The following is a 288358-nucleotide window of genomic DNA, read 5'->3' as shown; positions in this document are numbered from 1 at the left end:
TTTTCAATTTTTCTTCTCTCATGGAGACATCTACAGTGCTGCCCATGTAGGGTAGCTGGTTAGGAATACAAGTTTACTAGACTTATATTTGTACAATTCTCAGCTTCAGTTGTTACAGTAAATTAACATTGCCTGAGCCAAAAAACTATTTTCTCTCTGTTAGGATTTTTCTGTACTTTTTAAACAGATTTCTCTGCCTAATTTTATACATATTTTCTGTTGCCTTCCCAGTCATTTTTTTTCTTTTTTTCCCAGAAACCATTCTTTCTAATAAATTTTGACTTTCACGTAGTTAGGCTGATTTGGGGTATCATGTTTCTACACGGTACCTTTCTCGTGAACTCCAGCATCCGTGACAGCCTGCTGTCTTCTCTCACAGTATTCTGAACCAGCCACCAGTCTTGGTCTCTGATAAACAAACCTGAGGCTTAAACTGCCTTTTATTACACTTGTGCTCTTTGTAGCTTAATTCCTTATAGTCCATATTCTAATATTATTTCTCAGTTTTAAACGTTTTCCTATAATCCAGAGTCAAAGTATTATTTCCAGTTTCTAACTATAAAGTAAGTCTAATTGCTTTTTTGCATATGCAGTAATTAGAAAGTGTTTAGAACATGATGTTTTAGCACATATGATGAAAATTTTAAAACCATCTTGACTTAAATCTAGAATCTTTTCCAAGACAAGCACAACAGAGTAGTCACTAATAAATTTATGATAAGGGTCAGATATGGTAGATCAATGTATGAGTAAGAATATACGCCTTTCCTTTTTTTCCTATAACCACGGCAGAGTTAATCTAATAGTTTTTCAGTGTTCTTTGAACCCTCAGGTAATGACTATAGCTAAAGACAGAACATTAGGTCATCCAATTATCTGATTTATTGTTATATGTTCTACATGTTTATATTTTCAGATTCTTTCACTATGATGGCAGAAAATCAAGACTTGGAGGAGGCTGTTATATAAAGTTTCTCTAACATTCATTACATTTATCTAAGGACTCCATCAGATACTTTCAATGTGGTCTCTCTTAAGTTCATTGAAATTCAAAATAATTAATTGAAGTAAAGCCCTGTATTTATGCATGTGTTCTGAGCAATTAAGTGAAGTGAAACACACGTATTGCTAATCTTGCATGCTGTGATTAAGATAGAAATGAAGACATCCATCAAACGAGATTACTTCTTCATCAACAAGGCTCAGAAATATTTCTACAGCTGTTTAGATCGTTTTAATTGTATCAGAGTCTCTCACATCATGGTTTAAATGAGGCACTATTTCCCCCCATTTATAAAGAGAATATGAAGTTATGAGAGTATACTAATCAGCATGTGAAAGAAATCACAATACATTTAAAGATTTCTTTACCAATAAAATTAGATTAGCTAAAGAAACAAAAGGCATTTGTGTGTTTATGATATATTTTCATACTTAACTGTACAAACACAGAGCTGAGAGGACCAGCTGGATCCCAGTTTTCATTATCAAATATTTCCAGATGATTCCCTCTGGCCGCTCTAACTCTTTCATTTGAAAAAAGAACAGGGAATGGTACTACCTTCCCTATGTAAAAGTAAATCTAATTGATGACCCACACACAAAAAAAACCCATGATACTTGTTACCTTTTCCTCAAGTTCCATTCCTCCTTCCAATAGGAACATAGTTTTTTTAAAGCAACTAATTATTCCAAAAAGAACTCACTTATTCTACCAATTTTTTGGTTAGTTACTCAGAATTATTCCTAGTAATATAAACTTGGATTTTGAGTCCCTCGATAGGACTGAAGAATAAGACCAAATGTTGTCTCAGAATAATGAATGATTTGACTCAAAGTGATTTCTTAAAAGCCAAAGTTACCATGTCGGGAAATTCTTTCTCTTGTGGTTCAGTGAGCTATGAGGGAGGAGAACTGAGCAGAATAAGAATAAATCAAGATTGGACGTTTCATGGATATAGAGCCCTTTCTTTGGCTATCTCAAAATACTGCAAGAAGTACCATTGTCATATCTCTCATGTAATTAATCTACTGAGTTTCATCTTAAAAACCAAGTGCAAAACCATGAGCTTGAGTGATTTGAGGCAGAAATATATGTGTTTGTATTCATAAAAGCTTGAACCAGCAAAAATACCTTTCTATCTAATTATATTACTTTAGCAATTAGTTGTGAAAAGAAGTAGTTTTAATTAACATTTATTTTTTTCTCACTGTTGTATATTTTAGGATTTCAATTCATTTTAATAGATCTTCAAGTTGAACATAAAAGAAAGTCTCAGACTTTAGGAACCTATAGGTCAGAGTGGTTCACCTGAAAAAGCAAAGAGAAACATGCAGACCCATGGTGACAAATGGCTGAACCCTATACTTTACTGAAATTGGACAAGCAAATGTTTATATCACTAAAAAAAAAAGAAAGAAAAATAAAAAGAAAAAAGAAAAAACCTGGACAAAGTATTAAGTAGTGATATTGAAAATGACATGTACTTATAAACAGAATTCAAATATTAAAAATAATATTTTTATACTTTTCAATTACAATCACTGAACCAAATGGCAGTGTTAATAACAAATACATTGAAAAAATGTATGTTAAGGTAGGAAAAACAAAACAACAGGAAATTGGAATGTCCTATAATAACTAAAAATACTGTTGTTAAAATGCATTTATTGACAGAAAGACGTTTAGATTATACTAAATTTTTAAAGTAAATTATAAAAGAGTTTTAATATTGTATAATGTAACATAATACATAAATAACATACTACATATGATAATATTTAAATAGGTAATATCATCTGTTATTCTATAAACAACATATTCCAGAAGAATACACAATAAAATTTTACGATGAGGATGTATTTATGACTTTGAATCATTTCTGTCTCCTAATTTTCTTCAATAAACATATGTTACTTGTGTAAAAACATTTTTCCATTTCATTCTAGAGCCTTTAGGTTCACTCTAGCAGTTACTTAACAATATGTAACTCAGTCTCCTCTGTCTTTCCAGTGAAATATTTTCCAATGAAATATTAATAGAAACAAAACAGTATAATTTCTCATCAGCAAAGAAAATAAAGAAGCTCCATCAGCTAACAGCAGGAATTACTTGAAGGAATTACCCCTAAGTACAGTATGAATGAAAACATTTGAGAAATTATGAGGATCAGACAATCATAAGAAGATTTCTCCCTCTGCATTCATTACCCCCTGCCACTAAACACACCTACAACAAAGATGCAGAGCCTCAGACCAGAAAAACCTAAATACTATATTATTCACAAATTGCCTGCTAAGATTGTCAGAATCATCTCCTATTCTTGCATCAGGTCTTCTTTTTTTGTAAGTATTTGGCAGGCTGTGCTCACAGTGACCCGACAGGGCCAGACACACAAGAGGAACAGCAGGGAAAAGTAGGAAAGACACAGGAAGAATACCTGGAGAGTAAGAAGAGGGAATATCAACAATGAATTAAGGAGAAATCCAGGCCAATCAGAGCATTGTCCCTGCTCCTTGCGAGCAGAAGCAAGAGCGGAAGCTGTTTTCCCTTGGGAAGGGAAAGGAGCATAGAATTCTCCTCTCCTGCCCAGTACTCTTCATTATTCTTAAAGCAAACCCAATGAGGTAGAAATAATTGTGTGTCTTCACAGGGAGATCAACAAAGCTCAGAAAGATAAATACTTGTCCCCAAATCACATAAAGGAGATCTTAAAATTCTGAAGCCCCGTAATCAACCTTAGCACTCCAAATAATAAAGTCAGTGTTTTTAATTACAAATGCCAAAGATGAAATTAATCCAATGGCAGCATCCATAACCAATATAAGTGGAAAGAATATGTGCTTTTATTCAGTCTGTTTTTAAACTAGCAATTTCTTTATTTAACTGGTGGTTCTGATGTCTTTTAAAATAGTAAAAGTAACAAAATTATCATGATTATTACTTTCTATAATCTCAATCATTTTTGAAGGCTTATGATTTATAACAATGTTATGATTTATTAGTAAGACAAAAGATAAGTAAATAAATAAAGCCAGTAACTTTCTGGATGTGCCTCATCACCACGACCTACCACTGTTTTCATAATAAGTTGATGGTGGGATTTGATTTGTCTCTACCATATAGTTTTTTAATGATTTAGGAAGACAAATAATACCTGTAACCACATAAACTTCTCATATCCTGTTTTGCATACAATGTGAACTTCAAAGTATTTTTAACAGAAATTTAATTAGTCCTGGGTAGATTAGAGATAATGGTTGTGGGATTCTTTTTATTTGCATGACTTTTAAATTCCCCCTGAAATTTCTACTATACATGGTAATTCTACTTAAACTCCTTTTGATAGAAAAATCAGTGCTGTGAACCAAGGACAACATCCTTTCAATTCATACCAAATAGGGATTTAAGTGCTGCTAAGTCCACTGTCAGCTAAGGACAACCATAGATAAAGCAAGGTTGATTTGAATCACTTTCCACTAACTAATGGAGAGCATTTTTATTTTAAACAGGATAATCTTTGGCTGATAATCTAATATACACACTTAGTGTGCAATTTATGCAATTATGTCATTATTAAAATGTAGCATCCTATATCTTCTGCAAATTACTAAATATGCCTCCTCATCTAGCAGTCAGAGACCTGTAAAAAAGATGAAATTCTTTTCTATAAGATAGGTAGTAAAGTCAGTTAGCCTATGTTTTTCATCAAATAGCCTTTGATTTGATGCTTAATATTAATTGTTTTTAACTGTGTGAATGTTATGTTATTTAGTGTGTCTAAACCACAAATGGCTCCTGGCAAGACCTCATACCATTAACAATGAGATTAGCAGAGGAAAATTCAAAAACACTCATGGGGATTGTTTGTACTGTTTTTTGTTGGGTATGTTTTTGCTCTGTGGGATAGAAGACAGTTTAAAACTGCACTGCATGAAAAAAGAAGCGACTGACCGCAGGTTGCAAGTATGCTTCAGTGAAGCAGAAGTTTCTACAGCTCCGTCTCAGCAAAGGGGAGGTTTCTAACGGTCCCCTGCTGACTTCAAATGTGTTCACAGCCTGCACGCAGCAGCCACAGTGGAAACTTACCGGTGTGATAATAATCACTTAGAGTAAGACTGTGGTGCAGACCCTCTTCCCCCAACCAGAAATCCCCTGAGTAAAAGCTTTATCCCCTGGGGAGACACAGAGATGTAAAGACTTGAAAACAGGTGTACCTTTCCCTGACATTCAGAAAAATTGGGTATGAACAGCTTTTCACTCTTCATATCCTCAGAGTCCAAAAATTAGCCCAAGCACAGTGTTTCCTAGACTTTAGGCATCTAAGAAGTGCCTTAAAACATTTGTCGGGACCATTTTTCACATCTAAAAAGGAACAATTGTTGTTAAAAGAAAAATAAGCCTCTGGTGAGAGAGACAGAGACAGAGAATATGTGTGTGTGTGTGTATGTGTGTGTGTGTGCATACGCATGTGTGTTTTTCTATATAAATACAGTCCTGGAGTGACACACAATATATGTCTCTGTAACATGAGGTACAGGATAGAAGAGCGACTATTCCTTTTATTTTTCATATTTCTGCATTGCTTGCCTTTGTTACAATCACTGATTGGTAGGTTTATAATTATTTTTAAAGCTTGCTTTAAAAAATAAAAGCTTTTTATTTTGAACCGTCTCCTCGGATGAAAGTGAACTATGTACATTTTCTAAGAACGCGAACTTAACTTTTTGCAAAAGGTGAGGTAAATACACATAACAAACTGTTCTGCAAGGATCAACATCTTATGATTCATTAAATTCATGAAGGTAATTTTTAATTTGATTCAACTTTTCTTATTATTTACAGATTGCAGAGTGCTTTCCTCACTCCTGACTGTATGTTAGGCAACACCAAGAACATATCATTTTTTGTTACATTATAATAACACTTACATTAAGATATTACCATGAGTTATATTTAAGGAGTAATATAATAAAAGCAAACCTAAAAATATCAAAGTTCAAGAAAGTACTTCATCAAACACAAATATTTTTGCCTCATTGAACTGAGATATCATGTACTGCTGTCAAACCACTCTCTAACAAGAACTGTAAATGCTAGCACTTCCGTATTAAAAATTCACTCAGCAGGTGGGCAAATGTTGTAAGGATCAAACAGAACAAGAGAACACAAAAGCAGTTCTAGTTTGCACATAGGTGGACATGGTGATGGGCCCTCATGAATCTAGATACTCTATTAATTCTCTCCCACATTCTTATTTTTCTACTCTTGCCAAACTCACATAAGATTGGAAAACGCATTTCTGAGGAATCAATAGCATGTTGTCTCTCCAGCTGTGGCTGCTAATACTAGAGAAAAGCTAAACTTACCCTTAGAACCAAAAGATCTATGAAAGCAAAAAGACAGCTTAATTAGGGACACATTTTAGAATCACCTAGGGACCATTTTAAATGTATAGCTCCCAGGGCAGGCTAACTGAACAGAATTTGTGGGGACGAAGCCCTAGCATGCATATGCATATTAAATATATTTTATATTTAAACCTCCACAGGTGATTAGAATGTCTGATTATCAAATATTTGTAGAGAAACCTAGGATAATAAAAAGTAAAAGAATATAGTGGTAAGATAATGTAAAAATCTATGCTCATTTGTCTAATTCCAAAGTTGAGAATTAAGATCATTAACCATTAATAAAATGCATTTAATAAGACAAATGTAACAATTAATTTAAGTCCTTACATAATGTTAACCTAACAATGTCTGCCTTAGCATTAAGTCAACATAGTGATGTAAAGTAGATATTTTCTAAATTTCCTTTATCAGTGTTCAATAATTTTTAATTAAAAAAAAGTTAAACATCATTTAAACAATAATGTTAAGCATATTAAAAAACTCAAAAATTCACAAAAAAGTAATTTTCCATTAATAAACATGGTTTCCTGTTTATAAGCGTAGGTTTTCTGTCACCAAAGCACTTTTTTAGCTAAAACATATATGACCCAATAAAATAAACCTTTCTTATATGCACTGCTTAATTCAAGAGAACTCAGAGATTTATGGATGCTAAATCATCACTCCAAAATTTCTATAAGGAGTTAGTTTTACACCTATATATGAAAAATCGAGGTATACACATATTAATAAACTCACAGGAGCCTATAGCTAGACCAGAAATAGAATCCAGGTTACGTATTTTTAGACTAGTGCCTCTTTAATTTTCACACACAATATGATACTTACCCATATGCTTTAAAAGGACACAGATTTCAACAAGGAGAATAGCAGGAAAGAGAGAATTCGAATAACCCTAGAATTGAATAAAAATCTGCATGGCATTGCCATAAGCATTATTGAGGTCCTCTCTTTAAACTACCCATGCCTTCCTTCAAATTGTTATTTTTTTCTTCTAAGCTCAACTCACTTTTCCTTACTCTAAGGAAACATATAGCTCCTCCAAGACATAACAACAATAACGAGAATCGCTGCTTATTCTGTATTCCAGGCACCTCATTAGGTACTTGACACAAATTTTATTTAATGGTCGTAACAACTCTACAAGGTAGATTTTACTCCCATTTACAGGGGAGGAAACTGAGGTGCCATGTTTTACCAAATGAAAACTTGAGTTATCTGGATACAGTCGTGAGGGCAATGAGAAACTGATATTTCAATTTTTTCTATTTGATTTTGGATTTATTTCAATTTACTTCAGGTGAGCAGCCAGATAAGGAAGGGAAGGATAACTCAGTCACCGTTAGGTTCACTCTTAATACAGTAGTTCTCCCTTTTGGTGGTTTTGCTTTCCATGGTTTCATTTATCCATGGTTCAAATATATTCAACGGAAAATTCCAGAAATAAATAATTCATACATTTGAAATGGTCTGTTCCGAGTAGTGTGATGAAATCTTTCATGAGCCCATTCTGTCCCACCTGGGACGTGAGTCATCTCTTTGTTCAGTATCTCCACACTGTCTATGCTATGTGCCCGTTAGTTACTGTTTAACTGCCTCAGTGATCAGAACGACTGCTATGGTACCACAGTGCTTGGGTTCAGTACTATCCACAGTTTCAGGCATCCACTGGGGCTCTTGGGACGTATCCCCAGAAGATAAGGAGGAACTGCTATACACATGTTAGAGAAGAAAATGTTAAGGAATTCATCAAAAGGCAATATAGTATCAAAGTATTAATAGGTATTCTGAGATTAGACTGCCAGTTTTAAACACTGGCTCGGCAATTTATCACCTTTTTTTTTTTTTTTTTTTAACCTGGGGCAATTTCCTTAAATCTCTGTTATTATTTAATCTTCTTTAAAAATGATACCAATTGTTCCTATCTCACAGAATTTTTTGAGGATAAAAAGAGACAACAATGCATTTCAATGTTTAGTTTTCCACGTGGCTCAGAACCAGTGCTCAACAAACATCAACCACTGCTATTCCAGAAAGGCTAACACTGTTTGAGACCCTGGTGAGGGCCCCAGCGCTACTGATTCTGATATTCCTCTTTGTTATCAATAACAGCTGACAGCCAATCACAAAACTGTCTCTGGGCAATCACATTTCCCCAAATAGTATATTAATATTTAATGCCGTAAAAAAAGAGATTTTCATTTTGTTTAGGCCTAAGTTGGTTTGGAGTTGTTAAAATACCTACCATTTTAAAATACCACTTACTATTATCCAGGCTGTAAGTGTATTATTTCTTTTAATTCTCCAGATCCTGCTATGAGGAAAGACACTATCATCACAGAGAGGAAGTAGATGCATAAAGAGGTTGTATAACTTTACCATTTAACAAATGACAGATAACAGGTGGTGAAGCCAGGACTCAGATCCAGATATCCTGGCCATATAGTGCTCACTTCTGCATTTTACTATAGTGCTTCTCACTATGCTATATATTTGATTATTTTATTCTCATAACTCTGCTTCACAGAAGTCATTTAAGACTTGCTTTATTACTCCCCATTCCCAGCATTTTAAATCCTTGAGTTCTTTTTTGATATGGATAGGCATCATCTAGGCTGAGTCATGAAATAGGATGCAGGGACACCTGATTTCTTATTACCTGACAGGACCTTTGCTTTGAGATTATAGCATTCCAGAGTTCCACACCTGATCCCACCATTCACAGCTATGTGCTCCTTATGTCAAGTCAGCACATTACCAATGTCCCTTGAGTATTAAAAATTGAAAAACAGTGACCATAAAATGTGATACTGCTCATTAAATTAAATGTAAAATGAAAATCTTGCATAAATAAAATTTAGTGTTCTTTTTGACATGAAAGGGTAATATATTAAGAATAGCATGTGCATTTTAATACAATGCAAGAATTTCAACATTACAAGTCAGGCTCCTGTTTGGATTGTATGGGGGTATCCTCACCAGGATTATCGTACAGATTATCCATGAAAGAGTGCTCCATATCTGCAACTTAATCCAAATTTCCAGCCACTTACGTAGAACAAGATTTGTCTCAAGACTTCCAATCTTATCTGCAGTTTGTTGGTCATAGAGAGTAAGACTTTCTCTGAATAAAGATTATAATTATCACTTGAACCTGAGAGGCAAAAGTTGCAGTGAGCTGAGATGACACCACTGCACTCCAGCCTGGGTGACAGAGAAAAAAAAAAAAATATAACTAAGTGCTCTTTCTTATGAAGCATGCATGCATGTACAGACACACACACATACACAGAGAGAGAGACAGACAGAGAGAGAGCTAGAAAAGCTTTCTAACACTGTGTTCTTTACATAAACACAAGGCCTTAGCCTCATTTTTTGCCCCTCAAATTTAAAAGTATGTCTCAGCCCTGGGACAGCCAGGAGGAGCCTATGGTAGCCTAAGTAGTCTTATCTGTTCTATCCACCGCAATGTCTTATACATTGTTATTTTCAATATGTACCATATGTCCTAAGGTTGGGGAGTACCAGTGAAGACATTGTTCAGTGCTCTCAATGTATAAGTAGAGTCTATATTAATCACCTGTGCACATACTTTCAGTGAGCAATTGGTACAGTTTATAATTATGGCTTTATTTTATATGTCTGGATTTGCTGTTTATTTTTCAAATAATTCATTCTTATTATTTTACAAAGGTAACTGCCCATGACGAAGTGGGGAAAAAATGGTCCTTTAAACATAGTTACGAGAGGAACATGCTCCAGACTACGTTTATCTCAATAAATAGTAAATTCATTTCCTCTGCTCTTCTCCAGTGCTGGATTCTCTCCCAAATGCTTTTTTATACTCAAGAAGTATTAGCTTTAGTTTCTCAACGCTCAAGCCAGGACCCATACCTGCTCCCTTGAGGTTGGAGGAGTCATAATCACTTCCTGATGGCAAGTGCACTCTTGCATGAGACCATGATCCTGGTGTGGTCACCAACTGCAAAGGCCTGGTGTTCACAGGAAACCTGGCTAGTAGAAAACATACTTCATTTGCTTCCACATGGCTAGCACTAAGGTATATTTTCCTTGTCTGCTGAACTTTTCCAGGGCTGCCAATGGTAAATACCATTTCTTCCCATTATAGTTTTCTTAAACCTTGACTGTCATACCCTTTTCTCATGTTACTTGGGTTGCAGTGTTTGAACTTACTAGATTGCCTCACATAACCTGTCCCCTGGTTAATAGAGACAGCATCTATTCTGTATCCTTCATGGATTATATTGCCTCATTAATTCAGAATCATGATTCTAATTCACCAACATGACCTGGTGTAGCAGTCAGCCCAGCAGCCCCATTTCTTCCTACATTTATGGTGACTTTATCTTAGAGAAAAATTGCCTTTGTAGACTAAAAGACACAGGATAATGCTAATCCCAGCAATTGCCACAACTTTAAATCTAATGTGGAAGAAGTTCAGGATCTTTATCCCTTTTCTACTAAATAGCAACTGGGTTTGATCATCTCCTTCACCAGCAGGCTTCAAGCTTTCCTCATTAGCAGTAGTTTTTGCCAAAGAATATACACCATATACATTAATTCCACTTCCCCGAAAACTCCTTTATATATTTTTCCATTTTTGTTAACCTTAACATTTTTCATACATCACAGTTCATTTTAGACTTTAGTACCTTTGACATTATCCTGACAGTCAGTATCATTGTAATATTTAAGTAGGTAGCCTTTCTTCTTGTGTCTTACCAATTTAAAATCTGATCTTGTCAGTTCTTTCCTGGGAAGTTATACTAGTTTCTTTCAGTACATTGCTCTATGTTGTTTTTCTTCCAGGAATATGAAAATGTGTAGGCCAACAGTACCAATTTCCCATAACTTTCTTCACCTTTTACTGGATGAAAACTGTCAGTGAGCTAAAACAAGACCTTATGAAATGCTCAGCTTTCAAGAAATTAGATTTTCAGTTAAATGTGCACTTAAAGTCCAACTGTGTCATTTGCACCAGGTGAATGTTATCTATTCACTTTCTTTGGTCAAGTCCTCTCTAATACTCTTCTACAGTGATAATAATTAATATTTATTGAGCACCTTCTTTATGCCTGGAGATTTGTGTTCAATCTTATTTAATCCTTACAATAACCCTATGAGTTAAGTATTATCATCACCCACATTCTACAGATGAGGAATTTGAAGGACAAAGAGACTAAATAAGTTGTCCAGGGTTCCACAGGTATAAGTGACATATTCAGTATAGGAGCCTAGGCAATCAACTTTAAAGTTCAGCCTGGTAACTACGGTGAGATACTGCCTAATTTTGTTTCTAATCTCCTTTTAGCCTCACACACATACCCTCCACAATTCTATAGATTTTCATGAAGGAATATATCTTCACTGTACTGCTCTGCAATACCTTTCTTAATAATAGTTCTGTTTCTTTTGAACCCGGGATCACCATATCCTTTCATAGTGCATTCTAGTAGTGAATTTCCTCCTTCATACCCTCTCGCGTCACGTGAACTTCCTTACGTCGCAACCTCAGTTTCATTTTGTTTATTAATCATGTTTTTCAACTACTCTGACCCCTAGGTACTAGTAAAACAGATGGTCTGACCAGATTAATCTAATTTACCTCCCTCAAAAGCATATGAGATTTTGACAAATACAGAGAGGAGCACACCTATATAGTTCCATTACTTAGGTAGTTTTTAAGTGAGAACATTAAAAGAAGGGTTATTTATAAGGTTAAAGTTGGAAGAGATTTTAGAATTCATCTAATTCAACACCCCCTTTTACCTTTGAAAACATGATGCTTTTGTATGTTAAATGATCTGCTTACAGTTAAGACAGCTAGTTTATATATTATTTTTTTCATAGTAATGCTTTCAGTAAGTAATCACTAGTGAAAAAGGTACTTCTTTTTAAACTTATTTATATTAACTTTCCCCAATTTAATATATGGTAAACTTAAAATACACCCTTTTATTGCTTTGTATTTTTAGTTACGGAGGTTATAGTTATTTCAATTAATACTTAGAAAACTAGACATTGTTATGGAAAAACTTCTACTTTAGGCAGCACATATTTTGGAAGATACATGTGATAGCCTGGACACAAAAATTTTATAGTATTTCTGATGAAGAAAATATTCTGAAATGTCAAATATAAAAAAAATTGACCAGAAATTATAATGACAAGGACACAAAGTGTCTTAATTAGTGACACTATAATGAAAATCATGTACAGGTTATAAAAGTAATCTCAGGGAAATACACATTTAGTGGAGAAACATACAGCCACATTTTCTCTGTTTTCTTTCTCCCTCCTCAGAGATTTAATAGATTTCTTCTCTCATCTTAGCAACACTGAATTTGATGAGCATATAGCAGTTGCCTATGGTTGTTTCTTTCATTATTTTGCCATAAATGTTATTTACTGACATATGTTATAAAAACTATTCTGGTTTTAAACATAAGCATTATTTTAAAAAAAGAGTGGAGCATTATGAAGAAAAAGTTTTCAAAATTTACAATTTGATGATAAAAATCTGCATGAGTAGTCAAACTGGATATGCAGGAAGTCTGAGAAAATTAAAAATTGTGGAAAAACTCAGAAGTTTCAAATGTGATTTAGCTTTAATTATAGACAAACTCATATCCTTTCATGCATCTGATCTTCATATTAAAAATAAAATTCAAAGGTAGTGTGGAAACTGAATTTCATTGTATATTATATACTTCATTTATGAGAATACAAATTTGCAGACGAGGGCTTTTGGGGTGGTGTGACAATGATATAATGGAGAAGTAATGATCTCAACACAAAGGAGTCCATTTCTTTTCAGCTTTTTTTCTGTGTGCTTTTTTTTTTTTTTTTTTTGTGATAGTAGTCAGTCTCTCTACCAAGTTTCTCCTCCTTGTAGGCCACATGATATGTAGGATTCACCTCCTCCTCCTGTTCCACTAGAGGCTTATCCTTTGTAAGTAAGAGACTGGTAGCTGTCTAAAGTGATTCATCTACATTTCAGACCTATGATTACAAAATTAGGAAGGGATATGTTTCAAAAAGTGAACAATTTACTTTTTCAAATACAGGATTAACACATTTAGTGTTCCAGTCACAACAAGCAACGTGGCTTCACAGCCATCCTCCAAAAAGTCAGGGGTTCCACTGAGAATAATATTTCTAAACTAGAAGTGCTTGAGCTCTAGGCCCTAAATTGTAACTTAAAAAAATGCTAATACATTGAGGAAAGTCACTTACCCTCCCTGTTCTACAGCATTCTTACCTATGAAAATGACATGATGCTAATTGTTGCACAGTCTTAATTGATCATTTGTATTAGTTTTGTGTGTCTATTCATACCTCAATTTCATCTGAAAATAAATTTGGGACAGCTTCTAAAATAAAGGGGAAAAGATTAGGTTAGAGAGTTAAGTAGGAAGATCAGAACAAGAGGAAATATAAGGAGAGAAATATAAAATCAAGTCAGGGAAAGGATTGGTAGACAGTTTACATGATTTTTTTATTTGAATATTAGCTTTTCCATAGCCAATGACTGTCATCTTAGTGTAAATTGATGTCCTCATCGTCAGAGACAAGCTGTTGATAGTGAGAAAGGGTAGAGAAAGCATAAAAACCCCAACTACCTCAGGCACATAGGATAAGTATACATTTTTAAATTATTTTACAGTTTTGCCTACACTAGAGCATACCTGAAAATAAATAAGATGATTTCTAAAATTTAAAGTGGGTCAGTATTGTTTGGCTCTGGCTATGTAACCAAGCCATTATATAATCTTTGGGAGGCCAAGATGGGCAGATCACAAGGACAGGAGACTGAGACTATCCTGGCTAACATGGTGAAACCCTGTCTCTACTAAAAATACAAAAAAATAAAATTAGCCAGTCGTGGTGGTGGGCACCTGTAGTCCCAGCTACTTGGGAGGCTGAGGCAGGAGAATGGCGTGAACCTGGTGGAGGGGAGAACTTGCAGTGAGCTGAGATCATGCCACTGCACTCCAGCCTGGATGACAGAGCAAGACTGTCTCAAAATAAATAAATAAATAAAATAAAAATAAAAGCATCATAATTCCAGAAGTTAAAAGATCTTTTCATTGATGTTGACATAGGAAACAATCCTATAAAATATTTGCTTTTCTGATACTATCATCAACCAAATATGTAAAATATTCATGCATAACTGACCTTTGCAAATATTTTCTTACATTTTTTGCCACTCTCCAACATTTGTCTTCCTCGGCTCCAAATTTTGGAAGCAGTTTTCAAGGTCTTACAGATGCATTTCCTTCAAATCCAAAATAAGCCTTAATGATGTTAATGTCAGAAATTAGTTCCATAGCAACTATTATAGGAGCTTTCACATGCACACAAGTTTCTAGAGAAATGATGTTTGTAATTCACAATAGTACAAAGAAACTTAAACTAAAATTATCTTTTGCTTCTGGTACTAGAAATAGGACTACTTCAAAGATCTCGAGGACGTTTCTTAAGAGCTCTCCCTAGGTCAATTAAGTTGTATTATTTTGTTCCCAAGTTCATGTTATTTTAAAGCAAGATCCAGAGCCTGGAAGTGACACTAACTCTTCAAAGTGATTTAAATGATCATACTTTCCGAAGATTAAAAAACTAGAATAATTTTGCTACTGTATTTTATAATTTCCTTTCTCACATATAAAATAATTTTATTCCTCTAAGAAAACCTGCTGAGTTAATATGGGAGACATTTCCACTACAAGTACTAAAAATCAGTCACCCTTACAGTTCATAGAAAGAAAATCAAATTCTATTTTAGTGAAGTTTTCATAACAGCCTTTTGGTAATAATGTTGAAGAATCATGATATATTTAAGAGATATTAATTCTAGTAATAGTCATTTATCTTTGATGTCAGAGAGAGACAAAGGCTTGGGAAATAGAAGATTTACGATGACATATTATAGACTCACTTGGTAGATGTTGGATTTTTTACTCTTCCTCTGAAACGACAGATAATGAAGCTTTATCAACTTCCTTTTATTAAGGCTAAAAATATATCCTATAATAGGATCATAAACATTTAATGAAAATCACAGCTGTACTGAATTTTAAAATTAGGTGAGGATGGGCAAGTAGTTCATAGAAAAGTAAATCAGCATAACTCATACATTATGAGTTTACAACCCAGCTTGTTTTAATTTAATATATCTCTGGCTCTGACCTCTCTCCTGTAGTCCAGACATATATTGCCAATTTCCTAAATGAACCTGGATGTCCAAAATGAGTTGATTTTCCTCCCAAGCACATCTGAGACATGTCAGTGGAGAAAGCTCAAATTTAAGAAGATAGAACAGGATGACTGATCTTCCCTTTATTCTTCCCATTGCTTTCTGGGAAGAAGATTAAAAATCTTATTATTATATCTCTGCCTTAAGCTGTATTCCCCAGAAACAGACTCTCAGAAGATGACTCATGTGAACACGATTAATAGAAAATTTTCCCAGGAAAATCAGGGGTATGGGGTGTGTAGGAAGGAAATAGGACTAGTAAGGTAAGAAGGCTAAGTAGGGGTATATTATAAAGCAAAGTTTCAAGGAGGGTAACTTTGTCTCTGTCCCAGAGAGGATATCTGAAAACAGTGTGGGCCACACCTCAGATTTATCCTGATCAAGTCACATTGGCTGGAATATTTAAACCCCTGAACCTATCAGTGACTGGGTAAGAACTACTCCTGGAAGGATATAAGTCCCCAGATACTTCTACCACAGTGGAGCAAAGTAGATTCCGGCAGTCTGAGGCCAATCCTCCAATAAAAAGAGACAGTGCTGTCAATGCGAGAATAAAAACACATGTGGAGACAGAGAGTCTGGGAACGTAAAAAGATTGAAGCAAGCTATGGCAGTACACTGACTGTCTGCTTTAATCTACATACTGGTCACAGTGTAATCTTATTTTCCTAATACCTACATCTTTATCATTTTCCATTTATTTACTCATCATTTTCTTCTCCTTTACTCCTTCTGTGTGCATCCTGCGGGGGTAGGTGGGGGGTGAGGTCCTGGGACATCAATGGCTAGCAGTAGAGTGCCACCATAGGTTGGCACCAAGGTTGCAATTCCTTCCTTCCTCTCTGTTCCACTGCTTAATAAAGTCAGGAGATATGCATCGTTGGGCAGCTCAGTATTTTAAAAACTTGAATATGAATGCCTTCAGGTGAGGCATTATTTTTCTAGTTCACCAGAATCTCCTAACACTACCAGTTAGGATTTGATTCAACTGCATGTAACAGAAAACCCAAAGTAACAGTCATTCTCAAAGTAGGGTTCACAGACCAGTAGTATCAGCATTATGTGGCAGTCAACAGATACTACAGTTCTTTTAAGTCATGAAGAACCCAGTCATCTCTCAGCTTCATGGCATAAGAATGCTGCTTTAGCAGCATCCATCTCCTCCTCATTCCAAGCAGCAGGTGTGGAGGAAGATGCAGGGGAGAAGATGCAAGGGACTCATGCAAGATGTTTTTTGTTTGTTTGTTTGTTTGTTTTTAAGGAGGATAACACTTTCCAGTTGGTTCATTGTGCAGAACCAATAGTGTGCTAGAAAGATTTGACAAATAGTCCTCAAATCTTCGTTGTGTAAATATGCCTGCTATGGCTGATTTCAAGCTACCAACTTGACTTCACTGAACAGTGATGGAGAGAGATGTGCACAAGTGACTCTGCCAGCCTAGCCAGCTCTAGCAATTCACTGTCATAACTAACATATAGCAATCCCTAAATACAAGGGAAGTTTCAAAAAGAAGGCATTATTCCAAGGAGTTATGTGATCAGAGTAAAATTTCAGTATACATTGTTAAAGTTGAAAGCAAGAATGGCTATTGTGCAGACATTGGCTCTTTCTGCTACAAGATTGCTGTCCCATACCCAACTTACATTTGTTTATATCCGTCCTTCTTGGACTCTGTAGAAATGTGTCTTTGTCTGAGATAGTGCCAAAATTCTAGTCAAATGGCTTTCAAAGACAAATGCAGTTGACCCTTGGTTTGAACTGTGCAGGTCCACTTGTACACAAATTTTTTTCAACCAAATTAGGATTGAAAATACAGTATATGCAGAATGTAAATCCCACACATAACCAAGCACTGCCTTTTCATATACTTGGGTCTAGCCTGCTGATTGCAGGACTTGAATATGCAGATTTTGGTATATGCAGGGGGTCCTAGAACCAATCCCTGTGTGTTCTGAGTAATGACTTTAACTGCTCACAGAAATTACTAGGCAATATATTATAGATGCCAAAATACCTCAAAATACATTGCATGTGATCACACATGAAAAGCAGCAAATATCTGTAGATAGACAAAGCTTATTCACTAACTAAAAGGTCATTTTTTTTGCAGTAGAAAAAAATAGAATATTAAATTGCCCATTTTGTGATGCTGTGATGATTCATGTGGTGTGCTAAGAAGCACCAGCTCTGTTGACTGGCAGACCTGCTTCAAACCACAACTCTTCCACTTAGACTGTACAATTTACTCATATTCTTGAAACTTGTTTCCTCATATGTAAGTAAATAGCTATTTAAGCAGAGGAAGAAAAATATATTGGGTACATATTTAGTTCATATATATATTTATATATGTTATATATAATTATATAATATATATTATATATAATTTTTATATATATATAAATTGCTTATAAGAAGGAGCAGCACTAAAAAGGGATGCTAGAGACAGTTGCATAGTAACCTTCCAAACTAAAGGTTACTGCTGTTCTGTATCTTTGTGGGGTCAGAGTATGTTATGTTAAAGGGCTTTCACTAGCTCACTCTTTAGTTCAAGAATTTCCTCATGGAAAATGAAGGTATTAGAGCTCTCCTGCCTCTTCCTCCTCACAACACTTTTACTAGTTAACACTTGGAGCAATTTGTAGTCCTCTTTGCTGCTACCTATCTCAGTGATGGTGGTTCCTCATCTCACAATCTATCTGAATTGCTTCTCTTTTCTGACTGTGGCTAAATTACTTTTGTCGTGTTTATACCAGCGGGCTCTAAATTCAGTCTAGCTGAATTTGAACTCAACTCTGCCACTTACTATTTAAATAACCCTAGAAACCTTACTTAATCTCTTTTGTGTCTGTGTGTTCCAGTGAAACTGTACCCTTTTTCAAAAACAGCATTATTGAGATATAACTCACCTACCATTCAATTGACCTACTGTAAAATTCACCTACTGTACAATTCATTTAACATTGAAAGAGTATGATTCAATGTTTTTAAATATATTCACAGTTTTGTAGATCTGACAATCTAATTGTAAAACATTTTTTCACCCCCAAAGACAATCTATTAGTAGTCAATCCCCATTTCTTCCCTCAATCCTCCCAATTTTTGCAACTCTAAGCAACCACAAATCTACCTTCTGTCTCTATGAGTTTGCTTATCACATCTATCATACACATGGAATCATATCATGTTTGCCTATTACATATGTCATACACATTGAATTATATGTGACTTTTGTGCCTGGCTTCTTTTACTCAGCATAACATTTTCATGTTTCATCCAAATAGTAGCATTATCAGTACGTCACTTTTTAAATTACTGAGTAATAGGTTTTTTTTATTACTAAGTAATAGTTATTTTTCTGTCTAGTTGTTCTACTATTGAAAGTAGAATTCAAGTTTCTGACTTGAATTATTATTGTTGAATTTTCTATTTTTCCCCTTCCAACATACCAGTTTGCTACATATAATTTGGAGCTGTTATTAGGTACACACATTTATATATATCCTTCTGATATATTGGCCCTTTTATTATTATTTAGTGACAGTTTTTATGTCTAGCAACATTTTTTGTTTTAAAGTCTATTTTCTCCAATATTGCCATAGCTACTCCAGCTCTTTTATGACTGCTGTTTGAATGGAGTATCTTTCTCCATCCAACCTATTTTTTTAATCTTTGAATCTAAGTGGTGTCTCCTGTTGACAGCATATAATTTGATCTTGATTTTGTTTTTGTTTCTTTAAATCACATCTCTACAAGTGATTATGGGGCAGATGGTGGCTTCCCCTTGTCTTCTTGATTTGACCTTCTCAATATGGAACTTCACCCCTATGAGTGAGCTGAGCCTGGGGAGGGGTATGCAATCAAGGCCCTGGTATTCTATGTTTAGTGTGCCTGGGTTAGAGCTTCTTCCTTACAGATGGGGCCTGCATGGGGAGTAGACTCTCAGTCCACTCAGCCACACCTGCTTTTACAACATGAAGTTGAAAGGAATGAGAACTTCTGGTAGCCTACTCCTCATGGAAAGATACTATAGCCCTGGACAGGGAGTTGGAGAAATAGGGAGCTCCCATATTAGGTGCTTATGCTGAGGTAGAGCTTCCACAATACCAAGCTGAATAATGAAGCAAGTCACAGTTCGAATGCCACATACTCTTATTGTTCTTATTTAGATTTAGTGCATTTTCTTAAATGAATATTTCTACATTTTTTGTATGTCTGTAAAACAATTTCCAGAGATTAAAATGAATGCATTTTATACTATTCAGCAGTTAAACTGTTTTCATGGTGAGACTTTCTTCCATTATTACGGAGATCCTGCTCCCTAACCTCTTTAAGCATCACTTTTCTCATCCGTAGCATTTAGTTGATAATAATAATGGTTACATGAAGATTAATTGACATGATGCTATAAATAATCAGAATATGCCACTCCAGTCTCTACAGTTTTGGTATAATGATTATTTTGAGTTGAAGGCAGTTAAGAAAAGGCAACAGAAAAGCACTCTGCCCTTCCCCTACTTGCCTAAAATCTGGGTATACGTCTCCCTTGGGAAGATGTGCCTTCTTCTCATACTAGGAAAGGAAGAATAACTTTTATTACCAGAGAAGGAAACAGCACCAAGGAAAATTTGCATAAACAAAATCTTATTAAATAGCCTTTGTCTTCCATTAATTTCTGCTATATATTTACCATCCAAAATTTACTGCCTGTAAAAGTCCAAATTTATTTTCCTTTATTTTATCACTTCTCCATAATTTATTGATTTTTATTAGGATGTTATGTAATCCTTTCAATTTCAACCACATTTTTTGATCATTATTGCATTCTGTGAAAGCCTCTATGCACATCGAAATTAAAATATTAACATCAAATAAAATGTGTATGCCTTTTCTCCTGTTGATCTGTGTTTTGTCAGATAAAATTAACAAGTTCCAGTTACTTAATATTCTTCCACTGTTTTAACAAAATTATCTATCAATACTGTTTTTATTTACCAAAGAATCAACAATAATGTATTACAGAATAGAAAAAAATAGAAGATCTGGTCCTCAAGCTATGGAATGTTCTATGTGTGTATATACTTGAATTTTAATTTCAGTTCTGTTTCAGGAACTCCTAATGAAATTTTGAATACTCTGTTTTACTACACAAAATCACTCCATATTTGCTCTTGTTTTTTAACTTCACATTGTACAAAATGATGAAATATGGAACTTGTTCTAATAATGAAGCAGCTTTCTCAAGGGACAGTACTGTTTTCTTTACATGAAAGGTAATAGAGAAAATAGTCTTGAAACAAATTCCTGGCACATGATTGAACTATATGCATCAATATATGTGACATCGAGACAAAATGTTCTACAACCAGGAGGTAGTTCCATCTCGCTTCTTGGAATGCTAAAACTCTATTTGACCCTGGAACAAAATGGAATGGAAAACAACCAGTTATTTTTTTAAAAAAAGATTCATATTGTAGCTTCTCATGACTCACTTAGCAGTTGAACTTGACCAAACTGGTTCTGGCTGTTCCTTTTTCTGCATTAGCAAATGAAATCCAAAGTAAGCTGGTCTTGATTTCTTTACTAGACTACACTTGTTATTTTTAGTTATCTAAATGAATTTGTACTCATTCATCTGCAATTTCTCACACAAACAACTTATATAGGTTTCTAACAATACAATCTGAGCTAGAATGAGTTAGAAACTTTCCATAAGGACTTTATGAAAATTATTTTTGTAGATGTACTCTCAACTTTTAAAACAATTTTCATGATGTTTTTTGAGAAAATCTGTTTAAAAATCCTTCACCAATTTTACTATATTTGATACACAATTTATCTGACTTTAAACCGTTTGCTCTTATTTCTATGCAAATAATCGTGGAAGAGGTATTGTATTAAGCTGTGGTGAGTTATGAACAATTTAGTTTATTGTATTATTTCCAATCGTGCAATTGTTCAGAGAAGTCTTTGCTCAATTAAGGAAGAGATTAAGAGCAAAGGAAATTGAGAACAGTAGTCAATGGACCGGTCTTTGAATACTGGAAAAATGGCATCATGGAAAATTCTACAGACCTCAGAAAGAAAAGTAGGAATTTACCCTCTCACAACTGTCTTAGTTCAGGATGCTATAACATCCTCCACTCTCCACCCAATTCATATGTTAGAATTTCAACATATGAATTAGGTGGAGAGGGGAGGACACAAACATTCAGTTCATAACAACAACTGTCCCTATATCAATATAGAATCTCAGCTATACCACATTAAAGTTCTGAAATATATAAAGTATTTGAAGATATATCAAAATACCTCACTAATGTGTATGTCCAAAAAGCCTCTATGATAGTTTTTCAGGGGCATTGATGCAGTGCCATTTAAAGAGAACCTGACAGTTCTTCAAAGCTTCAAAACAAACATGAATAAAATGAGTAGCATTGAAGAATCTAGTATAAGATATAGGATTATTTTTAAATGGTACCTTCACATAGGTCAACAAACACACATCATTTATTTATTCTAGTTATGTCCCCATTTTTATTTCTAACACTGGTTATTTGTACCTCCTGCTTTTTGTTCTTAATAAATTTTGCCAGTCTCACTAGTTTTTTGTTGTTGTTGTTAATCTTCATTTTTTATCATTCAGTTCATTAATTTGTGCATTTGTACATTTTTTCTACTTTCTTGATTTTATTCTATTGCTTTTAATCTAACTCCCTAAAGTCAATGCTTAACTTGTATTTTTCTGTCTTGTTTTCTCTTAGATATGTATAATGAGCTAAAAATTAAGAAATTCTATAATGGGATCCCACAAATTTCTAGTGTAATAATGTATTCACTGAAATTCAATTCTAATGTCATAATTTACATTACTATTTCTTCTTTGATCCAAAGTTGTTTATAATTTAATTTTTTAGTTTGCCAAGATAAGAGTAAGAGCTTTCTTTCCTTACTTATTTTATTTATTAGGTGCATTTTGATCTGGAAAATCATTCTACATCATTTTTTATCGATTTTTTGTTATATATAGAGATTTCCTCTGAGGGTGATGGGTAGATTATTTTTATAAATATTCTATATGCACTTGAAAGAATGTATATTCTCTATTTCTTTTGAGAGCCTATAAATTGACCAATAGAATAAGCTTTTAAGTGTGTTATTTAAAATTTCCTAATCGTTACTACTTTTGTTTAGCATAATTTATTGATTTTGAGCAAGGTGTTAATTTATCCAATTGTGTTTTTTTTCATATAAACCTGCCCACTTTTACTTTATATATTTTGAACCAACATTGTTATGTGCCTACAGACTGAGAAATATTTTATCTTTCTGGTGATTTGAAACTTATTATAATTACAGGAGTCTCTTTGAATCTGCTGTGATTCTGGAATCTTCGTTGCTCAATTAAACCCCTTTAAATTAATTTGGCTGAAGTTTTTTTTTTTTTTTTTTTTTTTAATCAGAGGGTGTCAGAAGCGGGATCTGATCTTCTAGCGACCCCAGAAGTCCTGAGTGAACACTCAAGGCACCTGCAGGACCCACTGGTGTCCACTGATCTCTCAGAGCCGCTGGGGATCATGGGTAAGCTCCCTTGTGGATTTCGGAGCTCCACGGATTCTTGTTTTGAGCTCTCCGAGTTTCTTTGAGCAAATTTCTGATCCAAACTGGGTTTGGAGTAACAACAGAAACTGGACTGGGTCCAGGAATGGATTTGATCTGGGAATTAACTGGCTTGGATGGAGTTAGAGGCCTGTTACGTCTGACTGGGTCAGAAAGGAGTTGGTAGTAAGTAGTAATATTGCAGGGGTTATAACATTTGTCTTTTGAAAATTCACAGGGATTTTTGAGTTCTACCCCTTTGTTTCATTTTTCTTGCATGTTTAGGTAGGAAAAATAATTGTCTAAGTTAATCGAGAGGACCTGAGAGTAAAGCCAGTATTTTAGGTAAAAATTGGACCCTTAATTTCTGGAAAACTGAGTTCCTTCTGGCTTATACGTTAGGCCTAGGAGGCAGTGAAGTCTTACAGAAACAGAAAAATCCTACTAAAGATAACTTACTGTGGAACATTCCAAATTAACAACAACGCATTAAAGTACATTTAACAAATGAGGGCTCTCGGTAAAGTCCCTTTTGGCTAAGAATGCGTTTGGCACTACAGCATGTCAACTGCTATTGTCTTTGGAATAACCTGCCTTGCACTCCTTGTTGTCAGCTATGGGTGACAGGATTAGGCATGGACAGGATCATGGGGCATGGGGAGCTTTTTCCTCCCTAAAAGGGGAAACTTGAGAGGTGATAGGACTGCTGGAAAAGATCCCTTTGCTACCGAGAAGCAACCGCCTGAACTTCTCAGTGTTGCCACAATGGGTGGGTCTTTCTTTGGCCTCCCTGATCACTTTGCCTTCCCCACCCTGCCACGGGCAATGCTTTTCTCTCTCACCTTTCCCTTTCTTATCTCTTCTATTACTTAGGGCAACCATCTTGCATAGACACCTCGAGTGGAAGCTCTTGGTCAGAGGTTGGGTTAACAATGATGGGGCCTAACTAGGGGCAAATTTAAGCCTTGCAAGTTTCATATTGGGTGCTAAGCAGAGTGGCTATTGTCTGTGTCTTATCACACATATTTTACTCTGGCCAGAAGAAAAAAAAGGTAATTTTCCTTTATGATGCGACTTGGCCCGAGCAGGATGGTGTAGCAAGCTGAGTCACCGGGGCTACTCATGGAAAGGGAACCCAGAAGCCTGGCATGCTGGCAAAAGGGTAAGAATTTCTTGTCAGTCAGATTCTGGCTTCTCTCTCTCTGTGCAAATGATTGAATGAATGGTAAAAATCACTATTTATCTCTTCTGTAAAGTTTTGATTAATGCAAAAAATAATTCTGAGGTGAGCCTTAAACTGATGTATTTGTGTTCGTTTTTCTGGTTGAGAGATACCTTAGGATAAAACATGGGCTTAGGACCGCATAAGCTCACTGATCAAGACGGCTCAGCAAGCTGGTCAATAACAAACTTTCCTGCAGGTCCCTGAAACAAACAAAAGAACTGGATGGGGTCTCCATCTTGTTTTATGTCCTTGAGAGCTTGACCTTGTAACCATATGACTGTATTTTCTCTCGTTATTCACCTTCCAGGGCACAGGAATTTTGGGGTTTATGTAAAAATTATCTTAAGTAGTTAAGAGCCTTTGCAAGCTCAAAATTAACTACTCTAGACTCCTTCTGGGAAAGGCAGTAGACATGATCCTGTGCTATAGCTCAGTAGCTGTGATTTTGGCCTTGTATACTGGTGGTCCAGGTTTGGTTCCTTGTTTAGGAAGTAAGTCCCTTTTGGTTTAGTATCTGCATAGCCTTGTCTAGTCTTTTCTCCTCCACAGACTATCTTAAATTTTCCTTTCTCTGAGCACCTGGAAAGTTACCTTTGGTAAAGTTCAAAAGCCGGAAATATCAGCTGTTTGGCCTGGCTAAAATCAGGTAATAAGAAATTTTGAAAGGACTTCATTAAAGAGTGCTATGGTTAAAAGTCAGCTTAATTAAAAGTGAATGTTCAAGCTCTAACTTCCTGGAAAAACAGGAGGCACCAGAAACCCCTTTCCTAGCCCTGTTCTACCAAGGGCTCCACCCAAAAGCCAATAACCAATTAAGAAACTTAAAAACTGGCAAATGAAAAATCTTACAATTACTGTACTAATCTTCTTCTGTCTGTCTGGGTAATTATATATGTGTTGTGTGTAATGTTTATATAAAATAGTTTTAATTAGTTGACTTAAACAAAAATAAGCCCTTAAATAAAATATTTTGCAAGCAAAATAAAACTATAATGCCTTTTAGTTCATGTAACTTTAGTAATTTTGGGGAAATAAAAACAGCTTTAAAGATTATTGACAAAATAAAGACATTTTTATCTAAATTATGCAGGTCAGATATGAGGTTTGCTGAATGCTTTAAGGTCATAAACTGCTTTGACTTTTGAAAATTGTTCAATTTATTTTGGAGACATTAAATTCTAAATAAGTCCTGGGGATATATGGGATTAGCCATGGCCCCTAGCTGTGCAAAGAAGGTTATAAAGCAAGGAGATACTATATAAGAAAGGATGTTGTATGGTAAATTCTTGTCCTAAAGTAAAATGACTGGTTGTTTAAAATGAGGGATGTTTAGAGCAAGTCGGAAAGTCTAAATATGTCATACATGGTTTGTGTAAGTCATGAAACAATTTATGAAAAGAAATGTATCCCAGAAATGTTGTACAATTTAAAGGCAATTATGCTAAATGCTTCATAAAGTGCCACCATGAGTCTTAACTATACAACTTGCCTGTTTACAGCTAGGTAAGGCCTGGGACACATGGAGTTAGATGCTGGAAAGAGTCGGACCTTATCTGCATTTCTGTCTGGTTCCTAGGCACCACACCTAGAACATAATTAAAATCCGTTATTTACCAAAGTTTTCACCAAAAGTAAAAGTCGCTAAGAGTTAACATTGTAAAGTGTAATCGAGGCTACTGAAAAAATAGGTTTACATGCAAGGTGTATAAGGAGAATGAACTGTGGTTTTTGTAAGAGATTATAAGAAAGTAGAGAAATGTAAATTTTTGCTTAGGTTAGAGAGTTAAAGGATTGTTTTAAATTAAATAAAGTATGAACAAGTTGTGGATGGCTTATAAAAATTAATTATAAGAGATTCTGTGTATGAACATATTGGCTAAAGTTAAAAGAGCAGGTTTTTTTCCCTTAAATTGGAAATTGGAATAGAAGCACAACAGAGTTCTCTTAGAATATTGTTCTGCTCTGAGAAAAAAAATTAAGGGTTTATAAAAGGTTTATAAAAATCTTACCTATGGTCAAACTAATTAAAAAGAGTCGATTTATAAAATGTTATTTAAAAACTAGCTTTAACATGAAAAATACACTAATGGAAACACAAAATTTGGTTTTCTCTTTTAAAAAGGATTTGTATGTAATATTAAAAGATAAGGAAAAGTTTTTGTTTACCTTTTAAGTAAACTAAAAAAGAAAAAGGGGGAAAGGGAAAGAAAGGAGACAGAGTCGGTGGCTGTCTCCACTGGGTCTTATTTAGAAAGCTGAGTCTCCTCTCTACCCGAACAATGTTTTCTTCCTTTGAAAAGTTTGTGAGTTATCACTTTGGATAAATGAATGACTTCTGGTAACCTAAGAGTATATTTTATAATATCTGATGTTTTATACTTCTGGTATTTAACAAACCTTTCACAGTCAAGCTCTAGATAATCATGCTAACTCAGCTAATACAAAACATTGCTTAAATATACAATTTGAATGAACTCCGTGGTCTAAGTCTAATTACCTACAATAACCCATTAGTTATCAGTGCTATGCACCTAAATTGGAGAAGCAACTGGTATTCAAGTGGATATAAGTCCAATGGTAAGCATGGACTCATGAAGAATGAGGATGGCTGCCTTGTCCTTCCTGAGTCCTTAAAACTTTTGTTATTAAAGGTTCTACATTCCATGACCTGTCATGGAAAAGATAATATAATCCAAATTGAATATATTGATGTGGTGACTTATAAATTGCAGAGATGGTTTAAAACTAATGTTTGGTTCCATATTCCTGGGAAGACAATAAAAGCTTCAGGTACATTTAGCTACCTCATGGGCCATTTTAACATTTATAAAGGGATTTCATTCAATTATCATTTTCAATGCATGTTTTCTGGTTGTATGAAAGCTTTCTCATGCAAGAGGGCTGATGTTATAACAGCAGATTATTATGATACAGTGTATTTTCACCAGGTAAAGAAAGCTTTCTATGGTCCACTGAGGACAGTCCTTTCAATCTGTAACCCAAAGATCTTCTGAGAACATCAAAAAAGACTGTCCTTACCATCCACACTACAGTAAAACTTTGGAGTCTTGAACCTTGGGTTCATAATCTCACAACTGAGAAGGGTCCCTCCACCCTCCTGGAACTGTAAACCCATTGGAACCCTTAAGTTAAAACTAACCAGGCAAGTTTTTACCCAGAAGAAGATGGCATCCTTGATGTGAACAGCTCTTCCCAAGATCTACTATCACCAGACTCTTATCTTTGAATATTTTTCCTTGTTTATGTGTCTGTGAACAATAGAAACGAAAAGGGGGTCTATTATGTACACTTATAGGGCATACTTCTATTTGTGAAGAATTTTGCAGACAGTCTTATACATGAATAAACTTATATATATATAAGAAACATATATATGTTTGTTCATGTATGAGTTTATTCAAGTATATATAAAGTTTATTCATATATATATATATAAAATTTTTTTTTTTGAGATGGAGCCTTGCTCTGTCACCCAGGCTGGAGTGCAGTGGTGTGATCTTGGCTCACTGCAACCTCTGCCTCGTGGATTGAAGCAATTCTCCTGCCTCAGCCTCCCAAGTTGCTGGGACTACAGGTACACACCACCACGCCCAGCTAACTGTTGTATTTTTAGTAGAGACAAGATTTCATCATGTTGGCTAGGATAGTCTTGATCTCTTGACCTCGTGATCTGCATGCCTCAGCCTCCCAAAGTGCTGGGATTACAGGTATGAGCTACTGCACCTGGCTTAAACTTATATTTTAATAGATAAAAGATGAATGTCCAATGTAGGTGAGAAACTTTAGTGGTACATGCATTGCCTCACAATCAGTAAAAAATCCTCTTAATCCACATCATGGATTAAAGAGAACATTGCCAGGAGGCCTTCACTCTTCTAAAAGGACATCATGATTTAGAATAAAAGAGGCAATAATTAGAAATGTCACCCTCACAGTAGGTTCTACAGAAAATTCTACTTTAAAGACTATCGATACACAACAGACTTTAAATTCTCTTGTGAGAGTTAATAGAATTGGCTGAACAGAAAAGTACCTGTGCAACTACTGACACTTGTGGCCTGTGGAGAAATACATCAAATGTAAATTATAAAAATTCACTTTAAGGGGATTAATGAAAAGACCACTTAGTCAAGCGAGTAGACTCTTCATCTGGCTCATTATTTAATCTATTTAACTTTATATGGTTTGGTTTATAGGGACTCTAGCTAAGGAGCATACTCCAAACTCTTGGTACTATCCTCCCAATAGTCATAATACTCTTCCTGGTGTGCTGTATTTTATCAATGGTTTTAAATGTTTGCATGCAGCCATCTCTAGAATGTCAGATGGTCTCCAACTGGAATGAGAAAAGCTGAAAGAAAAGTGTGATCACAAGGATACCATAACCTATGAATAATGTGCTGAGACTGGAAATCCAAAATTATGGTAACTGAGAGTGATGCTAAGGCCCTAAATTTTGATCAGATTCTCACCTGAGAACCTGGCCAAAAAGGGGGAATTTTTAAAAAAACAAAATTATGGGAGGCCTTTATTTTGGACTGAGCTCATGCACTAGGCCCCAACAAACCAAACCAAACTAAAATGGAGTCACTCGTCCTAAATGTGACATTAATCAAACTAAGGCTTTAAGAAAACACATAGATCCTAGAATAGACCAGGTTTTGTTTTTCTCCTGTAAACAGAATGTTCCAGCATAAGGGGGTACTCTCTACTCAGTCCTTCTCTCCTTGCAAAAGCCACTGTTCTACTGTTTCCCAGTGAGTTTCAAAACCATATAAGTACATTTACAATAGTGATAGTAACATCAATGACTGAAGTTTCAGTCAGTCTTTCAAAATTGAGAAAATGACCAAAAGGGGGGAATTGTTAAAGCAAACTAAATATGACCTGAAAAGGACTCCATACTTCTATATTTGAGTCCTTGTTGATGTACTGTAACGTAGCTTAATAGTCAGACAAAAATTGAAAAACCTAAGTTAATACTATGCACCTGTAACAGTGGCTGAGTGTTGGCCACCAGTGGCCATACTTCAACCACTCATAGACTGCTGAATGCTCAACCTGCGTTCAAATAAGGCAAACACCGAGCTGTAACCAATCTCACTATGTCTGTGCCTCATTTCCGATTCCTGTACATCACTTTACCTTTTTGGTCTATAAATTTATTCTGACCATGAGGCATCCCCGGAGTCTTCATGAATCTGCTGTGTTTCAAGGGCTGCCCAATTCTCTAGTCATTCATCACTCAATTAAACTCTCTTAAATTACAAAAAAAGAAAGTTATTATAATTACATATCCTATTAACCCTAATAATTTATTTTCTTAAGGTCTATTTTCTCTGATATTAATATACCTGTGCCAGATTGTTTTTGATAATTACTTTGTGGTATCTCCCTTTCTATTCCTGTACAATTATATTTTAAGTGAATGGTTTATGCAATCAAAGTTTAAGTGACTCTCTTATAAGTATCATGAATACAGCAGAGCTTTCATGAAACTCTAGGTTGAAAATCTGTCATTTAGTGAAAAAATTTTCCTAGCATACATTATCATGATGCTGTCCAGTGTATTTGGATTTATTTCTAATATATTATTTGAACTTTCTGTTTACCATGCATTTTTTGTGCCTCTTTTTTTCACCCTTCTTGCTTTCTAAGGGGCTGATAATTTTTATTTCTTCTTTTTTTCTCCACTTATTGTTTAGAGGTGTATTAGTCCATTCTCATGCTGCTAATAAAGTTATACCCATGACTGAGTAACTTATAAAGAAAAGAGGTTTAATTGACTCACACTTCTGGCGAGGACTCAGGAAACTTACAATCATGGCAGAAGGGGAAACAAACATCCTTCTTCACATAGCAGCTGCAGAAGAATGAGTGCCCAGCAAAGGGGTAGGCCCCTTATCAAACCATCAGATCTTGTGAGAACTCACTATCGCAAGAAGAGGATGGGGGAAACTGCCCCCATGATTCAATTATTTCCACCAGGTCCCTCCCAGGACATGTGGGAATTATGGGAACTACAATTCAAGAGGAGATTTGGGTGGGGACACAGCCAAACCATATCAAGAGGTATATTATTTTTCTATACTTTTAATGTTCATTCTTAATATATAACTTGTTTACTTGCTTAATAATTTTTAAAGGAAATCATTATACAGAGGGGATAATTAGTTCATTTTTAGTACCGTTAACTACCTACTAAAACATAACTTGAATTCATAACACCGCAAACTTCTTTATGCAAAAGTTAGATGTAGGGAATGAATGAACCCTGGAATATGAAATAAACACATCTTGGTGTACTCAGACAAATCTGGGAACTTGGACCCTGTCAAATTTCTCTGAACCTCTCTTCCCAGCAGAAACACTCACTTCTCCCCTGTCCGAGAAGACAATCATTATTTTGCTTGTAGGCTTTAGTAACATCACTAGGGTAGTTACTTTGCAAAATAAAGCCCATTCTTCTCAACACTTACCTTCCAATAGTCTTCATCGCCTCCAGACCTATAACTAGAGTCAAATCCAAGCATGTCCCAGGGGAAAATACAAACTGTAACCACACCTAATAAACCCTGACATTTTGCTAATTTATATTAACAAAGTTCTGAGGAATACAAATTCTAACAACATCAGGCAAATGAAATGAAACAAAACGCTGGACCAGACCAAAGTTATCAGTATGGTATATGTCTCAGAAATTCTGAGTGTAATGTACAAGCTTCAACAACAGATTCTAAGAGTCAGATTTTTTTAATTTTTAAATTTAATTTTTATTTTTGCTTAACTGAAACTTGGATCCTTGATGGATTATGGTTAATGAGGGTGAGATTCTAGAACTTCTTTCATAATATAGAGGAAATAATTTAAAAGCTTAGGAAGATGCGATGTGGAAGTACATATGTCATATGTGTCTTGCATACCCACCTTCCTGTGATTTCTCACAGGAGGGCCCAGAGCATGCTCCCTTCTTTAAGACATCGAGAAATGCAAGAGAGATCAGTAGCATCTTTGAATAGCTCTGTAAAATCTGGCCTATGGAGGCCTGGGAAAATGGTGTAAATGCTATCACTGAAATGTGCTTCCTGATTTCAAAGGGTATAGGGGGATCTCAAAGTTCTAGATAGGTACAAATACCTAAGAGAAAGCAAAATACAGATTGGATGGCCAACACCAGACATGCATCTTATATTTTAAGACACCTGAGGGTTTTCTTACAAGGTACCATGACCCCAGTACACACACACACAGTCTGATGCTTGCTCTTAAGATGGTATTCTTGATCCTGTTATGAATGTGAAGAATACCTCAAAGGAAATATTGAGACAATTTGGTAACTTGTAATAAGATCTTAAGTGGTACCCTCTCTGTTGCCCCAGAACTGGTAACTAGGACCCAAAATTTAGGGGAAAAAAAGCCTTAAGTAATCTTATTCTCTAAATATCGTAGCAATAATTGAGTACATTGTAAGAACTAAATACCCATTTTGAAGATAAGAGGCAGATGAACCAGCAATCCTCTCTCTTCAACCCAACTGTCATCCCAGCTGCACCCTGCCTTATGATCATATAAACAAAAAACACAGGAGGAATGAAGTATGGTGGCTTTCATGTATCCTCCCCCACCATAGGTGGAAGAATACAATGGGATGGGAGGGGCATTTCCCTTCCCAAAGGCCAACAAGAGAGGAATTCAAGAGAAATCACTCATACAAAATTAGAAGTACTTACTGGAAGTAGAAAGTGACATCTCAACCAGTTTAGTCAATGGATTTGTTGTTTTTCCCTGAGCCTACCAGAACCAAGAAAAAATATTATTGGAAAATAATAGTAATAAGTCAGAGACAAGGAGGCAACATATCAGCCAGCTTTTCATTTCTTTTCTTTTATTTTTTCTTTTTCTTTCTTTTTTTTTTTTTTTTTTTTTTTTTTTTAAACGTTTTTCATGGCAGGGATGCCTAAATTTCCTGAGTCAACAAACACAAATAGAAGATAACCAGGTTTGAACTCTTACTTATCTTACTGGTATATAAGAAAACCTGCCAGAGGGGGGAATATTAGCAGAAAGCAGTCATAGGGGATAACCATGGGCACTGACTAATGTCAGTGCAAGGAGCTCCAGAAGGATGGAAACTTCTCCAAATGTCATTAACACTTAGCAAAGTTTTGACCATTAGTTGAAAGCAATGATTCAAAAAGAAAACCTTTTTCTTTTTTTAATGTTGTGCCAAATTGACTTCAAAAGATTCTGCGAATACGTTGTAAGTCTATAGAATGTTGAAAGTGAGTGAGATAGAGAAGAAATAAAGAAGAGTTGGAGGATTCATACTTGAGTGATTTGGAAAATGATGATTCTCCTGACCAAAGGAGAGGGAAGGAGAGGCCTACTTGGGAGGGTACTGGAAAAACTTGGGTTTTAGACATTTGACTTTCAAGGAGTACTGGGATATTTCCTAATGGAAATATCCAGAAAGTAACTGGAAATATACTTTTAAAAGGGGTAAAAAAGAGGTCAAGAAGGACAGATATGGTAGACATTCAAAAAGAGATGATCACCAAAAATATAAAAGAGAATAAAATCTTCATGGTAAGGTGCTCATTAAGCACACTCAGACATCTCTCCAAGTCATAATGCAGAGTTCCTTTTGTCTCCTTTAGGACATTTCAGAAAATTAAAAAATTTAAATAATGCATTAAAGTAATGATGGAAAAAATCAAAACAGAGTGGCCTGTGCCCTTTAGCTATTCTGATTACTTCATTAATGAAACACTAAACTATTACATTTGATGACAGGTATTGTATTTATAATAAAGTCTCCTGATTTTTATGAAAAGGACATACCTTTCTTTTCAAGAAAGCCAAACTTTGTTGAAAGATCCTGTCACTTGAAAACTCCAGTTTTGCTATTTAAACAGCCTGGATTTGTCCTTAATGACCAGACAAGTGTCTGTCACTGTAAAATTAGGCAAGTCAAACTTTTAACTTTTGGAAAGTTCAAGTTAACTTCCTGAGAACCATGCTTCACAGGACTGAGGGGACAAAATGGATAAGGCCCTAATTTCCTAAACCTATAATTTCTCTCCGCCAAAATTGTTGTATATATTTTCTTCTGTAAATTTGGCTTATATGACTTGAACTTCATTCATAAAAACTAAAAAAGATTAGGGTGTCCATTTCAAACAGGACAAGTGTGTGCATCTAGATGTTGATGAGATTTAATAAAGCAGGCCCTAATGTGAATAAAGAAAAAAAAATCATCTTTAGTCTGAAAGTATGGGTGTTTTCCCCCCTGTGGCACTTTATGACACTTGGCAGCTCATTATCACACTTCACAGAGTCTCGTGTCAGCATGTCAGATTTCTCTAAATTTTGACAGAATTAAAGTAGTGCCATTTGATATAATTGATATTGTACAGTTAATCAGGCAGTGGCTCCATCACAGAATAACATTCTCAAAAGGCTTAATTACTGAACTGTGAAGATTTACTGCCATCTGGAAGTTCCTTCCCAAAGTTCTGTTCCTGAATTTTATGTAGAGTTCACAAAAATAACTTGGTCCATTTAGAAATCATGCCCTCGATTTGGAAATTAAAATTGTTATTTTTGGAATCTCATTTGGCCCAGAGATCACAGAAGTCTTATGGAAAATAAAGGAGCAATGGCAAATGAGAAAAAAGGAAATAAAAGTGGAAGCTCTGGAAATTATTTTCTTTATGTAACGTTTAAAAGGGCAGACACTGGAGCCAGATGGCTTGATTTCAAACCCCATTTCTGCTACTTACTAATCATATGACCTTGGGCAAGTTACTTAAACTGTCTGTAAAATAAGGATAAGAGTAGTGCCTACATGATAGCATTAGAGTCAGAATTAAATGTATTAACAATTGAAAAGAGCTCAGCACTGTGCCTGGCACATTGTAAGAGCAATGTTAAGTGATTGCTGTCATTATTATTAAGGTTTTTAAATTACTTTGTACTCAAGATTGTCGTCACTTTAAGAGACAAGCATATTGTTTGAAAAACTTCCCCTGGGATGGTAAACTTCTTGTGTCTGAAGACTAATAAATTAAGTGTAAAGTAGCACCATCATTTGTCTGGAACCTTATAGCTGGGGTTTCTTTTGAGTAAAAGGTTGAATTGGATTCCCTCTAAATTCATCCTAATCTAAGAGTTTTTGATTTTATAGACTCTGTAAAATAAATTATAATAAATAAAGTAACGGATCCGAAATTTCAGAAATAGAGATTTTAATCCAGAAGAAACACTTATTCATCATCTTCTATTCTGTGAATCAATACCTATAAAGAAGGAGGGGGGGGGGTGTGAGGAAAAGGAGGAGAAAGAGAGAAGAGGAAGGAGAAAAAAAAGGAAGAATCAGCTTTATGATGGGAGTTCTCTATTGGTAGGAAGATAGGAATAATCCCTAGAGAGGAAATAATGTCTTTTATAGCCTGAGTAGAACCCCGGTAGAATATAGTGAGACATACAGAAAAAAAGAAAAGATAAAAAGAGGTATATAAAATTTATTCTTTCCTAATAATGAGGAAAACATTGATTTAGACAAAAAAGAATTGGTCTTTTAAAATCAGGTCATATATTGGCAATATAGCCAGATTCATCCATTTTAAATGCTACTGTGAATATTTTGGTATCATTATATATTCTTCTATTGTATTATTATTATTATTATTTTGGTTAGGATTCATAGTGTTTCATTGAACAGACATACCACAACTTATTTAACAAATCCTGAATTGGTGAAAATTTACATCATTTTTATTAGTGTAATGAGATAAATGTTCTTATGACTATAATACTGGACACCTTTTAAGTACTCCTTCAGATCCTCTTGACCTTATATGTCTTTATTTCAGACACTTTGTGGCCATCAATACTGCAAAAGCTCTGACCACCTTCTTGGCTCAGGCACCTGTGATTAACCTCTTTCCCCTCATCCTAGGAATTCTCCATTGACTCTAAGACATTAGACTTTAGGGAACCAGTTGGTGTCTACAGCCCATGGGGTGGAACTTTGACCAATGGGAATGAAAACTGGGGGAAACCTGCTTATTACCTTTCTCTCCTGGGATGGACAGACCTGATATGCATTTTATATGGTTTCTCAGATGGTCCCAATGGATTTAGCAACCAATCGTCCATAGTGGTTTCCCTTTTTCTCTGCCTTACTTCCCTTGTCCCTCATTTCTACTTATCCACATAAAAAACGTATACATAAAACTTTTGTTTCAGGTTCTTCTCTCTGGGGAAAACAGATCATAAAAGATGGTACCAGCAATAGCCTTGGAAAGCAGACCCTCAGAAAAGGGTTTTGAAACTGGATTACTTAATGGTTAGACATTAATAAGAACACCCTCCTCCCCTGCTGGTGGTAAGAACCTCTGTTATTCAATAGCATCACAATTACTAAGACTTTCTCCTTCAGCTGGTTAACATGAGGTATAGGTAGAAGGTGAGACATCTGAATGGTATGGGAGCCGTGATAACTAGAGTGATTATAAGGATTTTGGTATAGGCTAGTTTTTGTTAAGTGTGTTGGAAGCTTTGAAAAAAAGAAAATGAAGTCTCAGAAGAGCCAATCATCAAGGCTAACAAACTGTGAAACCCAGAGGGCCTATGTGGAAGATTTGAAGGAGAAAGTCGTCTCCTTCAGCTACAGGGCAGAGTTGACTGAAAACTGGGTTCGGAATACAATCATAAGAATGGCAGAGCTTAAACTAGATTAAGATGCAGCATCTGGATAGATCTTCTAGATCAGAGTCAGGTGCCATATAGGTAAAGGGTTGGACTTGAGAACTGAAATGAGGACTTTAGGGTGGACAAGTCCAAGAATCACAAACTCCAACATTTTCCTGAATCTTCCATTTTGCTGAAGTAGGCTCTTTGCCAGAGGAGACGAGGCTTCCCTTGCACTGAGAACTTGCAATGACCTCATCTGAGGCTAATGCCTTGCAGGATGATGCAAGACTTACCCTTGAAATACCTCATTGCCTCCAGGCCAATGACCAAGGTCAAATCTCTGAATAATTACTATGTGCAGTCTCTGCTCTTGGAAGAAATACCTTAAATAGCATGGAATTGCAAGAACTAACTAATAATATTAGCAGGATTTAGGAGACCATGTAGGAATGGTCAGTTTGTGTAGATGAGAGTGTTGGAATAAAAGTCTAGGTAGGGGAGAATTTTTTGATCTGGGGTTTCTCAACCAAAACTCAGGATTCAATGCCGTGTCAGAACTTATGGATGTGATCCTAATACTTTTCTGGGATGACTCCTTGAAACTTGACCTAGAGCAAAAGAGATAATTGTAGAAGCCAGAACTTCTTGGAATAGATTGAGAAAGTGGTCCAAAGGTTCATGGAGGTGGGAATGTAACAATGGATATTTATTATGAGTCTAGAGAATGCATGTGATGATTATATTTTTCAAAGATAGCCACAACATCGTCTCTTACCTCACAAGTTGTTCTACAAACTTACCACTCTCTCTTCAAGAAGTGGAGTCTAATTCCTCTCCCGCTGCTGGCGTTTGACTGTTTCTATGAATATAACACAGAAGAATTGACACTATAAGATTTCCAAGGTTAGGTCACTGGTTGATCTATTATAGAGATGACGTCACATTAATTGGACCAGGTGCACAGCAAATGGCAAGTGTGTTGGACTTCTTAGAAAGAACCGTGGATGTCAAAGATTGCCAGAAAAACTCCATAAAAATTTAGAAGCCTACCACATCAGTAAAGTTTGTAGGGGCCCATTGACCTGGGCATGGTGGAGCATCCTCTCGAAATAAAGATATGAACATGTGCCCAGACACTTCATGTCAACCACTCTGTTGTACCAATAACACTGTATCATTAGGTTACAGTGATATTTTAGTGTTAGTTAAGAATGCACTGGTGCTGCATTATAACATGGCTTGGGGATGACCCAAATTTCCCAGTGGTAAAGGGAAATTATTCCAGTGGGAAGACTGCAAATGGTACATTTGGCATTCAATTCATATGGAAGGAAAGAGATCTAGGATAAGGATATATATGGAGCCCTAGGCATTGGCAAATGGCTAGGCTGGTGTTTTGGTGATCTAAAAAGAACAAGATTATAAAACCAATGACAAATCTGTGAAAAAGGTATGTGATTGGACCTGTCACACTGGGCACAAAGCATGAGGATTTGTGTCTAACACCTGTGCATACTAGAGTATATCCACTACAAAGAACAGTACGACTTTTCCTGTGGATATCAACTGACTCTCTCTTCTTAGCCATAGTAGTGCAAAAATGATAGTTGTCATGCTGGAGTCTGTACATGCACTCAACCATATAGCCTCCCTCTCAGCAAGGATGACCTAACTACTGCCACTGCTGAATGATCAACCTGCCAGCAGCAGAGATCAACATGCTACAGCATCATTCTTTGAGGAGATAAGAAAGCCATTCTTGATAGGTTGATTACATTGGATCTCCTCCACTCTGGGGGCCAAGTGCTGGCCAAGGTAAGGAAAACCTTGAATTGATATTGAAGGTGGTAAACCATAAATAGTAATTACAATCTCAGGAGCAGCTGTATCTGTGGAGATGGTAGGTTTCTGTTTTGTTTTGTTTTTATTTTTCACTCATCATCTGACGTTAAGTCTTTACAGAGGCTGTGACTGTCCTCCACCTTGAAGGAGACTCTGGCACATTTGACTTGTGCCTCTCCTCTTTCAGGGAAGAAGTGAAGGAACTTAGTCTGACCAAAAATAAAGTCTCCATTACATAGTAAGGGAGATGCACACAAATGAGGGACACAAGCGGATCATTGTGTTGGATGGGATGGACTTTATTGGATATCTCCTATGCACCACTTCAGATCCTCTCAGTCTTGTATTTCAGACACCTTAAGGGCATTGATCCATTCTAGACATGTGCAAAGTGGCAACACCTCACAGCAGAATCTGACAGAATGGCCCTCAAGCAGAGATGTGGGATGCTGTGAATTGAGGGATAGGGAGGAGCCGTTCCTGTGTAACCAGGAAATGTGCTAACTTTTCTCCAATGGGGGATGAGAAAAGGTACATAAATGTGCCCCTTCTCCTTCAGTTGGAAAACCTGAGACACATTTCCTATGACTTAACCGACCATCCTGCAATAACAGGCAACTTCTTGCCCATGATGGTGACTGAAGTGATAATGCACCCTTTCTGGCTCTCTCCTTCCTCATTTTGCTTCCCTGTCCTCGTGCTTGCTGCTTGGGGTTGACATTCCAATAAAGGAGTCACCCATGGGGCTTCGGTTCAGGTTTGGCTTTTGGAGGACACAGGCTAAGAAACTAAATTTCTTCACAAATGTGTGTTTCTTAGGATAAATTCCTAGATCTGGAATTGCTGAGTCAAAGCACATTTTTAAGGCTTTGATGCATAACGCCAAAATTGCTCTCCGGAAAGATTTTGCAGTTCCCTCTAATGTGTTTGCTATCATGAGGAATATATAAAGTGGCCATTTCCCCACATACTCATTAATGATTGGTGTCATTTTTTTACTGTTCTTTAACTCAATATGTTTTAAAATGACATAATCTTGTTGTAATTTTTATTATTCTACTTAAGAATGAATTTGACTTTTATTCAATATGCTTATTGCCCACTTATTTATATTTAGAAAAGCTTATATGCTTTGTCATTGTTATATCCAGTTTTCACGTAATTCCAAAAGATCTTTTTAAATTAAAGTTATGAATAAACCCATTATCTTTCCTACATGTTGAATGTATTTTTCCAGTTGTTTGCCTTTTAATTTTGCTTATAATGTTTTTAGACATATAAAAACATATTATTGTTTCTGTTGTTTTGGATATCTGGCCCATAAAGCTGGCTCTTTCTACATGAGAATCATATTATTTTATGATGACAGTTGTATGGTCATTATGTTTTAATATAATGCAGGCTTCCGATATGCTTTGTTCATTTTAAGAAATATTCATGGCTATTCTTATACAGTCATCCTTTTAAAAATCCTGTTAGTTTGTTGAAGTTTAGTAATTACTTTAGATAGCTGACACAAGTGTTCACATGTCATTTTCATTTTGACTTATTTACATTGTGAATTATAGAATATATCTCCAGATTAAACAATATTTTAATCTCTTGAATAAGCCCAACATAGTCTCTTTCTATTTCTACTGCTGCTACCTTCGTTTAGAACTTTAGCATCTTGTTTATTTGGAATTTTAATATCTGGTTTATTACACTAGCATCTTTAAAAGGCTCAATACCCACAATGCCCCGTCTCCAAACCATTCAAATAATCAAATCTGATGTGTCTGATGTGTTTTTCTGGTTCTCCATATTCTTCAGTGTGTGGTCCATTTAATATAGCACACAAGGCTCTTCATTATCTAGCCTTTTGGATATCTCTGCTAGCTCATCCCTTGCCATTTCTCCTGCGCTTTCCCACCCCAACTCCAAGTGGGCCTCTACAGTCAGTCCTTTAGTTGTTCCCAGGATGGGTAATATAGCCTGTCTTTGGTGCCATGCCCAGGCTGCTCTGCAAACACTGTCACATCCTTTTATTGCTCATTTTTATCTGTCTAATGTCTATTTATGATACTTGAATCAGGCCTCATCTTCTCTGAGATGCCTTTCTTGACCCCATTTTGCATGTGTTTTCTTTCGTATGTACTCTCTGTACATCCCATATTTACTGCTATCTTTATAACGCTCATACTCCAGAACCACTGTTACCGAATCTTTAAAGTCTGTCATATAATAAAAAATCAGTTAAAGCCCAGCACAGAGATTCACACCTGTCATCCCAACACTTTGGGAGGCCGAGGATCACTTGAGATTATCCTGGGCAACGTAGTAAAACCCCATGTCTACAAAAAATACAAAAGTCAGCAGGGTGTGGTGGTGTGCACCTGTAGTCCCATCTACTTGAGATGCTCAGGTGGGAGGATCACTTGAGCCTGGGAGGTTGAGGCTGCAGTGAGCAGTGATTGTGCCACTGTGCTCCAGGCTGGGTGACAGAAGAAAAACCTTGTCTCAATAAATAAATAAATAAATAAAAATAAAGGTCAGTTAATACATGGTTAACACATGCTGATAGATGGAATGAATAACTCAGCATCCACACATAAAAAATGAGAAGAATATTTCAAATGAACATCATATAATCCTAAAATCAAATAAATATATGAGAGGGCTTTAAACACTGCAAATTGGTATGTAAATACAAAGTGAGAACCAAAGATGAAAAGTTACATTCCCAAATGATCGGAGTAATGGAGCTTTTACTTCATAGATTGAAGAAGAAACTGTAGTGATTTACATATTGAATTCTGTTTAACCCAGTGATACTCAGGAACAACTTTGAGTTTTTAAATATTTCACTTGGGATTTTTTTCATTGGTACTTGGAAATGTGCTTATAATACATAATCACAGTTATTTCTACCTAACCTTTATATTTTGTGACATTCTCAAGTTTAAAATTTTTCTTTTGTTAAAAGGTTATATTTTACCACTTTTATAAAGCAGTTTTATCAACTATCTTAAAAGAAGAAATCATAATTTTTTTTTTACAGTCTAAAAACCGTAGATATCTATATTCACTTGAGAATGCCTTTAAAGGGCAAGGGTGCATCCTAAATAACAAGTTAGGTATATTAAATGCATGTAGTAAAAGTCAGAAAGACTAATCATAAATGTCTAAAGTTGCTGACATTCTTACCACATAAAAAAGAGCATTCAGTGGAAAGCTTTTTAAGCGACTCGTTAAAAAGCAGTTTATAAATGGATTCGGAAACTGTGATCTTCTAAAACTTAAAGACAAATTTTTATGTTAAAAAATGTACCAAACTGATTTATGAAGGCCATTCCATTTAAATATTTTTCTTTAAAAATACGTTTAGCTGGGTGCAGTGGCTCATGCCTGTAATCCCAACTACTTGGAAAGCTGAGGCATGAGGATCACTTAAACCGAGGAGTTTGAGTCCAGCCTGGGTAGCATAGCAAGACCTCATTTCAAATATATATAAATGTATATCTTAATATATATACCTTTTTATATATATCTTTATATACCTTTATATATAATATTTATATACCTTTATAAACATATATATTTATCAGTTTATCAGTTTTGAAACTCTGATATACATATTAGAAATAGAATTCCACTTTAAGAGATACCTATAAAGATACATAAATATATATAAATGTCTCTCTTTACATACATTTGTCTTAATATAATATAAATTTTATTTTGTAATTTCCAGTTATTTTAATGCAAAATGGTTGTAATAAATTTACTAGTGGTGAGGTTTATTTAAACACTAATATATATCTTAAGAAACAGGCAAAGTAATCTGAATATTGTGTTCATTTAACTCATATTCAATTTATTGACTAAACATATATCCAAAATATTCACAAAATTTTTGTAAGCGCTCACTTCCAATTTTATTCAATTATAACCTAAAAGTATGTATGTTTTATCATATTAAATTATTTTTTGATTGCTTAAATTACTGTTCTAAATTTGCATCCTTTTTAATTTCTTAATATTGATGCTTCAATAGCCAACATTGCTTTGATTTCTCCTGAATACTTTTACTAAGTTTAGATCTATATAAAATGTATTTAAGGACAACTTCTTTCTTTCTTAAAAGTGATATACATACATAATGGAACTTTTCAGTACAGTGCTTGACTCATAATATCATGAATTAAATAATACATTCTATGAAAAAAAAAAAGCCCTTGTGTTGGATGTTTGTTAGGGGGAGAAAAGGGCAGTGGTTGCCTTTAAGAAGCATCTGAATACAAAACTTCCCTTGTACTTAGCAATTTTCACCTTTAAAACATTTTTTTTCATTTTTTGTTTGTTTTAATTCTTCTGGCTTCCAGGGCTAGAAATTCACTTTCCACAGAGCCTATACTCCCTTTGCACTTCATTGTCTGTCTTACAAAGTTCTCAGCCCTTTCTTTCTGTACCCTTAGTGCTAAAACTCTTCATTCAACAGATACAAAAGCAAAGTGAAGGTATGAGGTATGGCTCCATACCTGCATATACTATTTTTATAAAGGAAAACAAAAAAGATGGGATGGTAGGCAGTAAGACATGTAAACAAAATCCAATAATCATCCCTTACTTGTTGATATTGTTCTAGACACTAAATGTTAAAGTCATACATGTTGGTGCTTAAATGGACTCAGGATAAATGAAAATATATTTTTTCATCTTTTGGCACTAGGCTTGTTGAAATTGTGCAGTATGCTGTTTCACTCCCATTTGAAATGCCAGCATAGAATTTTTAGCATTATGAGTATGTTGTGGGATCAACACAACAGACTGAGTATTGAGTTTGTAAAAATTGAACTTTGCATATTTTAAAATACACTTTTTACTTGTTAGGAAGTAAAAAGACAAAAAGGGAAATTTTAAAAAAATCACATCATATTAGGTATAATACAGATTGTCAACAAAGAACTTCCTGTGCCATAAGTAGTATGAACATATTTAATCTTTTAAATATGTCCATTAAACTGTTGATTAAAAAATTAAATGTCCATTTAAAAAAACTAAACAATTCAGAAGCAATGCTTTAAGTAGTAAGAAAACAATACTTCATGTATTATGAAAGAGAGAAATTACTTAAAACTTTCTTTAATCCTAAATTGTTTATCAGTTTTGAAACTCTGCACATAGTAGGGATAGACTTTCCACTTTAAGATATACACTTCGGGGACAAAGTTTGAGTTTGACAGGGTGTTCCTCTTCTACTATCCATGTTTCTTAAACTCTTTCTTCATCAAGGGTCAAGGGGCCCTTCTTACTTATGACATTCCATCTTCAGACAGCTTAAAACTTTCCCAGGAAAGTTCTAAGTCCATGTTTCCCAAATGTTTAAGCTGATAGATATTATAGGACTTTTTTTCCTCCATTTGCTGAGCCCCCTCATCAAGCAAACATATTTTATCTACTCCCATTTTATGTTATCTTTTTAAATATGTATTTCTATATATGGAATATGCTTTTCATTTCTACAAATGGCTGTTTTTAAAAATGAAAATAGCTTGCCTTTCTGACTGGCAAAATATTCTATGCTCAATGTAAATAATTCAGATCATATATTACCATTTTTCATCATGTATACTTCTATTTATATTTTTTACATAAATGGGAACATACTATTACTTATTTTTTTCACTTAACATAACACGTTAAATATCCTAGGTCCATTCCCAGAAAACTGATTTACTATGTATTTCCCTAATGACTAAAGAGTATTCTACTAGGTAACTGGTATCTTAATTGGCTGATCGCATCCCCTGTTTACTAACACCAAATTTGTTTCCTATTTTCATGATCTGATACAATTTTACATTCTTGTATATACATTTTTACTCACCCGTTGGACTACTCCTTTAGGATAAAATATAAGAAATGGAGAGCAAACACATTCTTTTAGTATGTTACAAAACCCAGATTGCCCTGCACAGTGTTTGTATCCATGTCCTGTCCCACAAAAAGTGTGGGAGAGTACTTATAATGCCCTGTATCCCCATACTCTTACTTATGCTAAGACATCAATTTAAAAAAAATCAAATCAATAAAAAATGAGATTTGTATTTTGTTGAACACCTTTGATTTCTAGTAGGATCAATGACTGGTCTGTCTTTGAGGTGATACTTAGAAAATACTTCCTGTTATGGACTGAATTGCATCCTCCAAAATGTATATGTTAAAAGCCAAATGCCAGTGTGGCTTATTTAAAGATAGGGCCTTTAAAGAGGTAATTACAGTTAAATGAAGTCTTACGGGTGGGGCCCTCATCCAATGACTGGTGTTCTTAGAAGAAAAGGAAGAGTCACCAGGAATGCACATGCACAGGGAAAAGGCCATCTGAAGACATAGGGAGAAGGTGAGAGGCCTTAGGAGAAACCAACCCTGCTGACACCTTGACCTTGGACTTCCAGCCTCCAGAACTGACAAAATAAATTTCCATCTAGCCACAGGGTTTTTTTTTAAATATTAATAGCAGACCTGGCAGACTAATATACTTCCCCATTTCAAGATTGTAGCATCACTAATCTGAATTTTCCCCTCATATTTTATAATCTTATTCTTTTCATTCAAATCTTTGTTCTGTTTATTTTTTATTTTTTATTTTTCTTAAAGACAGGATCTGGCTCTGTTGCCTAGGCTGTAGTCTAGTGGGTGATTATAACTCATTGCAGCCTAGAACTCCTGGGCTCAAGGGATCCTTCCTCCTCAGTCTCTCAAGTACTTAGGACTACAGACAGGCACCATCCCCCTGGCAAATTAAAAAAATATTTTTGTAGACACAGGGTCTCGCCTTGTTACCCAGACTAGTCTTGAACTCCTGGCCTCAAGTGATCCTCCTATCTTGGCCTCCCAAAGTGCTGGCTTTTCTGGTTTACAGGTGTGAGCCACCATGCCCAGCCTTATTCAAAATATAATTTAGTGGGAGGCAGGGTTCTCTTACATTTTTGCAAACGCTAGCCATTTGTTCCAAAACATGTTTTTGGAAAACCCATTCAGTACATTGATTTGAAATGTCACCTATAGTGCATACAAAATTACCAGGGACTTACAGCTGGGTTTGCTTCTGGACTTTTTAATCTCTTCCATTGATCTGCCTGTTTACTCTGATGCTGGTATCAAACACTATCACATTTTCAATTGTCACACCTTGACAATATGATTTAATACACCACAGGCAAATTCCTACTTGTTATTCTTTTTTTCTCAGAATGTTTCTGGATAGTCCTACATTTAGTCTTCCAAATAAATGAGAGTTATGTTGTCATGTCAAATACAAAGGGGATCTCTGTTATACTTACAAAAGTTTACAGAAAATTTACATCTTTACAATATCTGTCTTTCCAAAAAGGACATGTCATGACTCTCCACTCATTCTATTATTTTAGGTCCTTCATTTGGTTGGTTGGTTTGTGTTTTTTTCTTCATACAGGTTGAGTATATTTTTTGTTAAATTTATTCTTAGCATCCTTTGTATTGGGCCTGGACTTTGCGGAGGAAGATAAGATGCCCTGCTGTGTTGGTTTAAGTCTGAAACTTATCCCTCCTTCTAAGGCTTGGCTTATTTCTAAAAACACCATTCTCGAACTTTGATAGGCTTCCTATCAGTTTTGTTCTTGGGAACTCCATGGTTTAAAATACAGAACCAGAAATCTTGAAATGAGAGGCTTCTCCCTGCATCGCTACATCTACCTTGTCACTGATTCTCAATAGCTGCAAACGTGACCCGAGAAAGCTTTAGTCGCTTAGCAACAAATGGGACTAGCTCCTCCCCTCCCCATTCTTCTAGAAAGAAAGGCTTAAGCCTCAAGGCCCTGAAGGGAAATATCAGTCAGAACTCACAGTAAAGGCCCTTTCTTCCTTAATCTGTCTTTGCTTATTTCCAAAAGCCAGCGCTGCATTCCAAGCTTTGGTCACAGGATGGACTTAAAAAGGGATGTCTCCTCACATGTGGGAGGGAGCTTGCATTGGTAACTGCCTCAGAGAGGTTCGGGTGCCAAGAATTCTCAGCTCCCCATCCTGCAAGATAACCTTATTCACTGTCAGGATCCCAACCTTATCCATAGAAACATAGCTTAGTAGAAGACTCTACTGCTGTCATTGAGGGCTCTGAGGGCCAAAACCAGGGGCAGAGAAGGCTTCCTCTGCAGAGATACACAACACCTTTGCAGATCCGGATCTGTTTCCCACCAGGCAGCCCAGGGCAAGCTTGAGTTCCTGTGTTCCTTTTCCAGTTGTACTTCACTTGTGGCTACATGGAGTTACTGATTCACACTTCTGTTCAGCTCATTGATTTAATTACCCAAATTAAAAAAAAAAAAAAAATGGATCTTAACCAGAGCCTTTTTTCTGCCGGGACATAAAGCACAGTGTGACTGTCCTTGGTCAGGTGTCTGTCCTTGATGCAATCAGCTGTAGCCAGAGGTGGGCTAGAGTCAGAGGAAAAAGAACGCGGCCCTTATTCCTGTTGTTGGGATACTATTACAAGAAGTGAATGTGAATAGGCAATAGTGATTAGCGTTTCTAGTATAATGTCCTTTGCTATTACCTTTTGAGTTGCATTATTTCAGCTCTCTTTTACATATCATACAGACGACTTTTGACGTCATTGGAGGTTTTGTCTATTAAATAAATAAGTTGTTTAATCTCATTTTTATTTAGATTTAGTAATAGCAATATTTAATTTAATAACTTAAAGTAAATGTATTAAATGACTTAATTTAATAAAAGCAATCAGCATTTACAGAACTCTTGGTATGTGCCAGGTATTGTCATAATCTCTTGTTATATAAATAACATATTATCATTTAATTCCTACATGTAGGTTATCATCCCCTTTTTATGGATGAGAAAACTGAGGCACAAACAGGTTAAGAAACTTGCTCGGTAGCACATACCAAGTAAGTAAACAGTGCACTAGGACTGGAACCTGGGCTAACTGCTTACAGAGTGCGAGTTTCCCCGCTCACCTTAGTTTCAGTCTTCTGTTATTTATGCTGTTTCTTCAACTTTTAATGCTTTGCCTCCTCTGGTCTCCTTGGTACTGTTCCTTTCCACTTTAGGCCTCCCCTCTTCAAATTAGGGTTCTCCCCTCCTTCGTCTGAGGGAACTTGGTAACTACGAAAATGTCAGATCAGAGAAGCAAAGTGAGGAGGGACAGAGCGCTCACTTTACATTCCAGAGATGCCAGCATGGCCTAGGAATGTTGTTGAACTCTGGTGGGAAAGAAGCTCAAGGCCCCATCATTCCTCAGAGCCTGCCTGCAGTGCCAACCTTTGTCTCTCTAATATTAGGATTTCCCAGAATTTACTCACTTTCCTATAAGTCTATGCTACCCTAGAAAAAAAAAAAAACGGTATCTGGGTTCTAAATGCTGCCATATTTGGAAGAACTTCTTTAAGATTTGTGGTCTGTGTTTGGTATCATTCCCGACGTCAGTATCACTCCCCTGTGCACTCTGAATCCCACTGCACTGTACCTGTCGTTGGTTTACTTCCGATCAAAGAAGTACATTTTTGTTCGGGAGTACAATATGTGCCCTTATGCTGCCATCATTCTGGAATTGTTAACTTCCTTTTGATTCATCCTACATTCCAACAACATGAGGAAAAATTTTCAGCTATCCACTGTAGCCATTAAAACTAGGCCTAGATATTTTAAGAATAAACAACCAGCAAAAATTTATTGTTTCTGTACATAGGCTGCACTTAACTGGGGTGCCTAAAAAGTAAATTTAAAGGAAACTAAGAATAATGATGATAACAAGTGGTAATGTTAATATTTTATGTAAGAAAATCATTCAGCATATGTCTCTAGTATAAGTGAATAGTTACCTACCAGGAATCTAAATGTCATTATAAATGCTATGTATTTATAAAGAAATCTTATTGAAACCAGGAAAAACATTAAAAGAACATTACCCTGCTACATGGTACAAAGTTCATCAGTTTCTCGTTTGTAGTTTGTATTCTGGGACGTAGCAATGAATTAGATTCTGGATGTCTGACAAAATTTCACAGACTCCAGTAAAGTCAGTAGAAGTTTCTCATGAGTCAGATCATGTTCCTTAAGTTATTTAAACCCAAAATATGGATTTGGACTAATAGACGTATGAGAAATCAATTAAGGTCAAGCAGTTTATAATTAATGTGTAGGCCAATGAGCATTGCAGAAAGCTAATTCCAAAAATTATGCCACAGTAAGACAAAATAATTTTTCAAATAACTGAGAGAGTGCTCACTGAGTCTTACATTTTATTGGGAAAGGTAAACAAAATGGAGCAGTGATGTCTCCTTTTAAAAGTAATTTAAAGTTCCCATGCTGTTATTATTACACATTGCACACCTGTACCAAAATATCTCATGTGCCCCCTAAATATAATATACCTACTATATACCCACAAAAATTAAAAATGAAAGTAATTTAAAGATTAGCTGAAAAATCTTTATATTCCATGAGAATCATCTGTCACATCCTTCTTGAAATCTTACCAATGAAAGTAAAACTGTGTGTGTGTGTATTTCATTAATGTTCCACAAACTAGTACAAGAAAAAATTTCTGAAGTATTTTTTCTACTACAGAAAAAAGTCTAAATATAATATCTACTAAACCTCATAAAGTACAAAATCCTTTCTCACTGCTAGAGTCCTATAATTGGGATGAAACATGATCAGAATTATTTCTGGTTTTGCAAACATCAATTATGAAAACCATTAGGATTGTGTTTTTACCAGTAACTGCTTACCACATATCTGGGAATTTGGTATACTTTTCATAAATGAGGCAGCTAGTGCAGTTTTATGTTATAACTTACCTCAAAATAGTACTATACCTCTCAAGGCACATCCTAGGTCTTGGAGATGCTGAGTGTCACACAGGAAATTGTATCTATGCTCTGAGGGAAAAATAAAAATATCACAAGACATGTAAACTCATGCAAAGGAAGAGGGTAGAGCAGAGAGAACAAAGAGAACAGAGAAAAGGATAAAAATTTTAAAAGAGGAAATTATGACTGCTATTTCACTACAAAGTAATGATTCTGGTTTTAATGTGAAAATTTTTATTGCTTTTTAGTTATACTCTATACATCTTCCAGAGAAGAAAAAAATCGTTTAAAAAATTATGGCATATGGTTGAAAGCTAACCTTATGCCCTCATTGAGGGGGCAATTAATTCAGTCAGTGTTTAGCATCCAGTTGTAACCCTTTGACCCTTACAATCCCTTCCTGACAAATCTGGTTCATGGGCTATTCAGTGTATAATCTTTCTACATTCAATCATTTCCGTAATAAATTTTGCGGCTCTTTTTATTATATATAAAATTATCACTTTACTTTAAAAAATTAAGATAAAATGAGTCTTCTTTACCATATTTTGAAAAGGATTTTGAAAATGTTTTGACCTGTTGCTCTCAACTTTGAGGACTGATCAAAGCTAATATACTGATATTCATTGCATACTGCTATTGCCTTCTCTAAGAAGATGCCACAAACATGTATATTATTATTCAAGGCAACCTGGTAATTTTCCCTTGAAAACATAATTCCTGAGCACCCACAACCCAGCAGCTATATGCAGTGTGTCAGCTTCACAGTTCAACAAGAAGAAATTTTAAAATTTCAAGTGGTTGAAGAATAATCTTTATTTGCATTGGGAAATATCTTTAGAAAGTGCAGTATTTTCCAGCTTGTCCTTTCTCTGCCATGACTGACATTGGCCTGGATGTAAGAAAGCTGGGACTAATGATACATGATTTCATCTGCCATGTGACATTTGAGACAAATAGCTTGTAATAGAGCATGGAGTAAATAAATAAAATGGACAGGACATAGAAAGAAGGACTACTGCTGATTAACAAACTCCAATGTCAAAGGAAGAGACTGGTAATATAGATGAGTGACAAGGTTCCATGTGAGTGCAGATGCATAGCTGAGTGGGTAGAGGGGACCCTGGCAAATTAGACTGAGCAAGTCCTGTCTTGAGGGATAGACTAATCTGCTGATATATACACATCTATGTGTATGTATGTGTGTGTATGTTTGTGTGTATGTATACCTTTTTTTAGAAGAGAGCAATTCCTTAAACATTTATTAGCATACCCTGATCAACACTTGTTCCTGAGTATCCTCACTCAGCCATGGCTTTAAAACCATATGCCAATGATGGACAACACCAAACTATTCAGCTGAATGCTATACTTTCATATCCAGCTTCCTGTCTGATATTTTCACTTGGACATGTACCAGCCATCTGAAATAGAACAGGTTCTGGGTTCTCTCCTTTGAAATCCAAATATTAATAGGATCTTCCCTAATTCTTTCCCATCTCAAAGAATAATGCCAGCAGGTGCAGTTTCTCAAGTCAAAACCTTGAAGTCATCCTTCTCTTTTTCCTATCTTCAAGTCCATTAGGATGACCTATAGCTGTACATTCAAAATACGCTCAGAGTCAGACAACTCCTCACCATGTCCACTACTATAACTTTAGTTTTATATCTGCCCTCAAGAATTGCAAATCATTCTCTTAACTGTTTCCCTGCTTCCACTCTAGCTTTCTCATCGTCTCTTCCACAAAGCAACTAGAGATTCTTTTAGATAATAAAAATTAATACAGTTTTCAAACATAAAGTGCCCCAGAAATACTTAGCTTTGCAATGATACTACTGCAGAAAATAGAAGGCTATTTAATACACCTCCACCTTGAAGACTTACCCCCTTTTTTCCATATTTCTGAATACTACTAAATATGCACATCAATTTCATCACAACCATCACTCGAGAGCATTTTGTCATCATCTGAAGTACTATACTTCTTCTCTTGTTAATTATTTTATGCCGCTAAAATAAAAGTTCCCGAAGGGAGGCTTTGTCAGTGTTCACTGCTGTATCCACAGAGGCAAGAACTATGCCAGGTACAAAGTGGTTACTCAAAAATGAATGGATGGATGGATGGATGAATGAAGAGTTCAGATTCAAATGCAGGCATATAATCTCAAAACTTATGCTTTTGCCGGTAAATAAGTTGACTCCTAGGATAGTGCTAGGAGTCACAACAAAGAGTTTCAATTCTATTCTCAGAGCAAGCAGTTATTGAAGGGTTTTAATTGAAATAATGGTGCAGTTAGATTCACACTTAAGAAAGATTGTTTTGACAGCATCCAGGAAAATATTTTGGATGAAGGAAAATCACTTATTAAGATTTGCAATAACCTGACAAAGAGATGCTCGTGGACTGGAATTGGATTGTCACAGAGATTAGAAAGACAGGCCACTAAAAAGTTATTTATAAAATAGATTCATCAAGGACTGGTGACTGACTAACTGTGGGGATTAAGCAGACTGGAGTTAATGGTAATTCACGGGTGCCATTCTCTGCTCTAAGTACTAACAGGTTTGGAGAGATGATTAGTTCAGTGTATACACGTTGAGTTTGAATGTCAGTAGGATATCCACTTAGAAGTATCCTAAGGCCAGTTAGATACACTCAATATAGAGATCTAAAGTCTGGTGCCTTACCCTTTTTAGTTATTCAGTAGATAACTTATAGTTGGAGCTATTGAAGAAGAGTTCATCTAAGCAGACCATGAAGATTAGGAATTGAAAAGAATGTAAGATAGAATCATAAAGAAAACAGGTAAGAGATAGGCAGAAGAAGAAAAGCTTGCAAAAGGGAGTAAGAATGAGTAATTAATGCGTAAAAGCAAAATCTACTGTTGTTTGCCCAGAAAAAAACTAAAGCAGCTTACTGAAGTGCCTAATATATTCTCAAGAAGTAGTATGCACCAGGAGACTCTGAATCCAATTACAACATCATTCAAAAGAGCTAATGTGTAAAGCCATCAGAATCTAGTAGATGGACAAGCTGGAAAGGCATAATGGGTTGATCAATACAATGTCATGCTTGGTATTAAATATGGTATATGATAAATAAGCAATAACAATAACAGATAGCAAGGTGCTGGGAAATGTCTAGTAGAGGAATGATGACAGAGGAGATAAAAGAGAAATGAAATATCATATAAAGTTAAGAGCTTATATACCCATTCTCCTCAATTTTCCCTCTATACTCAACATTTACTTGTAAAATTTAGCAAAACTCTGAAATCTCTGTAGATTGCCCTTCTCGGCATATATTTTAAAAACCTAATTTAGGTAGCAAACTTTTATGAGTTTCATTCTATTGTACATAACCAGACATGTTGCTCACTGTTAATTCTCATGATAAAGAAGTAATTCTAGTGACAAAATCAGCTAATTGTCCATGGTTATCTCTGAGTATTATAGCAAGATCTCTTATATTGCTGTTTTAACAATTTTGAAAGATTTTTTCAATATAATTTTATAGATCAGGGTGGGTACTCAGAATAAAAGTTGAGATTACGATTGAAAATATGTCTTATTGAGTAATAGCTGGCACTTATTGAAATAATTATTATATACTTGGGAACATTTTAAGTGTAATACACATATCAAATAATTTAACCCACACAACAACTAGAAAGTAGATTCTGTTATTATTGTCATTTTGCACATGTGGAAGCCAACACCCAGAGAGTTTGAATGTTTCGCTCGGCAGAGCCAGGTGCTCTTGCCTTCTGACTCCAGCACCTATGATCGTTTTCTTTTCAGTTATTTTGCTTCCAATATTTTATCATGTTGGCCATTCACTTAACATTTATTTTGTGGTTAGAGCTAAATCTCATACGAAGACTCATCTCTGTCATTGTATATGATGTACTACTAATTTTTTAGAATTTACAATAGAAGCAAATTCTATTGTGTTGCTATTTGAACTGAACAATCATACAGAAACTGAACTCAATAATGAAGCACTTACATATAGATTTTAATATGAAATAAATATAAAATTCTGATCAATATTTAATCTCTTGCAAATAATGGGCTTATTTCCATTTCCTGGTGAGAAAACCTCAAGAGATCTGGTCAGCTGTCAGAGCAGATGACTGGGAAGGGAACATAGCTAGGTTAAGTATTTCCAAAGTAGTTCCTGAATGCCTAGTCCCTTTGCACTGAGATTATTTAAAGCATGCACAGCATACCTTCTGAGTTCGTCTTGCCACATTTACCCTTCGTTATCATAAATTTCCAGTTTTCTGTAATTTTTTATATCTTCATCAATACGCGTGTTGACTGATAGGCATTTCTGACTAATTTTACTCTTAGAAGACATTAATAATCTAGAAATACTTTTATTTTTAATATTTATATTTATGTTAGCATTTCATATTTAAAATACAAATAAAACACCACGTGTGCTTATATTTTAATATTTTCCATAAATGGACTTTAATGTCATATACATCTGATGAACATGGGTAAAATGATATATATAAATGGTGAAATTAAATCTTGGAGTGACTGAGCCAGACAGCAAAGTCATGAGTTTGACTTTAATAATAACGAATAGATTCTTATAATTCAAATAAATGACTAGGGAGTATGGAATAAGTAAATTAATGAGACTTTGTATTCTCAATTGCATTCTAGACAGAGAGATAAATATGTATAGAGATGCTACAGTAATATATATATACATGCACAAAGATACACAGTCGGTTGTGCATGTTAATGAGCATTGCTCAGGGAAATCTGCATCAAAAGTGCATGACCATTAGCAAATGAACCTGGACCTTTGTAAGCTAGCAGTAGAAATAGCAAGCAGTAGGGGTGCTTGATTCATAAGGATTTTTTTTGGTTTGTTTTTTATTTATTTAAAAAACACAACTAATTTTGAGTTCAAAAAGTAAGTACAGAAAGGATGAGAGGTGGGTGTGGTGTTGGAACTGTTCAGTATCTTGACTGTCAGATACAGGCATAAATGCAGGAAATGAAATTGTAAAGAACTTCACACACGCATGTACACTATACACTCATGCATACGCATGAACTCACAAATGAGTACAAATAAAAATGAGAAGTCTGAATAAGATTGCTGGATTGCATCAATATGGTTGAATATTATATTATGGTTTTACAAAATGTTACCATTTGAAGAAACCAAACAAAGTATACAAGGAACATTTATGTATTATTTCTCACAGTGTCATGTGAGTACATGTACAATTATCTCAATGAAAATTACAATAAAAAGTAATTATATAATTCTAAATTAACTGTATTAAACAGTGAGTTAAAATAAAAATCAAATTAATTTTTTAAAAATCTACTTTTTAACATGAAAAACTCTACAAGTATTTCTCAACTCAGATGACAATTATAATAATATCACAATATCATAGAAGAACAAGAAAAATTGCCAGCACTTGTTAAGTATTTAGTATATCTGACATTGATATGAGTGTTTTGGTTTTATTAACTCATTTAAACCTTATAACAACCTTATAAGATTGATATTATTTTTATCACCATTTTATACATAAGAAAACTGAGAACAAGAGAAATGAATAATTCTGCCCAGATCAAATATAGTAAGATGCATATATATAATATACAAAGTAAATATAGTAAGATATAGTATATTAAGATCAAGCCTAGTAAGTGTCAAGACTTGAATTAAAAGCAAGACAAATTTCTTTCTTCTTTTTTTTTTGAGACTGGGTCTTGCTCTGTTGCCTAGGCTGGAGTGCAGTGGCGTGATCTTGGAGCACTGCAACCTCCACCACCTGAGTTCGAGTGATTCTTCCGCCTCAGCCTCCCTAGTAGCTGAGACTACAGGTTCCAGCCACCATGCCTGGCTAATTTTTGTATTTTTAGTAGTGATGGGGTTTCACCATATTGGCCAGGCTGGTCTTAAACTCCTGACCTTGTTATCTGCCCGCCTCGGCCTCCCATAGTGCTGGGATTACAGGTATGAGCCACCATGCCCAGTCGGCAAATTTCTTTTGGCCTTTGACTATCTTCAGTGTACCCAAATCTTAATGCAAATCCCCCCTTACTCAAGATAATAAAATTAAGTAATAAAATAATGATGCTTTTATATTCAGTTTATTCAACAGTTTTAAATTATTAACATATATTATCTACAACATGGTGGTCGTGAGATCAAATGCACAAGTTCACAAGTTTGATTTACTCATTCTACAAATATTCATTAAGTATGGCTATATGCAAAGCGACATCACGAAAGCTGGGAGAAATATGAAAATATGTGAACTACAGTCCTTGCCCTCAAGGAGCTCAAAGTGTGTGAGAAAAGACAAGAAATGTAGGTAAATAGATTTAGTGCAAGACAATATGTGGTAAGATTGAAATAAATGGGAAAAATAAAATATTTAGAAAAATAAAATAAAATATGAGTACATTTATGAACTTACAAACTCAAAAGGTCACTGGCGGTGGAAGTTGCAGGCAAGGCTTGATCCAGCAGCTCTATGGTATTCACCAAGGAGCAGTTTTTTTTCTCTAAGTTTCTTTCTATTGTGGCAAGTTTATTACAGGGCTGGTTAACCTTGTGGTTGTAGAATGACTAGTATTTTGGAATATGCAATTTTGCAATGACATATTGGAATGACAACCATGATAAGAGGGTGGGTGGGCACGAGAGAATGAGAAGATGGTTGATAGATTAAATTTCTTACCCAAAGCATCAACTAAAGTCTTGGGCTTCCTCCTAACTTGACCACATAAGCCCTGTGCTGACCCTTGACTAATCTCTTTAACCAGGGGAATTCTGTGTATTAAGTTGGCTTATTCCCTGATTCACATGCCCTATCTATGAACTTATCTCTGCTGTAAGGGGGCTTGTGATTGTGTCAGTCAGATTGGCATCAGCTACTCAGGATTCAATCTTAGGGTAACTGGACTGGCTTAATTCTACCCAAAATATGCGACTGTTTGACAGTGAGGGTGGTGTAGAAGGGATACTAGCGGGCAACCAACTATGTCCACTGCAGCCCCCTTCCATGCATCCATACATACCCTCCTTCCATACAAAGGCCTTCTTGGAAGAGGTGGCATTTGAGGTGGCTGCTGAACAGGAAATAAACATACAATTCACACTTTTCTCTGTGATTTCAAGAGGCATTTCAAGGTCTTTTAGTAAATTAAGGACATCATTATATTCAATTTATTGAAGTGAGGAAACAATGAAATGTTGGTTATTCTAATCCCCCAGGTAAGTATTCTGTTTCAAATAGAGAAAGCTGTTTCTAGAGGCAAAGTTGTTTTTGCTCCTACATTCTATGAAGAATCACCCCTTCGTCTTGCCCTTTCCACAACTAACATCTGAAAGTCAATTTTTCAAAACTGAAACATGATCAGTTTCATGGATGAAGGTGGGTGCTTAATTCATAGTGAGACAGTCTATTCCAAACATTGAAAAGGATTTATATATCCATGTTTGTGGAGAGGCTTGATATCCTTTGCTTGGAAACATCTTTGATGTTCTGCAGAGGCCTCTGAACCAACTTCTCCTAAATTCCTGTTATTCACTCTTTCTAGCAGAGGTCCGAAACTCCCCTGCTACTGCTTCCCAACTCCCAAGTTTGAGTCTACCCTTCTATGTTTCTGTTTCCCACAGTGAGTCCAGTTTTTCTACTATGTCTTGTACTACTTCTATTTCACTTACTTAAACTCCCAGCATAGTTACAAAATAAATGTTAAATAGATTGGAGTCATCATTTTCTGACCTTATTTCATTACTCACTCTCCTTAAGTGAGATTGGATTTCCTCAGAAAATATCACAGTATATATCTAGTCTGATAGAAACTATACCTTTGCTTGCCTTTCTCATGCCTACTTGATGGGAAGAAGAGAAAATAACTGATTCTTGGATCTCCAGATTTTTCACCCACACTTACTATTCCATTTTATTCTTTGATGTCTAGATATCACGATATACCACTTTTCAGCCTTTTTGCATTTCTACCTTTCTCTCTGTCTTCATCCCCCCAGGAAAGACTGGCCCTTCCTTGTTATTTTCAGAATTTCATAATCTGCCTCATGTTTTTCTCCTGGTATTTAAAATTTGGTTGCTATCCTCAACAATGTCAAATTCTTGGTTGAATCTTCACATGATACAAATAATTTAAAATTGTTGGCTTTCCTTAAATCCACCAGGCTATGTGTCTTCTCCATAATGTCTCTCTGGCAACATGACCAACTCCTTGCAAATGGTATCCTCACAAGGTTCAGATTCACTAAGATTTAAGCCTTAATCCCTTTCCTCTTTGACCATAAACTTGCTTAGCACCTGTCTCTCTTCCACTGTACCTGCTCTCCCTCTCCATACAGAGCTTCCATCATGTCATCCTTTCCACATAAAACTTAAATATTCAGTTGACACCTCTTGTTACAACCTCCTAAGTTTGTAAACTACTAATCAATGCTTCAATCTCAAAGAAACTAGGTTTCCACAGTGCAGCCCCCTACCTTGAAATCACTTCAGTTTTTCTTTTTCCCATCTCAATTTCTTGACTCCATCTTATATACAAAATGTGTTTCATGGGGAGTACTGCTTAATTTGCTTTGCTCATCCAAGTCTATAGTGATTCTCCATTACCTAAAATGATACTAGGTTTGTTGAGCAATCACTCAGTGAATGCCACACTATGCATGTTATTGATAATGCACGAGTCTGTTACACAAGTATGAGGAAACCACAGCTTTGGGAGAGGTTTGAAAGATTGCCTAATCATGCTACCTGACTTCAAACTATGCTACAAGGCTACAGTAACCAAAACAGCATGGCACTGGTACCAAAATGAAGATATAGACCAACGGAACAGAACAGAGCCCTCAGAAATAATACCACACATCTACAGCCATCTGATCTTTGACAAACCTGACAAAAACAAGAAATGGGGAGAGGACTCCCTGTTTAATAAATGGTGCTGGGAAAATTGGCTAGCCATAAGTAGAAAGCTGAAACTGGATCCTTTCCTTACTCCTTATATGAAAGTTAATTCAAGATGGATTAGAGACTTAAATGTTAGACCTAAAACCATAAAAACCCTAGAAGAAAACCTAGGTAATACCATTCAGGACATAGGCATGGGCAAGGACTTCATGTCTAAAACACCAAAAGCAATGGCAACAAAAGCCAAAATTAACAAATGGGATCTAATTAAACTAAAGAGCTTCTGCACAGCAAAAGAAACTACCATCAGAGTGAACAGGCAACCTACAGAATGGGAGAAAATGTTTGCAATCTACTCATCTGACAAAGGGCTAATATCCAGAACCTACAAAGAACTCAAACACATTTACAAGAAAAAAACAAACAACCCCATCAAAAAGTGGGCAAAGGATATAACAGACATTTCTCAAAAGAAGACATTCATACAGCCAACAGACACATGAAAAAATGCTCATCATCACTTGCCATCAGAGAAATGCAAGTCAAAACCACAATGAGATACCATCTTACACCAGTTAGAATGGCAACCATTAAAAAATCAGGAAACAACAGGTACTGGAGAGGTTGTGGAGAAATAGGAACACTTTTACACTGTTGGTGGGACTGTAGAATAGTTCAACCATTGTGGAAAACAGTATGGCGATTCCTCAAGGATCTAGAACTAGAAACAGCATTTGACCCAGCCATCCCATTACTGAGGATATACCCAAAGGATTGTAAGTCATGCCGCTATAAAGACACATGCACATGTATATTTATTGCAGCACTATTCACAATAGCAAAGTCTTGGAATCAACCCAAATGTCCATCAGTGACAGACTGGATTAAGAAAATGTGGCACATATACACCATGGAATACTATGCAGCCATAAAAAAGGATGAGTTCATGTCCTTTGTAGGGACATGGATGCAGCTGGAAACCATCATTCTCAGCAAACTATCTCAAGAACAGAAAACTAAATATCGCATGTTCTCACTCATAGGTGGGAACTGAACAATGAGATCACTTGGACACAGGAAGGGGAACATCACACACTGGGTCCTATTGTAGGGAGTGGCAGGAGGGATAGCATTAGGAGATATACCTAATGTAAATGACAAGTTAATGGGTGCAGCACACCAACATGACACATGTATACATATGTAACAAACCTGCACGTTGTGCACATGTGCCCTAGAACTTAAAGTATAATTTAATAAAATAAAAAAAAAAAAAAAAAAGATTGCCTAGTGTTCCACATCTAGTGAATGGGGCTCCTAAAAATCAGCCCCAGGTTCTGTCCTTTACTCCATAGAGAGAAAGCTTTGGCTGACCCTTCCAGGCTTTCTGTAATCTGTTTTGAATTTTTAATTTCTACCTCACTATTCCTCAGCATGAATTATACATTCAAGTTCAACTGGTTTACTTGCAACCCCATGGACAAATCAGTGATTATTTTCATGTTGTATTCTTTGTTTATAGTCTTTCTGGTAGAAAAATGTAGGTGTAGAAACTGTTTACTCTTACTTCTGTATTTACTCAAATCCTTCTGAATTTCTAAGGAATCACTCAACTTTCACCTCCAGATTTTCTCTGCCTATCAAGCACACAGTGGTTCCTCTCTCTTCTGAATTCTCACAGCACTTGTTTGTATAACTCACTTGGAACTTTATCATGCAGGTTTTATATTCAAGTTGTCATACGCATATATGGGCTCTTATTCTTAAGAATATATGATCCCTGAGAACAGAGTCTGTGTCTTATGTCTTTGTGTCTTCCGTACAGTGCTAAGTATATGAGAAGGTCATAGCACAGAATGTTGAATAAAATAAACTTATTAAAAAAAAAGAAAAACACTTGGTTCTAAGGTAGGAGATTTTTGTTTGCTTCTTGGCTTGTATATGTATTTTCCCTGCAAAATCACAAGTTTAAAAATAGGGTGCTTGTGATGATTAATTTTATGGGTTAACTTGACTAAGTTAAAGGATGCCCAGATAGCTGGTAAAACTTTATTTTTATGTGAGTCTGTGAGGGTATTTCCAGAAGAGATTAGCATTTTTGTGAGTAGACCAAGTAAAGAAGAACACCCTCACCAACCTGTGAGCGCCTAAACAGAACAATAAGGCAGAGGAAGGGCAAATTCTCTCTCTCTCTTTTTGAGCTGGGACATCCATCTTCTTCTATTGGGATATTGGAACTTCTGGTCCGTCAGCCTTTGGACTCTAGGACTTACACCAGTCTTCCCTCCTACCCCCAGTTCTCAGCCCTTCAGGCTCAGACTAAATTACAGTCATCCCTTGGTATCTGCAGAGGTTTGGTTCCAGGACTCATGGAAAGTACCAAAATCCACAGATGCTCAAGTCTCTTCTATAAAATGGAGTAGTATTTGCATATAACCTGTGCACATCCTTCTGAATATTTTAAATCACTTATAGATTACTTATACTACCTAATAAAATGTAAATGTTATGTGAATAGTTGTTATACTGTATTTTTTTAGTTTGTATTTTGTTTTTAATAATTTTCTTTTCTTAATATTTTCTATCCATGGTGGGTTGCATCCATGGAACCCAGTGGGCTGACTGCACCACCAGCTTTCCTGGTTCTCCAGCTTGCATACAGTAGATGGAGGGACTTTTTGGTCTCCATAATTATGTGAGCCAATTCTCATAGTAAATCAATATATCGATCTCCTATTGATTCTGTTTCTCTGGAGAACCCCAATTAGTAAATACAGTGCTAGAGAATAAATTTCTTCTTCCTAAGCCTTCTCTGTGTTCTTGGCAACTCAGTGGCCACTTCCCACTCTTTATACAGAGTAAAAATTACCTAATTTCTTCAGAGTCAATTACTTAACAAATACTTATTGAGCACCAATGTAGTTTCTTGGTGGAGATTTAGGACTTCTGCTTCCAAGGGCATGGGGTTTAAGTGTTAAAGGGGCAGTCACTCTCCCTCATTTTGAATTTGTTCATTCTCCTCTTTGGGTTATTGGGCAACAAGCGTCTAAGCTACTACAGACTCATCCAAAGACTGGTGACCTTCTTAGACATTCAAATGTTGTTCTACTTACTCCTCAAGATGTACCTCCTTTTTTGTCCTGGAGTTGACAAGGAACTTCAGTGGATTCTGGGTTCATTTGTGTTAAACAGTAAATAGAAATTGTCAGTCACTTCGGTATACTGATGACAAGTTATATCTTAAGTGAAGCTAAATGCTCATCAGCCCCTAAAATATTTGCCCAGAGGGCAGCTTTAAGCTCTCTTGTATTTACTTAAGAAGACCAGAGGTCATGGCTCTGAATTCTTATTCTAACTAAGCAGGGTGTTTTTATTACCCCACATCCCTGGAATATGGCAGTGTTACCTTCCTACACAAATCTTGAAATTATTGCCCTGAAGTAACATTAAACGCATGTGATTTCAAAAAATGAAAAGCAAACCAATCCCAACAACCAAACAAGTAAAAAAGCAAAAAAACAAACAAACTTTAAAAATGGTTTTGGAACTGAGTGTGAACAGCCAAACAAGTTAAAAAAAAAAAAAACTTTAAAGATAGTTTTGGAACTGACAGTGAATTGTACAGTTTAGTTGTACAGTTTTTGTAACTTTTTTCCTGTAAACCTAAAACTAATCTAAAATTAAAAAGTTTATTTAAAAAAAGTAGATTCTAACAACAAATAAAGGATAGAAGACAGCATAAATGCCATTAGTCTCCCATTTTAGTCTTTCTGTTGTTTCAAATTCTTTTCTTACTATGAAGCCATTGGAGTGGGAACAGAAAATTCTATTCATTGTATAAACTGAATTGTAAGGTATTTCTACTTTTTCTTCTTAAGACCTCTTGCTTGATTTGCTAAGAGTCAATCAGATAAAAAATAAAACCCATTCCAACCTTCATGAGAGATAAAGACTTAAGTACATTGACATAATATATTGTCCTTCATATATAATCATAAGGCTGACACACTGTCAATAGCAGTCAGTCTTGAATTAAGCAGTGATGACATGTTAATGCTGAGCTATTCACAAAGAGCTAGAAGACATGTTCAGTAGAAGATGGGCCTGGAGCTTGGTTGGAAGTGGTACTGGGAATAAGTCAGATTCCAGTGCACCTGGATGAGAGTCAAAATAGTGTTTGAGGCAAATTTTGCCCACAGTATGAAATTCTTCCCACCTTTGGCCAGGATGATTACCAGGAACTGGACTAGTGCAAAACTTGCCAATAGTGGTCCAATAGTGCACATTTCAGCCCCACAGCTTCAAAAGTGGTATACCTTAAGAGGTCTGCAGAAAAATCTCTCAGGGTTAAAGAAAGAAAATATTAGAACTTATATTTATTTTTATCTAAAAAGAAATACATTATACTTTATTGATATTTAGTATTTGAGTTGACCCTGGTATCCTCACTAGATCTGCTCATTAGCCAATCTTCAGTAGAAGGGAACATTGTTTTCACAAACCTTATTTCTATTAGAAGGGACTTTCCTAGGCAAAGTCTTGGTCTTTCCACTCCTCCAACCCAATACTGTCAGTCCTCTCCCTGGACTACCGGAATTCTGTCCTCTCCCTGGGGGACACTGCCTCTCTATAGCAACACCTAGATGGATTGAGTAAGTTTGCTATATCTGGGGTCTTTGTAGCAGGCCCATCTGGCACTTACATTAAGCTACATTCTTTAATCTGGATTTCATAATACTAAACATGAGAATTTGCCTTCATATGCTACATGTTGCTTCATTTCTCAGTTTGTTTAGAAAAGAGGCCCCATTAGAGACCCTAATAGTCTTTTTCACATATGATTATATGAGGTTTTTTGAGAGAAATGGAGGAGTTCCATAACTGGAGGGCTTGACAATGGTACCTTCATTCATTTATTTACTTTCAGTCTCTTACAGTTCACCCATGTGTGACTGATTTTATGTGTGTCAGATATCTTTCATTGGCCCCTCTAGATTTATTTTTCACTCCTGCTTCTTAGCCCTGAGAAAGGGCTCTCTGGACTGTCAGCTTTTGGTTGGTGACATTTTCTGTGGTAGCCAGTGGCTATACTGGCTAATAGATACCTGCAAAAATATAAATAATCAATTCCTTAATGGTAGAGGTAATATTTTAACAAAAAGTGAAACAGTAATTACTTTCAAAAAGAATATACATTTTGAAAAGGGATTTTGGGGATGGTCTCTACTAGAACATTCTTTTACAGTTTACGCAATGTAAGTAAATATGCCATCTTTAAAAACACTTTTCATATTCTGATAGCTAAAAAATTTAGATATGGAAATTTCTGACATGCCAAAAATATTACAGTGTGTTTGAAGTGCATTTGTCAAAAACAGAATAGCCAATCCTTTGATTACTTTGTAAGAACTATTAACATACAAAGATGGAAACTGAAATTTATAAGTAAAATTTCAAAGTCATCTTTGTAGAAATTGGTGAATAGGATTGAAAACAGTATCATGATGTTTTCAGTGCAGACAAATATATAATTCTTTCATTTAGTTCTACGTCTGATTGTGAGAAGTCTTTAACTATGACAAGCACTAAATCCAAGCATTACAATAAACCAAATTATTTATTTATTTATTTATTTTTGAGACAAGGTCTGACTGTCACCCAGGCTGGAGTACAGTGGCATGACCCCGGTTCACTGCAACCTCCACCTTCTGGTCTCAAGTGATCCTCCTAACTCAGCCTCCCTAGTAACTGGGACCACAGGTGCACACCACCACATCTGGCTAATTTTTGTATTCTTTGTAGAGACCAGGTTTTGCCATTTGCCCAGGCTGGTCTTGAACTCCTGAGCTCAAGTGATCCATCCACCTCAGTCTCCTAAAGTGCTGTGATTACAGGATTGAGCCACCATGCCAGGCCAAATCAAACTTCTAAACAGATCTTTTAATTGCCGCAACTAAAAGTTTTAAACCAAGATTTCCAAAAATAAAAGTTTTGTTCATTCAAAATAAAATAATTAAAGATGGAAGGAGCCTGGTTCTCTGAATTACCGAGTGGTGTGTCACTCATTATAAACTCACAGTAAAATGTTATGTGAGTAGAAATTAACTTTTAGTATATTAAGGCGTTGAGATTTTGTTGTTTACTTATGGTAGCTATCCCACCTTGCTAAGTACAGAAATTGGTACTTTGACATGTGCTACTATAATCACAATATCCAAAAATAAGTGGCATTAGTTTAGCGGCTGGCCAACAGAAAGTGAGGCTATGATAGAGCAGCCTGGATGTCTGGAGTGTTCCGCTGTGTCTCAGCAGATTTTCAGTAAAGCTGTCATGGGAGAGCTTGGACAGCAGAGCACACATCTACTGAGTCTGTGGCTCTAGGGCAAGCAGTTGGAACTGTCAGAGTGATAGTGAGTTGGCCACAGTTTAAGCAAGAAATGTATGCACTCAAGTGAGCTCAGGCTGATTTCCAAGCAGAGAATGGACAGAATAAAGTTCAGAGATCAAGAGCCTTACATGGTTGAAAAGTTGATAGCTTTTGGACCCCAGATAAAAAAAGGTCCTGAGTGACAAAGAGCCAGTGAGATTTCTCAAACAACTCAGCCCTTCAGTAAACATCAGATTAAGAGAGATACTTTTCCACTGTAGCATATTGTTTCAGATAGCCTCAAGGCACCTGCCATCAAGCTGAAGAAGAAACAGGACTAGGAAACAAAGAGTAAGGAGAGTTGAATAACTACGTCTAGTAAAAACCTTGGCACAGGGAACTAACTGGAAGCAAATAGATCAGAAGCTTACTAAGAAATTTTTGAAGAAATTGTAGTGCCAAAGAACTCATGTGTTAGGCTAAAAAGGCCTTAAAAATAACCCACGGGAAGGAAGAGACATATGAAAGCTGTACAAGCCCCAAGAAGATAATATTCCCCAACAATTATTTCTGATATTGCCATGGAGGGCAGTAATGGTTAAGAAAGAAACTTAGAGACAGTATCCAAGAGCCACGGAAAGAAGAATCGTGAACAGACGAGAAACTACCTTACATTTTGGGTAGTTGCGGTGCCTACCCAGAAGGATTTAATAATTTCTATGGGTCGTTGACTGCTCTGTGTATCCTATTCTTCCTTTTTCTGAATGGGAGCTTTTATTGCAGTTATGCTGGGGAGACAATATAGATCACCCAATCGAGGTCTTGCTAAATAATTTGCAGTTCAAATTGAAAATGTAAGAACTCTAGTTGAAAAAAGCAAGGAAAATGTGCCATTAAAAGTACTAAAATATAAAACTTTCTCTTATCTTCTGTGGTACATTTTGACTGGTAATGGTGTTTTATATTTGTTACTTAATGCCATTCTAAATAAGGGAAAATCTAATTTTAACGTTCATCTTTATCTTGTGCAATGCCAGTTTTAAATACAAACACAATAGTATTTAACTTGCATGCAGAATTACTGAACTTACACAATTTGTATTTCTTGAGCTTATACATGCTTACGCATTTTGTTTTTCCCAGAACAGTGGAGATGCTGCACACAAGTAATTTGGCTATTTTTATTTTGCTTCTCAATGTGTGCATAATCTAGCAATGCTCTCTACCTTTGGCTTACATTATTCCTTCCTAAGGCAGGAATAAAAGGAGAAGGAATTGCTCTATTATTCCCTTTCTTTCCATTTCTACACATCATTTTAGTGTAAATGGTGGCAAATACAGGGAAATATAGCCAAAGAAAAAGGATATGGTAAGATTCTTTGGACTTTTGTGCTTCTTAGAATGCTACTGACTTCTTTTTGTGTCCAAAGCATGTTTTGGTTCCAATGGAAAAACGTGGTTTCTAGAAGCTGTCAGTGCCCTGCTCACTGAGTTGTAGAAGTAACATGGATACCTTTACTCTTTTTTTTTTTTTTTTTTGAGATAGGGCAGTAGCATGATCATGGCTCACTGCAACCGCCACCTTCCTGGTTCAAGCAATCCTCCTACCTCAGCCTCTCAAGTAGCTGGGACAACAGGCGCACACCACCACCCCTGGCTAATTTTTGAAATTTTTTTTTGTAGAGATAGGGTTTCACCATGTTACCCAAACTGGTCTCAAATTCCTGAACTCAAACGATCCTCCTACCTCCCACCTCCCAAAGTGCTGGGATGACAGGCGTGAGTGACCGTGGTTTGCATTTGCTAAACTCCCTAACATCATAGGTCTACTGGAATTCTGTGTTCATGGGACATTAAAAATGCTAATATATGGATGGGACAGCAAGGAACAGAGGACATACATATTGCAGATATCTCTTCTCATATGCATGCTCCGTTATCCCATAGCCAGGTCCAAGATCACATATCCAGTTGCTGCCATTCTGAATGCAAGTACACCCAGTCAACAGCTGCCTCTGAGTTCTGTATCTCCAAATGTTCTTAGTATTCAACACAAAAGAGCTTACTTAGGCCCAGCTAAACAACTCTCCTGAACTACTTGTGGTTCATATCAAACATGTACACTTTAAACAAAAACAAAAACAAATGCAAACAAACAAACAAAAAAACCGCACAAGTTTAAAGATAAAAGCATTGGCCGGGCATGGTGGCTCACACCTGTAATCCTGGCACTTTGGGAGGCCGAGGCAGGTGGATCACCTGAGGTCAGGAGTTCGTGACCAGCCTGACCAATATGGTGAAACCCCGTCTCTACTAAAATTACAAAAATTAGCCGGGCATGGTGGCATGTGCCTGTAGTCCCAGCTATTCGGGAAGCAGAGGCAGGAGAAATCTGGAAGCTGGGAGGTGGAGGTTGCAGTGAGCTGAGATCCGTGCCACTGTACTCCAACCTGGGCAACACAGCGAGACTCTTTCTAAAAAAAGAAAAATAAAAATAAATAAATAAATAAATAATTAGTAATTTCAAGACAGTGATAACACAACATTAAACCAATTCCAAGGACCCACCTGATGATCTCACTTGGGTTGAGGATAAGTAAATTCTTTGTGTGGGAAAAAAGAGTAAAATGGATGTATTAGGTGAATAAAAAGATTAAGACTTTTGACTCACGAAAACCTATTTCTTTTTTTTCCTTCAGAGCACACACACTTATTTGCCAGTCCCCCTGGCCCTCCTCTTACTGTTAGGTATGCCATGTGACTGCATTTATGCCATGGAATTTGGATAAAAGTGATGCACAGCAGTTCCATGCCGAACCCCTAGAAACTCCCACTATGATTCTCTGCTTCCTTCCCTACTTTGTCTGACAAGTTTATGCAGAGCGGCCAGGAGAGGATTCAAATCTTCTGAAGAGATGATTGATCAACAGTTTAGAAAGGTCCTGAAGCTCCCTAAATGCTTTGAGCATCATGTTAAGAGATTTAGGGGCTTATTTGTAACAAATACTAGTTCTCTCCTCAATAGAAGAAACCCCCACCCTCATAATATGTGATTTGCAACTCAGGAACTTATCACTGAGGGCTTAACTGGCAACAAGGCAAATCAGTTTAAGGATGTCAGCTAACCTTGGAAACTGGACAGACATATGAGGTAATTCAGGAATGTAAAGGAGATTTTGGTGGTGAGAATCACTGGGGGCAACGGGTATCATTGGTTGATAACAAAACCTGGGAATGGGGCTAACCCTGGATGTATATGTTAAGTAGCTGTAGTTTTAAATTTGGTGGGCCATATGGCTGTGGGTGGAGGGTGAGGTAAAGAATTTTTTTAACCAATGTTACATTCTCCAAGAGGCCTTAGCATCCTCCATAGCATCCTCTACCCCACCGCTTTATTCCTTTTCATGTCACCTTATTTGATCCATGACACATAATACACATTGTGATTGTACCTATATTTGCTGAATTAATTCTTCATTGTCTGTTTAACCCGGTTTAATGTGTTGCATAAGGTTAACTTAGTCAGTTTTATTCAATTCCAGTGTCTAATAGAGTGTTTATCACTGAATGATCAAATAAATTTTAAAAAAATCTGGCCCTCCGTATCTATGGGTTCCATATCTGTGGGTTCGGCATTTGTGGGTTCAACCAAACATGGATTGAAAATTTTCCAAAAAAACAGAATGGATGTGTCTATACTGAACATGTACAGACACTTTTGTTCTTGTCATTATTCCTTAAACAATTATTTACATAGAATTTACATTGTATTAGATATGTTAGTAATGTAGAGGTCGTTTAATGTATCTGGGATGATATGCATAAGTTACATTCAAGTACTACACCATTCTATATGGGACTTAACCATCCATTAGTTTTGGTATTCCAGGGGAGGTCCTAGAATACCAGGATACTGAGGGACACCTGTATATGAATATATGCACATACTATGCTCACTCATTGGGACATTTAATACTTTAGACTCTTGTCAATTGATTCCTGTCTTGTCCCTTGGTACCACAGTGAATGGATACTCTACTTCTGAGCTCAATTTTCCTTAACTGGGGCCCTGATTCATGGAACTGGACTTTCCAACACTGGACACCCCACTGCTTACATCTGTTTCATTTGCCTGCCGTTTTGACCATTGCAAAACACCTGCTCCTCCTCGCCTTAGATAGATCACCTGGGCTTTCTTCCCTTGATTTGGGTGGTTTGTCCTTGTCTCTCATGTCGATCCTCTCATTTCTGACCTTTCTTGAGACTCACAATTCCATGTGTTTGTTACCTCTATCACTGATATTGACTTCATAGTCGGGTCCAAGATCACATATCCAATTGCTGCCATTCTGAATGCAAGTACACCCAGTCAACAGCTGCCTCTGAGTTCTGTATCTCCAAAGGTTCTTAGTATTCAACACAAAAGCACTCTTACTGAGGCCCAGCTAAGCAACTCTCCTGAACTACTTGTGGTTCATATCAAACATGTATGGTTTTAAAAAGTAAAATGGAACAATTTAAAGGAATAAGGATTTAATTAAAAACATTTTGGTAGTGCTGGAAAACAATTGTGACAGGAATAATTAGACATTAATCTCAAAGAAAGGCTTAGGAGGTCAGATATTGTGTCTATACTACTGTTATTTCACACACGACCCCCAGTACAGGTACTCAATAAATATTTCTTTATGGATTGCTTGACTATTGTGTCTAAAAATTCATAATTTTAACAAATATTGACGTAGCAGAACATGCTACAAAGTCTGTTCCTAGTTCCAGTGCTTTTTAGCAGCTTTGGCTGGCTGGCTATCCAAATGATTATTTTCTGAGGTCTTTCATAGCCACATTTCATCACACTAGTGACAGCACTAAAGTGGTTGAGTGAATGTAGTGCCTGTTCATAAAATCATTTCAAGTAAAGGGCTTCAAGATTTTTCCAGATGTTATTCAAATCTGTATAATTATTTACAGTAGGACATAAAACACCAAGGTCTCACATATTTTTTTCCCTTAGTGAACTAAGCCAAGCCATGTGACAGGGCATTAAGGTACAATAAAGTTGGTCACTTCAGAATTTGTTTCCTCAAGCGTTCTATTTTTTCTCTAAATTGTGGGTAACAGGAATTGACAGTCACATGAACTTTAAGGGAATTAAACTCAATAGGCTAAAGCTTTGGTGCCTTGTAATGAATGGGCCACACACAGTGGGTGCAGATCACTAAGAAGTTATTATGTATCTGTTTTGAGATAAACACTTTGCTGCTGCTAATGTTCTGTAACTTTTTATTACATTTTCAAAGAAAGTAAGCCAAACTGGTTGCCATGGAAATGATTATGATGTCACAGAGGATGATGACTTCTCCTAATCTATAAGCAGCAAGAGCAGATGTGCTTGTAAGAAACAAAGATCTTGTTTTCATACAAATGCTCTCAAAATAAAACACAAAGGAAGAAAAATACCCAGAGCACATAATGCAAAGAACAAGAACTGCTTCTAAATAGAATGTTTTACAAAGTTTTCCATAAAGCCTCAGCTGCTCCTCAAGACACAACCAGCTTGAACATGGATGGCAGACATGAAATTACAATATTCACAAAATTAGTATTCAGTTTGCAGAATCTCTCTTTCCAAAGCCTTCAGGCATACTTTATGCACGCACAATTACAGAAGCAGGTAATGAGAGAGATTCTAATTTCTTCCTATTGTTGTTATTGTACTTCGCTAGATAAGTCTTGATAAAAATTGCTTTGTTAAAAAGAAATCTAAGCAACAATTTATTAATTCTATTGAAAATATCTTTTGGCTCTTATTACAAGATACAGTGGATGATTTCTCTAAAACACATATTACTGTGTCCATGGAGACGGGTAGTGACATATCAACTTTTAGTAATGAATCAAAAAGTTCCATAACAATTAATAATCTGCAAGCTACACTAATTTTTTACAATTTTATTATTTCATATCACAATTAATTTCACTTCAATTATTAGAGATTTTAAAAAAGGATATTCAAAGTTTATGACTATGACCTCCTGAAATACATAGATATGATAAACAATATATCAAATGAATGAGTTGTGTCAAAATATATTACAATGTTTTCATTACATCACTTCGAATTTAATCTTATGTGCCTTCTTGGTCATTGAGACTCTCCTAAATTAATTCTTTAGATTCTCAAATATTTCTCACAGTAACTTCAACTATTCTTAGAATTAATCAAAGTTTAAATGATAAAAATGAATGAATTATAGTAAAGTTCTCACTCCCTGCATTACAAAATAAACTTCCATCCAGTTTGCAACATGGATTTGCAAATAAGATTTTTAAGTTCTGTTATAACTAAATGAGAGATTTGAACTGAGTGAAAATGAGACAAGTTAACTATTTTGATGGCTCCTAAGACCCCGCTCCTAAAGAAATCTACCAGCAAATAACCTTTTACATGAAAACATAAAACATTAAGACCAAGATACATTGTGCTACAATTCTGCATTACTCTTAAGTGTATGTATATCCAATTTTATATTCAATTTACTGTCAAAATTAATTTTTATTTAGAAATGAAAAATATTATGAGAATTATATGAAAGAAAAACAAGTAAAAATAAACAAAGAAGAAAAAAGTAAAAGTTCACTATGTTCTGTAGCCTGAGCTACAAGAAATTGAGAATAAGTTAACAGGTGTTTCTGAATGCTAGACTTTAATCCTAGTTTTAGTTCTGCTATCATATTGAAGTCACATACTATTTTAAGACATAAGCTCACTTTTTTAAAGTACATAGTATGAAGACAGTACTCTAAATGAACACCAATTCTTGAGTTGTATATTAGGAACTGAAAGACTAGGATAATATAAATTCTGAAAAGAGGCTAAAAACACTTGACAGCCTTTTTATAAACACTGAAAAGATTTAAGAGACACCAAAGAGATATTTGTTTAAGAACTACAGAAGACCATAATAGCTTGGTCAATTTAGACAAAGTGCAAAGGCCTAAATTTAAAAAGAACGTCCATATTTGAATTTAGAAGAAGAGAAAGGAAACTGCATTAAAAGTGCTTTTTAATGAATGAATGACTAGACAGTAGTGGAATATTTTATAATACTTTATTGATGAAGGCTTTTATCTCTATGATAATGTTTATTACAAGATAGTACCAAATCTGCTTAAAGCACTGTATTAAGAAATAAGAACACTATAAAAACAGTTGACTGAGTCTTTCTCTAAAATTGCTCTAACATAGCAGTGTAGATAAGATACACATACATGAAAAAATGTATTTTATTGAGATAAATGATAACATTATTGATGTAGATAGTAGGTGCTAAATAAGTTAACCTAAAGGGAATTACAAAGCATTCATTTATAATATATGGTATCAGCATAGTTCAGGGGCAAAAATAAAAATGTGGTGTAGCAATTTAACAGAATTAAAGCTGTATATAAATAAGGTGTAACAGACTATGTTGTCTTTCCATATACATAGGTTTTTGTCTATAGTTTTTTCTACTATTTTTGATCTGATTTCATTTAAAAATGCTGGAGCCAAAATTTTTCATTTTAAAGACTCCCAATGAGGGCAAACAAACAAAAACTAGGCAATTTTTAGTCTTTGGAGGAGAAAACTTAGTTAGCAGGTTGTCCTAACCTTTGCACTCCCTATGTAAGCATAGGTTAGTTCAGCTGATTGTTGCTATGTGAGGTTTTTCTAGGCACTTATATTATACAAATGCTCTAATTTAGAGTTGACCATGGTCTGGATAGAAAAATTGGAATCTGATATATGTTATTTGGGGTACTACATTTTGAAGAACAAGCATAAGAAATGGGTACTCTGATGTGGAAGAAAATATATTTTCATTAGTTTGATTTTTTCTTTTTAAAAAATGACATCAGACATTTAGGAAAAGGTTTTTAACTTTTGGGAAGGAAATCAATATAAAATTAAGGTACAAGCCTGAGCAACATAGAGAGACCTCCATCTCTAAAAAAATTTTTTTAAAAAGTTAGTCGGACGTGGTGGTACACATCTGTAGTCCCAGTTACTCGGGAGGCTGAGGTGGGATTATTGCTCAAGCCCAGGAGTTCGAGGCTGCAGTGAACTATATAGTCACAACACTGTACCTCAGCCTGGGCAACAGACAGCTATCCTGTCTCTTTAAAAAAAAAAAATAAATAAAAGAAAGAAAGAAAAGAAAATTAAGTTACGAAACAATGATCAGCTTTTATGTCACTGCAATAATTAACTGTGATAATTTCAATCACACTAATGTAAGAATGTCCTTTGTAAAACTGCTATTTAGAATATTCGTTTGTTTATCAAAGACATGCAAATATAACCCTTAGCCATGAATGAGGCATTGCTCTAAGCCTTGATGTGATCACCAATAAATATTAACTCATGTAAACTGTATTAAAAACAAAACTTAGGGCCGGGCGCGGTGGCTCAAGCCTGTAATCCCAGCACTTTGGGAGGCCGAGGCGGGTGGATCACGAGGTCAGGAGATCGAGACCATCCTGGCTAACATGGTGAAACCCCGTCTCTACTAAAAATACAAAAAACTAGCCGGGCGTGGTGGCGGGCGCCTGTAGTCCCAGCTACTCGGAGGCTGAGGCGGGAGAATGGCGTGAATCCGGGAGGCGGAGCTTGCAGTGAGCCGAGATCGCGCCACTGCACTCCAGCCTGGGCGACACAGCGAGACTCCGTCTCAAAAAAAAAAAAAAAAGAAAAAAAACTTAGGTAAGTTTCATTATTTCCATCTACTATTAACAGATGAGAAAACTGACACTATTAAGAAACTTCTCCAACTGTTAAGTAACACTGTAAATCACAGGAGCCTGGATTTGACAGCAGGTCTTCTGGATTGAAAGATCTTGATAATTAGACAGCCAATGGTACTTGTGCCAGTATCCCCTGGGACAAATTCCTCTTGGAGTACTGAGCTGGAATTTTTTTTTTTTTTTTTTATCTGGGCTGATGATTTTACAGGCTTCCAAGAGAATATGAGCTATGTAACGAAGAGTGTGTTTCCTTTTTAACCTGATTACTATGTTTGCAGAAGTAAGTTTTGTGTTCAATTGTGTTTTTTTCATAACCAAGATTTCTTGATCTTTTTCTTTCCCCTTTGCATCTTAGTTTCTCTTATTATTTTCTGAATTTACCCTGAATTCGAATTCCTGTAGGAAGTACTGGTGGATAAATCAGTCAACCAACTTCAAAAAGTAGCCACAAATCAGTCTTGGAAAGAACTATTTCATGTTTTCCCACTTATAAATCAAAGGACTAGAGGCTACTATCAATTATTTAAGATAAAGCATAGCTAAACTAAAGGTTCACTTGACAGTGATCTTCACTGCTTTTAAAATTTAACAGGAAAAACATATACACATTCGATTATATTTGGCCTTTTCAAAATATTCATTCTCTGCTTCAGTAGCATTAGAAGAACCATAGGCCACAAGGGCCACTTCATACAGTAAGATGAGGATAATGGTAATCTCTTGATTTTACCATCCTACATAAAATGATGCCATGTCCTTTTATCTTTCTTCAAAGGCATAATTACAGGGTAGAGAATGAAACACTATGATTCCAGATGACTTCTCTCTATCTAGCCTGAGTTCTACCACTAGCTAGCTGGTTAACTTTGAGTAATCAATTAAATTCTATGAGTTAAATATTAGATGAGTAAATGTTCTCATTACACAAATCCACTTCTTCCAGCCGGACTCTTTGATCAGTCTCTGGTATTATCCCTTAATTTCACATAGGAGGAAACAAGGACAAGAGCAACGAAGTCACCCAAATCAGAGTAAAACAGGCAGGTAATGGCAGAGCCAGAATTAGAACAAAGGTCTCCTGCCTTCTAGAATTGTGTTTATTAAGAAATCAAACGTTGCTGATGCATCTCATCCTCCTCTCTCTGACCCTGGAGGTTACTGCTATTCCGAAAGTGGTGTCTTTCTTTTATATTTTATAGTACTTTTCCTACATATACATATGTACAAAAACAATACATATCATTTTCTATTTTTTTAAGAATTAACAATTTATATAAGAATCCTTTTACAACTCACTTATCTTACCCAGCATAATATTTTAGGGATTTTTGTGGTGGTATATGTGTGTTTATATATGTATTGATTTATATAGTACATATGTGTGTGTGTGTGTGTGTGTGTGTGTGTGTATGTATTTGTTGTAGTATTTAGTAGCTGTACAATATTTCAATGAAATGATACACTTCAATTTGTTTATCCATTCTCTTGGCCAGTAGCTTTCAGTCTTCTTTTGACCATGTAATCCATAGGGAGTAAAAATAGCTTTTACATGGTGAGTCAATAAATAGATAGACCTCTGATACAAAAATTTACCTTTTATTTATCTTTGTTGTGTGTGACAAATGTACTCTATTCGAATCTATTTTATTTTTTTTTAGATGCTGGTTATGACTGACTAAATATACACAGCCTGCTAATGGGTTATAACCAGGCATTTGAAAAATATTGTTCTGGGAGATATTTTTCAAACTGCTATAACATTTCCAATACTCTGATATTCCTGCTGAACATAGTGGGAAGCTAGTTGGGGGTGAGTCCAGCTTAGAATTTTTTCTGGCAATGAAATATGGAATTAAATAGGAATATCTTTAACATGTGGATGGTTTAGGTACAGAAAACAAGTTTGAACCATTGTTTTAAGCAGTGAGGCTGATTATGAGGTAATTCTTAAAAAATGTGTGTAGATTTTTAAACAAATGATTCATATTTTGAATTCATGCTGCTAGCATACTACTTTAAGAATTTCTATGGACAGTCTATTTGTAAGCTGGAATGAATATTTTTTAGAAAGTGAATAAGAATCCCCCATTTTAATTTGATATTTATTCGTCACGGTCATTGAAGAATACCCCTAACTCAGAGAAATGGCTTTACCTACATTTTCATAAATTACATCAATAAACTTTATGCCTTCATTGCATTACACTAATATATTATTTGCAGACCAAAATACAAATGACCTCATTGACTTAAAGGTCTGCTGTGATGATGTTGTTATGAAGATTTCTGTGTTTAGTGAGTTGAGATCATTTCATTTTAAAAAAGGAATCTTCAATTACAGTTTGGTTACATGTTACTGGCCTTTGAAGGTGCATTTTAGCCTATCGCTGTGACTAGAGACATAAGAATATTTTGCTTTTAGCAAGGGTGGTAATTTCTGCTTCCTTTTTGGCATTGGCATCTGACTTGAGTACTCTAATTCTTTCGTCATCAGCTCTCAGTGTACAATGCTTGGCAAAATCTAGTGACTTCGATGAATAAACCAGTCTTCATATGATCCAGAGGCCTTAAGCTGCCTTGTTTTCTTACCCTGATTTTGAAGCAAGTAATGTAGTTGGCAGAGATAGAGCTGAATCTGCCAAAGCTCAGAATAAAGAACACTCAAAACATAAGTGCAAAAGAAAGCAAATAGTAGGAGGTTATCATCTCAATTAGGAGTCATTGTATGGCAGTGATCTGGAGGAACTTGGACTCTGGTAAACATTTATAAAGGTTTCTTACCTAAGTCTATCAGTTTGCAGTATAGTAACTACTGCAATCACTTGCAACAATGCAAAGATATAAATAATAGTAGGCATATTTCACCTATGAAGGCTTGACTGTCCACTTGACTCCAGATGGAAAGAATGAGAAAGTTGACACAAAGATTGAAATGGAAGATGGGAGCTAAAGCTGAGGTCAACTCCTTTCTTCTGCACTCTCAGTAACAACGTTGTTTAGAACCTCCTTTCTCCTGAATCAGTATCTCACTGCTCAATATGCTCTCAAACCTTTTTTGTTATGGCCCCTGGAACTCCTCTTTTAAGAAAAAGAAACAAAAACAAACAAGTAAATCCATCTATATCCTCCTATCTCTTAAAAAAAACAAAACAAAACAAACAAAAAAACAAAACAAACAAACAAAAAAAACAAAAAACATTGCCTAGGCTGGGTGTGGTGGCTCACTCTGTAATCCCAGCACTTTGGGAGGCCGAGGAAGGTGGATCACTTGAGGTCAGGAGTTCAAGACCAGCCTGGCCAACATGGTGAAACCCTGTCTCCACAAAAATTACAAAAATTAGCTGGGTGTGGTGGCGCATGCCTGTAATCCCAGGTACTCAGGAGGCTGAGACGGAAGAATCGCCTGAACCCTGGAGGCGAAGGTTGCAGTGAACTGAGATTGCGCCACTGCACTCCAGTGTGGGTGGCAAAGTGAGACTCTGTCTCAACAACAACAACAACAACAACCATAAAAACAACATTGCCTAAATGAAAGAGGTCTTCTTTGAGGCCAGTACTTCTCATCTAGGATGAATATGTAATGTGACACAGAAACCAGGACACTTAAAGAATAAAAGGGGGTACTATTAATAATTATGCCAGGACCACAGGTGTAAATTGAGACCGTTCTCGGCAAACCAGCTCATATGGTCAACTTACCCATAGTCCTCTCAAGTGAAAGCTTTTCATTTTCTATTGATTCACCTTGCTCAAGTTTAGATTAAGGAGTCAGCATCCCCTATACAGTCCAAAGACATTTTCAGAACATATACACTTTCATGTAAAACCCCAGTTCCTCTGATGCTCATTCTTTCCAGCTACCACGTCACAATTCTTCCTCCTTGCGTTTATTTATCAGTTTTCCAGGGATTCATTCTTCACAGACTTTGGTGCCTAGTTCAGTATTTCCCTCTCTTCCCCAAGAGCTACATCTCCTGATTATCATTTCACGTTTCTGATATTCCATCCCCTAGAGGCCATGACTTCTCAACCTCCATTCTGGATTCTGGTACCTTGTTCTCCATCAGAAATTTCTGTTCATAATCTTCTATACCTTCCTATCTCTCACTATTCCATCTTATGCAAATTATTTAACCTCACTGGGACCCAATCGAGGTCTCTGTATCCCTCTACTTCTACCTGTCAGTACCCTCTCTGTTGGTGTTCTTTGTATAGGTTACTTGATGATCCATTACTCCAATTCATTTCTTTAAGTCAAGCTCAACTTCTTTGATTCAACGTCTTCCAGCTCTGCAGCCAGTGAAATTTTTTTACACTGGATCAATCCTGTGGTTCATTCTTTTCAAGATTCTGTCTGGGCTGTGAGGCCAGCTACAGTTACAGCATTGAGCTTATTGATGGTTTATTTGTGGTCACCAGCCTCAACTGGGTCCTCTATTTGGCTTGCCTATTTTCTACATTTTTTTTTTTCAGTTAGCATCTCTCACTTTCTTTATAAAAGCAACTATTTCAAATTTATTAACTCTTCTTAAATTTTCAATCCAGTGGCTCTTCCTCTTACCCTTAATAAACAACATTGACACTTTCTTCAAACCTTTCCTAAACTTTCCATCATGACAACTCACAAAATTACTTACGTCTTCAACCTTCCTTTCTTACTTATTCTAAGCACATGAGGTATGTCGTCTTCTAGCTGAAGTTACTCATGCCAACTGCGCAAGAGATCCTTTTCTTTCCTATTCCCGCAGGGACCCCACTTTACCAATTTTCTCATTAGCACTGAGATATGTCAAGGTCTTACTTAAAATACAAAACAAAACAAACAAGAAACTTCCCTCAACCCCACATTTTCCTGTAGCTACTAGCTTCTACCTTTCCTTTTATAGCAAAACTTTTTGAAATTATTGTCTATACCGACAGCCTCCATTCCCTCGCTTATTCTTTTCTCAACAACTCTGCTGTCATTATTACAGGCAGAATTTGATGGTGTTAATCTCTCCTTTTCTCATTCTTAGATCTTTCGGGTTTCCTCTCAGATCTCTGTGGGGCTCCATTGAGACAGGTTGTCTCAAAAATACTGCTGTCCCTCATGAATCGACTTAAGAAGGCTGGCCTGCTTATGAATCCACTGACGTTCTAAAGCAGGTAGAAGGATGGTGGCCATATTCTCGAGGGACAGGAGAGAAGTCTGGCCAGGTGACAGGGACAGTGCTGAATGGCATGACCTTAGTGAGCCCCACTTTCAAGTGACTGGCCATTAGCCTTAAACTCAAGTTTACAGATACACTACTGTACTGTTCTTAGAAAGGAAAACCATACATTTCTAAACTCATAAGCAATATGTGGAAAAACCCCAGAAATATCATTTGTTTATAAAGAAAAATAAAATGATCATGTATATTCCCTTCACATATTAAAATCACACGGAAAGTGAAAATATCAGAAAGTTGCTAATGTTGGGTTTAGAACAGATCAAAGAGTTTTGTGTATGATAGACTGCCTAATGGCACCAGGCCTGACAGCCTGCAGTGTCCCCCTCACATCAGGAATGACCTCTGAAGGCAATATTTCCAAAGACTTGGGGGTAGGGTACTCCTCTGCCATCCATATTACGTTGTAAAGGAACATCATTCCTTCCTTTTTAATTATTCAATCAGTCTGATACCAAATATTCATCTAATATAAATATGGGAAAATGTTAAATATTGTAGTTTGAACCTACCAGATACCACGTTCATTTTATTTGCTGGCTACTACCTGATGTTTTAGGAAGCTCTTCTGGGTTAGGTTATTCAAAATACCCTTAAGCAGAGTTCTCCTAAAATCACTGATTGGCTTTTCAAATCAATAGTGTCTTTGTTATCAAATAAAAGCATTATTTCTGTTTTTAGAAAAAATAACCTGTTATGAGAGAGCAAATATGTAATTTCTACACGCATGGGATAGGAAACCCTAATTAGAATAATATAGTTACGTTTCTCTACTCCAGTATTCACTGTATTTGTAAATTAAAAATGAGAGAAACATTCTAATCTCACAAGCTTCATGTATAGACCCCAGCAAAATGTTCAACTTGACTTTTACTATAAACTGAGAGCTGTTCTCCACTGGAAAAAAAATCTGTTTCCTGAGAAATCCAAAATATCGTTTAAGAATGCCATAACCATTTAAAATTACAGTGTTTATCACAGAAAGCCATGCATTCTTTATTCACACATGTAGGTGAAGTATGTCTACAAAAGGGAGATGTACGATCCATCTGTTTCTGGGAGTAATAAATCTGAAATGGTCCCCTTTGAAATAAAATGTGTGAATATACTTGGTGACCCATACTTTTAAGTTATGTTCTTATCTGGATCTCTTTGTCACCATTGATTGTTACTCAATTCTTTGTAGGGTGACTTTCTTTCAATTCACTCTCAGTGATTCTCTCATGTCATTGACTTATTCAGAAGAGCTCAAGGTAGGTATTAATAAACATCTGATATTAACATACTAAATGCTAAATAGGTAATGTTTCACATATAGATAAATATTGGGTTTGGTAAAAAGTTCTATGTTGATATCACATTCAATTAACCTTCTTAAAACACCCTGGATATTCAGTACGCTTTCAAGAGATTCAACAGTGGACTGTGTATTACTCATAAGGCTGGATTTAACTACAGTAAGATGTCTGTATGATTGATGAAAATAATTGGCAATTTAGAGAGACTATAGTATGATGGTTATGAATATGGGCTTTCTAGAACTTAAAACATGTGTTTGACACTGTCTAACGCTGACACTGTGGGACCAGGGACAAGTTAATACTGTCTCCAAGCTTTCTTTATGTGAAAAATGGGGATAATATTACCTCTCTTAAAATGACAGTGGGTGTTAAATGAGATAATGCATGTAACATGCTTACCATGGTATCTGGCACAAAATAAATTGATACAATTATAAAAATGATATCTGTGACTTTCCTAGTCCAACTGATACTCTAACTTCATTGAAATCAGTTATACCATCAATTTAAAATGCTATAGATTCTTCATATGGATTTATTTCTCAATAATAGTACACTTCAAAAGTACAGTCTTCCAATGTGGCCATTTCTGCAATATAGTTTGCAGGACTTAGAGTGATATTCTTAGTCTACTGAGTGGGACTTTCCCAGGTGTCTAGTACCTCACCATGACGTCAGGTTTTAAATACTTTTGTGAAGCTTCGGCACAGCTGCTGGGGGAGATACTCTGATGGTGTTACTCTCTTCTTCATCTATCATGTCTTACGACAGTTCAAAATGCCACACTAAGTTCTATATTAAGCTAACCTTTTTCTAAACCACAGTCATGAAAATTGGGGGAGGTGACATTTGACTTTACTACTTGTAAATGACCTTTCTTTGATTCAATTCCCTTTTCCATAGCACACGCCCTCTTTCAGAGTTATAAAACAGAAAATGGCTCCCCAGTACTATCCCTATATGGTTCTCAATTCCCTAGGTTGTAACCACCCGGCTATAAAAATGGGGAAGGTGAAATCTCTGGATTATTTCCTTTACTATCTGTTGGTAATGTGTTCCTCTATTTTTTTTTTTTTTTTTTTTCAGTCTATACAGAAATGTTAAGCAAGTGATTAGACTTTGCTTTACTGTGAAAGAATTTTGGTTTATAAAGAGTTGAAGCTTCTCACAAACACTATCTATGTACTTCCACAAGCTTTTCACAGAATTGAAAAGACAGTATCATACTGCTATTGGCACTGGTTTAACCACCAAATGTTTCCCTTGAGATGCAACCTGTCATCACTCTACTTTAGAGTATGGATCTCTCTTGCAGAATCCAACCTTTGAGATCACAGATCTTTAGGCTAGTCTGTCCCATTTTCACCTCCCAATTCCAAAGTCAAATGATTATGTTTGGTTTTCCTGCTGGTTCCCAGCAAAACAAGTTTCTTTTTAATCTTTTGCATGTAGCTGCTGAAAAATATTCCAAATAATAAGAGTGTTTTTTTGGTACTGTATCTCAATAAATGCTCACTAGGCGTCTTCTCCTTTGTTACCCTCTTTTGGTAAGTTATGTCTGTACAAAGCTGAATCATATCTTTTTTATTTCTTGAATTAACACTTTATTGAGGATTCCAATAACTTCCCTGTACTTTTTGTGCTCTAAAGTTTTAGGGTTACTTAGAAGAATGGTCTTCCCAATCCTTTTTAGAGTTGACTTTGAGCGTCACCATTTGACCCAGCTCAAAGTTCCCTTGTTTTTGCATTAATGGAACTCATTTTATCAAATGCTAAACAAATCTGCATTTTGAAAGCAATTATGGTGGATTTTAATGACATCTTTAAAAATATGTGCGTTTATTTTATTCAGGAACCTCTCTGGTCCTCACCTTATTGGTTTAAGTCCCAGAATTTGTAAGTCTCATTTGGGATAGAGATAGCTTATCACCTGCTCTACATCAAAACACGCTCTCTGGAAGAAATCTGATAGTATTCTATCAACGTGTGAATTTAAGTCATAATGTTACCTTTTTTAGGGACATGAGTATTTGCATAAGAGCCTTATCTCTAATTGCAAAGTGACACTCTCAAGACTGTTAAAATAAACTATTGTTCAAGGTAGATGGAATTAGAAGACCCTCACCATGTGGGACTTACATGCCAGCTGAACAGACCCCAGACTATCGGTGTAGTGACGGAAGTAAAGTTTGACAGTACTTATATGCTTTACTTATGAACTGGATTTGGTATCTTGGAATATTTTCTTTGAAAAGGTAGTTCCATTTTTGGCTTTCTTGCTTCTTCATAGTGCCAATCTAGGTCAACAGAAGTGAGTGAGACCATTGTTCCATATCCCGCTTAAAAAGAGAACGCTGCTTCAAAGACAAGAACAACATCACCTGACAAAAATAAAACAAGTTATTGGTTTTAAAACATTGTGCTTATGTGTGCCTGTTATTCTTAACTTTTTCAGGGATTCAAGTTATTTTAGGGTACCTATTCTGGTTCATTGTGTTCTATATCTAGCACAATAAAGCCATTTAAATAAAAAAATTAATATAGAATTCATTTCCAAAAATGTCTTATTTAAGGAAAGAATTACAGTTTTCCAAATTGTCCCCTCCCACCTTCTGCTAAAAACAAAACCAAAACTTAAAAATATACAGTTAATTCCTTGAGCAAACAAAAGGGGATTTTATCCAAATTCCTTTAAAGGGTACTTAGGGCTTTTAAATCTAAAACAGATAAAACAGACTACTCAAAGAAACAAAACCAACACTCCATAATGTACCTTTTAGCTACGTTGACTTGTAAAATTTTTCTTTTGCTGATCACACTTAGTGATTACAAAATTAAACCTGTTGCATTTCTTGATAGTCACCCTGGTTCATGAATTGTCAGGTAGTAACAGGAAATAATTCATTTTTGAAACAGAGGGGTTACATAAATGTATTTTATTCCAAATTGCATTTTATATACAATTTTAGCCACTTTTCACATTTATGTTTGCAAAATTAATATACAAATGTTAAAAATATATATTTATATATAATTTTTTAAAATTTATATAACATTGTATTTTATATACATTTTGTAAATATAACTGTTATCTACCAAGAGGTTCAGATCCTTTGTATAGCTTGTAAGCTAGAGCTGACCTGTTAAGGATATTTGTAATATGACTTATGAGCCAAGATCGGACCAAATTCTTCATGAAATCAGCATGTATCTTTGAAATCTGACCTTTTTTGTCTTTTGAAAAGAGTTTAATACATGAAAGCTAGCTGACTATATAATTTCCTTCAGATTCATTCATTTAATAAATGTTTATTGAGTACCAACTTGTACCAAATACTATGTTACTTCTGAGAAAACAATGATTAACAGGACATAATCCCTGGCCTTAGAAAGATCATATCCCAGTGGTAAAGACAGACTTTATTTTAAAACTCAACACATTAATAAAATATTTACAAAGTATGTTATGAAGGAAATATTCAAGGTGCTACGATAGGAATTGGTGTAAGAAAATGTTTGGGTAGGTTGGGACAGCAAGGGTCAGAAAGAACCAGCTACGTCAAAAATGGTAAGGGTTGACGGGTCTGTTTCCTCCCCACCCTGTCACTTCTTCCCTAAAGTAAAAACTTAACTCTCCAACTGGATACAGTGGCCAAAGAACATGGTACTCCACTTCCCTAGTGGTATATTTTAATGCACGGTATAGCTATATGTGTACCTTAAAAAAAAAGTGTACAGTCTATGTCTTCTGGCAAAGGACAGAAATAAATGCACCCTCTAACTATCAAAATACTACCCAGAGACGCCGGGCGCAATCGCTCCCGCCTGTAATCGCAGCACTTTGGCAGGCCCAGCACTTTGGGAGACCACCTTAGGTCAGGAGTTCCAGACCAGCCTGTCCAACATGGTGAAAACCCGTCTCCACTAAAAATACAAAAATTAGCCAGGTGTGTGGTGGTGGGCGCCTGTGATCCTAGCTACTTGGGAGGCTGAGAAAGGAGAATCACACGAACCCAGGAAGCGGAGGTTGCAGTGAGCCAAGATTGCACCACTGCACTCCAGCCTGGGTGACAGAGTGAGACTCTGTCTCAACAAAAACAAAACCAAAACTAACAAACAAACAAACAAAACTACCCAGAGAAATTCTGAACAAAGTCAATCACAGTTTATACAAGGCTTCTTTCCCATGAGGGGATTGCATTGTGAATCTTAGGACTATAGACTCTACAGCCATGAAATAAAACCCCCAATCTTGGTATGAAAACATAATCATGATTTCTCTCGATGAGTCAGATACACCATAATCTGCAAATAAGAAAGGAATGTAGGATGTTAAAAAGAGGGAAACATTTGCCAAGATGGTCCAATTCTCCCAGGTGGTCATGAGATCTTTGTTATTCTAAAATCTGGGATCCAATCAGGGGAAGGCAGGATGACAGAATGTAGTGTCTGAAGCCTTAGCCACTAGAGGGAGAAAGTGTGCCTCTAGTGACTAGGGAGCCAATGAAAGTTAACTCTTGAAAAGAACAGGCTTCAAGGAAGCTAAATACAGCTCCAATAAACCAGGTGCAAGGGCTACATCAACTTGGTAACTGGGGAACCTGAGGATGTATCTTTAAGATTTCACAGTGGATCCTCTTCTACCAAATAATTAAATTGTGTAAACTATCAAACACATTTCATCTTAATTTCGATTACCTTTATTTCATATTTTCAAGGATCTCTATAACTGTACAGATACCTAAACACTTAGGTTCAGTTTTTAGGAAGGACTTATGACAATTTAGAGAACTTATGTTATCCTTTATATTTTGGGCATTTACATATTATAAACGACATACAGATTTTTTGAGGTAATTTAAGACTAAAATATTTGCTGTCTGTTGGGATAATTAGAGTGACTTACTGGTTGTCTACTCAGACTTTCCCAAATATGACTTTAGGAAAACTAATTTTATTTAAATAACTGGCAACTAAGTGTTTAAAAATCTGCCTTACCAATATATAACTCACAGGAACTGCAATTTTCCTTAAAATCATCATAATGTTATTGCAAGCCCAAGCCCAAATAATTTCTCTCCAACGAAAATTTGTTAATCTTGTTTGCTGTATCACACCATCTACCATTTTCTATAGTTAAACAAAAAGAGACTATCGTTATAATTGTTTAATAATACAATGTATGGCAAAAAAACCTTTCAAGAAGTAATTCATTATAAAAGCTACAGTGTCACACAAGTTATATGGTATCCATTATTTAGTTTGTGTCGATGTGAATTAATTCCTTCCCCATATCAAAATGTAAAGAAAAGACACTATCCAAAATTACCTATAGAGTGGTGCTTAAGGTACCGTTGATGATTTAATTTTCAATATATCGTTTTTTTTCTCAGCAGAAAAAAAACCTCAACAACTATTTCTGGAATTCTTCAAAGGAGTAGGAGTACGGTGCCTGTTCCGACTCTTCCAGCATTGATTTTCTTCACAATCTGTGATATGGTTTCTCAGAAACACCGTTTGGCAGTCCTGATAATTTCATGTGTTTTCAAATTTCAGCCACCCAGACTACACAGTTCACTATTTTCAGCTCCTTTCATTTTCCTTTTCCCTTTCATTATAGAAGTCTCTATTCCCTCTTTTCGCAAATGTGGTCAAGAAAGATACTAAACGCTACTATTTGTAGAAAGAATATGCATTTGTTTTTCTCTTGACGGTTCACCTAACTTCTTTCCAAATAAACAAGCTGTGATTGATAGTGATAGGTACTTCAAGGGTAGCAACTTTTCGGACCCTCATCCATTCCGTGGACTTTGGGGGACGTGGCACATGCCTCAGGGGAGAAAAAGCAAGTAAACACTTTAATTTTAAACTTGCGCTGTTAAAGCACTTTCAAAATAGTAATAGTTGAGCTTCATCTCAGACGTGAATGCCTTTCTCAGTCTATTCCCCAGGGCCCCTCTTATGCCGCTTCATGTCCCGGTCAATGCGGTGCGTTTTCCGAAATGGGGCCGCAGAGTTGCCGGCGGAGACCAGTGGGTGGGAGGCTCCACGCGCACTCCCCGACTCCGGCCGGGACGCGGCTCCCGGACTCCGCGCAGGGCGCCAAGATCGCCGCCGCACTCCCTTCCCCCGGTCTCCCCACCAATCCCAGTTTGAAAGAAAACTTCACGCGGCCGAAATGAACGTCCCCTCACCGCTCCAAGCCTCCAGCCGGCAGAAAACGTGAGATTTATTATGACACGGGGAGGGGGGATGGTGGTCGCCGTGGCACACTCGGAAGCGGGTTACCTGGCCCCCGTCGGGGGCGGGGTCCGCAGTCCGGGGACCAACGGGCTGGGGGCGACGCGGCCGGGCGCGCGGGTGGGCGAGGAGTGCGATGTCGCGCCTGGGCAGCACTTTGTCCTGCTCTGTAATCGGGTCATCGAGCGCGCCGAGCGGCTGAGCGCGCAGACACGCGCACACGCGCCCGCCAGCTTCATACGCTGGCGCGCGCACACGCGCCTATACAAACGCGCATTGCAGGCGCTGACCCACACACGCACGCGGGCGCGCGCGCACGCATCGTCCGCCCGCCTGCGCCTGGGCTCCGCTGCCCGCCGCCTCCGCCGCCGCCGCCGCCGCTGCCGCCGGGCCGCCGTTGATTAATTACCGCTGCCGCCTGCCCTCCGCCTGCGGAGCGTCTGGCAGCGAGCCCGGCTGGCGGGAGATAAAGTTTGGCCCACTGGTTCCCCGGCTCACACCAGCTGTCCTGGCTAACCCTGCTCCTCGCTGAAGATGGAGGAAGTAAAAACAGGATTACCCTTAGCTACAGATCCACTGCCTTAGTTTCCACCACCAACTGCAGTGCACAAACACACGTTAGGCACAGGAAAGAAAGAAAGACAGAGGACACATTAACAGTAAACACAAACAAAAGGGTGATGGGATTATTTTACTGCATGCACTGCTGAGGTAAATCTCCGCTTGGCTTTTGCGTGGTGAAGAACAGCTCTTGTTTTATTTGTCTTCTGATTCATAGATTATATATAAATATGTGTATGATTTGCAAAGGGGGGAGTGTTTTCAAAGTTAAGTGTAATTATATAGCATCTCGTTTTGCACTGTGGTGTGATCAAATGACTTGTTGCTGTTAACCAGTAATAATAATAATAATATAGGTGTTTTTCTCTGGGAGGGATGGATTGTGGTTCTGATTAGGGTAATGATTTTTGTAAAGGACGCTCAGGGAATCGGGTTGAAGATGATGTCCTCTGCCTTAATTTATCGTCCCCTCCTTGTAATCTGTTTCTGGGATGTTAATCGGATTAACTGCCCTCATCTCTATAGCTGTCATGAATTTGGACTTGTTTTGCTTTGTTTTAACTTGAATTCCAAGAAGAAAGATTGGGTAGGCTGGAATAAATTGCAGCTGTCCAGATAGAAGGTAATATCCAGATCCTGTTGGAATTAAAAAAAAAACAACAACCCTGGTATGACATATGTAAAAAGGCAGCAGTTAAATCACTTTGACAGGTTCTCTAGTATGTAAGGAAAGAGATGGAATTAAGATTTAATTTTTTTCTTTTTTGCCAAGGGCCAAAAACAGTCCTGTGAAGTTGGCCTAGGTTCCTAGCTGGGTTCTGCCTGACTGTCCCTCCCCTCTACCCGCCCCCCCCCTCCTTTTCTTTCAGTTTTCTTGTCTTAGCTTTTGGTCGATTCTTAAGGAACCGGTGGATCAAGTTTTTTCTCTTGTTAATCGCATTGCTATAGCACTGACTGACCTCTCTCTCTCTTTTTTTTTCCTCTTTCCTGAAAGTACGTGGTGCCATTCCTGAGTGACTTTTCCTACTAGACCATCCCAAAGGGACGAGGGGGAGGGGTGGAACAAGGAGGAGGAGGAGGAGGACGAGGAGGAGGAGGAGGAGAAGGGGGGTGTTCCTTCTCTCTCATTTCTTGGTTTTGTTTATCAGCCGATCTGTTTGCTGGATTTGGGCTTGGAATGACCCACCTGTAAAGTGCTTTTCCTTCCTCCTCCCCTTGAACTCTGCAGGGGGCTTGGCTTGGAGGGGGCAAGGGAGGGAAAGAGAGAAGGGGGAAACACAAAAAACTTCTTTCTTTCTCCCTCCGTTTATCTTCAGCCCGACATTGTCACCTCCTCTTTGAGGGGTTAGAAGAAGCTGAGATCTCCCGACAGAGCTGGAAATGGTGATGAATCTTTTTTAATCAAAGGACAATTTCTTTTGTATGTACATTTCGTTTCTCTTTCTCCTTTTTCTTTTTCTTTCTTTCCTTCTCTGAGGGTTAATAACCATTTCATTGATGGGGCAGCCTTCTTTCGCTTCTCCCTGACGTTTCTTTCTTTTTAATGTGTGTGTGTTAAATGTGTACATTTTTAAAGAGATAAGCTCATTTGTAAAATATCCGAAGAAACTGCTCCTCTTTTAAACTTTACGGATCTCTTTCTTAAAAGCCTTATGTAATCATAATTTAAAAGAATGTGATAACAGTACAGCAGGTTGAAATTTAAGTGCTGGGTAGTGACTGAGTTGGGAATTTGATCTGATTATTCCATAAAGAAAGAAAGAAAAGTTTTTTTTTTGGGGGGGGGTAGTAAGGGAGGGTGGTGGTGAAGAAGGGGAGGGGAGGGAGAAGGGAAGTGGTTTTGGAGACAAGAAGTGAAGCTGCCTGTTTTCCAGTAAGTAATGGAGAAATTCCAGGAGCCAGGGCTAAATATACTTGGCGATCAATACAGAAATGGCTCATTGTGAATAATTTAGCTGCTGGTGCAGTGAGAGTTTTGAAACTAAAGGCAAAAAGAACCAAGGCCAAAGGGGGGAAAAAAGTAAAAATCTTCACAGGACTTGTCAATTCTTAAACTTTTTTTTCCCCCACAGAATACAGTTAGATTATCGATCTTTTCATTATGTGAATCAAAGCTAGGGGGTGTCATCTCATACAGTTTACTTTTGTTTCTGAGAATTATGTTCTGTTTTGTGTCATTTGTGCATAAGAATAATTGTCCAAAGTTTTTTTTTTTTTTTTTTAAGTGATTCTCTCTAGTACAACCAAAGTTTATGAAATTTTCAAAATCAGACTGTATTAAGTAGGCTTGGCATTTGTATCCAAGCATGGTCTGGCAGGAAATTAAGGTTACATTGAACAGGTGCTTACACAGAACTTGGGGTAGGCTAAAATGTCAATACAAGTCAGGGAGTTGGCCAACTGCTGTAGAAATCTTCAAGACACCGTTGGGCACTAAGTTTTTTGTTTTGTTTTGTTTTCTTATGTTTGTTTGTCCTCCCCCTCCCTATTAGAACATGATGAACCAACTTGCAACAATTGTGAATAGAGCTATCTGTATACTGGGGAAGTCCTCAAACTGCAGTGTGATTGTGGGAAGTAGCGAATGGTAAAACACTTAAATCCCAGTTAAAGCTGACACATTTGAGGTGTACCCCTTATTTTTTCTTTAAACCCAGTAAATTTTGATCAAGACAGTCATTCTTTTTTTGCTCTTGCCCATCTCACTGCACACTTATCTTTCCTATCCTATCTCCAGCAGGAATCAGATCATTTGCAGAAAGAGTTCAGTGACTTGCAAATGAGCACATACAGTACACTGTGTATGTTTCTGGGCACAGGTTGCAGCAGCAACATGGACCAACTGCTTGGAGCTTCAAATAAGTTAAGAATTTGATGGCAGATACTGAAAGGAATCATTGTATTAAGAGTATAATCTTTTGTTTTGCAGCATTGCACTTTGACTATGGAAACAGAGGCTATTGATGGCTATATAACGTGTAAGTATTAGTTTTCATTAATTTGTTATTGGTAATAAAGTTGCCTTTGTATTACCTGTGTTTTAATTCCTGGATTATGAAACTTTATTAAGAATTCTGTACTCTTTTTTTCTATCTGTTCACAATTTCACCTTTGAATGAGTTTGAGAAAATAACAGCACTGAAGTGAAATAAGAAGGAAATATAGAAATATACTAAGTTAAGTAGTGTACTTAAATCAGTAGTAGCTAGCAGATCAGCACTTTCCTACTTTTTATAATTTACTTTGTTGTAAGTTTAGAATAGTCTAGGTTTCATATATGTCTATTAATGTGATGTGTACTAAATATTTACTTCTCTGTAACCTAATTTTTCAGACATATTATGTGAAAGAGAATTAGCTTTCCTAACTTGACATTTCTTGAACTACCTGTCTTTTCCATCCTCTCTCTGATAGCTAGCATTTTGGAAAATGCTCATTATATATTCTGTATGCTTAGCAATTAAATTAGATGTTAAAAGAAAAGTTATTTCTTTCAACTGAAAGATACTTTAGAAATCAACAATTTATGTATTAAGATAATGAAGTTTTGTTAATTTTTTTTTATTGCGGGTTGATTATGGCTTTTCATCCTTTCATTCAACTGTATATTTCTACTGGTATTTCCTTATAGTTTTTTTTAAGGGAAAAATGTATTACCTTACAGTTTGAAGGCTATGCATGCCATTGCGTGTATAAAGCAAAGTTAGTAATTACATCTTACGTGACAATGAATAGAAACCAAAAGATTATATTTTGTGAAAGCAGGTGACAATGAGCTTTCACCCGAAAGGGAACACTCCAATATGGCAATTGACCTCACCTCAAGCACACCCAATGGACAGCATGCCTCACCAAGTCACATGACAAGCAGTAAGTCTTCGTTTTATGATTTTTTTTTTTTTTTCTATTTCTCCAGCAACAGACTTGAATTTGTTAGGTCTGTGGGGTCCTCTCACATTGTGGTATAGCTACTGTTATAGATTTTGCTAAAGAAAGAACAACACAGATTTATTCCTGTTCATTCTAGTATTATAAAACATGAGCCTGCTTACTAGTCTGAACTATCCCAAGGTGGCATTTGGGAGCTGGTGCTTACCTGTATCAGGTAAGAAAGGTTAGAATTTGCTGGTTATTGTTTTGACTTGCCAGGTTTATGACTAGATTTTTTGTTGTTGTTGGGTAAAAAATGTGGAAACATCACTTCCAAAGGACTCTTCACAGTTAATAAATGAAATAATTTTATATTGCCTTGGTAGAAAGCTAAACTGTCAGTGATAAAATTATAGTGTTACTTGCTTTTAAAAAATGTGAAAGTTTTTTCTCCAAAGCATTGGAAGAGAAGTGTAATTACAAATTTATAGAACTCGTTTATATCCATTTCTCTAACAAGGTTGAAAGTCTTTTGTTCAGAGAAGAGCTGATAAAATTTGGAAAGATGTTTTGAATTTGTAGGAAAAGACAGTTTTGGCTACTATTTTTGATAAAGGGTCATTTACTGATGTAATATACATTGCTTTTGTGTAATAAGATGCAACTTATGTGCTGTCAGTGACAGAAGACAAAATGCTTTTCTTAATTAAGAATATGGTTGCTTTTTTCTTAATTACAATGTTTTTATCAGTTTAGTTATCAAGTGCAAGTGCTTTATTACTCTTACTCAAAAGTAATTTGAAATCTTGTTTTCTTTATACTTTTGATTTATATTTTATTCTTATATGTTATAGAAAGGACATTGGACTTACATGTAAATATAATTAAATTTACAAGTTTTCTGTTCTGCCGGTATGTGAAGGAAAGGCATTTTCTTTCCTTTGTTTCCCCCCTGAATTTAGTAACTAAGAAAAGTGAATCATCTACTTAATTGTGAGCATATTCAGAAATGTATTCTGACTATCCAGAGAGAGCAACTTTTTTTTTTTTACTTCTAACAGCTCTCAAAACTTTTAAGTTATTATAAAGCTACGAGCTTAGTAATTAGTAAAGACTAGTGAATTATAAGCAATTTATATAGAATACTATTGAATACATTTTGCAATTTATTAACTTTAAGTACTTTTAACTATTGACTTGAAATTATTATTGAGTTATTTGAATTTGCTTTATTTATTTAAAAGTTATAGTTCTTTTTAAGTAATGAGCATTTCCTAAGAAAATTTAATTCTAGAAGCAGTCCGTACAATTCCTTTATCATTTAGAAAGAAAACACTAGTAAAGTTAGTGAGTGAATGTATACTAAATTATCATGCTAATCTCATAATGAATCTTGCATTCTTTTTTTTGCTAGTTGATTTGATAAAAAATATACTACGACTACAATTTAGGCAATAGAATTTTTACATTTCAATATACTCGTTATTTGGTGTAATGTTTTTATTTCTCAGATAGCTCACACAATTTCCCAAAGAGTAAAAAGAGATGAATATGTAGTTTCTATTAGTTAGCTGTTGGCTTTAGAAACATTGCATGTATCGGGTAGGGAGTAACTGTTAATCAGAGACTCGACTGTCATCCCCTAGACACAACCACAGGAAAATGCTTGTCAATTGGTTAATTGGCTGCTTTATTTGTGAATTTGATTCTGGTTTTTCAAGTACTTGCTTCAGAAAGGCAGTTCACTCATCTTTTTAAATAAACAGTGCAGAGTGTAGGCATGATCAATTTGAACAAATAAGAACTGTGCTTTTGACATTTGAGCTTTTCTCACCCAACAACAGTAAACTTATGTTTGGTAGAGAGTTTTTTAACTTACTAGCCTGTGGCAATTCCATGTTAGTACAGGTTTTGGCTAAGATGCACGTGTTTTCAAATTCTTTTCCAAAGAGTTGCAGGTTAAATATTTTGGCTCTCACTTCAGAGCTGTCTCTTGCATCCTTTATGTAGCCTCTATTTACAGTATCTAGGTTACCCACTTAGGTGTTAGATGGAGAAGATACCCATTTTTCCTCTCTGTTAGATCTAGGAGAATATCAGCATTTTAGATTGCCAAAGCAAATAGTGATAGAGAGGAACTCTTGTCTATTAATTAGTACAAGAGACCTAGAATTGGTCACTCTGATGTTTTTCCGTGACTTGGAATAATTTTTGTGTGCATCTGGCCTGTCAAATCGCTTGTGTCTGAGATCACTGGTTTTCCTAAATCCCTTTACATGCATTGTTGACTTGTTAAATGAAAAGAACTTATTTATTTTCTGCATTTTTTAATATCTTCAAATATACTTCCTGGAGGGTGGCTGCTTCCAAAAACAGAATTGCAATTTTGATTGAAAGTGTTAAAGCTAAAAGTAAATGTGAAAACCTTTAAGACAGTTTCTAGTAGCAGGAAGGAGAGGATGGGAATATATGTGTAAGGAGGAAAAAAAGTTATTTTTAAACAGTTAAAAAAATAAAATAAGTAAAATCTTTTTTTTTTTTTTTTTTTTTTTTAATAAAACAGCTAACGCTCTGGCCAAAAAAGTATCAATAAGGCATGAGAGCTCACTTATTTTGACTTTAGGAAGGTGGTCAGTACTACTGTAAGGTCCCAACATTTGTTTGAGGTATTTGGTAACTCTTCTAAGATGAAGGGTCTCTGTGCAACTTGCTGCCAGCTATTGTATAAAAATAATGACAGCAGCTATCATTATTTGACAGTGCTAGAATAGAGCACTGGCGACTTGGGAGAAAACTAAAAATGTTATAGTGCCTGACAGTTTTTGGTTTTGAAATTTAGCATGTAAGATAAACTTAAGAAGAAGTAAGAGGTATTAGTGATTCTGACATTTTATAGTGACTACTTTCTATGGTTTCGAATGAATTTTCTTAGAGAACTTTAAACTTTTTTTTCTGGAATAAGGATCTCTTTGATAAGAAGATGGGCATTGTTGCCTGAGATCATTAGTGTACATATTGAGTCTGCTGACAATCTTCTGTGTCAGGGATGACAGTGTATGCCTTGATGGCTATTGGAAATACACAGTGTTAAGTGATTTTTAAAAATAGAATCTGGGAGTTAAGAATCTGAGACAGACATCTCTGACAGAACAATATAAAAATGCTCCATATTGTATTTCGGCCCATCAGATGAAACTTACTTTGTGATTCCTTCTATTTCTTGGTTAGCTCATTTCCTATTCTTGCGTAGTTGTTCAGTATTGGTTTCAGAGTGTTCTATACTGGCAGCTGACTATTTTGAAAATTGTTTAAAGTTCAAAATTTTTAAATTAATTTCATTTTTCTTATCTATTTTTTATAATGTTTATGTACAAATTTACTTTGCAAGTAGTTACTTAAATGGGTATGAAAATACATCATGATGCAAAATTTGTTTCTATTACTTTAAAGCTCCTAAGTGGATCAACTGTACAGTCAATGCTATTTATCAGTCTGATGACCAAGTGGCATGTATGGAATCGGTAGAAGTAGTAAGTCTAGTTTTACAAGGCTCTGACCAATAATCAGGTCAGGGAATCTAGTTTATTCTTTTCAGAGTACTTCACATTAATTTTTTTCTTAGCTAGTTTCCATTTTTGGAACCTAGTGAGGCAGAAGTATATTATGATTTCTATTTTTCATATGTGGAAATTGAGGCTTGAAGAAATCAATTTACCTCTTAGAGAACTTAGCAGAAAGATGAAGTTATCAGGATTGGGACATACAATTGTGACATTACCTTGTGGGTAAATTAGATAACTGCTATCTCTACAATGTCACCTTCTCAGGGTGTCTGCCGTGTCCAGTACTGGCCCATATTTTTGTGACGAAAACAATATTTCAGAAATAGAAGAGTTATTATGAGGGTGGAGTGATATCAGTTAATCTTTTGCACTTTTTGAAATAGAGCTTATATTATGGGACTCACCAGCTTTCTGAGTTGTCTTCTGTAGCTTAGTTTGGCAGTCACCCTTGGTTGGATTGCTATAGGACACACCCTAATGTAACACCAGATGGGCTTGATGTAAAATCTTGTTCTGTTTTAAGTCACAGTACTTAGGTTTGTGTATATACCCAATGTTCTTATTTATTAGGGAATTAAATAAAAATAGTTCTGATTTAATTTCTTTACAGCTATCAGAGATAAATGTCATAACTATGTACCAAAAGAGGAAAAAAAGGGAAAAAAAAGAAAGTAAAGGATGTATAGATTTGTTGGTAATTAACAGCAAAAGTGCTGTAATTTTTTCTTTGCACCTCATTCCACTCCTAACTCCCCATCCTACTTAGTATTGAGAATTAAAGTCTGTTTTCAAAAAACAAAACAACTTATGGCGGAAAGATTATCCTTATTGTCTCTATCTTTGTTCAAAATCTGTCTTTCCCACTAGAAGTACTTTTTAAAAAAAAGGTAATATCATTGAATATGTTCTATTGAGAGTCTTCCTGTAAGCCGCAATGAATTTTCGTCTCTGGGTTCTGTGCTCTTCTCTCCTAACTTTTGATATATTGATATATTTTGAATATTTACATATTTTATCACATTTGGAAATATCAATAGCAGGGTTCCAGTCCTAAAATGAGGTAGAATATGTTGTTTTTCTTCACTTTTTTTTCTTTTTATCTGTTTATGTTAAAAGTACTTATTGACCTGTTAGTATTTTCCTTTTGTGAATTAATTGAGACCCAATATATCTCTGTTTTGATATAGGTAAGGCACATTTAGGGACAGTTTCCTTTATTATAAATGTTATAATCACCACTGGAGCGAGAGAAGGAAGAGGGGCATCCTTTATTGAGTGCACTTAGTATATTAGATGCTTTACTTATTATTTCACTTGTCTCCACATCAATTCTGTGAGGTAGGCATGTAATTACTCTATTTTATAATACTTAAAACTGAGGCTCAGAAACAGTAGATTGTGAGTGGTTAAAAATACGGGCTTTGCAATTTTGCTGGCCTGGGTTAGAATTCCTATTTTGCTGTGTGACCTTGGCCATGTCACTTCACATCTTTGAGCTCCAGTTTCCTTATCTGTAGAATAGGGATAAGCAATACTTACCTCAATGGGCTGTTGTGAGATTTCAATAAGGCAATATGTGCAAAATACTCAGCACAACTTCTGGCACATGCTAAGACTCAATAAATAATCACTGCTGCTATTACTCAGAGCAGTCAAGTTACTTTTTTATGGACCTATGACTCATAAGAAAAAGGATTTGTTTTCAAATCCAAATCTATTTGAAATCTGGGTCTTTTGCTCTTTTCTGTTTATTGCACAGGTCCAGGGAAGAAAGATAGGGATTTCTGATAATTTTGGGTAAAAATTGAAGCAGGAACCCTCCATTATTTAAAGCATCTATGAAGATTTTGGTTAAGAAAGAAATAGAGTTTGTCGATATGTCAGAATTGGGGAGGGGGCTGGCGCTCGATGTTCCTGAGTATAGTTTTGTGGTTTTGATTATATGTAAAGCACATCACTGCATATTATTGGTGTTCCAGATATACCAGTCATTACAAATGACAAAAGAAAACAATTCTGGTGATAGAGTAACCTATTCCTACAGAGAATCAATTCTTAGAGAGTCCTTATCTAAAATCTAACCTCATTTGATGCTTCTGGTGGTACCATAAATTCTCACTTGGTGATACCTAATAAAATTGTTGGTTTAATTGTTGATTGTGCACTTTGGGGGTAGTAGTTTAGGTGTTTTAAATTTGAAGTAGGCCTTAATGCAATTATTAGTTATAAGCATTTGACATTTTGCTGTTCAATTCTAGTTGATCAATGCAATAAATATTTGTGGGATACCTCATATGTACCAGGTATTGTAAGGTGAATCCAAAGGTGAATAAATAGTATAGAGTCCTTTTCCTCCAGGAACTCATACTCTAGTGGGACAGACAGACATTAAGTAGGGCATTTTACTGTGGTAAACTTAGTGTCTTGATTATTATGGGGGATGAGAGGTGATGCTCGTTTGGAAAGATTTTTTAGAGGGAGAGACTGCTTGAGCCAAGACTTATTAAATGAATAGGACTTAGGAGAGAAGTGGAAGGCCTTTTCAGTAAATAATGTATCCACAATAAGAGGTGAGAAATAGCATGCAGTATTCTGGGAAATACAAGCAGATTGGTATTTCTAGACTGTAAAGTTGGAGTCTAGGAATTTGAGGCAAGGAATGATTTTGGAGAGTTAATCACAGCAGGTTAATGGAACATCTTGTCTGAGAGGAAACTTGGCTTTTATTTTCATGGAAGTCAATGGTTTTAACAAAGTAGGTGACTTCAGTCTTTTGACTGACATGGATCAATTTGACTACAATATGGGGAAAAAGATTGTGGATGGGGACCAGTCTATAGGCAGGTGCGTCTTTAACAGGCTGTTTCAATGATTGAGTGAGAAGTCATGCAAGCTAGTAGTAGTGGGATAAAAAAGAAGGAGAAGAATCTAGGTAATATTTAGCAGCTTAAAGTAGACAGTACTTGGGTAGTAGAATTAAGGAGAGAACAGAGTCAAGGATGACAGCCTCTAAATTACTGGATAGATGGTGGTAGGTTCTGTCAGTGGAGATAGCAAATACTGGAACAGGTTTCCTGGAAAAGATTTAGATTAGTTCAATTCTGGTTTGAAGCACCCATAGGGTTGGGGAGGGGGATAGCAATTAGGCACATGGATATAGACCAAAGTATGAATTTTCCTAATTAGAGAAAACTAATATTAGCCCATGTTTTGGTTGCTTTTCTGCCCATATTACTTTAACAGTAGTTTAATACCATATTTTGAAAACATTCATGTCTAAGTAATTCTCAGTATTTGATCAGTGGCCTTGTTTCCCCAATTGCCCCATTAAATCAAAATTCTATATTGAATTGTATGCGCATAGGCTTTAATAAACTCTTTGCTTAATGGAATCCTTTATGCTAGTCTCAGAAGTTGAATTAATTGATGTGATTGACTCACTGATTTTTAAACAAAAAGCTCTTCAACATTTTGTGGTATATCTAATATCATAACTTCTATGTTTTTTTAAAAAATCATAAGACTAATGTATGCCGTATACTCCAGTGCCTCTACTCTAATGCTCTGTCTTTGTTCTGCAACCTGTTTCTTTATAAATTAATATGCTCTTGAAAATATTGCATACTTGTTACAGGTTGTTAGCTAAATACTGGTCAGTCCTGCCACGTTAATAGATGAGGAATTTCATACTCCTCACCAGAGCCTTTTTGAAGACTTTGAGATAAATATGCAGATACAATATATATTATTTAAAAATGATTTTGTATATAATTTATTTTTAAAAAATATAATATCATACCCCTTGGGATGAGGTTACCTAGATGGGAAAGTATAGCATAGATAATATATTAGTTAACATACTTATTCTAAAATATTTATTATAGAATTCCATCTTAAAAATGTAAGCACTGACTACCCAAGACACCATAGAATTCCAAATGAATGTTAATGCTAGAAACACTTCTTCTGAGATTTCCTGTGTGTGGAGAGTCAGAACTCCCTAGAGAGATATTTTTCATCTTTCGATCATTGATCCAGCAAACATTTATTAAGCACTTACTGTGTATGATGCATTGCTGGTGCTGGGGCTCAAAAAAAAAGGCTTGGGGTGTTTTCTAGAGAAGGATGTTATCTTCAAGAGTCCAAATGAATTGATATTTTGTATGAGATCGTAATAATGCTTATTACATTTAGAAGTAAATGAGTGTGATGTGCTAACTGTGACTTTATTATAGATTAATGAGCTGCTTATCACCTTTTACCTCCAAGAGTTTTTCAAACGTGTATAAATTTGAGGATGTATAGTGAAACAGACAAAAGGGCAACCAGCCACTTAGATAGGTTCTCACAGGATAACATTTCCCCACAGAATTATTTATAATGCAGGATTTGGCACTCATCCTTGCAAGTTCTGAAACTAGATTTGTGGCACACTTAGAGTGGATCTGTATCTCAAGGTTGACTGACATTAAAGAAGTTTACGAAATTGATATTTAAAATCAGAATGACAGTTCATGTTTAGATATTGATTAAAACTAAAACACACACACACACACACACACACACGCATATCCAACCAACAAACATAGGAGCTAGATCACTCTAGTTGGCTTCACCAGATCATTTTGTTCTTGTGAACTGACCTATATGGGTAATCAGTAAAGGTCATTTACTGAGCAAGGAATCTGAATAAAGGGAGTTAGTTATATAATTCAAATGTTTAATGGCATTAGACTAAGAGAGCCTAATATATTCAGCATCACAATAGAGATAGCATTGCTATTTGGATAATTATGGTGGAAATCCTTTGTCCAGTTCTTTCTCCTTTGAATGGACATGGATTTAGATTCCCTATGTCGATGTTCAACCAAAATACTTCAGAGAGTCGTTTTTTTTCCCCCTTGGCTTCCTAGGCTAAACCCCCCATATTCAGTCTTTAACCTATATTAATACATACAATCAGGTTACGACCAGTTCTTTCTGGCCTGGGATCCATTCATTTCCTTTAATTTGATTTATATTTCTGCTTTAATTTGTAAAATGTTGATTTTATAGCCCAACTCGATGAAGACAATCTTGTAATGCCCATAAAGGATACTTCCTTCAGCTACTATTGCCATAAATTCAAACTTCCATTCACAGAAATCTCGATAGGTGATGTGGTCAGCAGTTTAAGAGTTCTTAATATCTATTTTAGATGAAGATGGAAAATAGCATTACCACCTGAGAAAGATCCTTAAGTTAGTTGTTGATATAGAGGCACTTTCCAGTTTATAGGTCAGAAGGAAAAAAAACGCCAAACCAGTCTCTTGAAATTATTGAAGTGATCTGACCGCAGTAAATTGAGATTTTATAGCAAACTGTTGTATTTCATGTTAGTTAGTGGGAAAGCTGTCTTAATTACTGAGTGTGAATTAAGTAACTTTTCAAAGCATATAGATTTATTTGGGGGCCATACATTGATTATAAAGAAATTAATCAGGTTTTCCAGATGTGAATCTTTGAGGAAAATGGTCATGCCTCTTCATCCCTAGCATAAACATTGTATGCATTGTAGGAGCCCTGTAAATATTTGTTGAATGAAGGAACTACTTAAGATTAGCATATTACATATGTCTATTTAAATAATATGCTTCTGATCTACTTGAAAAAAAATTTGGAAACTTGATTTCTTAGTTGTTGAAATAATCCAAAATCCTAATTTACTTGTGATTTTTGCTGTTTGGGAATGTGTTATTTTTATAATGTCTCACTCTGAAAAAGATTTTGTAATGTTCAAATTGGTCCCAAAAGCTGATCTCTAAGGTTCTAAACAGCTTTTATGTTTTCTGATTCTATACAACCATGTTCAGTGGAATCCACATTAATATTAATGTAGATATTTCCATGATACCACCATCATCATCTTCATTACTACTATTAATATCTTGATATAGCACATTTAAGGTTACAGATTTAATTCCATACACTTGTAATTTTAAAGCCAGTTCTCTATCACTTATTTAAACTGTTTTTATTAGCATATACAAGATGGAATGCTTCAATTAGCTTTTCTTATGCACTCCAGATATTTTGATGAGTGTATAATTAATCAGTGTGAAGTCACGTTCTAATGAATTAACATTCTGGGTGTCTACACTTTTGACGTTTTTGTCATTGCTCTCATTATCATTGAAGCTGTAGTTCTCCTTACACTTGTCTATGTCAGCTCTACCTACTTCTTACTAAGACATCAACATGCAGGGCTTGATCATATTTTGAAGTGGTAGGGTACTATGTTGCTCTGTTTTCAGTTGAATTAACAGTGAGAATTTCTGGTTGTGTTCTAAAGAGGCTTAATTTCTTCTACAAGTATATAAAACATTTTCTTTTATGGCCATTTTCATAAATGTCCTTGTTGTTTAAAAATATACATTTTAACAAGTAATATTTACATATGGAAATATCGGTCTTCTAATCAGACTTATGCCAATATGCTTATTATTCAGATGGTCTGAAGTAGATCACTTTGTTTTCAACACATCTGTTGCTTTTTAGACTGAAAAGTGGCATTTCTATAGTTTTTAGGGCTGAGGATGTATGTTTAATTCCTGATTGTAAAAGGTCTGTCTATTTCTGTTGGAAATGTTTGCTCAGATCACCCATATATCATCTAAAGCTTGAAAACTGAGCTATTCAATAATTTTTAGGTACTAAAAATAGGCGGTACCTAATCATTTCTGTGTACTGCTTTAAAATGACTTACACCTTAAAAACACTGACTTGAATGTAGTATTTGGAAATATAAAATGACTTCTATTACATTATTACATTTTTGAAAACTACTTGAAAGCAGCAATAGATTGTGACTAGACATAACTTAGAACTATAAAAGTAAGTATGAGATTTTTCTGTAAGTCTGCTGTTTGTAAGTTCTCAAAACATGAATTTACACACTGCCATCTGTCTGAATTATGACACATTAATGACCTAATGATAGTTTTAGGTTTAATTTTTTTGGAAATAAAAACAAACAAAAAGAAACACCCCCGTACTGCAACAAAACACAATTTAAAATAAATTATTTTTACATAAATAATCGCAGTAATGCTGTTTGCATAAATTTTGGGGGATACATTTGCATAGTTTTAGTTGGTCTTGCATTTTGAGTATAATACTTGTAACAAATTTGAAAAGATTTTTTTTTTCAGCCAGAGAAGCTATAGTTAACTAGACAATTGATTTCATAGAACTCTATGTATGTGATAATGCCATTTATGTTTTTAAAAGCATATGTGTACATGTGTATGCATGTGAATGTGTGAAAGCAAAGAATAAGAACAAGAAGGAAACGTCAAAACTTGATATAGTTTATTTTGGAATATAGGAGGGTAAACAGGTTATTTTATATTTTATTCTAAATAGTTCTACATTCTTTAAGTCTCTTACAAAAAATAAATTCATATGTTGTTTGTGTAATTTAAAGACAAGACAAATGAATTCAGTCAGCCATCCTCTAAAAGAAAGTGTAGAGCCAGAAAACTGATAGTGGCTCTGATTACATCCGTTTAACTTTGAAATTTCAGTGAAATTATAGACTCATAAAAATGATCAGCTGTCATCAATGATAAATACTGAAATCGGGCATTTTCATGTACAAATGCTATCTTCAGATTTATTGAATACTATCTTACTATAGATTTACTCAAAATATAAGGTATTTTCTTTTTCTTTCTTTCTTTCTTTTTTTTTTTGAGACAATGTCTTGCTCTGTCACCCAGGCTGGAGTGCAATGGCGTGATCTTGGCTCACTGCAACCCCTGCCTCCCAGGTGCAAGTGAATCTCGTGCCTCAGTCTCCTGAGTAACTGGGATTACAGGCGCCCATCACCATGTGCAGCTAATTTTTTAAATTTTTTTTAGTATAGACAGGGTTTCACCAAGTTGATCAGACTGGTCTCAAACTCTTGACCTCGGGCTATCCACCCGCCTCAGTCTCCCAAAGTGCTGGGATTACAGGTGTGAGCCACTGCGCCCAACTCTTTCTTTTCTTTTTTCTTTTTCTTTTTTTTGAAATGGAGCCTCTCTCCGTCGAGTACAGTGGCGCGATCTGGCTCACTGCAACCTCCGCCTCCCGGTTTCAAGTGATCCTCCTGCCTCAGCCTCCTGAGTATCCGGGATTACAGGCGCACCACCACGCCTGGCTAATTTTTTTTTTTTTTTTTTATGTATTTTTAGTAGAAATGGGGTTTCACCATGTTAGTCAGGCTGGTCTCGTACTCCTGAGCTTGTGAGCCACTGCGCCCGGCATACTTTACTTTTCTTTTCGTTTCGTTTTGTTTCTCTTATCTTCTCTTTTCTTCTCTCTTTCTCTTTTCTTTCTCTTTCTCCTTTCCTTTCCTTTTTTCCTTTTTCTTTCCTTTTCCTTTCCTGAGATGGGGTTTCATTCTGTTGTTCAGGCTGGAGTGCAGTGTCACGATTATAGCTCAGTGCAGCCTGGAACTCCTGGGTTCAAGCAATCTTCTCAAGTATCTGGGGCTACAGGTGCATGCCACCATGCCCAGCTAATTTTTAACACTTTTTTTTAGAGTCAGGGTTTCACTCTCTCATTGTGTTGTCCAGGCTGGTCTTGAACTCTTGGCCTCAAGTGATCCTCCAGCCTCAGCCTCCTGAGTAGCTGAGTTTACAGGTGTGAGCCACCACACTTGGCTAGGTTGTTTCCAGTGGACTTTCCAAATGTTACATACTCTGAATTGTTTTATGAGTAATATTCATTCCTAGCATGAAATGTCATACACTAAATAATGTACATATAAATATTAAAATGACATATCAGCATTAAGGAAACATTGTGGCATCTGACGGCAAAAGAAATCTGAGTAGAATGAGTTAAAACATAGAATTTCAATTCTATCTTGTATGTAACAAACAAGTTTACTTTTAAAAAAGAGCCTTAGTCTGTTTTTCTTATTCATCAATTTAAAATTCCATTGAATGTTGCTGATTTTTTACATTAAAACTATTAAAGAGAAACTATTTTTAGCAAGACAACTCTGGTATGTTGCTAATGGAGGTAGAACCTGTGAAGATAACTTAAGGCCTATAAAAGAGAGAGCAGAGCTGTGAAGTATAGAGAGCATAGAAGAAAGCTGGAGCCAAAAGAAAGAAAATAAACATAACAGATTCAAAAGTGGAGGACAAGCCACAGACTCCACTTGAGTTACTAGATCTCCTGGAGAGAGCAATAGAGTAAATGAAAATTAGCATCTTTTCCTCCCCTATTTCTTTCTTCACAAAGAAATAAATAAAGATAAATCAGAATTTATAAGTGAATCAAGGAAGCTGCCTGCTTAAGCGATGAGGAATGTGGCAATAAGATTAGAATGGTTTCTGGTAGAAGCTAAATGAATAAGCATTTAGATTCAGTAGAAAGAAGCATACTTCTTCAGATATTTGAAAGCCAGGGAATTGGAGATGGGGGTAGATTGGTTAAAAGAACTGTGTCCTAAGGGATTGATTCTAGAACAATTAGCCAATTAAAGCAGGATAAAAGTTAGTGGTGCCTGGTTATTAAGTTATATTAGTTATAAACCAGTGCTATTACCAGTGGCCATCTTGGATTAATCTATTGCTTTTATCTTTTGCAAAAATGACTGTGTACTATACTGTGTGTGTGAGAGATACCCTAACTGGTCATATTCCTGAATTATCATGGATGCTGTAAACTTTGATCTTGCCCCTCAGTTGTCTTTTTACTTTAGTGGGAAAGGAGATTGGTAGGGGGTTAGGGAGACTGCAAGGCTGCCAGAAAGAACTTTCTCTGCCTTTTTTTCCCCCTCTTGGGAGGTGGCAATGAAGAAGGAACTTGATATTGAGCAGATGAGATGGGGTTTTGCATCCAGTTTTTGTCCTCTGATCTCTGGTTTTTCCATTTTCCTCTTGAAGTGTCTAAGACACAGGCACTGAGGGTTCCAGAAGACTTTCTTGAGATCATACTCTGTTAGAGATTTAGAAGGCTCAGGTTGGCTTTTACCCATTGAGACATTTTTAAAAAATTAATCTGTTTTAATACTGTAGTAAAAATTTATCAGATGTGAGATAAACTTTACATGTGTATCATTGTTGAAGAAAAGGTTTACTAAGCCCATAAATAATAATAACAATAATAAAAAGATCAGGGTATATATTTAACTTGCTTAAAAAAAAACAAATTTTAAGTCTATTAAGAATACCATTTTATTTGTAAGGTACTTTTTTCAAAATGCTTTGACATCTAGCATAGTATGTGCTGATCAAAACTTGAGCTTAACATTTATGCAACCAGTGTCAGAGGAATCTACTCTTTTTGATAGCACTTAGCATTTTATTACTGGAAAATAGTAAACGTTTATTTATTTATTTATTTATTTTGAGACGGAGTCTGTCTTTGTCACCCAGGCTGGAGTGCGGTGGCACGATCTTGGCTCCACTGCAACATCTGCCTCCCGAGTAGCTGAGATGACAGGCACCTGCCACCATACCCAGCAAATTTTTGTGTTTTTAGTGAAGACTGGGTTTTACCATGTTGGTCAGGCTAGTCTTGAACTTCTGACCTCAAGTAATCTGCCTACCTCAGCCTCCCAAAGTGCTGGGATCACAGGCGTGAGCCACCGCGCCTGGTCAATAAACATGTTTTTAAAAATTACAGAATTGAGCAAGTTTTCCTGTTTCTCTCCCTCTGTGGTATATAAAGAAGTGGAACCTAATATATGTCAAATATGTGGCCCCTAGACAGATATTTCATCTCTTGGAATCTCAGTTTTATTTGTAAAAAGGGGGTATTGCTCTCTGTCAGAGGAGTGGTAAGCATTAGAGACAATATATTTAAAGCTTCCGGAACAGTGACTGACTCATGGTAAATTAGCCAGAATGATAGCTCCTATTTTATTGTTAGATAAAAGAGTATGAGAAAAAAGTTGAATTACATAATAACTAAGAGACAGATCCCACAAACATGTATCAAATAGTCTTCTAGGAAGGACATGCTTTTAGTCTGCTTTTAATCAACAATAATTTTAAAAATTAGTCCAAACCATTGCATGGAACACAATATATCTGGATTGCTTCCTGAATATTTCTGCTTTTCATCTGTTTGAGTGCTGTCAGGTAGACAGACTCAGAGTTTTTGTTTGAAAAGAAATGTGTATGCAATATGAGACTATTAATTCTGTTGTATTCAAATCAATTACTGAAGAAATAAAAGTAAAATTACCTAATTAAAGTGAATCACACATAAACCTACTCTGTGAGGGGTATAATTGAAATGGTAATTAAGTGGTAGTAATGCATTTCATTTGAGGATGGCAATTCAGAAGATGTGTTTGCTGGCAGGTCTTGGCTGCATGGTGTACCTCCCTAGGTGACCTTGTCCAGAGTCAGTTTTTAGGATGGACTTATTTACTTGTATACTAGATGTGTTGGCGAATGAACTCCTAGTATAGCTCTGAAATTTTATGAATTTCCATACTTATGTTGCTATATGTTATATTAAATTCATGTCTCTATTGCATATCTGGAATTCTCAGAACCACATATACATACCCCAGCAGTGTTTTTTCTTTCCTCTTCTCTTGTGTAGAATCAAGGATAAAACAGAATATTCAGTTTAAAAGGATTTCACATTAGAGTATACATAAACAGACATTTTCGTGAGTGAAGTTTCACCTTTTTGGGGTCAGAGTTACTATTGTCATAGGCACAGGACAGTCGATCCCTAATTCCATATGATATATATATTTTTTTATTCCAAGAGTCCCTTCTCTAAAAGTTTGGATGCCTTTATCACTTCCTATCCTTTTTATCATTACTTAATTTCTTGAGTACATCTTATCTCCTCTGTGTAACTGGAAACTCCTTGAGGGCAGGGAAAATGCCTTTGTAATCTCTGCAGCCTGAGGGTAGCAGACAGAATATGACTTTTAGCACCTAACCAACTGGGATAGTATCTTGCCTGTGCTGTGTTTTAGTTTCCATGACCTCATTTGCAAAATAGGGAGAGTTAGTGCTTGTCTCTTGGAGTTGTTATGAGGGTTAATAAACTTAGTAAAGCTTTTATCACAGGGCCTCATACATTTTAAGAAATAATTTAAGAAATATTCATTTATCTTTTCCACAGAAGCTAACACAGTGCCTTGTACATAGTAGTCTCTCAATTAAGAAGATTGGCTGTTTATTTTAAAATATATTATGAGTTAATATCCCTATGTGTTGGTTATCTGATTGACTGAATGCATTAGAGACATCTCTCAGTTATTCCAGGCGTTATTATTCAGATTAACCCCATAGGTTACTTTAGTTATGTTATCTGTGTTGAGGATACCAGAGACCAAATCACTCAGCTAGTCTTACCCAGAATGCAGTTTTAAAATAAATGTACTAACGCTGGCTCTAGCATAGACAACTTTTAACTCTCTTCTCAACACTCATTCAAGCAAAGTACTACATTGGACTAAAAGCTTCTCGAGTACATGGCTTCAAAATCTTCACATGGCTTCAAAATATACATCTTTTCAGTGTCACTCTAGATTTAGAGATAGATTTTATAAAACACTTTAAGGTATACCTAGAGAATCTTGAAATGTATATACAAACAGGTCAGAGGTATTATTGGAAAATCTGAAAGATACAATTTAAAAGTTATTGTTACTATTATTATTTTGAGTCATGAATATTTCTAATCTTCATGATCCAAATCTTTCAAGTCATAAATCACTCATTTAGTAGATATACATGAAAATGGCATGTAATTCTAATGTTGTTTTCAATAAACTTTTATCCAGTAGCTAAATCCCAAAGATCATTTAGAATCCTGTGAATCAAATGGCTCTTCCTTAAAACTGTTAAGACAGTTCTGTTTATGCCAGATTGTGAGCCAGACCTCCATTTTCTTAGAGCAGTTGTGATAATCATCACATTTGTCTGTGATTATTGTAAGAGTACCTGGGTTCGTATACACAGTGTTTACAAAAGACATTTCCCCCAGTTTTATCCCAACATTTACATTCCCCCTCAGTTTAATTCTTACTAGAAATATTTGCTTAAATATGTCCAAGCAATTTGTTACATGAGCAATCATTATCTAGTTTTGCAAGCATTTGTTTGTGATCATTCCTATAGCTGCAAGAAATAAGCCAGTATATTTAATAACTTGAAGAATACCATGTATTCTCTTTGTTTACATTGTAACAGATCATCTTCTTAAGAAGTAGTCTTTTATTGTCTTTCACTGTTTTTTTTTTTCCCCTTTAACATTACAACAAAACTTTGTGTTATTTGGAAGCTCATGAAATATAATTTGCTTGGCATACGCTTCTGTGAATTAAGACCATAATATCTAACTGGCATATATACGAAAGCAGTGTACTTAATCCGAACTGAACTGAAAATTCAAGCTTGTATCTATATATTTTTAGTAGCAATTTAATGATAATCAAGTCATATACATTTATGTGCCAAAAAGAACTGTTTGTGGTAATCAATCTGTAATTTTCTGTTTGACGTTCTTTTCCTTTGAATTATTGTAAAACACTTTCAGCTACTAGTAAGATTATTTTAAATCACAATTAAAATTGATTTTTCCCTACTTGGGTGGGTCTTAAGGATGGTGGGGAACTTCAGTGCTTCCCCACTGCTTCCTTTTCAAGTGTGAAGTTTATGAATATTTTGGATCTTACTGTGTTCTCAGGATCACATCTCTAGGTAGGCACAGCTTTGGTGATTAATGTCTATTAATTGTGTTTATCAGTTTATAACAAAGCATTTATTGCTCTAAAATGCTCTCATGCTTTGGTATTTTGACTTCTTTCCTGCCTGTCAGAGACCCTAGCTTAGTGATTAGTATTTGTTTCTGAGTTTCTGTTTTTACCACATGTTTTTATTTTCTAGATTATTGACTATTGAGGTAAAGGAAATGATCCAGTTAGAGGATATCAGAAAACTAGAAACTTTTGATAGAACAGTAAGATCTAGTGTCCCTATCTAAAGAGAAGAAATAGAGAAGGTGTGGCTTCATTAGAAGTCTCAATAGAAGCTATTGATTATAATCAATAGCTGCCAATTATTCAGTGATCAGAAAACATCTGGTACTCACCTTCATCTGTTTGCAGCCCGTATATCTCTATGTACAGGTCCTCTTCTCTCTCTCAGTTTATTTATTTAGATACTATAGATGCTTTGATGACTTTCAACTCTGCATCTAGCACTGTTTCTTTCCTCAAAGGAAATCCCACATCCAGTCTATCAGAAATCCTTGGCTCCGCTTCTGAAATACATCCTGAATTTAAACAATTCTCACCAGGCCCGCTACTGTAACTTTAGTCTATCATCATTTCCTAGTACCTTAAGCCTAAAATGTTGCAACAGTTTACCAGTCTTCCTGCCTCCATTCTTGCTTCTCTATAGTTTGTTTTCCACACAATAGACAGAGCCTGACTTTCTAAAACCCAAATCAGATTATAACAATTCATTGCTTTAAACACAAAAGCTTTCCATTGAAACTAGAATACAACTGAAATTCCTTTCCAAAGTCTGTAAGTTCCTAAAGGCTGTGGCCCTGCCTCTATCTCTGACTTCCTCTTCTCTATTCTTTCCCTGTTCACTGAACTTTTAATACTTCTTCCCTTTTTCTTTTCCCGGACAGGCAAGTTCATTCCCGCCTAAGGACCTTTGTACTTGCTGTTTCTTTGGTTTGGGACACGTTTTCTTCCTGGTTTTGCATGAAAGCTGCCTTCTTTTCTTATTTCCATTTAACTGTCGCCTCCTTGGCAAGGCTTTGCCTGAGCATCCTAGATAAATAAGCCCCTCTCCAGGCGTTCTGTGACATTATCCTGTTTTATTTTCTTTATTATACTTAATAGTATCTGAATTTATTTAATTTATGTATTTATCTCTTCTCCCAACACACACTTAAGGAATATTTGGCTTGTTCATTCATGTAATAGGGCCAGGAATGTAGTAGACAATAAATGTGGACTCACAAATGAACTGATTTCTTGTTCTTTCCCTTCCATAAATAGAATTCTCTGTGTGTGTCTGTAAAGCCAATAAAGTATTTTACACTGTAGCATTCATTCTAAACCCTCTATTTTAGAAATCTGTACATTGAGGTGAAAGTCACATGGGGAGAGAGTAGTACAACAACATTTAAAAAACCTTATCTTGGCCGGGTACCGTGACTCACGACTGTTATCCCAGCACTTTGGTAGGCTGAGACGGGTAGATCACCTGAGGTCAGAAGTTTGAGACCAGCCTGACCAAAATGGTGAAACCCTGTCTCTACTAAAAATACAGAAAAAAAAAAAAAAAATTAGTGGGGTGTGGTGGCCTGTGCCTGTAATCCCAGCTACTCTGGAGGCTGAGGCAGAATAGTTTGAACTTGGGAGGCGGAAGTTGCAGTGAGCTGAGATCACACCACTGCACTCCATTCTGGGTGACAGAGCGAGACTCTGTCTCAACAGCAACAACAACAACAACAACAACAAAACCTTATCTTCTGGCTCTTGGCTTGGTGTTCTTTGCTTTACATGATACACTCTTATGTTTTGGGGTGAGGCCCTGTAGAAGTAGTTAAGAATACTGACTTTCATATTACACAGACCTGCTTTGGAGTCCTGGTTGTGCACCCTACTTTTGGGTTAAGCCATAAGGGATTACTGATACTCCATTGTTTTTCAACCTAATAGCTATGTGACCTTAGGAATCTTCCTTAGATTTCCTAAATTTAGTTCCTTCAGCTGTAAAATTGTATAATAATAATACTTGCCTTAAGGTTTGATGAAATAAATGCAACAATTGCATAGAGCACTTAGCTCATTTTTTGGCACATTTGCTGTTGTCATTTATAGACTGCAAATATTTGCATATAGCTTTTTAGTATGTATTAGATAAGGCTTCTAGGGTTTGAAAATTAATGAATACCAACCCCATTCTAAAGTTACCACTAGCATTCTAGGAAATACTTTTTTTTTGCCTTGTTTTAAGATTTAGAATATCTTTTTTTATTAAACAGACAAAACAAGTTTGCATCCTCACTTTTCACCATCTCACAAATTTATTGTGGTATTTCACAAATCTATTTTATTTTATAATGGTAACTTTATTTAGCTTTTTCTATTTGCTTTTATATTATACTTAATAGTATTTTAATTATTATGGTTGATCATCATGGTAATTTAATAGCCTCTTAGGAAGGGGAATGCTTTATAAAAACAATCAAATCTCATTTCTTTAGTTCCTAGGATATTTTGGAAATACATGTATTCTTAAGTTAGTTAATTGAGTGGAAAAATTGCACGTTATAATTCTTTTTTTTTTTTTGAGACGGAGTCTCGCTCTGTCGCCCAGGCTGGAGTGCAGTGGCCGGATCTCAGCTCACTGCAAGCTCCGCCTCCCGGGTTCACGCCATTCTCCGGCCTCAGCCTCCCGAGTAGCTGGGACTACAGGCGCCCGCCACCTCGCCCGGCTAGTTTTTTGTATTTTTTAGTAGAGACGGGGTTTCACCGTGTTAGCCAGGATGGTCTCGATCTCCTGACCTCGTGATCCACCCGTCTCGGCCTCCCAAAGTGCTGGGATTACAGGCTTGAGCCACCGCGCCCGGCCGTTATAATTCTTTAGAAAAGAATGTTGACATATCTAACCAAAAACTTTGATGATAGATTAGGACCTAAAGAGAAAATGCAAACAAGTGTGTTATTGATTTCAAATTACTTTTATTTGGGTTGGATTAGCTATCTTTATGCTAGGACTATTTGTGTGTAATATAGCTCAAATAAGGTGTTCAGAATGGAATTAACTATCTGGAAGGAAGTGGTGTTATTTACACTACTACAGCTGGAAAATATGACAATTACAAACTTAATTGATCAATACTGTTTCACATCATTATTCAATGATTAAGGACTGCTAGGCGAAACTGACATAATGGGGTTATCTTTTTGGAAAATAGTATCTTAGTTGTATTGGTATTCCACTGGATATTTAGTAAAAATGCTATTTACTGAGAACATCCTTAGGATTTAGAAAGAGAACTATGTAATTTTATAGTTACAGAGATTCTGGTGCTGATTTGGGAAGAGGTTTGAAATTAGGATGTAAAGTCAGAATAGCATGACCTCAACTAATGTACTGTTTGCCCTTGACCCCTTCTCCACAACCTGCCACTAATGAAAGGTCTTTGATAAGTGTAACTGCCTTATACCCATTTTATTTACAGTTTTCAAAGCTAATGAATAATAAGAAAAGTCCACCAGGACCTGATTGTTTACCTCTCTAATAGCGATTTACAAATGGTGTATGCTGTGGCTGTTACAAACCATGTCCTATAATAGCATTTGATGTAAGTAGCTGCTCACCATTCTGTATTGTGGTTGGAGCTGGAGAAGTAGAAAATTGGTCATTTCCCGGCAGATAGCAGTAAGTTTCAATTCAGTCAGAATGCTGTATGGGCTGTGATAGGTTTATAATTATTACCCAAAGATTGATGGTTTTTTGGTGAGTGTAAATTTGTGCAGCAGTAATCCATTAAGAAATCAATAATCATTCCATTCTGATGTGTAGTTCTTATTCACTGTTATAAATGTGTACCATGAGCTGAAACCAATGTGTTTGCTTTGTTTTTTGAAATTGTAGTTGACAGTATTGGAAATAAGGAAACTATTATAATATTTTTTTCTTCAGTCAAATTTTTCTTTGTGTTCCCTTGTACCATATGCCATACCTATTGCAAGTCTGCATATTTTCTTTTAAAAGTTTTATTTAGAACTATTTCTGATGTTTCTATCTCCTTTTTACCATCATTTACTTTGTTGTTTAATAATTACAAATTATTTATAAGCTTAAAGTAAAGTACCTCAGTGTTTCTTTCTCTAGTCTCAAGGTGATTTATTACCAACTCTATAGGGTCAGGAAAGTAGGAAATTCTTCCCTTGTAAATACAATTTTAACCTTAAAACTATAATCTCATAAAAAAACAAATCTAATGTTTATTTATTATTGATACCTGCTAGAATGCCCTTGTGGGAAGTTAGGATTAAGGCAGCATTGACCCTCCTCTCAAAGGAGCTTAGATTTTAGAGAAAGAAAGGCAGAAATCAACACACATAACATAAGAATGTGAAGAAATGGGAAAAGTGGTAGGGGAAATGTCAACCCTGAAACCATCCATTACGTAAGTTCCGAACTGGAACTTTGGTGTTATGGCATGATAGTGCTAGGGATGATGGGGTGTGGGTGGTAAACTTCATGCCACAGGGGATGTGGCCAGCATTACAAAATTCTGACATAGTGTGGGGCTAAAGAGCAGTCTAAATAGAGATTCTAGATAAAAATGATATAGGAACATAGTATAAAGTTAAAACAGTAGAGAAAGATGTAAAATGAAAAAAGCTCCACCACTCAAGTAACCTTAGTCCTCAGTTTCCTGTGCTACCAATCCCTTAATTATTTTTCCATAATTTTTTAGTATATACTAGCACAATTATGTGTCTACATATTTTGTTTCCTTTCCTATTAGTAATACAAATAGGGTTGCATGGTGCATACTTGCCCGATGACTCAATTTTTAATTTAGGATATTTTTTAATACCAACATTGTTCTTGGGTGCATCTAATACCTTTATACACTGATGATACTTAGTGATTTAATTTACTCCTCATTCACTGTTGGACATTTAGGTTGTTTCTACATTTTTGTTATTATGTAGACATCGTTTCAGTGATATTCTTGTTCATTCATTTACCTTCCTTACATCCTTAGGATAACTTAACTGTATATTTGTTATGTCAAGAAGTCTTTGCAATGAATATTTTAATAGATAAAGTGTGGCCAAATTGCTCTTTGGAAAGTATAACAATTTACACTGCAACTAGTAATATGTGAGCGTCTGTTTTCTTACCTTGACAACAATGCATTTTATCCATTTTAGTTAATCTGAATGGGGGAAAATGGTATCTAGGTGTATTTGACATTTCTTTTTTGTTTTTTTGTTTTGTTTTGTTTTGTTTTGTTTGTTTTTTTTTGTTTTAGAGACGGAGTCTGGCTCTGTCACCCAGGCTGGAGTGCAGTGGCCGGATCTCAGCTCACTGCAAGCTCCGCCTCCTGGGTTTACGCCATTCTCCTGCCTCAGCCTCCTGAGTAGCTGGGACTACAGGCGCCCGCCACCTCGCCCGGCTAGTTTTTGGTATTCTTTAGTAGAGACGATGTTTCACCATGTTAGCCAGGATGGTCTCGATCTCCTGACCTTGTGATCCGCCCGTCTCGGCCTCCCAAAGTGCTGGGATTACAGGCTTGAGCCACCGCGCCCGGCTGACATTTCTTAATTATGGTTTTTTAAACATAATTTCAAATGTTTGTTGGTTGGAAATTCTGTATTTAATTTTTGTTCCTGAAGAATATTGCTGCTTCAGTGTCTGGGAGAAATTATAATTAAAAACTCTATTAGGAACTAGGAGAAAGGGAGAAAAAAGATTTTATTCGTGATTCATGGTTTGAGGCGTATTTATTAAAAGGTAATGGGAGGGAATGGATGATTTGATGTTAAGTAGAAATTTTCAAATGTTATACACTCTAGAACAGAAGATGTGGCTTTTATTTCTGTATCTGCTCTAATTTCACTAGTTATCTTGGTAAATCACATAAGAAACCCTTCCAAAGTATTTAGCATAACAGTTCAATGAAGTTCAGGGGTTAATGAAATCTGAATTGTTATATCAAGAAATCTTGCCATCCATATAGCCATTCTATTAGGGGAAAAGAGTATGTATCTAATAAGAAGTAGCAAACAAAGAATACAGAAAGAAAAATAAGTCTTTACTTAAAAATTATACAATTAATTACATTTAAGTTGCTAGGTGAGGTATAAGGGAATAGATACCTCATGCAGGATGTAAGGGATAAGGACTTGATTTCTTTTTCTTTCCTGTTTCAAGACTGGTAGAGAACTCTGAGTCTGTCAATTGATTAGCAAGTTGAATTCCCTGGAAACACATAGGCACAGTCTACTCTTGAGAAAAGTTGAAACGTGGTACTTTTTTTTTGTATACTTGTTCAGAAAACTACCAGGTTTAGACTCACCCTATACACATGGGAAACTGAAATACCCTTGAGAGCAGAGAAAGTTCATTGCATGACATATACACTTGTACATGAAAAATTATGCATCCAAGTGTGTCGTGTAGTTTTGTAGCTTCCAGTCTGTCCCAGGAACTGGATGGTTTGCAGACTGTTAGAGAGTATGCTGAAGGTTACCTAGGACCTGGGTTTGTTCTTTGACCTAGAGAGAATCCCTAGGCAGAAGGCTTGTACCTGTATCCCTTTCCTCCTTCTGCACAATGGCAGTTTCAGTACAGAGCTGATTGATCTCCTTTGCTTTTTGCCTGTTAAATCACATTTTAAAATATCAGGCTTCCAAGTTCTTTTCTGTGGCTGTGTGTGCGTGTGTGTGTACGTGTGTGTGTGCACACGTGGACATGCACCCATGCCATTCATCTCACTGAAAATGATCCTTGAATCAGTTACTTGGAAGTGACCCCAAAGGTCATTTAGAACAACTTCCTAAACAAAGCAAGAATATCCTTGACAGCATGCATGACAGGTGGTCTCTGGGATTTTGCTTGACCGCTTCAAGTGCTAGAGGAAAGGAAGTTTACTGTTCCATTGCTGATCAGCTCTAAGTCTTAGAAAGTTCTTCCTTATATTGAGCCCTCATCTGCCTGTCTGAAATGTCACTGCTTTTTTTTTTTTTTTTTTTTTAACTAAGACTCAAGCTAAGTATCTCATGAGTTTTAGATGCTTTGTTATGTATTAGCGCTTGTAGAGTAGGTTTTCATGTAGGTTTTTAGAGTGTTTTGCATTGGCCCTTGTATTTAGAATACTATCATCATTTCTTCTGAGGAATGATGCCCTCGGTGTAGTGCTTAACGTATATATTATGTCTTTTTCCACCTTTGCACAAACGGCTGCAAGGAAACCATGTAAGTGTGGTAAATAACAAAACAAAACGAAACCCTGAATTTATTTTCAATAACTTGTATCTTATTAATGTTACTTTTAAGCACTTTACTCTTAACTTTTAAGTCTTTTATTCGACAATTCAAATAACTTATGGTTAAAATAAAATTTTGTACAAAAACTATGCATATTTTGGAAACAGAAATCCATTGCTTGTGTTTGCATTTAAATACACAATTTTGACTTTGTGCATAGAATTTTGAGCAGTTACTATAAAACCTGATGCTTTGAGACTTAAAAATAGGACATAAAGTGAAGAAGGCTATAGGGAGATGTTACAAAACCCACATAAAGAAAGTATGATCATCTTTCAGGATTTTACTTTGTTTAGTTGTGGAAATTCACCACGGTTTCCCAGCTGACATTTCTTAAGAAAGATTCCTAGGTGAAAAAGATAATATGGAGTCTACTGAAAGTGGTTGTAGGCATCCACATTTGTTCCTCTAAGGACATTAGCAACATCTGAATTAGCTTATGACTTCTTATTTCTCCCTTGCCTGAGTGGCAGTTTTACTGTGCCTTTATTGGATTTACTGTTGTAATTAGATATGGAATTGTGCCGGGAAGCATATATTTTAGTATGTGCACCTTAGCAATCTAAATCGTTAGGATGGTGACTCACTCACATTTAACAGGGAAATTAGCTGGCTTCGTCTTTGTGTGAACATCTGGGGAGGAGTTGACCCTAGCTGCAGAAATATCACCAGTGTTCCAGGTCACCTGTGGCAAAATGTAGCCATGTGAAGGGTTGCAGTTTCTTTTGATTATCCAGGCTAGATTTTGTCATTCACCTCTTTGCTTTAGTTTGGAGAATTATCTAAGTAGGAGAATCACTGGCTGACGAATGATTGGATATAAATTTAAGAGCTATGTTAGCCCATTTAATTACGTCGCTGCAGATTTGGTAAGAGTGTTTCAGCAAGGTCACATAGTACTTTTGTGGTCTGCCATCATGGCAAGAGACATTATGAATTTCTTAGGAAAGAATAATCCTTAAAACCAATTTATTTTAAAAATAGTTATGTCATAGGGCCTTTTTCTCAAACTTGCTTGATCATAAGAATCATCTTAGATACTTGAGAAACATAAACAGTCCCAGACCTCAACTCAAGTATACTGAATCAAAGTGTTCAAGGGAGGAGGAGCCTGTGACTCTAATTCTGATAATCAGGCAAGTTTAGGAAATACTGTCAAATAGTATATATGCAGGGACTTAGGAAAGAAGATAGTGGTTGTGCAATGATAATATAAGGAGCTAATTCCAAGGAGCTATGATATTATAGCATTTTACCATCATTTTACCATCAATCACTAAAATATTCCCTACTTTTCAGAAGATGATAGAAGAATGTGACTGAACTGTATCTTTAGGGTTGGGTGGTAGGCAGAGAGAGTTGTAGCTCTTTTCAAGAAAAAACTAAAAATATAAACATATATGCATAATTTTATTGTGGTTTGCCCTCTCTCTCTCTCTCTCTGTCTGTCTCTCTGTCTGTCTTTTCTTTTCCTCTACCTGCCTTTGATAATTTTCCCTTTACTTGGCTTTCTAGGTCTTTTTGATTGGAATGTTTTATAAAATCATGTGAATACTTTTACACTGTATTTTATTACACTCTCTTTTATGTCTGTACTTCTCTCTCAGTTGTATTCCTTCAGCCTGTTTACACAAAATAGACACATGTTCCTGTTTCAGCCAGGGAGTTTGTGCATCTGTTGACACTTCAGAAATAATCAGTTTAGATTTCAACAGCTGATTAGTGTGCTGTTCTAACCAAACTGAGAAGGAACTCTTAAGAATGGAAACAGATATTATTCTATTTAGTTTTTTGTACAAATACATAATAATGGCCATTTTAAACCAATGCTATAGTTATAAAAGGCCTTTGCTAAAGTTCTGTGTTTCTTTATTATACCTCAAAGAGGCTATCAAATGTTTAGTGACCAGTATTCCAGAAGTTGTAATATTCCAGGAGTAATCACAAACATTTCATAATGGTCCTTGTATTTATAGCAACTCTATGAATGTTAGAAAGAGTATTGGTAGAATTCCAGGAATATCCTCATGATCTGCTAACAGTTTCAGAACTCCAGCTTCCACATTGAATTACTACTGAATGTAAGAAATATAGCTAATGGTATCAGTGTAGCACCCAAGTACTGATTTGCCTAAGATAGGAAGCCATATCTCCATGAGTTGGAGCCAGAAGGAAAGAAGAGCTGCACATTTTAAATGCGCTTGTACAAATACTTACCTGATTGACCTTATATTTCTCCAACAGTCTGAAGAAATAGATCAGAAATAGTATCAGAGAATATAATAGAATCAGTAGAAATATTATATAATAGAAATGGAATCAGAAAGCATAAAACTAGTTTCTAAAAAAGATCCTATAGGATAACTGTTATGCATCTGAATCAGTCAGCAAGTATCTATTTAGTACTTTCTGAAAAATATTGTACATAGGACAGAGAAGAAGAATGCATTTTTTTTCTTCAAAAGAATGAGATTTCACAGTTACATCATACATAAATTAAAAAATTAAATAGCAGTTTAATATTTTAGATGTGAGTTTGAGACATTCAGGCAAACATAGTAAAATTATTTTCATATAATTAAAGTATAGCAGCCCGGGCAACATGGCAAAACCCTGACTCCACAAAAAATACAAAAAATTAGCTGGGTGTTGTGGTATGCACCCGTAGTCCCAGCTGCTTGAGGGGCTGAGGTGAGAGGATTGCTTGAGCCTAGGAGGTCGAGGCTGCAGAGAGCCAAGATCCTGCCACTGCACTCCAGCCTGGGTGACTACATGAGACTGTCTTAAAAATAAATAAATATATAAAGTGCAGGATAAAGTGATTTCTTAGGAAGAATTGTAGGTCATCTGCCTTGCAGTTAGATTTATAGAATTAATCATTGTCTTTCAGTAGTTTTGTCACCTACTTCTGTTATAAAAATTTGTTTGCCATTCTTTTTTCTGATAACCTGAATGACTCCCCTTACCTAAAGAATGCAGTCTAATAAGCTCTTTAGTATTTTGTACTACAGCCTTTATTAAACAGCCCAATCTATCTTTTTGTCTTCGTCTCCTGAAATTCCTTTTCACATGTACTGTGCTTCAGCCACAGATACTTGCCATGTCTTGAACATAACATATTCTTTCAGATTGCCTTTTCTTTGCATGAACCCGTCAGCCACAGATACTTGCCATGTCTTCAGCATAACATATTCTTTCAAATTCCCTTTTCTTTGCATGAACCGTGGATGTCTGTACTTTTTCTCAACCAGGCAAACTCTCAATCCTTTTCAAAGGTGCAGTATAACTGCTTATTTGAATTTTTAGTTGATTCCCCATATTTCTACAGCACTGAGTATGTACATGTATCTATTATAGTATTCACATTATAGTGTTATTGTTTTATATCTTTGTCTCCCATATTAGACTTTGAGCTCCTCTGGGGCAGACTGTGTCTTATTCATCTGTGTACCTATAATTTTGCCCCTGTACCTGGCAGAGAATAGGTGTACCACTTCCCATTGTTTTATGAACAAATGACTAAAAGGAGATGAATTAACTTCCATGAAGTGGATGGGATTAGGAACTGCCCTTGAAGAAAGAGAGATGGAGTTGGCTCCTTTACCTGGGGAATGAAAAGAGGGAGAGACCCAGGCTCACATAACATGTAGTCTACCTTCAACAGCAAATTCTTTTCTCCAAACAAACAGATACTATCTCACTAAAGTCAAATAAGTGAGACTACTTTTTTCTTTGCCAGGTACTTACTGACTACTAACTAGTTTTCTTCTCCTTCAGGATTGCTAGTAAAGGCCAATTTTGATCTGATATCACATGCCCTTATGCACACAGGATGTGGTAGGGATCCATATACGATGGTGACCTCTGAACCTGAGTCTATAGAGAAAGCCTTGTATTCAGTACCCAAGTCCATTCAGGTTGGCTTCAGGCTTATTCTTATAACTCGGAGCTGACCAAGATGGATATGTCTATAGCTGTGCCTCATAGTAGGGTAGAGTATTAATACAAAAAATTCCTAGGGACTTCCTTATATGTGTCATCTGTAACAGAATAACAACAGAACAGTGGTACATCCTTTCTTTTTTTTCTCCTTCTCATGTTTCTTCTTTCCCACACTTTCATCTCTCTTGTTTGTGCTGGCTCGCAGCTTTAGATTTTTAATGAAACTTCTTCTGACTAAACTTAGGGAAATTTGTTTCATCTCAGTCATTTGCTCTTTGTCAAGCTGACCTATTTCATTAAAAAAAATGAGGTTGTGGTAGGATGAGTACTTAGAATGCAGGAAAGGGGCATGCCACCAGTGCCCTAGCAAAGGTTATACAGATAGGGCTGGCTTTAGAGAATTACCTATGAATTGTTTTTGGGCCCCTTTTACTATTCTTTTTTTCTTTCTTAGCACTCCCATTTGCAAACCCACTTCCTTTGTGGTACTTGCTTGCTGCCTCGCTGTCCTGCTCAGTCCTGCCTGACTTTCAGGGTTGCGTGATTCTGATACGTGTCTTCACAATCTTTCTTTATCCAAACCAAAACCTGTCTGTGGACACTAGGAACCCTTTCCCCAGCTTTCCATCCTGTCATAGAACAATTCAAGTAAACGAATTCAAGCTGAGGTTTTTGAGACTGACATAGTTTAATAGGTTACTGTTGTTTTATAGTAGCATAAATGCCTTAATAGAGATGTCTCTAGAAATTGGTTCCCAAGCCATAGTAGGAAATTTCTGATAATGGAGATTTCAGGTACCAGATTGTGCTGGAGGGTATGGAGAAGAAGTTTGGGAGAGTGAATGTTATTCTTTTGTTTTCTGTCAAATTAATACCATTAAAGTAACTGTCTTTGCCGCCCGAAGGTGGTACCTGACCTGAGTAGAGACTTTTTTCCACAAGCACAAAATATTAGCACTAATGACTGACTTTGTAGTTCCAAAAGTGTTAGAGAATATTAGAATCTGAAAGTGACTCTTTGGCCACTCACTGACCCTGTTCCAAATAATTTTTTGAGAAAAAAAGTTTTAGGTGGCATTTGTAAAGCTAAACAAGAACTTTGATTAATATTCTTTCAACTACCTTTTTAGTTTGTTAAGTTAGTGTTTTTTACTTCTGTTGTGTTTTAATATAAAGAACTTCTAGTTATAGTTTTACAAATATAGAACACATTTACAAATGTCTTCGAATACTGCATAATATATAGTCGATAGTCTTAGCACAGAGCCCTCCACCTAGCTAGCCTCTTCTGGATAAGCAGTTCTCAGTCATGTGTAGTGTTGAAAAAGTGTGCTCATTTAATTATTTCCACAGTTGTCAAAACTCTGCCATGGAAAAGAATTTCAACTATTTTGATAAAGCCCCTATAAAACCACAGCTTCTAAATATCCTTAAAAATGGAAATGCCACAGGTATAAAAAATATATTTTGCAAAAATATACCAAGTGTTTCTATTGTGGTGTCCAATTCACTTATTCTAGGATAGAAGGAAAGCCTGGTGTGTTAGAAGACAGAGTAAAAAGTCCTTAATGTAACAGAGATGTCTTTTAAGTCCATTTATAAGTCATCTTTCTTTTTAAAATAAGAATGCCTTTTTGTTCTGTATCCTGATTATATGTCGTGGTTATAAGAATCTATACATGTTGTAGAACTGAATGCTAAAAGGAAGAAAATGCTCATATTTTTTGTATGATAACTTTAAAAATAAAATGAAGGGATTAAAGAATGTATTTTTCATTTGAAACACTGCTAAAAATGATGGTTAAATTTCATTGAAAAAACAACAATAAAAAGGCTTAGTTAATGTGACAATTGTAGTGGGGTTAATAGTATTATACAAACTAACGCTATAAGGAAATACATTTTAAATCACAAATCAAAATTTGGAAAATACACTTTCCTCTGTTCATTGTCAAGAGTGGGAAACGGAAGTATTGTAATTAGCCTTCTGGTGCAAGTGGAGATAAATGCTGTTGTAGTGACCGCAGCGATGGATGTAGGGGCTCAGGATCAGAATTTGAAGAGGGTAGACCTAGAGTAACTGTTAGAGCCCCTGCCCTTAGCAGGGCAGAGGTCTTGACTATTGCACAGTTAACAGCTCCTTGCTGTGCCTAGCATTATTCCTGGAGTAGGTGTTCAATAACTACTGATTAAATTCTGGCGCTTAGGTTCAAATCTTGGCTCCACTTACCAGCTGTGTGATCTTGGATATGTTACTTACCCTCTCCATGCCTCGTTCCTCTCAGCCCTAAAGGGTGTGAAGAACATCTCTCTCATAAGACTGTTGGGATAATTAAATGAGATTAAGCTTTTAAATCTCTTAGCAAAGTATGGAGCACATAGTAAGTGTTCCAATAAATGTGAGATATGATTTTTCAGTAACTGTGGGTTGAATGGCAGTATCTCATAAGGCTTGTGTTGGGGAGGTAGTGTTGAATGACAATTGCTCCTTTCAATGTTGGTTTGTTTATTGGGGTCAGGAGTTTTTGTGAAATTAATTTCTTTCACTGTTCAGCACAGAACACTCAGATGTCTAACATTTTAATGTTTATTTCTTCTCTTCCTTATATACCTCAAATTCTGGGCTTTTTACCTATGGAATTTACCTTAAGTGCTATTGAGTACAAATTATGAGGTACAACAGTTAGGTGAATTTTTTATAATATCAGTTAATTTTTCCAAATTGTGATTATTGGACATGAAAATTGTGATTTTTATAAAATATATTTTAATGATATATGTTTTTAAATAAACATTTTTGATAGAATGAATGCAGGTTAATTAACGAGAAGGAGAACATGTACAAGTAAAAGGAAGTCAGGGCTAAAGCTGTCATAATTGTACATTCAGAGCCAATTACCATACAAAATGATAAGAGCAGATTTTTGTGTGTGTGTGAGATAGGGTCTCTCTCTGTCACCCAGGCTTGAGTGCAGTGGTGTGATCGTGGCTCGTGTCAACTTTGACCTCACAGGCTCAGGTGATCATCCCACCTCAGCCTTCCAAGTAGCTGGGACTACAGGCATAGGCTATCCTTAGCCTGTATAATTTTTAAAATTTTTTTTAGAGACAAGATCCCACTATGTTTCCCAGGCTGGTCTCGAGCTCCTGGACTCAAGCAATCCACCTGCCTCGGCCTCCCAAAATGCTGCGATTGCAGGTGTGAGCCACTGTGCCCCTAGCCTGCAGAAATTCTTAAAGAGCATTTACTGTGTATTAGACATTGTTCTAAGTGCTTTGCATATAATTCACTTAGCAACTCAAAGTATAACTGTTTAGATTATTTTCTGTGACCATGTAAACATGGAAATGGATGGGATTGTATAATAGAAATTATTTATGACATAATTAATTTTCCTTTAACATTGTATGTCCTCAACACTGTTTCATGTTTCTAAGCACATGCATATATTATAAGTATTAACAGCTACAGAGTAATTCATTCTGTGGTAATGAACTAACCGGTATCTCTTTTTTGTGTTCCTGTAACCAAGAAAGAGTTTAACATTTAAGATGGTAGTAATATGATTTTGTTTTTCTAAAAATAGTGTTATTAAGTAGAAGGTCAATAAATTATAATTTATTATCCCTTTATATTAAAACAGGTCCAGGCAGTGCTTTGCTATATCTAAGAGTTTTACCTTGTTTTTGCCTTGTTTTCCTTGTTTTACTCATATACAAAATAAGAAAGCTCTGATGTTACACAGTTGTTTTTTTTTTTCTGTCGTACACCCATACATTGTAACAATGTGATGGCTATTTATTTGCTAAAATGCTTTAAGGTAAAATAAAATCTAAGTATTTATTACACCATGTGAATATTTTTACTTTTTTGGTTTACTGACATTTGGTGTTTAGCATTTCCATTGTCTTTTAGTTTTGATGGGAAAAGCTTGGTCTAAAACCAATTATGACAGTTCCAAGATGGTAAATGGGACATACTTGTTGAGATTCACATGGTTTGAGTCATGCATTGCCTTTACCTATCCCTTTAATTTATTTTTAAGGCAGGAGTTCACATTATGAATTGGTTTCAGGGTGTGAACATCAGTCTCTGATTATAATTCAGGAGATATGTGGATCTGAAGTTGATGGGCAGGCTGCCTGGTTAGCCAGGCAAGCTCCCATTATCTGAAGAACCTTGGCTGATTAGTTGGCTATCATTTTGAGAGACCTCACTATGAAAACCGACATTTTCCCAGGGTGGCAGAGAGATAAAGGAAATATTCGCTATGTGGTTAAATTCTTCTATTGTTTTAAGCCTGTAGAATTTTATTTAATAGTATAGCGTATTCAGGAGGAGACTAGTGTTATTTACTCTCTAGTCACTGTTTTCCTTCCTCATACCTCAAATTAGGATTGTTTCATAATACATTATATTATTTTCTTAGACCAGTGCCTGACATTCATGAAAACTTCAGTAAACATATCGAATACTGAATAAATGGAATTAGGTTTAGATCTGTGTAGGAACATGCAGTATGCTTTATTATAATGTATGCGATTGTATGTATTTATTATCCAGCTTTTTCACAGCTGCCATCGTCCAGCATTACCTACTATAGCTGTGATTCTGCCTTCTTTGAGCCAGATAACTACTCTGTTGCAACTTTTAAGGGTTAACGTGCATTTGCCTTCATTCTAGAAATAGGTTTATGCTTTTGTTTCTTTGTTTTTTTTTGAGACGGAGTCTCGCTCTGTCACCAGGCTGGAGTGCAGTGGCGCGATCTGCGCTCACTACAGCTGCCTCCCGGGTTCAAGTAATTCTCCTGCCTCAGCGTCCTGAGTAGCTGGGACTACAGGTGCATGCCACGACGCCCAGCTAATTTTTGTATTTTTGGTAGAGATGGGTTTTCACCATGTTGGCCAGGAAGGTCTCGATCTCTTGACCTCATGATCTGCCCACCTTGGCCTCCCAAAGTGCTGGGATTACAGGCATGAGCCACTGTGCCTGGCCGTGCTTTTGTTTCTTAGGAAGTTTTTGCATTGATCAAAATCATATTAAATCAGTTGCTGTTCAGGTTCACATCTTCACACTCTTTGGAAGACTTTTGGAAAAATCTCTTACCCTGAGTTTCACATTCTCTTTCATACACTTTATTTTGGGAAGGCATTTGGTTCATTCGGTGTCATACATCACATGGCCAATTAAATAATCACTATTAATTCCATTTCTCAATTCCATCCAACAGTCAATAAATGGGAGAAATAGGAAAGGAAGAAAAAAACTTGGTTTTTAAAAATATTTTATTTAATTCAAAATACCATTTTAGATGTTTCTGTAACAATTTACATTTAGGATCTCTCAAAGTAAAACTGTCAGAATACTTGTCAGAGTTAAAAAAAAAAAAAAAAAAAAAAAACGCTTTGCACCTCTGCACCTATAACACACACACATACACACCTTTTTATTATGGAGGAAGATTTCATTTTAGATTACTCTGAGGAAGAAAATACTTTTTTTGAAGAAAACCTATTGTTATCATTAGCAAATATAAGCACTGAAAATATATTGAAAACTTTCAGTCAGCTATTATTTGAACTTAAAATTTGGAGTTGGGTGTCAATGTTAGAGATTTTAGGAAGACGTTTAAGGCAGAGAACCAGGCTCAAGAGATGTATTAGACATAACTGATTATTACAGCTATATTAGGAGGAGTTCCGGATTGCAGTTGCAGCGGGAGATAGGCATTCTGGCCATTGTTAGCACTTGTCATCCTTGTGATGAGTATAAAAATAGCTATTTACCTTTATTTCTGTCAAACTTGTGTACCTTGCCCCTCCTTGCTCAATAGATGCCAACTTTAAGAATATAATCCCAGGCACATTTAGAAACATGCTAAAACAAAGCAAACACCTCCCTCCACCCCTTCCCTACAACAATTAGAAAAAACATATGTGCCAAGTATCAATAGGTACATCTTAAGAAAAGAGAGATAAGGGGGAAAAAAAACTGAGCAACAACCAAACTTCTTACTTCCAAAGTAAATTAACTTTGAAACATGGTTCTTTGTTTTTTAGAGAAACAGATATTTGCATAGTTAGGGGATTTCTTGAGCTTGTACCTGAAAGTAGGTAGCATATTTGCCAGAGGTAATTTACATTTTCATACCATCTGCTGTGCACAAGGGATAAATCCTAGGAAGTTTGTATAATAGTAAAATGATAAGAAAAAGCTGTTCTTCATGGGCTCTAAAGTTAACTTTGAAGAGGTCCCGAAAAACTGAGTTAAGGAAGAAATAAGATTATTCTTTCCTCCAGGCTGATTTTGAGATGTTTAAACTCCTAAATGCTGTAAAGTTTAGGCTACTTTCTATATACCATTTCAGAATGAGTTCGAGTTATACCTTACAGATCTCCACTATGTCTCAGTGTTATCAACTTGTTTGATAGCTGTTGGAGCAAGGAACATCCACAAAAAGTAGGAATAAAAGAGACACCTTAATGATTATTTAACTTAGCTAATATTTACGGTTATCTCCAAGGTCTTGAAAGAGAAGATCCAGTTCAGATTCACATTTTTTTTTTTTTTGTATTTTTTTAGTAGAGACGGGGTTTCACCGTGTTAGCCAGGATGGTCTTGATCTCCTGACCTCGTGATCCGCCCGTCTCGGCCTCCCAAAGTGCTGGGATTACAGGCTTGAGCCACTGCGCCCGGCCCAGATTCACTTCTAAAAACAATCAGATACTTAGATTACATTGGCATGCTCATAATTATTTTTATGAGATGATAGGAAGTCTGTATATTTAATGATTTCTCCACAGTTTTGGTATTTTGGGGATGCAGGTTTTTTTTTTTTTGTTTTTTTTTTTTTGTTTTTTGTTTTAGCAACTGTAGGATCAAGGGAAAGGTTTTGTTAAACAAATCAAATACATATTTCAAACATATATTTACCTGTATTAATTCATTTAATCTCAATAAAACCCTATGAGGTAGATACTAGTATTGCCTGATGAAAAACTGACGTACAATTAAAAGCCATTAAGAGGTAAAGCTGTGATTCAAACCTAGGTTGCCTAGTTCCAGAATCCTTCCCCTTAGCTAATATGATAATATTTCCCAAACTGTAAATTTCAATTTATTATGGTTTGGGGAATCAATATACTGTATAGAAATCAATGCTTTAGTAAAAATGATAAGGAATAGAAAATAATAGAATATGAAATATTGAGCTGGGCCCAGTGGCTTGCACCTGTAATTTTAGCTATGCAGAAGGCTGAGGCAAGAGGATCACTTGAGCCCTGGAGTTCATGGCTACCGTGAGCTGTGATCGTGCCACTGCACGATCTGTCACTGGGGGACAGGGTGAAACCCTGTCTTAAAAAAAAAAAAAAAGAAGAAGAAGAAAAGAACTATGATTATGTATTGTATTGTTTCATGAAGTCATTTTTCATAAACATTAATATGTATTTAGACATACATAGACATACGTATATATTGAATTACAATAAAAATATATTTTCTATTGTCTGTCTGGGCCAAAAATAGTTTGCAAGCCACTGAACTACACAATCTCAATACCTTGAAAATAATAGATGTTAGTAAATCTGTACTAAGTTGAATTAATGTATTGTTAAATAAAAAATAACCCATAAACAATGTTAGGATAAAATGCTTCATTAACCAATGAAACTGTAATTGTCAAACATAATCTATTAATTTATACCTAGTCCTTAACCCAAAGTTCTCCTCTGCAAATCTTTCTGGTTGAATTTTTTATTGCTTTAAGGCTTGGCCTCTTGTCCTTTAACAATATCAAGTAATAATAGTCCAAAAAGAAGTGGCAATTTCTTAAAAAAAAAAAAAAAATTGAATTCCCTGAAAGCAATAATTTGTTATTAACAAAATAAATTTATTTCAGCAATGCAAGGATGGATCAATAATAGGAAATCTAATATTTATCATATTAAAGAGAACAATCATATGATTTTCTCTGTAGACACTGAAAAAACATGTGACAAAACTTAGCAATCATTCTCTATACCTAGTAAATAGAAATAAAGGGAAACTTCTTCAGAGTGATAAAATGTATGTATGTGAGTCCAAAAGTCATCATGAGTCATAGGAAAACACTCAGTAATTTCAGAAACTAGGCAGATTTTGTTTGCTTTCTTTACTCTTTTTTAATATTGTGCTGGACGAAACTGCCAATGTATTTAGATAATAAAAAATAGGATTATAAAAATTTGATAGGCAGAGATAAAATGATCACTTTTTACAGATGATACGTTTTGTATCCATAAACTGCAGAGAATCAACTGAAAGACAAATAATTTAAAAACAAAATAATTTAGTAATAAGGAAGTTTAAATTAACATGCAAATATTTAAATGTGTAATATTTGTATTAAGGAATATGCAGAAGCATACTTAAAATGGGAAAGACACTGTATTCTTTGACAGGTAGATGCAATATCGTTTATATCTTATATTAAACTTCAGGATAAACTCTTTGGAACAAAGATATATACATGAAAGATAACCATACAAGTAATAGAAGAAAATATAAATGTCTATTATGACCTTACAATGGGAAGCTCTTTTTAATAAAATTCAATATCTGAAAGTCGATTTCAAAGGATTAATTAATTTTAAATAATGAAAATTTCTACATGGCAAAAAATAACATAAATAAGGCCAAAAGATAAATGACGAGCTGGAGGTAAAATTTCCAACTCATATGATGACTTAAAGAGCTAATCTGTCTAATACATAACAGCTCCTAGTAATTGGCAAAGTACAGTCACCATCTAATAGAAATTTGGTTAAATTATTCTAACACAGTTCACAAAAAAATAACATTGGCTTCTACACTATAGTTTTTCTCAACTGCACCCAAAATAGGAAGTATATAAAACTATACTGACATAGCATTTCTAATTCATTATATTAGCAAAAAACTGAAAGTTTTATGTCACACTGTGTTGGCAAGGCTGCAAGGAAACAGGGACTTTTATGCATTGTTGATGGGAGTATAAATTTATATAAATGTGAATTGGAACAAATGCTTATAAGCTTTGACTCAGTACTCCTGTTTCTACAAATTTATCTTATAATAATTTGTCAAATGTTGAGTGCATAGATTTGTTCATTGCAGCATTGTTTTTAACATCAAAAGACGGGAAACATTGTACAAACAATGCCCATCAGTAGCAGATTGATTAAATAAATTAACTATATCCAATAATTGAATATTATGCAGGTATATAAAAAATAAGAATCTTATGAATATGGAAAGATTTCCAAAATATATTGCTAAGTTTAAAAAAAAGGAAGGGGCAGAAGAAAATAAGTTGGGCAAAAAAACCCCCAGAAATGTTTACTAATAATTATTTTCAAAAACTCACAGGATATACAAGAAGGTAATGAAATAATTACTTATTTGGAGGTGTATATAGAGGGATGACAGCTGAGCAGATGAAGGGCTGGGATGGAACAAGACTCTTCACTAGATATACTTTTATACTTTTTGATTTTTGAACCATTCAAATATCTATCTATTTTACAACAACAAAACAAAAGGAAAAAAAAACACTAATAGTAACAACTAAACCACACTAAATATTAGTTTTTTTGAGAAAATATTTCTATAGGGTGAGACTGAAAGTGTCAGCCCTTCAACTCTTTGCCAGTGGAACCGTAAGAAACTGGTATAATCCATTAATTTGCTTCTCCAACACCCAATGTAGATGTAGATTCCTTATACTTAGACCATTTTTTGATGGTTTTATTTATTGTGTACATTTAATAATTTTAATTGCGTTTTATGTCTTTGTTTCCTATGCATTAACTCCATCAAACAATTAATATCTAACAGTTTAATTAAGTCAGTAGTTTTAAAACACCAGTTGTACGAAAATCAAGACTGGTGTTGATTTTAAAATTTATCATTTTTGTACAACATGCAACTTTAGAAATGATAGTATTATTTAAAATTTCTGTATATATTTTACCTTGCGTATGTTTTTCTTCTTGAAATATAGCATTGCCACATTGCTATACTATAACATCATGATAATGGTAGTGTTAGGAATTTATTGTCATCATGGTACAGTTAATATAAATATATAGCACATAAATGTAAATGAGAACGCTAAATATCTGTTTAGAAATGGGATTCAAGAGCTGCGTCTTAAGTTTTGGTAGGACTCATTTAATAGCTGTGTGAATTACTTAACCTTTCAGAAAGTTAATTTCTTAATCTGTTAAAAAGCAAGGTGATACTAATACATGTGTTAGGGTTGTGGTCAAGGTTGCAGTGAATGTCTTTATAATACCTAGTATAGTATCTTCAATGCAAGCATTTATTATTCCTGTGGTTGTGTTAATTATGATGTGTAGCCCTCAAATTTCAAGATGAATATTAACAAGACAATATGCACAGTTTGCCACTACCTATAAGATATGATTTATTTGAGTAAAATAAAGGGGAGGTGGATTATAAAATTTTCACTGCTATAATTTTGTGTCTGCTTGCATTTTTTACTTGCTGAGAATTTGGTAGAATCAACTGTTAAAATAGCACTTCTAAAATAAGTCTCCCCAAAGTGATTATTTAATGTAGAGAATTAATTACTAATTTGAAATATTTTAAATAGTAGTTATTTAAAAAATAATATATTAATTGGATAGAATAAAATGGAACTGTTAAAAACTCTGTGCTTTAAGAATGATTATGGCATAGACTTTTTAAAAATACATACATTAAAAAGGTTATACAAGTTTATATAGTAGGATCTCAAATATGTAAATAAAAGCCTGCCATATAGAAATAGATGTATATTTCATAGAGGAGAGTTGAGAAGAATATACACCAAATATGAATAGTGGTCATTTTTGAGTGTTGGGATTCTTTGTGATTTTTGTTTGATTTATACTTTTCTAGATTTTACATTTTTTTTTTTTACAATGAGCATGTATTACTTTTATATCAGCAAAAAAAGCAATACATTTTTATGTATTCTTCGAGATTGAATTGTAGGATGAATAGAATCTAAATATATGTACCTTCTTTTAAAGAAAAGCGCTTTAAAGCTGTATCAACTTTGTTAGTGGAATTTTATTCCAGAAGAGTAGAAGTTGGCACCTGGAAGCACTCTTGGACCGCTTTCCTATTGAGGAGGGGTTTATTTTGGTAAAGTAACACTACCACTGTAGCCCGATGGCTACTGCAGTGGGATCAGATCTCAGGTCACATCAGTTCAGTAGCTCAGCTTGTAGCTCTGCTCTCTCAAATTGTGGGGCACAGTGAGAAGGGTTTTTTGGAAGCTGGTCCCTATGTCTTTTCATGCACACAAATCTGCTTATTATGACCACAGGTCATTGGGGATGCCAGAAGTGGTACATAAAGCTAATGTAAGCATAACATTTTACATTATGTAAAATATTACATCATGTAGAAGAAATTTTTTTAAATTTGTAAAATTTTGTCAGAAAACTTTTTTTTTCCCTCAATAAAAATCACCTACTTTCCAATGGATAATTCTACATCTTATAGTTCTTATTTCATTTTTTCACAGGTTATCCTAGTTGACATCAAAGCAAGCACCCATTTTGAATATTTCAGGAAATCTCATTAAACACTGAAAAGGATAATGCCTTGTGGGTTTCTCTATAGTAATTTCAATCATTTTTTCCCCAGTTTATATTGACTCCATTCTTCTGACAAACTCAATATGGTGTCACTGCTGTTTTTGCTTCTTTTTGCCCAGTTTAGCATCATACTCCCTGATTGTTTACATTTCACTTAATCATAACTTTTGAGATCTATCACACCTCCCTTTGTTCTAGAGATGTGAAAACTGACCTGCACAGTTAGAACACAGGTAAACTTCAGGTTTTTTGACTTCTAATTCAGCATGTATTTTGTTCTATCCTGTTCCAGTATTCTTGGTAATTCTCTAAAATGTTGTCAAGAAGGGCCTAAGATCTTTGTGATCTCGCCAAAGAGTTTATAAGTGTGTATGTGTGTTGTTTGTTTTTCCTCCTGTAAGAATTCCTGAGATAAATTATCTGAATTTTCACTGAAAACTCTAATACATGAAGGTAGTTACACAGTTCCGGGAATGACTGAACTTGACCATGATTTACATACCTTCCCTGTTAAGTGCCAGTCAGGTTCTCACCACAGATGAGCAAATCTGCTTTTTCCACAGTGAGAAAAACATTTAGAGACAATTCTACAATTAGAATTTTGTGATACTAATGGAAAGTACGTGTATGTACACGTACTTAAAATGAGCTATACAATTTGTTGGGAGTTCAGTGATGCCTCCCCTTTAAAAACTACAACTGTGAAGCTATAAGACCTCACAGTGATGATCTCTTTGTTGACATAAATGTGATAAGTCTTGTCTAAGAAATGTATAATTCTTTGTTTTTCTTGCTAAGCCTTAAAGTTCTCATGGGCAAGGGATAAGAAACGGTCTTCTGAGGACCATTGTTTGATTGTCTTTTATTAACAGCCTGAGTGGTTTGTGATGGTCTTCTTTCACTGTGTGTCTGAGGGAACCGTAAGTGTTGTTTCTGACTCTGAGCAGGCTAATTTGCTCATCAGAGACAATGGACCTGTTGACAAACAGGTACATTCTCCTTACTCCGTCATTCTATATGTGATATAATTGATTTCCAGGTTTATGATTTTCTCCATTATAATTAATCAGCAGCATGATGTATCTGCTGTTTATCATATAATGACTTTCTTAATGGGTGGCATAAGGAATATTTTAAATTAAAATTAAAATTTTTTTTTGTCTTTTGCTGTAAATCGGAGAGATGGTTTTTAGTACCTTTGCCCAAGATTACATATTAACCACATCTTAAATATATGTATTACTTAATGTGTTCATCATAGTACAAAGTATGAAGAATAGAGCTATGAGTGAGACTTGAGATATTTCACTTTTAGATTTTTCAAGTGGCAAGACACTTGTAGATATTTATTCTCAGAAATGGAAAACCTACTAAAAAAACACTTTTTTTTCTTTTTTTCTTCTTTTTTTTTTTTAGTCAGGGTTTCCCTCACTGTGTTGCCCAGGTTGGAGTACAGTGGCACAATGATCATGGCTTGTGTGGCAGCCTCGAACTCCTGGGCTCAAGAGATCCTCTCACCTTAGCCTCTGGACTAGCTGGGGCTAGGGACATGCACCACCACCATGCCTGGCTAATACCTCTCTAGAGCTGAGGTCTCGCTGTGTCTCATAGGCTGGTCTCAAAACTTGGGCTCAAGCGATTCTCCAGCCTTGGCCTCCCCAAGTGTTGGGATTATAGACGTGAACCACCGTGCCTAACCATTTTTTTTTTTTCCCGTAAGAATAGTTAGACCAATTCTTCCTTTGAAAAACAGATGTAAGGATCTCTTAAACAGAAAAATAGTTTGGTGCCCTCTTTCCATAATTTTTTTTTCAACCACAGAAGAAATTTTTTTTAAAAAAGATTGATTTTAAAGATATTTAAATACTAATTATTTGGATTATAATTATCAGTCATTATGGTAATGCCTTTTTAAAAAGAGAAATAGCTAATCATGAAGTTTAACAATTTAAAGAAAGACAGTTTAGGTAAATTTATATCTTAAAGTGAAAAATTGAATCGCTTAATTTTGTTACTATATTTTAGGTCATAAAAATATACTGATTGAAGAAAATGTTTTCAAACAAATTGTACATTTATCTTTTGCCCAAGAAATCTATTTTTATCTGAGCTAGGTAAAACTTAAGTCAGTGTAAAACAAGTTGTTTGGAAACGCTTAAATCTTTTTGAAAACATTACAACGAAATAACAAAAGTTTTCCAAAAGGGTCTGGTTAAGCATTGAGCTAGAGCACAGCATTTTCACAAGAGGAGTTTTCAGCAAGATGCTAACCTATCAATAGTTATGGCTGAAGAAGTTCTTTGGTTTTTGTTTGTTTGCAGAATTCTGATTTGTAGCATTTGATAATCACAAATTAAAAAAGGATCTTTGCACTTGTGTTTTGATTTTGGTCACAATTTTATAAATTGGTGTGTTTTGCTGTTTTTGTTAGGAAAAAAATGTAATATACTGACATACCACCCCCCGTTCCCCCCCCACTATACTTCTTTAAATGTGCCAGATAAAAATCATTTAATCAAGCTTTTTGGGAATATTTGAGTGTGTCAGAGGTGATGTATTGTGTATAGACAAAGGTTAAGAGAAAACCAGTCCAGGAATTAGAACGTCATTTCTGCACTGTGTGTGCATGTGTGTGTTTGGTGTGTTTTTCCTTTGCTCTAATGGTATTCCTCCCTTCCCCCAAAACCTCTGGTGTATTTTCACTAATAGTGATGTCAGGTTAGGTACTTTGGAACAGTTGGAAAGGAAAACAGCAAGGCAGAAGAGGATTGGATCTTCAGGGAATGATTGTGAGGGAAGGCAGTCTAGGGAATTGGTTTCTGTGGGTAGCTCATGAGGGAGAGCTTTGCAGTAGAAGAGGAGTCAAACCTTTTGGGAGGGTCAGGGGAATAAATGGGACATTTCAGGGAGTCCTTGGAATTGAAAGAAGCAGTCAAAGCATTAAGGGAAGTCTTTTCGACACTACTTAAAGGAAGCCAGTGAGGGAAAGCAATGAGCTCCTTTGAGAAAATTCTGGGATAGGAGCATGGGGGCTTGGGAGGGGAGGGAATCTCTAAAGTACCTTTGTTGTTGGCTCCACATAGGTCTCTGGTGTGTGAAGTGATCTAGATAGGTGTAGTTATAAACGGGTTGTCCCTGTAAATCTGTTTGTATATGTGAATGTCTTTCTGATTTCCTCTTTTTATATTCTTATCTGAGTATGGGAATGGCTGAAGGCTTTATTGCTATCTGTGTGTTGCATGCTGTGTGGATCTTTTAAGGCGTGACCTTATCAAAGTTGGCATCTAAATGCAAAAGAAAATGCAGGGCAAGCTTGTTCTAGTTGGGTTCCTGTCACCAGACCATAGCAATTTGGAACAATGGATACATTACCTGAATTCACTGGGAGCAAGCAGAGTCCCTGCTTCTATGCATGCCCTTATCCGTGTTTAAAATAGTGCTTTGTACTCTGCGTACTATCTAGAAGAGAACATCTCCTTCTCATTCTCTTCCTTTCCCTATTCTTTATTAATATTTTGGGGGGAATGCTTTCATTTCAATAATTAGAAAATGTGGAAAAACAAGATTGCAAGGTTGAGGTGAAAGCAGTACAAGATTGGAAGAATGAAACTCTTTTCTTCACTCAGTAAAATGATACTTTTGGCTCAAGGCCTGGGGAACATAGGCGAGTTAGGATGGTGCAGACAGGACTAGCAACATGTCTGTTAAGGAATGGGCTGAGAACCCCTTGCCTCTGCCCTGTGGTTTACTACTGAATTTGAGTTGTAACTCTTCATTTTTTTTTGTCCGTTAGAAGCAGTGGTAGAGAGATTACACACTAAGCTTTAAAACCACAGCAAAACAAAACTTTTAAAACACTTGTGTGGTAGCCTCAGAAGACAGGTTAACACATTCTGTTTCAACTGTACTATCAATGTTTTTTGCAAGTTTGTAATACCTCTAGACATGGAGGTCTTTTTCCCCCTTACATTTTATCTATATTGCAAATTGAATCTGAGGTGTGGCATGTGAGCGTTAAAATAATGAAAACAAAACACAGTTTTATCCAGGAAATATGTAATTTTGAACACTAAAAATCTTTTTAATGTATCATGTATGTAATATAAGTGTCATCACTTTTATTCAATACATTTCAAAATATACTACTCGTTTTAGCAAATTCAAAGTCCTTTTAACATTTTCTTATAAATCTGATATCACTAAATTTGTAACTAAGGAATTTTATGGTGAGATTATTTGAGCTTTGTTTATTTCTGTAACAGTTGTTCTAAGCTATAAAAACGAACATCTTTAACACATCTGTATAGATTTTAAAATAGCTTATTTGTAATATAAACTATCTTCAAATATTTTGCTATATTGCTATTTCCCCTAATTATTCAAAGTTTACAAAACAAACATTTATTGAAGATCAGAGATGTCATAGTTTTTTTCTAAGAAGACATTTCCTTTCAGAGAGTGAACATAGAGATAAGGAAGGTTAAGGAGATTTCCTATCCTTTCCTTAAAGAAAAAAGGCCTATTTATCACTTGCCATCTTATACTCATTCATTCATTCTCTCATTCACTATACATTCAGTAAGTGCCCACTAAAGTTTTCTTAAGCCTTTCTTTTCATTCAGTCTGCTGATTTGATAAATCAGAAGGTTATCTTTGATAAGTATTCATATAATACTTTTTATTATCCTTTTGTGATTATTAAGCTGTGTGTCCAAGCTTTGAAGACAGTCTGCAATCCTTCAAATTTAAGCATTACCATTAGTTGTGATATATGTGTATACATGTCTTTTGGTCTCTCTATCATCATTTATCACAGTCTATCATTGTTTACCCGAAGGAATAACTAGCTACTGACTGAATGACCTTGTGTGAATAAATTAATATCTCTGAGCCTCAGTTGACTTACCTGTACAAAGTGAGAATAATTATATTTTTTAAGATTGTTAGATTAGTTGTATATTTAAGCCCCCTCTATAGTATTTAGAAAATGTGAGGAGCGTGGTTACTTATTATTGTTTATATTGCCATTATCCTGACCACTATATGGACTTGACCCTCCAATTATTTCCTTGGGTCCATGCCATCTTACCTCTCTTATTTTTCCATTACTGCTTATCTCACAATATTCAAGAGTAAAAAGGAACTTTTTTACAACCAAAGGCTACCCATTTGTCACATATGCTTTCATCTTGATGCCTTCATGCATGCTGTTTTGCTTGCTGTTGTACAGCAGCAGAATATTACTGAGGAAGCACTTCTTTTTTTAAAAAATTTATAGTACAGCTGGAAATATGACAAGAAGAATAGAACAATTGATTATTAGTTAAATCAACATATTATTCTGTAAATTCAGTAAAATTGAGACCCCCCCCTTCCTTTAAATGTTATATTTAGTCTTATTAAAATTTATTTTGCTATATGCTGTGGATTTTTATTCATTATTTTTGTTTAATTTCTAATGAAGAGTTATTGAGATTTTATGAGATTGACATCTTATTTCCTTTAAAAATTTCCTATTGCTTGTACATTGGGAGCAAACCAAGAAGAGGTGAGGTGCAAAAATAACCTCCCAGCTTGTCTTGGTGAATTGTGAATTGCTCTGGTTTATTCTTGTTTGTATTACATTTAATGAACAAGTCCTGTACAGTACTATGCATTTTAATTCAGTTTTGAAAATTATCAATTTGCAAATTTTGTCTTTTTCCACTTTCTTTTTCTGCTTCAAGAGCTTATTACCTTTGCTCCAGCTGAATAAAAGTTGGGCAAACAGACACCCTGACAACTGCCAACAGCACCACGCCTTGACTTTCCTGGGTACAGAAAGTAGTCAATATTTCTGGGACTACACATCTGTCCCGTCTGAAAGATGCCACTCACAAATTCTAATTTAAATACAGTATGACTGAAAAAATGAAAATCCCCACTTCTTTAAAAATGTGTATTGTATGTGCTTCTTTCCTGGTTTTACCAAAAAAAGTAAAAAAGATCCATGTAGCAGATTCAGGTCTATGCCTGCAAATTGCTTCCTGTTTGCTTACATGGTGACAATGTTCTAAGTGCCAGTTTTGAATACTAGTAACCTGTCATGGATCAGTTATCTGAAATGGCAGGTTTATTTGTTATGGGAGGAATGACATTATCTCCTGTCCTTTAGACAGAGCTAAAGTGAGAATAAAGTGGTAAGAAAGAATATTTCTTTGCACTCTAGGTGTGAACGTACTATCATTTGTGCTACTGATTTGATTGCCACAGCTACTATCATTAGCATCTTGGACCAAACATGGAACAAGCTGTACTATATTTCATGTATGATGGAATACAGAGACTGATTAAAAATACTCTTAAAGGTGCTGGATTATTCATTTGATAGCTGATCGTTATAAGACGTTAGGGTCATGCTTTCCTTTGTGGACATAAACATTTTTAATAATTGCTTTTAAACATTAAATATAAATTTAATTTTGAGCCTAGGTGAGAATTTTCTTCATTTGAACTAATTTTTTTTTTTGTAATCTCAGAATTATCTTAATAGTAGGTAGTGTCAGTTGCCAGAAAAACCTCAATGTGAAGGAAATTTATATATTATAATTCTTTCCTAGTGTTGTCTTTAGGTAGACTACAGTGAACCTATCTATTCTATTTTAATTCTGATTCCTTTTCTAGATAACCATAGGTAAAGGTAGTTTTAATTTGACTTCTGAAAGAAGAAAAAAATTTTCCCGGTTGGAGAAATAATGAGTAATGCTGGTTTAGAGACTGCCTCTTATCTTCTTCTCAAATCTTAGTCACTACCTAGTCTAGTGTTTTCAATAACTAATGAAAACATTTTTATGGTTTCTGAGATTTTTTTTAAAGCAGGCTTGAAAGGTATGAAGTAATTTACTGATAAACCAAATTTAACATTATAGACATAAGAATGTTGTTTGTCCATCTCACTTTGTTTCATGATAATATTTTTTCTCCTAGGTGTAGGGAAAATAGGGGATTTTGTTTAATCAATAAAGGGATGTCTCTCTCTCTCTCTCTTCCTCTCTTCCTCTCTTTCGCTCTTTCTCTCTCTCTCTCTCTCTCTCTCTCTCTCTCTCTCTCTCTCTCTACCATGACAGCCCAAATAGGGTTCAACTGTGCAGGTAGGATCTGTATTATTAATTTTCATTATGCCAAAACTGAAAAAACGTTGTGTTGAAATCTTAAAGCACTAGAAAAGTAAATACCTAGAAAGTATTATCTGTTCTGTAAGAAAAACAGCAAACTAAACATTTTAATGTATTATTGACTTTGTTGGATTTGTAATATTGGGACTTTTCTTTATACAAGTACCTGGCCTTTAAAAAGAAATACTACCTAGAGTAGCAACAAGTACTGTTAAAGTTGACAAGTGTTCCTAAGTATATTGTAGTTAGATTAGTGTGAGGAACTTCCTTAAAAAATTTAAGTGTAAACCTGTAAGGTTACTTTAATTGGTTGTTTTTCATAGTTTATTTAGTGACTATTGCACAGTAATGCTTTGTATTAAATCAACATTAAGTTAGAATTCAGTGGCTGTATTAAATAGCCTTTTAAGACAGTATGTTAAATACGTGGCTTTCACCAAGGGGCCCCTATGGTATTTTGGCAATTTTACTATTTTTAAAAATTCATACCTACTTTGAATTGAGATTCATGTAAGTGAAACACCATTAATAAGGATTTTTGGTTTTAAATTTTAGTTTGTTTTATTATAAAACAGTCCATATCCATCATTCTTAAAATCAAGTATTCTTTATAACAGTCCTACTTCATATGCAGTCTGTAGGCTGGAAAGTATTTGTTACCAGTCTGCCTTGAAATTAAATATAGAAGTTGAGTAAATGCTTAAAACTGTCACAGAAGTTTGATAGAGTAATACAAATTGGGGGCTTATATTTTGTTTTTGCCAAATTTGACTTTATTATGCGAATGTGATGAATTAGAAATTTAAAAAATCAATTGGTCCTTCCCACAGAAGGATATTTCATTTAAGAAATATCACTTTAGATGACATTAGAAGAGCTATCCATGTGCTTAGTGTCAGTTAGCTTAAATGCTATACATTAAAATATAAACATATCTAAAACCCACTTATATTAGTAACTTATGTAGGTAACCATATAATTTTTATAAAGTAACCTTAAATGAAAATGAAAGCCAATTCTTTAATGAGTCTAAAGCAGTAGAGCCTTTACTCATACACCTAGTAATAACTATCATTTATTAAGTGCTTACAATGTGCAATAGGGTGTCTTTTATCTTATTTAATCCTCTAAAAGCACAACGGGATAGGTTCCATATTACCCTCATTTTAGAGATACCGAGCTAAGGGTCAGAGAGGTTAAAAATGTGCTGATGGTCACTGAGCTAACTAAAAAAGCTAACATTAAAACATGCTTTTTTTCGTAATATGATTACACATCTTGTGCTTCACGTTTTTTTCTTTTCGATGAGGAGGTAATAACATGTACTGGGTAAAGAATGTTGTTTTGTGCTTGTAGGTAAAGCTGTGTACCACGCTGTATATCAGGAATTAGTTAGAGCTAGAAGAGGAAAGCTCAAGCATGCAAATCTTCAGTGCTGAGTTGGTATAGGGAGTAAGATGAGGCTTCATCACGTACGTTGCTCTTGATCTCAGAGTCTATTACCACAAATTGTTGATGAGCACAAAAATTTAAGGATAACATGTTCAAGTTACACTTGATACAGCTTATAAGATAGAATCCCTTTTCAAAAAAAGCAGATGAGATGTGATTGTTAAACGGCATCTCTCTACTCTTCATGTGTACATAGATATTCAACTTTCAGGAAGCATGTCTATGATATTTGCATCTTACAGTAATATTTACAATATTTGTTTCCTTCTTCAGTCTCTTCAGTTATCTTTATAAAAGAAAGGAGGGTGGGAGCAGGAGGCTGACTTTTGTCATGTAGCTTCCCTCTTCAGATCTTCATCAGTATATGAGTAAACTCAGTTTACTAGATGCTTCACTTCTGTAAAATTCTGTAAATCAACTAGCTAATATTTAACTGAATTTATATCTTGTTTTCTTCATTTGGTCCATTTGATTGCTGATCATTGATATTCATCTGCCTAATTACCTTTGGATGTGTTTAAGGATTGAGGATAAAAACTATCAAGGGCAAGATTAAAAGAGGTGACTGACACCCTGATTCTCTTCTGCCCTTGAAGGCACTGGATAATGGAGAAACAAGTGCTTGCATGTGTTGGATTTTGTTAGTTGGATCCAGCTCCAGCAGTGACAACTGAGGTCACGTCAGCACCTTGGAAGGCCGGGAAGCTGGAACTGGAGCAGCTGAGCCAATCCCCAGACAAACAGGTTTTAACCGGGACAGAGTGAGAGAATGCTTTGCTTTGGAAACTCTCTGCCCATCACCTAAGGCAGTGATTCTATTCCTATATATTTTTTCTGCTGTCTGTTCATTTTTATGTAGAGAAGATTAGTTATGAGGACTTCTTTCTGTTTATGTATGGCAAAAGGTAATTGCAAAGTAATTATGTTAACTTTGAGATTTTTTTTGTTTTCTTCAGATTCAGGAGCAAAGAAATGTTACTTTTGAAATTAAGGTAGTGTGATAGAAGGATCATTTATGGCAGTAGTGAGGGTGATCATTTGTTGACTATCATCATTTTGTGTAAGGTTGAATGCCAATTAAATGTCATGAGTACCTCAATATGTTTAAATATCTTCATATTATATAATATATATTCAAACCTCTTTTGATTCCAGGAGGAGATTTTCTTATAAGTCCTAAAATTGGAAACTTGGATTCTAGTCTTATTTTGCAAGTCACTCTACTCTGTAGTTTATTTCTTCTCAATATGTAGAACGGTGGTTCTCAACTTTGGCTACACATTAGAACCATCTGGATATGTTTAAAAAATACTGATATCTTTACCCCATCCATACCAATTTAATAAAAATAGGGGTAGGGCTCAGGCATTTATAATGATTTATTAATTTCCCCAGATAATTCTGATGCACAGTGAAGGTCTAGAGTCATGGATATAGAATGATATCACTGACCTAACTTCTCTGATTTTTTTGAGGTTGATTAATTCATATTAACTGTTAATCACCTTTATAAAAAGTTTCCTCTAATTTATAGGGTCTTTTTCAAAAATGTAGAATTAGAAGGTCCTTTGATATACTTCTGTTCCTTGCCAGATTACATTCAACCATTAATTTAAGGTAAGGATGTTTGACAATAGATATTGTAAATAGGTAATTATATTTTTTCACCTTTTAATTACAAATAAAACTTTGATTTGTCGACAAGTACATATTGATAGAGAGCAGAGGGGGTGAGCTGGAAGTTAGGGGAAAGGGAATGGCATTTATTGAACACTTCTGTGTGCTATGTATCAGGTTCTATGATACAATCACCTCTAGTGTAGGAGTCACAATTTCTGCTTATATATGACGAAGTCAGTACTTAAAGAGTTATTAATTAAGTTTAATTATATTTTATAAGTCATAGAATCTCAAGGGTATGATTGATCTTAAAAGTCATTTGAATAACTCATGTGCTGCACATAAAGGCTAAATGTGAAGGTTTCTGAATACTTTAAAATATGAAATCAGGAATGAATGTTAGGATTTTAAATGTATGTCATCAAGAAGTATGGGGAAAAAGTAGCCCAGAGAGAGATATTTGGTAAAATGTTATACAAGTTATACAGTGTAACTGTTTGCTTAATGGTGTTGAGTTTTATTTTTATTTATTTTTCAATTATGACAGACATAGAAGTTTTTATTCTTTAGCTATGATTATTAAAACATTTTGAAATATTTTATATCAATTTATATTATTATAAATCCGAATTTTCCAACTGCTGCATATTTTTTAAAATCACCATAGTTAACTAGAATGATTCCCAGTTGTACTAATTAGCATAAAAAGCTAATTAATTATCTCATTAAACTGCATGCCATTAGCCTTGATTTTACTGCATATTTGATGTATTATCTCTTGGTCTTTAAAAATATAGACAATAATAGTTTAGTCTTTCAATAATTGATTTTAAATTGGCATTTTTCAAAAAAACTTTTGTAATCTCAGTAATTAATAATTAACACAACAAATTCATCTTTAAAATGCTTTAAAAATAAGAAAATAGAAGAAATGTTCATCCCAACTTTCAATTAATGAAATGCAGTTTAAAATAATAAAATACCATATTTTACTCACCATATTATAAATGATGAAAACTACTAAGATTGTTTAACATCAATAACATTGTATTGGTTTTATTGATTACATTGGTAATGTTGTTTTTACACAGTGCTCATGCAAGTTTAAATTGACACCTCATTTTGGATGGCAGTTTTATATAGCTTGCCTTCTCTTTTCACCTGATAATGCCTTCTTTAAGACTTCAATTTTAAGAAACCTATTAGAAATACAGACAGGTTTATCCACAAAAGTGGACACTGGAGTGGTATTATTGGAAATTACTTTCGGTACAGTGCTTAGGTAAATCATGGTTATTCCATAAGTTGAAGTATCTATAGTCTTAAAAATTATGCTGATGAAGAATTTCTTCATGACATGGAAATGCTTCATGATATGTTATTATAGAGAGATAAATAGTTTATAGTGTATTATATATATGTCCATACATTATTTGTTTATCGATAGATAAAATCTCAACTTTTTTGGAAAAGAAACATGCTAAAATGTTAAAAGTAGGGGTAGGTTTCGGTACTGGTTTAAATATCTCTGTAAATACCTGTTTTTATATACTGAGGCATTGTTACTTTCATAATCAGAAAAAGAATAGAAAACAAAGTTTTTACATATAGTTAGCAGCTTTATTTTGGTCGGGCCATGCTTGATTTGCTATTCTTAGACATTCTAAGACATTTTTAGAGTCAGTATTTTGTATTGATTCTCTGGCTATCAAGTTTCTTTCATGTGAAATTCGCATCAAGTTTAGAGTATGATGCTCTCTTGGTCAGGTAACATATCCTTAGTGAATGGGTGCTATTTTATTGAGACTTCAGCTATACCCTCTTCTCCAGTACCTCTTCTAGGCTCTTTTGGACATATCTTCTGGCTTACCTTCTCATAAGCTGTATAATATTTAGTGGTTACCGTAACCCAGAGATGGGTTCATTATGACTATCAATTACTGTTAAAGATACTACAAATGGGATTTTTTTTCTCCAAGCCATACTATTTAAATTTTATTTCAAATATCTATAATTACCTCTTTAGGAGATAGAAACAATATCCTTAGATGAGCTGGAAACACCAAATTAGGAATTTTCCCCGAGGTTTGCTTCTGTAGAAATACTTAATAACTTATTTTTCTTTAGATCTAGTGAAATAGTGAAGTGTGCTTCTTAGCATAAATGGAAATGTTAATTTGTTCAACTTTTCATTAACACACATTTCTACCATAAGAGACTTTAGTAAAACTAGATTTAAAAAATTTGAAAGACGTACTGATTTTTACAAAAACATATTTTAATCTTTAAAATGTTTATGGTATACCTGTGGTTAAATAACATATGCATGGTTTTAAATTTTTGATTCTTCTATGTTTAAACTCTTTTCAGTGTCTAGATAAATCTTTATTTTTTAAACCTCTTCATTGAAGATTATTCAAATTTTTTTCTAAGAGATTTGACTTTACATATGTTCATTGTACAGACTATTTTAATTCAGTGATTCCCATCTAATTGGTCAAGCACCAGTATGATGTTAAAAGTTACCCAAAGAGTCTAATATGCACCCCAGTTTGGGGATGACGTTTTAAGATGAATCTTGGATATTTAAAAATGATTTATTTAGTATATTTTACAACATTCTAATTTTTAATTTAATGATATGTTTTGGTCAATTTTAATTTACTTTATCCTAAAAGAAAGCTATCTATATGCACATTTATTCAGCATTCATTTTAATGTTCACTTACTTAAAGAGTTTATCTACTATTATCACATTTACACTGATATTTGCATAGTTTTCCCCAAAGTCTGTAACTTTGAGTTCAGATCTGAACTTAAGGTTTGTACTTTTAGTTGTCTTTATGGATGTTTATGAACAATTACAAATAACATTTTCAACTCAATAATTTAAAAACTCATAATTCTCATATACCACTTCACTCAAATTTATTCTGTTTCCAAAATACCTAATGTCTGTTATTAATATAACACTGTCCCCTATATGGTTCTTTAGACTTGAAATCTTGGAATCAGATTACTTAATATTCTTTGTTTCTCATAGTCTGTCATCTGGTATCTTGTTCTTTTTCCTTCAAGATTTCTTTTGATTTGATTCTATCCTCTCTCCTCTTGCTGGTCCACATCTTATCTAGCCTTTCTTTACCCGGCTGATATTCACCCAGCACTTACATATATAATTATACTGGTTGCTAAAATATTAAAATACTTTTGTATAGGTTTGAGAAAGAGACTTTTCCTCAAGTCCATTGAGCACCTATACTCCATCCCAAGCGCTTTGTGGGTACCCTGCTTAATATGCTGTCAACTGGCTAACCAGCCTGTGTCCCAGCCCATGCATCTCAGCCTCAGTGTGCCTATGGATGTTCTCTACCAGGCTAGGGGGGTCTCAGATTCTTCCAGGAAAGATGGTACACTGGTGTCAGTGCTGGCACACCAGCAAATAGTACTTACATGGGCCCCTGAAGCTATGGTATTCTCTTGCCAGCTCTCTCCTGCTGTTGCTTGTGGGAACTGCAGCCTCTCTGCTGTGTGCCAATTTATAGAATTGTTAAATACGTAGATATCACCCTATCTTTACTCCAGGCTTCATAGCTGTTATGGTAGATTGGTAGCCCCTTAGTTACTCTTTATCCCTATCTACTTATCCATCTGACATATTCAGCATAGCCAGATGAATCTCCCGAATTTTATCACTCCCCCAAGAGATAGAAATTTGAACCCAGTTCAAACTTTTTAATCAACTCACTTTACCATGTCTGCTTAACTTGTTAATCCATATCTTTCTCAGATGAACTCAGGTTTACCTTCTCACACAAGATGTTCTCATTTACCTTTTTATATTTCCCTTTTCGCATGGTCACGTCTCTGAAGTTCTCTATCTTGTACAGTTTCAAATCAAACATTTCCTGTAAGTTATATCTCGATTATATTTCAAGTAATTCCTCCTTGAAACTTTTACTAACTTCCCAAATAAGAATGACCTTCTCTTCTTAGAATCCACATGGCAGCTTATGTCTTACAATGTATTAGTTCCAGAACTGGAAAGTTCAAGGCCATGTAGTTCATCTTTCTTCCCAACTTAGAAACCTTTGTGCAAAACATGTGATTTACAATGAAGATTTCTTCCAAGACAATAAAGCTAGTGGTTCTGTTATTGGGTATTTCTAGTTATTCCTTCAGTTATCTGATAAAATATTTCTTGAGGCTTATTTTGGGTCAGGCACTAAGCTTGCTCTACAGCAGTGAACAAAACAGACAAGGCTCTGTCCTTATAGAGCTTACAGTGTGAAAGAAGGCATTAAAAATGTAAGCACATATGTAAGTGTGTAATAATTTATATTAGATGCTGCAAAATAAAAATAATAGGACATTATAATTAAAAAGAACATCAGGTCCTTAGTTTATATTGACGATTTAGAGTAAGTGAAATGTAAACTATAGAGGAGGTAAGGAGGGGGCTACTCAGGTAGCAGTAGAGTATGCGAGACCAGTGTATATGTGCAAAGGCCCTACAGCAGGAGAAAGTTGGCTTTTATAATATGTTCACCAAAGAACTGAAAGACGGCCTGTGAGCCTACTATAGAGGGAGATGGAGTGGCTCGTGATGGAGCTGGAGAGGTGAGAAGGAGCCATGTTATATACATTTTTGCTTTTTGAGGCTTTGGGGAAGAAGTTTGGATTTTTATCCTAAAAGCAACAAACAACTATTGAAATAGTGTTGAACACTGACTTGGTAGAATTTGATTTATGATTTTTTTAGGTGTTGGGTGGGAAGAAGAGCAGATATTTAAATCTAGAAATGCTCATCTTCTGTATTACTTGAATGACTTTCTTAGTTAAGCAAATACAGAGCAGGTACACAATCATTGTCATAGAGCAGAAAACTTTCTGACTTCATTAATAAAAGTCTGCCACTCCCTGAGAATGCACTTGTATTCTGCTCTGTAAAGCTGGTTCCTGGGGAGGAGATCAGTTTACACAAGATGCCCAGTGCCTTCTGGGAGAGAAAGAACTAATATCTAGTCTCTGTTGACATAGAGCTGTGTGGCACTGACTCAATCCCAGTCTCTGGAAAGGGCAATGAGATTCCTGAAATGAAGTTACATTGAGGACAAAAAGGGGACCCCACCTGGCAACCAAGATTCAAGAGAAGCCCTTTTGAACTGATGGGGCTGATGACAGAAAATTATGTATGTGCTGTCATCAGTATAGTTAGTACCTTAGGGAAGAACAGCTGGTAATGGTAGTTGCAAACACAGAATTAGAGCACCCTTGACTGAGCTGGACACCAAAGGAAATAGGATCATCACTGTAGCTTGAACAGGGTGGCAGGATGGTACCATCACAGGGGGGACTAACATTGCTAGGTGATAAAAGACCATTAGCCTTGTGAGTAGCAGATTAATTATGGCTTACCAACTCTCTGCGTGGCATGGTATGTAGACTGAAGTTCTGGGGAAAGTGAGAACTCTAGCCAGCTATATTTGAAGTAAAAATTTAAATATGACCATAATTGTACATTGAAATGGTGGAGGAGGTTATTATGGTTACAGTTTATAAAAGAGAGCTTATAGGCCAGGAACAGTGGCTCACACTGTAATCTCAGCATTTTGGGAAGGCCAAGGCAGGAGAATTGCTTTAGTCCCAAAGTACAAAACCAGTCTGGGCAACATAGGGAGATCCCATCTCTACAAAATAAATATTTTAAATTAGCTAGGTGTGGTAGTGTGCACCTGTGGTCCCAGCTACTCAGGAGACTGGAGTGGGAAGATCACTTAAGCCCAGGAAATCAAGGCTGCAGTGAGCCTTGATTATGCTACTGCACTGCAGCCTAGGCAACAGAGTGAGACCCTGTCTCAAAAATAGTATGTGTATGTATACATATACTAGTATAATAAATAAAATAGATAAATAAATAAAAATATAATAAACTAAAAATAAAAAATAAATAAAAATAAATAAAAATAGTATGTACACACACACACACACACACACACACACAGAGCTTATACTGTCTTTCACAGAGTGGATTGGAAAAATGTTAGGGAAGAAATGGGGAAGCTAGTGGCCATGGAGAGGACCAGCAATAATTAAGTAAAATATATTAGCACTAGAGTGACAGTTATACAGAGAAATAGAATATTCTTTCTTTTATTAAGATCTCACATCTTTTTTACATAAGCTGCTTTGGTCCCACATCTTCCATAAATCCAGTTTTGATCTCATATCTACCTTTCCCTGTTGTTTTTCTCTTGGTTAATATCTCTAATTCCTTCTCTCTTTAGACAGATGATTTCTAGAATCGAAACTCAGCCATTGAGGGGATCATGTATCCTTGTCAGCTGTATGTCATGCACAGGTTTGATAAACATGCCTTGCAAGTTTCTTTTCAATCTTGTTAAAGTAGCCCTGTGGCACACAACTTGAGATCTGTTTTCAAGTTAACATCTTTTCATTAATCAATACTCTTTGGGTGTGGTTGTTCAACCTGTTATAAATGTACCTCTCATATTATTTCCTACATATTTCTCCATATTGACCTCAAGAACACTTGAGAGCTTTCTTCAAATTTGGAATTAAGTTCATAATGAACAAAGTCCACATTTTTAAACTACCAGTTTAATAATTCCAACAATAAAAATATTATTTTTAGTGAACCCATATTGGATCATACTTTTTAAAAAGTTGTTACACAAACTCTTGCCTTCCAATTTTAATAGGTTCATTGTAAGCATATTTATCTTAGATTTTCAAAATTCACATCCTTTGCCTTTAAAAATCATAAAATTAGCCTGTCTCTGGTCCTCTGGCGCCTTTCCTTTCCTCTGAAGCACTTCAAAATGTTCTTGCTGTAGTGTCCCGATCCCTTCTGCATCTCCTTTCTGGTCCCCAAAATATATCTCATCTGAGCCTATATTAACTTCCTGGGTTTGCTGTAACAAACTACCACAGACTGGATGGCTTAAACAACAAAAATCAATTGCCTCACATTTCTGGAGGCTGGAAGTCCGAGATTAAGGTGTAAGCAGTATTGGTTTCATGTGAGGGCTGTGAGGGAGAATCTGCTACATGCCTCTTCCCTGGCTACTGATGGCTGCTGATATTCCTTGGTGTTCCTGGCTTGTAGCTGCATCACCCTCATCTTTGCCTTCATTTTCACAGCATTCACCCCGTATGCATGTCTTTGTCTAAACTTTCCCTTTTTGTAAGGACACTAGTCACAATAGATTAAGGGCTCACCCTACTATACTATGACTTTATCTTACCTTAATTCATTACATCTGCAATTTTTAAGGAACCCTAGTTTTTAAATTCACTTATTTTTTGGTGAAAATAGAGTATGATATAAAACCATCTTATTGTATAATTATCTTCTGTCTGTCTGTGTATAGCCAAAGCATCAGATAGAAATGTGAATGCCAAAGTAAATGAACCTGGAGTTAGTGACAGAAAAGACCATGTTTGTTTAGTCTCCTTTAGAAATATTAGAGGAAAAGCAAAAGAAATTGGACTTAACCTAAAGGCAGAACCAAGATGTTTACAGACCTTACCAGCCTTGACTTCTGCATAAAGACACATATACTTTAGTGAGCAGACTGAGATAGTTCTGACTCTCTACTACTGGCCCCACTGGCCTGATTCATATAAATTCACCTTCTTCACCATGTTCCTGTGACCCTCTAGGAATCCACTGTCACCTCACATATGTCCAGAAACCATTCTCTCAGCTGTCACTAGCACACACTGCCCCCATTTCTCCCCTAGTTCCCAAATGTTTGCATCCACAGTTCAGGAAGTCCATTGGCAAAGACCCTTTGTTGTTACTCCCTATCAGGAGAAAACCAGTGCTTGTGTCAAGGATGCCACATGTGGCTTCTGGGTGTTTTGGTAGGAGGTCTCTGCCCAGCTGTGTGTGATGTTATATTGTCTGGGCCTTAAAGAAGCTCTGCTAGTGCCCAGAGTATCAGGAAGAGTCTCTTGATCAGTTTCTGGTCATAGTCTCTTTTCCAGAATTTCATTTTAGTTCTATCATTTTTCGGCTGTCATTCCTTTACTATAAGCATTTGTTCTTAGGCAAGGAGTCCAATGAAGAACAGATGCTAGGCTCTACTTTTCTCTCTATACTTACCTTTTACTAACCCTGAGTTCAATTTCCTCCTCCTTCTCCCCCTAACAGAATAAGGGTTGCCATGCATATACATGGTTGCAAACCAGATTGGGGCTGGAGAGTGGAGGTTAAATTTTTGGCCCATGATCTGTCAGCCAAAAATGTTCTATTACAAAAGCAGTAGATTTTCTAGTTAGAATCATTATTGGGAATTGTAAAACTTTGCATATTTGGTGTACTTGAGGAACAACAAGACTACCAGTTTGGTTTGGTTATAGTGGTCTGAAAGAGGGGAGAGATCCGTAGGGGGTAATCATATATTTCAAAAATTATCTGGGTCCTATGTGGAGAGTGGACAAAGAGAGAGGACTGCAAGCAAGCTGGCCTGTGAGGAGACCTGTGCAGAAGTGAAGAGGCCTGTGCTGAAGTGAGAAGGTCTGTGTGAAAGTGATCTGTGTGAAAGATGGTGGTGGATCCAACTAAACTAGAGCAGGAGCAGTGGGGATGGTGAGAAGTGGCCAAATGTCTTTTGTAAGTAGAGCCTGTTGGACTTGCTGATGGATTGGAAGCAGCATGTGAGGGAAAAGAGGTCTAAGGAGTGACTGCTAGTGTTTGGCTTAAGTAGCCTGGTGAATAGTGATGTCACTGATTTGGGGCAGGAGAGGACTTGGGGAAGTGAAGAGCTCTGTTTTGAACAGGTGAAGCTTGAGATTCATTCCTAGAATCTCAAATGAAGATGAGTCTTAATCAAAATGTCTTAGCCAAAGGATTTGAGAGCCAGGATGCTCCTGCAGTGTAGTGCAATTATGATTTCCCTTAAAATGCAGCAGAGAACCAAAGCTGCCAAACAGTTTTTTAAGACTTAGTGTCCTCACTTATAGGTGGGGATATATTACTCATTTCACTGGGTTCTTTGAAGGTAACATTAGATAATGTTTGTGAAACTCAGTGTAATTCTTGGCAAGTAATTAGCACCTAATAAATATCTTCAGTTATTGTTATTAATTTTCGTAAAATGAACTTTATTTATCTATTTATTTATTTATTTATGAGACGGTGTCTCGCTCTGTTGCCCAGTCTGGAGTGCAGTGGTGCAATCTCGGCTCACTGCAACCTCAGCCTTCTGGGTTCAAGCTATTCTCCTGCCTCAGATTCCCAAGTAGTGTGATTACAGCCGCCCATCACCATGCCTAGCTAATTTTTATGTTTTCATGTTTTTAGTGAAGAGGGGGTTTCACCATGTTGGCCAGGCTGGTCTCAAACTCCTGACCTCAAATGATCCCCCTACCTCTCAAAGTGCTGAGATTACAGGTGTGAGCTATTGTGCCCGGCCAGGAACATTATTTTTAAAGCTGATTTTAAATATCAGCTTTGGAATGAGATAGGATATAAATTAATAATTAGTAATGGATAGTCATTTCACATGTGCAGTGTGTATATACCCACACACTAATGTAAATAAAACAACTTTTTCTTTTTAAACGAGTTGCATTTTCATCCTCAGAACTACAAAGTATTAAAATCAGGATTTTGAATTTTATGCGTACATGTGAGGAACTTTCTGAATTATACGTGTGATTAGTGACATGAGTATTTGCTGCCTCTTAAGATTTGCCATGCCTTTATGCAAATCAAAGTTCCCACAGAAATAATGAGTCAAATACAGCAACAGACAGTATTTAAATTAGCATTTTTTTCTCTGCTCTGCTTGGGTCAATTTTACTATACATTGCATATCAAGACCTTTGATTTGCTCAGGTTTTCCACTGATTTGACTTCCCCTACCTTTTGTTTCAAAACCTAAGATTACCACTTTAAGTGTACTGGTACTGTGGAAGGTTTTATACAGAACAGAGTAAATATATATTAGAGAATATTATTTTCATACTCTCCCTATTGCATTAACAGAGAGATCTTTATGGAGCAAAGGCCAGATCACTTAATAAAACCACAGTCTGTTTTTTGGCAATAGTGTTGAACCTGGAGGAAAGCCAGTCTTAGCTAGTATAAAGTTAGATTCCATTCCATCAGCATAATAGTTAATAATAGTTGATTGACAGGGATGTGAAGGGTGCCCTCTTTTCCTCCCCCCTCCACTCCCATTCCACACTAACCTCTCTAGGGAATATGCCATTCCTTTCCCCATTCCTAAAATTCTTTGCTTGAGCACAGCCAGGGGCTGCTTGACTGGTGCCTGACTGTTTGGAGGCTGGAGAGTAGAGGGTCTCTCTGAAAGAGTTCCTAGTCCCTGTAGTCACTGCTGAGGAAGACTAGCAATCTCTGGACATCTTTAGGGATATGCAGTAAAGGTGAACTTCCTGGCTAGTGTTTATGTGTGAAAAGTAACCATACTCACCTGAGCTACCTTAATACCATGGGATCAGGATCGCTTTTGCTTCCCTTCAGCCACACACATTCATCTTGTCCACAGAAATTTAGAGCTTATTTTAGTTTGTTTTTTGTAAATCATACATCATATCATATATTATTTTGCATTGTTAAAACTATATTTTGGGGGTGTTTAGTACTGGTAAATTGGTAACATTTGCAGTTTTCTTCCAACCCTTTTTTCTTTTTGGATGTAGGTATTTGCAGGATATGAACTATTCAAAACAGTTACAGCATTCCAAAGATTCTTTCCCTGGATTCTACATGCTCACATGGAGTTATATTTAAATGCTAAGAAGTATTGTTGAATATTGCCGAACATAAGGTTCACTAGTACAGTGTTTAGGTGAAAATTCAAAATTTTTTTTTCTAAGTCCACATGATTTCTGTTTTGAGTGGAATAATGATTCCTATCCTACGCAGTTTTGTGTTCTTTAATTTGGTGAAGTCGGCATTTGGTGTTGCCCTCAGTTTGGGTTAGGAATTATTCTTTACCCCACGTCTCACCACTACAGAACCACTTGCTAACTTTTAATCACCACCTTCTCAAGTTTAAGAACTTGGCCAGAGTGATCCCGGAAAGTCTCAACATTTTCCAGTGAGTAAAGTCCATCTCTTTTGGAGATCTTGACACCTATCATTAATAAGGCTGCAACCTCCTTAAGGATAATTGAGAAAAGAGAACTGCTCTTCTGTATGTATAGCAAAACATGAAGAGGTTATACAGCAGGATACAATAGTTCTTAAATAGAGTGCATGTATTGTCTGGCAGGCTGACCCAACATCATGTTGCCTCCTTCATTCTACAGATTATGTTATGGGTTTCAGGTGTTTTTCTCAGGTCAGTTTCCCTATCATTAATGCTGCAACACCTTTGCTGAGTAGATATCCGCTCTCTCATTCTTTTATTACACCATGGTGAAACCAGCACTGCCGACTCTCATGAGTTGATGAATAAACTCTAATTTTACTGCATTTATAAATAAAACTTTAAAAATAGTTTCTGGAATAAGATCACAGTGAATAAAGTCCTAACTAGATTTTTAAACAAAGCCACGTTTAAATGAATCACATTGAAATATGTTAATATATTTAGTGTTGGTATGTTAATATAGAAGCCCTAAGATACCAATACTGTCACTTGCCTTGCTGGCAAATTTGTCTCATAATAAGAACATATGTCCAAAAGGCTTTTTGTTTAAAAACATACATAATTTGAAAAATATATAGTTACTCTTTAGTGCATTTTAATAGAGAAGGAGCTCATCTTTCGATTTTAAAAATGCTTACTAAAAATTGATTTTAACGTCATCTGTTTCCAAGTGTTTCTAAGTGTTTTAAAAGAGAAAGATGACTTGGGAAAGAATTCAGCTTGATTCTGTAAATATTTTTTGAACATTATTGTGTGCCAGCCACTGTGTTAAGTGCCTGGAATGCAGAGATGAATAAGATTGTTCTTAGATCATAGTGTACAGTGTAATAGAAGCAGCAGTTAAATTATATTTGCAGTGTAGGTTCACTATTCTGTTAGGAGCCATTAATTTCACCAAAATTGGTCAGAAAGGGATATTCTTTTAGGAAATCGCATTGAAGCTGGACCTTGAATCATGAAAGCTAGAAAATGAGGACAAATGAGGACATCCAATGCAAAGGGATACTACATAAGCAAAGAGACTTGTATGTATGTGATGGGGAAACAGGGAAGGGCTGTAAAGTTTACAACATACAACTTCAACAGGATTTAATGTTATTGTATTCTTTCAGATTAGAGAAGGCCTGATAATATTTTTTTGTGTGTAAAAGGCCTAAAGATAATGCTCATCACCTGATACTGGGACTTAGTAGTAACAGAAAATAAGAAAGGGAGAGTTGAAGGAACTTTTTTTTTTTCAATTTCTTTTTTAGAGTGACATAGATATATTTTATCATTTAATGATTTTTTCCAAAAATCTTTATGTAGACTTTGTTACTTCTGTTAAGATTTCATATATGTTCATTTCCTTACCCCCAAGCCATAATAAAAATGATTACTAAGCACTCTTCTAACACTGGCCATAAGAATGAAATTAATATTGCTGTGAGTAAACTGTAGTTTAGGAAAATCTTTTGGGTGAGGAACAGAACTATTATTTATTGAGTATCCCTATATGTTAGGTACTGTGTGAGGTACTTTCATATACTCTATATAATTTATTCCTTAAAGCATCCCTAGAAAGTTATTATCTCAATTTTCTAAGCCAGGGAAGCATTCTAGGGAAACTGAGGCTGACTAATATGCTCTGTGGTATACACCTGGTAAGTGACAGGTTTGGGATGCAAAATCAAGGTGGTTGAATTCCACATCATATGCTCACTTTACTGTAGATTAGACAGGTGTACTTGAATAATTCGTAGGTAACAAGTGTCAGTTTGGGTATTTAAACTGAGGCCTGACTTACTCTAAATAATCTGTATTCTATCCCTAACCTTTTTGGCACCAGGTACTGGTTTCGTGGAAGACAGTTTTTCCACAGCCTGGGGATTGGTGGGGGATGGTTTTGGGATGATTCAAGCACATTACATATATTGTGCACTTTATTTCTATTATTATTACATTGTTATATATATGAAGTAATTCTATAACTCATCATAATGTAGAATCAGTAGAGTCCTGAGCTTGTTTCCCTGCAACTAGATAGTCCCAGATAGTCTGAGGGTGATGGGAGACAGTAACAGATCATCAGGCTTTAGATTCTCATAAGGAGCACGCAACCTTGATCCCTGGCATGTGCAGTTCACAATAAGGTTCGCCATCCTAGGCCGGGCACAGTAGCCCACACTTGTAATCCTAGTACTTTGGGAGGCTGAGGTGGGTGGATCACCTGAGGTTGGGAGTTCGAGACCAGCCTGACCAACATGGAGAAATGCTGTCTCTACTAAAAATACAAAAAAAAAAAAAAAAAAAAAGTTAGCCTGGCGTGGTGGCGCATGTCTGTAATCCCAGCTACTTGGGAGGCTGAGGCAGGAGAATTGCTTGAACCCGGGAGGCAGAGGTTGTGGTGAGTAGTGGTGAGCTGAGATTGCGCCATTGTACTCCAGCCTGGGCAACAAGAGTGAAACTCCATCTCAAAAAATAAAATAAAATAAAAAAAAGGTTCGCCGTCCTATGAGAATCTAATGCTGCAGCTGATCTGATAGGAGGCAGAGCTCAGGCAGTAGTATGAGAGATGGGAAGTGCTTGCTGTAAAAACAGATGGAGCTCACCTCCTGCTGTGTGGCCAGTTTCCTACTGGTTCCTACTGGTCCCTCGCCTGGGGTTTGGGGATGCCTGCACTAGAACTTATAGAAGCTATTTGAACTTCAAACATTGTAAAAACAGAGTGTTTTCATTACTTAGTGTTTAATTTTAGTGTGTCTTACTTTCTGGCTATAGTTTTTAATAGACTTTTCAACTGTATGGCACATTTTAACTGAAGGTTTAAAAAGTCATTTTGTTGTCTCAGAGGTATAAAATTACCATCAAATAAGCAGACATATGAAGTAGAAGAAATATAAAATGCTTTTCTGGACCTCTAAATGAATTGTTAAAAACCCTGCAAAGCAAAACAACATTTCTCCTCTGAAATTATATTTTGCAAACATATTTTAGAAGGAAAACTTACTGTCAAAAGTAGTGAAATGTCCCCAGTGTTTATGGATGTAATGAGTTAATTAGCTGAAACCCCATTTAAAAGAATTGTCAGTGAAATTTATGAGTCCTTTTGCTATCTGTATGGAGTTGACAGCAGGTGTTTCTTACTCACACACTCATCAAACTTTGAAGAAGATTATTTTTAACCCTTGCTTCATAACAGGCAAGTTCAGATGATCTAAATATTTCTTCATATTCTGTATACTGAGTGTCTTGAGTAATTTGAATGATATGGGATATTGACTATATATGTGTTAAGTTCCAAATCCAACAAACTTAGAGTTTTAAAGTTGACTTAGAGGGTTTGCTTCATTGCCAACATTAGCCCAGATTCTTTTGTGTAAATGGGCCTTTTCTTCCTTTTACCTATGTTTTTATCATTATAAATCTTACCATTTCTTGCATGAATATAACATCACAGGATAAGCTAGTAAAAAGTACATTGGCATATAAAAGAAGAGACCTATTAACATTTGCTGTACCTTGTATATTTGCTCATATTTCTAGATAGCTGTTTTATTTCCTTGATTTGGCTGTAAACTTCTTGAGAGTGAGGATCATTCTTTATCATTATTTTTATTCCCCAAACTTAGCACAATAATTTTTCTATTGTAAGCCTTCAGTATACATTTATTGCTGCTTGATTTCGTGAAAAACTGTTTTAACATATAGCACATAACACTGTATAGAACAAAACTAGAAAAATTTCTGTTTGACATGTTATCAAAATCCTAGATTTTTCATCACTGTTGGGTAACTTGTAGTCAGCCTCACTTGCCTTTAACTTGATCATGAATCCCACTTGCTCTTCAGAGACCTTTCTTTAGGTCTGTAAAGTTCTTATTAAAATATAACTAGTTTAGTTTTTATTAAAATATATTTAAAGACCTGCCTAACTTTGCAGCCAGACCTCTGACCTTTACAGCTGAATATCGTTAATGGACTCAGGTTCTGGACTCTACCCCCAGAGGATATTAGGAGTGGTGTGGTAGCTCACTGGTTTAGTACACAGTCGCATTTAATGTCAGTTCTGGTCTGACCTTGGTACCTCAGTTCCTCAGGGCATGAGTTTATGGTTTGCTCTCAGGGTCTTGAGTTTCTTGCCCTGGAAACCCACTTTCCCCATGACTGGCATCTGATGATAACTCCATTTTTCATTCTCCTTTGCATTTGCACTTGTTACTCCCTCTTCTGGTATATCTTCCCACCAAGCGTGACTGGTGAAGTCCTCTTCATGTTTCAAGGTGTAATTCAGTCATCTTCTTTGAGAAACCTTCCCCAACCTATCCAAACTTCTTTGATATCTTCTCTTTACACCTGAGTCCACACATCTATTAGTGCACTCATCATGCCATATTCTCATTATTCGTTGACTTTCTGTCTATGTTGGACTTTGAGCTCTTTGTAGTTCAATAAATGTTTAAAAGAGTGAATTACTTCTGTGACTTTGTTTTGGATCATTGCCAATCACCTGTCCTGCATCTACTTTGAGGATGTTATAGATACTGGATTTAATTGAATCTACTAATGACATACTCACATACCTGTTCTTTTTTTTTTTTTTTTCCTTCTTCCGTTCTGGCTAATATCCTGATTTCAGTGTACCTTTGGGCCATGTTCCAGTTTGTTGGTTGCTGGAATAACCACTGGCCAGCTCTATATGCTGTAAGTCTTTCTGAACTACCTCCTGTACTTTTCCCAGGCCTGGTGTGTCTCCACTTGAGCCTCATGGGCAAGGGTTCTGCGTTACTCATCTTTCTAGACTCTAGGCCTTCACCGACCTAACTTAATATATGTTGGACATATAAATAGAAACTCTAATTGCTTTTTTATTAGTTGTAATAGATTTATACTAAAAAAACTCAACCTAACACCAAATTTTTTTTCTTTTTGAAAGGGGCATTTAATGATTAGGACTAATTTAACAATAGGTCAAGATGGTGCCAAACATTTCATCCCTTATTAAATGGATTAGAAAAGTAGCTTAGTAAATAGTCTTTTTTTTCCCTTCCATATGTGTTACAATTGTCAAGCCTATTAGAATTAGTTAGGATTTTGAGTCAGTGATATGTGTGGTATCATTAAACCATTTCTTGCCATGACTAGCCCATGTCCTTTATCTTAAATTTGTCAATGATTTAAAAATTAATGTTGTTCCTTTAAAAATATTCATTAGATACATCAAAATTTACTAGATGTAAGAAAATGTTTAAAAGTCTTTTCTGAACATTTAGTTCTCATTTATTTTGAACTAGTCTTAATCACTTGCATTTTACCCATGTCTCTTACTGTCATACATTATTAGAGGGTTTTTGCACTTATTTTCTATTTCAACCATTTTCAAAGTTTTCTGAATTATAATAGTTGCAGTTTTGTAACTTTTGCTCCCTCATTCATTGATTGATTTGTTCTCCTCTTTTTTTTCTTTCCTTTGATGTTGAAAATCGAATATATAGAGAAGTAGATGTTTAATAAATCTTTGTGCCTCCATCAATGAGCTTTAATAGTTATCAATTCTAGTCAATATTTTTTAGCCATATCCCAAAATACTTTCCCTCCCAAATTATTTTAAAGTAATTTCCAACTTTAGAAGTTCACTGATAGAGTATTTGTAAATTATGGGTGGGCAAAAGAATCTCCCTTTCTATATTATCACATTATAACAGAATATGACAGGATATCCATATCTATCTATCTCTATATAGATTTTTAAAATATACACTTCAGGGTAAATAGAAGCTCAAGCTTATCTCTTTTTCTCTTAAGAGAATATTTTTATTTCTTTTGTTCCTTTGAACTTTGTAGTTGTAAGTTGTGGGAACTGGAATTGGGTACATGTGTTTTTAAGTGTTAGTTAAATTTCTTGCTAAATATTGCTTAGCAGTTTATCAGATTAGGTGATTGGTTTCTTAAAAAGCTTTTGGCAGGGTTCCAGGTGATAGGAGAAGTGAAAAGTAAATTTTAGTTGTGGCAGGTGATACAAAACCAAATACAAAGTGTTGTTCATTTAGGGTATGTCATAGAAAGCTGGGCATCAAATTGGAGGGTGGAAAAACAATGGGCACTAATTAGATGCCTTAAGGTGGGTAGCACTTTGGGAAAAATGGAAGTTGCTGCTAGGAAAAAATAGAGAAAGTAAAAATCAGGAGATAACAAGCTTTGCCTCTTTTAATCATATTTTTACTTGGGCTGGCAAATGTATCCTGCCCAACTGTGGTGGGACAATACAAGCTTTCTCTCTTGGTAGTATACGAGAAATTTATGGTGATGGTTTATAGATGGAAATATTTTCTTTTTTTCTTTTCTTTTCTGTTCTCTCTCTCTCTGTCTCTCTCTCTCTCTGCCTCTCTCTCCTTTCTCCTTCCTTCCTTCTTTCCTTCCTTCTTTCCGTCCTTCCTTCCTTCCTTCCTTCCTTCCTTCCTTCCTTCCTTCCTTCCTTCCTTCCTTCCTTCCTTCCTTTCTTTCTTTCTTTCTTTCTTTCTTTCTTTCTTTCTTTCTTTCTTTCTTTCTTTCTGTCTCTCTCTTTCCCTTCCTTCTTTCTTTTCCCTTCCCTTCCCTCCTTTCTCTCCCTTCCCTTCCCTTCTCTTCCCTTCCCTTCTCTTCCCTTCCCTTCCCTTCTTCCCTTCACCTCCCTTCCCTTCCCTCTCACTGTGTTACCTAGGCTTGAGTACAGTGGCACAATCATGGCTCACTCCAGCCTTGAACTCCTGGGCTGAAGCAATACTCCTATCCCAGTCCCCCGAGTAGTTGGGACTACAGACATACACCACCATACCTGGCTACGTTTTAAATTTTTTGTATAGATGGGATCCCACTATGTTGCCCAGTGTGGTCTTGAACCACTGGGCTCAAGTGATCTACCCACCTCAGCCTCCCAAACTGTTGGGACTATAGGCATGAGCCACGACACCCAACCAAGACTATTCTTTATAGACCTTCTCCCCCTTCTCCCTCAACAACAACAAAAAGAAAATTCGACAACAGCAACATATAGCAACAACAGCAAATGCTGTATTCAAGGTTTATTTTTCAATAAATTTAACTTCACAATGATGGGCTAGTACTACTGTCATATCAACCTGACATATCAGAAGTTAGTACTCACCATGCAGCTATTGTTTCTCATAAGTCTGGAAACAGAAAACTCAGAGAGCAGTTTGGTTGTGAACACAGTTGGTTAACATGGGAGAGAAGAATGACTTTGGTTTGGCAGGAAATGACAGCAGAATTTCGTTCTATATGGTGGGCTGTTCATCTGGTCCGTCCATGCTAAAGAGACGGATAAATGAGAACTGTCAAAATTAGGTAGCTACTCACTCTATTTCACTAAAATGTAAAATTACCCCTCTGCACTCACTTTTCAAAGGGATGAAGAAACACAGTATTTAGAAGGCAAAGCAAAAAACAAAACGTAAGCCCAACTCTTCAACTTACTTACTAGCTGTGTGATTTTGCTCAAATCAATTGAGTTTTCTGGGATTCAGTTTTCTTGTAGGTTTGCTGGGGATAATAATGGCACCTACTTCATATTCTAGTGTGAAGATCTATTGAGATGGAAGATTTGAAAACACTCTGAACTAAATAGAACTATTTAAGTATGAGTTACATTATAATATAACTCATAAAGAAAAGAGTTTCTCATAATCTCTGTAGGATACTGATTTTGTTTCTGGAAAGAATACAGTAGTTGTTCCTGTGAGTTGAGATCTAATTTAATATTAAGTAAAGGGAAGAAAAAACGTTTATTAAAAATAGAAAGTATAATTTTTAACATTTTCAACAGAAGATAAAATATTACTGTCTACATTTTTAAGTTTTCTTAGCAAGTTCAGCCAATTTTCTCTACCCTTCTAAAATAGTATAGCAAAACATAAATCTTTGTATTCATGAATTGTTTTCTTTTTGAAGGACACACAATCTGTTTCCATTTGAGGAGCTGAGGATACAAGAATATGTAGGTTTATCAGTGGGATCCTTAGTAGGATTGTAAAGCTCTTAAGATGGAAAGGAATATGAAATCTTCTAATCTAACCCACTTGTTTTATAGATTATAGATTTCAGAGAGAAATATAGATAGAATTTTATCTTCCAAACTAGTGTGAACATGATTTTAAAAAATGAGTATATAGAATAAAATCAGAACTGGAAGCCCAAAGGTCAGTTAAAAAAATTTAAAAAACAAATTGACAAAGATGTTAGATTTTTTCCCATTTTTGTAGTTCATACTTATTTACTATTTTCATTCATTTTGTTGATTGACAGCATTCACTATAGATAAGAGTTCATGGCAGTGGTTTAATATAAATTATTAGAGAAAATTTAAATACAGAAAGTTCAAGAAATTCATATTTCTGTGATGGAAAAAAGACCAGTATTATTTTACTTGAGCTATGGAATAATACAATTTAGTATATATAACACTTATGCTTTTCATGGATACATTTTAAGAACCACTGATATAAACAAGTGACACATTAATACACTTATTTGTTCACATTATCATATTCATTCGGTGTTGGAATTCTGTAAATGGAGAATTAAGTCACTACAAAGGCCTTAAAATAAGCGTTCTCTATACCAGATTCAGTGAATCTCATGTATATAAGATGGATATTTATATAATTATTAAGCAGCTTGCATAAAGATACTCTACAGTCCTTTAGGTAAATTTGTACCCACGTGTAACAATATTTTATTCCGAGGAAACCAAAATTTTCCTTGAAATGATTTATATGTTAGTTGCATGTCTTCTGATTCACTAAGTTCATATACTTTTATTTCTTAATAGTGAATTGTAGAATTTGGATGTAGAATTTGGAAGTGGGACATCTCTCAAGCTTCCAAATAATTTATCCTAAATAGTTGAAGATAAATAATTATTCCATGGTATTAAGTATAGGTAAATGACAGTATCTCATTTATTCCTGTTTATATATTAAACATTTAATTCCAAAAATATTATAATAACCAGCAGTTAATATATGAATTTAATTTTAGAGTTAAAAAGCACTTCACATACATATTTCATTTAATTTAAATAAAGTACAAATGCTGAAGATAGATCGATAGATGTTATATCAGTATAACTGTATTGCAAACCACCATGTTTAATTTTTGTGTTAGGATTCTATGCCTACTATACATTATTTGTGTTTGAATTGTTCTCTGTCTTATTCTTCTCTTGTTTATATTACATATTTAGGAATTTTGTGTTTATTATTGTAGAAAATGAGATTATATAGTAGTTTTGTTTCAGTGTTTTAGAATAAATGGAATTTCTATAAAATGAGTTTTCTAGTTTATTTTTCTAGTGGAAAATTAGTGATGGTGCATATGACTTCATCGCTAGTTGTATTATTACTTTTGTAATAATAACAAAAAATTATTACTTTTGTAATGGGATTTCATGAAGCTTACTTCCCTTCACTTTTTTCCCTGCCTGTTTAAAAAAAATCCAGTTTTAGTTTAAATGATATGTAGGAAAGCATTGTGAAAACATTTTTTTTTAATAAACAGTGATTTAAAAACATAGTCATTAACGTGTCTGTGTTTTAAATATGTATATGAATTTCTGTGATGCCTTATCTGCTCTGCTTTTTGCTGTGTGCCATTAACCTAAATTTGGTAAAGTCTGGTGGTGGTGTATTCTTAGTATTTGCTTATGATTATTTTATGAGTTCTTTGATAATATTATTCCTAGGCAGAGAAAAATAAAAAAAATCTTCTTTCCGTATTCTTTAGTTTGTATGTCAGTGCTTGAATTATATCAAGATAGAGGTCATATGAAAATGTTTTATCTTCATTTCTCACCCAAACGAACATGGTTAAAATACACTGGTTGTGTTTAATATAAACGACTTAATGGTTATTATGTCAGTATGTATCAATTAATGAAAAATTAATCAAATGTTTACTTTGAGGATACTAGTTTCATTAAAAGAAAACTTCTGTGTGACCTCAGAAAATTAATACTTGTATTCAGATTCTCAAATGAGAGTTGATAATATTTATTTAGGCGACATTTGGAGCAAACTGTGTCACTTTAAAAAATAAACTTCTAATGACATTATGACAACATCCACATTGGGGGAGCGCGAATATAGGATAAGATATATATTTTTTCTACTGAGTATAACTTGAAAGTACTTGGAATTTGTATTTATTTCCTGGTTCATTTTAAATATTAATGGCAAAAACCACAGTTACTTTGGTGTCAACCTAATATTTCAGCTGATACCCTAATTTTAAGTATTGCAATGGCCAATTTGCTGATGAACATAAATACATACAGCATGTGCCAATAGATTGTTTCTCTAAAGCAGGGATTAGCTTTTAGAAAACTTTCCCCAGTGAGATTTACTATTTCATATTTAATGTTAATAAATGGGAATGGGACATATGTTGAAATAATGATAAGGCCGTATTAAGCCAGCAGAACAGAACGAAACTTTAACTGAACAAAATAAGATAGTGCAGACTTCAGCATTCCACTTTCGGTGAGACTGTCTCAGTATCTGTATAGTGTATAGCTAAGGAACAGTTTGAAAGCCACTTTAGAATTGTCTTCTAGAAAAGTACACACATAGTTGAAATCTGAAATAACTGAAAATTGGTTTTAAGAAAACAAACTGCCTTTTCAGGATCCATACTTGTCTGTCTAGCCTGAATAATTTAGGCTTACATTCAATAACCATTTAAATACTATTGTAATAAATTCATCATCATATCAATAAGGCTTGATGAACCAAATTTTTATAGAATGTATAAGAGGAGGTTTTTTCCTAAATGAAATAATTGCAGAAAATTTGGCATTCTATTACTGTAGCAAAACTTGGCAAAAACCAAAGTACAGAACAGAATCTAGATTCTTAGTGAAATTTGAATCACAGCTTCTATGTGGTAATGCAGTGTCAGTCTTCTAAGAAATATGTATGTAAGCATAATCCATTGATTGGATTTAAGAATTTTGTTAGGCTTTTGTATATTCTAACTAATGTTCCATCTGGATTTTAATATTTGACATAAATATGTACAGTCATGTGCATGCCTGATGAGTTTTCAATGATAGACCACATATACAACAGTGATGCCATAATGTTATAAATAGGATATTTTTAAGGTACATTTTCTGTGTATATATAGATACCATTATGTTACAATTGACTACATATTCAGTATAGTAACATGCTGTGCAGGTTTGTAGCTTAGGAGCAACAGGCAATATATACCATACAGCCTAGGTATGAAGTAGGCTATCCTGTCTAGATTTGTGATGTGCACTTGACAATGTTCACAGCTAAGGACTCATTGCTCAGAACACATTCCTGTAGTTAGGTGATAGTTGATTTTATGTGATAGTTATAAACATGTCAGAATAATATATTTTCCTTGACTTAGTATTGTATGGGGTTAAAAAGTAAAGGGCAAAATACTGCTACCGTGTTCATGTTTTTAGTTAGACATGGATGTGTCTCTTCAAAGGTTTTTCTTTTTGCTCTTTTTCTTTTTTTTTTTTTTTATTATTAAGCTCTAGGGTACATGTGCATAACGTGCAGGTTTGTTACATATGTATACTTGTGCCATGTTGGTGTGCTGCACCCATCAACTCGTCAGCACCCATCAACTCGTCATTTATATCAGGTATAACTCCCAATGCAATCCCTCCCCCCTCCCCCCTCCCCATGATAGGCCCTGGTGTGTGATGTTCCCCTTCCCGAGTCCAAGTGATCTCATTGTTCTATGAGTGTTTGGTTTTCTGTTCTTATGATAGTTTGCTAGGAATGATGGTTTCCAGCTGCATCCGTGTCCCTACAAAGGACACAAACTCATCCTTTTTTATAGCTGCATAGTATTCCATGGTGTATATGTGCCACATTTTCTTAATCCAGTCTGCCACTGATGGACATTTGGGTGGATTCCAAGTCTTTGCTATTGTGAATAGTGCTGCAATAAACATACATGTGCATGTGTCTTTATAGCAGCATAATTTATAATCCTTTGGGTATATCCCCAGTAATGGGATGGCTGGGTCATATGGTACATCTAGTTCTAGATCCTTGAGGAATTGCCATACTGTTTTCCATTTGTATATTTAAATCAATGCTCTGGATATTTACAACAAAATAATGAATATTGTCACTTTTCTCAGTTTGAGAGTTTAGTAAAATACATTCAAGGGACCAGGGAAACGATTATAGGAACTGGGTCAAATAGGTACAAGTTTCTGGATCCCAGGGATTGTGAAAATGAAATTTATTTTTTTCTACTTCTGGATTTTGTTTTAGAGATAATTCTTCACATCATTCTGAATTTTTAAAATTTCGGTTATTTAGGGAGGCGGAGGTTGCAGTGAGCCAAGATCGCGCCACTGCCCTCCAGACTGGGTGACAGAGCAAGACTCCATCTCAAAAAAAAAAAAAAAAAAAAAAAAAAAAGATTACATTATTTATAAGTTTTTATGGACTTCTGATTCATTAGAAGTTAACATGGCTTTCACTTCCCTGATTTTCATTTTATATATTTAATATATGCTTCACATTTTGGAAAGGTGAAGTGTACATTGATTTTTCTGCTGTTTTTCTTGTAGTGTTACATCTTTCAAAGGTATAACATGCTATCAAGCATTTGAATAATTCTGTCGTACTCTACATTTTTATATTTATGAAAAATAGATCATGTCAGTAATGGATACTATCATTTGTTTAATATTTCCCTGGAAGTGTTTTCTGTTTAATTTTTATATACTTCTTCTGTGTATATGGAGTTAGTTTATTTCTGGTTATTTATTGGGAAACTGAGACACTAACATTTGCCTCCACTTTTACTCATTGAACTCCATCACTAACCAGCAGTAGAATCTAGGAATCTTACTTCTAGTTCAGTGATTGGTTTCTTGTATCTCAGTTCCTAGTACCAGATTAACTATAGTAGCTTCTTGTATTAACTTTTATTTGTGATGTTTTTCAAGGACTGGAAAAACAGTCTTCATTTCCACTTCCCCCAAATCACGAAGAATGTGGACTTATGACATATTAAGTAAACTTTAAGGTTTTTAAGTAAAATGCTTACATCTATTCCTGTAAACCTTCTGCCTTCTTGCATCCGAGACAATACTGTACTTGTACTGGATAAGTATTCTGTCTGAATATTTACTGAATTTATGCATTATTAAATGAATGAAAAAAAGGAAACATTGATTGGCCATCATTTGAGAGTATTGAAGAAGCTTAAGCAGAATAAAATTTATAAAACAGCATAAATTCAGTCCTAACTGAATGGGTTTCAGTGCCTTACATTTCATGTTCATGTGTCATTTTCGTTGAATTTTTATTTCTTCTTCTAGGCCATACTTAATTTTTATTGAGTTGCTATGTTTAACAGTTTTCAGCAAAAGCTTAAAATAAAAACACTGGAATATATAAAGTTTAGTGTACCTAATATGCAAGGTTTGATAAGGTGCCCTATAAATGAGGAAACAAATAAATACGGTCATTTCTCTTAACAGACTTACTTTCAAGAGTGCTGAAATACACTAAGGCTTATAAAAGTTTGTTACTAAAGTCGGTATGTAGAAAGGTATCTTTGCCTTCTCTCTCTTTGGATGAACTGCTTGGTGACATATTCTACTACAGGGATAAGTTCAATACCCAGTGAGTGATAATGATAATAAAATCTGCAGATTGTAGACTGTCACTGCATTATTCCTTACTATTGTATAACACTATATATTTTCAGTGAGTTTTACTCAATATATTTGCTGGTGACAAAGTGAGTTTTTAAAGAAAAGAATTAGCTGACTAGTAACATTTAGGGAGATCATCAGTTGAAATAGAAAAAAAAAAAAAACAAAAAAAACAAAGGAAAGGAATCTGAAAAGTAATCTTTTTTTGACCAATTAGTGACAGAAATTTCTGAGTTACTCCTTTCTTATATTTCATCGTTAGCTGATTTGATTGGGAAAAGAGATTTTAATTTTACCCCTGTCATGCAGGGTGAGAATTCACTGTTTGAAAACAGAATTGACAAGTGAATTTCATTAAGACTGATAATATGGCAACATAGTGAAAGCTTGCAACTATTATCAGCATGTAGAAGTTTTAAACAAGCTATTATTTTTGACCAATGTTCTATTACTTGTCATAGCGATCTTGTATCTAATGATGGTGACTATAATGGGTTGAAGAGGTTTCATTTTAGGTTTTCATTCAAAAATTGTGTGTGTGTGTATGTGTGTGTTTCATTTTAATATTTTTAGGTTTTGCTTGCATTGTAGGGCTACCTTCATAGTGAAAAAAAGACAATTATATAATTTTGTTTATATTTGTGGTGGAAACAACCTAGGAATTATTAGTGAGAACTACCAGTTGATACTGACATGTGTATTTTCAACAGTAAATATTCTGCTTTGTTAGTTGTTTACATAATAAAAACAAAAGTACAGATCTATAAAGCCATAATGAAATGATGCTATTTCTGATAAAGGGATATATGGTAGAGCTACAAGTCCTTAGTTCAGGAATTTGAGTGAATTGCTGGGAGCTTTCCTTCTTCCCAATTTTCTGCCTTTATACTAACGCCCTCCTTCCACACAGACAGATACTTGTAATAGGATTGTGACCTCCTCTTGTCTCCACCTAATATAAACAGAATGTGAACTTAGGACTATGGCTTGATCGTTACTGTATCTTGAGTCCTTAGCAGTGTGTCTGGTACAAAAGTCTTACCCCATAAATATTTGTTGAGTGAATGAATGAACACTTACATTTTATCACCTTGAAACTGGGTGTAAAAAGCCCAGTTGTTAGACTCACTCATTGCATTCCATTCCCTTTTCTCTGCAGATTCTTTGCACTTTTCTATTTATTTTGTTGCATTTCACTCGTTTGCATATTACTTAGTAAATGAGCTTGTGTTTTTTAATGTTGTATATTTTTATTCCGTAATATTCAGATATCAGTTACTAATAAATATTTGTTTGTATAGTATCTAGTAAAATATAAATGGCCCCATTAATGGAAAAAGACTTTGAATTCCCATATTTGTAGAAGCATTTTCCCCCAACTTGGTTTCCTTTATAGCCAATGATATACATTATGAGGGTGTTTGACTGGTTCAGACACACAGTATTATTCAACATTGTGATGTGGTCTTGATCCTTAGCTTCCTTTTGTATAAAATGAAACTATTACTTTCTGGAAAGATTTGTTTGGTAATTAAATGGCTAATGTTGAAGGATGCCCAACTAAATGCACCTTCACTAAATGTTAGTACCTTTCCCTCTGTTCATTTGTTCCTTCCATTACTACCAATTTCACAAAACTAGCCCCCAGAATAATAAATTCCTGTGGTCCCATTGGCCCTGGATTTTAACCTTTAAGGACCTTAAGCCTTTCTTTTCCAGCAGGATTATTTTGAGAGACCTGGACACCGTCATTGACTCTACTGTCTCTTCCTTTTAGTTCCCCTCAAACACTGTGTTTTGCACTGAGACCGTGCTCCCATCTGGCATTCTGTACTGTCCTTGTCTGAGAACTGCTTACATTGTTAGGATTGCCTCTATCCCCAACCAGACTATAAGTCGTGCCTGTCTTGTCTAGTCCTGTAGCTACAATACTTAGCAGCGTTTAGTGTGTATACTATACTCTATAAATTGGTATTTGATAAATTGATTTGCTTATTTGTTTTTCTGTTATTATGGGAAAGTGATGATGGGAAGAGGGTATCCTGAAAATCAGTGAATTCCCTGATCCTGGAATACAATCCAGTGAGTTCCCAAGTCCACATTCTTTTTATATTAGATGTAGTCGTAACAGGAGTTTTAATATGTGAAGGAAGAAGCTAAATTTTCTCTCTGTAAAAGCTATTCTTCAGGATTCTATTCCTTAATTTAATTTTCTGTTATGTAGTTAAAGATAATGCCATTTAAGACTTACTTGATCTCTTTCTTAATAATGGATGTCTCTTTCCCATAATTAAGCGTAGTTAAAATATGTCCTGTGTTTTCCATATTATTTGAAAAACTATCAGGATTTTATGGTATTCATATTAACCTTGTAAATTGATAATTCTTCTGTCAGCTGGAAGTTTAAAGCTTCCTGAGTTTAAGGAAGTTAGTTCAACTTTCTGAAAGGTATTTTTTTTCCTCTGAGTATAAAAGTCAAACCAGACATTTGAATATAAATTTAATCTCAAAATGCATGAAAATAATGGAGTATGCTAGGTGTTTATTGTTAAAAATATTGCACATTTAAAGGTAGGCTACCTTGCCACTAGGTAAATTAGTCATGCAATAGGTTTAATCTACTTAGAAATAGCACTATGAGGAAGAAAATAAAATTAATTCAACTGATAGTGTTAGATCAAGGAAAGAAAAGACAAAAACAGCTTGCTGTTGCCAAAAACATATTGCTAACTTTGTTCAGGTTGCAGCTTTTGTGTTTCATTTAGGTTTCAGCTTGTCCCAGGAGGTGTTGCTATACTGTGAAGGTGTTAGGCAGTGTAGTAATGGAACAGGAGATAAAATGGAAGGCACATAAAATGTCTTATCATTTGGACCTTCCTGGAACAACATAGCTTGAATTTCTGAGTGGTCAGCTTGACATTTTAAAGCAGTGAGAAGTTGTGTCATTATTTCTAGAATACTACAGTAGTTAGAGGAAAAAGATTTAAAGTTCATTGCGGTAATTGCTGACAGCTTCCATGGAATGAGAGGTGCTTTTAGTAAGCATGTGCTGCCTTGAACAAAGGCAACCTGCTAGGAACGTGAAAGAAGACAGTGGGCTTTGGAAGATGAGAGTGACAAAAAGGTAGATTCGGGCATTCTTGTGCTCCTGAAATAATTGCATTCATTTTAAAGGTGGAAGATTAAAATAACTTTTAATGGTTATTCGTATGTTTATAGCCTTTAAGAAAAGGAAGACTTTAGGCTTCTGAAACTAATGCCTTACATATTTTCAGTAACAAAGAGTACAAAACCTGGTGGCTAGCTTGTCCCGGGGAGCAAGGTAGCTGGTATCACTGGGCTTGGCACAATCCATGTGAAGTGCTGAGGTGATCCCTACTGTAACAGCATTCCCCTCCCTGGAAACCTGCAATTTGCCTCTTAGTCCCAGATGGGGAGGAAACTCGCAAACAGCCGCAAGCCATACATAATGGCAGGGTTCACATCCTGACGGGGACAAAGTAGAAAAAAAAGAAAAATTCAAAAGAGTCTTCCTAACATTATTTGAGTCAAGGACTTTATGCTTTTTGTGAAGGTTGTAGCACTTCTTTTTTCTTTTTAAAGTTTTGAGTATGTGTGTTTTTTTTTTTTTTTCCCTCCCTCCTGGATGCTAGCCAACATCCAACTGAAGGAAACACATGGGGATGGCACATTTATCACATTGCACTATCTTTTGCTTAAGTAGCTAACATTTATTGCTTAATAAAGAACATCCTGCACACATAACAACTAGGTGTCCAGTATATTACTATGCATATGTATAAATGTACATTCACATTTAAACATGCTCTTACCTGTGACCCTCAGAAACACCTGAACACATAAAATTAGGCATGCACAGAGATTTCAAATATATGATCTAAAAGGTAGATCTTTACCCAAACCCCAAACCTAGGAACAGATTTTGTATAAATAAATTTATACTATTACTTATAATAGTGACCAATAACTGTTACCAATTATACAAATAGTTATTTATGTAAAACTTAAAGAATAATCTGGTTGTATTCTGTAATCGTAGATTACCGTAGACTGAAGGGATCTTAAGATCCTTAACCTCAGGCAGGTAGGCTTTTAAGCATTTTACCTGCACAAATCAGTAGCATTACCTTTATTTCACAGAAAAGGAAGCTAAGCCTCTTAGAAGGTAACTTGTACAATTCCAGGTGACATAGATGTGATCTTCAGTGCTAAATCACCAGTTAATAGAAGAAATAAAACCCAGTTTGTATAAATTTTGATCTACTTACCTGACCAGAAAACATCAAGTATTCTAAAAGAAGTATTTTTTAAATGGATAAGGAACTCTCTTACATCTGATTAATGTAATACCATACATACACAAGTGTTAAAAACAAGCCATTTATATGCTCTTCAACTATACCTTATATGTCTACTTTGCTTTCTATGGTGCATAGTCATCACTTTAATATGTTTCACATACTTTAGTTATGAGCTTTAGAAAGCTGTTTAGATGGTCATTTAGAAATGGAGACAGATAACTCATTGAATACTCAAGACTTCAGTTCACAAATACAAGGATGGCATGCTTAAAGTAACTACTTACAATGAGAAGTTATCTTTTTGACTTAGTGATCTTGTGAGAATATTTCTTGATTTTTTTATGCTCTATATTTTGCACTGAGGTTTTATAGTAGCTGAATATTCTGATGTGGTGGTGTGAGGCTTATGAGTCCTTGTATTTCTCATCAAAATATTTTACAGTGCATAGTTGCCTCTATATATAAAAAGATAGACATATATATCTATATGCATACCTTTCACTAGTGCCATAAAAGCAGGGAATATATCTGTCTTGTTGCCATTCAAGCATTAATTCTCTTGTGCTTTACTCAATTTTAAATGCTCTGTGGTTTTAGAATATGTTCTATTATATATTATCCAATGATTGTATCCATTCTGGAAAAAATGATGTCATTCACAAGGAACATGTACTCATGCCTTTTTCCTCTCTTCATGCTTGCCCCTATCTTGAGTGCTGGCTAGTTCTCCTTCTATATAAGTTATATCCAACTTATTAGTACTATTTTACATGCCATTTCCTTCATAAAGCCTTCTGCATCTTCCCTGTACTTCCATGTAGTAAACATAACCCCAGATTTATGTTTGTTTGATGTTGATACTTATGAAATGCTTTCATATAGATATATTAGTAAGAAGCAAAAAGTTCCAAGTGTATTGTTTATACAATTTTATTTAATACTCAGGACAACCCTAGGAGGCAGCTGCTGTCATTATTTTCATTTTATAGATGTGAAAATTGAAACTTAGGTTTCCTAAGGTCATGTATAAGTAAAAGAACCTGGCCTTAAACTCCAGGGCAGTGGACCTAGAGCCCTTGCTCTTTAACCACAGGGCTATGTTGCTTGCTTTAAGTGATTTCATGCTTTTCCAGTCTTCACAGTTTTAATGTACAGGATATTATCTTCACTTTATACAGTAGGAAGCAGGGAGCCAGCAAGTGACTTCCTAACATTTGTATATGTAAGCATTTAAACACAGATGTTATAATCTGGTATTTCCATGATTTAAATACTTCATAGGATTGCTGCTTTGTAAATGTTTTTGCCTTTAATTATATGCATTCTATAATCCTACTTAAAATGTTCATTCATTCATTAGGAGTAGGAAGCTAGGTATGAGCACGGTAAAGAACAACAACGACAACAAAAACTGCTGCGCTACGTTGTGGAAAATAAGTGTCTGGTACTGATCTGTCAAAATTTGCTTTAATTGCCCTTAATCACCACAAGTTTTCTCTTTCTCACTACTTGATAGATCTTATTGGTTATTAATTTCTAACTGGCCAATCCTGCATCTCAGGGCCAAATGCAGACTCCGTTTGTTTGACTCAGACCAATAGTACGGTGTTTATGGAAGAACAGCAGGGAAATAAATTTTGTAGCCTTGATCTCAATGTGTATGACCCAAGGATATTTGAACCTGGGGTATGGAAAGCTGTTGGGTTCCCCTGTTGCTTCACTTCAGAGACCCAGTAAAGCTGCTGAAGTGTGTTGCACTGCTTTGGCTCCTCCCTTTGTTGCCGTTGCCCAGTGATGGAAACCCTGCTCCATTCCTTATCTCTTTCTGTTTAGCCGCCAGCAGCCTTGCCTTCTGACCTCGTTTAAGCGTCCTTAGTGACCTCTGGGAATCCTTGTGGGTCCCTTTGGGAACATACCCACTCAGCTGGATCTTATAGTAATTATTTTACTTCTTACAGAAGTTAGGTTAAGAATTTTGTACTTCTCTTATTAAAGAGATAATTTCACAATGTAATTTGCTTCACAAGCCTCCCACAGTTATGTTAAGCAGATGGTTGCCAAACGCCAGTTCAAAGTAGATTGCTCTTATATGAAATAAAATCCACGCTCAGGAAATTTGGCAGTATAAGTTGGTCTTCTTCCAAAACAGACTTACTCAGACAAATTTCTCTTTACCTCAAACTGGCAATCTACTACACCTGTATTCCACTGTAAAATAAAAAACATATCAGATTGTATACACTGATTCAAAGGTATCATTCTTTAACATACCGACATCTGTTTTTTTCTTTACTAACTACTACTAGCTACTGTGCTTTTTTCATCATAGGGAAATAGCAAGAATTTGGTCATCAGTTCTGAGTTCCAGTCACAGCTCTGACTCTGAATATTTATACGAATTGAATATGTTACTTCACTGATTTTGAGTAAAATGAAGATAAAATTACGTACTTCATAGAGTGGCTCTTGTAATTTATTCAGTTGAGATATATATATATATATATATATATATATATATATAAAATGCACCTAAATTCTTTCCTGTCATTACTGGTTCTTTAATTAATATTATGTTGATATTGGTGATTTGTGTTTAAAACCTAAATCTGTGTTGTTATATTTATTCATCACACATGTTTGATTTATGTGAAGTCTCCATAATTTAAAAAGAGAAATATCATACGTAAATCGGCAGCACTGGTTCAATAAATACATATTGGGTGCTTCATATATGTAAGGATAGGATGATTTTACAACTATGAATAAAGGCAGTATTACCTTTCAAGGACCTTACAGTGTATGCAGTGTAGAGGTAAGGCAAATGTTCGGATGAAATCACTGAAATGTAAGGTGACGTAAGTTTCATAGGAGAAGAACTTTTTGCTCAGAAAACATTCATGAAAAAAGGTAACAGATAAGTGATCCTTTAATGATGTGCTAATTTTTATAGAAATAGGGGAAGTATCCCAGAAAATAAAAGCAGGTGCTTGGGAAAAAAAGCAAAATCAAAAACAAAAACCAGTAAGTAGAGATGTATAAATGTGCTTCACAAATACTGAGGACAGTGGTTTGGCTGGAAAAGGTATGAGTAACTAAAAGACTCATAGGACATATGGCTGAGGGATATAATGGGACTACACTTTGGATGTCCTTAAATTCCACACCAGTGCCTTTGTATTTAATGTGTAGGCAGTAGGCAGTCCTTGAAGACATTTAGAAGAGTAATATGAACTCTGCAATAGAAAGATTAATCTAACAATTGAATATAGATGAATTGGGGGAGAAGAGTGTGGCAAAAGTTTGAAGAAAAGAGACCAGTTAGAAAGTTTTTGATATTGTTCCAGGTGAGAAGTCATGGGGATCTTAAAGTAATTGTATTACCCAAGAAGATGCAAAAACAGTTGGATATGCAAGACACAGAAGATATTGAACCTTTAGGACTTGGCAAATGAAATCATTCATTGGATAAAGGAATAGACTGCTGTTTGGCTGAGGCATTTCTATTTAAAGTAGGTTTATTTTCTCTGCATTGTGTAGTTCTCATAAACTAGTTGTCTGCCAAAAAATAGAAACTCTATCTGTGGGCCACAATGGTGCTACTGTGCTAGGTAATAAAGGTGTGTGTTTCGATGATGTGCATGCTATATAAGGTTTCATGCATTGTGGAGGATCATCAGGAAGTTAGATGTTTTGCTCTCCATTCTTTTACAATTTTTTTTTCCATGAAAGTAGGGAGGAAAGTTTTTGGTCTTTATTATCATTCTATCAGTAGTTGACACAAGACTGTCAAACATGACCACAAAGGAAATCCTGAAATGCTATCCTTCATAAACTATTGGTTTAGAGATTAAAATTGATAATACTGACTTACTGCTCAAATTGCTGCCTTGACCTACCACTGATAAGTCATAGCATGACAAGGAATATAGAAATTAATGTTAAAAAATAGAGAGGAGGAGGAAAAGATTGAATATTGACAGATTCTTCAGCAACTAGGTGTACTGCATAGACATACCCTTGACAACACCAAAGCAAATTTTAAAATTAGGAGGTAGTTGTTTTGAGTGAGATATGCATCCCAGTTTTGATAGAAAGTCGTAATTCAATAGTTTGGTTTATGGAAACTTAACATTTCTTTATCTGACTATTCTGGACTTAAATTTCTGGTATCCTTTTCAACTGGTGGATATAGTTTTAGAGCTACCAAAAGAACTGTTTGCCTATGACTGATTTTTGTCCTGAATATAATACTAATGTCAGTTACTTGTTTCATTGGAGAGCCAGTATCATGTCATAGAAGGATGGATAGGCTATGAGTCAAAAGATCTTGAGTTACTGTCGGGTTCACATTTACTAACTTGTATCCTTTCAATAGCCACTTAACAATCATGCTTCAGTGTTTATCTGTGGCTGCCCTTCCTACAATGCAGTCATTTTGAGGATCAAAAAAGAATTTGTCAGTATTTTATAAATCATAAAAACTGTCTTATTTTTCTATTATTATTATCATTATTGTTACTATTATCATTAAAAGGATTCTAAATCTGTAGTCTACCAGAGATTATTTTATCTAGCCTGCTGTTTTCAGGAATATCAAGTGTTACTTCCCCCCATAGTTTAGATGGTACTAGTGGCTGTGTCAGGATAAACAAATACCCCAAGGTCCCATAACAAGTTAAACGGCAGAAGAGGTGGCAGAGACCCTGGTTTTCCGCCTTTAGGTGCAGGGAAACTTTACTACACTGTTGTTGGAATAATAACAGTATTTCAGAAATCAGTACTGTCTTGATCTGGAGTAACTCCAGAGGGTTTAAGAAATACATAATATAGCTATATTGAACAGAGAAGAAAGAGGATGGAGAGAAAAGTGAAGTGATGTGATATACAGATTTAGAATGCTACCCAGAAGTGGCTCAACTGCAGCTGAGTGACACCAGTGTCTGGACATGTCCAACCATTTCTAAAACGAATTCTTTAAGGATGTTGTGAAGAAGCTGTTTATCAAGACTCATCCACTTCCCTATCCGCAGTCAAAAGGAACAAATATATTGTGTGAAATTTTGCTGAGGATATTAAAAAATGATTGCATATACCTTTGTTGTGATGTGATTTTACTTTAATTGTTTAGACTGTTGGTAAATTCTTAGTAAATAATTGGGCTTTACATCACCATTTTGAAGGCAGTTTGTTTTCCTAACACATTATTTGAACAGCTGTTGGGATATTAATGTGGATTTAATAATGTTTGGTGTTTCTGTTTAGAAAGTTTAAATGGGAGAGAGTTATATTAGTGCAGAAGCAACTTCAATAAATTATTAGATAGCCATATTGGTTTCATTGGTGTACGTAACACCATTTCAAGTGTCTGGCATAGATTGGGAAACATTCATGCTTATAAGTTATAAAATCCCTTAAGTGCCCACTTCAATTCTCAGGGAACAGAAACCAAGCATATAAAAAGTCCACTTACACATCATACCTGAAATACATTTTTTTTTTCATTTGGTAAGTAAGAATGTTATTTTACTATCTTCTATTCCACACTGTGAAAAAAATATTTCTTTAATTCCCATAATATTTACTTCCTTAAAAAATTAAAAATTAAAATTAAAATATACACTTTGGCAACTAAACAAATGTAAGTCACTAATTCCATAGAAATTAAACTAGAAAGCTTATTTTATACTCTATCAGATCAATAAATATATCACTTTAAGTAGAGAAAATAAACCATAATCCCTCTGTGTTATTTTCCTGGTTAGGAAACTTGACTAACTTGTTTGTAGATTAGTAGAATCCAGTCATATTAATAATAAAGTTTTAAGTTGTAGAAATTTTAATATGTATATTAAAAAAGTCTTACTGATATTTTCAGTTCTGATTACTATGTATGGTGTTTCCAGAACTTGACATTTAAAAATTATAGCATTATTTGTGAAAATCAAATTCTAATGATGAGGGCAGAATTTATTATCTTAATTTGAAAATTCAAAATTAATATACTTATCATGCAGATAAAGTGATCTCTTTCTTAAAATTTTTAAAAATTGAGAATTCATATAATTAAAGAAATAAATTGCCAGACTGCAAAATCATATGCTGTCTTGCACAGATGGGTGACTTTGTGAAGTTATAGCATAAAAAGTAGTAAAGTAAAATGTCCAAGTTATAAATAAGTGCCTTTTCACATTTACATCTTGTTCAGTTCAATAGATTTATTATGTAACCAAATTACATATGTTAGTAAAATATTTCTTGTATTCTTACTCATGAACTCTTTTATGGCCATTTTTGGAGTACATACTCTTCTGTTAATATGGGTTTCTTATTTAAGTTAATACTATTTTTTTGCTTTAGGCTTTAAACATTTACTATCATTGTTGACAGAATATTAGGCAAGTAGTAGATACTTAATAAATATTTACTGGTTTAATGATTTTTAAAGAGAATTCAGTGCTATCTTTGTTCCTTATTGGCAAAGGTAGATGAGTTCTATGAATGAACGTAAGGTCTACAAATGTATGTAATGACTGTTGTGCATTTTATTATCCTTTTCATTCTTACGTGAGTAAAATTTGGATTTGATTTTTTTTTTTTTAACTTTTTCAAGTACAGTGGTGGCAAAGAAAATGTCCATCATAGCATTGATTGGATTAAATTAATTTGTTTTTAATAGCTTCACAAAATAACATGATTTTGCCCCATTTGGTTTTATATTCTACCTTTTTTTCCGCAATGATCTATACTTGTTTACCTGTGTAAAGGCTTTTATTCAGTTATCCTTTTATTACCATATTAGTGAATTAAAGGCAAGTCTAGTGTAACTGTCCATTCACTATTACGTATCTGGAAGCAAGGACTATTGTGAAACCTTTGATTGTAGAGAGCCTAGAATGGTTACTGAAGAAACTTTTGTAATTGAAAATTGTTTGGCTTGAAAGTCACTTTAAAAAAGAGAGTATCTGTACAAGTGTCTTTACTTCTTGTTATTTGTAAATGGAATTGATTAAACTAGTTGTTTTTATGGCATCAAGATTACATTCTAGTGTTTATAATTATATTTTGAAAGCATAAAGAAGAAGAGGGGAAAAGCTTGAATTCATAAGAATGTTTATATCCTGAAGCTTTTTTTTTGGGAAAAATATGTGGCACTTTTTATCCTGAAATATATTCAAAGCTTTTTCTACATAAACTTGATCGTAACAGTTTTTTTCTATTAACTTATTCTTGCCGTGTGTTCACAAACCTGAGTCTACTAAAATATGGATATAACAGTTATAAATATAAATGCTAAATGGAAGTGCCATTACAAATGAAGTATAAGAAACATCTTTATCATCAAAACTAAAATCTTATTTCATATCCCCTTTTCATTGCTAACAATTTGTTCTGGCAAAATTCTTTCTAACTTAAGTCATTATTGTTTATTAGCATATGATAACGTGTGTACATTTCCACAAATATGCCCAACTTTTACATTCTTTATTTCATATCAGAGAAACAAGCTTGAAAAATAACTCTTGGTATTGAGAATTGTAACAGTGAGATTTCATTTTACTTAAATGAACAAGTTTTCATCTTTATAGCCCATTTATGAGAATGTCTTTGTGTTACCAAATTGTAAAAGAAATTTCATGTAAGTCTAATTTCAAATATTTGAAAACTAAAGGACTCTGAATATTATTGTACAGTGGTTAATAGCTGTAATTCAATAGTTGTAGCATCATATAGTATAGCTACAAATATAACAAAAGTCTTAATATATAAGTTATAATTTAGAGTACACTTAAGTTTACTACTTACATTTAATCATTAATAAATTAAAATACTAGGTGTTCTACATTAATTGAAAACATCTTAAATAGTGAAAATAAACCATGGGAGAGTTTCTATGAGTGGAGAAAACTTTTCTATTTAATAGTTAAGATTCAAAGAATAATTGCTTTTTATTCTAGAGTTTCAACCTAATTGTAGTGAGATGGGTTAAAGATTAGTTAGTTACACTGGGATTTTGTTTGTATATACACACCATGTAAATGCTAAATTTAATCTATGACGTATGTATATTAAAATGTGTTGGACTTTATTGATTTACTCTATCAGTACAGCAAAATTGTATACATTCATGTATTATAAACATATATTTCTTTATAGTATTGTTAGAGAAGAGATTACTACAGCTTACTATTTCTTGTCTATTTAGGTTTTAGCAAAATATACATTTTTTCTGTATTTATTTGAAGTATATTCTTCTATAGAGAAAAACTTCTAACTATATTTATAGTCTCATACTTTTAAAAATCACATTTTATCTGTTTCATGTTAAGTTTTAATCTCAGTAGGTAAAAAGATTATTTAGTAGTGTAATGTCAGTCATATTCTTCATAATTCTGAGCTATTTTGAAATTTAATAGACTCATAGTTTCAGGTTCTAAAACTACACTTTCAGTTATGTATTTATTCATTCCTGAAATGGAATTCTGATAAACTTTATGCATACTAGGTGGTATAAAGTCATGCTGTATAAAGTTACACTTTTCGATGATTTTCTTTCTTCTTAAGTTTAATTTTAAATGACAATTGTGAATGGAATATAGCATTATATGGGATAACCAAAAGCATTTTACATTGATTTTAAAAGTCTCCCTTACCAGAAAAAATATCATGGAAGAATTACTTAGATTATGGAAAAACCTATTGATGCAAGATATAGAATCCAAGAGCCATAACTGAAGGCTTTAACAATTCAACATGTGAAATTAGCATATATGCCAAAAAATGCCCTTGAGTAAAGAGATAAACCAAAATTTTTGCAAAACACATCATAAACACAGGGCTAAGTTCCTTAGTATATAAAGAGCATTTAAATTCAGTGAGAAAAGACTGATAACCTAATAGAAAAATGGGCAGGCAACTTTGATAAACAATTCTGAGAAAAAATACAGAACATTTCAACATAGAAAAAGATGTCTAACTTCACGCATAATTTTAAAATGCTTTTTAAAAACCGTAGTAAAATACCAGTTTTAATCTGTCAGATTAACAGAACTATGTGGTATTGTAAAAGAATGTCTGTAATAGAAAGAAGCAAGAAATAATTTTGAATTTCCAATGATGAACTGGACGAACAAATTACACTACATTTATAAAATGGATTCAGACTATTTGGAATTTGAAACTTATGGTACTGGTTGCTTTTGAGAGAGGGCCTGAAAGATAGTGAGCTTGATTACAAAAGAACTTAATTTTTAATTTTTATTCTTTATGTTTTTTGTTTTTTCTTTGCCATGTTTATGGGTTCTTTAAACATACAAAGCAAGTTTAAAGCAACAAAACTCTTAAGTTAGTAGAACATCTCAGTAAATACTACTTCAACATCTCCTATATACCACAACATTCTTGAGCATGCTGGCAATATAAAGATGGATACGATACTGTCCCAACTCTTTTTAAAAACCAGTAAGGCAGTACCAATTTGTAAGTAGGGTAAAACTCAATATAGTTGGTACTCTGTTAGTAATGAGTCCTGGAAGGATGCATATCACTTTGTAGATCTCAGAGTGGTTTATATACTATAAGTTGATAGAGCTTCACAAAAACCTTATGAAATAGAACACAGAAAAAAATATGTCCAGAAAAAAATAAAAGATAAGCGCATTTCCTGTACTTACTCATTTAATGCCACAGCAACCATAGGAAGTAGGTACCATTATCATCCCCATTTTATAAAGGACATGGTGAAATTAAACCTAAGTTCCTCGCTGTCCTCACTCTTAATACCTAAACTGTTCTGCTCGAACTTTATTCAGTTATCTGAATTCATGTCTACTTTGCAAATATGAGACTCAGTTTAAATAATTAGTTCAAGATTATAATGCCAGTACTCTTCTGCCACAGAGCCATTTTGATAGTGCACCCTCTTGTGATAAGTACTAATGACAAATCACAGACTGTGTGGTTTCTCTAAGAAAACAATGGCAGTGAAAAGAACTTACTTCCTTTTTATGAAAATATTTCCTCTACTCAAGTAGTACCAAATAAGTTGTTTTGCTTAGTAACTTTGATATGACTTCTTAAGAAATTTTCAATATTACTGGATAAAAAACTGATACTCACTTAAACCTCGTTTCTGCTTTATGAAAAGACTGTCAGCAATCCAGAATGAAGGCTGTGCTAACAAAATTCCAACTTTTCTGTGGGATGATCCAAAAACAGCAAACAGAACGCATTAAATTTCTTAACAGTGGCAAGTGTGTACATGCATGCTATGCCATTCCTGTGATTAGCTGCTTTTTGGTGTGCATAGATTAGAGTTGGAATACTTTGATTTTCAAGCATGTTCCATAGGTAATTTTTTAGATAGAAAAAACAAGCGGAGTAACTTAAGAGCGTGTGAGATCTGTGTACTACATTTCTATAGCTCTAAACTGAATATATGTGTTTAGTCTGATTTTAGAACATTTGCCTTGACAGTGTATCTTCATATGTCAAAGACATTTGCTGGATTAAGTTCCTGAATTGTTTCTCTTGCTGTGTTCAGAAGCAGGTTTATACAAGTACTCTGATGAGAAACAGAGAATATGAAGTACATATAATGATCATTAAATTAAGAGGAGGCATAGTTCACTGTGTTAAGCAATATTTAATCTTGTTTCTTCCATAATCCTATCTCAGTCTTAGTAGCCTTAGTGACAGACTCAAAGGCCAATACCAGGATTATTAAAAAACTTGTTAAAAAGCAAATGTCTAAGCTAAAGAAACAAATGTATGCAGAAATAAGGAGTCATTCTGTTTACCTAGAGTTTTCCTGAGCTATCTTCACTTCCATGACATTTCACTAAAATATCATAGAACACAGTATGTATTAACATGGCATTTGATGATGAACCCTATTCTACTTTATATATCATTTTCGCCCATTTAGTAGAATGGCAATGAGTGGAAAAGAGATGTAGGTGATATTACATAACATGTATTTAAAATGTATTTTCTTCTTTTCAAATTACAGCAAACTCAGTAAAACTAGAAATGCAGAGTGATGAAGAGTGTGACAGGAAACCCCTGAGCCGTGAAGATGAGATCAGGGGCCATGATGAGGGTAGCAGCTTAGAAGAACCCCTAATTGAGAGCAGCGAGGTGGCTGACAACAGGAAAGTCCAGGAGCTTCAAGGCGAGGGAGGAATCCGGCTTCCGAATGGTAAACTGAAATGTGACGTCTGTGGCATGGTTTGCATTGGGCCCAATGTGCTTATGGTACATAAAAGGAGTCACACTGGTAAGCAGCTGAAAGAATAACCTGATGACTGCCTGTGACATCTGATGTTGATATTACCTGACATCTATTCTCTTTCCTTTTTATTCAGAGGTGGCAGTGGTGAAAACTACCTTTTCAGAATTCTGCTAGTATTGGATTGCAGAAAAACAGAGAGTAGCCTGGGTCTTGACTTCCAGCCTTCAAATCTGAATAGCATATCAGAAAAGAAGTTTGGGATTCAGTTTCCACAGTTCTTAATATAGCAATAATATGATAAGGGTTCAAAAGGTATAGGAGAATTTCATTGTGTAACTTAATTTTTTTGTATTTCTATACATATTTTACCATACCCATGGGCAGGTAATATAGTTTGCTAGATAAGAGTTTATACTACAAAATGGCACTCATGCATTTATATAAGTGAATAATTTTCACTTTATCCAGTTAACTCCTTGGAATACAATTTCTAATCAGTCTCTGCCTACCACAGGTCTCACTAGCAGGCAGGTGCTTTTGTAGTTCAGGGATGCTACCATCTTTCTGTAATTGTTGGTTATAACTCCTGCAAGGATATATATAGGATTGAATATGACAAATAGTGGCTGGTGTGTAGGTTGGAATATGTAATTCTGGCATAGAGTAAGGAAAAAGCCCTCAGATTAATTCATACTATATTTTTAAACATTTGAGAGGTGAAAAGTTTTTCATGAAAACTAACCAAATGAGAAGGCCTTACTTAAATCTTTTTAATCCATTTGCCAATTTTTTTTTTTTTAAAACCAACAGACATGAGATAGTAAGTGGTAAGCTAGGAGGATCATTGACTCTTAACCAAAGAAGTTTCAAGTTCATGTGAAAATTGGTTTAATGGTAATGATGGATTTCACTATAATGCAAAGTAGTAGTGTACAGTAAAATATTAATAACTAATATTCTCAGAGTTTTAAAAAACACTCGGAAGAAATATAAATCACAATAAATTTATTTAAAAGTTTTATTTCTAAATAGTTTAATAATTACATGCTTAAAGCATTAAAGATACAAGGTAGGTCAAAGTCTTTATTAATTTGAACCTTTCATAATACACATGAAGAAAGTCAAGTGATTTGTCCATTATCCCTTATGTAGGTAAAGGCATTGCTGAAGCTAGAACCAGGGTTTTCTGATGCCCATATTGGTTTTGTTCAGACACACTATTGCTTGGTATGTCAGTATACCAATTATTTATTATAAGGTATAACTGTAAACTAAGACTGATATTTTAAACATTACAGTGAGAAGTTATACATTAAAATCAGTGTTATCATAATCAAAATCATCAGCTTTAGAATATATTTACTTATTCCAATCATATAGTCAATTACATTTTGCTTTTCGATTTTTTTAATCTCCTTTTTAAACAGCACCATGTTTTAAAGATATTTATATTACTAGTGTATTTTTTTTCTTTAATTTTTAAAAGTATCTTAGAAAAGGCTGAAAGATCAAGCTTGGTATCTACTTTATGAAAAGAAAAGGGAAAAGCCTATAAAATAATCTACTTTTCATCTATGCTCATGAGCTAATTCTAACGACACTTCTAAAAACAAGTTTCACAAAGTTATAATATATTCATTATGTAAGAGTGATTATATTAAGGAAGATAATACTCATTCAAATGTGTAACTTCTCCTATCTAGTGAAATACAAACAAAACAGTCAGTCTAATGGTTTTTCAGTTAAGTTGCATGCAATGTTAAATTTTAAGCTAAAAAATAAACTAAAAACAGTATTTAGAAGATTTTTAATTAATCTTTTATGTTCTGAATTAAGAACATTCAGAGAACCAGAGTACAGTTTTTAGAAAATTTAGGTTAATCAGTGATTCAATGTGATACAATAATATTCATGAAGATTGTTAATTTGTAAATACAATAATAATTATATACCTACTCTACTGTCCTTTTGATATTTACTAGAGTGGTAGAGTTGAATTATTTTATTTTTGAAAATAATCTAATTGGCATAATAAGGTTTATAAACAGTTATACAGATTTCCACAAATCCTAGGAATACGAGACTCACTCAACTAATAACAGCAAGGAGTATGTTAAAGTACGCTTGCAACACTATCTTTTTTGTCAATCAGTGTTTATTGGAGTATTGTGCAAATTATTACACTTTCTTCAGATCTAGATTTTTCTTAAAGTTAATAGCCATTTACAGAGAAACTGTGATATCTGTCATGCTTTGTCAACTTTGAAATTGTGAATAGGATATCTTTAAACTAGACACTTAAACATATTTCTGATGATCCAGTTTATACATCTGATTGTGTCCTGCCATTTTCAACACCACTTTAGTACCATTTTAAGACTAGAAAGTCTATTTGCATTTCTTTAATTTAAACTAGATTGAGAAAAATGTAGTCAGAATCTAGTCATTCGCCAAATGTTTTCTCCTTAATACCATGAACTAGCCTGCATTTTAGAACTTCCCACTCTTACCAGTTGTTTATCTCTAATATTAAAGGCACTGTCTTAAAACCTTATAATGCCTTTGAGAAACATATTTTTTAGTGTTTTTAGTTCATAGAATATCTAGTGTAATTTTTTTTTTGAGATGGAGTCTTGCTCTGTCACCCAGGCTGGAGTGCAGTAGTGCGATCTCAGATCACTGCATCCCGTGTTCAAGCGATCCTCCTGCCTCAGCCTCCCAAGTAGCTGGGATTACAGGTGCCCACCACTGTGCCCAGCTAATTTTTGTATTTTTAGTAGAGACGGGGTTTCACCATGTTGATCGGGCTGGTCTTGAACTCCTGACCTCAGGTGATCCACCCACCTTGACCTCCCAAGTGCTGGGATTACAGGTGTGAGCCACCGCACCTGGCCTCTAATATAAAATTGATAGTGAAAAATGATGGAGAACCACCCACTTCATTACAACATCATGGAGCATCAGATTGAATCTGCTCTTCTTTCTCTGTCATACTCTACTAAAGTACCAATTGCAGTGTCTTATTAATGACTTCATTTTATTTATTTGATGTTGCTACTTTAGTAAGTAATCAGGTAATATTGTCATCGGATAGTCCAGGCACTCTTCACTGGGAATATAGAAAGAAGAGTAAAAAAAATAGGGATAGTGAATCAATTCATGCATGAACACATACAGATTGGGCATTATAAATGTAGAATTTCCTTACTTTTACCTCTCCTTAATCTACTCCCATCTTTGTAACTCAGTTTTCAGCACCATATTTTGTACATTGCAGCTTTGTGCAGCCATCCTCTTGCTCAGAGGCACTCAACAGATGCTTGGGATTCTGCATATTTGTAGGTTGTTGTTCCACCCGATATAGGAGCACCCCCTGTCTTTGATTCACCAAAGCAAATTGATGCATATATATTTGCATTTTAATTGAATATTTAAATGCAGATCGAGAAATAGGTGTTTATGAAGGTACATAAAATATCGAAATATAAGATATTTCATAACAAAAATAATATATAATCTCACCCAGTCAATAAATAAAAATGGACCAGTAGATTGGTATATTGGATTTAAAAATAAAAACAAAACAACAGATTCAGATATGGACATGAAGGACACATGACCGTATTTTAATTGTTTTCCTGGATCCAGTTTTATTAGTCTAGATTTTTGTGCCTACCAGGGGAAAGATTAGTCATTACGGTTATAACAAACTACTTAATGTTTTCAGCTTGGATTGCTCCATTAATGTAGTTAGTAAATTTGTGAGGTTTTCTTAAAATTTGCTTTGATATACATATGAAGAACATGATTAATATTTTTTTCAGACAATCTCTAAACTGACTCAGAAAGGACCCATTGATGCAGTCCATTTAAAAACAAATTATTTACAAGAAATAATTGAGATATGTTGTTTTAAAGTGACATAGACAGTATGGAGTTTTTGCATATGTACTATTTGCATAGAGAAAAGATAGTTAACTGAACCTTTTACTTAATTATCAGATAATTTTACATTTATCTCTGTAATGCCTAGGCCAGGAAATACCCCACAACATTGAAAAAAAGGGCTGCTAATGTTTTATAGAAATAACTATCAAAAATTGAGTCAATTCACTTTTTATTTGTTATTAGACAGATATGGATATTACTTCTATATTTGGATTATTCCTGGAATATAACTATGTGTACTTTTAGAAATCTCATAAATTACCCTCTGTTTTAATCCTTGTTTCTAACAGTATTGTCATTGAGGATTTCATTATGATTCCAACTAACTTTAGTTTGGAGCACAGTAAAACAAATGGACTCTAGAAATGATAATTATCTTTTCATACAATCAAGACATCAATAGGAGTTAGGCAAATAAAATGAGGAAAGCCATAAAATTAATATCCAAATGCAAAAAGCTTCTATCAAGACTTACAATTCAAATAAATATCTCCCAAAGCCTTATCTTATTGAAATTAAAATGTATTATTTTCAATGCCCCTTTTCTCTTACCAGAAAAAGGAAGAAAACTAGTTACCTTCATCATGCCTTGTTCTTCTTTACTTCCCATGTCCATGGGAACTTACCAAAGGCTTCCATAGTATGACTTGCACACTGAGCAACTGGACAATATTTCCAGATATACCTAGACCACCTTTTGTTTCTTCTACCCTATTTGGGGATGATCATATAAATTCAGAAGTACTTTCTTATTAAAAAGATTTGAAGATATCTGTAGTATTTTGTAAATGTAAAAACTAAATTACCCTGTCATTAGTCTCTTAAAACTCAATTAGGTGAATTTTAAAATTCCCTTTAAAAAAGATACTATTGTTTCATTTTTAGACTAGCATTATTTTTGAATAATGAACTACTCTAAATTAGGGATTTTGAAATATTTCAACCCAAACATTGTAGGAGGTTTAAAGGAAATCTGAGTCAGCATGCTATAGGAGTATTATCTCTTTTTGTTTGTTTGTTTTGTTTTGTTGTTGTTGTTGAGATGAAGTCTCGCTCTGTCGCCCAGGCTGGAGTGCAGTGGTGCAACTTGGCTCGTTGCAACCTCCGCCTCCCGGGTTCACACGATTCTACTGCCTCAGCCTCCCGAGTAGCTGGGACTATAGGCACCCGCCACCACGCCTGGCTAATTTTTGTATTTTTAGTAGAGACGGGGTTTCATTATGTTGGTCAGTCTGGTCTCGAACTCCTGACCTCTTGATCCCCCCGCCTTGGCCTCCCAAAGTCCTGGGATTACAGGTGTGAGCCACTGCGACCGACCAGGAGTATTATCTAAAGGTAGACATGATTTCAAATTGTTCACCACACTTAGTAATTTAACTCTTTTGTAAAGTTATAGTGAACGAATTTGCAACTTGCTTGGGAAACCTTACATAGACAGATTTTAAAAGTAAAATCAAATATTTGGAGTGAAAAGTATAATATATATTTGCTATTTTCCTTTTTTTTTTTTTGAGGCGGAGTCTCGCTCTGTCGCCCCTTTTTCTTTAAAAACTTAATTTGTGAAAGAAGTGCCTCCGTCTTTCCTTTTAATACTATGTAATTCTGTGGCAGGGGTAGAGAGTAGAAAATTCTTGATATAAAAAGATGCAGCCTGTGATTCCATTAGGAAAGAGAATCAAATAATTAAGTTGTATATTGTGTGTAAAATAAAAAAGATCTGCCAAAATTTGATTTATTTTAAAACCTTATGTTGGAAGACTTTATATGAGGAGATATAGATCTTACCAGGTTAATCAAACTAAAGAAGATACCACTTAAGGGAACTTTAACATTATAGATAATTTTGTTCAATCCAATATTATCAATATAGGACCTCTTATATATGTAGCTCATAAGAGCTCCAGATTTCTTAAGAAAAAACCTTAACCCCCACCACAGACACAGATTATACCTTTTTGGTATGTACCTCATTAAGTTCCCAAAACACTAAGTACTACAGAATTTGAGATGTACCTGATCTATCAATTTTAAAATTTATCTAGGTTTTATAAACAAATCTATATGACAGAATTTGCAGTAGCTGCTGCCAGAAAGTGACCATAGTTTGTCTTCTTTATACCTCTTAGCTTTCTTTAATTTATTAAAGAAATCATTGAGTTTGCATTACGTCAAAGGGCCAAAAGATCTTGAGTTTTTATTATTCACTATTATTATGTGTGTTTCAGTTAAAGATACAGGAAACATGACATTTCAATGTAAGCTTTTTGAAAAACTATTAAAATTACAATCATCATCTAGCCTCAGGTACAGAAATGGTCCAGTTCAACCAAAAGGGAATGGTTTTGTAATGTTCTTTTTATTCTAAACTTAGAGCTTTAGTATTATACATTTTTACTATTTACTTATATTTGAATTTATGTTTTATTTTGTGTATATATTTAGAGATAGGTGAATTTAAAATAGCATTTTCTTTATGGTTTGATAATGCTATCAATTTGATCCTACGTGCCAGTTGTACTGCTTCATTGCCTACATGTTTTTATATTTGATGACATTGGTGAGTCAGTTGATGGCAACAGACAAAACTTAGAATTGAGACTTAAAAACTTTATAGCAATATCAGTAATAGAAAAACGAGGAGAAAAGATTCCTTTCAAACAATAATTGTCACGAAAGAGGTATATAGGAAATGTCTGGGTGAATAATTTTATTTGGAAATTTTGCTAAAGTTTTTACTATTAGTGACCAGGAGAATCAAGAAACTTGATTTCTTTGTGCTAATGAGCTTTGTAAGCGGGTTCATTTGCTGTACCTTTTAGTTGCCCCTTTCCACATCAGCTAAATGAGGGAGTTAGACTGAAGGTCTCTTTCAGCTCAATTTTTCTGCCAATTTTAAAGAGATAGCTTGGTAAAATAAAGAGAACAAGATTTTGTAGCCAAACTGACCAAGTTCATTTCTCACCTTGACTACTTTCTAGTTCTGTGTAATAAAATACTTTGATCTATGAACTTTAATTTCTTCATTTGTTCATTAAAATTAATACTACCTAATTATTGTCATTGTAAGAAAGGATTGAAATATTCTATGGAAAGCATACAATTGTGTGTAAGGCAGTAAAGTGACAGCACCTCGTTGTTCAACCAATGGTAAATGCTATTATTGTTATTCTTATGAGTCAATGATAGGACTTCTGTCACATTTATACATAGAAGGGAAAAGATCATTTGATGTAAAACTTGAGACTTTGGTAACTATATTAGCAAAGCAAATTCTAGGAAGATAAATGTTTAAAAGACTTATGAGGGAGATGAACATTTTTAGCATAGAGAAATGGCTTTGGTTAACAGTGGATGGCAAATTAGTCACTTGCACATACCCTAGTTGAACCTTCTCATCTCTTCTCCTTACTGCAGGTGAACGCCCCTTCCACTGTAACCAGTGTGGAGCTTCTTTTACTCAGAAGGGCAACCTTCTGAGACACATAAAGTTACACTCTGGAGAGAAGCCGTTCAAATGTCCTTTCTGTAGCTACGCCTGTAGAAGAAGGGACGCCCTCACAGGACACCTCAGGACCCACTCTGGTAAGTGTCACCAACTCCTTGAGAAGAAAAGTAAAACAGGAAAATTTAGAAGAGTACTACTGGATGATAGTAACATGGCTTTGGTATGTAGTTAGTGATGACCAAGACAATATTGTTATTGGTATACATTAGATAATTGATAAATCTATCAGGATGCGTGTGTCTTTCATCTGTAGACTTTCAGGCTTGGCAAAAAGAAGCACTGTCAACTGGAGAGTATCTTACTTCAATATATTAGCATAAGAAAGCAGCTGTTATATATTTTCTATGATTTTAAAATTTTAAGAATGCAGTCATTATGGTTAATTCAGCATAAGTGAAGATCCATTATAATATTAGTTATGTTTCGAGTTACTATAGAGAAAATGAAAACTGATTTTTTTTTTGACTGATACAGTGCTCAGGCTGGGATTTCTGTGGAAAATAAAATGGTTTCTTTTGAACTTGAAAATATCCTCAGAAAATTGGCCGTTGGAGTATTTTATATTCTAATTTTAACTCTCCTTGTATCTTTAGCTCTCAAACTATAGTCGTTAGGTACTCTGAAACTTTGCTGTGTTTCATAAATCATTAAAAAAATCTAGAATATGACAAGTTCTTGGGAATAAAAGAAAAAAATCTGAAATAAATTTAATGTTTTTAAGAAATGCCAGAATATAACACATAAAAGAGAAAGAATGATCAGAAATCTAAATGAATCTCATTTGACTTTTAGCATAAATTTTCATAACCAAGAAGTTAAACATGGAAAATTAATACAGCATACTCTCAAACCAGTTTTATTTGTTTCTTCTGTTCATAATGACATACTAAATTTTAATTTTAATATGAAGATATGATGGAAGTGATATTTTAATCTACATTGACAAATCGTATTGGAGAGTGCTGAGGTTGTGAGATAATGCTTATTGTATTATCTCTTGTATTACATTTTTCCTTTTCATCTTTAAGGCTGTACTGAGTTTTTAAACATGAATGTGAATTGTGTAAAACTATTTTAAACATTAACTCTTAAATTTGGGGCAGTTACAAAAATTAAATTAATGCAAACATGGAAACAAAATATTTTAAGTATATATTTTTCTTTCCTCCTTGAGTTAAAGAAATTCACTTATTTCCAACTACAACATTTTATGTCTTATTTTAAAATTATGCTATCAAAACTATATCTTAAAGCAGTGTTTTATTATGAAAAGTTTTATTGAAAAATATTTTTAGGACATGACAGGCATTTCCTTTAACTTGTCATGTACTCTAGCCAGAGTTAAATTATTACTGAGTTGTCCAAAGATTATATAACAAATAGATCTTCATGAACATATATTTTTGCCTCGACTTCATGTAATAAATAACTGTACACATCCGTCTTATTTTTGTTGAAATTGTGTTGTTTTTAATATCATGGTTTTGTGTGTGCATATTATGTAATCTGTCTTCATAAATAAAGACATGGTCCTTATAACTGCCATTGTGCTCATTTTGCAATTTTAGTATACCAAGTTATGATTTTTGCAGATATATAAATAGATATATTCAAATTGGGTAATTCAAGAGAGTTTAATGGAGTCACTGTTGGAGAGGGGGCATCCAGCTACTGCATCACCAAGAGCTGATACCAATTCAATCATGCTTTCAACTGGAACCTAAAATACTAGCCATCCCTAATGTTCTTCATAATAGATAGAACATAAAACAGAGTTGCTATAGTTTTTGCTTCTCTAATTTGCCAGAAAGCTCAAAATTGATCATTATACTTTTCTTCTTCCATTCAAATACATCTTCCTCTTCCTCTTACTCTCTTTAGCACATCGGCTAAATAAGGTTCTTTATCTAATAGGTGACTCAAATTTTATAGATTCTGAGTCTTTGGTGGTCCTGTCTTTCTTATATTGCTACAGTTTTTCAATAACCAAAATTATTAGATAAGTATTTCAAAAGATATGCCCCAGTAAATCCCCTGAGTTCCAAGCGTAGTTCTTATCCTCAATGTATAGCAACAACTCCAAATCATTCTGGTAGTCTGGAAAAATTGTAAGCCTGTCCCTGTTTGTTTAGCAGCTTGCATGCCCAAAATAGCTAGTGAGTATTCTCAGCTTCCAATACAACAGGACCAGATCTCTGAAACCTGGAGAAAACATTCTTTTGGGAACTGAGGTCTCCAAAACCACCAATCTGAAAGTTTCAGGACACAGAGTAAAAAGCCTTTAAATGGGTTATTTGATGTTATTAGAGTGGCTACCTCTACCTTAACCTCTTTGTTCCCAGACTCATGCTTTCTGGCTATGGAGGAGATGACATTGGCCATATATCATATCCTGTAGAACACACACACCCAAACTCCTCCCAACTGGCAACCATACATGAACCACTCCTTTGGTAGGCCATTTCACCACTCCATATAGCCAGCTGATTCTGGAAGGTGATACTTGGGGTATGACCCATGCATTCTATAGATTTGAGCTAATTGTGTTTGTCTTACCATAAAAAGGAGTTTCCTGGTTGAAGGCAGTGTTGCAAGGAATACCAAGGTAATTGGTAAGGCATTCTGTTAAATCCATACTTGAGGGAGCTTCCAAAAATATTGAAGAGAAAGGGAAGGCACATCCCAATAAGATAGATTTCTGCCTCCTCCGTGTTGAAAGAGTCAAATTTAACCTGCCTGCCACTACTTGCTTGGTTGCTTTCCCTCAGGAATGGTGCCATATCAGGGTCTCAGCATTGGAAAATTGTGAACTCAGCAGTGGTGGTAGTTAAATCAGTCATGGGGAAGAAGGAAGTCTACATAATTGAATCTGTTCATAGTTTCTGTGTCCCTACTCCCATTATCACTTTGTACATTGGCCCACTGAGCAAGTACCAGGTAAGCCTGGTAAAGAGTCTGAGATTGATGAGATTACCTTGTCCAGATTACTAAGGGCCTTCTCTATAGTGAATGCCCTCTGGAGAGAATTTACATAGAATACCGTATCATCACACTTTTTGCCAATTCCGAAAGATACATCCTCATAACTCTCCCCTAGACCTTCTGTCACCAGTCATCCAATTTTGTTCTTTGAAATCCTTGACTGTATGGCCATTCCATATATCATTACCTCGAGTATCTCTTCTTCCATGCAAAGTACAGTTAAATGTACTAGCTGAATGAAATTCTGGCTGCTGGAGGGATAGCCACTGTATTTCAGGGCCATCTCCCTTAAGTGGACCTGTAAACACTGTAGTCACAGCTGGTATTGAATACCAGGCAGTCTGTTTACAAACCAGATCTGCACTGTTTCATCCTCATCAACTGGTCACTGAGAATACCCCAAGAGATCATACAGATGGATTGAAGCAAAAAGATTGAGAAACAGTAGTAGCAGGTATTAGAGACCTCTGAGCTACTTGCTCATACAGTATACTTGGGCTTCCTCAACCAGTGTAAGAAGGCTGCGGGGAAGGAAAATATACCAATGAAATGCTGTTGTATACATTTTTGATATGTTGAATTAGATAACACCTAGTTCATGATGCATGGTTTGGGCCACATTGTCGTTGGGAGTCCTATTGCCTGATACACAGTCTTAACCAAAGTTCATTAGCAAGTAAGGAGTGGCTTTTCAAATGGTGGTTAGTTATTGTTAGAAGACTGCATGTCTTTACTATAAAACCATGAGGGATCTACACATTGAGGCTTCCACTGACAGAGATGTCATACGGCATCTTCATTTGCCATAAACATTTCCAAAAATCATTGCATCTGCTGAATCTTAGAGTCAAAGGTAGAGGGAGCTTTCATCATGGCAGGAGTATGATGCAGATCCTTTTCTTGCCCCAAACTGCTCTCAAAATGGACAGCCTGTGGATTACCTAGTACATGCACCACAGAAGTATACCCAAATATGGTCTATGTTGCTTCTAAAATCTAGAGAGGCCACCGTATTTTGTGCTTCATTTTCACGAAGGAAGGTGCAGGGTGCAGCAATTTCTCACTTACGATGGAGGATCTATTTCAGCATGCCCAGATCACTGGCCCATAAAATTTTACCAATGCGGAAAGTCCCTGAACTTTCTTGGAGTTTATCTTCTGTTCTATAGCATATACCTCTTACTGAGGCATCTCAAATATTTACTATATCCATCTCCCAAGTTCGATCAGTGTAATGTCATGAATGTAATATTCCAGCTTGATGTTTTGTGGGATGTCAAGATGAACAAGATTTCTCCAGACTGTGTTATGACAAAGAGAGTACAGTTGACTTAGCGTTAAGGTAAGATAATAAAAGTATGTTGCTCCTGCAGTGTGAAGGGAAAAAACCGCTTCTGATTATCTTTGTTATACAAATTACCTTAACCAGAAATCAAGTCCATTGCTTCATACCTAGTGTTGGGGGTTATATTAATATGCTCCAGTAAAGATTGTATAGCTAAAACTGCATCTACAGTTAGCATTATGAAATGATTAAGTCTGCATCAATGCCGTGCATTGATAATAGTTTAAATGGGTGTATACTAAACAGTTTAAATGGGTGTATGGTATGAATTATCACCCCTAACATCTTTCAGTTTTCTGATGGTTTCACTAATGTCTGTTATTCACCCATAGAATTATTATTTCTTTTAGTTTGCTGTCTTGGAAGAGGTGATAGTTGTAGGGCTATGCTGTCCAATATGGTAGCCACTAGCCTCATGTGGTTACTAAACACCTAAATATGGCTAGTGCTACATGTTGAAATAATATTTTTTATTCTTCTTGTTTTTTACTACAGTTTTATGTATGTTAATTATACCTCAATGAAGTTGTTGGGGGGAAGGGAGAAGATACTACCATCCCATGTTTCTCTTTCTCATCATTGCCCCACTACCAAAAACTAGTGGTCTTAGTATTGTCCATTGTATTTAGCATTGCAATTCTATAACCTTTCAAATCAGATTCTGGAGTTGGTCTTCAGCCTTATTTGCCCTGAGGCTTAAGTGGATAAGGGACCCTTTTAAAACTGACATAAACTTTCTGGTATTTTGTCTGTATTCTGACTTGAGTATTCAAGGCATGCAGTTTGTCTTTCACCTTTGTGTGCTCCTTAGGGCCATCAGCCATATCATGCTATAATCTTTACACACTGCCATTGCTGCTTTAGCAAGAAATGCCACAGCTCCCAAAGCCTTACCCTGCATCGTACATCCTTACCTGCTACCACCAGTGACAATTTGAATAATCATCTTGCCAGCACATACCTTGGATCACTACTGTCCCATTAACTCCCTGGTAAGGAGGCTATCCTGCTATCCCTGAATTCCATTTTGACTGGAGCTTTGGACCATTCCTGATACCAATAACTCTTATCAGTCAGGATCCTGACAAGAAAAGAGTAAGACACACAAATGGGGAAAATTTGGGGACATGCATGAAAGACAAATATTCACAAAAGAATGGTTAGGAATAAGGGTAGTCTACAAAAGATGGTTGGGTCTACAATAGTAGGAAGCCATTACTAGCTCTAGCCTGAAAGGGAAAGGGGATCTAGAGGTCACTGGAATTAAGAGAAATAGGATAGGGTCTGGAGCACTGACCTTCAGTAGAAGAATGTAGCCTTTGCTAACCTGTGACTTGGGAAATAAACACCCTGACCTCACTCTTTCCACCCTCCAGTCTCTTACTGGTGCCTCACATTGACTAAACTTAACCAGAAGCCAGAGGACAAGGGAGCCTATTGATTAAAGCCAGTAAAAATTAGCTTTTGCAGGAGCAGAGCAAAGAAATGTGGAAAATGGCTATGGCAGCCAAACAGAGAATGTGCCACAGATTAACTAAAATTTAAGAACTAGTGCTTAAAATTACTAGTATAGAGCAGGGGTCCCCAACCTCCTGGCTGCAGACTAGTACCAGTCAGTGGGTGGTCTCTTACAAATTGAGCCGCAAGGCAGGAGGTAAGCAGCAGGTGAGCAAGCATTACTGCCTGAGCTCCTCCTCCTGTCAGATCAGTGGCAGCATTAGATTCTCATAGGCACACAACCTATTGTGAACTGCGCATGCAAGGGACCTACTTTGTGTGCTCCTTATAAGAATCTAATGCCCGATGATCTGAGGTGGAATAGTTTCATCCTGAAATCATTCCCCCGCCACCTGTCATTTGTGTTCCATGAAACTGGTCCCTGGTGCCGAAAAGGTTGGGAACTGCTGGTATAAAGTATTAAGGGGAATATAAAGATTTTAAGTTTAATCTCTTTTTTTATGAATATTATTATTGGTAGAAAGTATTTGCCTCCCTTTTTCCTCTAGGTAAAAACTGTCCATTGTTTTATTGTATTGTTATTTATCATGTTGGATATTAATACCACATTTCTGCTTCCTATATTGTAGACTTCAACATTTCTCATCTTGATTTTCACTTAGTAGGTTGGTAACAACAAGCCCAGCATTGGTGTGCATGAATACGTTACTATGATAAATGTTACAGTTTAAAAAAAGTGAAAAATACTTTGAAAAATATCTGGAATACGACATGTATTAAGTAAATACTAGGGGTGTATGTGTGTGTGTGTGTATTTCATTTACCTTGCATGATCCCTGTACAAGGTCGTGTTTTTCTGCTTAGGAACTCTATTTGTCCTCTAGAGGACACCAAGTAGTGTCTTGGTTTTTGTTGCATAGGCCTGGTAGTTAGGTTATTTATCTGGAATTTCTTGAACTTTCCCTATACAGTAGACACTATATTAAGCATTTTCCATGGTTTCTTTAATAAAAAACCTTTTTATCTAACATAAGCAAAAATAGATTGTAGATTAATAGCAATAAGTCTAGTAACATGGAAAATGCATTTTTGAAAAGTTTTTACTTTAAAAACTATAAATGTAATATATATTTTATTGTTTATCTTTTTATTTAAGTCCAAGCTCTTTTCTTTCAGTGAGAAATTTGGTTGTTGAATAACATGTAATTTTTCTGGCTTAAACCATACCCATAACACATCATCTTTAGTTACATTTTCAGTTTCTTTAAGAACTTAAAGATCCTGTGAAGCAATCAGACTTCTATTCATTTTTAAAGATTTTTTCACTAATTTTTATGATTATTTTTGCTCATATTCATTTCTTTAGAAATATTTTTATCAGCTCATCTTTATTGAATCTTTTCAAAGTGGTAAAATTTGGTTTCATAGAAACAGTGTTCTTTTTGTAATTATTTCTTTGGAAATAATTATAGCAGGTAAACTGGCATATATAGGTTCTGCTACAGTCATACCTGACTCTTAGTGACTATACATACAGCTCAACTGCTAGGAGTATACTCAGATATACCAAAGAAGAACCTATGAGCTCCAAGAATTCAGTGTTTTTGGTTATCCATTAGTATGTTTTACAAAGAGAATGGAGAGGCAGTTTCATTATAAGAACCTCTCGCTTTGGTTATTCCTGTTGTACAGGTGAAGAGACTGAGGCAGAAAAGAAGTCACACAGGCAGACCCTGGATTTAAACCAAGGCAGCAAACTCCACAATTTGTGCTCATCACCACCTTGCTAAGTGATAAATGACACAGCTCCTATGTTTATTCTATAAAGCTTTAACTCTACTGAAGTAACTCCTAATGATTGAAAAAAGAAATGTACTGCCTAGAAGTCAGGAGATCAAGACATGTGGGTTTTAGGGTAGCTTGCTGCAAATTAGCTATGGGGCTTTGTCAAGTCACTCAATTCGCTCTTTAAATCTCCTGGTGCTGCTATTATATGATGCAAACTACAATGTATTATCTTTTCTCCCTGGACTTTGCTAATCAGTCACTACTACCACACCTTAAAGAGTAGTCTCCACTCCCTCCAAATTACTACTTCTTTTTTTTGGTATTTTGCCCTAGTTTATTTTAAAATAAGTTTGCATGAAACCGAATTAACATCTTAAGGTTTATATTGAGTCTTCACAGGGCCAATATTTTTTGTCTACTACTGTCTGATATCCTACATCTGATAGCCTTGAAGTGTCTAAGAAAGGAAAAACATAACTTTTTTTATGTGAAATTTAAATGACATTTTAAGAAGGGGAAGGAGAAGAGGGAAAGGGGAGACAAATAAATAATTAAAATGTTTTATGAACAAAGATCAGCTAAAGATTACAGTCAAGTTGTGGCCAGGTGCGGTGGCTCACACTTGTAATCCTAACACTTTGGGAGGCTGAGGCAGGCAGATCATGAGATCAGGAGATCGAGACCATCCTGGCTAACATGGTGAAACCGTGTGTCTACTAAAAATACAAAAAATTAGCCAGGCGTGATAGCACGCACCTGTAGTCCCAGCTACTCAGGAGGCTGAGGCAGGAGAATTTGCTTTTACCCAGGAGGCGGAGGTTGCAGTGAGCCGAGATCACCCCACTGCACTCCAGCCTGGGCGACAGAGCGAGACTCCGTCTCAAAAAAAAAAAAAAAGATTACAGTCAAGTTTTTAGCCCACTGAGAAAGTGAGCTGCACTTTTAAAAACATGTCCCAGAGATACATTACATAAAGTTATGGGAAAATAAAAGGTACCAGTCTATACTTGAAACTCTTGCTATTTCTTTGCTTTATGTAAACTTATAACGTAGTATTTAAGTGACTTTTTAATGATGAATCAATGCTTCTGCTAAAAAATGATTTTTATTAGTTTTGTCTCTTAGATTTTTCAGTTTTGCAGGTGATTGTAGTTCTTTCTTATAAATTTTATTACTGTGGTTTGTACATTATATATATTACACCTTTTAATTTATTATACCTAATACTCTGAGGGAAATAGTGTTTAAATTAAGCTGTGGACCCTTATTAGTCAAAATAGTATTTGGCATACTTGTTATTTTAAAAAATCTAGGAGGAAATAGAATTATATATTTTTTCTCATTAGCATTTTAGGTATATTTTGTGTATACTCTTATGCTGTACCCAAATTAAAGGTTTAAAACAGAAGAGTGTATAATGGTAAAATATGAGAAACATATATGTGTTATACATTTCTTTTTGTAAATTATAAAGAGAAAAACAATGAGTAAGAATGTGTCTCCATAGAGGGGAACAACACATACTGGGGCCTATTGGAGAGTGGAAGGTGGGAGGAAGGAGAGAATCAGGAAAAAATAACTAATGAGTACTATGCTTAATATCTGGATGAGGAAATAGTCTATACAAAAAAAACCCATGACACAAGTTTACCTATATAACAAACCTGCACATGTACCCCTGAACTTAAAATAAAAGTTAAAAAAACAGAATGTGTCTCATAGAGTCTCAAAATATTTTTATACCAGATGAAAAATTCAGTTTTCGCGATAGAATTATACTGGTTCAGAGTACTATGAAAAATTATTTATTGCTCAAAAATGGAGTCGTCCAAATACATTTGAAAATTAAAAATCCTAATTTTCCAAGGACATTTATTCATTGTCTCTTATATTCTAAAAAAGCCAAGTATTTGTTGAGTACCATATATTTAAGATACTTGTTAGTTCTAAAACTAAGTTATTTTTCAAAGATTTATAAGTAAAATATCCTTAAGTAAGCAAATAAGTAAAGGAATTGTTTTCTAGTATTTTTGTTCATCCTCATTTTAAGAAAATAATTATTTTGTATTTTCAATAATGCTCTTAAATTCTAAGTAAAATCTTAGCTTTCAATTGAACCAGCATTTAGTATATGATATAATTATGTATTTGTGTATATCACTTAAAAATAACTACTCTTTGTAAAATTAGTTATCTGTGTCACATAACTTTGGAGTAAGAGAGATATGAGGAACCTTACAATGCCAAAGTTCTTTTGACTTAGGGTTGATAATGCCTAAACTATTCTGAACATATATCTCTTTTATTTCCAAACACTTTAGGAATGTTGATTTTTACAACACTACTTTGTGATCTATTCAGTGTTTGACAATTTTCGGCTTATGAAGTTTGTTGTTTATGTCTAATTGTCAGTTTAAAGCTATTCTGTTCCATAAAAAGGAACTGGACCAGATGTACCATATAAATCCCCATCTGTTAAAACAACAACTTCCTCCCAACTAAAAAACATTTTGTGTGTGTATGTGTGTGTGTGTGTGTGTGTGTGTGTGTGTGTGTGTGTATCTACATATAGATATATCTATGTAAGGACTATCTTTATTTTTCAAGTCCCTGTAATTCCAAGGACTATATTTTGTCCACAAAAATAGCTTAGAGATGTTGAATGCTTATATTAGCTCCTAATATTGGCTTTTAAAAATCCCAGTTAAATAGCCTAGTTTATATTTTGTTCAGTTATGCCTTTACCTATTATGAGAAAATTACTGTAAAGTATTATGACTCACCTTGCATTTAAATATATTTGCACATTTATTTTTAATAGAATTTCAAACTAACATGTATTTTTAAGGTATATGCTACATGCCCTCAGAGAAACTGGTAAGACAAGATAGTCTTTTTTACATCTTCAGGTTTCTTAAAAATAAAATAAAAAATTACCATGTGGCTTGGATTAAGATGGAGCTCATCTTTGCCATATCATTTAAAGAAACAATGTAATGTTAGTTACTCTAGTTTTAAATCTCATAGAAATAGTCTCTTGATTTGTCACAAGAGTAGTATACCCTCAAACATATTGTCCTCTCTAAGGAATTTATTATCATGATCACATCATTTCTTTAATTTGACAACTGATTAGTGATTTCATAAGCTAAAGTATTTTCTAATGTACTGTAGCATTTGTCATCACTTACTCTCTTTTATAATACACCAGTTTCTATTTTGTTTTATTTAAATTATCTTCCCCTCTTCTTTTGAGTTTTGTGGTCTGCTCTTTCTTATAAGTCTTTTCCCCCAATCCTTCAACCATTTTCTTCCACATTACTTCACTTTTTTTTGTAATGACTACCAGAAAAAAAGTACATAAATAACTTTCTTCAGTGTATGTATCACGCAAAATGTTTTGTATAAGATGGGATTGCTGCAAGTTATAAACCTTTGGATATTAATATTACTGATAGTTTTGTGGAATGATTGAGGACAAAAAATTTCTGAAAATTAGGTACTTGGCCAGAAGATTATGATAATTAGTTGTTTTCATGTTTACATTATTTTAAAACCAGACCAGCCGGACGCGGTGGCTCATGCCTTTAGTCTCAGCACTTTGGGAGGCCGAGACGGGCGGATCATGAGGTCAGGAGATCGCGACCATCCTGGCTAACATGGTGAAACCCCGTCTCTACTGAAAATACAAAAAATTAGCCAGGCATGCTGGCGGGCGCCTGTAGTCCCAGCTAAGGGAGGCTGAGGCAGGAGAATGGCATGAACCCAGGAGACGGAGGTTGCAGTGAGCAGAGATCGTGCCACTGTACTCCAGCCTGGGTGACAGAGTGAGATTCTTCTGTCTCTCAAAAATAAAAAACAAAAAACAAAAAAAACCGGACCACCATGACTTTTTTTTTTTTTTAACCCGGATTTTCCAAGGTTATCCTTAAAAAACAACAAAAGGTAGACACATTGAGTTACATTATGCTGGTTTAGAAATTGAATCCAGTGCAGCTCATTCATAATAGTGATGGTGCATTAAACGTAGTATAATTTGTCCTGCAGGCTTCTCATGAGAAGGAACTGTTTTAAACTGATTGTAGACCTGGCACCTGGCCCACTTTCTGGGTGATCTCCCAAGTGTGAACTTTCCCCACCCTTAGCCCCTCCTTTCCTTCCTGGAGGTGGTTGATAGAGGTGGATTATACTGATAATTACACAAGCAGTGTCAGTTGCACACATGATTTGCATAACTGTGCTGTGCTGATTTCATCCATCAAATCCTGATACTGATGCCCTTGTTGCTTCACTGTATGCTTTGCGATAAACACTGAAGAAAGGAGATGGGATTAATATTTCCATTCTTGACTCTTAAAACACACACTTGAGGTCCTACTCATTGAAATTTACCCAGAAGGTAAAAGCCACTTTCAGTCAGGCCAGCTGTAAGACAGCCCATGTGATTTCCACCAGGTAGAACACCTCTTTCCCCCTACCCCAGACCAATAATCATTATGTATCTTCTCTTCCTTATATGTTTCTTATAAAAGAAAGTAAAACTTTTAATAGCATATACAATCTCATCTTTTATGAATTGTAGTAGTCATGTTTCTTTCAGAACCTATTTCTAGAAGGAATTAAAAGTCTTTCTTCTATAATTCTATGTAGCTCTTTTCACCTCGGTCCAAGTCATTTAGAAGATCAATTTACTGTAGGAAGCTTTCCTTCCTACTTTATTTTCAGGAATTCTAAAGAAATGGACAAGATTCCTGGGTGCTTTCTCATTGTTTTATATATTCTACATTGTCCTCATTCCAAAGCTTGCTACCACAGTTTTGTACCCTGCATGCATTTAGTGTGGACAGTCTTAACTTTGGTCATTTCACATTTTCCCTTCCACACCATGAGTCTGCAGGCCTGGCATGTTTGCAACTCCACAACAGAAGTGGAGAGGCTGCACACAAACTTTATTACTCACCCAGTATCCAGAAGGGTATGACACACTGGGACGTGTGTATTTTTTTTTGGGGGGGGGGGGGGGTTTGTTCGGATGGTTTTTTCTAACCTAACCTTTACCCTTTCTTTCAATTTTTCCTACTTGATCTGTGTATGTGAGTCAAAGAAACCTGTTCATCCACAGCCTATACTATCTTGCCAAATACTGTAAGAAAACTCTCAAATGGTAGAAAATCAGACAAATAAGGAAAATAAAAACAAAGTATCATTCATCATAAGCATGTAAAATATATTTAGAATATAAAATTTTATGTAAAGTATCATGAATCATCTATCAGAATGGAGTCCCTTTAAATTGTATAGAAACATGATGATGATGATAAGCATCTGGATAAGAATAAAAATTCCTAAATTCAGCATCTCAAAGAAGAGAGCTTATTCTGTTTTACATCTTCATCCCTTATATACCATATTGATTGAATGAATTAGTTAACGGACAGATTATTTTCTTTGAATATTCTTATATTAACTAGGAAGGTTTTAAAGATTCATGGAGGTCAATGGTGGTTGTGTATGTTGCCTAGTACATGATAAATATTAGTCTATTAAAAAAATTAAAAATTATGGGTATATTGAATAAATTCTTATTTTGTGGCAAGAATCATTTTAAGGGCCTTATTTTGCAGATAAGTAGAGTCAAGTTTAAAGAAAGAGATGTTACCTAATGTCCTCATACAGTCTGTCATTTTACATAGTACATGTATGCCTCCTCAGCTTATAAAGATTATACTTTAACCTTATCTTTCTTTTATTTTCCATGGTTTGGCAACAATGTATTATTGCATTAGATTTCAAACATGCACATACTCACCCACAGCACAATAAAACAAGAATTGTATCATGCTTTTATAAACAAAAATATATCATGATGCTTGAAGACATACAGCAACTTAGAACAAAATAAATCTAGCAATAGTATAAATTATATTTGTGAGAGTACTTTAAAAAATTATCGTCTGATATAGCAAAAAAACCATACCATTTTAACTATATATTTGCATTTTATCCAACTTCCAGTGTACTCATGAAAGCTGAGAAATAAGCTCTGGTCTATCTGAATCTAGGGTCTCTGCTCTCAGCCACTATACTCCTGCTTCCCAATCTATTCTCCATATAGCAACCAAAATGTTACTTTAACATCTGATTTAAATCATGTCACTTCTCTTAAAATATTTTAATGGTTTTCCATTGCTTTTATAATAAAATCAAACTACTAATCATGGCCATTGGTGGTTCTGCCCACTTCTCCTGTCTGATCTTCTTCTACTTTATACCTCACTCTGGGTTCTTTGCAACCGAGGTTTCTTTATTCTTTCCTACTCTTTTTGAACTAATGGATGATCCTAGGAGTCAAAACCTTCAGCACTTTCTGAAGATCTTGGCACAGTTGCCTCATTATCTTTCAGATGTTAGCTTGAATGTCATCTCTTTGAAAATAGTGGCATCCATAAGCAACCTACCAGAAGCATCCCCTTAGTTCTATTTTGCTATCTCTATCTCAATAAAAAGCTTGAATCAGAGTCTGTGATTATGTTGGTGTTTAGTTTATACACATGTTGTCTGTGCCGTCCCACCCCACTTGAATGTAAGCTCTGTGAGATTGTGGACTGCAAGACTGTCCTTGTGGAGCTTACATTTTAATGAGGGGAGACAGGCAAGAATCAGTTTTAAAAAATAATATGTTAGAAGGTGTTGACTGCTACAGGGAAAAAAACAAAAATTTTCCATTTATTGTGTGTCAGGTACCTTCAGTGTTCCATATGGATTTAAAAAAAATCTTCACAGAAATGCTGTGAGTTAGGTACAACTATTTCCTAATTTAACTTAACCTAGGCTTCACATACAACTGGCATTAGGGTTAGAATTTGAGATCCAAGTAAGAAGACACATTCTGGATATACAAATACATATTCTTTATATGAATATTCCATAAGTTAGCGCAAACTATTTGCTTCTGAATTGATTATTTTGGGAGCTGTTTGCTATCCAAATTATTTGCTTACTCATAAGCCTGAGTTATTATAACATAGAAAGTCAGATGAAAGGAAATACAAGCATAACTTCCTTTATTGTGCCTTACTTTATTGCACTTCACAGATACTGCGTTTTTTACAAATTGAAAGTTTGTGGTAACCCTAATTCCAAGCAAGTCGGTTGACACCATTTTTCCAATGACACATGCCCACATCATGTCTTTCTGTCACATTTTAATAATTCTTGCAGTGTTTCACATTTGCTCATTATTATGTCTGTTTTGTGATCTGTGATCTTTCTTGTTATTATTATAACTGTGTTAGGATACCGTAAACCACACCTGTACAGGCTGGCAAACTTAAATGTTAGTGTTGATAAATGTTGTGTAAGCTCTGACTGCTCCACCAACTGGCCGGTTTCTCTGTCTGTCTGTCCCTCACCTGGCCTCTATATTCCCGAAATGCAAAAATCTTGAAATTAGGCCACTTAATAACTGTACAATGGCCTCTAAGTGTTCAAGTGAAAGGAAGACTCACATTTCTCACTTTAAACCAAAGCTGGAAATGATGAGGCTTAGTGAGGAAGGTATGTCAACAGGCAAAACACGCCAAAAATAGGCCTCCTATGCCAAACAGCCACGTTGTGAATGCAAAGGAACTGTTATTGAAGAAAATTTAAAATGCTACTCCAGTGAACACACAAGTGATAAGAAAGCAAACTGCCTTATTTCTGATTATGGAGAAAGTTTCAGTGGTCTGGACAGAAGATCAAACCAGCCACAACATTCTCTTAAAGCCTAATCCTGAGGAAGACCCTAACAATATTCAATTTTCTGAAGGCCACGAGATATGAAGAAACTGCAAAAGAAAAGTTGGAAGCTAGCAGAGGTTGATTCGTGAGGTTTAAGGAAAGAAGCCATCTTCATTACATAAAAGTACAAGATGAAGCGGCAAGTGCTGATGTAGAGGCTATAGTAAGTCATCCAGAAGAACTAGCTAAGCTAATTAATGAAGGTGATTGTGGTAAAAAGCACATTTTCAGTATAGACAAAACAGCCTTCTATTAGAAGAAGATGCCATCTAGAGAGGAGAAGTCAATGTCTGGGTTAAAAGCTTCAAAGGACAGGCTGACTCTCTTGGTAGGACAATGTAGCTGGTGACTTAAAGTTGAAGCCAATGCTCATTGACCGTTCCAAAAATCCTAGGGTCTTTAAGAATTATGCTACGTCTACTCTGCCTGTGCTCTATAAATGGAACAGCAAAGTCTGGATGACAGCACATTTGTTTACAATATGGTTTACTGAATAATTTAAGCCTATTGTTTAGATACTGCTCAGAAACAAAAATTCCTCTCAAAATATTATAGTTCATTGACAATGTATTTTGTCACCCAAGACTTCTGATGGACAAGTAAAGCAGATTAATGTTGTTTTCATGGCTGTTAACACAGCGTATATTCTTCAGCCCATGTTCAAGGGGTAATTTCAACTTTCAAGTCTTATTACTTAAGACATACATTTTATAAGGCTAGAGGTGCCATAGACAGTGATTTCTGTGATGGATGTGGGCAAAGTAAGCTGAAAGCCTTCTGAAAAGGATTCAGAATTCTAGATGCCATTGAGAACATTTGTGATTTATCTGAGAAGGTCAAGATATTAACAGGAGTTTGGAAGAAGTTGATGTCAACCTCATGGATGACTTTCAGGAGGTCCAGGACTTCAGTGGAGAAAGGAACTGCAGATGTGGTAGAAACAGCAACATAACTAGAATTTGAGGCGGAGCCTGAAGATGTGATTGAATTACTATAGTCTCATTATAAAATGTGAATGGATAAAGAGTTGCTTCTTACAATGAGCGAAGAAAGTGGTTTCTTGAGATCAAATCTTCTAGTGCAGATCCTGCGAACATTGTTGAAATGACAAGAGAGGATTTAGAATATTATGTTAACTTAGTTGACAAAGCAGTAGCAGAGTTTGAGAGGGTTGAATCCAAGTTTGAAAGAAATTCTACTCTGGGTAAAATCGTATCAAATTACATCACATGCTACAGAGAAATCCTTTGTGAAAGGAAGTGTTGACTGATGTGGCAAACTTCATTGTTGCCTTATGTTAAGGAATTGCCATATCCATCCCAGCCTTCAGCAACCACCAGCCTTATCAATCAGTAGCCATGGACATCAAGGCAACACCCTCCTCCACCAGTGGAAAGATTATGAGTCCGAAGGCTCAGATTATCTTTACAGTGTGTGTGTGTATGTATGTATGTATGTATGTATGTATGTATGTATGTATGTATTTAAGACAAGGTCTTGCTCTGTTGCCCAGGCTGCAGTGCAGTGGTGCAATCACAACTGACTGTAGCCTTGAAAGTCTGGGCTAAGTGATCCTCCCACCTCAGCCTCTCAGCCTCCCGAGTAGCTGGGACCACTGGTGCCAGCTACCACACCCTGGCTAGTTTTGCTAATTTTGTATTGTTTATAGAGACAAGATTTCATCATGTTGCCCAGGCTGGTCTAGAACTCCTGGGTTCTAGTGATCCTCCTGCCTCCACTTCCCAAAATGCTTATATTACAGGTGAGAGCCACTGCACCTGGCCTGTTTAGCATTTTTTAGCAATAAAATATTTTTAAAATTAAGGTATATACATTGTTTTTATACACAATTCTATTGCACACTTAATAGACTATGGTATGATATGAACATAACTTTTATCTGAGTGACCCACTTTATCAGGATATATTCTTTATTGTGATGGGCTGGAACTCAACCTGCAATATCTCCAGGATATGCTAGGAGTTTGATGAATTGAAATCTTATTAAAAGGAAGAGTCTATGTAATTTGGATTATTCATTTAATCTGTATGCCTAGTAAATTCTTACTAGCCTTTCTGTTTGCTTTTTGTTCCCCATAATGAATATTTTGCATATTTGTAATAATGAAATAGTATCAAATATATCTGCTGTTTCTCTTGTGTCTTAGATTTTACTGTACCATCTCCTGGCCACGCTAAGACTTTTTGCACCTTTATACTTTCTCTAGTCTTTTTCCTACATTCATCAACCAATCTGTTAAATAATTTATGTTACACTTCCAGTGAAAGAAGTGAGCAACCCTAGGAGTTAAATGGTTTTTGAATATAATGTTTATTATTATGATTATATATGCCACATTTTAGGCAGTTGGTAAATTATATGTTATATGAATAAATAATTGATATGTATATATTTTAACAGAAATGGAAAAGTTTAGAGAGATTAAACATCTACTTCTGTTTATTGTTTATTTTATTAGCAATGATAAAAATAAGCAATAAAATATTTTATGTGATAAGGAAATGCCGGGGAAGCATAACTGTTACACTGCCAAAATATGTTACAATGTATATTTTGCTTAATCCCATTTTGCTTCCTTATTTTAGGTGTGAAGTTCAAGAAATCTGAGGAAACATGTTTACTTAAAGTGATAGAAAAGTAGATGCCAACAACTTAGGCTCTTATAAAAATAATCTTACATAAGACATTTTCTTTTTTGAATTGTGCCTATTTTTCTTCCAGAGTGCCCGAAACAATAAAAAGGAGTTTTCTTTTGCTTTCAAATGTCTGTGATTTTACTTTAAAGATCCCACACATACTTTTTTATATACAATTTTTCCTGGTGTTTGTGTCCTGTGTAAGATTTTCAATTTACTTTGAATATTGTTGTTACATTATAAAACAAAGGGCAATATTTGGATGGTTAATAATGTTAGCTCTGTGGATGCAGGAATGACATTTGTCTCATTCAGTGCTGTACCTACAGCACCTAGAATGTGGACGTGGAACACTGGAGGTGCTCAAGAAATTTATGTTAAAGGAACTTAACACCTGGCATATCCTGTTAAAGAAGAGTAAACAGTATTAATGTGGCCAGGCGCGGTGGCTCACGCCTGTAATCCTAGCACTTTGGGAGGCCAAGGCGGGCGGATCACCTGAGGTCAGGAGTTCGAGAGCAGCCTGGCCAATATGGTGAAACCCCATCTCTACTAAAAATACAAAAATCAGCCAGATGTGGTGGTGCATGCCTGTAGTCCCAGCTACTCGGGAGGCCGAGGCTGGAGAATCATTTGAACCCAGGAGGTGGAGGTTGCAGTGAGCTGAGATGGCGCCACTGCACTCCTGCACTCCTGCACTCCAGCCTGGGTGACAGAGCGAGACTCCGTCTCACCAAAAAAAATACAAAAAGAAAAAGAAAAATAGTACTAATGCTGGCTTTTGGTGCCTCTTTTATTGTCATAATGCAGTGTTCCTCACAGTATGTTCACAAACAATTATTTACTTGGGAAATTACTAGTGGCTAAAATAAAAAAATTGTACTATATAGTTTTTTGGGAAAACATTGGGTTAAATAAATTTTATTTGTTTGCTTTTTTTGTTATTGCAGCTAAACATCCAAAAGAACCTCTGATAGTGCTCATGTACATTATAAATCTCTAAGAAATCTGCATTAAATATACTGTCTCACAGACTTGTTTAAACATTTAACATTCATCCCCCCCACCCTCAAGTACTTTAGTAAACTGTCCTTAGAGAGATAAAAGTTATTTCACTGTAATGATTTTTGACAGACACCTAATTATCCTGAAATGATTTCATATAAAGAGATACTCTTTGAAAGGTGTCTCACTTTTCAGGTAGGGCTCTGTTTCCTTTCTCAAATATTCTTTTCCCACTTAATCATTTCATTAAAGAAAGAAATCTAGAGTCATTAAGACTTCTAAAGATTTAGAAAAAAAAGTAGGTGTGGACATTTCTTAAAAATTCTGTATCAGGCAGAATTTTAAAACTTAAAACAGTAAAGAAATCACAACGTGGGAAACTACCAACAATTTTGACCATACAAAAATATAAAACCTCTAAACCTCAAAAAAAGCATAAGTAAAATAGGTAAGTCAAGAAATAAGTCAAAGGCGTTAATATACACAGAGAGCGAACAAATTGATGAGAAAGACAAAAGCAGTAAGATCATAATTAAAAAATAGATGAAGGCATGAAATAGATAATTTGAAAGGATATCATACAAAAGACTAATAATTTTTTTGTTTAACATTTAGTTTCACTAATGCAAATGTGAAAGAAATGCAAATTACATTTTATTACCTAGCTCAGTTTTCCCAAACTTTCTTGGTTCATTGTGACCCTAGTGTCTTAATAATTTTGTCAAAGTGCATTTATGGCTAAAAGTAATACTGAACAGTTTCATTTTATTAAGTAGTAAGGTCCAAACAACTTAATAATGATTTGTGCCCTAACAACTTTTTATCCATTTGGGAAAATTATAATATATAAATTGAAACCCAAAACAGTGTTTTTGTTTTGTTTTATTTTCATCCTTAGATGGCCACAGTTACTTACTAATGGGATTGTATGCCGTGTTGGGCATGGTACAACTTCCCCAACCTTGAAATCAAGTTGGACACTGCCACTCTCTTTTCCTGTTCCATATTGATTGTCATGCAGTGCTTGCTTTGTAGTGCAGCAACCACTGAAACCCAGCTTCACAAAGATATGACATAATTGAAAGGAATGCAGTGTGATACAATGTTGAAACTGAATAAGTAATGTGCATGATGTCTAAGAGGTATCTCATATTATTTCCCTAAAAATGGAAAATATCATACAGTATCCCTAAGAGTTTGCTTCAGCACCCCAAGTGCCTTACTACAATTTGAGGATATAGGCTAGCACATAAATGGATAATGTATTATTTTAAAGATAGTATTTATTGTTGGTGACAGCATGGTGAAATGGCTTTCTTACACACTTCTATTTTGAATATGAATTTGCAACACTGTTTTTGAGGCAGTAGTGTAGCAATGGGGATCAGAAACCTTAAAATTGTTCATACACAGAGTTCATGCAATGTAACAGACCACTAAGACATAGTAAAACTTACGAGTACTAAGAGCAGAAAAAAATTAAATGCCTGTTTTGCCATATTGTCATTGCTAATATTTCTTCAGAGTAATTTATAATTCTATAAGGTAAATTAGATTTCAGACTCCTATTTTTTGCCTTAGAGTATTTATAGGAAAGTAGGTACATTTAATTTTATTAAAGAAAAATAAATGTGATATATGCATAATGTTAAATTTATGTTATGAAAAATGGTAAATATATTTTCTATATATAAATGCATTGCTTTGTATGTTTCTGTATGTGTAAATGTACATACATCTATATAAAGAATAAAACCTTTACCACATGTATTAGTGCTATTGTAATTTGTTTTATAGATTTCACTAGGATAACTCTTGAAGTGACATTTCAAAAAAATGTAAGTGAACAAGACTTGGTTCTTCATAGTACTCCATGAATTTATGGTAAATGTTCTTATTTTGAAAAATCTTTATGGCAATTTGACTTTCTCTTACTTTTTGGTAGGTATATAGGTTCTTAGGGGAATGAGGGCAGATTATTTTGTATTTCTGATTCCACATAAAGATAGATAGATGAAATGCTAGTAAATGCCAGCAAACTATTTCCTAATTGAACAGTTGGCCAAATTGTCAAGTTTTCTTTACTGGATATTTAATTTGTAATTCATTCCTCATATCTGGAATCTGTCTCTGTATCTCTGACAGATTACACCAGTAAATCTCTCATTTTTGTTACTATAGGGCTATTGGTGAGGGACAATATGTCAAAGAAAAGACTGTATGTTGACTTTTGAGGCAATTGAGAAACACTGCTATCTTTTGTGTCGTAGAATCCTTAGTATTGTAACACATCTTAAGATTGTATTTATAGGAAACTATTTCAGTTACCTGAATTGTATTGGTGCTAAAACTTTAAAAGTTAGTGTGACTTCTTGGTATTTAATCCAATTTAAAAAATCCATTTAATCCATGAAGAAGTATCGGGGACCAGATTTATCTTCCCAACTCAAGCAACTAGAAGATTAGACAAAATATATTAGATAAATTTTAGACAATAACAATAAACAATGCAAGACTGTGGTCCCTGAGAGAGAAAAATAAAAATAAAAAAACCCAAACTTGTGAGTCCTATGCCCCCAACTTACTTTCTTGAGGCGATTTCCAGGCCATAGCTCAAGGACATCAAACCCAGAGCCAGGTAGTCTTGCTGAATTGAGAAGACAGATCAGAGACCAGGGAGACCAGTGTTTTTAGTGCATGCAAAGCAGGGTAACACATTGGAGGAAGCTGCACAGAAAAAGTTCTGGAGTTTTGCAGAGTAGAGGGCTCCCTTGATTCTTTGGCTAAATAGTTATCTACTTATCTGTACGAGGTAACTACCCGAAGTTGGGAAAAGAAACACTAGGAAGCAGAAGGCCAAGTAATTTCTGGAACACATAGAAGTCTGGGTATAATTAATTCTCACCAGTCAAAGTGAGAAAGTCTTGTAATATGCAAGACACTGAGTAAAGTCCTTCGAAGAGTATTGCCTTAGTACTGGAGCTAAGCTAGTCTTTAGACGAAAGCATGCTCTGGACCTGCTGTCAAGCATTAAAGTAAATTTTGAAAGGATCAAAGTAATTCCAAGTAACATAACTGCATATTGGGATAAGTCAATCACATTGTAAAAAAATGCAGTAAAATCTAGAATCAATTAAAGGAAAATTCACAATATCCAGCATTCCATTAAAAAACTAACAGATATGCAAAAACATAGACAATATTATTTATAATCAGGAGAATAATCAAGCAATAGAAATAGATCCAGAAATGGCCCAAATAGTGGAATTTGAAGACAAAGTTGATAAAACAACCATTATATATATACTCCATGTATTCAAGAATATAGAGGAAAACATGAACATGATGTGTAGAAGTGGTGCTTAGAGGGAAATTTGTAATTTAGACACTTAGTTTATATTGGAAATGAAGAAAATCTCAAACTAATGATCTTAAGCTTCCTTAAGAGATTTAAAAAGAACAAGATCAATCCAAAGTATGTTAAGAAAAAAAATAAAAATGATAAAGACTGAAACCAATGAAAGAGTAAAACAAAAATAATGGAGAAAAGTCAGTGAAATTGAAGACTGATTATATGAAAAGATCAATAAAGTAGATAAACCTCTAGCAAGACCAATCAATATAAAAAGATCACATAATTTGGCATCATCCAGAATAAAAACGGGAAATCGCTAAAAATCCTGTAGCCATTGGAAGCATAATATGGGAATATTGTGAATAACTTTATGTCAAATTCAGCTAGATGAAATAAAAAATAGAAATTATTGACTCATTCAAGAAGAAATACATACTCTGAATAGCCTATATTTATTCCAGGAATTGAAATTGAAGTTAAAAACCTTCCTGCAAAGAAAACTCCAGATGACTTCACTGGTAAATTCTGTCAAACATTTAAGGAAAATGTAATTTAAGAAAAACATTAAAGGAACAAATTCCTCTAGAGAATAGAAAAGGGAGGGAGGGAGGCCTCCAAACAAATTATGTTCAACATTACTCTGACACCAAAATCAAAGACATTACAAGAAAAAAATACTACATAATGGTATTCTTCATGATGCAGATGCAAAAGTCCTTAAAATTTTAACACATTGAATCTAGAATATATAAAAAGCATAATATATCATGACCAAGTGGGATTTATCTTAGGAATTTAAAGTTGGTTTAACATTGGGCGAAAAAAAATACCACTCAATGTAATTTTCCATATTAACAGACTAAAAAAGAAAAGATTTTAGTTTGTCTTTAAAGTTGCAGAAAAAGTATTTGACTTAATTCAGCATTCATGTATTATAAAATTTCTCAGCAATAGAGTAGAAAAGAACTTCCTCATAATGAAGGTTATCATTTGATGAATGTAAAAAGAAAAGGTGGACACTTAGGTTGATTCCATATCTTGGCTATTGTGAATAATGATGTAATAAACATGGTAATGCACATATTTATTTGACATACTGAGAATAATCAAATGTATTTCTATATGCTAGGAATTAATAGTTGGACATTGGAATTTAGAAAGCAATGCCATTGATCATAACATCCCAAAATGTATGAGATACTTAGAGATAAATTTAGTAATATGTGTAAGAACTGTGCACTTAAAATTATAATACATTGCTGAGATAAATTAAAGACTTCAATAAATGGAGAGATGAGACATTATCATGATTTAAAAGATTCAGTATTGTTAAGATGTTGGTTTCTCCTGAAATTGAGTCTGTCAGTTCAAGGCAATTTCAGTCAAAATCCCAACAGACTTTTTAACAGAAATTGGCAAACTGATTTCAAACTTTGTTTGGAAATGTAGACCTAAAATAGCCAAAATAGTTTTGAAAAGGCAAATTTGGATGACTTGCACTACCTGATTCCAACTTTATCCTAACACTTGCTCTGTTGGTTTAAGGATAGACATAGAGATTAATGGAATGGAATAGAGTCCAGAAATAGACCCCAAATTGATCAGTTGATTTTCAGCAAAAGTACTGAGATAATTTAAGGGGGGAAAGGATAATGTTTTCTACAAATGGGTCTAGAACAATTGAATACCCATATTTTTGAAAAGAATGGTCTAAGACTCTTATGCCATATATAAAAATTAAGTTGAAATAGCCATAGACTTTTGACAACTATAGTAATTATGTGAAGAGATGTTAAACACATATTTATATGCTTTATCTGTATATATGTAAATATTCTGTAATATATGAAATAGTATATACTTATTATATATAGTACAAACATGTGTTTTTTGAGAGGTAAGGGACAAACATCCAAATAAGAGACTTTAGACCGAAGATATACATTCATATTTCAGAAATTTCAGAACATCAGTGACAAACTGAAGTTACTAAGAGCTTTCAGACAAACAGGACACATATAAAGCTACATTTATATAATACTTTTAAAAAGAAACTTTGGAGGTTAGTAGCCCAGTGGAAAAAAGTCTTCAAAATGTTAAGAGAAAATGACTTTCAACTTGGAAATTCTAAACCCAACAAAGAGGAAAACATGGGGTTCAGGCAGCAAAAGACTAACCATGAGGGAGACAAAGGAAAGTTCTGGATAACAACCCTGTAATAAACCCAGGGTACCATCAGTTCCAACTGGGGAAAGGAGTGCCAATGGTTGTGAGAAAAGCAAGAGGAAAGTGGGGTTGGCAAGGACCTAGGACATTGTTTTGGACTCTGAGTGTTTAGAACAGTTATCAGTAAGGTGTGAGAACCTCAGAGGAGGGGGGTAAGTGGACTGGATACAGAAACACAAGCAAAATAAAAAGTGAGACGATTATTAACTCTAGGAAAAATTAAAAGCTGCACAAAAAAGGAAATGTAATCACTGTTGAACCAAATAGTATGTTATGATTAATATTTCTGTGACTGCTGGAAATTTCCATTTCTATACTATTATCAGAAATGATTATGTAACTATTGAAAGACCACAGAAGTGAGAACTGAGAGGGTGTTTGTAAGAGCTGAATCCTTAACTACCAAGACACAGAAGCAGTAGATTGTCTCTAAACCCAATGAATAAAAATAACCTATATATTATTTAGAAATATGAATATAATCCCCAGAAGAAGGAGCTGAAAATGGTTGCTTTTTGGGATTTCGATTAGATTGCTTGGGGGCAGGTAGGGCAGCACCGGGAAGAGACTGTGTATTTCATTAAATGCCACTTGGGACTATTTGATTTTTTTTATAGGCATATCTAACTATGGTAAAAAGAAAAATAGTCATTAAACTAATAAAAGAAAAGGACTCAGAATGCTAGGCAAACTGAATAATTCAGCATTACCGTAACTCTAGAATCTGGGAGAAAATGTTACCTAACAACAGCAACAAAAATATCACTTCATAATATGGGAAAATGTTCAAAATATACTGTTCAATAAAATAAACAGGTTATAAAATACAGTGTATAAAATAACTCATTTTCACACCAAAATTTATCTTTGCATGCATTAAAAAAAGCATGAGTATGATACTGAAATACCAAAGACAGTTATTTCTAAATGATATAATTATGGATTTTACTGGTGATTAAAAAATTTTTATGTGAATGTTTTACATTTGAAATTAGAAAAAGATTTAAGAAAAACTAATGAGAGAAAGCTATTTTAAAAGTTTCGAGATGGTCTCACTCATAAAAACTGCACTGATTAGTTCTTTCTGTGAGCAAAGCACCCTGCTAAACTCTTTGGAGGTTACAAAGATACATAAGATATGGTTAAAATTTCTCAAAAAGGTCAAGATCTAACATGAAGATGAAAATTGGTGTGTAAATACCAGTGTAAAAGTCACAAATAATGTAAGATAGACTGATAGAGTTTTGAAAGCGTTCTAAGCATGAGGGTCAATACAGGAATAGTTCTTTAGTGAGAAAGATCACTTTAAAATGGAACAGAGTTAAGGAGGTTGGAAGTGGAAGGATGCGGACGATTTCAAGAGGTAGGAATCATGTGAGGCCATTACAGCAAAAAACAAGACTCAGAAGTGTAGGTGCAAAGTAATTTTGACTGGAGCCTGGGGTAGGAGTGGGATGTGCACTTTGGGACCAGATTGTATCGGGTGCTGAATGCCAGGTAAAGGGATTTCAACTTAGTTCAATAAAAGTTAACAGTTATTGAAGGTTGTTGGAGAGAGGAATAAAATAATTACACATGGGAAGAGAAAGCCTATTTGAAGTCTATTATGCCAGCCCAGGTGAGCAATAATGAAGGCCTGAACTAGGATATTGATTGTGAGAATGAAAAGAAGGGATCAAATTGAGAATCATTTTACGAGTCCAGTATATAGAATTTAGCAGCGATTTGAAGTAGGAAAAGAGGTAGAAAGTAAAAAAGTGGTGCACTGTTGTGAATCTTGAGTATTAGAACAGTGGTAATGCTAGCAAAGGAGGGCAGTCAGAACAAAGAGGGAGTTTTGTGGAGGAAGATAGTTGTGGGTATTTTGAATGATTTGCTTTTGGGGGAATATCCATGAGGCAAGACTCAAAAGGCAGTTGAAAGTATGGATTTGAAGTAGTCATTCAGCAAATACATATTGTCTCCTATGTTTAATAACTTGATATGTATTATCAATTTAAAATTGAGTAAAACAAGATCTCTGTCCTTATGAGGCTCATCATTTGGACTAGGGAAATAAATAGATATGAAATTGATAATTACAACACAGTTGTTATAAGTAATGCATCAACAGAGTATGAACAGAGTTCTGTGAGAGCAGAGGAGACAGCTGTGTCCTGATGCTCTTTGTTTTTGTTGTAGGGAAGGGATTCACTCAGATATTCAAAGATGTACATGGCCAGTTGGAGCTTACAAACATGGGAAATTATTCTTGACCTGATGTGGATGTTTCATAAAAATGAGCACTTCATTTAGAGAGCAAAGAGGGAGAACATTGTACTGAGAACAATATCTGAAGGGGTGTATGTAACACATTTGCAAGTTAGGAAAAAACTGAGAAGCAGTGGGGGGAATGTAGGATCTGATCTCAGACGCTAAAACAGGAGACCCAAGACACAAGAAAGCTTGATAGTGGCCAAGAGATTAGGAAGATAAAGGATTAATAAAAGTCTACGGATTTAATGATTCAGAGACCATTGACTTTTCAAAAATGTTTCCATAATACGAGAAAAAGTCTGCTTCAGTTGGTGACAATATGTAGTAATAATAATAATAACTATTATAAAAATAAAGGTAGTGAAATATTGGTCCTTTTATATGAATATATATGTTATACATATTAATTATGTATTACTTTAAAGATAAACATGTACAGATAAATACATATATAGGGAGTAAGTATAAATAATATTTTTATAAACTTTATTTTTCAGAAATAGTATAAAAAGGATAAGAAATGGTCTTGTGGAGATAGTAAAGCCATTGAATTTGCAGGGATTGTTGGTGATGTCTGAAAACAATTTTCAAAAGAGTAGTAAGGGCAGAATGTAGACTTTGAAGGAGCTAAGTATATAGAAGAAAATAAATGACTACAGGTCTCAGAAATCCTGAAATCCTGCCTTTGCACCCCCACTCCCCTCTGTATAATGACTACTTTTTCTTCAGTTATCACCTGAAATGTTCCTACTTCAAACAGACCTTGTTCAACCTTTTCAAACTAGTTTCCCCATGTTATATTACGACAGCATTCTTTTGCTCCATGTAACTGCCCACAATTTATAATATATTGCTTGTGTATTTATTAAATGTCTGTCTTCCTCACCAGACTGTCAGTTGCATATGGATAGGCACCATGGGAATTTGTTTTCCACTTTACATTTTAGCCTCGTCAGCATTGATGCACAGTAGTCTGTTACTAAATACGTATTGAATGAATGAGAGAGGTAAAAGGATAGATTGTCTCCAGAACAAATTTATTGGAAATAGAGTAGTTGTAAGAAATGTCCAAATCCAACATGTCACCTAATAATTGGGTTGCTGGAATAGAATGGAGATGAAGAGTTGGGAAAATTAAAGTTGTACTTTTATAACAAAGCCCAACTCAAATCCCTGTTGGATTCAATGATGGGATGAAGAGGAAGGAGTGATGCTTTAAAATAGAGGACAAAATGGAAGAAGCTGAATTAAAGCAGATGCTATAGTAATGAGTGTAGTAAAAAATGAGTAGAAAACAGTAAAAACTTCATGTCTCTTCTTTCTTATCAGGTGAGTTGGGACTTTTAGAGGGTTGTGAGCCAAGGGCAGTAGAATGAAAAACCATGTTTTAATTAAATTGATAAGATACAATGATTGCTTAAAGAAATAAGAGGAAGAAAGTATTGGAGAACATGCTCATGGTACAACAGAGGCATCATAATGTGATGGGACTAATACCAGGGAAGACCAGAAAATGACTGAAGTAGTTTACAGTGGGCTATTAGCTTCAATGTAAGCGCTTAATAAGTATTAATTGGTTAATAAGCTTGTTCAGTGTAAATTTTTACTATTTCTAGAGAAATATTACAGAACAACCCAAAATTGAGTAATGCGAATCGCAAACAGATACTTTTTCTTATGTAGTCCCATATCTTGGGACATAATTACATGTAAATTTATTTATATTATTTACACTAGATGATTTCAGCAAAACTTATTTTCTTGTATTTTTAATGCTGTCACATGGTGATATAAGTTCTGCACAGTATTATCAGCTACTTCCCAGAAATCCATGGTTCCAAAAAATAGAAGCTAGTTTGCCAAACATTTTTTAAAAACTGAATAATCACTCCATAAATAGATTTTATGATAGTTTACAAACAATTATGATTATGAAATAACTGATCTTAATTTATGTGTACCTCAATTACATTCTATTAAAATTTTGCCCCCCCCAAAAAAAGATTTGGTGTAGTTTTCTTTTTCGTTAGTACTGTGAAACTTTTAGGCAGCCATGAATACCTTGCCTTGTTACAGTATTTCAATTCCTCTTGTGACCAATGTCATAGCATGGGTTTATAAGATGACGAGTTAGGGATGCTATCTTTGGTCATGAAAAAGAGTTGTCTGTTATTCTCTGGGCAAAACTAAATAATTCCTATGGGAGTCAAATAGAGACATGGGCGAGGATCACACTGTGCTTTACTACTGAGGGCTTTGGCACAGACCACCTGGGGTTTTATGTTGTTCTGTATTCATTCAAAACCAAGAGTCAAAGTGCTCTGTGATGTCCATATGAAGAGTCATGCATTAAAACATGCTTCTTTTTGTAGAGATTATATTTTTCTTCTTACTTTGTTTTTTAAAGTTGTTTTTTTTTTTTTTTTTTTTTTTTACTGAACATCTTAGTATTTTAACAGATGTATTGAGATAATGACACTGAGATAATGGCTCCCTAGCTATTAGGGAATAATTCATTTCCTGAATGTGAGATGTTTTGGAAACTATTACTATCATTTCATAACTACATATTGTGTAATAATCCTGACTCAAAGCACCTAGTAGGTTAATTCTTGGTATTATGAAAGCTGATGAGGGAGAATATACTTATCTGCCACAAAATTTTGCATGTGTGAATAGTTGTTACCAAAGTGAAAAGAAAGGAAACTACTTTCATCTGTACTTTTTCTCACCACTTGAATTCTTTTTAATCTTCTTGGTACCCAAGAATAATCTGTTTATTAAACGGTGACATTTCAAGTTGTTGCATTTTAAGTTTTCTTCTGTAAAATTCTCTGCCCTTACCCGAAAAGAAAGAAAAAAAAAAACTTATGATGTATCTAGGATACTCCTGATTTGTCTTTTAATGAGTCAAAGCTGAGAGTCAATGTATTAAGAGTCAGATAATTTGAAGATTGATCATCAGGCCCTCAAGGTCTAGAATACAGTCAGAGCAAGAATTTGATTCAGTATTTCCCTGTTGCCAGAGGTACGATCCGCCTGTCTTCTTGTTGTCTTTTAGTCTTGGTAGAAATGTATTATCTTTTCTTGCCAAAATGGGAATGTAAAGGAGGAAGAGATTTAAGTCTGAAAATTATATGAGTGCTTCCCCCTAGACTATCAAAAGTTAGCTATTGATTTTGCTTTGAATGTGGATGGGACTGACAGCACATTGACCTTGAGTTCTCTTCACAGTGGGTAAACCTCACAAGTGCAACTACTGTGGACGAAGCTACAAGCAGCGCAGTTCACTGGAGGAGCACAAGGAACGCTGCCACAACTATCTCCAGAATGTCAGCATGGAGGCTGCTGGGCAGGTCATGAGTCACCATGGTGGGTAGAAATTGGATTCATCATTTTTATTTCCCCCTACTGCTTTTGTAGTTCAACATGAAGATAAAATCTTATGCTGTTTAAAACTATTTTAGATCACTTTAACTTAAATGAGTTGAGCTTTGGGGTACATTGCAGATAATCTATATTGAAATTTTGCAATATTCCCAAATTATTTCTGATAACATTTGACTTAGCATAATAATGGCAACCAACATTTAATATACCAAAGGCAGGTGCTGTTTACTCTTCTTTTTCATTTAGCTAACCAGATAGTTAGAGCTGGTTCCATGTTAGTTTGTAGGTTGCCTTAAAGAATGCAAGTGATCAGTCATATAATTTGAAATTTCTCCAATCGGCCCTTTAATTTTTCTGAGAAATTACTGATTTTGCTTTCTACAATGTGCAAAACAATCTAGACCAAAATTAGACACCATCTCTCTCCATAAAAAACATTCTCCAAGCAAAACATCCTCATCTCTAACTACACTGTGGCAGGTAGGAAGACAATCCCTAAGGTTTATCAATGAATAATTCTCTGTTCCTGAAAAGTTAATTTTAATAATCAGCCTTATATAGGAAAATAATGAATTTCTTTTTTTTTATTTATTTTTATTTTTTTTATTATATTTTAAGTTCTAGGGTACATGTGCTGAATTTCAATTCTTAAGATTTGTAGTGTCTGTCTTGTCTTACTAATTAGATTTGTATAGTGATAACTTTTATTTTTACAAAGACAAAAATCTCAACTTATTAGTACATGTATATATTTTATTTATTTTTTAAAATTATTTTTTATTTTATTATTCTTTTTTTTGAGATGGACTCTTCACTTTGCCACCCAGTCTGGAGGGCAGTGGTGCGATCTCAGCTCACTGCAACCTCTGCCTCCCAAGTTCAAGCGATTCCCCTGCCTCAGCCTGCTGAGTAGCTGGAATTACAGGCATGTGCCACCAGGCCTGGCTAATTTTTGTATTTTTAGTAGAAACAGGGTTTCGCCATGTTGGCCAGGCTGGTCTCAAATGCCTGACCTCAGGTGAGCTGCCCGCCTTGACTTCCCAAAGTGCTGGGATTACAGGTGTAAACCACTGCACCTGGCTACTTGTATATCTTTTATTTAAAAAAGGTTTGCCCAGTATTAAATGGTATAGTTGGGGATTGCACAGTCACTTTTAAAATATAAATATCTATGTATTGGCTTAGACATAGCCAGGTCAAGGATTATTTCTGGGGTTTTCTGTTTGTTTTATAGAGTATATACTGTGGAACTGTGTGTGTTGGACAGCTAGTGATTATGTGTTGTTGAATTGGGGATTTTTTTAATTTAAAATTTTTCTTGTTATTCTGAACAACTGAAATGTTTCCTTCTAGTTTCTATAATCTAAAGAATCTAATTCTATTGATTGTTTTGATCAAGTCCATTTATTTTTATATTATCATCATTAACATTTTTTACAAACCTATCTGTGTATCAAGTCTTGGTAAATGTGATATTTCAAGCTTGCATTACCTGGACTGATGACGATAGCATAGGATCTAGAACGTAGAGATTACAAAATGGTGTGTGTCGGAGTCTGCCAAACCTGCTCTGGCTACATGGTGTCTGGGTGTGTCACTCACAGGCTGGGTTTGAGGATTAAATGTGATGAGATGTGTAATAAATGCCCAACAAATGGTTTACTTTACCGCTAACATTTGAGAACATTAAATAACTCAGTAACAGTAAATGTGCTATTCCCTATAAATTTGTTATTTACCAGCAATAACTTAAGCATTAGAGGTTTCATTTGCTGACCAAACACACTGTTACTATTTAAATTGTTGGATTTAAGGGTAAGTTGAGGCAGGAAGCTGATGGAAGCTTAGGGGAATACCAAATCTTCCCCAAAACACCTTATGGCATTGCTACTAGTTTTTCTATATGATGTTCTCCCATTACAGTTCTGACATTTGATGGGGTTATGCATTTCCAACTTTATTATTTTTGCATTCCTAGTTATTTATGGAATTCTGTATTGCATACATACTCCTAAAAGACTATATGGTAATAGGGAGGTAAAATGTAAATAAATTATTATAATCAACATTTAATTATCTGTTGGCAGAATAAACTTTTAGAGAATCAAATGCTAATGAAAAATTTAAACAAGTGCATTTTGGGGAAAGCAAAGATATGTCTTCTAAACAACTAGGGCCTCAGTCTTAACCCCTGTTCCCCAGATTGCTTAGCCCTCCACAGGCATAGGCCCTTTACAGGTGGTGCGAAAGCTGGAACCAAGTGGAGGAAAGTGGGAAAGAGGCAGGGGCACTGGGTAGGTAGAGCAGAGGGTAAAACCAAAGAGGATAAGGGGTTGAGGGTAGCTTCTGATACCATTTATAGAACCAAATATTCTTTTTTTTTTTTTTGAGACGGAGTTTCGCTCTGTCGCCCAGGCTGGAGTGCAGTGGCCGGATCTCAGCTCACTACAAGCTCCGCCTCCCGGGTTCACGCCATTCTCCTGCCTCAGCCTCCCGAGTAGCTGGGACTACAGGCACTCGCCACCTCGCCCGGCTAGTTTTTTGTACTTTTTAGTAGAGACGGGGTTTCACCATATTAACCAGGATGGTCTCGATCTCCTGACCTCGTGATCCGCCCGTCTCGGCCTCCCAAAGTGCTGGGATTACAGGCTTGAGCCACCGCGCCCGGCCTCCAAATATTCTTAAATATTGGATATCGTTTTAACCACATAATTTTATATTCATGCCATTTCATACTGTACTTTTTCTGGGTTTGTTGTAACAATAATTTGAGATTATCCTTAATCTTCTCTTCCTTTTATTAACATGCTTAATGGGAAATTGGCCATATGAGGTAGGAGTTGATAAATACTGTAAGAGAAAAACATGGTTCTGTAAAATGCTGCTAGAGTTCATCATTAACATATGTCTCATATAAATAGCTTGGCATATGTCTCTTTTTAAACAGAACCACGATAAAACTTACATTTATCCCCTTCTCTTGCTGTATCTTATTTATTTGTTTCCCTTTTTTGTGGTAGATATGAGAGTTGCCATCATTTTGGTTGCCATTAGCTCCATGAAATGATTTAACTATTACTCGTTTTTAAAAAATATCTGACATAGTTATATTTCCTAGTCTGTCTTTTCCAAAACATGTTTTTCCCTATGCTGTTCTTCTAGTATGGAATTTTTTAAAGAAAAAGAGGCATTTTTCACTTTACTCAGAAAACATTTATCAAGAGCTTACTATCTGCCAAGTTATATGGAACATTCTGGGATATAAAAATAAATGGACACAGTTTTTTAATACACTTACTTTATAGTCTGGTAGGAAATACATACTTTAAGAAAATAAAATACAATGGAGCAAAAGCTCTAATAAAGATACATACACAGTTCTGTGGGAACATAGATGCAGAATTAACCTAACTCTGGAACAAAGTCAAGAGAGGCTTCTCACATGCAGGAGTGTTCAATCCAAACATGAGAGATGAGTAAAAATTGCATAAATCAGGCAGGATACAGAAAATGTATATTCAGGGAGAAGAAGAGGCTTGGAGATATAAAAGATAATTAACAGCTTCTCTGATGTTGAATGTAACTGCAGTTTAAGGAGTGGTAGGAAGTGAAGCTTCTGAATTAGTAGGTTGTGATGCAAAGACCGAGTCTTCTCTGCTAATCTAGTGTTTGAATTTCATTGTGTAACTGATGGGGGGCCACTAGGGTAACCAAATTTGTTATTAATGAGGTAGTCAAATCAAGAAAAATGTCTCCAATGAGGATACATGATAAATGCCTACCTCAGGCAGGGGGTAGGGTATGAGGAGAGACTGGAAATGAGAATGCCAAGAAAAAGATGAAAAGGCAACAGCAAGAGAAGAGAACAAGGTGAAATATTGAAGACATATTTAGGAGGTAGAATAAAATGTTCTTAGAAAAGTTGATTGAGTTTGAGGAAAAAGGAGGAATATCATGACTCACACTTTTGGAAATAATGATAACAATTGAGTTTTATGAAAGATAATTTATATAATTAATTGGGTTTGATGAGCTTATTTATTTAATTGGGATTTAGGGCAGATTATTTATCTTATTTAATTAGGTTTTATGGCAGATTATCTTGTTCAATATTATCTTTATGTTGCTTTTTCAAGTCTATTCAGCTTGAAGAAAAAACTTTAAAATCAAACTATGTTATTACCTGTTTTACTGCAACCTAAAGATGAGAATGAAAGTGCAAAGCAGAAGGATAGCCAGCTTAAAATCTATATATATTGTTAGGTTTATGCTTTGAATTGTTGGGGAAAGGGAGGTTCTTTTTCACTGAGTATAGAGGCATTATTGGGCACCCCCAAACTTTGGAGTAAGCTTTTTTGACTTATTTCCATTGGGTGACATCATTCAGTGAACATCCATTGAATATTATCTCTCTCTTATCATAAAAGGTATTAGAGACACAAATACAACAGAATGCCACCCCTGAGGTTATTTACCAGCTATTGGAAGATAGACCAGTAAAACAACAATTATAGTACTATGTGATAAGCATTATGGAGATAGAGAGGACATACCTAAATCAGCAGGACATCCAAGAGGAATTTCCCACGAAATTTATGTTTGAGCTTAGTTTTGAAAAGCAAAAATGTGAACTAATAAATGGAGAAGGGTGTTTCCTGAAGAAAGAACAACATGTGTGAACAGCTACCAATGTAGCATCTAAAACACTTGGGGTACCTCCATGTGTGTTTGTAAAGAGATGTGGTAGGGAGGAGGAGAGGCAGAAGTCTGGGTGAAAGGAAGAAATCTAGGATTTTCCACAGGTGACCAGCATAGCTGATGGGGTAAATAGTAGTGTCATTCACTGATATGGTAATTAGGAAAATAGAAGACAGAAAGGTAAATGGAGATTTTACTTCTTATACTATATTCTCTTATGTCCCTATGAAATAGCCAAGTAAAACTGTCTAGGAAGAAGTTAAATATATAGATCTCAAGCTCTTGAGAGGGGTCTGAGTAGTAAACAAAGAGGATCCATCATAATTTATGTAGTGGCCCAACATAGTAGTTTTTAATAAGGCAGTACGGATAAGTACAGAGTGAGACATCAAGAAGGCCAAGAACACACTAGCAGGAAAAAAATTTCATGAAGATGAGTAAGAGCAGAGTAGGGACATGGAAAGAGTGATTTCACAGAAGCCAAAGCAAGTGTCAGCACTGCCAAATCCTGTCAAGAAAATAACTAAGATAACTGTAAAGTTTTTTTTTAGATCGGGTAACATGGAGAAAATTTGCAACAATATAGAAGACATCTGTTGTTTTTGCCTGCCTGACATCCCTTCCTCCTTCTCTTGATAACAAGAGTGCCCATTTACCTTTAGAGAACTTTCCTGTTGCATGTAGCTGTGGTGGGACCCTCGTCCAGGTACTCTGCCCTCTCCTGCCCAGGGGCTAGACATGTGACCTCAGACGCTCTTCCTGGAATTTGAATTTGGGTGAACTGTTTGGTTTTTCAAAAGGATACATTGGGAATACACCTATGGTTTTGCCTTTATGGTTATCAATGTGATGAAACAGTGATCTAATGGAATTATGTTTTTATCTTTGTTATAACCTCAAATATAAGGTCAAAGAGGATGTTTGGTTATGAAGTTTGTTCAAACAGGGGAAGTTACCTTATTGGTATATTTTTAGCCCAGATTAATGTCTGTGTGATTAATGCATTATTGAGATATCTATGGAATTTGTTTTATGTTTCTAGCAACATATACACAGAAATATTTTGATGAGTTGCACCGAAATATTTTGATGAGTTGCACCCAGATCCGTGAAGCAAAAAAAATCAGATTGGTTACATAATTAAGGAAAAATATATCAGGTCTTTACCCAATGGCAGACCTTACAAATATGTCTGACTGGTTTATAAAAAGTCAATGCCCAAAATACCTCTACAAAGAATAGTATAGCATAATGGTTGAGCCAGGCTCTGGATCCAGACTCCTAGTAGTAATAACATTCTCTACTAACCAGATGTAAATCCTGAGGAAATTACTTAACATCTATGGGTCTTTGTGTTCTCATCTGTACAGTGAAGATGGTACTACACCTATTTCATGGGGTTTCTGGATGAATTAAATTAATTATTAAATGCAAAGCCTTAAAACAGCACACAGCACATAGTATACGTCAGTTATTAGTATTGCCGATGTGGTAGAAACAAGATCAATTTTTGACATGAAAAGGGCTATTGTAAAGTAGAAATTAGATCAGAACTCTGCCAAAGTCATCATTTTCAGTTCACATGAGCTTCATTGAACTGGGGACAAATCATCTGAATTGAGGTGGATGTGGTGTGGGACAGTTCCCACACCTGGGTTTCGTTTTGAGTGTTAAATGCGTTCAAGTATGAAAATTCAGGGTGAAACTTAGCACAAAACTGCCAGGTTTTGGACTACTCATTTCAGAACAAATTAGCATATTCAATTTCGGGGGCAAACCCGTTAACCAGTTTTGCTAGTTTTTTAGCAAAATTTACAACATTTTTTTTTCTTTCCAAATTCTTTCAGTTTGGTTCTTGGTCTCTGACATATTTTCATCTTTGGTCCATACTTGGACTGCTTTTTAGTTTTATAGTTACTTCTAATAATGTAGTAAGTGTTTGAAAATCTATCATCCAAACAAAAAGTTAAGATTTTGACCATAATTTGTATCTTATTACCTGGTTCTCCACCACACCACCACCACTGTGCCACCCTTCTGACTCCCCTTATGTGAATTGTGTGGTCATCCTTGAATGTTTTTGAAATTCTTTGCTTTTTTGTTGACTCTTTGGCTTTTGTGTAACTTTTTTAGTTGTTACTAAAAGAGAATATAATGTTTTATACATAATATCTTGGGACATACTTTTTCAATGTGATAACATCATTAATTATATATTATAGACAATGATGTGTTTCCTTGTTCCTCAGTCTCACCTTGGAAATTTTTCTCCAAATTAACATCAAATGATTGCACAATCCCTTGCTATTCATAGCCAGAGGACTTCTTATTAAATGTAGATTACAGTTCAATTTTTCTGACCCATCTATAGGTTAATCAAAACTTGGATGCAATGTTGATTTCTTTAAACATGTCCAAATCATGAAAACATTTTTTCACACTATGTTTCACTTTTTCAAAATTAGCAACCTGTTGGTTATTAAATACGTCAACTGAATTGTGCACTCGGTTTTCCTAACTTTCATCTCTTGCTTTCTCACTTATTTTTGTGTCTGCCAAGAGGATCCCCTTATAAATGAGAAGACATTTTTTGTACACAGTGGGACTATCTTATACAAATGAAAGGATCAGAGTAAATCATTTTTACAGTGCATACTGAACAAGTAAAATTATTCTAAGAAATGAAAGCTTTAGGTTTCCAAACAGTGCTGGCACAAATGCAACTAGAGAAAGCAACAATAATAAAGAACAAGTAATAAGTTATGTTCTTTCCTGAGAACACTGTTTTTAATCAACTGATTTGCCGTGTCTGAGTTGTTACCCTATCTTTAATTAAACATCCTTGGGTGGTATTTCTACTCAAAAAACAACTGTTGTAAGTTCTTTGCACTATGAATGTCAGTGTCTAAGGGCTAACATATTAGCCCGTAGCAACTTGGACAAATGGGATGAATAGGGAACAGCATTGGAGAGTGTATGTCAAATGAATTAGGGCAGTAGTTTAGTGAGCCAATGTGCCAATTTGGAAATGGATTCTTCTTCCTGCTGAAGAGCTCTTTTTAAAATAAATTACAATCATAAAGCTGCCACAGTTTACTGTGCATAGACATGTTCAGAATTGGCTCTCCTTCATGAGGGCTGCTTGGTACAGGTATTTAAGCTACTGCCAATAAGGCTAACAGCCTATCAAATAGAAAATATGCTGCAGGAAAATACATGGGTTAAGAAAAATAGTTAAATATCATGCTGTTATTTTGTATGTCTGTTTAAGCTTTTCTCTAAAACAAGTTGACTTGTTTTTAAATTGTTTTTAAAAAATAAACTCTAAAAGCCTTGAAAATAATGCAGTCTTAAAAGTAGTATTGATTTTAGTCACTGCTAAAAACACTTTCAGGGGAATAAGATGAGAAACCACATGAACAAGTTTGCCACCAATAGTGGCAACAGTGTATGTCATGGATTTAAGAGAGACTCAAATAAAAATAAATCCTCTGGTGTATATATGTGTGTGCAGATTTAAAGAGTATACTTTCACACTACAAGGTATTCTTTCTACTTGCTTCTATTCAAGCATACTAGCTGTTATAACACATATTGAGATGGCAAATCCAGCTTTGTATCATCCAAAATGTTGAAGAAATTATCAGATTGCGTTTTTCTATGGTTTTGTATAGTACCTCCTATGGAAGATTGTAAGGAACAAGAGCCTATTATGGACAACAATATTTCTCTGGTGCCTTTTGAGAGACCTGCTGTCATAGAGAAGCTCACGGGGAATATGGGAAAACGTAAAAGCTCCACTCCACAAAAGTTTGTGGGTAAGCATTACAAATGTTTTTGTTTCTTTGCAAGGCGATTTTAATAGGAAAAGGCAAGTTCCCATGTATTAGAAATATATATGGTGTGTTTCAGTTCATGAAATAAATACCCATCTCTTTTCTCCATTATTCTTTTCTACTCTCTGCCACTCTGTGTGCACCACACTTACACCAACACACACAAACACACAAAAAGAAATAAAGACTGATAGTGGTCACCACTCAAAATGTGATGATATATAAAGTGAAATCACATGTAAAATAGAAAGTATTAATTTGTTTAAAAAATAATCATACAAAAGAGAAATGGTCCAGCCTGTTGGCCAGTTTTGTAATCTGTTTTAAAATTTTCATTAGTGCCAGTTTTTAACTGTTTTTTTTTTTTTAACCTGTTAACATTTATGCCTAATGTTCCATTATTGGAAAGCTAAGCATGTGGGAGTTATTTATATCCCACTGCTCAAGGTCATCACCAAGGTCTGATTGCAAAAATTAAAAAAAATTCAACCTCAGGCATAAATGGGTTAATTATTTTAGTATTTTGTCTGGAACAAAGATAATTTTTCTTTTTTTTCCCCAAAATTCTGTATTGGAAAAATAATGCAGCAACCTACATTCAAGATGTTTCATGTTTGGATCTTTATTTTATATTTTGATCTTTGTTTTTTCATCCAGCCTATGATTTTGCACTGAAAAGATTAAATATCATATATTTAGACTTTCCCTTTTCATTTCCAAACCCTTAGATATTCTTTGATACGCCCAATGTTGGCATCATTCTGAATGCATGCTGTAAGTCATAGAGTGTCTCTGAGGATACAAAAAGCATGGACTTTTTAAAAGAAATATGAATAATAGAGATTCAATGAAAAGAATTGTTAATTGTTATTCATTGTATATATAATATATCTATTCTTGCAGGCTTAATGTGGGATAAAAATATTCAAACAGATTCTCACATTCTAGTGTCATCATTGTGGGACATCCTGATTAAATGGTGATTGAGAGAAAAATCTTTGCTTTGGTTATTTCAGGAAGGAGAGACTAACACAATTCCATTACTTCAATAAACACTTAAAGAAGGTTTCCTTTTAATCTGAAATTGAAGAACTAACACATCACCAAAATAGTACTCTAAGACTAGCTGGAGGGATTTATTGAGAACTCATTGAAAGACGGCCGAAGGGCGACTGTAAAGGCCATAGTTTATACTATGTCAGTTGAAGCCCCTGAGTTATACACAAAGGATTGCCTCAGGCTTTAGGTAACTTTTCTTTCTGTTCTTGTGGGTAACTATGAAGAAAAAAGAAATAAACAGCCAGTTTACTTATTTTTAATATTGATTTTTTTGATGGATGTCATTAAATGTTTAAATCTAACTAGACTCTAGTGTAGTTGGAAAAATATAAAATATATTATTATTCTTTCTGTCTTCTGAATTTATATAGTCTACTCTTTGTAACATTTTTGTCATGTTTCCTGACTTAGAGATGTTACTCTCAATTTTATTTCACTGCATTCCTTAGAAAAGACGGACAGATTTTTAGAAAATTACATTATGATTCTAAAATATATATATTATATTTTTTAATTAAGAATTTGAGAGTATATTTTTCTTTATTTGGATTCTGTCCTAGTAATATATAACAAACAGTAGCCACAGTTATTACTTCTATTATTGTTCTTGAAACAAAAAATTTCATCATTCCACACTTATTATAAATTGCCTTCTTCATGTGCCTCAGTTAAATACTATTCTTTGACCTTATCAAATTCTCCAGACTAATGATCCCTGAACTTCCTGCATATCTACTTGTCTCTCCCTCTCTTTTCTTATTCAGCTTAGATTCCATGGTTCATCACATGTACATCTCTCTTGCCAATATTCTTGCCTTTCTTGCTTTGTTGGCTGATCTGTCATCCCCTTCTCCTGGTGAAACCCCACTCTCTTGTAAAACTGACTGGGCATCCTTTCCATACTTGTATCTCACTAGATGTGCACCCCAGCCTGCACATCTGGTACTTTTGGAGAAAATTCCACAGGCTGATGAGTTGGCATCAATATAGATAAATGAATAACTGATCCCAAATATCAGCTGGCCCATCCATGCTATGGAGCAGCACTCCTTTAATCCATCCCTGAACAATCATCTCTCCTACTCTCCACCATGACAGTGCCAACCTTCTCTACTGTCTGCAACATGCCGTCTCACTCCTTGGTGATCCTGTATCTATGTTCACAGGGGATAAAATCACTGGAAATGATTTCAACATAATATTATCAATTCTGTAGGATTGTATGCATCCATGTAAATACTTTTATCCTTTTTCCTTATTTCAATGAAAGAACTATCCCTCTTTCTTATTAAAGTTCATTCCTCCTCTTGTCATAGGAATTCTCCTATCCTGGCCCCCCAGATACCTCACACTATTATTTTTCCTCTTTCTCACTTACATTTTTAACCTCTCCCCTCTATTAGCCATTTCCTATCAGCATTTAATGCAATAAATTCTCATAATTTAAAAAAATCTTCCTTTAAGCCCCGTCTCCTTCCAGGTACACCTATAGTCTCCTTTTCTTCAAAGATGAAATTGTTGAAAGAATCTCTGTGCTTGTTGTATATGATTTTTTTCCTACTCATTTCCAAGTCCATGCAACCTGTTTTTATTTCCCACACTCCATTGAAATTATTCTCATTGAGGTCACAACTAGCTTCTGTAGTGCCAAATCCAGTAGACTCTTTTAAGACAGTATCTTACACAGCTCCTAGAGAGTGTCTGCCACTATTGAATAGTCAATTCCTTTGGAAACACACTCTTTTCTTGTTTTTTTATAACACTGTTCTCTCTCTCTGACTGTGCTCAGTATTCCTTATAGACTTATCCTTAACAGCTGTACAAGTTGGGAAAAGTCCAAATGGAGGCCCCCATTCATATGCCTAAATATTTTTATATTATTAATCTAACTGTAAAACGTATTTTCTACCCTTCCAACTTGACTAAGTTCAAATAAATATGCAATTCTCAGATTTCTTGTAGCTCTACACTACACCTTGGCAGCATGAGCAGAACCACGCACTGGCTTACAGCTAGGCTGCTCTCTTAGACCCACTGCTAGTTCTCTCCATTACCAAAAGGGGTCTCACACACACACGTGTGTGGACACCCCAGTCTGCACATCCAGGTTCTTTCTACATTGTACATAAAGACCAGTGCCTTGGCCATCAGGCCTAGGTGTGTACTTACCAGTAGCACAGTTGGTAGGAAGTATTATGGACCCTATGAAGAGGACTGTGTAGACCCTAGAAGCAGGCTCAGAACCATTTGGTCAAGGAATTCTGGGGTCTGAGTGAGCTTCAGATCAGCACATTCCCTTGGCCCTACAAGCTCTTCATTTCCTGAGAAGGGCCCAGGGCTCCCTAAACATGGGGCCCAGTGCAAACCCCACTTTCCCTGATCTATGAATAGGCAGAAAAATCTTTGTGTTATTCCAGGTTCTATTTTTGATCCATCCCCTTCACACTCTACCTGGGTGATATCAGTTATTTCCTTGGCTTCAGAAGTTGCTTTCTGTCAACCAATGACTCATTTCTACATCTCCAGCTCAGGTCTGTCTTCTGAATTTGAGACTAAATCTTACTGGACATGACTATTACTCATAGTCCTCCCCAAACTGAATTCATCATCTTTTCTATCTCATTGTCATCCACTAAATTTCCTAGGCCAGAAACCTGGGCCAGAAACCTACAGCAACAATTTCCTAAACCCCTTTGCTAAATTAATACTTTCAGGGCACTTCCCTGTTTATCCCCTTCAATCTGTATTCCTTTAGGGAAATATTCAATTTTTTAGCATATTTAGCGTTATATTATCTAACTTGTCTTTCTCACTTGTTTCCACTCTCAGCCTTATTGAAGTATAAGTAATTCCTCATTTATAAGCCATGCCCTCTTGTCTCTGATCCTTTCTACCAGCTGCTCCACCTCATGTTTCTTCACTCGGCTAATGTTTACAATCACATTCTTGTCCTTGATTCCATTTCCTTCAAGAAGTCTTTCTTTAGTCCTCTAGTATGTGCTAAATATTCCTCTTATTTGACCCCATCACACATATCACACTATGTCATAAATTATCCTTAAATTACTATTGTTCCTTCCAAACTGTAAACTCTTTGAGAATATAGATCAGGTTTGTCTAGCTTAACTTTGAAATGTTTGACATTGCATGTATTTTAAGTTGAGTGCCATGAAATATTTCTCCTCATTTTATCTTTCCGTTTTTATTACTCTAATCATTACACTGATCTCATTTAGAGGCCATTTCTTCAAATCTGAAATAATGCTATCTACTTTAGTGTGTTTTTCTAGAATGCAAGCCTGTAGATCAACATTTTTCCATCAAAATTACAAGTTAAGCATCCATCCACAACAACATATTAACCATTTATAGGAAACTCACATATGTTTTTAAGAAGCATTTATCTGTAAGATTTACCTATAAAAGTAACTGGTAAATAGAGACCACATTGTCTTATGGACAGAATTTTTAAAAGATGAAATATTCTGTTCAAAACCAGCAATATGTGGCTAAAAATCAAAACTGCTTTTCCTGTTGCAAGCACCAAAACTCTTTTATAGTTATCAGTCAGACATTATGTTGATGTATAATATTGGAGTAAAATTATATTTGTTAAGGTGTATATTTAAGGAAAAACTACAAACATACTTCAATCAAGAAAAGGTATGGGAAGATAGCAATGGGTGTACATACCAGCACCATCACATACACACGTCTAAATAAGAAAGAATGACATAAAAATGAATATCAATTTCAAGAAGCAAAACAATGAAACAAGATTTTCCAAGTTTATAAGCAAATACTTTTTGAAATAACTCCTAATTTTATTTTTAAATAACCCTAAATTTCATTCATTTGTATTAGGTGGTACAACTTTTAAAAGTATTTTAATAATGACTTTAAAAAAATCTCCAGAATGACATATATGGATTATATATATTTTTTCTAAAATAGTGGCTGAATCAAACAACTTAACCCTACACAACAGTGAGGTGCCATCTGTTATAACAAGATCACTCTCACTTTTATGCAAAATCAATCATAATCTCTGACTTATTTTTACTGGGTATTTATTCTTCCTCCTATTCTCCTTGAGCTCTGTTCAAGTGAGAATTTTAAAAGAAAATGAAAATATAAGAGACTCAATTATCTCTTTCAGACTAAATGCATTCTCATGACGGCATCAGAACAAATGCAAAGGGCTTATGAAATTTTTATTGCTTTTATATTTTTTCATGTCAAGAATATTTGTGGCCGGATCCAGTGGCTCATGCTTGTAATCGTAACCCTTTGGGAGGCCAAAGTGGGCAGATTACTTGAGGCCAGGAGTTCTAGGCAAGCCTGGCTAACATGGCAAAACCCTATCTCTACTAAAAATACAAACATTAGCCAGATATGGGGGTGCATGCCTGTAATTCCAGCTACTTGGGTGGCTGAGGCGTGAAATCCCTTGAACTGGGGAGGAGGAGGTTGCAGTGAGCAGAGATCACACCACTGCACTTTGGCCTGGGCAACAGAGTGAGACTCTGTCTCAAAAAAAAAAAAAAAGTGTGAGCATCAGCAGAATTGCTCAAATACTTGAGCATAATTTGGTAATATATACCAAATTATGAAAAATGGAGGCAATCAGTCAACTTTGTACCCTTTCATATTTTTAATCTGATACTAATTTTTTTTTTTTTTTTTAACTTCTTTCACCTCCCATTCCCTTCCAGGGGAAAAGCTCATGCGATTCAGCTACCCAGATATTCACTTTGATATGAACTTAACATATGAGAAGGAGGCTGAGCTGATGCAGTCTCATATGATGGACCAAGCCATCAACAATGCAATCACCTACCTTGGAGCTGAGGCCCTTCACCCTCTGATGCAGCACCCGCCAAGCACAATCGCTGAAGTGGCCCCGGTTATAAGCTCAGCTTATTCTCAGGTCTATCATCCAAATAGGATAGAAAGACCCATTAGCAGGGAAACTGCTGATAGTCATGAAAACAACATGGATGGCCCCATCTCTCTCATCAGACCAAAGAGTCGACCCCAGGAAAGAGAGGCCTCTCCCAGCAATAGCTGCCTGGATTCCACTGACTCAGAAAGCAGCCATGATGACCACCAGTCCTACCAAGGAAACCCTGCCTTAAATCCCAAGAGGAAACAAAGCCCAGCTTACATGAAGGAGGATGTCAAAGCTTTGGATACTACCAAGGCTCCTAAGGGCTCTCTGAAGGACATCTACAAGGTCTTCAATGGAGAAGGAGAACAGATTAGGGCCTTCAAGTGTGAGCACTGCCGAGTCCTTTTCCTAGACCATGTCATGTACACCATTCACATGGGTTGCCATGGCTACCGGGACCCACTGGAATGCAACATCTGTGGCTACAGAAGCCAGGACCGTTATGAGTTTTCATCACACATTGTTCGAGGGGAGCACACATTCCACTAGGCCTTTTCATTCCAAAGGGGACCCCTATGAAGTAAAGAACTGCACATGAAGAAATACTGCACTTACAATCCCACCTTCCCTCAGATGTTGACATACCTTTTATTTTTTTTTAATATTATTACTGTCTATAATTCTTATTTTATGGACGCAGTGTCATTTGCTCTGCCTAATTATGATGAGGAAGAAACAGAAGAGAGAAGGGATGGAAATATTGTTTCTTTATCACTGGCTTGTTTATTTTGTGGGAATTTAAAAGCAGTCCATTTCTACTAAGGCAGATCATGCTTTGAAAAAATCACTTGATTCATAAAGATTTGTCACCTAAGAGATTCTGATTTGCCACTGATATTCAGGATTATGATGGAAGACAGGAAAGTTTAGAGTTTTCTGGGTAGGACTTTGGTGGTTTAAAATGGTATAAGTAACTTTATTCTTGAAAGAAGAATGTGTTTCAAACTGTAAACCAATTTTTTGTTCTTCAGACATCATGGAACACAAAACACATTGTTATTTTCAGTGATAACTCCTAAGATGAGCTGAGTTGTTGTTGTGGGTTCTATGTTTACTTCCCCTATGGAATTTATAATTCAATATGTTTTACACTGTACCATATAGCAAAACTTTTCAACTACAGGTAGTTAAGGGCCACCTACAATACATCTGAGGTCCTGTGATCTTATTTTTCTAAACGTAAGCACTGTTTTTCCATAGTTTTGATGAGTGGCATTTTATAGACACCCTGGCAGCCTTACTTTTAACACCTTTAATGAATAGTATTTTTATGTAGTTTTCAGAATAACATATGGTCTAAGAGTGGATAAAAGGCAGTCAGTAATTTCTGGGAGGGACTTCTACTTTCGTAAATTTGTTTGAGAGGTTTTCTTTTAAAGTTGTAATGTGATGGCAGCATAGTATATGTATTTGTTTCTAAAAGTATGCTTACGATTGTCACTTTATCAGCATTTGATCAGTGTTAACCAGTCAGCAGAAAAATATAATTATGCTAACAGTAGGGGGAGAAAACCCACTTAGAAATCCATTTTCTGGTATTTCTCTTTTCACTAGTTTTTTTCAAGATGTGACCTCCCAGTGTTCTGTCCATAGTTCATTCATCTTTTACTCTTCGAGTAGAAGGTCTTAAAAGTCTTGCTGTTGGCTATTTCTTTCAAAATCTCCTCAGAGCAATTGCTAATTTGACCTGAATCTGGTAACTTGAACCCTGAAAGGTTATAGAACTAGGGCTATTTATTTTAGTATTTCTTCAGTAGTATTTACTACTCTTGCTGCAAAAAGGGAATGGGACTTCTTTGTAACCTGTACATTGGACAACAGATAAAAGACACAAAAAAATAAGAAAGTTTACTTTTACCCTTCTCGGAGTCTAGAATGTGACAGAACCCCCAAAGGAAGGTCCTGCACATTTTTCTGTTTCCAAAACATTTAACTCTGTAAGTCCTTGTCAGAAATGAATCTCAATCCCTTAGTATGGAATTCCCCTTACATGGCATAGGTTGCCATATTTCATGTGCAGATTTTGATTTCGTTTATGTGGGTGCTCTGTTTTTTCTTTGCAGTCCAACCACATTAGAGGGGAGGAACCGAGTGATATTGATTCAAGTCATTTTAGGGGGACATACTTGGAAGGCAGAACTTACTGCTTCTGTTTGGGGAGGACAGGCCTGACTGTGACTGGATTATCTGATAACCATTTGTGAATACTGAAATTCTGTTAAGCAGTAACTGATAACTACTCTAAAAGATCATTAAATAGGATGCTGAAATTATGTATCTTAATACAGTGTGGTATGAGAATTACCAAGTCAAAAGAATTGTGGACATAAGCAAGTTTGGCCCCAATACTGCTCTTAACTCATTTTCCAGCTTACCATTTGCTATTTAAATGGTAAGCACCAGCTAAGCACTTCTAAGCACTAACAAAGCTAGAACTAGGCAAAAATTGTTAGAACTCAGCCCTCTTCTACCAGTCCCTATCATAATTATTTTTGGGAAAATGTCCAAAGTGCCCCTTTAAATCTAAGGGAATGCACCAAAACAGAGATATATAGAGTGTCAACCATTTCATTTTTTTTTTCTGCATGCCTTGGTACATTGTGAACATACAACCTATTCAAAGTTAAAGCATGTTTTTGAGACTCTCTCACCCGCCCACTGCCAACCATTCCTGAATAATAAAATAATAATTGGAATGGCATTTGTTTTTCCTTTTGGATGAGGTAAATAATTTTAAGGTTCACAATTTTGTCTTTTACTGCAATTTAAGGAAACATTTGGATGTCAGTCAATATGTTTATAATTTTGGCTGCGTGCAAATTTCTGCTGGCATTGTCTATGAATTTTCTTCCTGCCTTTTTTTTTTTTTTTTTCAATATATGAACACTCATGTATCTACCTGCCCCGGGATGGAACTGAATTTAGGTGGACCCTAAACAGTTGTGTAGTTCCCTGATGAAGACAGTGCTAGGCACTTACCTTTTCTGATTTCATCTTTTTGGGAATCTGTTTTACTGAAGGTAGTTAGTAGCTGGGAGTGCATTTGCTACAAGCATGTACTTGTATTTTCCTAGCTTCGTGAGGAACAGAAAGAGGTGGATATGGCTCAGGGTGTGGCAGGGACAAATGAGGACAAGGTCAATTCAAATTTGTGGGTCAGAAAGAATTTTTGTGGACATAGTGTTTTTGGAGAAACTCTGGATGCTTATATTTGCATGCCTTCACAAAAGGAAATACGCAAGGTTGTAGCATCTAAAAATAAATATAAGAGTCAGACACCAAATAAATCAAGTTTTACATAACAGTTGTATGCCCAGTTTATTTAGGTGAGATTTCACATTACAGAAACTATTTGAGGAGCATGAAAATGGGTTATCTTCTGTATTTCCCAGTTTGGCAAAAGTTCAGAATTTCATCACGTTGCTTTGCCCTAATTTTGCCCAGAATTTTGTCTTAGCCTCTCTCTAATAGTGATGAATCATGCATAAAAAGCCATTCTAATTGGACCTTTTTAAGACAGGGAAAGGGACCAGTAGGCAGATTGGAAGACATTTCAAGTCATTGAAATATTCCACTGAGATTTCCTAAAGGGACAAAATTGGGAAAATAAGAAACTACGATTTAGATTTGGCTACATAGTAGAAAGTATCTCCCCTACATACGTATGTATGAATCATAGGGTATATGTGTGTGTGTATTACACACACATTCTTTTAAAGAGAATTCATGGAAAAAAAAAAAGCAGTTGGAGTGATCAGACTTATTGCGAAAACATACAGAGAATTTAAATGACAGTTAATACTAAGAAATTAGGTGGGTTTAGTTTATCAGGTTGTAATAGGAATCACTAAAGAAGTTACTAGTGTGTCTTTAGGACCAGTGGCAACTCTTAAATAAAACTTTGGGTCCTTATTATCTACCTACAGAACAAAGTGAAACAAACAATGATTAAGCTGATTTGATGTAAATTCAAAGATATTTAATGTAAAGTTTTTTGGAATAGGAAGAAAATACAGAAAATAGATATTATCAACAGTTACCTATTAGCAAATAGAGAAAGACAAGAATAGTTTAGTGAGTCCAGTATTTTGTTTTTGTAGTTTTTATCTCGGTTGTACAACTCACAAAACCCTGCAGTCTTTGGTATTTTATAAATGTTTAACAAAATTTACATCAGATTAAGGCATTTAGATGAAAATTATGTTCTCACTATCTTCCAAATTTTATTTCATCCTATCTCCAAAATGATTTCTTAGGGTAGAAAAGGAGCAGAAGGGGCTGTAAAAATACAAACAAAAAACTGTGTGCCCCTAGTTTCAGGCAGAACTTAAACTGTCAGAGGTACTAGCTACATGATTTGTTTTTGAACTTTAGATTGTTCACGTCCAAAAATGGATAAATTACATTTGTGTTTATCATCAATTATATTTTATATATTATTTTAATAAATACTATCTGAATGAAGACTATTCTAAACCAGAAAATTCCCCAAATCCAAAAGAAAAAAAAAATGTGGGAGGGGGTGAAATTGAAGTTTGTATATATGAAAGTTATCTTAGAAATATTTTTAATTCTCCAGTTTCTGCAAAATAATTAAAATATACAGTAACTGGCCTCCTAAATCCTGAATTTAAGGTATTGAATACTTATTTTCTTTATGTTGGTGCCTTTTTAAAATGCATTGACAGTGTTGGTTAGCTGTCGCAGCTCTACAATACTTTTAATATGCATTTTTAAAAATCACTTAAAATTGAGCACTGTATAATTCATCCCTGTGTTTTTAGAGCAAATCTTTAGAGCAATTTCTAATAGAGAAATTTTCAGCTCAGCTGTTAAAAGGAAAACGAAATTTTGAAACTAGACTTTAATAATACCTTTTTAGTTTCATAGTATTTCTGAATATGATTACAAGATTATGCAGGTAAAATATAGAGTGAAACTTTACCTGTGAATTGAATTATAATTTGTTTTTTGTTTTGTTTGTAAGGAAGAATAAATCCTGTATCAAACAAGAATTTATTAGATAATTTTTTGGTCAATAAAATACAGTGTTGATTTGGATTTTCATCTCCAGACTAGTATTGTTCTAGTCTTGGAATCTGTATTTTCTAATCTGTTAGAAAAGAGATTGACAATTGATGGAATAATGTGAAAAAGCAGGTAATTAATTCTCCTTGAACAAAGCAAAACTGAACAGTCATATCACATTGCTATTCTCCAAAGCATAATTTCAAATGGTTTCATACCATGGTTGTGTATTACTTGCAATGGGCGTGTTAGGATATGACAGCTTTTTAAAAAAATGAGCTGCTGGTTATACAAAACAAATGGCATATGACCAAGAAGCTGTGATATGCTAGTGTTTCTTTTTATCATAGTGTATTACTAGGCCAAATAATGACACCTTGACTATTTTTACATTTATTGCAGAAACCTTAAACTTTGGAATTTCCATAAGGTTTTTATGTAATATTCTATTTCTAGCTTTTTAGTTTTATCTTGCTGTACTGTAAGTTTGAGGATATTTTTCACATGCACTCTTAGGAATAAGTTCCTAATTCTGTTTATGGGGCTTTCCTCCCATAATACTGCGTTTGTATATTTTCTGTATAAATGTGTTGTGTATTAACCTTTATCCCATACAGAGAGTGGTACAAGAATGACTAGTTTTCTAAGATGTCCTTTTTATTGTGAACACAATATAAAATCTAGAGGCCCTCTGCTAAGCCACATAAAGTACAGCATATAACTTCGTATAGGTACAAATAAGCAAGTTTGCAGTGAATTGGGCCTTCAAATTACCTCAAATGACACACAGTAAGAAAAGCTTCTTGAGCAGGTGGAGGTCACTGAATCCCATACTATGCACTTACCAAGATTTTACTTACTTTAATTTACTGGAAATGGATTTTTTTTAAAAAATGAGTACACTGTAACAAGGGAAGGGATCTGGGTTTTGTTGTTGTTGTTGTTTTATTCTTGTTTTTTAACGGAGCTCAAATTCTGAAACTGTGATTTAAAAATTTTTGACAGTGAAGCATTCTGATTTTAAGCATAACTCCCTTCCCTTTCTGTGTAACAAAGGTCTCTCTGTTATCTCTTAACTTTTGTCACATCTCCCCCAGCCTCTTTCTTTGTCCATCTCCCTTCTGTCATTGTCTATGGATGTCTTTACCTCTCTGTTCTCCTAAAAGTTTGAAGATTAGATCAACTCTTATTTCTAGTTCATTGGTAATTTAATCTTAATTTTTTTGTTCGTGATTTTTGTTGGTTGTATAATCTGCTGATGTATTTTTATACTCAAGTGTAGTTTTCTATTAAAAAGAAAAGTGGTTGGATTAAAAATAGGAAGCTGTATAACCCTCATGTTACTTTCAATTTCAAATATTGGGTACCTAAAACATTACTTCAGAGATTATGTAATCCTGTTATAGTCTGTTTGCTTTCCTTTATTGTTGGATTTTACATTCTGATTTGGCTTTCCTCCAAAAAATGTATATCATGAAAGACTAGACAGTTATTTGCAAGTGTTTAGAAAGGTGTTAAAAATGTAAAGCAAAGAGTCTTAACTTTCTCCTAATTGGGAGAAAAATGCTTTAACATTACTATAATAATATTCCAGGTTTGGAGGGGGTCTCCAGGCCCCATATTTGCTGTTAATAGTTGGACCTTTTAGACCATGTGTTATTTGCAATCCCAGAATGATTGCTTCTGCTATTAGTTAAAAAGATACTATTCTTTTCTTTCTGTACAAGTGCAATACTCCCCTTGAAGTCTTAAAAACTATGGTGATTTTGTTTTTTCTTTTCTGACCTATTCTTCCTTTAGCTAATGGCAAAAAGAAACTCATAAAAGTCATAGTATGTTAAAGGACACAACAAGCAAAGAGAAAAACACTCCACAATCAAAAGATTACAGAATGTGGAAACCACTAGTCTGATCTCATGGTATCTTTATTTAGGCTAAATTTCCATGGAAATTAGTAATCTTTTGCTTGAAAAATGTGTCCTAAAGTTGAACTTTTTACAGATTGAACCTTCTTAGACCCTCGCCCAATGCTCTAAATTAAGAACCTAATACTTAGTATTTTTATTTCACTTCTCTCCTTTTAGAAATAAACTTTTAAACAAAAGCAAAGCACTTAGCTGAGTTTTAAACACTTACATATCACCTATTGGAGAAAAATTTTTAAAAAATATTTGGAGCAGTCCTGTTTTCATACAAATTTAAGTAAGAAGTATTTTTCTTATACGTATTTATATGTAGTGTGCTAATTTTCTTTTTTTATACCTGTGTCCCTGTAGTTAAACTGCTGTAATATAAATACATGTTTTTTTAAAAGATAACATTTCTTTGGCATTTCTTTTAAAGGCAGTTACTGCATTTCTGCATTTGTACAGTATGTGTCTTGGCCGTTTTAGATATTTTTTCTTTAACAATACCAAAGGTAATTAGACTATTTTAAAGACTAATTGCTTGACAGTTTCTAGGATATTTTGTGTTTTAGAAACAAACAAACAAAAAAATAGGTCAAACCAGTAAACCTCATTTTTTTTCAAACTAATAATTTGGGGAAATAAAAACTATTGTTTAAAAAAGAAATATATATATATATATAAATATAAATATATATGTAAAGTTAAAATTCCAGACCTTGTACGTCAGGTTTGCTAAGTGTAATGTAGTTTTTTTAAGGCTCAAATACCATACCTCAGAAAATGAGGTTTACTATGGAAATACTGAAACAGTCTTTGCAGCTGTGTGACAAGTCACTCTACTACATACTGATTTGGAGACCTCCGCTAAACACTTTTATCACTGCAGACTAAAATGTGGGACTTGTATTTTCTTTGTTTTTAATGCACACACATACATGTTCTGTGCATGTATGTGGTTACTGTGTATATGTGTATGAGTGTTGTATATGCATGTGTGAGTGTGTGTCTGTATGTGTGTACAACTAAAGAAGCTGCAGAAACTTTGTAATACTTTGTGAAAAGGATTATATTATAAAGGTTTGTACTGTCTGAGTGCACAGCTACTGGAATAAATTTAGGGAATCTCAGGAACAAGCATATAATTTGTCCAAGATTTATTTCTTCTCAGAAGTGTAAGTGCAGTTTTTAATTCTGTATATTATTTAATATTTTACCAATAAAATAAACTTCTGACATAAAAAGTTTGCTATAAAAACTTTCTGGTGAAAATTCTGTACGCAAACATGTCTTCCAAATACAGAAGACTAAACTGTTGACTATACCAGGCTTAAATTACCATTCCCATTGTGTATTTGTCACACTTCCGGTTCCAGAGGTTTGGATACATGTGATATCCACAAGCTACATCTCAATCATTAGTCACCTCCATCATTGCTACGTAGTCCACCAGAGCAGAGAACAAAGTATTACATGATTTGTTAAGAATGACATCTCTGCTCTTTAGACAGCTTTCATACATATCTTATTTCACTTTTAAAACAAATAGAGGAGTGTACATCAGAGCCCATCCCCTTTGTATAGAAGAAAATAGACCTGAGGAAAGAAAATTGTGACTTACTCCAAAGCACATAGTAGTGCACTTAAATTACACAAGAGGTCTGAGTGCTCTGATATGGTCAATAACACTACTAGAATAACACTACTGCTATAGAAACCAGCATTTCTTAGAAGTCAGACAAAGATAAAATTAAGAAGTCATAGCAATTATTCAATCACACTGGCAAAAACTGTTTGCCAGTTCTGCTTCCTGATGTACATTCACTACGTGAGTCACACATATCTCTTTGTTTCTTAGATTTTACAAATGTAATTTATCTTTTGCCATGAGAAATTTGTTCTGTTATAAACATCTTCATAACCAGAAATGCAAAAGGGCATATATGACTGCAAATTCATTTTATTGAGTGTTAGCTATCCACTATCCTTCAGGCCAATTTGAACTCCACCATCACATTTGAGATAGCTGTTAGAGTTTTTCCCCATTGATACGTATTTATAGAATTTCATGGATACTTACACATTCCCCAATAATTTCACTTCCACGTGTCACACAGAATGAAAAATACCACAAATTCAAATAAAAATTTCCTGCCTTGACTGTATCATAATTCAAAATACTAAGCTAATTTGGGCAGGGGAGGATGTAAAGAAGTGAAATAGCAAAGCAAAAAGGAGAAAAACTTACCAAATCATCCACCAGTATTAAGTTTATAAAGGATTCTTTCAAGATCAGCAAGGAATATCAAATCCCCCTGGTGTATTATATCAACAGGAGCCAAATGAAAAGGATTTCTTGAAATATGTGCCATATGCTCTTGACTTTTCAATTGCAATATGGTCAGAGAAATTATAAATAATTTAAATCTTGATATGATTGTAAGACTTTTTATCAGCATGCTCAAGCCAGAAGACTGTTCTTGGGGTGTGAACCACATGGTGAAAGGATTTCATCTAGCATTTTAGCAACCCTCCCTCCTGCTATTAGGGGGTTCCAAATGGACCCGTTTAAACTTCCAGGAAAATCCCCTTTTTTGTTAATACTCTTACTGAAATTTCCCAGTGTGTTTATTTAACTTCACTAGAGGTTCCAACGAAGGTAACATTTGGTGAATTTGAATTTTCCTTCTTTTCTCCTGTTTGGCACTATACCCAAGGGAGAGATTTCAATAAAATAGCCTAACTGGCAAATGGGAGAAATCAACAAAGAGGACAAAGTTATTTGGACATCCATTATCCCATATAAAAATGGGTAAAACCTGGGGGAGATCCTGGAAAATAAAGATGTGTTCAGTCTGAGAAATATTAATGTGTTAACCTTTTTCTTCTTGCTCTTATTGCTGCTTTATAATCCTAAACTGTCTTCGATCAGACCAAGTGCTTCTAACTTGAAATTTGTCAGGCAAAGGACAAATCCCTCAAAGCAGTACAAACGGATACTGCCCATATTGGTGTTGAGTTGTTTGTTCTAGAAATCCTTAGAAGAGCTGCATGAACCTGATCATCAAACCAAATGGAATGTCTGTGAAGAAGCAAGAGGAAGAACCAAAGGTAAAAGGGAAGTAACTTAAGAGTATTTGTGTTGGATTTCATGGGGCCTTTGGTAAACCTGTGATGAAAGAGGGAGGAGTCACTGTGTTGTCATTTCACCTCACCAGATGGAGTTGGGATCAGAATCAGCTGCCTCCACCGGGAATACTTAGTGAAAACCCTTCATTGGGAAGTAGGAGAATTTAGCTAAGAGGGAATGGCAACAGAGTTCATATTGTATCAATGCCCTAGGCCCACTTATTGGTTCTGGTTTTGTGGACATAAAAGCTTAAAAGACTTTGATCAATATCTATCTGTTCTCCTTGACCCTGTCACAATTCTAATTACTCTAAATAAAACACAATATTTTTCAATGTGAGAAATTTAAAGCAACCACAATATGTGAGTTTTAACCATACCCCTTTTTACAAGTACTTTGCAAATGAGCACGATTGTTCCTGACTTTATCTAATTCACTCTCAAAATGCTCATGGAAAGTGTAGGGTATCTGATACTTTATCTTCATTTTATTGGCAAGGAAACAGATTCAGGTTGGTTGTGATTTTGTTCACAAGCACCCCAATCAGTGAAAATGCTAAAACTAGACTCTAATTCCATATATACTTAGTTTAGTGTTTTAATTTCTAAACCAGTTTATCCACCATTTGATTGATAAACCCAATTAATAAGAGAATCAGCAGGCATACTTTAAAAGTAATGTTTTGTTTTTCTAATTTTTAAATAGAATTATCCCAAATGAACTCACTGGTATAGTCATTAGGACTGAGAAATATAGTATTAAGTAGCAAGGCAAAAATCATTTGAAATTAAAATACTGTTGCAGAAATTTTTTAAATGAATAAATTATCCTAGCTTGGTCTTCTAAAGACCCCTTTGTGACCCAATTTAAATAAATGTGGGCTTTTGATTACTTACTAAATTTCCTTCAGAGTTGATGGAATTCTTTGCCGTTTTCTAACTCACTATATCTCATCCCCATACTCATTTTCCTTAGTTCTTTCATTGCAGAATGTACTTTCCAATATTTATACTTTGTTTTTTGCCTTATCTTCATTTGAAAACCTTCACCTGACTCATCATTAAATCTATGAATTTATCAGTACTGGAAGTTTATCAGTACTGTCAGTGATATCCTAGTGTTTTCAGTGATATCATTGTCATTATGTCTTCCAAATTCAATGAGCAGCCTGGAGATGGTGCTTATTCTTCTTAGGTGCTAAAACCTATCTACTAAGTTATCTCTTTACTGTTAATTCTGTAGCATAGAGCAATATCAAGATTCGCCCTCAACCCCAACTCTGTTCATTGTGAAATGAGTGATATATTTATGGTAAAATCCAACCTTACGTTGTCTGTCCTTAGGAATGAGACATGTACTACCATTTGGTCAAAGCCAAGACAAGTTTCCTCAGTCTTCAAGGGATGGTTGCTGTAGTAACACCTAGCATTATGTTCTCCTTGTCTTACTTCTCCAATGTAAGTAAATAACATTTTTTTGGCCTTCAAACAGTCTATTCTTTTCTCTCTGCTTCTTCTCACTCCACCCCTCTACACAGCCCCTCCCCACTCCACCTCCCTTCACTGTTTGTTTGTTTATTTGTTTCAGATTGTACTGCATATATATTACTATCATTTGATAACACTCAAGAGGAAAAAAAGTGAGACAGCAAATGACTCATGTTTTTCCAAGCTCTTAGCCAAATTACTTTTTAGTCATCCTAACAAATGGGAGTTTGGCTATACCATAACACTAATACGTTTTCCAAGCTGCAAGTAGAAGCCCAGAGTCTGCTGCTTTCTTCTTTAATGTCTTGACAAGTCTGATTATAGCTAAGAAAGTGATCACTTGATCACATAACAAGCATGAGAAAAATTCTGCTGCAGGCAAGGGTAAAGGAAATAATATATTCTTTATTTGCCTTGAAGAATTTAAGTAGCTTTCTTGGGTCTTTAATATATGAAATGGGTCATCACCTAATTCTTTTGAAAAAAAGATGAGCTCTGTATTAGATCCCTTATGCTTTTTCCTGTTTTTACTTGAAATTGCAAAAATGAGTGCACAATAATATAGTCAATTCACACTACAGTATGCTGACACATTGTCTGCTCTAATTAGAAAAAAAGTCATTTTGACTCTTAAAAATTATGATTAAGCATCATATTGAGAGACTAGCCACCATATTCAATATGATATCTCTCAGCCTTAACTAAATGCCCATTTGTGTTAACATATTTTGAATGATTAATTTATCCTGGTTCATAGTTTCCAATCTATAGAGAACAAAATCTTAACACTAAAGAGCTTGACATAGTGTAGTGAGCTTGAGCTATATAAAAAGCCTACTAATACGTCATTCCATCAATGTAGATTATCTTAATGCTGTGGGATTTTTAAATGAACAATCTGTCATAAGTATGTTAGGATACTCTGTATGTTTGGGTTAATTATATTATACTCCTTTTTCTGACTCTTAGAACATAAACATGGCATGATCAGCCCAGTTCAAAAAAAAGAAGCACTTGAGAACTCCCAGAAATGAACAAGATAATGAAGGCTATGTATTTTCCTTTCTGTACTCACATGGTTCATATGAGTATCAGTAGGTCTTGCCAGCCACATTTCCAATGTGTGTATAACTCAAGTACAATTATTAGTCATCACATGGAAGTTTATAAGTAGCTTTGGGCAATAATAGTGTCCCATGGTAGTTAGGCACATCCAAGCATCATGTATTAGTAATGGCAATCTATCAGTCTACCCCTGGACAGCAAGTGTCACCTATAATAATACACCAGCACAGGATTAGGGAACAACTAGTATAATTTATTTACTTGCTATGTTTTATTTATTTATTTATTTAGAGACAGAGTCTTGCTCTGTTGCCCAGGCTGGAGTGCAATGGCATGATCTTGGCTGACTGCAACCTCTGTCCCCCAGGTTGAAGCAATTCTCCTGCCTCAGCCTCCTGAGTAGCTGGGATTACAGGCTCCCGTCACCATACCCAGGTAATTTTTGTATTTTTAGTAGCGATGGGGTTTTGCCATGTTCACTAGTCTGGTCTCAAACTCCTGACCTCAGGTGATCCACCCGCCTACGCCTCCCAAAGTGCTGGGATTACACGTGTGAGCCACCACGCCTGGCCACTTGCTATGTTTTAAATCTGCAGACTTTTTATTTCTATGTATCTGCTGTTTGTTCTTTAGTTCTCTGTATGCTGGGTTATAAATAACCTTCGTTTTTCTCAGAAGCAAAGCCTTTTTTTTTTTTAACATTTTTTATTTGTAAGACTAATTTTCAATATTTTGAACCATGTAAATTACAAATGCAATAGGTGGGAGAATTGGCCTAGTGACTGTTTTACACTTCTAAATTTGTTTTGGTCTATGAGACCTAAATTCATTCCATTTGTCAAGACTATTATGGCAGAACTCCATAATAAAACTTATTTGGAGAAACAAGGACAGCTCCATCATTGGCCATCTGAATGACAGTAAGAGTGAATGACTTATCCTACCTCATTTATCGCTATGTACCAGGCAGGCCTGATTTATATGTAGCAACACCTTTCATGACAGCAAGGCCTTTGAATATTTTACTAAAACTATAATGGACCTAAGTGTAAAAAAAAAACCTTATCATTTTATTGAGTGATATAAAACATAGAGTATCTCAAGATTATGAAAGAATGTACACATTTTAAAACCTAAATTTAAACCTAAATTCAAGATAATTTTAATTTAAACCTAAGTTCAAGGTGAAGGGAGTAAAATATTATCCTTTAAAGATGTAAGGTTTTTGCTTTTTTTCTTTTGAGAACCCTGAAAACATTGCCCGATAAGTAGTACTAGAAGTATAAAAAACAAGTAGGGAACAACGTATCCACATATTCTTTCTAGGATTCTGGCTCAGTGACATTATTTGTTCTAGGATTCCTAGCAAGGCCACTTTGTGTCCTTGGAGAAATGTAAGTAAAGTCTGCAGAATTAGCCTATAGGATAAGACGAGGATAGAATGTGCAGATGATTTAGTTCTCAACATTAAATTTGAGTCTACTTGGAAAATTGGGTAGATCATAAGCTCTGTCCTTTCTTTCGATACTATCTCTTTCTTTCTGAATGATTGGCTCCTGTTACAGTGTCCACAAGAAAAAATATCTAAAATTTAGGAAGTAGAGTATTTATTGCATGCAAGCCCCTTGACTAAATACTGTAGGAAGTTCATTCATTTATTCAGTACTTCCAATGTGCTGGTCTAGGTGCTTAGCACATAATATCGAATAAGACACAATCCCTGTATTCAAGGATACAAAAATCTTACAGTGAGGAAGCAAACAAATAATTAAGCATCATAAAACATGATAATTATTACCATAAATATAAAAGAAATATACTATGGAAACAAATGGGTGGGGAACCTAATTCAGCCTGAGACTAAGAAAAATATGTCCTGGTAGAAGTCACAACTAAGCTGAGTCCAAAAAGATAAGCAAAAGTAAATTTCACAAAGAGGGAAAGATAAAATAGGAAAATGGAAAACATGTTCTAAGCAGAGGAAAGACATCTGCAAAGTCCTGGAAGAGACAGTGGGGCAGACAGGGAAAGAAAAGAAGAGTCCAAGAGAGACAATGACAGAAACAGAGAGTGAATAAATATGAATGGTTACATTCAGAGAATTGCGTGTTCAGTATGGCTTGAGTGTAAGATGAGAATAAGAGATGAAATTGGGGAGTTGAGCAGAGTTGCATATTAGGGCTTTGTGTTTCAAAATGAAGGAATTTGAATTCATACCAAGGGAAACAAGGACCAACAGAGGCCCTATTTGGAAGTGATATGATTCGATTTGCAAAATTGCTTGGGCTTCAATATGAGATGAGATTGGAGGGATGCCATACTGGAAGTAGAAGCTGCTGCAGTAAATCCTAGAAAAAGATAATCGTGGCTTGTGCTATGGGAGTGTTCTGGAAATGGAGAGATAGAGATTCCAAAGATGTTTAAAAGGTGGAAAGTACTGGTCTGCTCTGTGCTGGATGTATGTGGGTAGTGAGGAAGGGGGTTAATTAAGGATGATATCCTGGTTTCTGACTGGGAAGGTTAGGTGCATGGTGGTTCCACTTACTCAGATCAAAAAACACAAGGGGAAAAATAGATTTAAGGAGTAGAAAGGTGATGAACATGCTGAACCTGTTAAGTGTGAAATACCAGTATCACATTCAAGTAAAGATATCTAGTAGGAAATTAGAAATACCAGGTTAATATCAGGAGAAAGATCTGGGCTTAGATCACACACACACACACATACACACATACATAAATGCATATACAGTCATGTGTTGCTTAAGGACAGGGATGTTGTTAGGCAATTTCAGTGTAAACAGTACAGAGTATGTATGTAGTTCTCATGCAAACCTAGATAGTATAACCTACTGCTCCTAGGCTACAAACTTGTACAAAAAAGTGGTCCTAGAGATGCCTATACAAGTAAAAGAGATTATCTAAAAGCTGTGTGGGAATATAGGGTTGTTATATAACTATGTAACCTGCCTCTTAGTGAGACCTTAAGCATTACTATATGGAACATAGTAGGCAATTATAATACAGATCACTAGGCAATAGGAATTTTTCAGCTCTATTATAATCTTATGAGAGCACCATCCTACATGTGGTCTGTTGTTGACTAAAATGCTGTTATACAAGGTATGACTATATATACCTATGTATATTTATGGTAATTGAAGCTACAGATTTGATGAGATCAACTAGGGAGAGTACACTAACATAGAAAACATTAAAGTCAAACTCATGGAGTTTGTAAAGTGTAAGAAAAGTTCTACCAAGGAATTCCTTCAGGAGAAGGAATAAGATTCATGTGAAAATTAGTATAAAGAAAAGCTGTCACAGAGGGTCAAAATATAGGTACTGGCAATATGCAGTGGCTCACAACTGTAATCCTAGCACTTTAGGAGGCCAAGGTGGGAGGATCACGTGAGGCCAGGAGTTCGAGACCGGTCTGGGCAACAAAGCAAGACCCTATCTCTACAAACAATTTTAAAAATTAGCCAGGTGCAGTGGTGCACACCTGTAGTCCTTGCTACATCAGAGGCTGAGGCAGGAGAATCTCTTTCACCTGGGCATTTTGAGCTGGAGGTTATCAGAGAGCATCTCAATTTATAGAAATGGAATCTGAGGCCTTCAGCATGAGTCTTTGGGTGAATTTATTTATACAAGCCTGCTTTCTTAACAACTAGTTGGTCACATGACTGGAAACTAGGGTTTCGTCATAGTCCATGATGCTCAAGGTCACACTGAGAGGCAGGATGTACAGTTATAGAACAGCCCTATATCCCCACACAGCTTTTAGACAATCTCTTTTACTTACACAGGCTTCTCTAGGACCACTTTTTAACCACAATCTATTACTGATCTTCTGGTAAACTGCATTCCTTTTAGCAAAATTAACTAAGTTTCCCATCTATTATCATACAGGTCGTTACCCCCACATTTGTAAATTAACTGGGTGTATAAATGTATGATGCCCAAGTAAATATTATTATTTTCACAGGCTACATAAGGAAGACATCTTGCAAATATGATATAAAAAGAGCCTTTATATCAAATTGTAATATATTAATATGTCATTACAAATTAATAATCCTAAGAGAGAACATCTTCTGCATATCCTATAATAAAAGATTTCAAAATATTTTAAATGTCTATATAAGAATTTTTAGAAGAGTTCATTATGGGTGACAACATTTCACATAAGAGAAAATTTATGACAAGATTTCTAAGTAAAACTAAACCCACTCATGGGTTTATAATTATTATTATTTATAGCAGTACTGTACAGTAGAAATGTAATATGTACCACAAATACAAGCTGCATGTGTAATTAATTTTTCTAGTGGCCACGTTAAAAATATTTAAAATATATAAAATTAATTTTAATGTATTTCATTTAATCCAATATATCTAAAATATCATTTCAACATGCATGCATGTAAAAACTTATTAGTGATATACTTTACCTTCTTTGTTTTTTATACTAAGTCTTTGAAACCCAGTGTGTATTTTACATTTATAGCATATCTCAATTTGGGCTACATTTCAAGGGCTCGAAAGCAGATCTGTGGTCTATCCTAATAATTACATTGAACTATATAAATACTCCTGCTTTATAACAATAACCACAGCTACCTTTTATTGAGTCCTTGTTATGTGGTAGTCACTATGATAATTTCCATGTTTTTCTTATTTCATCTTCAAACCTATCATGGAAATTCCATTGTCACCCATATTTTCTAGATGGAATAACAAGAGACTTCAAAGGATTTAACGGCCTTGCCTGAAACTGTTGAATTAACAATTGATAGACCAGGGATTCAAATAAAAAGATTTATATATACATTGAAATAAGGTATATAAATTATTATAATATATTATAAAATGTTATTTAAAATTATTATTTTATGTTTTTAGATGATTTCATCTTTATAATTTTTCAGTAAAGATAGCCAATTCAGTTGTAGGAGAAAGTAAATTTGTGGTAAAGTGATTTGATAGTTGGAAAAGTTAGACCACTGCCCCACTGAACTTGTGGAACAGTAAGAGAATTTATAAATACTAAAAAAAGAAAAATAAACAAAAGAAATTATGTTGCAGAGATAATGATATTGAATAAAGTAGCCACAGGGCCTTATTTCCTTGCCAAATAAAACCAAAAAAATGAATAGAGGTGGGAAGAATAATAGTATATCCTGGATGCGTTTCAATGAGATGATATAGAAGACAATTAATATGTGATGCAATGCACTAAGTTGTTGAACCTCTACATTATTAAGTGTGTGGAAAGAAAATCAGTGACAAGGGTTGGAAAACTAGAGAATTGATTTTGGTCTGAATTTTCTAAAATACGAAGTTAGGAATTTGAGAGCTAAGAGATTCGGCACAAGAGATGACATCTGAAGAACTCAGATGAAAATTAGCCAATCTGATTTGAATAAAACTAAAGATGAATGTGGTGTTCAGTGGTATGGAGTTGGAGGTCCAGGAAAATCATTAACAAAAAGATGTTCTGTCCTTCTCAGGATTCTATGGAGTTTCTCTACTCTTCACTATAACATCACAATGGCTTGTTCTTCCTTCAAGTATGCCTACTTTTTATTTGAATCTGCTCCTTCAATCTCACTGGCCTTGAAGTCTGCAAATTAGACCCCTTTTTCTAAACACTAAGCCGTATTTTCTCAACCATTCAAGATACACTTGGAATCAATCTACTCCAGGAAGTCTCTCCAAACCACATATGGAAAATATGATATCTTCTATGGAGGAAGACAATGGTATGGATAATTCATACAAATGTTCTCATTGCATGGATTAAGTATTACCATAAGGTAAACCAATATCCTTGGGTCTGGTTTGCTTTACCATCTCTTTCCCACCTCAGCTTCCACATACCTCTGCTTCAGACCACATAATCCTTATTACACCAGTTTGTATCCTTTCTTCTGAGCATTCTGGCCTCTGCCTCTCTTGTTTACTGTTTACCTTGGAGTTTATTTTCTAAAATCCCGCAAAAGCAATATTAATATTCACAAGCAGGTGGCAAGTAAAAAGAATTGATTGGGGCTCGGAAGGCTTTACTTCCTAGAAGAGGTTTCATCTTACTAGCTGATTCAAACACACGTAATAGAGTTGAAAGAGAGCATGAGCTTTGACATACAGAGCAAGGAGGTCCCAAGAGTTATTTGCTTTGTTAATATTACTTAAGCTGTTTAATCTTTCCAGCCTCAGTTTCCTCATCTAAAGTGATATCAAGGATAACTATATGGCACAACTATTTTATTTATTCATGTATTTATCAATTAATTTGGGAATGGAAATAGCATGTGTCATTTATATATTAAAACAAGATATAAAAATATAAATGATTTCTTGCCTTCAAGAGATATGTAATAGGTTAATGGGAAATTTTAAAAAATCAGATGTTAGAGTATTTTAAAGTGGTATATTGGCAGTAAGTGCAGGTATATTGGAGGCAGAAAAAGGGAAATTACACATTTTACTTTGGAGGATAAAGAAATCATTCAGGAAAATCAAGCAGTAGTAAGGGTTGACACTTGAGCTACAGTGGAGGAAGGATGTAATTATTCTAGATATTTCTTAATATATTCATTTATTCATTTCTTTATTCCTTCCGCAAATATTTATTGTGTGCCCAGTACATGGTAGTGAAAGTAGGAAGGAATAAAAAAGAGATGGTCCTTTCTAAGACATGCGTATTTCTTCCGTTGTCACAGTACTTACAGTCAATGTGAAAGAAAAACAACTATGTTAACAGAAGTGCTCTTAATAGATCTCCATTTAACTGAGTTGGCAAATTAACCAATATGATCAATTTCCTTTGCAAAACACTCTGATTAACATTCAGGGCTCAGGGAAAGCTCACAGCTAGTAGATGATGCTCCAGTAAGCCTACCCATTTTTCTCATTGGTTCTGTTGCATGCTTGCCAGGAATTAGTTGTGTTTATTCCCAAACGATTGCCAGTTGACTTCGTATTGTAACCATGTAATAAAAATAACATTGCTTCAGTAATTCAATGAAATAGAGTATAAAGTGAAAGAATTGCTTCTTTGAAAATTAACTTGAATTTTTTGGAGAGATTCAATAAAGGAGAATTGCTAAAAGCTTTCCTATGAAATTAGGTGGAGGAGATACAATGAACAAAGACTCAGAAGGAAAAAAAAAAACAAAAAACCTTTAATAATCCAGAAAGTTCACATTTAGATTGGTTTGCAAATATTTTTTTTTTAGTTTAAAGAAAGTGAAATTGGAAATTATGGATGGTACACTATCGTAAAGAAAGACTGCCTGGATCTTCAGTCAATGGACCTGTTTCCAAATTAAAGGCTATATCCTTAAATTTAAAAATAGGTGAATGAATGTGTAACTGTATTATATTAAAATAAATGTTTAAGAAATGTAAATATCTATGCTTCTTAGATTTGAGTCTATTTTAATATTAGCAATCATATGAGATAAGAGGACTTCTAGTAAAGAAACATATGTTGTGGATATGTTGTGGTATGGAATGTATTAAAAGCTTGGAAATCTACAGTGGAGGACATGATCAATCCTAGAGAATAGGAACTCTGAAATAGATTTAGCCAGGCAAAGAAAAGGGGTAGGGACAAGAGACCATTCAATGTAAGCAAAACAGAGACAAAAAGAGACACAAAAGGCCGGGCGCGGTGGCTCACGCCTGTAATCCCAGCCCTTTGGGAGGCGGAGGCGGGCGGATCACGAGGTCAGGAGATCGAGACCATCCTGGCTAACACGGGGAAACCCCGTCTCTACTAAAAATACAAAAAATTAGCCGGGCATGGTGGCGGGCGTTGGTAGTCTCAGTTACTTGGGAGGCTGAGGCAGGAGAATGGCGTGAATCCAGGAGGCGGAGCTTGCAGTGAGCTGAGATCATCGAGCCACTGCACTCCACCCTGGGCGATAGGGCGAGCCTCCGTCTCACAAAAAAAAAAAAAAAGAGAGAGAGAGAGAGACACAAGAGGTCCAGATACAAGCTGGACCATATAGTGTGAAAGTACACATGGTATATCATCTGGGCTGGTAGTGGGGGCCAGAACTAGATCTTAGAAAGCCTTAAAAGTCATAATAAGTCTTTGAACTTTATCTTGAAGGGTTTTAATTTAGGGGGTTATATTATCAGATTTGAAGAAAAATAGATGAGCCTAGAGCAGGATGGGTTGATGAGGGACAACATTGGATCCAAGAGATTAATTTAAGTAAGAGATGATGGCAGCCTGGGGTAAGATGGCTGCAATGGAATTGTCACTATGTGATGAATTTTAGAGATATTTGTGAGATATAATCAACAAGATAAGGTAACTAGTTGTAGGGGTCAAAAATAGTGGGAGAGGTCAAATATATCTCCTCAATTCTCACTGAAGAAATTGGGTGAGTGGTGTCATTTATACAAGTGTGCAACTTTAATGAAAAAGAGGTTGGCTAGGGAGGGTTGGAGGATGAGGAATTCCCTTCTGAAAACACTATGTTTATATCATGTACAAGACCGTTAAGTTGGAAAGTCTTACGAGCAATTGTATATAGAGGGTTCAGGAAAGAGGTAAGCTTAGAAGAGGATTATTTGGTACTTGCACATAGATAGTAATTGAAACCATAAAGACTAGAGTGGATATCCCAAAGAGAGTTAGTAGAATATAAAGATAATTGAAGAAAAGAAAACTGCTCAGGAAAGAGTCCTGGGGGCAGAATATTGAACTATAAGTAGAAGAAAAATCATCAGAAAAGGAGATTAATAAAGGAGCAGCCAAAGAATTAGGAGGAAAGGAAGTGTTCAATGTGTTCATTGCTACTAAGTGAAAAATGCCCAATGGATTCAGGAGTATATAGGTCGTGGGTGCCCATATTTGAGGGTACATTCAGGGGAGGGTCTGGAGCTTAAGGCAAACTCTTGTGGGGTGAGGAGTGAGAGGAAAGGGAGAAATGGGAGATGGAAAATGACATTATTTTGTTATTTCAAGAGACATATGCCTAGTGGAGTATATAAAAAGGAAAGCCTGAAAAAGCTGAAAAGGATAGGACTAACAGATCTTAAATGCCAAGCTAATGGGAGTTGTATTTTTTCTCATAGAAAATTCAGGGCACAGAGTAACGTCTATCTAATAGAAACTACATACTTTGACAATAGTGTAGGGAATGGAATTATTGTGGGATGAGAGGGTTAGTAAAGGAAGTTAGCTAGGGCAAAGCTCACCCATGGTATACTGGCACACAGGTATACTGCAAGCAGTTTGCTACTAGAAATACAGTACTCACATTTGCACAAGACAAAAAACGAGCGGATTTAGCAAAGTTTCCCTCTTTGCTAATTCCACTCTTACTTTTTTTCCCCAGTATATTCAGTATATTTCCTATTGGAATGGGAAACAAGGAGGTGGAGTTATCACCTAAACTTCTAGAATTGTAGTTAACATGGAGTATGCCTGACGGAGCATCACATATGTGAACTTCATCCATTCTGTGTGTTGATATCAGGAATAAAAAAGAGGTTGAGAACCACTGAATTAGAGAAAATTGCAACCCTTAAAGCAGAGATAACAAGATCTTAGTTAGGCAATATTGGCAGGGATGGTAAAGAGAGGAAAATTATTGGAGTGAGGTTACAGAATTAGAAACAATAGGACTCAGAAGCTGATTGGATGTGAAAGGTGAAGTATCATTGCCAAAATAGCAATACTCTTTATTGAATGCCTTTAATATGTCAAGCACTCCCAAAAGAACATACACAGTATAACATAACATCATCCCATTTCAATTTCCCAACAGTGTTGCAAAGTAGGTATTTTTATTCTGATTTTATAGATAACAAAAATAAAGTTTAGAGGGTTTGAGCAACTTTCTCAAGGCCATCCAGATTTTAAGTGGGATACCTTGGGTTCAAACCCAGGGCTGTCAGATTCAAAACCTTTGTTATCATCATTACTCAAATCTAAAATGACTCTCTCATTAGGTGTTTGGCTGAATGATGGTAAAATCAAATTCAGATGATAAATACCAGATGAAGATCAGGTGTAGGAGAAAAATGGCCAGTTCAATTTTAAACATATTCAGTTTTTAAAAGCCTGGAGAATATCCCTGGTGAAGATGTCTAATAGACAGTTACATATATAAGTCTAGAGTTAACGGAGATATCTGGAAGGAGATAAAGATTTATGAGGCATTAGCATTTAAATTGTGGTGAAAGTCATGGGAATGGATGAGATTTCCCAGGGAGATTGCAACATGAGAAGAGGATAAAGTGGAGAGCAAGGAAACACCAAAATGTAAAAGGAGGTCAGAGAGAAGTATCAGTGAGGGAGCCAGAGGAGGAATGTTAATACGAGTTAGAGGGAAGTAGCTGAGGGTGATATCAAACCTAAGCAGGAAAGAACAGCAAGAGAAAGGAGTGATCAATCATCCCCTGCTATGGAGTGGTCATGAAAGATGAAGACAGAAAAAAGTTCAGTAGATTCAGGGATTGTGAATAAGAAATGCAAGTTGAAACAGTGTGAGATTTAATTTTAATAACACCCAATATCATCTAAGGTCTGTTAATAAACAGTTTGTAGGACAGAAAAGTACAAATGTTTTGAAGGGCAATTGCCAATGCATTTAAAAAGGGTGCATTTTCATTCTAAGTATTTTTCTAAGGAAACAACAAGAAATGAAGACATTCGTTGCAGCATTATTTCTGATAGCAACCATATCACACTAGTTAAGAGCACCTACTCTAGAGCCAGAATGAGTTGAAACCTTAGTTCTGCTACTTATTGGCTCTGTGAACTTGGGCAAGTTACTTTTCTGTGCCTCAGTTCCTTTATCTGTAAAATAGGAACAGTAAGAGGATTACTACTATTAATAAGGTTGTTGCAGCCTGATTGGTTTTCTATTGTTACATAATAAAAAATCAGGGCAATTGGGATAGCCATCACCTCAAACTCTAATTATTTCGTTGTGACTGGAACATTCCAAATCTTCTCTTCTAGCTATTTTGAAACATACAATAAATTATTATAAATTATATATAGTCTATTGTGCTATCAAACATTAGAACTTAATGCTTCTAGCTAACTGTATCTTTGTACCCATTAACCAACCTCTCTTCATCCCTCACTCAGTTGTTCCCAGACTCTAGGAACCACGAATCTACTCTCTACCTCCCTAAGATAAACCTTTTTAGCTTCCACATATGAGTGAAAACGTGCAATATTTGTCTTTCTGTGCCTGACTTATTTCACTTAACATAATGACTTCCATTTCCATCCATGTTGCTGCAAATGATGTGACATTTTTTACAGCCAAATAGTATTTAACTGTATCTATATAAAACATATTTTGTTTATTCATTCATCTATTGATAGACACTAAGTTTGATGCCATATTTTTGCTATTGTGAATAGTGCCACAATAAACATGGAGGTGCAGCTATCTCTTTGATATACTGATTTCCTATCTTTTGGATAATACCCAATAGTGGAGTTTCTGGACTGTATGGCAGTTCTATTTTTAGTTTTTTTAAGGAACCTCCATACTATTCTTTATAATGACTGTACTAATTGACATTCCAACCAGCAGTGTTCAAGAGCTTCCTTTTCTACACATCCTCACCAACATTTGTTGTTGTGCAATCTGTTAGCCTATAATACTTACTTGTCCTAATTGGTTTTTACAGTAATTAAATGTGTAAATACCATAAAGTGTTCATTACAGTGCCTAGAACATAGTAAGAGTGAATTGTTTGTTAAATGAATAGAGATAATAGTAATCAAAATGCTCAATGGTGAGGTTGATTAAAATAAATTATATATCCAAGCACTGGGATGCTATGCAACTGTGAAAAAATATGTAGTTAACTATTTAACAATATGGAAAGATACCGATGGACTCTTAATTAGAAAAACATTACAAATCATATGAATAGATTGATTCCATATGTGAATAAACAATATGTACCTATGTATTAGATATGTACGATAACTTTTCGAAAGATTTGTACCAAGATGCTTATATGTATAGATGGTTGGATTAAGAGTTTTTTATTTTACTTTTAAATTTTTACACATTTAAAACTTATGTAGAAAATATTATTTTTATGATAAAATATTTAACATCCTGGAGGTCAGGATATTGAATAGCAAGTGGTAATTATTCTTTGGCAAAACTTTTCTGTGGAAGAAAGTGGACTGAAAGCATAGGAGCTACAGCATATTTATAACCATATAACACTATGTAAAATGCTGTAGAGTCCTGCTACCTGAGAGGCTTCTAATAAATGGGGGTTGCTATTATTATTATTGACACTAAATGCCTTCAGGTCTCATAGACTTTCAGCACCAGCACAACTCTACTGAGTAGCCAAGGAGCAGTAAATAAGAGAAGAAACTTTTAAAAAGGAGAGCGTTCTAGAAAGAGAACTGTCCTTCTAGAACATTCTGGACAGTGCTCCTGGACAGTGTGCTGGTGCTGAAAGACTATGAGAACTGAAGACATTTTAATGACAATAATAATAATAGCAACCCTCGTTTATCAGAAGCTTCCCAGGTAGCAGCACTCTGTACAGCATTTTACATATCCTGCTTCTCCATTGGTTATAAATAAGCTGTAGCTTCTAGGCTTTCAGTCCACTTCCTTTCACAGATGAGTTTTACCAAAGAATAATTATCATTTGCTATTTCTATATCCTCACCTTTAGGATGTTAAAAAAAACTCATAAAAACAATCTTTTCAACATATACATATATATATTTTAATGTGCAAAGTTTTTAAAGTAAAATTAAAAAAAAAAAACTCATAATCCAGCTGGCCGTGGTGGCTCATGCCTGTAATCCCAGCACTTCGGGAGGCTGAGGTGGGTGGATCACTTGAGGTCAGGAGTTTGAGACCTGCCTGGCCAACATGGCAAAAACCCACCTCAACTGAAAATACAGAAATTAGCCAGGCATGGTGGCGAGGGCCTGTAATCCCAGCTACTCAGGAGGCTGAGGCAGGAGAATCACTTGAACCTAGGAGGCGGATGTTGCAGTGAGCTGAGATCACGCCACTGCACTCCAGACTGGGAAACAGAGTGAGACTCTATCTCAAAAAAAAAAAAAAAAAAAAAAACCAAAACCCTCATAATCCAATCATCTACATTTAAGCATGTTGGTATGTATCTTTCTAAAAATTACCATACATATATAATACATAGGTACATATTGTTTATTCACATATGACATCATTCTATTCATACGATTTATAACTTTTTTCTGATTAATAATCTGTCTTTGTCTTTCCATGTTGTTAAATAGTTAACTACGTAATTTTCACAGTTGCATAGTATCCCAGTGTATGGATATATAATTTATTTTAATCAGTCTCACCAATGAGCATTTTCATTATTCTTATCTGTATTCATTTAACAAACACTCAGTACACTCTTCCTATGTGCCAGGCACTGTAATGAACACATTCTAGACATTGCTTCTGGAGGTCAGGCCAGGTCCAGAGCTAATTATATATAGGGACTACCTCAGGACCACGGAGAAGATAAGACTCAAGGTACCAGACAGTCTATACAGTGGCCAAGATAATAAGAAAAATATATTGTTTCAAGATGCTTTCTACCCACCTGTCATTTGTACAAATTTGTTTTGGTATCTAATCATTTGGGCTAAAAATACTCTGGTTTATTTCTCATAGAGGCTATAAGCCCCTAAAGGTGTATGAACTATATTAATCCTATAATGCTTCCTCCTCTGCTAATCATCTTGTGTATTCAACAAACTCTACTTGAATAACTAAGGGCATGAGCAACATAAACCTACCATGATTAAGAATTATTTCACACAGCCACAAATAATTTTATAGGCTTATTTTTTAAAAAGATGACCCATTTCATTTTGAATTTCTGATATCTTGGTTCTATTATGGACTAAAATTCTAAGGGTAAAAGCAAATAAAATCCCAGGAAAATCTGCTGTTTTTACAGTCATGGCCATAATCAGAACAAATTTTGGTGACCTTAGAACTTTACAAATTTTAATAATTATATTTTAAAAGATAATTCTAAATCAGTTGTATCATCAAATCAGAGCAATAAGAAAGTGGAAGCTGCTATAATTGTAATCTATTTTTAAAAACTTGAAATGGAAACACAACTTTAAAAAGCAAGTCAGAGTATATCGTGCATATGCTTCAGAATAAAGATAAACACACCATTTAAAGAGTTGCTTAAATTCAAATGTCATTTCTTTCAAGTTCTGTGTTAATGGACCATCCAGTTAGCTATTGTCCTAAAATTTTAGACTTGGACGATTAGCCTATTCAGGTCACCTAAACTTTCTAGATATTTAAGTCTCCACATTTGGAAGAAACACAGCCATGTTATCTAAATAGACAAGTCTAGCAATTTTGAAGTTCAGGTAGACATAGAACATAGAAGAGGGAATTATCACTACTTTAGTGGTTTGCCACTACTCCATAACTCAGCCCCCGACTTCCCTGTCCCCTTTCTTCAGCCCGACACCCCTCCACCCCTCCACCCCATCCTAGTCTATGGACAAACAAGCTCTCCAATCTAATTCTTATCAAGATAGAAACAAGGCCAGACCTGCTCTTCTAGATAAAATGACTTGGCTTCTAACTGCCTGGCTGCTTATCTTTCATCTTGCAGTGTTAACCATAACCCCTTTCCTGACCTGCTCTACTTCTTGTTTTCAGATGAGCAGTAAGGAGTGGGGGAAAAACATGCTTAAATGAACAAGTTCACTCTCTCACATCACTCTCCATTCCCTTTAAAGTTAATTCAAAATATCTTTCCAAAATTATCAGAAATCACATTGTGTGCATTACATGTAACTTGATATATTTCTAAATCTCTCTTTTCCAACTTTTACTCTTTCTCTGTTATGCTGCCACATATATCTTTTCCTAAAAATTAAAAGTTTTATGTTGTTATTTTTTTGGTTGTAGAATTAGGTTTTCTGAGGAATAATAGGTTTTGTAAGGGTTTATTTTTTTTTTTTTTCCTCCTTTTATTTTTTCTCATTTGTTTGCCTAGATCTGAATAAGCTGAATCATCTTCTCACCTAAGCTGTTTGGTTTGGATACCTGAATTTTTGTGCTTTCATCCAAACAAAGCATTGCACTTCTCTTTCCTGAGCAGGTGAAAGTTAATGCAATATAGACCTTGAGGAGTCAGGCAATGTAACTACTAGGTTTGGACTAGCTTGCTGTGTGAGGTTAGCCTTCTTTGACCCTCGTTCCTTATATATGAAGTGGGAAAAAGAAAAATAAGCTAGGTTCCTTCTGTATGTGAGAATCCTAGGAAACTCTATTGTCCTATATTTTGAAACAGCTATTAAGTTGAACGGTGTGAGATTACACAGGGTGCTTGCTGGTGTTGTAAACACCACGATCTGGTTTATGACACCTTTATCCCACACACACTCAGGCACTTGAACCTGCATGTCCTTGAAAATATGGGAATCTTTTCAAAAGAAGTTGAACTTCTTGTAAGAAAACCATTCTCCTAATATAAGGTGTTTTGTTGTAACTTTTACTTTTTAGCATTTAAAACTAAGTCTACATTACACATCAGAAAATGATCTGATAGATACTGTGTTTTGATTCAGGTCCTCCATTTTATTTTCTTAGCCTAAAAAAGGTTAAATCTAGAATTTTACTGCTTCTTTTCATTTTTCATTTTCTTCTGGCAAATTAGAAATCTAATTGACCGTTAGAGACCAATTGTTTAACTGTCAAAGTATTATCAATATCGGGAAAATAGTGCCACTGAATTTAATTTATAAATACATTATCACATGCTAACCATGTATGAGGTATTTTCTTAGATACTAATGGGTAAAAAATAAATACCTGCCTTTAAAGAAAAGACTTTTTGCCAGAATAATGAACTGTAATATTTTACTCTAACAATGACATTCTCATAATATTAATGATTCCATTTTAAGGATACTACATTCTCAAAAAGCAGAACATACATTTCTTAGTTTTATGTCACCCAGTATCCATAAACAAGGTTCTAAGGTTTATTTTATTATCAAAACAATTGATCTTCAAATATCACTTTCCTTAAAGGAAATTTATTCTTATTAGCAAATATGATGTTTCATTTCTTATCTTTTCTGCAAAAGGTCATAGGCAAGTAAATCTTTAAAGCTTGTTTCATTTGTGATAAATGCATCTTTCCCATGACTCTGTTAGGGCTGGGAACTCACGGGGTAATTGAACTTGTTGCACTTGTAGTTGAAGGAGGGGGATTTCTAATAATCTGTGATTTCTGAAAATTCTTAGTTGCCTATGGTCACAGAAATTTGTCCCCATTTTTATAGGACACTATTAGAACTGGTCTACTTGTCTTACAGACGTGGAAGGAATTCATTTTCACTATATCTTGTCTTGGTTAGGTATTTAGGTATTGTTTGTTTGGTTTGTTAGGTTTGTCTTTAACCTATAGTAGATCCTTATATGACTATAAAGCAAGGGTTAGGTTTAAATAAATAAAATTATTCAATGTCAAATGATGGAGTATCTTTAAAGTCCAGTGAAAATGTGGAAAGTACAGTTTAAATTACAACAGTGGGATTGGGAAACAAATTATATGATAGTACATAGATTTTATAGCCTTTCTAAAAAGCCTTTAAATAAATGTTATTTAAAATTCTCTTCTACTTAGAAAATGTTAAAACTAGTCAGATTAATGTGCAAATGAGAGTGAAAGAAAAAAATCACAGACTAGAGCAAATTACAAAGAGGGAGGGAGGGAGGGGTAAACCTAACTAGGATGGAAAACTTTCAGCCGGAGTTTGACTTGAGCATAAATTTGCTTTAAGAAGATAAATCAAAGGATTGGTTTGGGTCTGGGAAAGGGAAGTCTGGAAGTGAGAAGGCCAATTGGCTTTCAGTCAGCCATTCACACATGAGAAAATGATAACATGAATTTAGTAACAGTGACAATGGGAGAATGGAGAAAACGTACATGAAAGATGTTTTGAATGAAAAATAAAAGGCCAGGATATAGTGATTTACTGAATCAGAAAAAGAACGAAAGAGCTAAATCAAAGATGAAGTTTCAAGTCTGGGCAACAGAAAAATGGGGGTGGGGCTGACATCATGAAGTGAGGAGGGGAAGTTGGTGGGAAGTATCAGAAGAGAATGACATAGAAGTTCAGGGGTTGAAGAAATGAGATTTCTGATAGCTGTCTGTAAATTAGTGGAGCTACAGGCCTGGAACTCAAAGGAGAAGCTGGGGCTAGCAGTTCTGCCTTTTTTTTTTTTTTTTTTTTTTTTTTTTACAGCCTTTATCATAAAATTGTTTATGAAAATTGTAGGAGTTTCCAGAGTTCACTAAGCCAGTCATGTTTAGAGAGAAAAGCTCAAGTCAACAATGGTATCTACAGTAATAGCCACACTTGGGGGATTTATAAAGGAAGGGAAAGGAGAAGAATGTTGGAGGGCTACCACAGCTTAATTTCAAGACTTATTAGAAAGTTACAGTCATGAAGATAGCATGGTATTGATGTATTGTCACCTATATTACACCAATAATATATATTACACCAATAAGCCAATGGAATGAAATAAGCCAATGGAACAGAATATTTAAAAAATCTGTACACATATAGACAACTGATTTTTGACAGAATTGCAAGGGCAATTCAATGGAGAAAGGATAGTCTTTTCAACAGAGGATGCTAGAATAATTGGATATACATATGTCATAAAATGAATGTTGATTCATATCTCAGACCATGTATAAAAATTAACTATGAATGGTTCACAGACATAACTACAAAACCTAAAATTAAAATTTCTAAAAGGAAACAATTTTTTAATCTTGAATTAGGCAGAAGTTTCTTACATATAAGACCAAGAACATGATCAATCAAAGAAGAAAATAAGTAGGATTTCATCAAAGCTAAAAACATTTTTCTGAAAGATATTGTTAAGAAGAAAGTAAAAAACTGGAAGAAAAATATTTGAAAATCATATTTCTGATAAAGGGACTTGCCTCCAGAATAAATAAAGTCCTTTCAAACTCAATGTAAGAAAACAAATAACCCAATTTAAAAAAAACTGGCAAAAAGTTTGAAGATACTTTGCCAGAGAAGGAACACACATGACAAATTAACACATGAAAAGATAGTCAACATCACTAGTCAGTAGAGAAATGCAAATTAAAACCACAGTGAGATATCACTACGCATATATTAGAATGGCTCAATTTAAAATACTGACCATACCAAGCGTTAGTAAGGATATGAAGAAACTGAAACTCTCATACATTTGCTGATGGGAATGTAAAATGTATACCACTTTGGAAATCAGTTCGTCAGTTTTTTAAAAGATGTACTACCGTATGATATACACATTCCACCCAATAGAAATGAAAGCATTTGTTCAATAGAAAATTTGCACACAGATGTTCATAGAAACTTTTATAAGCAATAACTCCAAACAGGAAATAACACAAATTTCCATCAAAGAGCAATGAGAATTGAAGGCCTGGACAAATTGTATATGATACAATGGATTCAAATTAAGCAATAAAAGGAAGGAACTATTGATATAGGAAATAGCATGATGAATCCCCAAATTATTATGCTGAGTGAAAAAACCTAGACCAAAAAAGAGTGAATACTGTGTCATTTCATTTATAAAACTTCTAGAAAATGAAAACTAATCTATAGTGACAAACCAGATTAATGATTGCTTAGGGATAAAAGCAGGGGATTGGGAAGAGGGAGGAGAGAGTGATTACACAGAGTCATGAGGAAACCTTTGGGGTTGATGGATATGTTCCCTATCTTGACTGTAGTCATGGTTTCATGGGTGTGTAAATATATCAAAACACCAAATTGTATACTTTAAGTACATTCAGTTTATTATATGTTAACTATTTCTCAATAAATCTGTTAAAAAAATTAAACACATTAAACCACCCCTCAATAGAAGCCCTAAAATAAAAATTTTAAAAGGGGGAAAAAAGGAAGGGAAGCTACTGAAAGTTGTAAGAACAGACAAAAAGCCACCAAAATAATGAAGCCGGTGTTTCAAGGAGTGTGCAGTTAAAATAACATGACACACAGATATCAAAACTGACAACTGAGAGAAGTCCAAGGTCCTTGGCAAAGAGAAAGCCACTGGCCATCCGTGGAAGTGTAGTAGGGTGACAGCCAGAATGTCAGAGGCTGAAGGGAAGCTATGTGAAACAGAGAGGATGGCAGCGAGGTTAGACCCCTTGTTTAAAAAGCTCAGAAATGAAAATGAGAGAAGTAAGACAGTAGCTAGAGGGGACAGCCAAGTAAACTGAAGCTTTTTGGTGAAGTTTGAAAGCAGAGAAAAGTAAAAGAGGAATGAAAAAGAAACTGAAGATTCCAGAGATGAAGGTAAAACATGTAGGAACAAGATTCTTGAGGAATTTGGAAGTGATGGGATCTAAGGCACAGGTGCCAGAGTGAACCTTGGAAAGGAGAAATCTGTAATTGTTAACTCCTGACAGTCCTCCCAAAAGGACGGCTTACAGAGCCCTTGCATGGATTATTTGAAACACTGAGACAAAAATAATAAAAATTCCTTTGCCAGCAGACTCCATGGAAAACCTGGATAATCCAACATTCTGACATTTCTTAAAACTGGTCTCTGAGAAAAGAACAGATATTAATCATCAACTCTAACCCCCCAAATGTGACTTTTCCCTGCTGTAATCTGCTGACCACAGACCGTAGGTCTTTGTCCCAAGCCCAATGCACAATAGCACTTCTGCTTTGCTGATTGCAGTTTCTTGCTGTTTCAGAAAGATTACTCTGAGTCAGACATTTCACAAGGAAAAGAGGGCAGGAGAAGAGTCAGGGATAAGCTGTGGGTTTATGTGTACACGGTAATGAGAGAAATCTCCATGGAGAAACAAAACAACCATCACTGGAAGGCATTGCTAAGGCTTACAAAAGAATGGACAGGGTATGAAGTTTGGAATTAGACTTGATCTTAAGTCCAGCCTCCCCTTCCTATGTATGCTATGCCCATTCATCTCCTTGCTTCATCCATGCAGTGGGTATACTGTTTACCTCACATGGTTGTTCAAAGAATTAAACAACCTGATGGATTTAAATATATATTAGAACACAGGAAAGGAATATAGGGTAGCTATACTTATTATTTTAATGTGAATATATAGGTGTTCTTCTTCCATAAAAATACCCCCAAGGTGTTGTAATTCCATGATTGTGTACCGTGTATGTTCAATTAATGCCTGTTAACATTTCAGTGATTAATCTAGCAGCCCTTTTTGTACAACAGTGGCAAACTGACTAAAGGTCAGATAACACATCAGCACGCAAGGCTGAAGTGAATGCAAACAATTGGCCTTTCTCCACATCAGCATGTCGCTTTCTCTTTGGTGCCTACTGGGACTTAATACCACCATTCTCCCTTCTTGTCGCCAGTGAAGGCCCACAATGATGGGTCAGTAACTGAGAGGGGTCCTGTGACCCTAGAAGATGAATCCTCAAGGAAGAATCTCCAGTGGAATCCCTCAAGTGCAGGATATTTTGTAAGGCTATAAGATAGGACCAATCTTCCAGAATATGAGTATACTTTTACATTTCTGAATATAAATCCTTATCAAGAAGTGAAATAAAGTAACTCAACTATTTTCTGAAATCAAAGAGAACGTGTGTTTTAAGTAAATTAATCCTTTAACATGCATACCCAAAGTACCTTGAGTCTAATTTTAGTATTAGGCCCACTGCTGAATTATTATGGTTTTCTGATAGATTTAAACTGAGGCTTTTTAGACCAACTTGTAATATATTTCAGGCATCCTCTGTCTAGCAATTTAAAGGATCTAGAATTTGTGGGTTACATCTACTGTTCATTTATCAAGGCAAAAGAGAAATTTCTTGATCAATTCTTAGAATGAATGCATAAACTCAGTAATAGGATCTCTTTATTATGACTGGAAATTCAAATGTGTAGTATGAACATATCCCGATGACCCTAATCATTAGTGATTTCGTGGTAGGTAGGTCAGCTTGTCTCAAACTTTACACTACAATCAAGAATTAGTTCAAGTGCAAAACTGGAATGTGGTCTTAGTTATCAGGATACATTTGCTAAAGATAGCACACCTCTCGCCCATCTGATCCTCCTAGTGGCAGTTCACTGCATACTGAGTCCTATGACTTAAGAGCTATAAAGGGTCTGGCATGAGTTTTTTCCTGCTTTATTTCATGGCTGGAATTCGTTGATAACTCAATCCTTGGTTATGGTTTGGCTCTAAGCACTACTAAATTAATTCATATATTACATCTGAAGAATCTGCCACAAATATTTTTTTCATTTCCTAGGTCTTTGGAGAGTATAACGTTGGGCAGAGTATCATTGAAGTAAATATTTTCTTTGAGTTAAAAAGGGAGAAGCATGCACCATGAGTCAAAACCTACAAAAACTGTCCAAACTTGAACTAAGCTAATAATGCTAAGTTAACATTGCAAAGTTAGTATTGTAAAGTTAATTTGGCACATGTTTAATGATACACATTATTGTGTTACATGGTAATTAGGCATAAATGGTAAGCAATTAATATATATGACTGAAATTAGAAGTTTTACACAGCCAAACCAAGTTCAAATTGATCATTTCTTCTTGGTTTGTTAATTTTCCATTTTCTATAAACAGCATTAATGTTGACAGCTTCTCTGATACCTTGCCTTAGGAAGCTCAGCAGAAAATTATGGTACTGTTTTAAAAATGTACTCGAAATCACTCATTCATTACAGGTTTGTGCTGTTTAACCAACCCTATGGTGACTGCATAGATACTTAGAAAGTTTTAAAGGATGCTGAATTAAGTTGCTATGGAGTGTAGATCTTGCTCCACTCTTCCCCACGTTGCTCTGTAGCCTGAGAGACTAAAATATTAATATATGGACCCCATACACAGAGTTTCCTCACTGTCTGACTTCCAAGCAGGCAGAGAAGGGACTGCAGAGAGGGAGGGGGATATGCGTTCCTCAGGCTTCATTCCTGTGGGGTCTCAAGAGGTTCTGCTCTATCCAAGTACCCTTCCTGTCTCTGGGTCCCAGTAACCACCCTGTCCCCATTGCTCCTTCAGGCCTAAGGGCTATGTAGAAACCTCCTATCACACTGGTACCCTGCACTGGCCTGAAGTTTCCTTCTACTCAGCTCGTAAAAGGGTCATTCAACTCTTCTCACAGTTTTTTCATGTGAATATGCTGTTTACTTCCTGCTTGGACCCTGACTGATTCAAAAGGTATGATTTCACCCATAAGCATTTATTTTGTCATGGTTAACAAAAAGCAATGTTATTGTAACATCCCAGTATTTCTTGTTTTGCTTGTGTTGTATTTTATCAGCCTTGGTGTGTGGAATGTAGTAGGCACTGAATATCTGCTTTTTGAAAGAATGCATGAATCTATGTAATGTATAATATTTCCTGAATTACAGTTTTCAACATCAACAGTTTTCCAGTAAGACAATTAGTGATCAAGTCATAAATTGTATGTAGATAAATAATATTTATTTTGCCATGGTTGCAGGATCACCTTTGAATTTAGAAACCACCTGCATACATTGTACCAAACTTTGCTTTCTGAGTTTCTTGCTTGTTAAATTGCCAAAGTTGTGCCTTTTCACTCACAACATAGCATTGATATAATTGCTTGAATCACCAAGGTAACTGTTTTTTCTTCTTGCACGAAATATATGTTTAATAAATTGAGTTAACAAACCAATTATTGGGTGCCTCATGTAGATAAGATCATTTGATCACTTGTGTGGAGAATGGATAGGACAGGAGAGACTGGTGGCAAAGAATTTAGTTAGGACTCTATTGGAATAGTTCAGGATAAGCTAAATATTTACTGAGCTTTGTTATCGCTTTGCTTTGGCTGTTTCAGTCCTGCTTAGTTTTGGGGTGGAGCTTTGGAGTGGAGCTGGTATTTGAGTTGTTGGGGCAAATTCTTCTGAGTTACAGTGTTTACTTTCTTTTTCTGCATTACCTTTTCCTTTTCTTTTTTTGGTCAACTAATTAATTTTAAAAGAAAAGACATCTTCCAGGCACTTCAAGTTACTTACAATCTAATTAGGAAACAAAATATAAACACAAGAAATATAATAGCAAAACATGAAAGCAGCAGAAGAGTTAGAGTATGGCTTGGGATTAACAGCCATACAAGTGGGTAGAGAAATAGGTGCCAGAAAATTATGGGACTAAGAGGAGGCTGTGGGCTGGGAACACTGGGAAAGTTTTGGGATAAGCTTGTCCTTGATGGATAGGCAGAGAACTGGAAAGAGAAAGAAAGATATTCATGGTCAGAGAAGTTCTAAGAAGAAAGGTAGAGTTGCGAGAAGTCTTATTTTTCTTATCTGTTCCTTGTATGTGCCCCCTCCCCTTACCTTCAAAGTGCAGTGCTGTCTGAGTTATGAGCAGGGTGGGGAGGTATTGTCTCTGAATGGGGAAAGCTATTCCGTTTCCTTTTCTCCCCTTCCTCAAGGCTTAGTGAGACCCGAAATGCTTATCCAACATGTTGAGGTACTACATGTCTTAAGCCTTGCCTAAGTTCACACTAAAGATTTATAAATTAATTTATGTATTAATTTCAACAATTAACATTGAATATATTTTATATTTTAATTATAAAATTCATAGGAATACTATTTTTCTAGGAATGGTATGTAAATGGAACATATCAATATATTCTTTAAATTATTCTAAAGTCATGGAGAACAATTTAAAAACCTAGAGCAGATGAAGAGTTGTGAAAAGAAATTTCTCATTTATTGGGTGCACGTCAGTTGTAAATACTGATTTGAGTGGTTTATATGTATAAGCAGATTTATTTGTTTCTTGAAACAACTTATTAGTTTAGTGCTGCAGAATCATCCCAATATCACAGATGAAACTAGCAAAGGGAGGTAAAGTAACATACTTAATGCCCCATAGCTAGTGATTGCTGGACCAGTCATCAAACTTAAGTAGTATTGACTCCCAAGCTTTTGCTATGGAATGTCTTAAGACATCATGTCACTTATCTGATTCCTTGTCTGTACAAATCTGGGAGGTAGAATTAGATAATCACCAAGGTTTCCATCCGGCCCTAACATTCCCTATTTTGTGATGGTGTGTTCTTCATCTCTCTCACATATGCACCTTGACATTTGCCCTTATGTTAAAAATTAAGTGTTGGATTCATATCTTCAATTCCCACTCTTTTTACATGGCTTAAGTTTGAGCTATTTGTCCTCACTTCTAAATGAATGCTCCCTTTAGAGAAACTCTGACACCAACTGTTCTGTGTTTTGAATAACTTAGAGAGAAGAAGATTCCAGGTCAGTAATGAGCAACCCATGACTCAGTTTTGCAATCTTCCCATATTTTCCATGTGATAAAGGACCTATTTTCAGGATACAATTAGAAAATTGCTCTGGATTATTACAAACCTTAACATATTGGTGACTAAGAAGTGCCTGCAGTTTTTTTACTGACACTAAATGGATAATCTAGGTTGAATGAATATATCCACTCTCACAAAAGCCCAAATAAAGCTATCCCCATGTTGAATTTTTTAAGGTGACCTGTAAACAAGTTTATTTTTCTTGAATTGGTCTAAATAAAAAAGAAAATTGCTCTTTCTGTTACAATCTCATGACATACAGCCTTGTAGGACACATGCATATTCCAGATCTTACCCAGCTGCCTCAGTATCTGAGGGAAGATGGGCACCAGACAGGAAGAGGCCTGATTTAGAGGCAGAATAAAACCCTATTTGTTCACCATGAGTTCCATGTCCCAGAGTACTGAAAAAGCCCCAAGCTCCATTATCATCTGTACTCCTGGACATAGATGTGCATCTGCTGCCTTTGAGACAGCCTCTTGCACTCTCTCCAATGCGAAAGAGAGCACGAGAGCATGGGAAGAAGAGAAGAGGCCAAATCACCTACCACTACCACTTCTTCCATCTTAAACTTAATAGTCTTATAAGTAAACATGGTGTCATAACTGAAATGTCTTAGGGACAAAATGTTCCAGAATTGGACGCAAGGGTTAAAATGCAAATCCTGCTTAAAAAAAAAAAAAAAAGCAGCACACTGATTGGACACTCATAGGAAAGTATACATGAGAGAGGAAGGAACAGAGAGTTTTCTGGTTGAGATTACAAGAGGAGAAAAGAGGACAGAATCAAGGTTGAGGTCTAAAGACAAATTTTGTGTGCTTAATTATTTTTCTAGACTAAACTGAAATAATTCTACGCATTATTTTCTCTCATGAACAGCAATGGAGAGGCAGCCAAAAGAACTACTAATAGAATCTGTAGGAAGCCAACATATTATTCTACACCTCATTGTCCAGGTTCCCCACAATAAATACGAAGCATCCAAAGTTAGAATAAAAACTCAGTGTGTTCTCTCTGTTTTCCTATGATGTATTGTGTGTCATAAAAGTCTAGAAGAACGACAACTTGAGATAGGGGTAGGTATTTGATGATGGGAAGGGTGTATTTTCAAGATTTAGCCCGTCATTTTGTTTAAGCAACAGCCCTGAGCACACGTAGGGATGAGATTAGAATACGGACAGGCTGTGACTTCAGAATTCAAGGATGTTCTACTAAGGTGTGAGAAGGCTGGACAAACAGGTAGGGCTGTCTCTTCAAAAGTGTGGTAAAATGGAATGCTGATAAAGTCCTCAAGTTTAGAAGATTCAGAATATCTTGATATTTTCTATATTAGCTTTTTGGGGCTTTTTGTTTGTTTGTTTCTGTTTTCCTTTTAAAGTATTTATTTTCCCCTAGGAATCTACAAAAATTCTAAATCATTTCTATCACCTTTATAGTTTTGTTTTTCTTGATGTTTATGGTTTGCCTTCAGTATTTAAGCCCACTTAAAGGCAATTCCTCTGCTAGATTGCATTACCTCTGGAAATCATATTGCTATTTGCCTCCTATTTCAGTTTAGTTAAATGTTAATCTGGACTTAAACCCTTTAACCACTGATGGTGCCTAGGGTCTGTTGGGTGAAATACTGCTTGCAGCTTTTTTGGAAAATGGTGGGATATATCTGACATTTTTTGAAAAACTGATGGTTATTAAATAGAGAATTTGTCTGGGAGACTTCTAGGTAGTGGATGAACATATTTACTACGTGTTATAGCACTTTAGTCTTCACTGAAAGGCCAAGAAGCAAAGTATAAATATATCAGCAAAATGTAAATTAGTGCTAAGTATTCCATATAGGAAAGGGATATGATAGTGGCTATGCATATCTTTGAGAAATTAAAGAAAGGTAAGAGAGCAAAGAAATATTTAAATAGATTGTTTAAAGATAACAGCCAGAAGAAAGTGCAAGTTCCAAGCTGATTTATTAATATTAACAATAGCTGGGTGGTTTTAGTTTTAATACCTATCTCTATCATTCTAAATACTGAATTGCAGCCAGACTACTAAATACCTTTAATGAGTTAAATCCAAAATAAAAATCCATTTGTTCCCACCATGCACATTTGGTGTTTTAGCTAATATTACATGGTGAGTATCTTCCTCTTCACTTATTAGCATAGGCTAAGATTCCACTGTGGTTTTTTTCTTTAGAAGCTTGTCTTCGAAGGATTAAATACATATAAATAGATGCCATATTCGGTTTATTTAGCTTTTAGCTGTTGGATACTTTACATTTTCTAAATTTCTGACAGTTTCATCTAAGCTGAAGTCTGCATTTTGGGCCCAAATGAGACCTAATTAAATAATTGAAGAAAAGTTTCCACTTAAGTAGTAACAATTTGATTGGAGAATATAGATCACTGAAGAGCCCATCCTGTCTCCTCTGCTAAAACTGGGAAGATTTAAGGTCTCAACATATCACTTTTTAAACAAGAAGAAACATATTCTCACTAGATAATGTAAACCACAAAGAAATTCAGTTCTGTTAGCTTAAGTGTCACATATAATAGGATGAACACATAAAGTCTAAGGGCAACTCCAGGTTATTTTATAGAAAGACGTGTCTCCCCTAATCTCAAAGTTAGTTTTTGTCAATCTGCATGGTGTCGTACTGACATGAATCAACTTTTTCTAAATCTTGAGCGATGAGGAAAATGAGCAAGTTGGGTGGAGCTCAGAAATAAACAGAAAACACATAGCATGTACAGGCATGATTTTGACCAATATCAGTGAATATGACTTTTGAGGGAAAAAGGAGCGTATTTGTAAACAGTTTGCAAGTGGAATGAAAGAGGTGCTGTGGTACAAGTAAGCAGTGTTGAATTAACATTTTTGTGTTAAAGAAAAGAAAAGAAAGCAGAATTGTTTGGTTTCTTATGAGTTCATAGTTTTCTCTGTCATCTCTAGAGTAGTTCAAGTTGTCTGTCCACACCAGAATTCTGTATACTAAGGGTGGAATGCAGGCTTTTGTACTTTGCAGAGTTCTCTTCTGGGCTTTCTACTTGACATGATATTTTGGCTCACTCTGTGAATTCTGACTAATTGCTCAGTACCTGCAGGCCACTGGTTTCCCCACCAGCAGCATAGTAAGTGCTTACTTGCAAAAATGTTCATGTATGAAAATTACTGTGAAAGACCTACTTAAATATAATTCATAAACATAATATATTTTAGGATTATAAGTGGTCTTCATAATAAGAGATGTCTTTAAAATTTTGGTTGTCACCTGGACTGTTAAAGTATGTGTATGCCCCTCAGACTTCCTTTCCTTCTCTTCTTCCTAGTAGTTAAATTTATGATAATCACATGTAGAGTCACAGTCAGAATCTGAATAGATTTCTGCAAACTCTCTACTGATTCCTACAGGAGAAGATAACCTCACTCCCACATTTACAGTACTATGATGTTTTCACTGATCTGTTTTGTGATTCCAGATTTATTGCCTTAATTATGAGCTAATGAGCACAGAGCTTTGAAAGGAAATTTGCATTACTTGCTTAAGTAGGACAAATTATCAGCTTAACCAAGATAAAACATACTTTATTGCTTGAGACCCTTTAACTTACCCAAAGAGATGCCTATCACCTAGCCAAGTTAAATCAAGCTTTCAGAGAAGGATGCTGACTATTACCTTGAAAACAACTCTACTGCAACTTTACACAGTTTGCTTGGCAGGTCCAAATACCTTTAGAAGCCCTTTCTTTAATGTTCTCATTTAGCCGCTTTTACACCCATCTCCCACTATTTTTAAAGTAGAAGAATATGAAGAAAGCCATTGACAAGTCTCCTTACAACCAAAACAAGAATTCAGAAATAATTTAACAAAGAAAATACAGTGTTACAAGTACTCAGACTTTTAAGATCTCAAATGGTAAGGTTTCTTGTCTTAAAGTGCAAATTACAGGTATTCTTTTCTTTTTTTCTCTTAGAGCCAGAAAAAAATAGTAGTGCACATTTTTACTTCATTTGTCTTTCTTTCATAGTTTCTCATTGAGAGAAACAACTCTGGGCTTTGTTTTGGAGTTAGACGATCATCACTTTCTTAAACAAATTAAAGCTCTTATTTTTAGCATTTACTTCCTCTTTTTAAGTGTATCTTTCTAATATTGAGTAGTAGTTTGAATATTCTTTGATACATGATTTAAAATTTAATACAAGGAGACCACCAGGGTCTCCCTAAGAGATTAAGAAGAAAAAGTGAGTAAGCAAATTAATCAGCTAAATCAACTAGTTGCCTTGGAAGCCATGAGATCTTCAGCACCATCACGTTGTACCTCATTAGCTCCATTCGTTGCTTGACATTGTCATTATTCTACCCATTTCTTTCTGTGCAGTTTCACTGTGTCAGCTTTGATTTCCCCCTGTACTTATTTTTTTTTCCAGCTTAGAGCTATTATATCACCTTCCAGGAGCATTGATTTTAATTCAGGTGTCACAAATTTCCCACTCATCATTTCCTTGCAAGCACGAAACTGACTGTTGCTGCTACTGCTGCACCTGTTCATTATTTCAGTATTCATCACTTGTTCCTATGGGCCAGTTCTTGCATTCTCCTTCCCTGTTAAGCTCAATGTTTACTTATTAAATATTTTAATTGAAAAACATTGAAATAACTTCCCATGAGTGTACTTTGGCAAAAAATAAACAAAAGCGCAAAGGAGAGGTCAATGATACACACGTTTTTGTTAAACTATCAGACATTTGTAAAACATGTATTATTTGGCCAGAACACTAATAGATGACATTGGAAGGTTCATAGAAATGTAAGATATCACCACTCGTGAGCCTTAAAGTACTTACAGTCTTGCTGTTGAAGTAATTTTGAAAAATAGTTTAGAGCTTGAACTGTAAAGTTCACTTTTTGTTTAGCTTAGATTTAACTTGCCTGGATTACTTTAAAACTTTGGAAATGGTAAGTAAATAACCAGTAAAGGAAGCTTTTTTTCCCCAAAAAACAATGTAAGTAGCAGTAATTATTAAAATTTCAAACAATGAATGGAAATTTTGAAACAGAAGTAACAAGCATTGCCAGTTGAAATTTTAGTCTCTCACTAGAAGAGCTTACATACCCATACCAAAAGTGTAATACATGTCTTAAAAATTGCTATGATCCACCACTGCCTCATCATTTTAAATTTTAAAAATTTTAACATATAGGTCATTTCCTTCCTCCAGATAAATAAAAACAAAAATGGTCTTTAGCAAAAACTACTACAGCTATTTAACAATGCAGTATCTGTCCTATGTGGCATAAAGACCATAACATTTTAAGACAGGAATGTTCAAATTAACACTATACAGCACAGAGAAGTTATGTCATCTATGAACAATATTTCTAAAGTGGGCAGAGGAGATATTACAAATATGGTCATCTCATTTGTCAAATGTTACACTTCCAGATTGGAAGTGATAAAAATTGTGATTTTAGGGAAAGAATGAGGGTGGGGTCAGGAGGAATTTGTATCATCATCCATGGCAATTTAGATATTTTAAAGCCTCTTTTGGAGCTATGTGGTGTAGAATAATTTTGAAAGCAAGTAATGTATATAAAAAATACCATAAGATAAAATGTTATTTTACCAAGGCATAAGCAAGGGGTGAGATGACAAATGTTGACCATACCAACTCCAAGGGATTATAATGCTGCATTATCTTCATCTGCCAAGCCATCTTTTAAAAAATTATTATTGTTCTTTCTTCTTTTCAGGGTTATTTCCAATTTTCTGTTGAAGTCCATCCTGCTTCTCCTTTTCACAGGCAACAAATTTTCTTGGAAAGAACATCAAGGTGATAGAATTTTAATCTGAATAGAAATTCCATATCTGCATTCCTTGGGCAGGTAACAAGCTCATTTCCTACAGTAAAATATGAGTAATTCTAAAGATCAAATTCACCTATATCATAAGAATGTTGTTAAAATAAAATAAGGGGTTAATGGGTTTGAAAGTACACAGAAGGAAAACATTTCATCCAAATGCCAAATGTTATTCTATTTTTTTGACCATTTGTAAACTTCTGCTTCTGTACATTTTCCAGTCGCAAATTGTATGCTTACATGTTGAATACTTATGCTTAATTAAATCTGAAGGGGCCATAGGCAATATCATTAAAAAGGTAATGGGATATATTTTAGTGAAGAGAAATTTAAAGGACTTTTCATCCAACTGCCAAGTATCAATAATGCCCAATCAAACTTTTCTGGAGAAGTTTTCTCTAGTAACTCCTGTTTGGGATGCCATTTGTAGTTTGAGTATCTTGAGTTAAAGTTTTATTTTTGACTGAATGATGTTGGTTGTAAACATGCCTGTAAATTAGATAGATAGATAGATAGATACATAGATAGATAGATAGATATCGATTTTTTGTTTGTTTGTTTTTTGTGACAGAGTCTCGCTCTGTCACCCAGGCTGGAGTGCAGTTGTAAATATGCCTGTAAATTAGATAGATAGATAGATAGATAGATAGATAGATAGATATAGATTTTTTTTTTTTTTTTTGAGACGGAGTCTTGCTCTGTCGCCCAGGCTGGAGTGCAGTGTTGCCATCTCGGCTCACTGCAACCTCCGCCTCCTGGGTTCAAGTAATTCTCCTGCCTCCAGCCTCCCAAGTAGCTGGGATTACAGGTGCACACCACCATGCTGGCTAATTTTTGTACATTTTGTAGAGACGGGGTTTTACCGTGTTGGCCAGGCTAGTTTTGAACTCCTGACCTCAAGTGATTCACCTGCCTCAGCCTCCCAAATTTCTAGGATTATAGGAGTGAGTCACCTTGCCCAGCTGATATATTGTTATAAATACACTCTGTCATACTCAAGACAATGTATCATTTGATGTTACGTGAAATAACTATACAATTTTCTTGTATTTTGTTTCCATTGATTCTAATTTATGAGGTAGAATACTTTGGTAAACACCTATGTCTCTGCAGCCTTCCCTTAGAGGAATTTCCTACTTATATACATATTATTACACCATTTACTCTGCTTTATAAAATGAGTAATGTATAAAAAATTACTGCTCTACAAATAGTAATACAATACCATAATATCAAATACCTATAGTTGATTTTTTATAATTATTCCTAATAATTTAGAAGTTTCAATTCATTTTGCCCTATTACTTAAGACAGAATATAGTATTATATTGGGCAGGCATTGAGATATTCTGTATTTTTCTCACCTGCAATACCTGACAATGTAGTTTTATTATTATTTAATTTGAAAGACAGCAAACATTTCATACTCACTTAGCCTGACTTGGAATATCTTATCTAATTCTATGGTACTACCTAGAGAGACTCCACCAAAAGAGCTAATGAACATAGAGTAAGTTATACATATGGCATTTCTCTTCTGAAACAGTTATCTTTAAATTTAATATGAAACACCTTACAGAAACTGCATTTTCAGGGCTTTCAACTTTATGCTTTCTTGAGAACGTATTTAGAAACCTATTCACTATAAATACTGAATATTTGTGGAGTCAAAATAAAATGACTTTATAACCAGTACATCTTCCAAAGGGGCTATCTTAAGATAAAGGCCTGGCTTTACCAGTGATGTACAGAAATATGAGCCTTGCCTAAGGTTATCTTGTACCTATGCTAATATTGCTCAAGATTCCTAATTGTCTGCAAAATTTGCTCATCATCCACATGGAAACAGAAGTAAATTAAAATCATTGCAATATTGCCTCAGAAATGCAACAAATGATTCAAAATATTAGCTTTTTTTTGTCTTAATATTTCCCCTGAAATTCAGCCATGCGTACGTGTCTACAGAACTTTCTGGTTTTAACAGTATAAGATTGTTTCTTTGCTGGATCTTTTTCTTTTTTAGTAACACCTTTATCTAGAGATCTATGTATATATCTTAATGTTAAACTTCTAAAAAAATCATAAAGTTCTTAATTTTTCTCAACACACCTATTCTCATATAGCTGCCATTACACACTGTATTTTTGCCCTAATCATTTATTTCTTCAAACAATTAAGCTGATGAAAAATATTATGTACAATGTGAAGTAAGTTTATTATTTAAAACAGAGAGATTCCTTGCAATACCTGTAGAGAATACTATTTTAGTATGTAGGAAAACACATATAAAACCCTTAGCAGCACACCCAACGTAGAAGATCCCCAATAATTGTTAAATATTCATCCCTGCTAACATTTGTGATAATAACCTAAGACATTATAAGAAATCAAATTTCCTTTTGAGTCAGAAAAAAGATAGGATTATATTCCATAACATGTAATTTCATAGGTTACACTTTCCACATTTAAAATCATTTAAAATTCATTTTCAATGGTGTAAATGAGAGGAGAAAAAAGGGGGAAGAACACACTACTCAGTGTCCTGAAGATAGAGCCTGCCTTTGACTTCCATAAAAGCAGTCTTTCCTGTTCCAAGAAAATTCAGTGTAGTCTGATCCCAGCAAATTCCATTCCCCAATAATGCCAGCATTTACTGTAAGAATGACATTTTGTTACTTCATATTTTGAGTTACATTCTTCAAGTGAGTTCTGAGTATCTTTGGTCTTAGCTACTATTTCTTGGTTTACCATTTATATTTAAGATCCTCTTCTCCATTGGTAAGTTCACCTAAATACTGCTAACTAATTTTCATTGCTGGGATCACATAATTCTTTTCTGAAAATCCCTCAAGTGCCTAAATTGGGTTTAATCATCTATCAACATTCTCATGGTCATACCGAGCTCGATATTTCCCTGCGTCTTCATGATTTACCCACAAACTCATCTGCATTCATTTCTAAAGTTTCTTCAATACTGAGCCCAAAATTCACACTATTCACAAAGCCTTTCCCATCCTAGTAAAGGCAAATGGAGTCCTTGGGCCATTTTCAGAGATATCATTGCATACTTGGTTTCAATTTGACCGATGTATTCTTTTCCCTATGATAGATCTTATATCCAAGCATATGAATTTGATCACATGTATTTCATCTGGTTTTTGTCTTACCAGATTCTCTCAAATGTGAAGACTGCCCTGCATATTCCTGAAACTGCTCCCCACAGCTCAAATGCATGGATATAAGCAACATACACTTGATTCAACATATTTTTGGTGGTTCACAATAAAACATATATTGATTTATGACCAGGTGCATACATCTGTAGTTGAGATAGCAAACATTTACCTCCTGTATGTCTATGGCTGTCTAATCACCACTACAAGTGGTAATAATTCTGTCACCTATCTTTCTAAAGGACTGGTAAGAAATACCAGATGAGTAGGAGTCTGTTATTTTTGCATTAACAAAGGAGGCAATAAAATTACAGTCTTGGGGAAAACTATTTTTCTATGTTCTTTATCCTTTTAGTTGTTGTTTCTATGCTAGGTGATGGTGTTATAGCTTGTAGTGTTTGGTTTACTTTTTCCATAGTCCTCCTAATCTTTGGTAACAAAGTCACATCTGCTTGATCAACAGTTTCTTAGTTTAGCCAAGGGCCTCTTGACACCAGAGTCTAACTTGGAATAAAAGCACAAGTCTGAAGTCTTATTAGAAGACATCCCTTGATTCACAGAGAAGCATGCTAGAAATGACATTGTTGTTACCAGTTCGTCTTTGCACACGAGGAAGTCTCTACATCTATCCTTTGTACACTACAGGATGAGTCCTTTAAATCCCTGTTTAATTTTTCTAGGTAGGAAATAATTTCAAATAAAGTAACTTCGGGTGTTCAAATGAATAAACAACCAAGATGACTGTGGAATTGGGAAATAAGATGCCAAAGTGGAGTAATTTAAAATGGCATGAAATCGCTGGATAAGATCAAAGAGTGTTCCCTTTTCAGTTGACACCACTTCTGGGGTGGGAAATCCACCTTACTGTGGTCACTAGTTACTGTCTGCAAAAGCCTGAGACAATTCTTATCTCTGGTACCACAGTGTGAAAGCCTTTGAAACAGACTTGGGTTACCCAAGAGAGCGCTGGAACAGAGCAGATAGCAGAGGACAGTGGCAGGCATGCCAGTCAGTAGCTCTTTAGTTAGGTGTATTTCAGGATTATGTATAGATAGTATTCATCTGTAGTAGGAATGTTGGTTGTGGTTCATGCTTCTGAGTTGGAAAATGATTTCTCACGTATTTTTTTCTAATTCTATGTACAGGGAATGGTTTATTTCTTTAAAAACGGGGGTCTAATAGCTTAGCAGAAGTCAAAAGTCTCCTCATCAAATAAAATTCAGAACTTTGTATATATGGATTCTTTTTATTCTCTCATTCAGTCGGTTGCACTTCTGAAAAAGATAGTCCCATACTTTAGAGATTGCACGTGCAGTGTCCTAGTGGAAATAGCCTTCCTCCCTCTTCCTTGTCTCTACAGTAGGTCTGGGTTATGCTTTAAAACTTTCCGTATCATTTACTTCATAACTTCTTCCCTACTTCGGTGTCTTTGTTTCTTAATAGTAGACACTAAAATCATTGAAGAAAAGTAACTCTTCCCTGTAAAAATGAAAACTTACAGGCAAGAAATTGGAGACATGGAACTTTAATATTTGTGGAAAGAAAAGGTAATATCCTTTTAATAAAAATATTCAGTGTGATATTTATTGAAAATTCACAGAACAACAACAACAAATATGGATGATATCTATATCATAGGTTTAGATTTTATGAAAAGCCAGTGTCTCTTAGACTTCAGAGCTGGAAGAGACCCTCATTATCAATGAAACCAATCTCTATTTTATAAGTGAAAACACTGAGGATCAGAAATATCAAGGGCCTACCCCCAGGCCTCACAGCTAGTGAGATCTGCCTCCTCACACCATTCTTGGTTTAGTTCCATTTCTGTTCTAACACAATGTCTCCCGTAGAGTAGTGAAAGAATGAAAAGAAATTGCTGTGCGGCAAAGGTAAATATACATATAAACCAGTCATTTGGGAATAAAAAGGCAAAGGTAAACATAGTAAAAACAAAGTGGAGAATGGCAATGTATTTAATAATAATCTTACCTAGATACCAGTTATCCTATAATATGATTTTTAAGGAGCATTACAGAATGTTTTGAAATAAGTAAAAACAGATCTGTGGTTTTGATTCACTGCGATCCTATACAGTTAAAAACCTCTAAAAGACATGATAGATTAGAATTGACTTAGCTAGTTTTTACAATATATTCTTTTTCTCATGTAAGATTGTCCCCAAATGATTATTTTTCAGTCCTTATAACCTACTTTAGACTGTTTGAAATGTAGGGCTTCCTTCCTTTCTTTGAAAAGATAATTCCAGTGTAATCTATCTTGGGAATCAAGATAGGATACTTGGGAAACTGTCATGACCCACAGAAAACATTTTGCATGGCATCTGATAAGGAGGCCACAAATTACAGTCTTCAGATATGAAATCACCTGGGAATCTCCTAACATCATTTAACAAGTGACAAATAACCAGGGCAAGGAACACGATGGCATTCCTCATTAACCAATCAGGGCCATTTGGTAGCTGGGATATCATCTGGAAGGAACAGATATCCAAGATGCCTGAAATGTAAAGTGCATTCAGGCTTGCTTGCCTGGACAAAGCCCCAGTAGAAGAAAATGTATAGTACAGCTACTTGGATGCCATGTAAGGAGTTACTAGCCAGCTGGGCAGAGTGAGTGACATTTGGTTGAGTCAGGGTGTGGGCACAGTACTCCAGGCAATCTGGCTTTCATCTTCCCTCGTATTTATTTGGCAAACTCAGCCATCATTCCTCACTACTCCCCCTCATATCTGAAGCAGTCATCTTGGGGTGAGAGGATTTATTATAAATTTCACATAGTGTTACTTAAAGAGCTTTCCAAGGGAAACAGATCCTCCTGGAAAACATGCCCAGGTCAAAGAGGAATGTAGTATGGCAGCACCAACCCTAACCTGGCCTGATTGACCTCAACTATTTCTGGCTTCCTTGTGTCCCTGAGATCTTCCTTTGTTCTTCTAGATTAGCCCTAATCATGTTGCAGCCTCTTTAGGTGGAGAAGAGAGAACACACTCACTATGAGATAGAAGCTCCATTTTCCTCGGTAAGCTGAGGTGCTATGAAGGCTAGACAGAAGAAAAGCATTCAGTCATCTTCACTGTTTACTACCTTTATTTGGTGGAAGGTCATCATTTCCTCATTCTGACAAAGGGTAGTAAAGAGAACATCTATTCCCAGATGACTCTTTGGTTTTTAGCTGTCTTTGTCCCTCCCATGTCTGACCGGCTTTATTCAGGACAAAGTCGGGGAATCAGCTGTAAGGAATTGCTAGTGCAACTCAGTTCAAAGAAGGAAAGACGTGTGCTCACATACACACACACAAATAAGTGGGAGCTGCTTTGTTCCCCCAGAGTCCCAGTCAGTCTTATCATTTCCTTTGTGCTTTAATCAGGACCATAAGTAGGGCATGTGACTAGGAAAAGGAGGTTACCGTTTGAAGGTGGTAATGGAATAGGGTTACATTTGTTCCATTTCCTATGCTCTTTACATTCACGAGATCATTATCATGAAAACGGATTTGTGCTGTGCCATTTCCTGTTCTTGTTACAATCTTTATCATGACAAGAAGGTACTAGGTTTTAACGCCTGGTGTTACGTTAAACTGTTTTTAATAACTGGTATGTAGTATGACTTTTCTTCCCATATCGTGTTGTCTGCACAAAAAGTAAAGGTGATGCAGTCCAGGAATTTGAGTGTTGGTTTACTGAGTGTCTTGAGGCTCTGCAATATCAGGGTAGGGACACATCTTCTTTCTATATCCCAACCTAACCAACAGAACTTTCACAAGAGGCTCTGACTTGCTACTGCACCTTCCACGTAGATTTCAGATGCCCACTTTTCTTATCCCTGACTCTTTATAGCCCAAATGACACTCCTAGTGACAGTCAGATTGTATAACTTAAGGGGCAAGGCAGTACAGTTTCCAATTATCATCAAAGAATTTCCCCAGCATTACCATGCTGAGACTTCAGGCTGTTGATACGGATTAGATCAAAAATAGAACATGGTATAATAAGAACCTTTGCTTCCTGGCATGGACTAGAATCAGAATAGCTAATGGTACAACACTTTCAAGCTCTCCTTTCTTTAAAAGTAGGTTTAGTTCTTGTGAAAGCTGCTGAGTTGACAGCTCAGGATACTATGGATAGAAAAATGATAAGCTTTCCCTCACTGCTTTTCCCAATATACCTTCGGCCTGCCCTGGAGGGAATGTCTCAAGAAGAGAAAGGTTAGTTCTTTTTCCAGGTACTTTTAATCTTTGAATTTGGGAGTAGGAGGATTATCCAAGCTGATTATAAAGAATGTTTCAAGATGGGGCTATGTTTCCCCTAAGAACAAAGCTAAAATTGACAGATCATTTCATTCAGGCAACTGCAAAACCACCCAGCTAGAATCAGTTTTGAAATCATGTGTGTCTTCTCTTAAGTGACCTCCAGAGCTCTCCAAGTGAGTTTTGCAATGCCTTGTGTGTGGCTGAAGTTTTAAGAACTCAACCTTTTGAGGAAGATAGGGTAGAGCATTTGCTTCATAACTAGTGGTAATGAAGAACCAGTCATTGCTAATTGCACCTGCATTTCTAATAGCCACCAAGCTCAGAGCAACAGAGCTGACGAGGGGAAACTAAAGACTTCAGTGATAGGTTGGGGTTGGCTGGGTAGACAAAGTCTCCAAAACTTGGTGAAATAGAGCTGAAAATTCCACCCCTTCCTTATACAAGACTTATTCATAAACTTTGGGGTGGGGATCCATTGATGCATTTCAGGGGAGTTATGAAATTCCTGAAATTCTATATAAATTTTGTTGTAAGCTAATGAACTATTTTTTTTTCTCTCCTGAGGGTGTGCCTTCCTAGCTTTTATCTAATTTTCAAGGAGATCTATGACATCCCACCTTTTAAGAGCCACTGCTTTAGATAGTCAAGTCTCTTTCCTCCTGGGAAGAATGGCTCTGTGACCAATTGTCACCAGACTCACTCAGAAGACACTTAGAGAAAAAAAGGCGTTAGATTACTAATCACACTTAAGTTGATTTCTCATTTCCAAAAGCTTGACTCCCTCTCATTTGGGCTGTTTTCTTATTTGCTAAATGTATTTTTATCTTTGAGCTTTTTGAAATGACATGTGTATAATGTATTTAATGTCTAGAATAACATTTTATAAAGCAAACTCTTTGACTACATGCATAATCGTGGCTGGTTCATCTGCCAGCACCACCCACCGTAAGGAAAGGAAGGGTTCCCTTAATGAATACTACCTTTTTAAGAAAGTGAAACTAAGAAAAATATCACCCAACTTATAAAGGATAAAAATCCATTTTTAAATATAGCAATTCTCCTCTCAGAAGTAATCTTGAGTGCCAATAAAAACATAACCACATTGCTTGCTCTTAATATTAAAAAAGAAAAATGGAAAAGAAGCTAAAGAGAACAGCTCCTCCTTTTCCACCGAATATTGTTCTGGGGAGTTCATAAGGTCAGGAACTTGACACTGGTTTCAGGTGGAAGCCAGTCAAGCAGGATTTCTTTGCCCTCTGGACAAATGGTTGGCCTACTTCAGGAATTTTGAGTAATTATTGCTGTTCTCTTCAGCCAGGAGAAATGTACTTTTCACAGAGAAGAGCTTGTGGCATTAACTTAATCCCACTGCCTGAGTGCACAAAATCAGTTTTGCTCTGCAGAATTATAGTTCCTAATTTATGAATATGAGAATTATTTCATCTCACCCCTTGGGTCTTTGTGAAAATGAAGCACTCATGGTGTCACCTAGAGCATGATGTGATGCCCAGCACCCATGTACTTCCTGGAGGGATATCACTTCATAAATGCAAGGTACTAAGAGGAGCAGATTGCTGTTCCCGGTATGTCCAATGCTGTTTTTCACTAAGAAGCGTGGAGGCAGCAGTTTTGTGCCGTCAACCATGACAGTCAAGAATTTTGAATTTTCACTCTTTCCCACTAGAATTACTCCTGATCATTCCCATAAAGACACATTTGTAGTAGCTGAACTCTGGAGCATCACAGTCAGACATTTGCAATGAGACTATTATGGTATTGTTTTGAAACAAGTAGTTGTATAAACTAAATGTTTCTACGATCAAGTTCTTGAACAAAATTAGCATCTAAATTAATTTGAAGAGGACATGGTTTTGGCAACCACTGGCCAAAATTGCCGGTAGCCCTGTTTTCATCAGAAAAGCAAAGTTCTCTTCATTTTTAACTCCCTCTTACTATCCCTTGGTGGTTTCTATTGTTTTGGAATCATTCCCTGCCATACATAACAAGTCCTATGAACCATATGGGATTACCTGTCCAAATTCCCAGGGAACAGGGTAGCTGTGAATATTTTTGTATGCTCCTATAGTATTGCCATAATACCACCTCAGATTACTAGAATAATTCTCACCAAAAACCCTCCAAGCAACTAACATGTCAGAAATTATTCTACTTCTAACAGGAGGCCCATTAACACTGAAAATTAATATATTATTTTTTCACATGCACACAAATATGTTGATTCAATTGTGTGTACATTTTGACCTAATATTAACAATCTTGTCTTTTTTTGGTAATCTGAGAGTTTTTGTATTTTTTTTTTCATTATACTTTAAGTTTTAGGGTACTTAGACCTGCATGTGCACAACATGCAGGTTTGTTACATATGTATACATGTGCCATGTTGGTGTGCTGCACCCATTAACTCATCATTTACATTAGGTATATCTCCTAATGCTATCCCTCCCACCACCACCGCTACAATAGGACCTGGCGTGTGATGTTCCCCTTCATGTGTCCAAGTGATCTCATTGTTCACTTCCCACCTGTGAGTAAGAATATGCGGTATTTGGTTTTCTGTTCTTGTCATAGTTTGCTGAGAATGATGGTTTCCAGCTGCGTCCATGTCCCTACAAAGGACACGAACTCATCCTTTTTTATGGCTGCATAGTATTCCATGGTATATATGTGCCACATTTTCTTAATCCAGTCTGTCACTGAAGGACATTTGGTTGAGAGAGGGAGTGTTGTGTGTGTGTGTGTGTGTGTGTGTATATGTGTGTATATATATATATTTGAATAATAATCAATTCATAGCATTCAGTTGGTCTTTCAGCCCAAGTGAAACAAACACAACGCCAATTCTTAACTTTTACACAGCCAATGCAATTGACCTTCTATCCAATTAAGCAGGCAACAAGCCTAGTGTTTTATGTAGAGGTCGTTTCTCAATACTTTTTGACCCATGTTTGTGGATTGCTTTAATGTCATTTCACTACTAAAAAAGGGTTTCTAGATTTAAAAAATAGTTTATAGTTTAATTCTGTGATATTACACAATTTGCCTTGGTGTCTGGTCATTCAAGCTTTTCACTTGTATTTTTAAATTACCATTTTAGGGTCACAGTAAGAAAAAACAGTTTTAATGGCATTTACTTATTTTGTGCTCATTAGATAAAATTAAATGTCTACATGGAAGCTTTTCAAGTCAATACCCGATTATGGGATTTAGCTAAACTTTTGAAATGTGACAGTTAAGTCTGTGGGCATGCTATACATCAGAATTTTCCTTTTTATACCCTATTTAGGCCATGTGAATTCAGACAGGTCCAAGCTGAGGAATCCCAATTTATGAACCTTCACTTTGTTTGCTCAAACTTGAGTGTCCAGATTTTTCAAACAGCTTACCATAGAAGATTTAACAATGAGATCTGTTCTCTTAACAAATTTTAAAGTGTTCAATACAGTATTGTTAACTACAGGCACAATGTTGTACAGCAGATCTCTAGTGCTTCCTCTTTCATAATAAACCTTATATCAACTAAATTTTCCATTTCTCCCTCTCCCCAGCCCCTGGCAGTCACCATTCTACTCTCTTCTTCAATGGTTTTGGCTATTTTCAACACGTCATATAAGAAGAATTATACAGTATTAGTTCTTCTGTGATTGGCTTATTTTACTTAGCATAATGTTCTCAGAGTTCATCCATGTCATGACATATGGCAGGATTTTCTTTTTTCAAGGCTGAGTAATATTCCATTGTATGTATATACCACAATATCTTTATTCTTTCATCCTTTGATGGACATTAAGAGTTTTTCTGTATCTTGATTATTGTGAATAATGCTGGAGTGAACATGAGAGTGTGAATATCTCTTTGAGATCTTGATTTTAATTCTTTTGGATAAATACCCAGAGTAGGATTGCTGGATTATATGGTAGTTTTGTTTTTAATTTTTTCAGGAATCTCCATACTGTTTTCTATAGTGGCTGTACTATTTTACATTCCTACCAACAGTATAATAGAAAAGGGTTCCAATTTCTCCACATCTTTGTCAATATTTTTAATAACTGCCACCCTAACAGGTATGAAGTGATATTTTTGTTTTGGTTTTGATTTGCATTTCTCTGACGATTAGCAATGTTGAGCACCTTTTCATATACCTGTTGGCCATTTGTATGTCTTCATAGAATTTATAGAATAGAAATTTTAAAAAATGTCTATTCAAGTCCTTTGCCCATTTTTAAAATCAGGTTATTTGGTTTTCTATTTGTTTGGTTTCTGCTACTGAATTATGGAAGTTAAGTGTCTAGATTTGATATTCAATGAGATATCTTCTAGGAAAATGATTTTTATATATTTAAAAATACTTTTGTTGGCACCATTTAAATGAATATTGGGAAATATTTTTCTTCTGTCAAGAAATGTTGGTATTAGAAGCATCAATAAAACAAAATTAAGTTATTTGCTAAACTTTGTAAATTAAGTGATGGTGTTAGCTCTGTTATACCTTGATTCCATGAGCATACCAACAATATAGAACCCTTATATATAAAACGTACAACCCTCCTGTGGTGGCCAGGGAGTGTGCTACCTGGGTCTCCCTCTAGCAAAGGCCTTGTTGATCAGCTGCAAGGAATGCAATTAGGTGACAGCCTCCAGCTATGGCACCTTTGGGATCCACCACAGCATGTAAGCTAAGGCCAGAATTTTCCTGACATAACGCCTAGCTAAGGACTGAGCACAATCA

The 288358-nt window shown here is 35.2% G+C and overlaps 1 protein-coding gene and 4 long non-coding RNA genes across 20 annotated transcripts; 3 read left to right on the top strand and 2 right to left on the bottom strand.

Annotated features, from left to right (window-relative positions):
* The first annotated feature begins 8014 nt into the window (after window positions 1-8014).
* LOC108581404 lies at window positions 8015-10380 on the top strand. The gene is made up of 3 exons (XR_001893556.3): window positions 8015-8035; window positions 8723-8778; window positions 10108-10380. It is a non-coding gene; the product is annotated as an uncharacterized LOC108581404 (long non-coding RNA).
* Window positions 10381-66691: 56311 nt separating this feature from the next.
* Window positions 66692-81961, top strand: LOC103876493. The gene is made up of 3 exons (XR_635752.4): window positions 66692-69922; window positions 79432-79498; window positions 81837-81961. It is a non-coding gene; the product is annotated as an uncharacterized LOC103876493 (long non-coding RNA).
* On the bottom strand, window positions 80064-85116 carry LOC116269189. The gene is made up of 2 exons (XR_004176635.1): window positions 84876-85116; window positions 80064-81927 (listed from the first exon to the last, which is right to left on the bottom strand). It is a non-coding gene; the product is annotated as an uncharacterized LOC116269189 (long non-coding RNA).
* Window positions 85117-85436: 320 nt separating this feature from the next.
* Window positions 85437-241457, top strand: IKZF2 (IKAROS family zinc finger 2). 15 transcript variants are annotated; one of them, XM_009182980.4, is made up of 9 exons: window positions 86291-86497; window positions 87664-87730; window positions 89277-89325; window positions 90113-90217; window positions 180815-181081; window positions 188399-188566; window positions 218579-218716; window positions 227107-227250; window positions 233043-241457. In XM_009182980.4, exons 2-9 carry the CDS (start codon window positions 87728-87730, stop codon window positions 233765-233767), a joined length of 1599 nt encoding a protein of 532 aa, XP_009181244.1. In that variant the 5' UTR covers window positions 86291-86497; window positions 87664-87727; the 3' UTR covers window positions 233768-241457. The 15 variants fall into 15 exon arrangements, with proteins under 15 accessions (XP_009181250.1, XP_009181244.1, XP_003907957.1 ...); XM_003907908.5 differs by having other exon boundaries at window positions 87664-87767; window positions 180815-181003; XM_009182983.4 differs by having other exon boundaries at window positions 87664-87767.
* On the bottom strand, window positions 188503-233573 carry LOC103876496. Of its 2 annotated transcripts, XR_001893794.1 has the most exons (4): window positions 233495-233573; window positions 224089-224191; window positions 209836-209961; window positions 188503-188583 (listed from the first exon to the last, which is right to left on the bottom strand). It is a non-coding gene; the product is annotated as an uncharacterized LOC103876496 (long non-coding RNA). The 2 variants fall into 2 exon arrangements; XR_635755.2 differs by lacking the exon at window positions 224089-224191 and having other exon boundaries at window positions 233495-233570.
* Window positions 241458-288358: the final 46901 nt, after the last annotated feature.

Source organism: Papio anubis, chromosome 10 (assembly GCF_008728515.1).
Source record: "Papio anubis isolate 15944 chromosome 10, Panubis1.0, whole genome shotgun sequence".
NCBI lineage: Eukaryota > Metazoa > Chordata > Mammalia > Primates > Cercopithecidae > Papio > Papio anubis.
The sequence above is the reverse complement of the archived record's forward strand: the minus strand, read 5'-3'. Positions and strand labels throughout refer to the sequence as shown.

Coding starts and splice junctions, on each gene's coding strand:
- IKZF2 (XM_009182980.4), top strand. Junction 89,326..90,112: donor TATTGATGGCTATATAACGT/GTAAGTATTAGT, acceptor TTGTGAAAGCAG/GTGACAATGAGCTTTCACCC. Junction 227,251..233,042: donor CACTCCACAAAAGTTTGTGG/GTAAGCATTACA, acceptor ATTCCCTTCCAG/GGGAAAAGCTCATGCGATTC.